This window comes from Sorex fumeus, unplaced genomic scaffold, assembly GCF_029834395.1.
Source record: "Sorex fumeus unplaced genomic scaffold, SorFum_2.1 ptg000037l, whole genome shotgun sequence".
Lineage (NCBI taxonomy): Eukaryota > Metazoa > Chordata > Mammalia > Eulipotyphla > Soricidae > Sorex > Sorex fumeus.
Genome location: NW_026606094.1, coordinates 58,346,875 through 58,619,325, shown reverse-complemented (window position 1 = coordinate 58,619,325; position 272,451 = coordinate 58,346,875). Strand labels below are relative to the sequence as shown.

The 272,451-nt window shown below is 39.2% G+C and overlaps 3 protein-coding genes, 1 non-coding gene and 2 pseudogenes across 4 annotated transcripts; 1 reads left to right on the top strand and 5 right to left on the bottom strand.

The window, feature by feature from the left end:
* Positions 1-29,777: 29,777 nt before the first annotated feature.
* On the bottom strand, positions 29,778-40,777 carry LOC130027800 (cytochrome c, somatic-like; annotated as a pseudogene).
* Positions 40,778-51,166: 10,389 nt separating this feature from the next.
* BZW2 (basic leucine zipper and W2 domains 2) lies at positions 51,167-118,251 on the bottom strand. The gene is made up of 12 exons (XM_056118519.1): positions 118,098-118,251; positions 91,680-91,744; positions 84,449-84,625; positions 83,141-83,244; positions 79,465-79,530; positions 73,232-73,367; positions 70,862-70,971; positions 64,391-64,561; positions 61,677-61,823; positions 59,895-60,033; positions 52,395-52,517; positions 51,167-51,636 (listed from the first exon to the last, which is right to left on the bottom strand). The coding sequence occupies exons 2-12, from the start codon at positions 91,735-91,737 to the stop codon at positions 51,608-51,610; spliced, it is 1,260 nt and encodes a 419-aa protein (XP_055974494.1). The 5' UTR covers positions 91,738-91,744; positions 118,098-118,251; the 3' UTR covers positions 51,167-51,607.
* On the bottom strand, positions 78,206-78,339 carry LOC130027887 (small nucleolar RNA SNORA55). Its single transcript, XR_008793098.1, has one exon. It is a non-coding gene; the product is annotated as a small nucleolar RNA SNORA55 (small nucleolar RNA).
* LOC130027798 (proteasome subunit alpha type-2-like) lies at positions 103,402-117,440 on the bottom strand (annotated as a pseudogene).
* Positions 118,252-118,591: 340 nt separating the features above from the next.
* Positions 118,592-167,090, top strand: ANKMY2 (ankyrin repeat and MYND domain containing 2). The gene is made up of 10 exons (XM_056118085.1): positions 118,592-118,872; positions 125,697-125,761; positions 131,920-132,058; positions 133,899-133,997; positions 141,751-141,911; positions 151,903-152,117; positions 153,105-153,240; positions 159,406-159,534; positions 164,069-164,198; positions 165,865-167,090. Exons 1-10 carry the CDS (start codon positions 118,806-118,808, stop codon positions 166,047-166,049), a joined length of 1,326 nt encoding a protein of 441 aa, XP_055974060.1. The 5' UTR covers positions 118,592-118,805; the 3' UTR covers positions 166,050-167,090.
* A 7,368-nt stretch (positions 167,091-174,458) lies between these two features.
* LRRC72 (leucine rich repeat containing 72) lies at positions 174,459-245,399 on the bottom strand. The gene is made up of 9 exons (XM_056118699.1): positions 245,310-245,399; positions 239,709-239,782; positions 232,319-232,388; positions 203,199-203,280; positions 194,911-195,021; positions 184,658-184,747; positions 183,606-183,758; positions 175,639-175,666; positions 174,459-174,624 (listed from the first exon to the last, which is right to left on the bottom strand). The coding sequence occupies exons 1-9, from the start codon at positions 245,397-245,399 to the stop codon at positions 174,459-174,461; spliced, it is 864 nt and encodes a 287-aa protein (XP_055974674.1).
* Positions 245,400-272,451: the final 27,052 nt, after the last annotated feature.

Sequence of the window (272,451 nt, the reverse complement as noted above, 5' to 3'; positions counted from 1 at the left end):
ATTTGAGAAATACAGACAGAAATTCAGCTGCTCCTGCCCCTGGAAACCCCCAGAGCATCAGTCCTGTCAAGGGATGCCTGAGTCATAGCACATTTACATAGAGGAAACCTATACCAAACTGAAATGGAACAAGCTGCAGCTACTGCTATAATAGAGAGGTGTCTTACAAACATGAAGTGGAATCAAATAAACTAGAAATAAAAGCACACAAATAGCTCCATTTATATATCACTTAATCACTTAATCGCTTAACTTCCCGTTAGTCGTCAATTTGCTCGAGCGGGTGCCAGTAACGTCTCCATTTGTCCCTGTCGCATGCTAGTGTAGCCCAATGGCATCTGTTCGCTCCAGGAACATGAAGGGCCTCAAACCGATCGTTCATGATCTTGACGAAGAAGTCTGACCATCTGGTAGGTGGGCGGCCACGCGGTCTTTTGACATCCCGTGGAATCCAGTCGGTGATAGCTCTAGTCCAGCGGTCGTCTTTAAATTTCATTACATGACCAGCCCATCTGATTTTTGACACCTTGGCAAATGAGACAGCATCCCTGATTCTTGATCGTCGACGGATGTCAGAACTTCGGATTCTTTCTCTCATTGGAGAGAAACGTGATATTCCAAGCATAGCTCTTTCAATTCCTCTTTGGGAGACCCGAATAGCATTCTCATCCTGTTTACGTAGGGCCCAGGTCTCTGAGGCATATGTTAACATATTTATATATAGTTCCAAATAAGTTTTAGTTATAGTATTTGGGAATGGTATTGGAGAGCAGTAAATAGAAGTAAAGGGGCTGTAGAGAGAGTACAGGTGGTAAGGGCACTTGCCTTGATCTAGCCGACACCTTTTCGAATCCTGGTACCCATATGATTCCTGAGCACAGAGCCCCTGATCACCTAAACGTCAGACTCCCCCCACCCAAGTAAATTAAAGATGAAATTATTAATAAACACTGTGGACAGTATTCATGCCTTTGGAGAAAACAGAAGAAATAGTTTTTATTTGTTTTGAATTTTGGTTCTGGCTCTGTGCTAAGGAATCACTCCTGAGGGGACTTGGGGACTGTTCTGGGGATTGAAGTGGAGTCAGGGTAAGTGCCCTGCAAAATCTCTTTAGCCCTGAGACAGTGGAAATAGTGATTGGAAGGCAAGAGCAGTGGGGAGGTGACTCCCAAGGTACTGATAATGTTTCTAGGTAATGACTGTGATTAAGCTACAATTGTTGATAGAGAAAGATTAATACCTACAACCTGAAATACTGCTAACTCAATGTTGTATTACAAAAACTGTTTTTATACAAAAATTAGTGAATCCATCTGCGTGTTTCTCACCCCTGATTTTATTTTTACACAAATTTCTCTTTGAATTACTTAACAGGGAGGGTAGCTGAGTAGATGACCTTGTCTTTTTCCTTCAGAAGATTTTGCATATTCACTGTAACTGCTTTAAAGTGCCAATTGTGTCTTTCTGATATTTTTGGCAAAGACTACCAGGTACAATTTAGAGCAAAGACACATCATTTTTGGAAATAAAAGTATGTCAGGTGAAGTCACATCCTGTTTACACAATTTCAATGGAACACAGTATTTTCCTGAAATAAGGAGCATGGTGAATTTCACGGAGTTTATACACTGGCTGCAAGATATTTTTATTCTCATTATTTTCATGGGGCTGGAGCGATAGCACAGCGGGTAGGGCGTTCGCCTTACAAGCGGCCAACATGGCCGACCCGAGTTCGATTCCTCCGCCCCTCTTGGAGAGCCTGGCAAGCTGCCGAGAGTATTCGATATGCCAGACACAGTAACAACAAAGTCTCCAATGGAGACGTTACTGGGCCCGCTCGAGCAAATCGACGATCAACGGGAGGGCCTTTTAGGGCCTTTATTATTTTCATGAATGCCTCTCGGTATACTGAATTCTAGATTAAAATGGTTTCTCCTTAGAAGTATGAAGGTCTTTCTTTGTTAAATTTAATCTTGCTATTCAGTTGAAGAGTGTAAAGCTGTCCTGATTCTTGATACATTGTGACAATTTGGGTTGTTTTTATTTCTTTGAATGCTAATAAAATCTTCTCTTTGATGTTCTTGTTCTGGAAAAAATTTAGAAATCTTGAATAAAAATAATAGAAAATTACAAAATATAAAAATAGAAAGTAAATATTTGCTTAAACTGGTAATGGAAAACATAACAAATATATTTGCAAACAAATGATAAGTTTATAAGCTTCACTATATCCTGAAAAAAAAAATCAGTTTGTTTGAATTAAGTCTATAAAGCTTTTTTTCCTACCAATTTTGGCCTTCTCTTCTTTATCCATTTTATATGATTTTCTACAGAGAGAATTGAAAAGTAATTTAGTTTTTCCTGTAGCTAAAATTTTTTAAATTTATTATATTATATTTGTGCTTTATAACTTATAGTCACAATTCATTATTGGTAATCATTTATAAATTTGGGAAGCCCCTTAATTCTCATTAGCTTGTACTCTATGTGGGTTTTTTTATTTTGCTCTGATTTTTGGCTTTTGGGCCACAGCCGGCAGTATTTAGAGCTGAGTCCTGGCTCTGCACTCAGGGATCCCTCCTGGCAGACTTGCGGTACCACATGGGATGTTAGGGATCTAACCTGGGTTATTTGCATGCGAGGCAAGCACCCTACCACATTATTTTCACCCTGCCCTCCTTGTTCCATATGTTAACTCTAAGACATAGTATCTTAAAACAACTACATGTTACAGTGTCCCACAGTTTTACCTGTCAAGAAACTCAGTAAGACTGGCCTAGACTGCTCCATATGGTGAAAATCATGTCACTGGGGGATATTTGAGTAGCTTCCAGGCTAGTATGAAAGGTCCACTCAGCTAGGCTGAACCACCCATCAGTTAAACTCCCTGTCATCTCAGGACCTTTCCATGGAATCTCTTTGTGAAAGTTATTCACACAGTGATCCCATAGTGATGCAGTGCTCTAAGATACAAAGTGCAAAGTGACAGCAGGACTTGAAACTGGTACAGTGCCAACTATGCTATTCTTATTCGTTAGAGCAGTTACAGGCCAAACTAGGTTGTTTTCCCATTTCTTGCTAAAAATATTATAAAGACTGTGGCTGACTTTATTATATCATAGTGACTCTATTTCAGTAATAAAGTTTTTTAATGATCAAATAAAAATAAATAGGAGGAAAAGAGAGAGTGCAATGTGAAAGGCACTTGACTGGCTGGAAGATCCATGGTACCACATATGATCTCTCAAGCCCTGTCAGGAGGGATCCCTGAGTGTTGAACCAGGAGTAAACCCTGAGCATATTAGATATGACCTCAAAACAAACAAAAAACCCAACAAAATTAATAGCACTGTAGCACTGTCCTCCCATTGTTCAACAATTTGCTCGAGCGGGCACCAGTAAGGTGTCCATTGTGAGACTTCTTGTTACTGTTTCTGCCATATCGACTACGTCATGGTAGCTTACCAGGCTTGTTATGCAGGCGGGATACTCTCAGTAGCTTGCCAGGCTCTCCGAGAGGGGCGGAGGAATTGAACCAGGTCAGCCATGTGCAAGGCAAACGTACTACCCGTTGTGTTAATGCTCTCGCCGAACAAAATTAATAAAATATAAAAATAGAAAGGACCAATGAGATAGATCCAAGAGCTGAGCTCTTGCTTGCATGCATGAGCCCCAAGTTCATTCCCATACCCACATGGTTCCCTGGGCACCGCCAGGAGTGACCCCTAACCAGCACTGGGATGTGACCCAAACTACCCATTCCCCATATAAATAAATATAGTAAGGAAAATGATGGTTTGTCATCTCTCATGTTTCTGGGGTTATTTGGACTTAACTTGGTATTTCTTAGTGGAGAGTTTTCATTCCCTTGCAGTCCCAAGGCTGGCTTAGGGTCATGTTAAGATATGCTTTGGCTGGTTACAAGGGGGATGCAGCTTCTCCATGTGATGAGACCTCAGCTGAAAAAGAAAGGGACAGTGGCCCTCTCTGTAGGGATAACTTTGTCAAAGTCATTACTGGATGAGAAGGCCATTATTCCTGCTCATTTGCCAAGAGTCGTTGAAAACAGGCCCATATGGCTATGGTCATCATACTGAAGAGCTTCGACCACAGACCATGAAAAAGGTTTCTTTTAGGATCTTGACCACTTATTTGACCAGCTCGGGCCAGAAACTCAACCAAGACGTTTCAAGCTGAATGGTTCTTCTTGTCTCCCTAGCCCACTGCATGCAACAGACTGAAGCCCTGTGTGACCTGACTAGCTAGATTCACCACAGCCAGGAAGAGAAAAGAGATAAAACATCCCAGTGTACGGCTACATGCAAAAAAATGGGCTCAGAACTCTGCCTAACACCATGTACAAAGGTAAGATCAAAATGGATTAAAGACCTCAACATCAGACCAGAAACCATAAGATACATTGAAGACAAAGTTGGCAAAACCCTCCATGACATTGAGGCTAATGGTATGTTCAAAGATGACACGCCACTGGCTGAGCAAGTGAAAACAGAGATAGATAAATGGGACTATCTTAAACTAAGAAGCTTCTGTACCTCCAAAGAAACAGTGACCAAAATACAAAGACAGCCTACAGAATGGGAAAGAACATTCGCCGAATACACATCTGACAAGGGGTTGATATCAAGGATATACAAAATACTGGTTGAACTCCACAAGAAGAAAACATCCAACCCCATCAAAAAATGGGGCAATGAAATGAACAGAAACTTTCTCAAAGAAGAAATCCGAATGGCAAAAAAGCACATGAGAAAATGGTCTACATCATTAATCATCAGGGAGATGCAGATCAAAACCACAATGAGATACCATCTCACACCTCAGAGACTGGCCCACATTCAAAAGAACAAAAGCAACCGTTGCTGGCGCGGATGTGGCGAGAAAGGGACACTCCTTCACTGTTGGTGGGAATGTCCACTGGTTCAGCCCTTCTGGAAAACAGTATGGACGTTCCTCAAAAAATTAGAAATTGAGCTCCCATTTGACCCAGCGATACCACTCCTGGGAATATATCCCAGAGAGGCAAAAACGTGTAGCCGAAGTGACATCTGCACTTGTTTGTTCATTGCAGCACTCTTTACAGTAGCCAGAAACTGGAAGAGACCTGAGTGCCCAAGAACAGATGACTGGTTAAAGAAACTTTGGTACATCTACACAATGGAGTACTATGTGGCTCTTAGAAAAGATGAAGTCATGAACTTTACATACAAGTGGTACAATATGGAAAGTATCATGCTAAGCGAAATGAGTCAGAAAGAGAGGGATAGACATAGAAAGATAGCATTCATCTGGGGGATATAAAATAACAAAATATGAGATTAACACCCAAGAATAGCTGAGAGCAACACCAGGAGAATTACTCCATAACTTAGAGGCCAGCTGGGTATTCTAGGGGAAAGGACAATTCAGATAGAAAGGGGAACACCAAGTGGAGGGTGTTTGGAGGATCCTCCCAGGAGGGGAGATGCAGGTTGAAAGTAGACTGGACTGAACATGTTCGCCACTCAATGCCTCTTTGGCTGATCACAGCGCCCAGGAGGAGAGAGAGAACAGGGGGGAATGCCCTGCCACAGTGGCAGGGGGGGATGGGGGGATGGGAGGATGGGGGGGGAGGGATATTATCCTGGTGGTGGAAAATGGGCACTGGTGGAGGGATGGGTATTTGATCGTGGTATGACCGAGATCCAAGCACAAAAATTTGTAAATCTACAACTGTACCTCATGTCGTTTCACTAATAAAAAAGAAAAAAAATAGTAGGGGGACATCAGGCTTATTTTGATCATAGTCTTGCAATATATATAAACATGAACTTAGAGTTATTTGAAGTTAATATATAATATTATTTCAATTCTACCTCATTATAATCAATAATAAACATATATTTGCATCCACAAATCTGTGCATATGTGCATAATGCATAAATGGAATTAATTGTGTTCTTTCAATACAATTCCAATTAATAAATATATAAGAAATTTCAATTAAAAAAAAAACATCCCAGTGTATGGGGGACAATTCCCAAGTTGGTGGGTTCTTGTTCAAGACACAAAAAAGTAGGCCATTTGATTTTCTTTTCTTCAAAGTCAGGTAGTATGTGAACATTCAAACGGGGGAAACCCAGACTGCTTGCTCAGAACAAGAGGCAGCTTCTTCAATGGGTGCAGCCCATGTAGTTTTTATTCCTTCCCAACTGGGCTGGGGCCACACGATGAGGAAGATTTTTTTTTCTTTTTGGGTCACACCCAACAATGCACAGGGGTTACTCCTGGCTCTGCACTCAGGAGTTACTCCTGGCGGTGCTCAGGGGATCATATGGGATGCTGGGAATCGAATGCGGTTCAGCCACGGGCAAGGCAAATGCCCTGCCCGCTGTACTATCACTCCAGTCCCAAGGAAGCATTTTATCTTCTTACTGTTCCTATGGGCTGAAAAGGTGGGAGGTGGGGGGAGCAAGTAGAGGGCAGAGATACCAAAAACTCCCACCCTGAGTGGGGAAAGAAGTGGCCAAAAGGGTTAAAAGGTCTTCTCAGGGGCCAGAGGGATAGTACAGTGGGCAGGGCACTTGCCCTGCATGTAGCTGACCCAGATTCAATCCACCTGGAGTGATCCTTGAGTGCAGAGCTAGGAGTAAGCCCTGAGCACCACTTGGTGTGACAGAAGCACAAATAGAAAAAAGTCTTTTCATTAAGTTTCTCAAAATACAGCTAAAGCAGTTATACATGGTAGTCACAAAAGTGGGTTTGGACTTTGTCAAAAAAGGGTTTGGACACAGACTCAGGGTTAAATGACCAAGGATACAAAATATATTAACAGTCACAAGTTAACATGTCAGTAACACTACTAACACTAGCAGACGCAGCAAGACATCTTAGAGCTTAGCCTCAGAAGTCACCCAGAAGTCACCCAAATCACTTTGACCATATTAATTGTCTAAACAGTAATGTGAGCAACACAGATTAGATGGGTAGAACGTACCCAGGAGCATGAATACTAGGAGTATTTGATTCCATTGCTACACTCTAAGTACTTCCATTTTTATATTTTTCATTTGAAGGCATTTTATAATTTTTTTCGGGGGTGACCTACTCAACGGTGTCAGGGGTTACTCCTGACTTGACACTCAAGAATCATTTTTTTTTATAATTTTATTTATTTTTATAAAGTGGGTTGGAGCAATAGCACAGCAGCTTTGCATGTGGCTGACCCAGGTTCGATTCCTCCACCCCTCTCAGAGAGCCAGGCAAGCTACCGAGAGTATCCTGCCCCCCCCATGGCAAAGTCTGGCAAACTACCCATGATGTATTTGATATGCCAAAAATGGTAACAAGTCTCACAATGGAGACGTTACTGGTGCCCACTCGAGCAAATTGATGAACAACGGGAGGGCAGTGCTAGAGTGTAGTTCACAATATTTGATTACACTTAATATTCAAACACCAATAGCACCACCATTATACCGTCCCACCATCATATTTTCATCTGGAACCCCAACCCAGGCTGGAGAGATAGCACAGCGGTAGGGCGTTTGCCTTGCACGCAGCCAATATGGCCGACCTGAGTTCAATTCCTCCGCCCCTCTCGGAGAGCCCGGCAAGCTACCAAGAGTATCTCGCCCACACGGCAGAGCCTGGCAAGCTCCCCGTGATGTATTCGATATGCCAAAACACAGTAACAAGTGTCACAATGGAGATGTTACTGGGCCCGCTCGAGCAAATCGATGAACAATGGGAGGACCGTGACCATGACCCCAACCCCTACCTCAAAGCAGAACCAAAATAATTTACTTTGTATTGTTTGTTATGAATAAACCTCTGAAAATCATTCTTGGGATACTCAGGGAACCATATGGATTGCCAGGGATTAAACTCAAGTTAGCAGTGTGCAAGGCAAAAGTAAGGTCTGCACATTGTACTATTGCTCTGGCCCCAAGGCATTTAACCATCTCAAATAGTTAAAGTAATTACACTCAGTAGGTTTCATTGATGTTCATGTGTTATGAGATATAAAATTTATATAATTCTATTGGATATGTGAAAACACCTCATTTGATGGGCTATGATTAAAACAATCCTTTATTTTCAAATGTGCTCATCTGAGGATTGGAAGACAAAGATTTTTAAAAGTTTGAGCCACACTATTCATCCTAATTCTTTCCCTATTACCTCCATTCTTCTTTTATCCAACTCTTTTAATTTCCTGATACTCTTCTTATTTGGGGCCTCTTAGCTCTAGGGTCTGAATTAGGTACCATATTGGTCAGATGTGCTAGACTCCTACAGTGAAACTTAGACCTGACATAATATTAACATAATATTTCTTCCATAATATTAACAATTCTAGATTTTTTTCCTCACACATGCAAAACTGAAAGAACAAGATGTGCTCCACATTGTGACCCAGCAACCCCAGCAATTTTTATGTTATCACAACTTGAAAACACACACCTAAGCAGGAAGCAAAAGCCCAAAGGGATGCAGCAACTTCTGCTCATAGTCTTGTGGCCACAATGAATCAAACTGCCAGAATAATTGGTGAGCACCCTCACCCGATCACACCCCTCTCAACTATTTCTCTCACATCTCTACCAACTGCATCATCATTTCTATCAGACTTTTGACTGCATCTTTTTTATTAAATGTCTCTTACTAATATACAATCCATTTTATAAGATAGAAGAAGCATGTTAGCATGATTTGAGAATTTGCTTTGTCTTCACACCCAGAACATTTAGGGAATTCAAATAATGTTTATTGAAGGAATAAATAAATGCACAAAATATTAAAACTACCAAAAATGCTTTAACAAAGTTTCTAGTCCAAACTTTTCAAAACCACCTGGATAAATGATAAAACATAAAAATCATCTACAATTTTTTCTTACTTTTATTATACTACAGGGAGGTTTTTGTGGTTTTAATGTTATTATCTCATTTAAAACTCATGAAGTTGAGAGGCTCAGGGATAACAAAAAATTTATTGCATAACATTAGAATTGTTTTTTGGTCCTAATTCCAGGTCCAATTCTATACCTAAAACTAAAAGGGGTCACTCAGAGGATCTGAGTTGTTCAAATCCTGTAAATTTCAAAGGGCCAGACTGTCTTCAGAGAATGCCCCAAACTCTGAGAATGTTTTGTCTGATTAGTGCTTGCTGAGGCCTTGCATCGTTTTAGGGTGAATGACTGTCTTGACAGGAGTGGGGGAGGAGAGGGCTAGAGTGTGAGTTGCCATGGCCAGTCACAGTGGTATGTGTGCTTACTTGACTAACTCCCAATAAAACCCTGAGATAACAAGGCTAAGCGTTTGAGAACTAACAGTGTGTCTTTTCGTGACTCCATTGGGAGGCAGCATCTGGAAACCTACCTGTAATCACTCACGAACATTTCTCCAGCACCTCTTCGCTGATTTTAGTTTGTATTCTCTAATAAACTGTAAACACACATAATCCCAAAGCTTTTCTGAGTCTTTCTCATAAATCACTGATGATGGATTTGGAAACAACTGTCCATACTGTATCTTGCTTCACCAACCTCTAAATGTAAGTTTTTAATAAAAAAAATACATGCTTCCGTCACCCCTAAAGTACTGGGGCAGGTTTTTAAAGTCAAAACAAAGCCCAGGGCTATGTGTATGCAAGACTTGGGCTGCATTACTTTGAGTCACATCCACAAAACTGGGGTGGGGTGGGAGAATGCTTTTTATAACTCATTTATAATTTAAACAATTATACTATTTTCTAGAAATACATAGTTTGAGACTTGGAGTTTGTCATAAGAATAAATAGTACACTTGGGGCTGGAGCGATAGCACACGGGTAGGGCATTTGCCTTGCATGTGGCCAAACTTGGTTAGATTCTCAGCATCCCATATGGCCCCCTGAGCACCACCAGGATTCCTGAATGTATGAGCCAGGAGTAACCTCTGTGCATCACCGGGTGTGACCAAAAAAGCAAAATAAATAAATAAATAGCACAAATAAGAGATTTTAAGATCGTTCTTATGTTTTTTGGCAAGATGCAAATAAATACCCAGCTCTAATGCAGAGGCAAATAAAGTGCCTTAAGTCAACTTATGCTATTAAAAATAAGGATTAATATTTCATCTTTTTAGAAAAGCATAGGACATATGACTATATCATTTATTCTGCTGAGGTTTTGACATATAGCATGATACAAATACCATAGATTTGAGACTCAATGAATCTGTATCTAAACTGTGGATTACACTCTGGATAAATCTGATCCTCAATTTAGTGGTATCTAAGTGTAATAATGATCCTTCTTTCAATACTTTATTAAATCAGTGACAAGGAAAGAAATAAAGTGTGAAAAAAACTTAAAGTACAAAATCTGTATGTCTATGTAAAATATTACTTTCTCTACCAGCAAATGTCTATGTGTGGGGGGAGGGCTGAACCACACCCAGCAGTGCTCAGGGCTCTGTGCTTAGGGATCACCCCTGGAAGTGCTCAGGAGGCCAGAGGTGGTACTGTGATTGGACCAGTACATATCAGGCAAGCACTTAAACCCATATACTATCTCTCCAGTTCCTTGAAAACTTTATCTTTGATGCAGCTCATTTGTATTCTGAAGAAAATTTTTTGGAGTTGGGAATGTGATTCAGTTACAGAACTTCTATCTTGTATGTGTGAGGCCCTGGGTTGGATTACTGCCACTGGAAAACACAAGATAAAAACAAAATCAATTGTCTCAGCTATTCTTGGGTGTTAGTCTCCTGTTTTGCTACTTTATATTCCCCAGATGGCTTGGAGGCCAGTCGCACATGCTAGTGGAAAAGGCAACTCAGATAGAGAAGGGAGCACTAAGTAAAGGGTGTTGGGAGGATCCTCCCAGGATGGGAGATACATGCTGAAAGTAGACTGTAGACCATACATGATTGCCACTCAGTGCCTCTTTTGCAAACCACAGGACCCAAAAGAAGAGAACAAAAGTAAATGCCCTGCTACAGAGGCAGGGTAGGATGGGAGGGAATGGGGGGGGGGGGGTGGTAGGGATACTGGGATCATTGGTGGTGGAGAATGGGCACTGGTGGAGGAATGGATACTCGAGCATTGTATAACTGAAACCCAAGCACAAATATTTGTAAGTCTACAACTGTTCCTCATTTTGTTTCACTAACAAAAATTTAAAAAATAAAAAAAAAAATCAATTGAAAACAAACAAAAAAAGCATGTGAGTTCTCCTTTCTTCCTGCCCTTCCAGTCCTGGGTAGCAAATTGATAGGATTCAAGGAGAAACTATTTTAATAAGTCAGCACTAGCACTACTAGCACTGTCCTCCCATTGTTCATCGATTTGCTCGAGCGGGCCCAGTAACGTCTCCATTGTGAGACTTCTTGTTACCGTTTTTGGCATATTGAATACGTACGGGAAGCTTGCCAGACTTTGCCGTGCAGGCGAGATACTCTCGTTAGCTTGCTGGGCTCTCTGAGAGGGGTGGAGGAATTGAACCCGGGTCGACCAGGTTGGCCGCGTGCAAGGCAAACGCCCTACTGCTGTGCTATCACTCCAGCCCTACAAAATAAAATGTTATTTTATAAATGTGGTATAACAGTCCTTAAAACTTAACAATAATTCTCAAATAATTTTAGGTATTTTATAATGGTGTGACATAACAGTATTGTTAGGCTAGATTAGTTAGAAGGTGATCATGCCGATCAGGAATTCACATGGATTCCTAAAACTGCAGTGTTTTCATGCTGGTTCATCAGCAATAACTGAGTCTTGTGCTCTGTATTTTTAACACCAGATTCAAGCTGATAGAGGTTCTAACATCTAGTGGTATGAATCTGTTAATATGTGGTGCCTAAGCACTATTATGGTAGAGAGTCCATGACTATTATGGTAGAGAGTCCATGACAAAAGTATCAGTTCCTAAATGCCTCAATCCCTCTTTATACTCATTTTCTGATGCTATTGGAATAAGAAGCTGTGAAGTCTTCATGAGAATCAAATATATCGAGGTTATTCATATTTACCATAGGATGTTCCATATACTAATGATTCTCTGCTGGTGTGGTTGGGAGAAACCAGCTCAGCAAGAGAAGATAGAGAAAACCGGCACACCTCAAGTCTTCTTCAGCACCTAATAGAGCTAACTTCTGGAAGTCTAGGAAATTTCACATTACACAATTTTTGTGACAGGTGTTTGTTGACCCATTCACCCATTACTTAACTCAGCTACGACCTCCCTTGCTTAATGCACACACCAGTTTCCCAAGCAGCACTTGTAACTGGAAGGCAGTTGGTGACACCTCCTCTACGAGGATGCATTTTAAATGGCTGGAATAGTGGCCTTCTCTTGGCCACAGGCTTGGATGTAGGGGTAGAAATGATTAAGGAGATTCTCAAGAGTCTTGCTTGAAATATTAGAACAAAGATTTTCTCTCGTCATTGAATGTTAAGCATAGAGTGTACCATCACAAATGAAACTAACATAAGGCTGGTAATAAAAAAGGCACCAACAACAGAGGAAAGAGAAGTGCGGCACTGCATTTAGGCAACCATGAAGCCCTGTACTTTTTCCACAGTCACCGGCAAAGGAGCCAACATATGGCTTCTTAAGGCCATTGAATCAGCTATTTTTCTGCAATTAACATTATTTTACCTATCTTATTAGGTAAAATAAATACCTAATTGTACAGAGAGAGATAACTCAACAGACTAGAACATATGCTTTTCATGCAGGAGGACAGTATTCAAGCTCTGCCAGGAATGACTCCCAAACTCTTTCAAATATCAGCCTAAAGTAGTTCCTGAGCACACCTCCTAAATATGAATGCTGGAATTATACAATGTGTACAATAAGTTCAAATATGTTCAGTGAATTGGTCAATAAAATATCACTTAAAGGACTAAATAAAAGAAAGTTTACATGAGCACATATGTTTGTGGCCTTAAACTAGTTAAAATTGAGAACTGCAGAAACTCTGTATGAGTTCTATTGTATTAGGCAATATTCTCAAGAAAAATAGAACCAATTGAAGGAGGGGAGAGGGGAGGGGAGAAGAGGGGAGAGGAGTAGGAGAAGAGTTGACACATAAAACTAACCATTACTGAGCTGGAGAGATAGTACAGGGGTTAAGGTGCTTGTCCTGCATGTGACCACCGCCCCTGGTTTCAGCCCACACAGCATATGGTCTCCTTGAGCACTGTCAAGAGTCACTCCTGAGTGAGCTCTGAGCACTGCAAGGTGTGTCTCCAAAATAAAAATAAAGAAAAACTAACCATTGTACCAATTCAATAAAAGAATCCCTCAGATTCTTCAGTTCTGATTTCTCTTTTCCTTCCTTAACTTTTGTTATTTTGGCTATTTTTCAATAAAAATTTATAAGATTTCCCATTAGAAACTTAAAATACTATAAAATTTATATTAGACTATTTGAAGTTTGTAATACATCACGTTTCAAAAGTATAACTTCACATATTCATAGGTGTATAAACTGCATCTGCTACAGATTCTAGATTTTCCACATCAAAATGACCCAATCTGCCTATTCCTCCCACCTTTTCCCTTTCTCTATGGTAACCATTATGTTTTTCAGAGATCAAGAGTTATTTTTGTTACTTTTCCCCAACAACTTTGTGTGCTTGGGTTATTTATATCCCATCTATGAGGAAACAATCTGGTAATTGTCTTTCACTTCCTGATTTATTTCACTTAACATAACTGCCTCAAGTTCTATATATGTTGTCACAAAAGGCACAATTTCATCTTTGAAAAAGAGTAGTTTAGTAGTATTGATCAGTATGTATACAGTTTTTTTTAACCGGTCATCCAACAATAGTCATTTAAGCAGATTTCATGTTTTATATTCTGATGAATGAAGCTACTGTGAACAGGAGTGCAGATAACCTTTCAAATTAGTGTTTTCCTAATCTTTGGATACATGCTTAGAAGTGGAATTGCTGCTTCATATGGTATTCTCATTTTCATTTTTTTATTGAATCTCCATACTTTTTCCACAGAGTCTTCCACCAATTTACACTCCCAATAACAATATTCAACAAGAGTATCTTTTCTCAATATCCTTTAAAGCACTTATTTCAGCTTTTTGATATTATAGATCATTCTCACAGTCATGAGGTGGTATTTATTTATACGTTTACATTTATATTTTATACATTTATATATTTACATTTCCCTATTAATAAATAATTTCAAGCATCATTTTCATGTTTTCATTTTTACCTATTCAGAAGTCCCATTTTTAAAAACTTGGCTTTTCTTTTGCTGAGTAGTGTGATTTCTTATAAATTTCTTATAAATATCAAATAGATTTTGATATCAACCTTTTGTCATACATAGGATGTGAAAATACCTGGTAGATTGTCTTTTGTAGCTGGTTTCTTTAGCTGTGTAAAATCTTCGAAATTTGATGTCATTTATTGACTTTATTTTTGTTTCCTTTACCACTGAAGTTGAGTCACCAAATATATCTCTGAAGTCAATATTCTAGAGTATATTATCTGTGTTAGAGATCTCCAAACTTATTTGGCCTACTACCTCCGTTTCATCACTTTACTAGGTATTTACTTTCTTTAAGCAAACAGAAAGCACCTCCTATATCATTCCAGCATCTTCAGGGGCCAGTAAAGGGTCAACTTTGGAAAACAATTTATGACCTATGTCTTTGTATTTTCTAGTTTCAGATCTGATATACAAGTTTTTATTTATTTTGAGTTAATTTTTGAGTGTGGCATTAAATATACTTTTTTTTCTAAATTGCTGTTTAGTTCTCAGCACCACTTATGGGAAAATGTTTTTCTTTCATTGCATGATCCTGGCTATTTGTCACAATGTAACTGTGCGGCTTATTTCTGGACTCAATTCTATTTTTTTTTTGGTTTGTGTGTCTCTTTTTGTTTCAATACCATACTGTTTTGATTACTCTTACATTGTAGTATAGTTAGAAATAAAGGAGTGTGCCATCTCTATATTTTTCCCCTTTTCTCAGAATTGTTTTAGCTATATATGCTTGCTTCTTTCGGTAAAAACTGCATAGTTCTTTGAAATTTTCATAAGGATTAGATTCATTATATGCATTGCTTTAGGCAGTGTGGACACTAACAATATTAATTTTCCCAGTCTGTGAATCCAGGATATCTTTCCAGTTATTTGTGTCTTCTATTTTTGTTTGTTTGTTTTTCAAAACAAGCAAGTTAGTTTTTATTTAAAGAAATTTACTTAGAAAGATATGAAAGGAGAGAAAGAGAAGAATATACATTCAAGAGAACACAGGCTTCTTTTTCCAGAGTACAAACAGAGGGAAGAAATACGTGTTCGAGAGAGAACGTGGCTTGAAACACAAGCCTCTGTCTTCTAGTTCTTTTTACAATGCCTCATTGTTTCCAGTGTATAAGTCCTCTACCTCCTTTATTAACTGGGCTCCCAGCTATTTTGTTTTTATTCTTGATTCAGAGATATTTGCTTCTTACCTTTTCCTTTGTAAAAATTCCTCAAATATTTTCTCCCTACATACATACTTTCCCAGAAGCATCAATTTTATGCAGTTTGGGGAACAAATATTACCTTTGTGACACCTATCAATTGCCCATATTCTGTGAAATGAGTTACTTTAACATTGACTAAGATTTATCACTAATAATAAAAAAAAATGTAATAGGGGCTGGAGCAATAGCACAGCAGGTAGGGTGTTTGCCTTGCATGCAGTCAACATGGCCGACATAGGTTCGATTCCCAGCATCCCATATGGTCCCCTGAGCACTGCCAGGAGTAATTCCTGAGTGCATGAGCCAGGAGTAACTCCTGAGCATTGCCGGGTGTGACCCAAAAAGAAAAAAAAATTGTAATAGAAAATAGTTAAAATTAAGTGAACATTATCCTTAAAATATGGCTACTATATTGTAGAAATTGTTAAAAAAAATAGAATTAAACACAGTATGTCCTCCCAGCATGGAAATTTGTTCCACTAAGTTTCTAGAAGATGGACTCTTTCGTTAAATAAACAGAAAACCAGAATGCAATGTACATCACAGGAAACTTATTATGTAATTGTTTCAAATACAAACAATAGCTCACCCTCAAGTATGAAGATCTGACGGTATCATTTACCACATACAGCTCATCCTAACTTTCCTTTAAATTAGGGTGACTATGTTAAGACATTATCAAAGTAAAAACAAACTTCTGCTGTTTTTATTTTAGTAAATATTTTTGTAATTTGGAGCAAAGCATCTAGCTATGTCAGAAACTGGGCATTAAGAGTGAATTTTAACATTTCAAAAGATGATTCCTTGATGTCTTTGAGAAAAACAATCCTAGGTCATAAAGTTTACTATACCAATCTGGTCTTCAAAATAATTAATAGGCATTTTGAAAAGAGAAGAAAGCATTTCCAACTACAAGTTTTCTAAAGTAAATTCTCAAAGAAAAATTGAGAAGAGAAATCTCTCCCTATTTTCAATAGGGAGAATTAAGTCTCTAATTATCATTTATATTTTGGTTTGCATAGCATACATAATTTGGTATTACACATGTCCAAGAAAATAAAGTAAGTACAACTTCAGCCAATGAGTAAAAGTGCCCATTATGTGCCATACATGTACTATACAGGTTCAAAATCTTGATTTATTTTATAATAAAAAGTTTCTGAAAAATGTAAAAAAAATTTTTTTGAAAACATAAATTTTTTAGAAGACTGGAGCTGGCATTATTTTATTTGTCCTTTTGTGAGGATCCATGGTGAAGATCACACCTGGCAATACTTGGGGATACTCAAGTTTGCTCTTGACAGTGCTCCGGGAGCAGGTAGAGCTAGAGATTGAACCTGAGTTTTGGTCATGGAAACTAGGTGCTAGAGACCACTGCACCCTCAACCCCTGATCTGGGCATCTGTTGCAGCAAAGATTGACCTTAAGTGATATGATACCAAGTAACACTGTAGCACTGTCCTCCTATTGTTCATCGATTTGCTCAAGCGGGCACCAGTAACATCTCCATTGTGAGACTTGTTGTTACTGTTTTTGGCATACTGAATATGCCACGGGAGCTTGCCAGGCTCTGCCATGTGGGGCAGGATACTCTCGGTAGCTTGCCGGGCTCTCTGAGAGGGACGGAGGAATCGAACCCGGGTTGGACACGTGCAAGGCAAATGCCCTACCCACTATGCTATAGCTCCAGCCCATGATACCAAGTAAAATTTTTTTTACAGAGTCAACTTCAATCTTTATTTACTCCTTTGAATGTGAATATACTTAATACATTTACCTGAGAAGTATTAATGTGTTTGAATGCTACATAATATGCCAGACCTCTCTTCTAGATTTGAAGTTAGTTTCAGTTATGGCTTGACTTATCTATTTATCTGTTTATTTATGTATTTATTTATTTATTTATTGAATCACTGAGGGGAAAGTTACAAAGCTTTCAGGTTTAAGTCTCAGTCATGCAATGATCAAACACATTTCCCTTCACCAGTACTTAGTTTTCACCACCAAGAACCCCAATATACCCCCCTTCCACCCCTCCCCATGTCTGTGAGGCAGATGAATTCTACTTAACACTCTATCTACTTTGATTACATTCATTATTTCAACAAAAGATGCACCATTGTTGTTTAGAGTTTACACCCAACAATCAGAACTGCTGAAAAGGCATTGTGAAATAATTTGTTTTCTACAGTTAGTTATGAGAACCATATGATGTCACAGGGTCGCAATAGCGGCCGCGCGATTTTGGGTTTCTGATATTTTACTTAATAAGCCTGGAGATATTTCTTCCAAGAGCCAGATAATTACGAGATTGGTTTCTATGGCTCTGGAGCCATGGCCGTGCTGGAGAGCTGCTTATGGGGGGCAACTCGTGACCTTGGTAGGGCATGAAGGACGAGCTGGGAACGCCCCCTTCCCATGAGGTTTCAGTTGCCACGTCATCACTGGCTCATGCCTGGCTTTCCAAAAAGCTCTGAGGAGGACGCCATCTTGCTACCCAGGGGGAAAATGGCAGAAGGGAGAGACACCCCTTTCCTCCCAGGCAAGCATGGTTCTGTGGGTTAACGCATAGTCCATTCACTTTTCTGCCGAAGCTGACGGGTTCTGCATTAAGTCATTGTGCTTCTGGAGCCATGGCCGTGCTGGAGAGCCGCTGACCTCGGTAGGGTGTGAAGGACAAGTCGGGAATTCCCCCCTTCCCATGAAGTTTCAGTTGCCCCTTCACTACCAGCTCATACTTGGCTTTCCAAAAAGCTCCGAGGAGGCCTCCATCTTGCTGCCCAGGGGGAAAACTTGACTTTGGTTTTTGAAGAAAAAAAAAAGCCCTTAAAATGCAGAGGATATCAATAGAACAACTTCTACAAATTATATTTTAAAAAAATTAATTCCACATTACAGCCTGTTCATGGGGCTTGAAGAAGTAGCAAGAAAAAGATAAACTGAAGGAAAGAGAAAGGTAAGCATGGTATACACAGTTAAGAGCAAGGATTGTATTTGTCCTATTTTCTGTGAACTACCCAGAATTTAACAGAGAGCCTAAATAGTGGAAAATTTCTCATTTAGGTTTAATGAGAAGGACTGGAGGACAGGATACTTAGGAAGAGAGAGGAGGTCCAGACATAGAGCAAGATAAACACTGAAGATGGAAAAAAGGCAATCACAGCAATCACCGTGGGAAAAAAAATACCCCTAAAATGGGAGGAAACCGAAAAATAAAAGACAAGGGAGGGAAGAAGGAGTGTGTCTGGTGACAGTTTCTTAAGAGTTCAAAATTCAGTGCTCTGTTACCTTTAATCTTTGAAACACTAATTCACTGATTAATGACTTTGTACCCTTTGTTATTTATACTTAAAATGTTAGAGGTCTTTAAAAGACCTGACCAGTTCTCCTGGCAGAAACTTCTTCTATTGGTTTCAGTGAAAGTGACTGAGAAGCCAAGGTGGTGGGATGAAACCCTGCCAAAATGTGGGCCTTATTTTCAGTCTCTCAAGCAAAGATCAGGAGTTCTGGGGGTGCTTGGAGTTCTGCTCTGTCCAGCATGGCCTGGCGAGTTAATGCTTGGGCCCAGCGAAGCAATACTGTCCCACATCCCAGGATACTGAGGGTCACTAAGGCCAGTCAGGCAGTGATGGACCTCCAGGGCTATTTCCAAGCTCTATCATTTCTTTAGAAAAATGGAACCAGCAACGCCCCCGCCCCCCCCCCCCCCCCCCGCATCTGATATATGTGCATTTGAAAAAAGATATGCAGTATTTTGTCAACATTGCTCTTTTTCACAGATTCTTTTTGTTTGTTTGTTTGTTTTGTTTTGTTTTGTTTTGGGTGGCACACCCAGAAGTCCTCAGAGGTTACTCTTGGCTCTCAGTGCACTCAGGAATAGCTCCTGATGGTGCTCAGGGGACCATATGGCATCCTAGGGATCAAACTCCAGGTCAGCAACTTGCAAAGCAAGCTCCCTCCCTACTATACTATCTCTCTGGCACCTCACATGATTCTTTTTGGTTAAATAATGTCATCTATAATCAGTCATTCTCTATGTAATAAGACCTTTGAAAGGATATTAATTATTTAGAAAATCACTAACCTTCAAATTGTTCCATGGATAGGTCTTTTTAAAAATTTTTTTAAAAGAACAATTATTTCTCTATTCAGTGTCACTTGAGAGAGAAAGAAAGAAAAATAAATGATCTAACACACATTTGGAAGATCTCTCTAGAAAGGCACGAGTGGGTCTTTATTTTATTTTTTTTTTTTTTATGTAGGAGTACTGCTATTTATTCAGCCACTCATTAGCTGATTGAATTGTGCATGAACTCCACCTTACTTTTTTTTTTCATTTTTTATAATTTTATTTATTGAATCACCGTGAGAGCAGTTACAAAGCTTTTGGGTCTAAGTCTCGGTCAGACAATGAAACACCCGTACCTTCACCAGTGCACATTCTCCACCCCCAACATTCCCAGTATACCCCCATCCCACACCCTCCCCCTACCTGTGGGACAGATGATTTCCACATTACTCTCTCTCTCTACTTCGATCACATTCAATATTTTGACACCACATCCACCATTATTATTTGTGATTTTACCCCAACACTCAGATCTGCTGAAAAGGCAACCACAGACAATTTGTTTTCTATTGCTGGTTATGAATAACATATGATGTCACGTGGCTGCAGTCGTGGCAGCGCAGTTTTGAAATTCCAAAATTTTAACACTTAAATCTGGAGGGATTCCTGCCAAAACCTGCTGGGTTCCGAGATTTGCTTCTGAGTCTCTGGGATCATGGCTGTCAAGCAGCTTGATCAGGAGCCAGAAAGGCCGGTTGTGGGCAATCACTTGGGGTCTCCTTGGGGTGGGGAAGACAGGACCGGCTCCACCCCCATTCTGTGAGGCCCAACATGTCTCATCACTGCGGGCCCAAACCTGACTGTCCAATGGCCTGTGGAGGATGATGGCCACCGAGCCGCCAGGGGGAAGCAGGCTAAGGGACAACACCCTTTCTCCCCTGGGGTGGCCTGGTGACAGTAACCTACTGTGTGGTCCGGACACATTTCTGCCAAAAGTCGCTGGGTTTCGAGATTTGTTTCTGAGTCTCTGGGATCGTGACCATTAAGCAATTCAATCAGGAACCAAAGAGGCCATGCTTTCAATTATATAGCTGAGCTGGAGGTGGTTTGTGGGTGTGTCTCCCACATACCTAACTTTTGGCCATTTACTTCCTTCGTAAACTTTGCCCCAAGTCTGGCCAAAGGCACAGCAGCAATTTTGGGGTATCTGGAAGTCTGAAGGCGCCATCAGGCTGCTGATGCACTCGCCTCACAGGTACAGATTGACCTTCTGGCGGCACCATACCCCTCAATTTTTTTTTAATCCTAAGAGATTTTATCTTGGCAATAGGGAGGTTTAGAAACTAACAATAGGAAGGCTGGGATGTGACTCAGTAGTAGAGCACAGGCCTTGCATGTGCAAGGTTTTGGCTTCAATGACCCAGTATTACAGCAACAAGAAAAATCTGGATACAGAAATAAAATAAGACAAAAGCAAACCCAATCAACACTTAAGCAAAGTTAGCATTTATTTAAATAAAAAAAAGAGAAAATATAAAGATAGGGCAAAATCAATTATTTAACTTTCATTTTTTTTTTCTGGTTCATACCCAACACTGCTCACGGCTAACTAACGCATCTGTGCTCAGGAATTGCTCTTGGTATACTCAGTGGACCATATGTGGTGCCAGGGATGGAACTGGGGTCAACTGTTTGCAAGACAAGTGCCTTATCCCTGAACTATCACTCTGTCCCCCTCATTTTAGTAATTTTAATCTTGGTTAAATCATAGTGTAACCCGTGGAAGCTCTAAAAATTATTGATTAATTGGCCTCACGTATTTTCATTCAGTTGCTTTACTGTGGATCCTGGGCATCCATCATAAGCAGACACTAGTCACATCTCTCTTGGTGAATATATGCAAATGCACAATTAGTAGCAATTTTCCTGAGATCTGATCATCTACTGCTTACTGTCCTCTGCATGCCCACAGTTCTCTTCTGATGTCAGGCATTAGTTCCCCAAACTTCTCTGTTATCTTGACCTAACCAAATTCTACCCACCCTTCTATTCTTCAGTTAAGTTTCTCCCTCATTCTAAATTAAGTCCACTTAACAAATGATGTAACATTCCATTGTTTGTTCAAAGCACAGTCATTAGTGAGATTATTTCATTGTATGTATGTGTTTTTCTTTCCCAGTAAAGTGAGAATTCTGCAAAGCTACAGCTTAGGTTATCCTGTTAGTGCTAATCACTTACCAAATATCACATTACTGGTCTGACAGTCATAGAACAGCCTTTGTTTAGAAAATTATTAAAATTGGAACTTTCTCTTCCCAAGGTGTTCGTATGAAACTCTGGAAGGTTGAAGTATGTTCCTGAGTTCCAGCTTCTCTCTAATTGGGAGGAACTGAGGCTGAGGAAACCAATATGATAAACTAAATGGAATCCTAACTGGAATGGAACAGCACTGAGGTTTTCTACAAAACTGTCCTTGTACCCAGTCTGGAAGGATAGGTTCTATTTCTCAGTGAAAGCACTCACTGACCCAAGGGCTCCTGGTGGATTGCTGTTACAATGTTATTCTAAAGCCAGACATTTAAGTGATACAAGCCAAGTGATACAGATCATAGGGCATGAGCAATGGGCAAGGCATGACAACATAGAAAGCCACATGAGTCCCCCGTACACATCATTCTAGCTAGAGATTTCCAATCAAAATGTACCTCAGTAATTCCACCTCTTGGTCCAGCAACATCAAATAGTTTATCTTCTAGAGGAGCTCTTGCTAATACAAAATCTCCCTTATCTTCCACCATATGAAAACTTTTAAAGTTCTTCCAGTATCATAAAAGATACAGAATTAAAATAATCATTTAATGTGAACGGCTGAATCATTTCTGTTTCAAAGTTTACTCACAGAAGCATAAAATACTTTTGCAGTCTTACTTTGCCCAAGAGTATTAGGCAGATAACAAAACCCTTACATAATAAACATACAATTATGTATGTAATAAACATACAATTCTCTAATCACCAATTTAAAAGAAGTCTATTTTGTTCTGGAAACTAGATCCCCATTCTTTTTTTAAAAATTTTTTATTAATTTTTTTATTTTATAAGTTATTTCACAATATTTGATTACATTTAATATTCAAACACCAATCCCACCATCATTACATCTTTACCACCAAATTCGGGATGTTCCATCCCAAACCCCTATCCCTGTCCCAAAACACAACCAAAATAACATATTTTGTATTGTCTGTTATGAAGAAGTGCTGAACATGTTTACAAAAAAGTGTTCATATAGGAAACAGTGTGAAGATTGTTCTATTTTGGCAGAAGCCATTAAGACATTCTATAGGATATCACTAACATGTTGTTAAAGTTTGGGTGATGTGAGCTTTGGTATATATATCTGAAAATTTTATATATGCATATATATATTTCCCTCTATGATTTGTTGCCTACTGTCTGAATCCCATCAAATGTGGTGTGGTAATTATGGAGAATGGGTAGGGAATGTCTTATGATGTTTCATGTGGCTGTGCGGTCCAGGAATATGTTCACTCATATATGAGGTAAGTCCGAGTGAGTGAGGACCAGCCAGGGAGAGACCCTTGGGGCGGGGAGGGGTCTCACCCGCTCCCCACCACTTTAGGGCGCCCCAAGTGAAAACAACCTGGTGCAGAGTCCAGTGGCATGGCTATGGGGGCCTCATTTTTTATGTAGCCCCCCATTCTTGCAAAACAAAAATCAAACCAAAGAAACCCCCACCACCAAAAATAACACAACCCAAACAGCAGTAAAAGAAATAGCTCAAAATACTGGAGCACATGATTTGCTAATGACAGACCTGGGTTTGATCCCCAACACCTCATAATTCCCCGTATACCACTAAGAGTGACCCCCAAGCCCTGAGCTGGGTATAACCCCCAGCACTGCAGCTTGTGACCCCCAAATAAACAAAAAAAACTTATAAAGGCCAACAAGAACAAATCTCAAACAATTACACAGGCATATATTTCTGGTTTCCTGGCTTCAGTCACTTGGCATTGACACAATTCACCAGGTTCTAAAAATTGATGATGACACCGGAAGAAAAAAGCCAGTGAAAGTTCTTCACAGACACCAGCACACATCAAAAAGAACAAGAATAACCAGTGCTGGTGAGGATGTGGGGAGAAAGAGACTCTCACTGTTGGTTGGAATACTGATTGGTCCAGCCTTTTGGAAATAATATGGCCATTCCTCCAAAAACTAGAAATTGAGCTTCCATATAACCCAGCAATACCACTTCCAGGAAATATACTGCCAGGTTGCAAAAATACAAAGGAGAAATGACATCTGTGCTTTTATGTTCACTGAAACACTGCTCACAATAGCCAGAATCTGGAAACAACCTGAGTGCTGGAGAAGACCCAACTGGTTAAAAAAAAAAAACCTGGTACATCTACACAGTGGAATACTACACAGCTATTAGGAAAAATGAAGACATGAAATCACTTATGAATGGATGGACATGGAGAGTATCATGCTGAATGAAATGAGTTCATAAGGAGTGGGACAGACATAGAATGATTGCACTCATTTGTGGGATATTTAAAAAAAAAACATAATATGAAACTAACACCCAAGGATAGTAGAAACAAGGGCAGGAGAATTGGTCCATGGTTGTAAGCCTGCCTCAAGGCTGGGGGAGAGGGAAGTTGGGATAGAGATAGGATCATCATGATAACGATGGATTGCTTTGGATGGGAGATGTATGCTGAAAGTGGGCAAAGGACCAAATAGGATGACCTCTCAGTATCTGTATTTCAAACCATAATGCCCAAGAGGAGGGAAGGAGGGAAGGAGAGAGAGACAGAGAGACACAGACAGAGATAGAACATAGACAGAGACAGAGAGACAGAGATAGAGAGACAAAAAAGAAAAGTGCCTGCCATAGAGGCAGGTGTGGCGATGGGGAGTGGCAGGAGGCAGGAAGGATACAGGGGATATTGGTGGTGGGAAATGTACACTGGTGGAGGGATGAGGGATGGGTGCGGGAATATTGTATGACTGAAACCTGATCATGAAAGCTTTGTAATTGTATCTCATGTTCATTCAATTAAAAAAAAAATTCTGGCAGACCTAATCCTTCTAGGCATCTAACACGACAATCTTAGTCATCTTCATGAGGGGACCCACATGTAGCATTCTTAGTAAGCAACTGCTGCTCAGAGTGCCAGGTCTCAGGACAATCAACCTAAAGAACCATCTACAACTTGTAGACAATTTTTCTAATCTATGGCAAGTCCTTGAAAATGAGACTCATTTCATTGCAACAGTTGTAATAGTAATTTATACTTGCTATATAATTTTTAAAACAATCTATGGGAAAATGAAGGAATAGACTCTAGTGGAATCCTTTAAAAATAGGCTGAATAAATTGCAGTACTCCTACATTAAAAAAAAGAAAAATAGGTCAGAAATCATAAAATATATTTGCATTTACAAAAGACTCAAGTAGGGCCTGAAGATAGGTGCTTGTCTACATGCAGTTGACCTACATTTGATTATGGTCTATGGTCTACCAAGTACCACTAGTAATAATCTTTTAACACAGAGCAGGAATAAGCCCTGAGCATTGCCAGGTGTGGACCAAAAAAAAAAAAAAAAGAACAAAAACAAAAAAACAAAAGGACTTTGAGTAGCAAAAATGATCCCAACCAAAATAGCAAAATATGGAAATATCATTCTCCCTTACTTCAAACTATACAATGAAGGAATAATAATTAGAATATCCTGGTATTGGAATAAGAATATACACATAGGTCAATAGACCAGAACTGAGAATCAAGAAATAAATTCACATACATTTGGAAACTAATTTATGATGAGTCAAAAACGTTCTAAAGCACAAGGGTATTTTCTTCAGTTAATGGTGGTAGGAAATCTGGACAGTCACAAATAAAAGAAGAAAACCCAAACACTGTCTAACTACATATACAAAAATGAATTCTAATTGATTAAAGACTTGCATGTAAAGCCTGGAACTATAATGCACGTTGAAGAAAACTAAGGTGATACTCTATCATCATTGGTCTTATAGATGTCTTTAGGGACTCATCTCTAACAGCAAGGATGATAAATGTAAAAATTAACAAGAACTAGGTAAAACTAAAAAGCTTCAGCATGGTGAAAGAAATGGCCACTAAAATAAGAAGACACCCTATTGAATTGAGGAAGATATTTGTATTTAACACCATCACATCAGGACTTGAAATTCAGAATATATTTAAAAAGCCCATAAACTCAACAAAAACAAATAACAAGCAACTTGATTTAAAAATGAATAGAGCAAATGAATAGACACTTCCCCAAAGAAGTTATACAGGTGGCCAATCAGCACATGAAAGGTAACTCCTGGCTCTGTACTCAGGAATCACCTCTGCTGTTCAAGGGACAATATGGAATGTGGGGATCGAACCCAATTGATTTTGAGTAAGGTAAGTGCCTTACCCACTGTATTATTATTCTGCTTCCATTCCTAAATACAGTCTCATGCTAAGGTATTGGAGAGCATATGAACATATGAAACTGGATATGTGCATTTATGAAGGGTATAATTTTAATTCATATTGACTAGTTACCTTTGATACTTATAAAACTTCTGTAAGGACATGACATATTTAGTTCCAAATAATCAAAGGTTATGTTGTTTTTTTGCATGAATAGTAAATATTTAATATGTAAGTGCCCTGTTTTAAAAACAATTTTAATTTTTCATCATGCTCAGTGAAGTCCACAAGAAGGAGGAAGGTGGATACAGAACAATTTTTGTCATATGTGGAATATAAAGAAGAATAACAAAAGGCCAGAGAAACAGAATCTAAAAAGTGTCCTATAGAACTGAGATACTATTTAGCAGTTAGATGAGCAGGGGTTGGGGGTGGAGAACGTACTGTGGGTGAGGGGAGAGTTTCATGAAACCCTATCACTGACAGTATATTAAAACTATAAATTACAATGTCTAAAATTTTTAAATAAAAATTTTTATCAAGGCACTATTATTATTTTTTGTTTTGGGACCACAGCCAGCAATGCTGGGGTTACTCCTGGCTCTGTGCTCAGGAATGTTTCTGGAGATGTTCAGAGGGACTATATGGGATGAGGTGATATAACCTGAGTCAGTCATGTGCAAGCAAACACCCTGCCTGCTATACTCTTGTTCTGGCCCCAAGGCACTGATGATTATTTAAAAAGTTATTCATAGTTGAGTTTCAGGTATAAACTTTTTCAATATTAGTTCCTTGACCAGTGTTGACTTTTCTCCACCAATGTCTCCATGTTCCTTTCAACCTCTTAATTTTTTTTTCTTATTTAGGTTTAGGTTAACATGCTTTTGATGTACAAAATTACTGTTCCTTTCACCATCAAAGTGTCCAAGTCCCTTCATCTCTGTCCTATGCTGCTTATACATATTTTAATTTGATATATTCTGTAAGAAGTGTGGACAGCTTTGAAATACAATTTCAGTTTGTTAATAAAAAAGAAATATTCATTTTCAGGAAGAAACTGTACCCTCCTGTGTCATCTTTCAATACTTTGCCAAATCAAATTAGCAATTCACTCTGTTTCTTGGTCTATACTTCCAGTGTTTAGAAGTGGTTTCTCAATTGACTGGTCAAAGACATTTAATTTTGCAGAAAGCAGCTTTCACTACAGAGCTTTAATTAAAAATCACTCCTCAATTATTTATGTACCACTCAGGGTATGCAAATGATTTAGAAGCTAGCATGAAAAATTGAACACATTTGGCACATCACAACTCAAGTTAAATTCAAAATACTTATGTGACTTCCTTCTTTGGGCTGGTACCCATTAGCTTTTGCTAAAACTGCCAATGAATGTTGTCTCTAATGAAATCAGAAGTCAAGAAGACACTGAACACATTCTTATTACTCCAAGTCTAGAGTAATTTGAAGCTCTTCAGTCTTACCAGCTTACAGGAGAACAGAAGTCAGTAACACATGTTTTACAGAGCTGGTTATAACCATGGGCTGGAGCGATAGCACAGCGGCTAGGGCATCTGCCTTGCATGAGGACGACCCATGTTCTATTCTTCCACCCCTCTTGGAGAGCTTGGCAAGCTACCAAGAGTATCTTGCCCTCACAGCATAGCCTGGCAAGCTACCCGTGACATATTTGATATCCCAAAAACAGTAACAAGTCTGACAATTTTTTGTGAGACGTTACTTGGTGCCCACTCGAGCAAATTGATGAACAACGGGAGGACAGTGACAGTGACAGTTTTTATATATATCTCCTGTGGTGCTCTGGAGACCAAATCAGACACCGGGAATGCAGCCTGGTTTAGTCCTATGCAAGGCAAGTGCCTTAACCTCTGATGATCTCTTTGGCCCTTAACTTGCAGTGAATAAAGTTATACATGTCTGACACAAACTAATGACTGACTCAGTGCTTTGAATGGTGGTGTCAGTTGGTTTGTCATCTTTTTATTTTTCCTTTCTAGGTTTATCTTTATGAACTTTTGTCCAGCAAAGTCTTTCTCCTTTCATTATTTTTATTAGTTTATATTTTATTGGGGCATGACAGCTTACAATATTATTGAACTCATTAGAGAGCTAGTACACCATATCTTCCAACAGTACTTCAAGACTGTTTCATTATTATCCCTTACATTTCACTTAGAGTGATTTAAAATACCTTGGGCTAATAATTTCTTTCCTGTTGGAGCAGATCAATGTGATTGAGCATTATACCCAGCCTTGTTTGAAGTCTGGTGAACAACTGGACAATTTGAATGGCCCCACCACCGCTACCCAGAAACGCTTATATTCTAATTTCTATAGAGCATTTTTCTTTGAATATTTTTTATGTGGTTTGTGAGATTTGTCATGTGTGATAAATGATTTTGTGACAGGAAAATTCTTCTGAATGATCCTAGAGTGCTGTAAGCTCTGATCACAATGTGATCACACAGGGCCTGGAAGAGACTGTGGGACTCAGGCCCAGAGACTGCAGCTGACTTTGAAAGGGAGGAAAGCCTCAAGGTCAAGAATGCAGGCTGTCTCCAGGATTTTTTAACATTCATTTTGTTTTCTGTACCACACCCAGCAGTGCTCAGGCCTAACTCCTGACTCTGTGCTCAGGGATCACTTCTGGCAAGACTTGGAGGATGACTTGTGGTGCTGAGGATTGAACCTGGGTCGACCGTGTACAAAGGAAGTGCCTTACCAGCTGTGCTATCACTCTAGCCCCGTCTGCAGAAGTTTTTTCTTCCCCACAAAGAACAAATCCATTTTGAATTGTAATTTCTAAAACTTTTTTATTGTCATATTTTTTGAGCCACACCCAACAGTGCTCAGTGTCTATTCCTTGGCATATTCAAAGGGAATTTATGTGATGCACTGAGCGAGGGTTTCAGCTGATGTGGGCCACATGCAAGGCAAGTGCCTTGAACTTATTTAATAAGTGCCTTATTTCTTGAACTAAATGCTCTCGCTTTCAGAAAATAAATTTGTATGATTTTAAGCCACCACACTCATGATGATTCCTTTTTTTTAATCTGTGACTTTGTTTTAATCATCTTAATTCTTATGATCACATAATTTACAAATTTGTGCTAATGATATCTCCTCTACTAATGAGTTGGCAAAAGCACCATTATCAATTACATATGCAGGGTTGTTTTCTAAGTGTGCATTTCTGAATAGCTGCTTAAAAGACAATTCTGAACTACATCACACTCTGTCTTCAGTAAAGAACAAGCAAAATTTGCCACTCTTAACTCACCAGGCTAAATTTTAAAGGCATCTGACCTTACTATCATCTAAAAGTTGTGAGAAGAGGTAAGTATTCTTTATTCAATGTTATATATCACATTAAAATACTTTTCAGTAAGTAAAAGGCAACATTTTTAGATACAAGGGATTTTCTTAATTAGCACAATTAAGAAAAAGATATAAGGTCACTGTCAACTAATCTTATCAGGCTAAGAAATACAACCTAAGGAGACAGTGATATCCTTAATCTTTAGATATATTAATATAGCCAGTTCTATAAATCTGAATAGAAAACTATTCTCCCACAGGTATGAGATGGCCATCTTCATCCCTTGGAAAGGTGATTGTGACAAATTAAGTTCAATCATATCTTTGGAAAGGGACAATGATTGTACTTGCTGACCTGGAAATTATCATTAAAATTCAAAACATCGATCATACTCATTTAAAACAAAAACCAATCTTTTTTAAGTCAAGGCTGCCCAACAAAAATACACTAGCAATTACTCATGATCTGAATTCTAGTGAATGAGATGGATTTAAATATGGTACACATAAAAAAGTCATGAGACATTTGTTTTGTAATAAATAAGGAAGTGCCAACTATTACTCATTAGTAGCTCTTTTGAGATAAGCTATCAACTCTGCCTGTTTGATCTTCTTAATGCCAGAGAAGATAATTTTTGTTCCAGGGATTACTTCTTGGGATTATCCAAATACTCCATCAGTGTGTCCTCATTCCAGGTGATGCCTTTGTTCTTGTTGGCATTGGTATAAGAGAATCCAGCCGCTTGACCCGTCTTTTGACCATGGAGATTGGGCCCCGTCTTGTGCTTGCCTTTCTTCTCCACGGTATGGCACTGAATGGACTTCTGGACAAAAATCTTCTTGCCCTTCTCAATATCAACAATCTAAGAATCTCGCCTTCTTCTCACGTGACACAGAGAGTCCACTTTGCAAGTCTGACGTCCCGCTCTTTCATGGTGATTTCTAACAAGGCCCATCAAAATTAATAAAACCATGACCTGTAAGCAGCTTCCATCCCTCTCTGATAAGGAGCCCGTGCATGAAGTCTGTCATGGTATTTTTATGTGTTTTTGTGAGATAAGCACGACGTAGACTGGTGTGTCCAGTTATTGTCCCAAAAGGTGGTTTTGATCTTAGATAAATGTCTCACCAAACCTTGTCAATAGGGTTAGATTTCTCCTGCATATGTGATCATTTGCAGGCGAAACCTAAGTAGTCTGAGCTACAGGTTACAAGGCTTATTCACTATAGCAAACATTAACTAATTAATTGTAATTAAGATCCAGAGTTTAGAAAGAAATTTAAGGGAATACCAATAACTAAGTCCAATAAAGGACTCTCATAACAAGCTTAACTGCCATCACTGCTTAGTCTAATGTGAGCTTTGTATAAATTTGTATAGAATAAAATCACTTTGAATATTTATTGCATTGACACAAGTCTGGAACTATCAGACCAAATGGGCATGAGAAATGTTTTCCAATGGCAATACTTTTGCTTTCTATAATTAAATATCGATCTTTGATTCTTTCTCTGGCTATCCCTTCCCCTATTTGGTTCTGAGCCCAGATTCTCTATAGCTTGGTTCTGATTTCATGAAGATTTAGCTATATTTCTTGGTTTCTTTTCATTCTCCTGAACTGTATCCTGGATTGCTTGCTCATTTTATTACTCATTTACCTTTCAAAATAATAACTTAAGAGTGGCTGTTGCTGCTGCTGGTGGTGGGATGGGTATATCTCCACTCTGCAAAAATATTTCTGGAAAAGGGACCTTAAGAATCACATGTATTGTTTGTTTTTGTTTTCTGGGCCACACCCAATGTTTAGGGCTGATTCCCAACTCTGAACTCAGGAATACTCCTGGAAGGCTTGGAGTCCATAGAAGATGCCAGGGATTAAACTCATGAAGATTGCGTGCAAGGCACATGGCATATCCTCTGCATTATCACTCTGGTCCTGGTAAAATGACTTTAAAATATAGATTATTAATAGTGGTAAAGAAAGACATTTTATAATGAAAGTGGCCAGTTCATAATGAATATTATAATCTAGATGAAAAATCATAAATTTGTGCATCTAATAAATGATTCCAGCTGCATAAAACAAAGTGAGCTAAACCGAGGAATGGACAATTTGTCATCAGAGTTGGAGATTTTAATAGCTGTCAGCAATTGATACAACTACTGGGCAAAAAAACCCATGAAAGACAATATCTGAATAACACCTTTAATCATCATGACCTTATTGGTATTTATAGAATTTTCCACATAACAATTGCAGTACTAAGCCCAATAAGTGACTCTAATAAGTAAAGTTTAACTAATTGTCATCACTGCTTAGTCTAATTTTAGCTTTGTATAAATTTGTAGCTTTGTATAGAATCACCTTGAATCTTTATTGCATTGACATAAGTCTGCATTGACCCATATTTTTTCAAATGGTAATTTCATTCAGATAGACCATCTGTGGGCTATAAAACAAATCTCAATAAATTAAAAAAAAACATTGTAACTATATGGCCTATGTTCTTTGGCCACAATAAAATTAAAATAGAAAGCAATAACAATATGTTAGAAGATTTCAAATATTTACTTTTTTAAATGTACATATAAGGCTCAGGTAGAGACCTGATAGTATCCCACATGATGAGTCTAGTCCATGTGCTCAATCTCTGACACAATCCGTGGCATGTGCAAGTAAAATATGCACCACAACTAAGTGTGTATGATCGCTTGTCATCACAACAAGGCACACGGGGAGACAGAGAGAGAGAGGACAGTGGGTGATGTCTGCCTTGCACATGGACAACTGTGGTTCTATGCCAGGTACCACATACGGTTCCCTGAACAACTCCCAAGACTGACCCCTAAGCATAGAGCCAGGAGTAGACACCAAGCACAAGAGGGTATGGACAAAAAAAAAATAGAAACAAAAAGAGAGAAAGAAAGGAAGAAAGTAAGAAAGAAAGGAAAGAAAAAAAAGGAACGGGAGTGCATTTCACGCATGCCCCCCTCCCAGTAAGTCATGGAGGAAATGAGTAAAAAATGTAATTATTAATAATTTAGGGGTTATTATTCATGATATTTAAGAATAACAGTGTTCACATGCTATGATTTTATTGTGAACAAAAGACTGAATACCATATGTGCAGTTTTTCAAAAATCCATTTTGAGACTGAGTTTTACCAAAAATTATAGAAAGGTAAATGATGAGGTATATTGTCTGTTATTCTATCATCAGCTTTAAATATTGGTTCAGAATTTTAAAATCTTGTATTGTGTTATGAACTAGTTAGCCTAACTATCTAGACTCATATGAACATACAAATAAATTTTCAAAGACTATCCAAATGCTTTCATTACTCTGTTGCTCCATGTTTCTATTTTTCTGGAAGTATAATTTGCTGAGACCCATTTTCCAGATTCTATATCACTTGTATCATTTGTCATCTGGTTAATCTTTGATTTGCTCGAGCGGGAGCCAGTAACATCTCCATTCGTCCCTGTTGCATGCTATTGTAGCCCAATGGCATCTGATCGCTCCAGGAACATGAAGAGCCTCAAATTGTTTGTTTAGGGTTTTGATGAAGAAGTCTGACCATCTTGTAGGTGGGTGGCCACGCACCCTTTTGACATCCCATGGAATCCAGTTGGTAACAGCTCTAGTCCAGAGGTCATCTCCAAATCACATTACGTGTCTGGCCTATCTGATTTTCGATGCCTTGGCAAATGAGACAGCATCCCTGATTCTCTCTCTCTCTCTCTCTCTCTCTCTCTCTCTCTCTCTCTCTTATATTTTACTAGTGAAACATCATGAGGTATAGTTGTACACTTACAAATTTTTGTGCTTGGATTTCAGTTATACAATGATCGAGTACCCATCCCTCCACTAGTGCCCATTCTCCACCACCACTGATCCCAGTATCCCTCCCATCCTTCATCCCTCCATCCCACCCTGCCTCTGTTGCAGGGCGTTCCTTTTGTTTTCTCTCTCCTTTTGGGTGCTGTGGTTTGCAAAAGAGGCATTGAGTAGCAATCATGTTCGGTCTATAGTCTATTTTCAGCATGAATCTCCCATCCCGGGAGGATCCTCCCAACACCCTTTATTTGGTGCTCCCTTCTCTATCTGAGCTGCCTTTTTCCCTAGTGTGTGCGGCTGGCCTTCAAGCCATGGAGTAAATCTTCTGATACTTATCTCAGCTATTCTTGCGAATTAGTCTCCTATTTTGTTACTTTATGTTCCCCAGATGAATGCAATCTTTCTATGTCTGTCCCTTTCTTTCTGACTTCTCGATTGTTGATAGAGGTCGGAACTCCGGATTCTTTCTCTCACTTGAGTGAAGCATAATACTCCAAGCATAGCTCTTCTGATCCCTCTTTGGGCGACCTGAATAGTGTTCTCATCCTGTTTTCGTAGAGCCCAGTACTGTATGTTAGTGCAGGAAGAACAGTAAAGTCGAAAAGATGTGCCCAGAACCGGAGGTTCTTCATCCTCTTAACAGCTTCTTCAAAGCTCTTAAATGCATTTCATGCTGCTCTCTTCCACCTGCGCAGTTCTGGAGCCAAGTCATTTGTCATGTTGAGTTCTCAACCCAGGTATACTTAGCTGCTGCATTTGGAGATGTTCGTTCCATTGAGAGCAAATGGAACATCAGAGACTAGTTCATTTTTCATGAACATTGTCTTGGAGAGATTCAGCTGCAGTCCATCCTTTCCACACTCACAGTCAAAGTTGGCCAGCGTTTGTGCTGCTTGGCTAATGTTTGATGTTATTAGAATGATGTCATCAGCGAAGTGGAGGTGGTGTAGTTGCCGGCCGTCTATCTTCACTGGCACTTCTTCCCATTCCAGTCATTGCATGATGTTCTCAAGATTCTGTAGAATTTATAAAAGCACCTGTTTGTGACTGTGGGACCTGCTGGTTGATGACAAGAATATCACTTGATCACTTGATATCCTGTTACTCATCGATTTGCTCGAGCAGGCACCAGTAACGTCTCCAGTCATCCCTGTTTGTGCTAGCGTAGCCCAATGGCATCTGCTCATTCTAGAAACATGAAGAGCCTCAAACCAATTGTTCAGGGTCTTAACAAAGAAGTCTGGCCATCTCGTAGGTGGGCGTCCACACAATCTTTTGATATCCCGTGGAATCCAGTCGGTAATGACTCTAGTCCAGTGGTTGTCTCTAAATCTCATTACGTGTCCAGCCCATCTGATTTTCAATGCCTTGGCAAACGAGACAGTGTCCCTGATTCTTGAGCGTTGATGGAGGTCAGAACTCCAGATTCTTTCCCTCATTTGAGTGAAGCGTGATACTTCAAGCATAACTCTTTTGATTCCTCTTCGAGAGACTCAAATAGCGTTCTCATCCTGTTTTCGTAGGGCCCAGGTCTCTGAGGAGTATGTTAATGCAGGAAAAACAGTGGAATCAAAGAGATGTGCTCAGAGCTGGAGGTTCTTCATCCTCTTATTTATTTCTTTGACGCTCTTGAAGGCGTTCCAAGCCGCTCTCTTCCTCCTGTGCAACTCAGGTGCCAGGTCATTTGTCATGTTGACTTTTAGACCCAGGTACACATGTTGTTGCATTTGAAGATGGTCATTCCATTGAGAGTGAATGGAACAGTGGTCAGGAACAAGACCATTTCTCATGAAAATTGTTTTTGTGAGATTCAACTGTAATCCGACCTTTCCACACTCACGGTCGAAGTTGGTCAGCATTTGTGCTGCTTGGTTGATGGTTGGTGTTATTAGAACGATCTTATCAGCAAAGCGGAAGTTGGTGTAGTGGCCGACCATCTATCTTCATTCCCATTCCTTCCCATTCCACTCATCACATGACGTTCTCAAGGGTGGCACTGAAGAGTTTTGGTGAAATAGTATCACCCTGCCGAAAGCCTCTCTTGTTGACATGGATGATCACTTCTTTGTAGAATGGTGAGATCCTGGTAGTGAATCCTTAATACAGTTCACAGAGGATTCTGATGTATTGAGTTTGAGTGCCCTGATTGGCTAGGGCTTCGATGACAGCTTCAGTCTCAACAGAATCAAAGGCCTTCTTTAAATCAATGAACGTTAGACAGAGCGGCATCTTGAACTCCCAAGAAACCTCAATGAGCTTGGTTATCTTGTGGATATGGTCGATTTTGTTGAATCCTTTTTGGAACCTGGCTTGCTCACATGGTTGTCCTTCATCTAGTGTTCTGCCTATCCTATTCAGGATGATTCGAGTGAACAGCATGTAGATGACCGACAATAGGCAGATTGGGCAATAGTTGCCAATGTCGTGGATGTCTCCTTCTTGTACAGTACTACAGTCCTGCAGGTTTTCCACTGGGACAGAACCTTGCATTCAGACAAGTAAGCATGTGAAGAGCCGAGCCAGTGTATTGATGAGTACTGACAGTAGGTTCTTCAGGTGTTCAGGTCTGACCTTGTCTGAGCCAGGTGCTCTTTGTTTCTTTACCGACGAGATGGTGTGTCAGATTTCGGAAGGGAGAACGTTGGGAACGGCATAGCCATCCTGAAGAATTTGGTATGTGGGCAAGTAGATGTGGCTATTAAAGAGATCTGAGTATAAGTCATGAATAATCTCCATTGCCCTTCTGGAGGGCTGGAGCGATAGCACAGTGGGTAGGGCGTTCGCCTTACAAGCAGCCAACATGGCCGACCCGAGTTCGATTCCTCCGCCCCTCTCGGAGAGCCCGGCAAGCTACCGAGAGTATTCGATATGCCAGACACAGTAACAACAAAGTCTCCAATGGAGACGTTACTGGGCCTGCTCGAGCAAATCGACGATCAACGGGAGGGCCCTTCTGGAAGATGTGACAGATCCATCAGGACATTGGAGGGCAGTCATCTTGGTCTTGTAGTTGGTGAAGGACAGGCGGGCGTTACGAATGCTTTTCCTGACTTCTGCTGCATCTACCAGCATTGCTGTTCTTCTGTCTTTGAGGTCTTTCTTGATCACTTCTCTGCACTGTTTTGAGAGCTCGGACATTCCCTTGTGGTTGCCTGAGGCATGCGCCAAGCCACGTTAGCGAATAAGCTTAAGAGTGTTTGAAGACAGGCTTTTTTTGTGGTTATCTTTTTCTTGCTGTTCCTCGCACAATCATGGAGGTGCTGAACCAGTCGAGCGTATTCCTTGTCAATGTTGTCAATGACAGCATCTTCCCATGTTGCTGCAACAGAGCCAAAGAGCTCCCAGTTGGTGGTTGTTCTGGGAGTTCTCTTCTTAAACTTTGCATTTCCTTCTCCCTGCTCTGTGAAGTAGAATTTTGCACGAAGGAGACAGTGGTCTCACCCTGTTTGGAATTTTGGAATAACAGCAACATCAGTCAGGCAAAACCGTCGATTGAATATGATGTGGTCAATTTCGTTGTGGAACCGTCCACCAGGAGACAAGAACATACCCAAAAGAATTTTTTTTTAAATTTTCACTTGCAAAATACAAACAAATTATGACAAACCAGTTTTTAGAAGAACTGTTAATTTTCATGTATTTTCACATTCTGGGGAAGGAGTTCAGATTAGCTACCTGGTACTTCTATAGCTTGATCTGACTCATAGAGCCACTGAGTCATAGGGCACTGACATCCTCTCTTCCTTTTTCCCCCATTTCCCCACCCCCCCGGAAAAAAGAAACGTGGAAGGGTGCCAGGTCATCTTCCTCCCCCCAGAGATATTTTTCAGTCTCTGATTAGTCTTTTCTAAATTGTAGGTTAATGTGGTGGGTTTCCTACAAAGCTACAGTTTCCCATTTAACCCTTTCCTTGCATTTCCTTCATCTTCCTCTTTTCTTTATTTCTTTCCTTCTTCCTTCCTTCCTTCCTTCCTTCTTTCCTTTTTTCTCTCTTTCTCTCTTTCTTTTTTTTAAAGCTAGACTTCAGGGCCTTGTTGGAGATTTCTAAGCATAGAACATCAAAACATACATTACCCAGATATTAGTTTCTGAAGTAGCAGAACATCTCTTTTAGTTAACGTAGTTGTGTGAGAATAACATCGTTGTGGGTGGCTAAAGCAGCACAGGAGAACAAAGCAATCATCTTGCTTAGAAGTCAAATAAAATATTTATCTTTCACAGGACAAATCAGGCAGCCAGCTGGTAATCCAGTGCAGCAATGACCAAGAGCCTTTCTGCCAACTTTCATGACCTTAGCTAACTTTCTAATGCTTTGTCTTTATGCTTGGATGGATTGACTATGGTTCAACAACTTGAAACAACACATACTTCTAACATCCTGCCACCCATGATGGTTTAGTAATAATAGCAAGAAATCAGTGCCACTTGATTGTCCAGAATAGCCTGCCTTAATTCTGTCTGTTCCTGTGTAAGTAGGGCCAAGGTTTGTAAAGTATGGTGCAGGGTCTTGCCAAGATGCAGACAAATTCAGTGATATTTCTTGCATCATGGGAGGTAGGCCCAGACAACCAACCAAGGAAAGGCTAAACTGACATATTCAGCTTCAATTTGAATCCCAATGCATTTAGTGCTACAATCAGAGATATGGTTTCTAGGGCTCTGTAGACTCCTTTCACCTCTGCCCTACAACACAATGCTAAGTAACACTACAACTAGCCAGCTCAGACAACAATGGGTGACATTTGAGAGGTGGGCAGGGTATACTTGGCTATTTCTTGCTCACAGGCAAAACATCAACTAGGGGGAGAGAACATGTAAACATGTAAAGGATATATTTTTAAATTTATGACACTCCATTTTACCCCTATATAATCTTTTACACTAAGAGCCAGTGCAGTTCTGAATTTGGGCACATGAATATTGGGATTGATGGCTACAGAGGGAGTGGCAATGGTGATAGTGTTGACAGGCAACTCAGAAGTAGGTGTCCCCAATAAAAGGAGCTAGAGTAATTAACAGTCATATCATTAATGGAGATTAAAAAAATATCTCATTCCTTATAGTTTCTGAGGCCTTGCACACTGGTTTTAGGTGAGATTCCAGTAAATGGTTCACTGTAAGTTCTTTGGATAAGAACAAGTGAGAAATGTTAACAATCTTGACTAGCTCTACCCAAATGTTCTGGAATTTCAATTAATCACGAATCATGACCATCCTGTTATTCGTCGATTGCCTCGAGCAGGCCCCAGTAACGTCTCCTTCATCCTAGCCCTGAGATTTTTAAGAAAGTGCTATATTCAAGGCTCTTTAGGAGAATGAGACCCATCACTGTTACTGGTATTTGGCATATTGGGTACACCACAGGGAGTTTGCCAGACTCTGCTGTGTGGGCAGGTTACATTCGGTAGCCTGCCAGTTTGTCCAAAGTAGGAATGAGATAATAAGATGTCATCGCGGCCGCACGTTTCCGGGAGTTAGTTTTTATAGTCTCTGAGTCTTGGCCATTTACCAGAGATCATCGAGATAACAGCAAAAACAGCCAGTGCAAAGGTGCCCCCTTCCCTTGGGTTCCATTTTTTCTTCACAGATTTCAGTGGTTTTCTGACATGCAATTTTCAGTGATCCCCATGTGATGAATGGTACTGCCTATGTCAGCTGGTGCTATTGATGATGGTGTTGTATAAATCCTTCTCCACCAAATCCTAATGTTTCTGACTTTTCTGGTAACTTGGTCTGTTGTAGGGTTTTATGCAACAGCCTGGTGTCCAAATGGGGGCTGCCAGCTTTTCTGGAAAAACAAGCATATCCTCTGCCCTGGGAAAGTAGCATCTCTGGTCCTCTTAACTTACCTGATTGAGGGTTCTTCCAAAATAACAATGGCCTATTGTTACTTTCAGGTCCCTGTGAGTGTATTTGTGAGTGCCGGACTGTATGTGTGTGTGTGTGTGTGTGTGTGTGTGTGTGTGTGTGTGTGTGTGTATCTGGAGGGGAGTGGAGGGGGTGGGGGAAGACTTTCCCCAAGACCACTGAGAAAAATTAAGAGTAATTAAGGCTTTATGTAAACAACTTTCTAGAGGTATATCTGCAGCTCCCCCTTTTCATTTTGTAATCATAATTTCAATGTGTGGTACATCCTATCAATGATTGCCTTACCCTATGGATTATAGGGAATGCCTGTTACATGTTTAATGTACCATTCTTGTCAGAATGCTTTAAACTTTTGACTAGTTTATGACAGACCATTATTAGTTCTAATTGGCAAGACTCCTGTAGTTGCAAAAGTGTCCAAAGAGCGGGATATCACCCAAGATACTTTCTCCCATGCTAAACTGAAACATACATTGTGTGGGACTATGTATCTGTGGTTACATGTATGTAACAAATGATGGGTTTTGTGTAACATCAATTTTACATAAGGCACGGGGTTTTAACCTAAGAGGATTGACCCCCCCCCCATGTCCCTCCCTCTCTCCCCACACACAGGAAGTTCTGGAGATTGCAAGGCCAAGAGAAAGGATATGATTTAAGAACATGGGTGGCTTGTTTAGTCATTTCAAAATGTGCCAGTAAATTACAGGTGCAATGATACAATAATTAATGAGCATCCAATAATCCTTGAATGTTGTTCCTACTAATTTGTCAGCAAGATTACTCCCCTTAGCTAAATGTCCAGGTAATCTGGAGTGAGACCAAAAGTTGGTAATGAAAAAGTACTGCTGTATGCTTTGAATGGCCTCTCTCAACTGAGGAAAAAGTTGATTCAGAATAGGCCTATAATTCTTTATCTGTTTCTAGGTATTGTGTTACAAAAGCAGCATAAGCAGAAGCTGAAAAATATTAATTGGATTAGAAAAAGCCTTCAAAATATAGCTAATGGTAAGAAGCACCTGCTGTTGCAGGGAGAACCCCTAAGTTGGTGTAATCTTTTGAACACACTGTCCAATAGACTGATTTTCATGTTCAACCACTGGTGTCAGTAAATTCAGTAAAGGGTGTGCTGTGAAGGGCAGAATTTCATAATTTTGAGGGACAGCCATGGTGTTTTGAAAAAAACCCTTTAATATCTTGTGTTGAGGAAAGTGATTATTTATTTTCCCAAGTTATGCCTCAAATGCACACTGCCAAGGAACTAAACATTTGATTAGCATGCCAGATTAACGTGATCCTTACCAATGGGACTATTAATTTATTAAGCTCCTTCCCTTGCAACTGTAAAGATCTTTTTCATATTTTACTGATAAAGTGGGTCACTAGATGTCATGAGCATGATAGAGATGGCAGATATGCTTAAACACTTCTAATTTATTGAATGACAATGCACACAATCAATATCATCACTAAAATTATATATAAGTAAGTAAATCCAACTACAAATAATCATATAACTAAAATATCATTCCAAAATATATCCTCACCTCTAGTTGACTGAAGCTACAATCCAGGTGCTCTTAATATGACGTGTCTTAGGCATCTAGTGAGCTCCTCGATCTCACCTCATGGTCAATCCAGTCTACCTGATGTGAGTTTGACAGTGGGACAAGGGTTGTCAGTGGAGCCATACCTCCGACAAGTTGGAGACAAATTAGATAGAGTCCGTCCCAGTCTCTGGTACATTGGGGACAAGATAGAGATCCATAGGCTCACACCAGGTCCCAAGTATATTGGAACCATGAATGAGATCCAGAGGTTCTATTGGAGTCTGACAGGAGCTTTCAGATGCCCGTCATTCAATGGTCCATTGACCAGTCATTTGGGATTGTCATCAACCAAATTATCCAGTCAGAGTTTAAGGTGGGAAACATCTGCCCAATACTGATAGCCAGATGTTTCAGGGTCAGGGTCCATGTCTGATGGCTGTGTAAGCACCTTACTATCTAACTATATGCCACACAAAATTGTTTCACAAAATGATGTAACTTTTTGTTTTTGCTCACGCAGAATGAAGTGCTTTCTATTCATAATACTAGGGCTTTATAAAACTTGGGCTGATTTGACAAATATAAGTATTCTAGTACTTAGAATTCTGGTTGGATCAATATTGCAAAGGAGTCTCTTCAGTTTCCACTGTCAGCCCAAAACTAGGTTTATCCAGGATATCAATGCATGACAAGCATTTGTGGCCATATGGCAAATTTTTGTACCATAAGTTTAGCTTGTTTGGTAAATTTTCTTGGAGAATTCAACTAAGCAGTCCTTCTAATACTTTGAACTACACTCCAAACTTAGCTATAGATATATGAATAAAAGGCCTTATCCAATTAGTATCTCCCAATAATTTTTGAAAGTTGCCAAGAGTCTTAAGTTTGGCCGCTTTTTTTTTTTTCTTTTTGGGTCACACTCGGCGATGCTCAGGGGTTACTCCTGGCTCATGCACTCAGGAATCACTCCTGGCGGTGCTCGGGGGACCATATGGGATGCTGGGAATCGAACCTGTATCGGCCATCTTGGCTGCGTGCAAGGCAAACGCCCTACCCGCTGTGCTATCGCTCCAGCCCCATGTTTGGCCACTTTTATCTCCAATTTTGGAGGACATGTCTGAGAAAAATCTATTATGGAACCCAGATACTCATAAATATATTCCAGCTGCACTTTTTTGGGAGGGCTACAATCATGTCAACCTGTTCAAATTCTATTTTCCATTTACTCATTGCTTTTGCAAGTCAGATAGGAGATGGTCTTGCAATCAACAAGTCATTCACAGAGTGAGAGTGATAGCAAAACACGTCCAGGGAAAAAAAAGATCACAGTCCACATACTTTTGACAAAATGTGGGGCTGTTTTTCATTCCTTGGGGAAGCACCTTCCATTGATAACTCTTAGTCTGGGATGCATTATTAATATCTGGTGCTGTAAATGCTGGAGCGATAGCACAGCAGTAGGGCATTTGCCTTGCATGGGGCCGGCGTGGCTGACCCAGGTTCAATTCCTCTGCCCCTCTTGAAGAGCCCAGCAAGCTACCAAGAGTATTCATTTGCACAGCAAAGCCTGGCAATCTCCCTATGACGTATTCGATATCCCAAACACAGTAACAACAAGTCTCACAATGGAGAAGTTACTGGGCCCACCCGAGCAAATTGATGAGCAATGGGAGGACAGTGCTGCAGTGCTGTAAAAGCATTTTTTTTTAAATCTGTGGAAAGAGGGATGGTGAAAAAAAGTTCTTTAGAGCTAACACTACCTGAGCATCATAGCTGGGTTGGCAATCCTGGTTGTAGTGTGTCCATCCCTTTCACAGTGGCATTTGGTTATGTGAAGGTCATGGAGTATCCATCATCAACATTCTTCTTTATAACAAAGGTAGGTCTATTCCATGGACTGCTTATGACCTATCTGTAATTGTTCTGTTACTGTTCTCTTTTGTTCTGTAATTGTCCTGTTCTGATCTATTGCGTGAATTTTTTTCCTAGGTAGGGGCCACTGTTCCACTCAGACAAGCTCCTCTCTTTTCTAACATATGAGACCCACTATTCTGGGTGGCGATGAGGTGAGGGGAGATTTGTGGATAGTGGACAGTGGCCACTATTATAAAGGAGCAGTAACACCCTTGTTTTAGTCTGTGATGATATATCTTGATCCCAATGATGGATATGAATTTCAGAAACTGAAAATTGTTGCACTGTGAGTGACTTTGTTTATCTTACCACCTTAAGATAACAACAAGATAACAACAGTAACAACAAGATTCACAATGGAGATGTTATTGCTGCCCGCTCAGACTTTTTAGTCAGACTTTGTCTGACTAAAAGAGCTTGTACATCTCCTATTCCTGCTATGATTGCTTCAGGGACCAGTTCTCTGGCCATGGAAGAGTAAATATGACAAAGCAGTCAGCTCTTGTATCTATCAATCCCCAAAATGTTCTTCCTTCAATGACCAACTTAATCATGGGTCTTTTAAATTCTATGGTTTGAGTCCATTAGGCCTGACCTGAACTACCCAATCCTACAGCACCTCTTAATGTACTCACTGCTTTCCCTATCTTAATGTAGTGTGAGGGTATAAGCTATGCAATTCTTCTATAGACATTAACCCTGTAGTACTGTCCTCCCGTTGTTCATCGATTTTGCTCGAGCGGGCAGCAATAACATCTCCATTGTGAATCTTGTTACTGTTTTTGGCATATCTTGCCAGGCTTTGCCGTGTGGGTGGGATACTCTCAGTACCTTGCTGTGCTCTCTGAGAGGGGCAGAGGAATCGAACCTGGGTTTGCCGTGAGCAAGGCAAATGCCCTACCTGCTGTGCTATTGCTCCAGCCCTTTAACCCTGTAACAGACATTAATTTGACTCCCTTGGCAATATCAGAATCAATAACTTCTCAACTAATGACATAACCCTTCAAGGCACCACTGCTTCTTCCTATGAGTTATCCCACTGTGTCAGTATTAGCCCATAGATGCCAGTTGGAATCAATGCCACCCGTGTCAGATGTGATGACCAATGTATTGCTGATGGCTGTCGAGAGCTGCATCCCTTTCTGTTGCCCTCAGCAATTCTCTGGCTCAACCATGTGGGATGGAGTTTGGGAAAATTCTCTTGGTTTGGGGCTGAGAGTTGCCCCACCACCTGCTTCCCTGGTGAGTGGGTTTGCCTTCTGCATCATATTTATTTAGAATGCCACTGATGATGTCCCTTCTTGCAATGAGTCCGTTTCTGGAAACTTGTCTGCCTTCTGTTGATCCTTTTCTCTTTTTTAGTAATCCTTAAAATGTCCCTGGCACCCGCAATTGAAACAGGCCTTGTTTTTGGCCATTAGTACTATACTAACATAATCACATTATGGAAGGAGGTGCCAACATCTTGTGTCAAACTGACACTAACCCGGGCTAGATCAGCAGTCCTGGGGGGTGAGGCCACGGATGGAGTTATTAGCCTCCTGTGGAGTATGGTGACAGGCACTGGAGCAGATAAGAAGCTGACCTTGCAAAGCAGCACTGAACCAAGGCCTCACAATGGGGTATTTGGGCAAAGTTGGCAAGAACAGGGTGTCAGTGAGCACTAGGTGTTCAACCTTTAGCCTCACTTGACCTCGTCACATAAGCCCTAGACACGAAACTGTCACGTATGCTTAGCAAGTCATCCTAACTGCAGCATCTACTCTTGATTGGGATTGGACCAGGGCAAAGCAGAATTGGAGAGGTGATAGGCCAATAATGCTGAACTTCATGTGATTGGACTTTCTTGTAAGCCAAGACCCTCTATAAAATGTATGTTGGGGTTTGGTGCTTTCTTTGGCAAAACTGGATGGCTACATGCAAAAAAGTGGTTTCAGATCTCTGCCTAACGCTATGCACAAACGTAAGATCAAAATGGATTTATGACCTCAACATCAGACCGGAATCCATAAAGTTCATTGAAGACAAAGTTGGCAAAATCCTCCATGATATTGAAGCCAATGGTATCTTCAAAGATGTCAAGCTACTGGCCAAGCAAGTGAAAACAGAGATAGACAAATGGGACTGTCTTAAACTAAGAAGCTTCTGCACCTCAAAAGAAACAGTGACCAAAATACAAAGACAGTCTGCAGAATGGGAAAAGATATTCGCCAAATACACATCCGACAAGGGGTTGATATCAAGGATATACAAGGTACTGGTTGAACTCCACAAGAAGAAAGCACCCAAGGCTGTGTTTTTTAAAACCTAAACATACATCAGAATTCCAAAGGGCATGTTAAAATAGGTGGTTGAGGTGAATCAGATATTTTAATGCAGTGGGTTAGGGGTGGATTCTGATAATTTTCACTTCTGGCTAGCTTCTAGGTGCTACTGAAACATGGTCTGGGGTTCACACTGAAAAGACAACTGAGCTTTCCTGTATGGGAGAAACGGATGCTAAGAAAGTTCCAGGACTTACAGTTGTATGTAAGAAGTCTGGGTGGTTTGAATTGTGATGTCTCCAAACCTTCTGGTTAAAATTTTAGATAAGTGAGTAATTTGAGAACTAAAGTCAGAAGCTTTCAAACTCGTTTAAATTAAGGTCCTGTTTTATGAGACTGGGCTAAATCAATAAGTAGGTTACTAAGGATTGGAAATCATCTCTACCAGTGCTTCTTACGGGGTCAGAGGTGTTACGAGACCAGCATAAGTGTGGGATATGGGAGCTAGTTAAAAAATCCAAATCCTGCTCTTCCTCAAGGAGCATAGACTCAGGAACTCTAAGACTGTGTCAACAATGCCTAATGAGGGGGCTGCAGCGTGTGGCTGACAAAGACTCAATCCTGAGCACTCCATATGGTCCCCTGAGCACTGCCAAAAGTGTTCCCTGAGCAAGGAGCCAGGAGTAAGTCCCAAACTCCCACTATCCACCTAGAGGTTCATGGGGAGTGCATGATGAACAAGCCCTCCAGGTGATTCTGCTGAAGGCAAAGGTTGAGAACTGGTGTGCAATTTTAGCTTTCTTAGGCTGGCCAACATTATGTAGTCTGCAGCTATAATCCACAAGCCTTTCCACAACCCTGTAAAGACATTTCTCACAATTAAGTTCTTTTTCCGTTTTGGAAACAAGGTATGGAGTCAGGTGCAGTTTACAAACTAGGGACTCAGGTTTTATTGACTCTATTTAAGAGAATGACAATTGTGATGCATTTCTGTTTAGACTTGAGTGCATAATCCAAATTCTCAGGTGATTGTAGCCAAGCTGTGGTCCCAATGCTGAAAATTTTAAAGGAAAATAAATATGTAAGAATGCATATACTCAACCCTTCAGAAAGGAACTGCTTACATCCTCTGTATGTATGTTAGCAATTATTCCTTATTTATGTATGTTAGCAATTATTCCATACTTACTTATTTGGTTCTTGAACACCAACTTCCTGACAGGCTGTGTGTTGTGTTGAATGAAAATCAAAAATACAGAATGTACATACATACAACGCATCTTTTTTTTTTTTTTTAAATGGAAGACACAAAGGATCGCAGAAAGCATAGAAGTGGATTAACATAATCTTCAGCCTGCTGCTGTGTCATGATTTCAGAAGCATTACCAATCACTGAAGATCTGTTTCCTCAGATTGACCAGAAGTTCCGGGAGTGGGAGTTGGGCTTGGAGGGTAAGAGACGTGGACAGTAATTGATATCAAGTCCTTTTGGGATTGTGATGAGTTCCGTGATTTGCAAGCCAACCTAATTTGACCTTTTATTGTGTGTGTGTCATACCCGGCGATGCGCAGGGTTTACTTCTGGTTCATGCACTCAGAAATTACTCCTGGCGGTGCTCAAGGGACCATATGGGATGTTGGGAATTGAACCTGAGTCAGCTGTGTGCAAGGCAAATGCCCTACCCGCTGTGCTATCACTCCAGCCCCTAATTTGACCTTTCTTAAATCACAAACCACTTTAAGAATTCATGCAATGTTTGGCATACTACATTGGGCAGTGGGACTCGTGAAGGACCAGTTTATAAACTTGTTCAGCGCCCTATTTTACAAGTAAGCATAGGAAAACCCAGAGTTCAGTGATCGACTAATTATGATAGAGTAAAGTAACCAAATTCCAAATTCATCTCTCTCCCCTCTGCTTAAACAGCAGGAGAAAGTACACTTTATTTATTTATTTATTGCATCACACCCAGCAATGCTCAGGGGTTACTCCTGGCTCATGCACTCAGGAATTGCTCCTGGCGGTGCTCAGGGGACCATATGGGGTGCTGGGAATCGAACCTGTGTCAGCCATGTTAGCTGCGTGCAAGGCAAACGCCCTACCCACTGTGCTATCCCTCCAGCCCTGAAAGTACACTTTAAATCACAGCAATTTATGATTTGATTTCAGTATATCCTATACATATAAAATGGGAATGTTCCTTTTGGGGAGGCAGAGATTATTTTCCTGGGGTGGTAGAGAGAACTTGCTTAATAGATGCATTCTAAAACTTTCTAAAAAAAGTTATAATTTGGTCAGCTATGACATGTCAAAATTGTGCAACATTTGGTTTATTAAACAATAATGTTTCATGTGTTCCTGCTCAAGGAGGATACTGTAGGATCGACTGACCACAACAGAAAATTCTGTCTTCATTTCAAACACAGGTGAAAGAATTACTCAGAGCTCAATGAGTAGCTTAGAAGCAGGATTAAGGTGGCTTCTAAGACAAGCCTAATTATTGTCTTCATTTGATTTCTTACACCTTTCTATCCCCTACACAATTATAGATTATAATTATGTAAAACCTAGCCTAGCTCAGAAAAGGTGTTTTGCAGGGAAGAGACACTTCACTTCCACTTACAAGAGGAAGAGACACTTTACTTCCATTTAAAAGACCAGGAGAGGAGATGATCACCTGCCCTTGAAGACAACTCTACCATCTTTCAAAGTCCAAAGGCTTGCATTAGCTGGGAGGTGAGGTTACAGACGCTAGATCAGCCAAGCTGGGGACAGCAAAATGGTGCACATCAGACAACCCAACAGCAGAGCAAGATGGCATTTTTCCCACACTCCTGGTTTTCTTGGCTTGATTGTAAAATATTTTACTAGCTCCCACACCTATAATTTTACAAGCTGAATCGGCCGAATTCCGGGAGTCTCACCTTTCACATATTTAGAGATTAATATTGTTGAAGAGCTGTCCTTAACTGTACCCATAATAGATGTGAAATGCATTTAAAGGTACAAATGCGAATGAAAAAAATGAAAGTCTAAAAAATACAAAATCTTTGTGACACAAATTTCTATTTTCTAAATATTCACAGATGAGCAAAGATTTAGGTAAGAATTTCTAAGTGGTCATATTGCTCTTTTCCTCTGGAGGGTGGTGGAGAGCTTCCTAAGCAGTTCTTAAGGGACTCTGGGGCCACTCCCAGTGATACTGAGTCCAGCTGTGTGAGACTGATGGGTCAAGACTTGGGAGACCAGCATCACCCTTGAATGCTTGGGGAGTTACCAGGATTACATGTCAAGAGGCACTTGGAGGATGAAGAAATTGAACTAGGGGTCTCCACATGTCAGGTATGTGCACCAGAACTTTGAATTATTTCTCTGTTCCCTAAAAGGTTATTTTGTTGGTTTGGCGTAACACCCATACGTGCTTGGGGAGCCATACAGTGACAGGGATCGAACCCCCCATCTCTGGCATGCAAATAATCGAACTATGGGGCTATCTTTCAAGGACCTAAAGGATTATTATTAAAAAATATTTTTTAATTGAATCACCATGAGATAGACCATTACAAAACCATTCATGATTGGGTTTCAGTCATACAGTGTTTAAACACCTGTATTCCTCCACCAGTGTACATTTCCAAGCACCAACGTCCCTAGTTTCCCTCCCACTTCTCCCCAGCTCCTTCCCTTCTCTTTCTCAACCTCCCTCTCTCCTTTTGGGCATTGTGGTTCACAATATAGACACTAAAAGGTTATCATGTATATCCCTTTACTTACTTTTAACATTCAGTTCCTGTCAGGCATGATCATTTCCTACTATTACTGTCATACTGGTCCCTTCTCTATCTTATGTAGTACACACCGACTCCCCCCACCCCCCACATACCTCCCCCCCCAACACACTTGACCAGTCCTTCTGGACCCTTTTTTTCTTGGTCTTGAATATTAGTCTCATACTATTTTTTTTCAATATATACCACAAATGAATGCAGTCATTCTATATCTGTCCTTCTCCTTCTGACTCATTTCACTCAGCATGATACTCTCCATGTCCATCCATTTATAAGCAAATTTCATGACCTCATTTTTCCTAAGAGCTGTGTAGTATTCCATTGTGTAGATGTAAAACAATTTCTTTATCCAGTTGTCTGTTCTCGGGCACTCAGGCTGTTTCCAGATTCTGGTTATTGTGAATAGTGCTGCAATGAACATAGGAGTGCAATGTGTTTTTGGGGCCCCACATATAATCCCAGAAGTGGTATTGCTGGGTCAAATCTAAGTCGATTTTCTAGTTTTAGTGAGGAATATCCATAATGTTTTCCAAAAAGACTGGACCAGTCGGCATTTCTAACAGCAATAAATGAGAATCTCTTTTTTCCCCATATTAGCACCAGCACTGGTTGTTCTTGTTCTTTTGGATGTGCGCCAGTATCTATGGCCTAAATGATTATTTTTAAGGCAAAAGGTTTTCTTTATTTGGGGGAATCTGTGACTACACCAGGCTGTGATTGGGGCTATTCATGACTCAGTGATCTCTCCCAGTGGACTCTGGGGAATCATGCAGTGCTGGGAACTGAACTTGGTCCCTGCGTAAATGCATGCACTCAGCTGCTGAGCCATCTCTCAAACCCAAGGCAAAATGTGTTACATTGAAGAATAGTAAGCAAATTTGACAACACCATAGCACTGTAACACTGTCCTCCCAGTGTTCATCAATTTGCTTGGGGGGCACCAGTAATGTCTTCATTGTGAGACTTGACATCACCATACCAAGAATAATTGTATAGATTTTGAAATCATTATTATATAGTTATTGATATGGTAAAATGTCAATAAGAATACTATTTAAGAGCAGAGCATTAAACTGATAAAGAGGGCTTAATTTTATCTTATTTTTTTAGCTTAAATTAAAAAAATTTTTTTTTCAGGAGAGTTCAGCAGATAAGGCACTTGCCTTTCATGCAGCTGACCTGGGTTCAATTCTTGGCACAACAAAGTCCCCAAGTCCTGGCAGAAGCGATCCCTGATTACAAATCCAGGAGCAAGCTGAGCACAGTAAGTGTGTACCTCCATCTAAAAAAAAACTAAGCGTACTTTTTCAAATATAAAAAATTTACAAGTGCTTATGTCTGGTAGAATATTATATAATGTTAAATTCCTTACAAAAGTTTCTTGGACCACAGAGAGAGTGCAATAGAGAAGGTGCTTGCTTTGCACACGGCCAACCCAGCATCCATATGGTTCCCTGAGTACTGCCAGATGTGGCAACCCCTTCCAAAAAATTTTTTCTTTATATTTTCTAAAATATACATGCCTCGATCTTTTGTTATAAAGATATTATATGCCACTGCTGAAGAATTCATTATGTAAAGAGTAAAGAGAAAATTGTCCTTCCCTTTTCCTTCAGCCTTGACTTACATGGTTGGTTTTAGTAATTTTCATACCTCAATGAATAGATTTTTATTTTTTTTGGGGGGGTCACACCTGGCGATGCACAGGGGTTACTCCTGGCTCTGCACTCACGAATTACTCCTGGCGGTGCTCAGGGGACCATATATGATGCTAGCATTGAACCCGGGTCAGCCGCATGCAAGGCAAACAAACACCCTACCCGCTGTGTTATCACTCCAGCCCCACTCAACGAATAGATTTTTATATCTCAGATTAACAGTAAAGTGTGTAATTTGTTTTAAATATCCATATGAACTGATTTTTTTTGCATCGTTGTTTTATGCGTAGTGTTTCAAAAATATATCACTAATTATTTTTCTCATATTTATAAAGATTTGGGAGGGATGCCTTTTATGTCAGGCTTTCCCCATGCCAGTTTTACAAAGGCATTTCATTTGGTCACACCTGGTAGTGCTCAGGGCTTACTCCTGGCTCTACACTCAAGGATCACTCCTGGGGTGCTTGGGGACCAGATAGGGTGCCAAGAATAAATGCAGATTGACCACTTCCAAGGCAAGTGCATAACTCACTGTACTATGTATACTTTCTTATAGTGTTTTAATAGCATTAGGTGAAGATTTTATCCCCAAACTATTGTGTTTGTGTACTATACTGCATATAGCATCCACAAGACAGTCCTTGATGGTCCTACCCTCTGCCCAGCAAACCTTCTGATCTTCCTTTTTCCCTGGAAGCCAATCTGTGCTCGGATGAGGATAACTTTGAACTGATTTCTATTTCATCCCAAAGATAAAAGTTATTAGTTAGAAACCAAAGAAATAGATGTTTTTTTACTGAATGAGAATAAAGGCAGTTATTTAAAATTCTGGTTGTCTGAAACAGGTATCGCATCCACGTGTTCTCTGCGTCGGGTTCAGAAAAGAAGTCAAAGCTCTGAGAATATGAGCCCAGATTTTTAAAAAGTCATTTATTTTAAAAAACTGGTTTGTCAAATCACATACACGAGCAGATACACAACTACCAAAGTGGCCCTGTAATAGACACCAGTGGGGCATTTACCACACAGTACCTGAAAAATACAGCTAAAAAAGAGGAGTCTGCTGAGTATAGAATTTCAGATCCCTAAGACTCCTGGTTGAATGGCTTTAAGTTAGCATATAGTGAACAAGAGGTAGAGTCCCAAGTATAATAGCTGATGCCTCAGGGCTCCATTGAAAAACAAAACAAAACAAAAATCCCCTTCCCCTCTGCACCAGGGAAGCCTATCCTATTCTTTATTTCTTTTGTGAAAACAGAAGCCAAGTTTTTCTTCTCAAATGGTTCAGCATTCCCAACCATAGAGTTGTGTGGTGAGCTAGGTATTGTGCTTCTTGCTTCAGCCATCTAATTTTCCTCACCTTCCGATTCTGATTCTATGAAAGAAAGAAAAATCAGTTTGTTTTAATTTTTTTAAGATGCCTGAAATGTGCTGAAGCTGGTTTGAACCTTCAGCAGCTCACACATGGATGTTAACATTAACAAAGATTTAAGCAAGGAGACCTTGAGTTTTTAATCCACACCCTACCCTCACCTACCCCTAGGACATGGTTTGTTTACTATTTACCAGATGAAATAGTCTTATGTCAGAATCTGATGGCAGAACAAATTTGGCTCTTTTTTGCTTTTAAACAAAACACTATTTTTTGGGAAAAAACTCATAAGTTTTTGCATTACCACAGAATACAAAGCATATTTTCTGGATTGTCTAAACTTTTTCATGTTTAGTCGGATTCACTCTCATCCATTATTTTCTTAGATTCTGTGGTCCCATATTAAATACTAGACCCTTAGTAAAGTTTTTTTTTTAAATCTACATAATGTTAAAATGTGTAATTATGTCAAAATATTTTTGCCCTTAACATCTGCTGATTATTTCTTCCTCTTTTGTCCTCCATCAGGGTAGATAACTTGAGAATTTTTGTTTTTCCATCATCTAGAAATTTTTACTGCCTTGATTTCAGAAAGGAAGACTAAGAAAGCAAGATGTAGCCAAGTGTTTCATACAAAAGCCACCTCAAGAACTTTTTTTCAGGAAGTTAGGAAAAATCTGTGAAAGAGGTAGATGTTATCTTGAACTATAATGAAAAAGTTGTTTATTAAATAGTATCAAGATACTTAAGTGGAATCATACCTTCTTCTGCATTTTGTAACCACTCAACGAACTTCTTCATCTGGTCAAGAAAAACACTTTTGCCTTTGGCAACATGTGCTTCTTTGTACCATTTCAGTATCGCTTCTTCACTCAGTACATCAGCTGCAATTTCAAATAAATATTTTTGTAATTACTATATATTTCAAATAAGTGTTATCTTCTAAAGTTTAAAAACAATCATTTCATCGTACCTGAACACTGCCATATTTTAGCAGTTAGCTTAATAAACATTTTAACATGACATACATCTCATCAGGAATGAAATAAAGCAAGCCTGTAAATCACTATAGGAACACGGCAATCTCTTATGGTCTACTTTGCTGGTAGGGAAATGGGCTATTTTATAATTTTTGCAAATGAATCAACAACTCCAATCTTTCAGAACACTCTGGCCTGTTAATTTTAAACACATCTTGAATAAGCTGCAACCTAAAATGACTGTTCTTTTAAGGAGATTTACTTTCCTAGGAAAAAAAGGGCAAATAAAAAATATAGATAGAATACAATAATATATTAATGATTCTTCATAAGGACAAACCTCTTGAGATCAGTACTCTGACTAAAATAATGTATTTTTTTAAAAAAATGTTGATTTCTAAGTGTTTCATCTATCATTAAATGTACTACAATTTGCAAAGGAAGAAGAAAGTCTATGTTTATTCATTTTAAGAATATTTTATGAACTTAGACACAAAAGTTATAATCAGGAATTTTGTTTATTTTGAGCCCTCCTGATGTTGCTCAGTTGTTCTTGGTAAGGAGTGACCCCTGGTGGTGTTCATGGGACCATATCTAGTGCCAGAGGGGACTAGAGCCCTGTGGACCAGAGCCACAGCCCGTCATACCACATGCAACTCCAAGTTAAGAATATGGAACTAGAAACCCAGCTCTCAAAGACGTATGGAGCAGGTGGATGGTAGCATGAGGAAGTGATTAGTTCATTTCCAAGACTGATTTGCAAAAACCTTTCAAGAACCATCAATAGATCAAATATAGGTCTTAAAGTTCCTTTTAGTATAAATTTATCCTTAAGATATCTTTAAAGATACTTGTGAGTAGACACTAGAATTGTTTAAGAAAAACTGTATAAGAACTGTACAATCTGTACAATAAACTCTACAAGAATTGTACAAGAAAAAAACCCTCCAACCCCACCAAAAAATAGGGAGAAGAAATGAACAGAAGCTTACTCAAAAAAGAAATATAAACGGCCAAAAGGTACGTTAAAAAGAAAAGCTCTACATTGCTAATCATCAAGGAGATGCAAATCAAAATAACAATGAGATATCATCTCACACCAGAGACTGGCACACATCAGACAGAAGAACAACCAGTGCTGGGGTGAATGTGGGGTGAAAGGGACTCTTTCATTGGTGGTGGGAATGCCAACTGGTCCAGCCTTTTTGGAAAACAATATGGGTATTCCTCAAAAAATTAGAAATTGAGCTTTGTATGAACCCCCTAAACCACTTCTGAGAATATATCCTGGGAGAGCAAAAAATAACAGTAGAAATGATAACTGCACCAGTATGTTCACTGCAGCACTGTTCACAATAGCCAAAATCTGGAAGCAACCCAAGTGCCCAAGAAAAGACAAATGGTTAAAGAAATTTTGGTACATCTACACAATGGAATACTATGCAGCCATTAGGAAAGATGAAGTCATGAAATTTGCTTATAAGTTGATGGTCATGGAGAGTATCATGCTAAGTGAAATGAGTCAGAAAGAGAGGGGCAGACACAGAATGGCTGCACTCATTTGTGGAATATAAAATAATATAATATGAGACTGACACCTAAGGACAAGGGCCAGGAATATTGCTCCATAGTTGGAAGCCTGCCTCATGAGCTGGGGGGAAAAGGAAACCGGAATAGAGAAGGGATCACTAAGTCAACGATGGAGGGATCGTTCGGGAGGGGAGATGTGTGCTGAAAGTAGATAAAGGACCAAACGTGATAGCCTCTCAGTATATATACTGCAAACCATAATGCCCCAAAACAGAGAAAGTAATGAGGAAATTGTCTGCCACAGAGGCAGGGGAAGGGGATACTGGGGACATTGGTGGTGGAAAATGTGCACTGGCGGAGGGGTGGGTGTTGGATCATTGTATGTTGTATGTTGAAACACAAACATGAAAGCTTTATAACTGTATCTCATGGTGATTCAATTAAAAAAAAAGAGAGAAAGAAAAAAAAAGATACTTATGAGTGCTGTTAGTAATTTCTAAACTCCCCTATCAGTAAGACAACTGTGCTCATGTTGACTACCATTTGTATATTTTTTGGCTAATAAATTATACAGGTACTAAAGAATCATTATTATTACTGTTCTGAAACAAAAAGTTCAAATATGACAAGCAGGACAAGAGAAATTCTATTTTTCTGAAGGAAATGTACACATAGTATTGTACAAGTTGGAATGATGATGTAGGCTGCAGTTCAGTAATAATGTTTGTCTGAGGCTATCTTTCTGCAAACTGAGAGCTATTTCTGTGTTTTATTGCCCCACAGAGGCAATAAGAGGTCTTGCAACCACTAAAATGTTTTTCAGTGGCTAAGTTTGTGAAATAGGTGAACTGCCCACTAGGAAAAAAAGGGCAAATGAAACATATAGATAGGACACAATAACACCAAAATGCAAGGGTAAGTTCTTAGAAGAGTCTAATTTAGTAATAAACAACCTTTACAAGACCAAATTTATAGAGGCAAGAAATAAATGAAAAAAGGGGAGAAACCATACAAATGGCAACTTCAATTAAGCAAGAACATCATAGTTAAGAAAAAACTCAACTTTTGCTTAGTGAAAAGTTAATTGTAAAAAGGAACTGCTTCAAGAATGAAAACGTAGGAGAGAGCCAGGAATGTGGCTTAGTAGTAGAGCACTTGCCTTGCAAATGTGAGGTGCTGGCTGTGTGTATGTGTGTATGCATGTATGTTGGGGGAGGAGGGGCGGGGGCCAAATTTTTTTCCCACAGGAAAAAAAGAGGAAAATGGTAAGAGGAATTAATGAAATTAAGTGATAATAAGGTGACTACTGGCATCTCTGGGAAATGCCTATGAGAAATACACAGTATCAGTTAAAGAAGAGAAATATAACAAGAAATTCTTCAGTTGTACCTAGATTTTCTTCACCATAAAGCAATTATTTCTCTCCCTAAAATATATTTTTCTTCCTCCTGGCAAGCAACCAGCCATTTTCCTTGCATTGCTGGTAGAATACCTGTGTCCCTTGCAAGGCTCTTGCCCCTTAAAATTACTTCAACTCTGACTCCGATGCCCTTCTGTTGATATCCTACTGCTTTTTTGTCACTCTCTCTCTCTCTCTCTCTAATATTTTTTACTGAATCACCATGAGATATGCAGTTCCAAAGATGTTCATGATTAGGTTTCAGTAATACACTTAGACTTCCTCTTGACTGGTAGAGTCAGGGTGTGTGTGTATATTTCTTATATACTAATACCCCCTCTCTCTTTTCTTGATTTTCGTCTGAAATCCAGGAAATCAGAGACTATTTTCTTCATTTCCAGTACCTATCATTCATTATGTATGTAGTCAATACATTTAAAATGCTCCCATTCATTCATTTGATGAGAAAAAGTAATTCTTGTACAAAACACTGGTTTTCATGTAAAAGTTATTTATCTATCATTGGCTCTTTAAATAATTTTTTTTTTCTTTCTGGGTCACACCCAGTGATGCACAGGGGTTACTCCTGGCTCATGCACTCAGGAATTACTTCTGGTGGTCCTGGGGGACCACATGCGATGCTGGGAATCGAACTGGGGTCGGCTGTGTGCAAGGCAAAAGCCCTACCTGCTGTGCTATCACTCCAGCCCCTCTTTAGATAATTTAACCTGAAGAATCATTGTAAAAAACAGATATTACAGATACAAATGGTTACTGAGTATTTTTATATTGTCCAACCCTCATGCAGAGAACACTGACATTACTTTTCAGGAAAGTAGAGAAATTATTTAAAGAATTAATGGGATATTTGAAAATATGTGCAAGACTTAACGATCATATTCATTTGTGGCATATAAAAGAAAATTAATGCAAGATTTGCTCTTTTTCCTGTCTCCAAAATACAAAAATAAATAAATAGATATAATAAGACAGCATATCTTCAGTAGGTGACCCATCACCAGTTTTTTCTTTAAATGATGGAAAACATTATTCATCTTCTTATTACATGTTTAAAAACCTGCTCTCAATTGAAAAATGGGCAGAGTGGTAGGGACTTGCTTTTCTCTCAGCCGACTAGAAATTGAAATCCCCAGCACCACACACAGTCCCTTAAGACTTGCAAGGGATAAGCCCAAATGACCGTAATTCCATTCCAGAAACAGCCCAAACACCACCAATCCCCAACCCCTTCCAAAAAAAAAAAAAAGAAAAAGAAAGAAGCTTCTTAAATGAATTCTTAACAGGAATCCACGGCTAGATAAAAGAATAAAGACACAGTGAACATTAAATGTGTATGTATGCATGGAATTAATGACGTACACAATCTGAAATATATTGCAGTGGTTCAAGGAATATGATCACTACCCTTAGGCCACTGATCCTAGCCAACAATCATGGCATTGCCTGAAAAATGCTTATAGGGCAAATTCCAGGCCTAAGCCAGACCTTCTGTATAGGAATCCCCAGGGTTCTATGTGTTAATAAGCTCTCCAGGTGATTCATAGGCAAGCCAGAACTTGTACAGGAGTGCTTTTACACACATGGCTCGCCAAATCTTTTTAGTCAGTCATATATAGTACGAAATAAGAGCATTTAAATCCTTTTGAAAAACAAGCTCTCAATGCACAGGTATTTGTTGAATAACAAAGTCAAAGATAAAGCTATTTTAAAAAGATTAAGGAGGTAAACAGTAATTTTCCTGAGAGTGATACAAAACAATAATTCCATAGGGATTCTAAATTCTCAGGAGGAACCTCATTCAGAAAAACAGACTACGTGTATAATTCTGTGGAAAATTATAAAGTCACCTAGAAAATCACATTTAGTTTTAACATCTCAATATCCCACAGGCCTGCTCAGACTTGCCTTACTAATTTATAATTATTTATAAAAATAAATGATTGCACTTAAGGAAAGAAAAATGCTGATAACCCAGTTCATTCCCTAGTGAAGAGTTAATACCTCGTGTGTTTTTTAAACTCAATGGGAACTACTTTTAGGTTATTTTATATCTTCAGGTCAATGCTCTTTAATATTTAGGGCTGAAGAATAAGAAACTCAAAGCAGCCTGTTTTGCTACCGGTAAGAAATATAAGCTGCTACATAATAGTGGGAAATGTTCTTTATTATTTTAAGACATGTGAAGGATTTTAATACTTTATATGCTACCTGGCAGCCATTACTCATTAAAAAATTATTTTATGGGGGCAGAGTCATAGTACAGAGGGTAGGGCATTTTTCTTATATGTGGCCAACATGTGTTCAATCCTTGGCACCACATATGGTCCTCCTGAGCCTCACTAGGAGTGATCCCTGATCAAGGCAGCTGGAATAAGCCCTGAACACTGCCTCGTATGGCCAAAAAGTTTTTTTTTTAAAAAGGGATTTTATTATTATTTTGTAGAATATAAAAATGAAGTGGAGTCTCATGCAGATATGGCTCAAAGAACTAGGTCTCAATTTGAAAAAAATATCGACAAGAAATGCAGTTTGAATTAGCAATTAATTTAGAAGAAAGGAAGGTATGCTTAGCTTAAGCTACCATTTTTATAAACAGTTTTCTTTTTGAAGCAGAAAATGTCAACCAACCACTTTGTAAAACCTTTCTACCAGGTTCTCCACTTGTATAAGTGGAGCTGTGTTGAGTATAGAATGGCCACTGGGTGGATCCTGATATTCTTTCTTGGTTGCTAGGAACCATAGGAGTTTTCTGCAGTTGGCCCTGAAGGCAATAATAGGTATCTTTTCGTAGACCCAAGTTTGTTTTCACTTTTCAGTTCCATGGATTGAATCCAGGTCCTCATGTTTAGGAGTTGCGTACTCTACCACTGAGCTGCTTCCCCAGCCAAGTGAGGCCTCATTTTACAACACTAGCTCACAACCACTTCCAACGAGGGTTTAAATTCAAATCTGGCCAGAGAAACAGACTAACTACTACATTTTATGTGAGATTTGGCAATCATTTGATTCCCCACTAATAGAAAAATTGTGCTCAATACCTCAGTGCTCTGAGGGGCGTTAAAACAAAAAACAAAACACTCCCCCAAATAAGTGTAAAAAGGATAAGATCTCTGGATGTAAAGTTTGAATTTTTTTTTCTTTTTGGGTCACACCTGGCAATGCACAGGGGTTACTCCTGGCTCTGTACTCAGGAATTAATCCTGGTGGTGCTCAAGGTACCATATGGTATGCTGGGAATTGAACCCGGGTCGGCCGCGTGACAGGCAAACGCCCTACCCACTTTGCTATTGCTCCAGCCCCCAGTAAAGTCTGAAATGTTTGTGAAATGCTATTAAATATTTAAAACTGGATGTAATTAATAATATTTAATTATCATTCAATATAAACAGTTTTGAGAACACATCTGGGGGTTGAAGAGTACAGCAGGTAGGGTGCTTGCCTTCCATGAGGCTGACCTGGGTTCAAATCAGGCATCCCATATGGTCCCCAAGCCTGCCAGGAGGGAACCCTGAGTGCAGAGTCAGGAGTAAGCCCTGAACAGTGCTGGCTGTAGCCCCAGAACAAAACAAAACACTAAAGGAAAAGGAAATATTTTGCTAGTATTACCTTGTATTTTAATTTTCTGATATCAGGCAATTTAAGAGTTATTTTAATTTTTAAAATATTTTCTATTATTATAAAATATAAACCGTACTTTATAATTTCTATTGTTCAAAGCATATCATATTAAGTTCTTCTTTTTCTTCTTTATAAAGCATATAAACCCAAAGAATAGTCAAGGACTACATTTTATGCCTGAAAATATAGAAATTGAGATCAGTAAAAAGCATAACAGCATGCATTCATTCAAGGCCATGCCAGTTGTTGTCATGGCAACCTAATGGATGAATAGACAGTAAATGTGAAAAATGAAACACTGAATGGGCCAACTAACTAAAATGTAAAGAAAGTAACTTTTAGTAATTTTAAGTCAGTTCTACAGCACCTGAAAATGTCTGTATGTACTATATAAAGCAACCTAGTAATCACTGTTATTAAAGCTAATTCTCACAATTCAAAAAACAGACCTAATTACTTTATATAATTACATTCTTTTCACTTACTTCCCACCAAGAATATAATAACCAATTCATCACGAGTCTTTTAGCAACTTCCAATAATGGAAATGGCTCAGGGTGCGTGCACTCTCTCTCCATAATATGGTGCTTCATTAAAACTTGCCAAGATTAGCATGAACGCCATGAACCTCTGCCTCCTCCCTGGCTTGTCGCTCAGAGCTTCAACATCAACAAAATACAGAAAAGAAGCTGTGGAACAATATGGATGAGTACCTTTATAGAAGAGAACCACGATCTTCTGAAAGGCTTTCATGAAATGGATGTTGTCATAACAGTATTCTTGAACTTTCTGGAGGAGGATCAGCTCCGACTGACCTTGGGAGCTGAAGACAGCCAGCAGGGGAGCATATTGCTAGAACAGAATTGGGAAGAAAAACTGTTAATTTGGCAGGTGGTACAGGGCCCAAAACCCCGGGACCCGAACAGTAATCTGTCAGAAGCATTCACTTTATGATTATCCCTTTATAACAGTTTTATGAGGGGGCGGGTGGGAGGTGAGCATAACTGGTGGTGCTCTGGGCTTACTTCTGGTCCTGTGCTGAGCGATCATTCCTGGCCGTGCTTGGAGGACTATAAATGGTATGGGGAACCAAACCAGGTCAGACACAAGCAAGGAAAGTGTCCTAGATTTTGTGTCCAATCACTAAATTTCTTTGCCCAATTTCTTATCAAATTTCTCCCACTAAAGGAAACCAGATATAAAGTTCAGACTACATAAAGCTAACTGCTGTGAGGTCTTGGAAGAACCCTGGCAGGCTCATTCCCCAGATCCCCCTCATCTTGATGATATGGTGCATACTGTTCCCTTCATTCCAAATATTCTTGGTTTGTAGTCCCAGGAATATAGTTATGATTTTCTTGAAAGGCAGTAATTACCCTCTCCTAGACCTAATCTGCAGACTACTTGCTGTTCTGCTCTATGACTCGCTCAGAGACATCTTTAACTTATTTTCTACCTTTCTTATAGTTGAATCTTTGACTTGTCATTCAAATATAAATTCAAAAGACATTCGCTAAGTCTTCCACTTGTTTGAATAAAGTTTTAGACTTTTTTAGTTTTGTTTTGGGGCCACACTGGGAGGTGCTCAGGAATTACTCCTGTCTCTGTGTGGGGGACGATATGGGATGCCGGGGATTGCATCTGGGTCAACTGTATGCCTGGCAAGCACCTTGCCTACTGTACTATCTCTCTAGTCCCAATACATATATATTCCCCCCTCCTGTTTTTGGTGTCTGTATCACAACTGGCTGTGCTCAGGGCTTACTCCTGGCTCTGTGCTCAGATCAAACCTGGGTTGGTCACATGTAAGGCATGTGTCTTATTTGTTGTACTATCTCTTTGATCCTGTTGTCTTAATATAGTTGTATAAGCAAAACCTATATATTCTTGTATACTATTTATTCAATCACTTATTTCTTCCTCTACTCAGATACTTTACAAATTTTAAAGTCCATCTGTAGATTATTTAAATGATATGCATATAAACTTAATGTGTTCTACTTTAATTTAAAAAACCTTCAGTTTTTTGTCATTTAGGAAAGGTAAATTATCACATTTCTCTTTATCCTTTAATCCTTAAAGTAAGATTATTCTGGGAATTTTTTGGTGATGTTATCAATAAGAATTTGCCTTAAATATTTGGCTCTTGTAGCTGAAACATTTAAGGCACTGACAATCCGAGAAAGAAAAAAACATTGGGAAATGTATTTGCCTGAGTCTTGGGGAAGTGTAGGTGGAAACCATCTGTCAGAATGTCATGTGCAGCTAAGATGCTTTCTTTCTCTTTTCTTTTGGTTCTTGGGCCGTACCCAGCAGTGCTCAGAGCTTATTCCTGGCTTGACACCGGGGATCACTCCTGGGAGGCTCGGGAGAAAACTATGGGGGCGGGGGGAGGGGGTCAGGAATTAAACCTGGGTCACGACTTGCAAGGCAAGCACTCTGCTAGCTGTCCTACTGAGCCGGCCCTGAGACCCTTTCTGAGTTTGACACTGTACCTTCAGGTGCTTCAGCGCCTGCTCTGCAACAAGTTCTTCCTTCTTGTTCCATTCAACAGCATTCATTATGCAGGTCCACAGAAGCCCAATCACTGCTGTTTCTGGAAGCTCATTCCTCTTCATTTCTTCTTTCACATACAGCACTACCTAAATTTCACAAAAACCAGGTTCAGAGAGTAACAGGAATATGAGGGTTCCCTTCTCAGTCTGTTTGGTCAGTAAAATGTCAGAGCAGATAAAAATATCCTCTGCTTTGCACTGGAGAGAGAGAGAGCACAGTGGGCTAGGGCTAGAGCACACATTTTGTACGCAGGAGGCTGGGGTTTTCTGCCCGGCACCATAGGGTCCCCTGAGTACTGCTGAGTGTGCAGATACCTTCTCCAAAAAATTTTAAAGTAATGTACTCTACTTTGTTTCTTCCTCTTTGGGGTAGAATCTCAGATTACAAAATGGAGGGAAAGCACAATGATTAGTTTTCAAAACAGAATCATCCTTTAAAAATTCATAGGCTAAGTCAGCCACAAACTGCTTAAAGAGAGAGAGAGAGAGAGAGAGAGAGAGAGAGAGAGAGAGAGAGAGAGAGAGAAGAACTATAGTTCTCAGGAGATAAGCTTTTTACATGTAGGAACCCTATGAGTCCAACAGAGCCAGGATTACCCTTGAGTCAGTCTTTTGGGGTTTGCAGAAGGCAATAGAAGTAAGAATTTTTCTTCATATCTTCATTTTTATACTTCTTGACAAGTAAAGGACTTTTAAAAAGTTTTTTTTTTGGGGGGTGGTGTTAAAGTGCCCCCAAGTCATGCTCAGAATCACTTAGGGGCCAACCCCAGTGATACTTTTCCCAGTTTCAAGTTCTCCAAGGTGCCTGTTGAACTCTTCTTCCTATTTTAATGGGGTTGCCTTTTGTTGTTGAGTTTTAGAATTATGTTTAAACTTGACAGTAGTAAATATATGTCTGCCTAGCTTTTTAATCTCAATGCGCTTGGGGAAGTTTTTTCCTTTCTTTCTTTCTTTTTTTTTTTTTTGTTTTTTTTTTGGGTCACACCCAGTGATGCCCAGGGGTTACTCCTGGCTCTGCACTCAGGAATTACTCCTGGCAGTGCTTGGGGGACCATATGGGATACTGGGAATTGAACCCAGGTTAGCTGCGTGCAAGGCAAGTGCCCTACCCGCTGTGCTATCACTCCAGCCCCAGTTTTTTTTCTTTTTAAAAGTAGAATCACAAATAGAAGATAACTAAAAACCATCACATATCTTAAGTTTACTACTATATGGACAGTATAACATTTTTCATTCTTTCCATTTTAGTGAAGCAATATTATCTTCTTTCCTGGGGACTTTATCTGGGCTGCACAGATATAAAAGCTAAATAGTCTTTAAAAACAGAAAGAACAGATAATTTACACTCCACAAGTTGGAAGAGATATAAAAAATACAACATCTCTGCACCTGGAAGCATGATGCTTGGGTTCGCTTATTTCTCACAGATATCACGCCCAGGTTCTTGTGTGGAAAAGACGTTTCTGAATCTATTGTTGACCTCAATGTCATGAGACTTGGCAATATTTATTACCCCAATGCCGTGTTCTGCTAAATGGCATTACTCTGGAATTCTCTAGTCTTAAAGTCTGTCTCCCAGAGCTCAAAGCATGCAAGGCAGAGAGGGCCAGGAACATGAGAGTAGGTGACAAGAAAAGGAGTCGTAACTGGGGGTGACCACGAGGAAGTTCTAATTCAAATTTGAAGAGAAAGTTTTCTCCAAGCAAAATTAAAAAAAAAAAATGTATCATAGTTTCAAACTGTGGTTTGTAAGTAAAGATTACACATAGCTATGGAAAAACAGTCATTTCATGATAGGGGCACATACTTATACAGAGTGGATCACAGAAAGACACTGGTTTTACTGGTCTTTCTTCAAGATAATGAATTCCAAATTATACACCTTTAGTCTTTCAGATTAAAAAATACAAACCAAGGCCAGCTGTGTCTCACACATAGCTTATCCAGTACTGATTTAAAACCATGAAACAAATGCTTAATTATGTCACAAACATAAAATGAAAAAAATCTTCATGCACTGAAAATAGATGGTACATTCGTAATCAGATAAAATTATTTTAAGTATCACAGCTACTTGGCTTAAAAAAAAAGTCACCGTGGAAGTAATTGTTGATTTCTGCAACACTCAAGAAGACTCTGAATCAATACCTTGAAGTGGAACTAATTTAATTTTTTCCCCCTCTTTTGGTTTTTGGACCATATCCAGTTTACTCCTGCCTCTGTACTCAAGAATCACTTCTGGAGGTACTTGAGATGATTCTGACATGTGGTGCTGGGGATGGAACTAGGTTCTGCCGCATGTAAGTTAAACACTCTACCTGCTGCTCTGTTGTCTGACCCTGAAATGGAACTAATTAAGTAATTGGTACACATAGCAATACATCTCTCTCTTTCTCCCCCTACATATAAAAACATACATAATAATTATGCATACATAAATATGTATATACATATATTAACAGGGACCACACCCGGCAGTGCTCAGGGGCCAGGTGGTACCAGTAATCTGTTGCTTTACCACTTGAACTCTCTCCCCAGCACGCCACCACATGAAGCAAAGGGAGATTTCCTAATAGGCGGCAAAGCACATGATGCATGTTCATATTCTTCCTTCCATTCCTGGCTTCACACGGATGCCTGCCAGGGCCTCTAACCTCCTTGATGGGGCATTCCTGAGAAAGGCGCTCCTGGAGCTCCTTCTGCAGTTCCTTCCTGGTGCCCAGGGACTGCTGCACTCGCAGGAAGTCGGAGAGTTCTTTCAGACCTGCATCGGTGAAGTATTTAGCAAAGTGATCCACACTCTGTCTGTTCACTGGAAAGAGTTCCTGAGAGAGACAGAAGGAGAGAGAGAGAGAGGGAGAGGAGAGACTGTTATAGAACAAGCTATTCAAACTTTAGCAAGCAAAGAACAAATTTTTCCTATGAAAATATCACTAAGAACATCTCATATTTGAGAGAACAAGAGCTGCTCCTCAAATGAATATATTTTAGGCATATTTACTGAGCAGCTGCTAAATACTTTCAAAATTACAACATTACCAAGAGAAAAGACACTAAGGAGCTTAAATAAATGAGCTTTGCTCATTTACTCTTCCTTTTAATCAAGTAAAGAACATGTAAATGTAGATCTAAATTTTAGAAATTAAATGCAAATAAAATAACGCTGAATGGTATTGACATGATTTTAAAGACACAAGAAAAACCGAAATTAGTCACACTTGTCCGTAACTATGAGTTAACAGACAAAAGGCATCTTTCAAAGTGCAGAAATAGTCTCAGATGATAGTGGGAAAACAAGACTGATTACTATTCTCTCAAGAACCTCTGTTCAGGTTATGAGAAAATGCTGCATTTATTCTTATTACTAGTTTGGGATCTAAGGAAATATTTATCATTTAACGACAGTGACTCTTACGATTATGGCAAGGCCTAAAACCAAAACCTACTCTACCAACGCTTGAGAATCATTGCATAATTCTGTTAGAAACTTTTAAAGAGAGGAGTACAACATAGCTGCTTTCATATTTTTACTGCATTTTCATTTTACCTTATACAGCTTGGCAGAAATTCAGTATCACTTAGTCACGCTCTAGTCCTGTGAGACTTCAACACTCAACTAAGATATTAAGGCAATTTTCAAAGTCCTCACAGTTTTCCAGACTGCTATACCCTAAAAATTAGATTCAAACTTTTATGTTGGTTATGTCTGCATATAGAGCAATGCTTATGTGATTCTCATTAGAATCTGAGGGGAAGGATCTGTAAGAGACACAGCCATACGTGCACAACGGGGGAGAGCCATCTGGCTCCTTGGTCTTGACTCAATTCTTAATAGTCTATTATCACCCATGTTGAGTCATGGAATTCAAATTGTCAGAACAGAGTTGGTGAGAGTAGCTATCAAACATTCATGCTAAAGCAAACATTTCACACTGGACAAAAAAAAAATAATTTTTCCCGGAAGGGATTATACCCAGTAAGTAGTGCTTGGGGGCACAGTGCTTAGAGGCCATTCCCAGAGGTTGCTGTGGGCCATGCGATGCCAGGGCTTGAACCCAAGGCTGGTGCCTGCATGCACAGCATGTGTTCCAATCTTCTGAGTCATCTCCTGGGCCCCAGATTAAAATTTTCTTACATTAGTGCTATCATTCAAGAGGTTTTCCAAATTTGGGGAAAAGGGACAAGTTAATTACTTTTGTTTTGTGGCACACCTCGAAATGCTCAGGAGTTACTCCTGGTCTTGTGCTCAGGGATTATTCCTGGTGGTGCTCAAAGGACCATATGGGATTCTGGAGATCAAACTCAAGTGGGCTGCATGCAAGACAAATGCCCTTCCTGCTGTACTATCTCTCCAGCTCCCTAATTAATTTTTATCTATAAATCAAGATGTAGAGTGAACTTTTCTAATAATTAGGCAAAGTAGAAATTCCTATAGACTTATTAACTTAAGAAAGTTAAGTACCCGGACTTCAATTATGCACTCCAAAATATCTGAAGACTGAACTATGTGATCCAAATGTCAATATTCACTCCACAGATATTCAACACTTAAGAAAAGGATAACTGCAAAGGTTGGAATAAAGTTATATTTAGAGCACCAATGGTTGATTTGGTTAATTTCAAAGATTAATTTCATAGCATCAAACAATACTCATGACTTATTGATAATTATACCCAAAGTCTTCTTGCAACCCTTGGTATATGCTTTGCATTTGTTAGAAAAACAGACTTGTATTTCACAAACAGAACTGTATACTCAATTTATTCCTAGATTTGGGCCCCTGATTCTGCTCTTATTCCTGAATTTATCTCTAATCAATTCAACTGCCAAAGTATGCTAAATAATCATATTATGGAAACTTAAAATCACATTATAGACTATTTTGTAGAGAACTTTCCCAAAGCTTTCCATCTTACTCGGGAGGAAGAATGGTGATGTTAGATGGTATGAGCACTACTGAGCTCTTTCCTATAAACATTATCTGTTTTTGAATTATAAGGTTTCCCTCCTGCTGAAATCTGAACCCCCTCTCTTTAGCCATTTTGATTTAATTTCCTTTTTTGCAGCACTTTCCCATTTTTAATACTAGATCTTTGAACTATTTCGTTTATTGTTTGCTTTCCTGCAATAGAATGTGGACTCCATAAAAATAAAGATGTGTGTGCTGGATTCCTTCCAGTATTCCCAAGTCTAGAAGTTTCTGGCCACTGTCTTCATCACTGTTCCCCTTTGACTGATTGGAGAAATGATGTTTTCTCTTCTGTAAGTTGCTATATGATTTTTCCTTTGTTCTGTATTATTAAGAGGAGTGGGTAAAAATACCTAAATTCTGATAGTAGGCTATTTTTTCCCTAAAACGTACTAGTGTAGTCACTGAGGCTGTACGTGGCAATGAAACCAACATTCCCGTTGTGACCATGAAATTTACCCTCTAGCTCCTTATCTTTTTGTTGAGTTGGAAATTTCTAGCAGTAACAACACTAGAGCACCGATCTGCCCTGTTCTTAGGCTGCTTACAGCATCTCTGGTAGAAGCTGCCACTTAAGTGTCTCATACCCAAAGTATAAGGAGACACAGAAATCTAGGAACAGCTCACTATGTTTTTAAAAAGGAAGTAAACATTTTGGAGTTCATGCCCAACTTAATCATACTAATCAATAGCTGAATAAGCAGCAATACTCCTACATTAAAATAAAAAAAAAAGAAGTAAAATTAAAAAAAATTATGAGGGGCTGGAGCTGTAGTATAGCGGGCAGGGCATTTGCCTTGCACGCCTCCGACCCAGGTTCAATTCCCAGCATCCCATATGGTCCCTGAGCATCTCTAGGAGTAATTCCTGAGTACAGAGTCAGGAATAACCTCTGTGTATCACTGGGTGTGACTCGAAAAGCCCCCCCCCAAATTTTTTTTTTCTTTTCTGAGATCTCATTGTGTTAGTCAAATTCTACCAACTGTTTTTAAGGAATCGTGCTCAAAGAAATAACTGAGCATCCTGCAGCAAGCTTTGTGTCTTTGCTCTGACCCCTTCACACTTTTTTTCTGTTACAGTAGTAGTAAGAGGAGCCGATTCTTGTGGCTGATTGTGAGTGGACTGAAATTTCTCTCCCCACTGTTATGTTTCTCAGTGACTTCATTTGGCCAATAGAACGTGAGTTTTTTTGTTTTTTGGGTTTTTTTTTTTTTTTTTTTTGCTTTTTGGGGGTCACACCCGGCAGTGTACAGTGGTTACTCCTGGCAGTGCTCAGGGAACCATATGGGATGTTGGGAATTGAACCCAGGTCAGCTGCATGCCAGGCAAATGCCCATCACGCTGTGCTATCACTCCAGCTCCAAAATGTGGGTTTTTAATACATTAGATGGATTCATCATTCTCCTTTGTTCCATGTGACCAGATAGAAGGCAATTCTCTCAGCCTGACTGACCCGGGTCCCAGAACAAAAAGACATGTTGATTTCAGTCAGGAGAACTTTGGCAAGATATAGCTAATCCAAAGACTCAGAGACAAGAAAAACATTCCCTTGTGAACTTCCGTCCTCCTTAGCAAACTATTCATTATGATTTTTTTCTTCTTTACACAGGAATCTACCCTGCATTCATGAAAAAACAGATTCTTTGAGGGCAAGGAACCTTGCCAGCCTTTTCTCTGCTGAAACTTTTAGGTCCTCACCCAGCACAGAGTAGACATTGTAAATATATGTTGAACAAAAGTTATTGTCAGTGGCAGAAATGGAATAGCATCTATAGATTTCTTATTTTCCCTCATCAAAATCTATAATCCTTGCTCCATAGCTGGAAGCCTGCCTCATGAGCAAAGGGGTGAAGGCAGCTGGAATAGAGAAGGGATCACTAAGAAAAAGATGGATGGAGGAATCGGTTGGGATAGGAGACGTGTGCAGAAAGTAGATAAAGGACCAAACATGATAACCTCTCAGGGTCTGTATTGCAAACCATAATGCCCAAAAGTAGAGAGAGATTATGGGAAATCATATCTGCCATGGAAGCAAAGGGAGGGTGGGAAAGGGGGGTTATACCGGGGATATTGTTGGCGGGGAATGTGCACTGGAGGGATGGATGTTTGAACATTGTGTGATTGTAACCCAAACATGAAAGCTTATAACTATCTCACGGTGATGAAATTAATAAAAAAAAATCTACAATCTTTAGATCTTCCTCATACATCTCAATAAAATATTGTTCTTACAGAGAGCTAAATACTTCTAAAGAAAAGTGATTTGAAAGCTCAGGGACTAGAGTTAATTATTTTCAGGTTTTCTGGAGGAAGACAATCAGTCTAGAATGACCCCACATACCAACAAGCTTGTACACAGAGCACACTGGAAGAGAAAAGCAGGTAAGGGTCAGATTTTTTTCACTTGCGGGAAATCTTTTTATGCTGCACAGTTGCCTGCATTTCGCATAGAAAAACTGGAGGGAGCAGATGAGCCTTTCAAAGACAAATTATTTTTCTTTGAAAAAATTTGATTGGAGAAATAAAAATATAATCAGTAATCATGATAATTAGGAGCTTCAAATGTGCTAATATATTTGCTTTCTTAAACTGCTGCTGAGATTAACACAATGTTGATACTAAAATTCCTTTGAAATCAGTGCAGCCCAGTTTCTACCTAAGACATCTCAAATGTCTAATAAGATGTGACTGAAGGGCCTTTATTTTATTCAACTTTAATACCATGACAACAAACTTCAAATACAAAAGTGGCTATATTCTCTATCATCCAAATTTGATCAATTCATTAATTTCAGTAGCAGATGAAAGTGGAACTAATTTCTATCTACAGTCATTCAAAAATAAATGATGGAACCATGCTGCTATTCAACACAGATCCAGGTATTTTTTTTTTACTTTATTTTATTTTTTGCTTTTTGGGTCACACCCAGAGATGCTCAGAGGTTACTCCTGCTCTGCACTCAGGAATTACTCCTGGAATGCTCGGGGAACCATAAGGGATGCTGGGAATAGAACCCAGTTCAGCCGCATGCAAGGCAAACGCCCTATCCGCTGTGCTATGGCTCCAGTCCCGTGTCCAGGTATTTTAACTGCTGTATTCCATTGTAGGAATTGCTGACATTAATCCAAAGATAGAGTTTTTTCCTTGTTAGAAAAATAGCTCGTTTATAGAGAAGTCCAGTAAAGAGAAGTATAAGAAAGAGAATCAATAAGTATGGAACAATTAGAAAAGGTAGCCCTCTCAATCTGTTTGAAAAATTTTACTCAACATACTTTACTAATCAATCCCCCAAATCTGGTGAACCACCTAGCTTTTAACAAAGCTAGGGGTGCACATTGGATATACATTAACTGAACGTGAAGAGAAGGTGAGAGACCTAGATAAATCTCAGGGTAACAGGATTGGGCAGAATTGTTTAGGAGGTGGTACACAAGTTTCCTCCCTTTACTTTTTCTCCTTTGACTATGTAAGAGCATTATTACATTGTGATTTATACGGAGGGTATAAGGAAGACAACCAAATGAGACAAATCGTAATCTCTTTTAGAGCAATAATGTCTATGACTGTAATGGTAATAAGGCCCTTCAAAAATATTAACACAAGGGGCCTAGTGATAGTACCGTGGGTAGAACATTTGCCTTGCATGTGGTCCCAGCCTGGATTAGAATTCCGGCATCCCATATGGTCACCTGACCATTGCCAGGAGTGATTCCTGAGTGCAGAGTTGGAAGTAATGCCTGAGCATTGCCAGGTGTGGTCCAAACCCTCCTCCCTACCTCCTGCCGCCAGCCCAAAGAGTCAACATAAAGGGTTGAGTGACAGTACAGTGCCTAAGTCCCAAGAAGGGGTTTGATCCATGGCACTACATGACCTCCCAAGCACTGACAGGTGAGTCCATGGAAGTCCTTGCTCAGAGTTGGGGTAGCCCTGGTGGTCTCTAGCGCCACATCCTCAGTTTGAGCACTGGCCCATTAGCCTGGTTGGCTGAATATCACCAAGAGTAGTCACTGGGTCCCCAGAACATTGTCTAGGGGTGCGGTGGGGGGAGTTAAATAAAATCAACATGAAATCTGGATTTATACAAAGTCCTCTCTACTGAATATATTTTCTGATGACGACTAGCAAGCCCCACCTCTTGTTTAGAGAGTACTTACCAGCAGTCTCTTGTCAAGGTTGGCTTTTCTCAAAGAAGAGGTAACCGAGTTGGCATCTTTTTCTGCCATCCATGCTTTAAAAAGCTTGACAGCAAATGAGGCTGCAATGCCTGTATTAAAAGAAAGTTTTATTCTTTTCATAGGCAAAACCATTTGCAAGGATGCACAAAGTAATATTTCCTATTAAGTTTTTTGAATGAATAAGTAATGATTTGGAAGAAAAGAAAAACGGCTACCTCTCTTAATAAACTTCAATCCTTTTTATTATTAAAAAGAGGGCATCTCATGAGAAAGTAATTTTTCCAAACTTAGACATTCTAATTCCAAACTGATATAACTGTAATAGTATTTAATTTTACCACAGTCAAAAACAGTACTTTCTAGTGTTTCTCTACTTCATGCTGGGGTTTACCAATAATTCATACTTAGCACAATGATCCAAAGGTATTACTACTACTTCATAGACATAAAATGAAATGTTAACCAATTTGCTACCAAATAATGCTAGTCAAGACTATTAATGACAAATATAAAGTTATAGCTGAACATTCATCATTTACAATTTTAATTCTTGTTAAAAGTATTTTAAAGCACACATGAGCTCAGCTAAAAAAAATTATAATTGCTATTTCAAGTTGAATTCTTTACTGGATATTTTAAAGACATCACGAAAATAACTTTTTTAATTGGGAAACCACTCAATTCTCTATCCAATCTACATTAGGATTACTTTCCAAATATAAACAGAAAATTAACAGATAGCTCTTCTGTGAACACTTCAAATTTCTAAATTAACATTATTTTTAAATAAGAGTTGAGGTAGAACTGAAATATTTAACTGACTTTTCTGAATTGAAAGCTTCACTGTAGTTGATGGTATGAATAGCCTCTTTCATTTTCTTCCCCTAAGAAATTTTCTATTTTGTGAAGGCTAGAAGATTTGTATTCAGTACATCTGGTATCATCTAGCTGAGCTCAGGGGACCATATGAGGTGGTGGGAATTGAACCTAGGTTGCCTGTGTGCAAGACAGGTGTCCTACCCACTGTACTACTTACTGCCCTGGCCCCTCAATTTATCATCTAGATACTAATTCTGCATGATTATCTTCATTTGAAAAAGGAGAGAAAGGGGAAGACATCCGTCTTGCACATAGCTGACCAGGTTTAATCCTTAGCACCCCATATACTTCCCTGAACATTGCCAGAAGCACCTCTGGGAGTGGCCCCAAACCCAAAACAACAAAAAGAAAAATCAGAAGAATCAAGTGGAAAAAAAATTAAGGCTATGACTGTAAGACGGTTTATAACCTGGAGAATTTTGCAATCAACTTCCTAACAGAGGGTTTAAATACTGATGAGTTCATAAACTCAATATAATATCCACATAAACTGATATGATTAATTAAAAGTAGAGGTTAGCATAATAATTTTTTTTCCCTTTTGGTTTTTGGACCACACCTGGCAGTGCTCAGGTCTTCCTCCTGGTTTTGCACTCAGGGATCACTATTCCTGAAGGTTCTCAAGGGACCAAATGCAGTGCCAGGGATGGAACCCATGTTAGCTGTGTACAAGGCAAGTGTCCTACCCACTGTCCTATATCTCTGCTCTACCCATTAATTTCTTTTCCTGAAGAGGGGGGGTGGAAAACCCTTCTTTGGGTTAGACTATAACTTCAATATTATCATTATCCTCCTTTGAGCGACTACATTTGTTTTATTCTATAAACCAACTAAGTATATGCATGCCTATCAACCTCTCATATGCCAAGATTCTTGATATAGCCATCTGGACTTCTAAAACTGATATAATGAATATCTTTTTTAAAAAAATGTGACTAAAAATCAACATGTAAACACAAGAACTTGACAGATTTTGAATAGCCCTAAGCTGGGAAAACTAAGGGGAAAAAAAGAGTTTTGGGATACTTTGGAATGAGACATTTTGTTTGCTACATTCAATGAAGACAGTCCTATGGACTGACGCTTTCTACATGAGGGCAGAAAGATTAAATGTCTCAAAAATCACCCCATTCCTACACAAGGAAGCACTGTCTCACCAAATCTATAAGGAGAAACTAGTCAGTTGAACAGAAATGGCTTGAACCAGGTTAATCTCAGGACATCTGGCCCAGGAAACGAGTCTTACATCAAACATATCAAACATATAACTTTTTTTCTCTCTCCAGGTAGGCATACATTTTTCTTTGAACTTTCTACAATAAACATGCATAACCTGCCTATTGTTTGAAGACACAGGCATTCTTTTGGTAGGAGGATGGGTGGGCAGCAGAGGTACTGAAATTTTCTAACTGTCTGAGGATTTGCTTTTATTTTCCACTGTGACTGGGAAGAAAGTGCTCAAGTCATTACCTTCCTTGACTAAGCTGTCGGTGAAGAGACTGGTGAGGATGGTGGCAGGAAGATTGCCATTGCCCAGCAGGATGCCCGATAGCATTGCCAACTTTGTCTGTTCAGTTTCAGAAAAGGCTTTAAGGAAGAGGAGAAGCTGTGGGTCAAACAAAAGAAACCATGTGTAGAAAGCAAAGGACTAACGAGGAAAACAAACAATAATGCAAACCCATTGTTAGTAAGACACAAGCAAATCACTGATATTTTCCACTGGAAATACATGAGTAGAAACAACTATAAATTGGATGGTATAACTTGATCAGGCATAGCATATCTTCCAGACTTATACACAGCTATAGAAAGCACTCTAGAAGAGGAAGAGATATACAGTGAACCGAGTGAATAGTTAACAAAAATGATTTGCATTTGCCTTTGTATACGACAAAGGATTAAATATTACATAATGAACATATTTTTTGGAAACAAATTATCTTTTTTTTTTTTTGCTTTTTGGGTCACACCTGGTGATGCTTAGGGGTCTATTCCTTGCTCTGACTCAAGCAATCATTCCTAGTGGTGCTCAGGTGACCATATGGGGTGCTGGAAATTGAACCCGGGTCGGCTGCATGCAAGTCAAACACTGCCCACTAAACTATCACTCCTGTGCCTTATCTTTCTCTTTGGGTGCTCTCCTTGCCCATACTCATTTTCTCTAGGCTTATTAGAGTTTAACAAACTGACCAATATGGGAAAAATCTGTTCTTACATACTGTTCTACTGTACGTAGAAAAGAATATCACTGATGTTAAAGTTTACTATTTGTATTCCCAGTATATAATACTTTTTAAGACAAAGGCTGTTGAGTAAAAAAGGGGCTTTCTAAACTCTTGTTGCTCTTTTTATTTTTCTGTCTACATGACCTCCTTCCCTTCTCTGTTGCAATGTTCAGGGGTGGTGGACACATCTGGCAGTGGTATTTGCACATTCTCTGTTGCACTTGGTAAGAGTTCCGAGGCAGCTCCCACACTTGTATGCCAGGTCACAGACCTCACTGAGATTCGCACGGCTTTGATTGCAGTGCTCACGCACATTCTCTCCCAATCACACTCTTAGTTGAAGTACAAAGCAATGGTTGTAGAGCTCATCAAGGTCATTGTGGTGCTCAGGCAAGTGTTTGTGGCCCTGTCACTTGGAAATCATTTTAATTGTGCAGTTCACTGCAGGTATCACCCTTTTTTTAGTGGTGCTTATGCATGTCAGGCTCTGTGTTTGCAAAAGGTGCTTTAAGACACTTAATTTTTTCCTTTCACTTTCTTGGTATACTTTATTAAATAATGTGACTCAAATTTGGCATTTCTTTCTTTTGGGGAAAGAGAACTCCTGAGCAATGCTTAGGGGGCCTCGGGGTTACACACAGTGATGCTTTGGGGTGTTCAGAGCCACACAGTGATGCTCAGAAGGCCAAGTGATGCTGAAGATGAAACCTGAGTCAAGCACCTGCAAGGCATGCACCCAATCTCCTATAACTCTATCTCTCTAGCCCCCATATTTGGCATTTTTTTAATGATCACATAGGTTAATTACCAGCCCCGCTGGATAGAGTATGAGGTAAAGGAGAGTGCCTAACAAAGAAAGTCTCGAGAGCTGGAGTGGCAGAGTGTTTGCCTTGCATACACTTGGCCAGGGTTCCATTCCTGGAACCACATATAACGCCGCCAGGAGTGATTCCTGAGCACAAAACCAGAAGTAAGCCCTGAGCAATGCTGGCTGTGGTCCCAAAACAAAACGAACAAAAAAAAGGGGGAAAAATCTCTGAGCAATTTTGGAGGGATAATGAATGAGTGGATGAAGATGTTACTTGGGCATATCTGGGTCTTGGTGCTCCTCCCTTTTACCTTAAGGGTAATGGAACTGCAAGGAGCAATTCCAAAGTGGTAGAAAGGAAAAGAATTTGGGGTGAAATACACCAACTTCCTTTTTTGAATGGAGTCTTCTGGAATGTTCTATTCTTTTTTTTTTTTTTCCCCTTTATTTTATTTTATTTTTTTTAAAGTTGTAGATTTACAATTTTTTGTGCTTTGGTTTCAATTATACAATGATCAGATACCCATCCCTCCACCAGTGCCCATTTTCCACCACCATGGATAATATCCCTCCCACCCCCATCCCCCCATCCCCCCGTCTCTGTGGCAGGGCAATCCCCTGTGTTCTCTCTCTCCTTTTGGGTGTTGTGGTCTGCAAAAGAGGCATTGAGTGGCAAACATGTTCAGTCCATAGTCTACTTTCGACATGCATCTCCCCTCCTGGGAGGATCCTCCAAACATCCTTTATTTGGTGCTCCCTTCTCTATCTGAATAGCCCTTTCCTCTAGGATACCCGGCTGGCCTCTAAGTTATGGAGTAATCCTCCTGGTGCTGATCTCAGCTATTCTTGGGTATTAATCTCATACTTTGTTACTTTATATCCCCCAGATGAATGCAATCTTTCTATGTCTATCCCTCTCTTTCTGACTCATTTCGCTTAGCATGATACTTTCCATATTGTACCACTTGTATGTAAATTTCATGACTTCATCTTTTCTAAGAGCTACATAGTACTCCATTGTGTAGATGTACCAAAGTTTCTTTAACCAGTCATCTGTTCTTGGGCATTCAGGTTTCTTCCAGTTTCTGGCTATTGTAAAGAGGGCTGCAATGAACAAACAAGTGCAGATGTCACTTCGACTATACATTTTTGCCTCTCTGGGATATATTCCCAGGAGTGGTATTGCTGGGTCAAATGGGAGCTCAATTTCTAATTTTTTGAGAATCGTCCATACTGTTTTCCAGAAGGGCTGAACCAGTGGACATTCCCACCAACAGTGAAGGAGTGTCCCTTTCTCGCCACATCCACGCCAGCATCGGTTGCTTTTGTTCTTTTTGATGTGGGCCAGTCTCTGAGGTGTGAGATGGTATCTCATTGTGGTTTTGATCTGCATCTCCCTGATGATTAATGATGTAGAGCATTTTCTCATGTGCTTTTTTGCCATGGAATGTTCTATTCTTTTCCAATCCTCCCCCACCTGGAGCTGTGACCATATTCCATGATTATTTTCCATTTCATCAGTCATCAGGCATGTTACTGAGATCCTGCATGATCTAACATCAAAGGCATGGCTGACTTTTTCATTACTAATAAAAAGTCACTGGCATCAACATAGGCTTATGTATTTTAGTGCCAACAAAATTCCAGTAATCCTGCATAGTAGTGAGTAGTGTAGTATTAATTTACAATTCCCAACAGTTAAAAGAAACTACACATCACTTATGTGTCTCTCCAAACATAGAAAGGTTAAGCAGCAGCAATTCAATCAAACCAGTCCAGTTTTCTTCCAATGTATGGCTATTACAGCCTCAATGAATTGAAAATTCACTTTTAAGAATGAGAATGAGGCATCAGTGACTCTAGGGAGCACCAGAAAGGGGAAAAGCAAAACACAAAAACCTACAAACTTTAAAAACTATGAACTTTCTATAACAATAAAACTATAAGCAATCTGGCCTTTTTCTGTTATAAAAATGATCAAGAGTCAGTTGAATGATTAACATGTAAGTAAATAATAATAGCTCAAATTAACTGAGCAAATTAACTCTCTGTAGCACTGCCCTCCCATTGTTCATCAATTTGCTCGCGTGGGCCCAGTAATGTCTCCATTGTAAGACTTGTTGTTACTGTGTTTGGCATATTGAATACGTCACGGGGAGCTTGCAAGGCTTTGCCATGTGGGCAAGATACTCTCAGTAGCTTGCCGGGCTCTTGGGCGGGGCAGAGGAATAGAACCCGGCAGTGTGTAAGGCAAACATCCTACCCGCTAGTGTTATTTAAAAAATATTTTGATTAAAATATTTTGTTTGTGTTTTTTTGACCATACTCCAGTTGTGCTCTGGGTTTACTCCTAATTCTATCCTCAAGGGTCACTCCTTCCAATGCTCAGGCGACAGTATGTGGTACCTGGTAACCTGCCTGCCAAGGCAAGAATCTGTCTTTGTGACCCCTGATTTCTTCTTCTTTTTATTTTTTGCTTTTTGGGTTATGCCCAGCGATGCACAGGGGTTACTCCTGGAGATGCTTGGAGGACCATATGGGAAGCTGAAAATTGAACCCAGGTCGGCTGCATGCAAGGCGAATGCCCTACCCGCTGTACTGTTGCTCAGCCCCAATTTCTTCTTTAAACCAAGCACCTGTTATGCTCTAAGAATATAGAAATATGATAGACTACATTTGTCCTTTCCATTCCTGCCAGAAAAAGAGCTCAATGGGCTGAGCACATATTTTGCAAGGAGGGCAAAGATTTGATTGCTCTCCAGCAGCTCACGGTTCCAAGCACCACTAGGAGTGATATCCAAAGAGGGAGAGCCCCTGAGCACTGCTGGATGTGTCACCCCATCAATCACCCCTGCCCCCCAAAAAACACTAACAGAAGTTCTGTTCTTACTCCCTTAAATTGACTATTCAATGTGTGTCCTTCAAAATGAACTTATACTGTCTGCTTTTTTACAAATAATGATATTTATCCATACATATTCTTTTGACTTAATTATATGCTAGTAATAGCTAAAACTGAGTGAAATACAAACTGGTATGAGCACAATTTACTAGTGTAACTACCCACAACAACCTTGATTTACAATTTACAGAAAAGTGAGGCATAAAGTAACTGGCCTAAAGGTTAAATTACTACTAATTGTTGCTCTGCACTTTGCTATTCCATTTAGCAATTTACCACGGGCACATTCCCTAGTCAGTTCATATGGTTATGCCTCATTTGTTGAGATTGCACAGCATTCGCCTTATGGATAAGTTGCAATTTAATTATACAATCTCCCACTGGTGCTTATAAAGTTATTTCTCAATTCTGTGATGGACATCTGTATATATCAGATTTTATGTCTTCATGCTAAATTACTCTTTGGGAATGCCAGGTCATGGAGAATATGAATTTTCTTTTTTTCTTCAAAATGTGGCAGAGCTGTAGAGACAGGCCCCAAGATAAATGGAAATGACCCATCTGGATTTCCTCTGCTGGTATTGTAGCACCATCTGTCCCCACACCAGCACGAAGCAGCAAGGAATGGGAAAGATTCAGGTGCTGAGAATGTGAAATTTTAATCAAAAATGATTTTACAGAGAAAATATTCATTATATGCGTAACCATTTAAATAACGGAAAAGAGAAAAACGTAACAGAGTAGATATGGTGACTCCAGTTTATTAAAAACTCAGTTATCTAAAATTGGAAACAAGGGAAATGCAAAATATAAATCTGTAATGAGTTAATTAGTGTCCTCTATAAATGAATATAAAAGGATTACAAATTAGAAGAGGGAACACATTGCAATACTGAAAAGAAAGCTTTTTAATAAGTTACTACTGTTCATCTGGCCATTTACTAGAGCCAGTTACTACTTTATTTTTTTAAATTTTTATTTTATTTTATTTTTTTTGCTTTTTGGGTCACACCCAGTGATGCACAGGGGTTACTCCTGGCTCTTCCCTCAGGAATCACTCCTGGCCGTGCTCAGGGGAACACATGGGATGCTGGGAATTGAACCCGGGTTGGCCATATGCAAGGCAAATGCCCTACCCACTGTGCTATCATTCCAGCCCTAGCCAGTTACTAATTTAGTCACTACATTTGTTACCGTGTTTATTCCCATCACAACTAGAAGGCATGTATTTTTACCGCTATTTTACAGATGAGAAAAATTCTGAGATTTATACTCATATACACTCATATAAAAAGATGTACTTTATTCTTTGCCTTACTTCTAAAATTAATTAATGTTACTGAATATTACTTGAACATTATGTACTTTCACATGCTTCAACTATCTTAAATGACTTTATTTTGGTTCTATAAGGGCATACTTATTACTATACATAATAAGTAATTCTTATAATTATGCTTATGTTCTTCTTGCATAACTGACATCTTCAATTTTTATTTTAAGATTCATGGATCACATTCCTTAAATCAAATTCTGTTTTATTTCTAAGATATGCTGTCTTATATTACAGAATAAAAAGTCAAGGTTAATTATATATTTCTTTCTATAGACATCAGCTAATGATCTTTTTTATTTTTCATCCAATAAATACTAAAAATATGCTATAAGACTAGCTTGTCCATGACACTTCTAAAAATAGTATTGCAAAAGAAATTTTTCCTGTTCATTTCATCATCTTAAAAGGTAGAGCATTACATTCAATTTATACCTTTTTCATTTCATCCTCAAATGCCTTTTCCAAATACTTATATCTCCTGATGAGTTTATTGAAGACCTAAGCAAAGAAGAAAATGACAAAATATCACACAATTATTAAAAAAGCAAAAGTTACCTAAATACAACTTAACTAGAACAAAAATCTACAATATACAGATGTACAGTTAAACTTGCTTATACTATGATATGAATACTACAATCATTATAAATAAATTATTATTATGACATTGGGAAGAAAAATGAATCAAAATGTACATGCAGAATAAGAAAACAATAAGCAGGTAAACAAAAATAATGTATTGTAGGATAATACTGTTCTGTCCTTCCTGCATAACCTCAGGAATAGTTGATAGTTTATTGGACTGAGGAAAAGAGAAAAACACCTTAAGAGGTATCTTGCCCTTGAGCAGTCAGGAAGGGCTTTCTTATGTTGATTTGGCTACCTGACTGGGTGGAGTGTCAGCCCAGACTAGAAGGGTGCTGGAGAAGGAGAGAGCAGGGTGAAAAGATGGACTACCGAGAGACTAGCAAGGGGAACATGTGCTTGAGAGAACCTAGGCCCTCCACAACATAAGTTCTTCTATGGGATAAACTTCCTTGTAATAAACTGCCACTAAGATCAACCGGCCTGGCCCTCGTCTCTTCCTTCATCTGCCCTTGGCCAACAGCCGTCCCGATGCAGGCTACACACAGCAGCTCTAGGGCACCGAACGCGGGCGGTGAGATAGAGCCGTCCAGAGAGCCCGCGAACACACAACCTTCTGCATGCATAGTTTTTTACAATGTATTAAAACAAAAATAATGTAATTTTAAAACTATAAAATGCAGAGATAAAAATAAATAAAATGAAGAGGTTACAGATATAGTTAGTCATAAGGAGAAAAACATGATAGAAGAATTCAGGAGAGAGTATATTCTAATCTATCTTCAGCAAATGACTAAAATGTAATATAATTCAATGATACCAAAATGATTATAGAGCCCCACAATCCAGTTAGATTTCTTATGCAGGGTATTACAACTAAGCTCTTTTAAAATGGAACCATGTTTTTGATGAAGACGGATTGAATGTTTGTGTTCCTCAATCATAATTTAAGGACGTATTACTCCAAACAACTGAATTTGGAGGTAAAGTCTTGAGAAGTAATTCAGGTTAAATTAAGTTCTATGAGTGGAATCTGAATCTAGTAAGACTGATGATCTTATAAATAAGCCAGGAGGAGAGTCGTGACTAAATTGTCCAGCATCTTGACTGTAGACTTCTCAACCTCCCAAATTATGACAAATAAAATCCTGTTTAAACTCTCCAGTTAGTAGGTATTTTTACAGTAGTGTTATTGTAGCCCAAGTACACTAACACATTTTTATTGAAACAGATTTTGTAAATATTAATTCAATAAGCACAGAAATGATTTCTAAATAAGTCATTTTTTGAATATCCAAATGATATGCTCTCATTTAACTTTCAGTGTACTTATTTCTAAATACAATCAAGGTGAACTTTGGGAGTAAAAATTAGAATATTGCCCTTAATGGGGAAATAATGATGACTCGAGAAAGGAATTAATACGCAACAAGAAAAAACAAAGAATGAAGCTCATCAGGAAAACTAAAATAGTCTGTAAAACATGTTGTGCTTATAAAAATCTAATTATTTTTATTTTTAGTTCTGGAGCCACACCCAATAGTTCTTAATGCTTGGGCTCAGGAACTATGGGTTCCAGGGGGATCAAACCTGAGTAAATTGTGTGCAAGGCAAGAGTCCTACCTGTTATACTGTCTTTCCAGATGCTGTAATTATTAACTTTAACAAAAGTTCTATGTGGATGGTGAGACAGGTGAAACATCATTACTTAGAAGACATGGAAATTGTTTCTAAATATTAAAGTAAAAGGTAAAGGCCCTCCCGTTGATCGTCGATTTGCTCGAGCGGGCCCAGTAACGTCTCCATTGGAGACTTTGTTGTTACTGTGTCTGGCATATCGAATACTCTCGGTAGCTTGCCGGGCTCTCCGAGAGGGGCGGAAGAATCGAACTCAGGTCAGCCATGTTGGCCGCTTGTAAGGCAAACGCCCTACCCGCTGTGCTATCGCTCCAGCCCTTCTAAATATTAGAGCTCACAAATAGAATTCAGAAATTCTGATTATTAGTAAAATGCCCTTATCTACAGACCAAAAAAAAGGAGTCAGTTTATCAGAACTAGGCTTCTGAACTGACGATACAGAATTTAATATTCATTTAACCCAGGTGTTTGTAACCACTTACAGAGTCAAGCCAAAAATCTCTGGTCCCAGGTAGAAACTTGTCTACCTGATCCCAAATGTTTCATCTTTTGACCCGTTTTTAAAGATTTCCTGTTCTTTTAATCTTACAGTCACAGATTTATTAACTAGAAAATGGGAAATAAATCACTTTGCTAACATTACATATACTTAAAAGTTTTTGATGTTTAAACTCTTTCTTAATGGCCACATATTCCCAATTACTTGGATTTTGCATATTTTATTCCATTTTAATAGCTAAATAACACCTAAACTGCAATCACTCAGCTTCCGGGGTACTTCCTATGATCTCTTTCATTTGTGTTTTGAAAAGCTACAAGATCTAGGTCTTGTCATTAGAGACTTGTGGGGATTAAAACTGAGTTTACAATGAATCAGTAATAGGAATCAAAATCGGAAAAGCATGGATTCTAAACTGGAGTATTACAACGCACATGTGTTCAGCTTTCTTGGACAGTACACAAGGTCCATTATTCACTTCTCCCAGTCCTGATGACCTTTCCTAATTTAGTTTCTTTAATGAATGCAACAGAATACCTCAAGTTTTTAAATAAAATTTCCTTAATTACTACTGAGTTTAAATAAGTCTTCAGTTTTTTCCCCACTTTGAAATGTCTCTGTCTCTTCTTAATGAGATAGTTGTCTTTTTCTTAATGACTTGCAATTTTTTATTTCCTGCGGTAATGAATCCTTTATAGGTTTTATACATTTCAAATACCTTCTTCCTGCTTTCATTTTAGTAGGTATGTAATAGCCTGTTACTATGAATCACAAACCTAATTTAATTAGCACTCTGATAGACCTCTACATGGCTTTCATCCTTTTTATAAGCAACCCTACTGAGGACACCACTGCATGTGTTTTTTTATACATGTGGTCACATTATCTAAAGTAAAATGTCCTGGTAGTCGAATTTCTAGGCTGAAGGAAATGTACCATGAAAGGAGTGCCAAATGGGCCTTCCTAAAAGTTGCATCAATTTGTAACCCCGCCAGCAATTATGTGGTATCTCATCCCTCAGTGTCCCATACAAGTAAAAATACATCCCCCCCCACCAATGACGACCTTGTTACAGTTTCACGCCCACTGTATTATTAAGAAGGCAACTGAGTGGGTTTTTTTTTTTTTTTGTATGTTTAGAGACCAGAGGCAAGATTTAGCAGTGCATATAAAACACGCACCAGGACAAAAGGTTTCCTTAAGTACTGCCCAAAAGGCCCTGGTGGTGCCCAGTACCCGGGGTCCTAACATGAATTCAAGCTCCTGCCTAGAGAGGCAAATATTTCTGGGAGTGGTTCCTGGCCCTGAGCACTGCTTGGCAGGCTAAAAAAGAAAAAAAGAAAAAAAAAATCAGAAAGGAGAGGGAAGTGGAGGGGAGGTCTATACCTGAGCATAATTTCGGATGGTTTCATGATCTTCATTTGCTGAAAACACACAGTGGTTGGTCATCTTGGTCTTGTCCCCATCATCAATGCGTGTTCCTCCAGGGGCTGTAAATAATAAAGAAATTGTAGTTAGGATAATGCTAAAATGAGAAAAGTATTCGCGAAACTGAACAATTCCTCTGTATCAGGAAGAATAGGAAAAGTGCGTAGGAGTCACACAGAACTTCCTTAGTTGGGCTGGGCATATGGCTCAATGTTAAAGCAGATGCCCAACTTGTGTATCCCCAATTTGAATCCCAAGGTGGCTAATTTTTTTTTTTAAATGAAAAGGTGTACATGTTTAGATATATATGTTAAGTATTTGTCCATGTTTCTAGGATAGTTCAAATTGGTAGTTCCATTTTATACTCCCACCATGATACCTAAGGGTGCTATTCATTTACTTACCTTTTCTAGATCTCATCATTATAACCCTCGGTCATTTCGAAGTATATCTTTTACTATGGAAGCTAAAGAATAAAATTTGCTCGGTGAACTTAATCTACTTATACTCAATGCAGTTACTGATAACATCAGGACATGATCTCTATTTAGGCTGGATAATATTTTATTAGACTTCAGTTCATCAACCCCACAATGAACCAGAGCTAGCTTTTATAGTAGATCTCATGAGTTTCTCCTTGAGTAGGCATTAAATGTTCCCTCCCCCGCTAACCCAGTTATCCATGCAAGTTTGAACAGAATGCACTCTGACTTCTTGCCATATGTATCTTATTACCCAGCAGCTGCAATGCTAAGAGTGTTTTATTTTCTCTCATCTTTCTCCCATAGTATACTTGGTATCATCAAATAAATGTGCTAGAATAATGTCCCTTTTGTATATAATTCAACTTTCCACATTCAAAGTTGAGTAAGTCTCAATGGTAGTTACAAGCAATGGGTGATTAGCTACATAAACAGAAGTTCAGTGTTAGGTAGTAAATATACAAAAAAAAATGTTATAAAATAGGCAAGAATACCATCAAGTAAATAGTACCTTTCTTTTAGTGTACAACTGCCTTGATTTAACTTGTGAGAAGAGATCTTTTGGTAAAAAGAGCTACACAAAGCCAACTTTACTTTTATCACAGAGACAGGCAACTTGAAACTCAACTGAGTTACTTTCTTAAGCTTATCACTTCCCTGTGAGATGCAGACTTTAGTACCTAGTTTTATAAGTAATTGAGCTTTTAGAGAAGGTAGATCCTTGAGAGGTCTACTTTCATGCAGTCAATCTATGCTCAATAAGTTGCTATAATGCCTGACTTACCAAGCATACTGCCAGCCACCAGGATATCGAAGAGTGTGTCTGCATAGCGACGATAATCTAATCTTGATCCTGTGGAGTCCAGGAACTTGGCTACAGCTTCAAGATCATCACCAGCTTCATTAAGCCCCTGGACAAGTGTATCCCGGAAGACCGTGGGTTCGAATTTCTCTTTTTCATCTGTAATGCAAAAGTTATGATATTAATCCCTATTTGTACACATTTCCCAATGCAGTTATCTGTATATGGTATGATGATTCAAAAGTTAGAGGACAATTTAAATTTTTCTACCAAATTTTTAATTTCTTGGTTTAACATTTATCCAAATAAATTAATTCTGCTTAAAAGGGTCATAGGAGAATATCGATGCTATTCTAACACATAATAAAAAATGATGATTGATCATTTGTGCAATTTATATAGGTGAAGCAGCATACTAAATCTAACCACTTGATGGAAAATATGTAAAATTTGTTGCATCTAAGATACTGAAAAACAATAAGGGAGGCAGAAACACTTAGGAATAAAGGTGAAGATATAAGCAAAGACTAGAGGAAATAAAAATAGAACACTCCTTCACAATACAAATTATTTCATTGAACTTAACTATGCTATGTATATCATGAATTATGTCTGCATATTTATATCCTAAGAGCTAATGTTCTTATATACATATTGGTCTCATGATCACTAGATACTCAAAAATAATAGAAATTCCAAGCTGCTTTTCTTTTTAGCTGGAGATTTATACAATGGATACTTACATAAAATTAAAATAGATATTTAAAATATTAAGTGAAGAAAAATTCTGAGATGAGTTGCATAACCAACTTTTGCGAATTTTTTTAATACTTGGCTAATGGTCAGATAAATGGATTCTTGAATCTACTGTATTCAAAGTGTAATGATTTCACATATTTCATTTCCTCTGGAAAATGTCTTCTATAAATTCATGAGAGAATGTTAAAAAATTAAGTAATATCAAAGCATTTTTATGAAGTTTTGAATTTGTGAATCCCATGAAAAGGCTCTTAAGACCTTTAAAGATAAAGACATGATGCAGTTCTCTTGGGGGCCAGAGAAATAGTACAATCGGTAGTGCACTTGTACTGGACACAGTGGACCCCGGTTCCATTCCCAGCACTCCATATGACACCCTGAGCATTACCAGGAGTGATCCCTAAGGCACAGAGTCAGAAATACACCATGAGCACATCCAAGTATGGCCCCAAACCCAAAAAAAAGTTCTAAATCATTTGAATTCAGGAAAGAAAAATAAAACATGACACAGATAGACCACTCCTCAGCACAGCAGTCAGAGGTCATTTCAAGCATTTTACTTTGGCAGCTGTACAGGGATTGAATTTTTTAATACAATACAATGCAATATACGACAAGCATTTCTTTCATATAATACATTGTTAGACTTACTAAAATGTTTGTAATAAGAGATTTACCTAACATATGATACAAGTTCACTGAGTTAGCCAAAAGAACAAGAAACTAAGCACAAAAAAAGATGAAGCATTACATTATCAATAAAGATAAAATGTTAGAAAAAAGTAATAAAATAGAGTTGTGCTGTGAATGTCATGCATAAAGTTATGATAATATAAATCCTAAATAGCTTAGCTAAGATTGTGGTATGATGAAAGGATATAGTACAGGCAAAGGTAAAGGTAAAGGCCCTCCCGTTGATCGTCGATTTGCTCGAGCGGGCCCAGTAACGTCTCCATTGGAGACTTTGTTGTTACTGTGTCTGGCATATCGACTGTGTCTGGCATATCGACTGTGTCTGGCACAGGCAGGCAGCACATATATACAATGCCTCCGACAGAAATTGAAAAATAAGTCACAGGAGGTTATCTGGCTGCATGAATGTAAACATTAAAGCACAAGCCCAAGCATAAGCATCCTGTTGTTCATCAATTCCCTCGAGCAGGCACCAGTAACGTCTCCTTCATCCTAGCCCTGAGATTTTAAAGAGCAATTTCAATGCTCTTTCAGGATTAGAAGAATGAGACCCATCATTGTTACTGGTATTTGGCATATTGAATACGACATGGAAGTTTGCCAGACTCTACCGTGCGGGCAGGATGCTTTTGGTAGCCTGCCAGGTTCTCCAAAGGGAAAAAAAAAAAAAAAGATAATAAGATGTTGCGCGGCTGCAAATGCGGCCATGCGCTTCCGGGAGCTAAATTTTATATTCTCTGCGTCTTGGCCGTTGATGAGATCAACCTGGCGCTGGCAGCAGCTGGTGGGTATGATACCTACCTACTGGAAGATGGGGGTCTGGTTGGAGAAGTCCCAGTCCCAATCCGAGTAGGCTTGGAGACCTCAGTCCTGGGACCCGCATGCCTGGGTTCCTCTGCCAGTTCTTTCATGCATGAGGCCCGTGTGGATGTGTGGAGAGTGGTTCCAGCATGGCCGTGGCTGGCTCCGGAGGTCCTCAGCTGCTGGGACTCTGCTCGGGGCGGGGAGGGGGGAGAGAAACTCAACCCTCCCCCCTCCAAGGGGCCCCAGTGAGGACAGCCAGGCGCGGGGGCAGGAGACCCTGCACTGTTTTCCTCCAGGAGCTGGATTTTATAGTCTCTGCGTCTTGGCCGTTGATGGGATCAACCTGGTGCTGGCAGCAGCTGGTGGGTATGACGCCTACCTACTGGAAGATGGGGGTCTGGTTGGAGAAGTCCCAGTCCCAATCCGAGTAGACTTGGAGACCTCAGCCCCGGGACCCACATGCCTGGGTTCCTCTGCCAGTTCTTTCAGGTCTCCTGCCCCCGCGCCTGGCTGTCCTCACCGGGGCCCCTTGGAGGGAGGAGGGTTGAGTTTCTCTCCTCCCTCCCTGCCCCGAGCAGAGCCCCAGCAGCTGAGGACCCCTGGAGCCAGCCACGGCCGTGCTGGAATCACTCTCCACACATCTGGACGGGCCTCATGCATGTAAACATTAAAATACGCAGTTAAATAGCTAAAAGAGAGATTTGCTAATCTTACATGTTTTACAGAAGAGTTTGGCTTCTATTAAACCATATGTATAATTTAGATATAATACATTTTGAAGCAAAACAGAAACTGTCTGGTATGTACAGATCAACAATCTTCAATAAAAAGAACAGGATATAAGGAGTTAATGCCACAGCATCAGAACCAAAGAATGACACTTCCATTACCAGTCAGAGTCAGGCAGCATAAGATGCCATAAGCACAGGCACAAATTAACTGCTATTTGTTATGAAAAAAGATAAAAAGTCCTTTTGATGCCATCAGCAAAGAATATGCAAATGTTGATTACAAAACAAAGAGAATAAGGATCTTGTACAGAGAGAGAGAGAGAAGAGAAACTAGAGAAAGATCATGAGCAACTGGGGAGGGGGTAAATCATAGTAACTACTGACTGTATATAGGAGGAACTGAATTAGAAAATTTTGCCCACTACACAGTGTTAAACAAATCTGTAATCCTCTTATTCTTTAGGAGAACGTTTCCTCCCCTGTAGTGTGAAAACATGAAAATTAAAAAACCATGTAAAGTTTTGTGACTTTCTTCTAAAATCATTTGAGGGTATACCCTTACAACATGCTTCCAGGCTGACTCAGGTTGTAGAAACAAGTTTTATGGTTTGAAAATCAGAAATTCAAGGCAGCAGAAAAAAAAAAAGGTTGACGAATAAGGTAAAATCGAAGACTATATTAAGAATTCATGCAGAATTCAAAACTTTGTTTTGAATCTAAGAGGTCTTTAAAAACTATCTTTATAAAACCACCTTCACACTATGGCTATACCTTTCCATAAAATTTGCAAAAAAAATTTAAAGAAAGAAAGGGGCATATGATGGCTGAAGGGCATTAACATAAACACAATGCATTATGTCAGACTAGTCACATGCGGCTTAAAAACTCTTTTGCTAAAGAAAGTGTCCATCTGGAGGAACACCATCTCATGTAGAAAATTATAATGGAAGTTTCAGGAAAGAGGATTTAACTTCTTTGTGCAAAAGCTCTTTGTCATCCGAAACAAGAGTCCATGTAACATAGGCAAAACTTGTGTTTGAGGGCAGTCTAACAAAAATTTGCCACTGCCTCCATGAATTTCTACATGGCAGGTGAAAGAAACATTATGTCTAAAAGCAGGGTCTCAAATTTATAGGTTGGTGAATCATAGGTGTGACACTTAACAATAGCCCTTACACTGATAGAGAAACAAGCTTACTTCTCAACTCCAGTATGCCAATAAGTTAACTAATTGCATAACTTTTTCTGGGAACAAACGTAAGTGGGTAAGTAGTGGAGTATTTTCTAAATGTTAATTAAAAAAAAAAAACCGTAATTCATGCCTGTTTCTGAAGGTTGCTGAGTATAGTAAGAAATATGCATTTTTACACAAACCACTGGGCTGGAGCTAGCACAGCAGTAGGGCGTTTCCCTTGCATGCAGCCAGTCTGGCCGAGCCGGGATCGATTCCTCTGCCCCTCTCGGAGAGTCCGGCAAACTAGAGTATCTCGCCCGCAGGGCAAAACCTGGCAAACTACCCGTGATGTATTCGATATGCCAAACACAGTAACAAGAAGTCTCAAAAATGGAGACCTTACTGGGCCCGCTTGAGCAAATCGATGAACAACGGGAGGACAGAACACACACCACCCTTCTTCACATACACTCCCTCAACACTTTAAGACTTATCAGGTAATTTGGCAAATCCAGTTATTGTAAATGAGAATAAAAGTTGCCAGCGCAGAGCTAAACTTTCAGGAAAGAAACATGAATATGTACTTTTCTGTTGCATGCCTGAAGGGCTTTTCTTTTTTCCTCTCCTACAGTCACTAATTTTAATCATTTCTTAAAAAATTGACAGGAAGGCAAGTTCAGTTATTACACTATTTCAGTTAGCTAAAGTAACAATGGCCTGTGGTTCTTCATTTTAATTTTCACAAGCCAACTGGAGAGCCAAATCTCTTTGGAAAACACACTGCAAAGATGTTCGGACTTCATAAAGAAGGTCAGACTAGAGTGCAATATGCTTGTGTGCCACCACAGTAATTAATCTCAATGCTAAGCAATAAAAAGTATATGTCTGCTCTGATTTGGCACCAGGTACTGTGAGTTTTGCCTGGTCAAGTTCCCTATTGGAGAGATCCTCAAAAAACAGCTATCAAAATGACCTTACAATATCCTTGGTAGTTTTCTTGTTAGCCCACAAAATTGCTGACCAGGCAGCTAAAGTTATCAGCCTCGTTAGGATAGTAAAGGAAAGCACAGAAAACTACCAGGAGGTAATTCACTATCATCCCCTGAGTCACGGTCACGGTCCTCCTGTTGTTCATCGATTTGCTCGAGCGGGCCCAGTAACGTCTCCATCGGAGACTTTGTTGTTACTGTATTTGGCATATTGAATACATCACGGGTAGCTTGCCAGGCTCTGCCATGCGGGCGAGATACTCTCGGTAGCTTGCCGGACTCTCCTAGAGGGGCGGAGGAATCGAACTCGGGTCGGCCATGTTGGCCGCTTGTAAGGCAAACGCCCTACCGCTGTGCTATCGCTCCAGCCCCATTCACTATCAAATGAGGGGAAAAAAAATGAAGTTGACTTTCTTTTCTTCATACTCAGTCAGCAATTTCTCACAAAATGGTCGAAGCTTTTGTTTAAATCTCTAACAAACAGACCTGACTGCCATAAACCCAGATCTGCAAACAAGTAATTTCTTGGGAACCTCTGAGGTACTCCAGCAGTAGTAAGATGCAAGCAGCACTCTGTGGGTCACCAGATAAATCACAGAAAATCAGACATACAGAAAACTTTACGGTTCTAGTGAAGTCAGATTATAAGGGCTCCTTTAACTTGCTGAATCTTGCCTGCTGTTATGCAAGGGTTCTTGAGTCCTCTTAGCTCAGTTAAAGTGAATCAACATCGGACTAATAAAACTATTAGTACTAGAGACCCAGTCTGAGATGAACATGTTGCCTTAGCAGGCCTGCAATGGGCCTCACTGCTGGACACAGGTTTATTATTATATCAGTATCCCTAATACTGTGTTGTGTTGTATGTGTGTGTCTGTGTGTGTATGTTTGTGTGTGCGCACGTGCTTCTAGACTCTATTGTTTCTTGACTGGAGTAGATTCTTTTCAGTTACATATATCGCTTCCCCCTTCTGGCCTATCTTACACAATGAGATAATAAATGCATACTGGCTGGTTGCAACACCTCATATTCAAAGGACCTTCCATTTCACAGGAGTTCACAGGGGAAATGTGGGAGGAACACAGTTTGGAAGAGGACCAAGTAGAGGAGGTGATTCAAGTTAAACCTGTACTTGGCTTACAGGGAAGAAGAAGTGAGGAAAGAAAGCAGAAAAAGGAGAATACAAGGGAGAGAATAAAACAACTGTTTTTTTTTTTTTGGTTATTTCCATTTTATTCATTTCACTTTGTAGTGGTCATATGAAGCGTTCTAGCCTATAGCATTTAGAGGTAAACTCATCCTTACTGTCATCTAGTGAGTCGTGTAAATTCCTTCAGTCCAAAAGATCTACTTCTCTTTCAACATGACTAGACTTGCTACATGCACAGCATTGTAAGAGAATCCCCAGTGCCAAGTGCTGCCTCAACACTGGAAATGTCCCAGGCAGATGCTCTGGGTCATCAGTTCAACAGTAACTCCTCATAATAATTGCACAAAGGCTTCATAATCAGCAATGAAGCCTGCAGAAAGGCAATGGACCATTATGTATCTTTATATACGAGACTTTATTTTTGGTTTTGGGGCCATACACTATGATACTCAGAACTTACTCCTCTCTCTGCACTCAGGGAACACTCCTGGTCGGGATCAGGGGACCATACGAAATGCTGGCAACTAAACCTGGGTCAGTCACATGCAAGGAAAGCACCCAACTTCCAGTACTATCTCTCAGACCCTATATAATACTTCCTTACATATTTTCTTGTCACTCCTGCATTGGTAGACTCAGTAACTGCATATCATGTTTCTTGTTTAAAATTTTCTTATATGCATATTATTAGGCAAAATAGACTAAATATTATTATTGTTCAAATATTTTTTTATATAGCAAGATCATGAGAGGAATACCGAAATAACTTGTAATTCTGAGAGTTGAATGCAGAATTTCAGGATCTATATCCAGAGATCACAAAAGTTACAGTTAGGTCAGTTGGATGATAACAAGGATCTGCCCAACTTTTTATATATTTGAACCAATAAACACACAGTAAGTACAACTTACCCCTTTTCCGAGTTTTGAACCGCTGGCCTGTTAGCACTGGCTTCTGATGCTTATTCATAAAATTTCTGAAACAAAAATGATTCTTCATTTAAAATAGGCAGCTCATATAAAAAGATAAGGCTAGTAAGTATCATAAGTTTCACCCACATTGATTATTCTTTCATAAATAATTATTATACATATATAACTAGGGGTAGAGCAATTCCTTTACTAGGAATTCATTCTATAGTTCATAAACACATAAGAAAGAAAATACATGCGTGTAAAAACGTTTTGTTCCAGTACTATTGGCATCATTAAAACATGGAAAACTTAAGTTTGATTAGGTAAGCTATGATGCAATTATCAAATAGAAGATCATGTAGCTTTACAGTAGAAATGAATTAGATCTGACTGACATTTCCAGCACTCTGACTACCTCTGGGTTTCTCACTGAACATATGTACCCCTTCTGTAACCCCCAAACTGCCCTGCCTCTTCTTTGTCAGGGTCCCCAGCCTTCCTTCTAGGGAGGTTTTTCCATAGAAAGTAGTCCTGAGACTACTGTCTGCTCTCATTTCAAATGCTTCCTTTTCAAAAATCCCTTCCCTGACCAGTCAGACTAATTCTTTCTCGTTTTATATGGCCACACAGCCTTTAGTATTATGTGCTGTTCTACTTTTATCCATTGTCCGTGGTTCATTTTCCAGATGAGAGTGCAACCTCCACGTGGGTAGGGATTTTTGTAGGGTTTACTCAATACTGTGTTCTTACCTCCAAAAATAAAAAGGAGAAAGCACTTAAGAAATAATTTTCAAATAAGCTGAAGCACTCCTGTGGAATGATGCTCAAATCATTTTTATATGTGAAAAAGTTGAATAAAAAAATATAAAATATAATTGTTTAAAAGGGGTATCTATGACATTTGCTATTCTATGCCAGAAAAATAAGGATTCAAACAATTGTTAATAGATTTTTCATATATTTACCCAAGAGATGAAACTTGAGGTTTTGATATTTTCTATTTTAAAATAAATTTTTTTAAAATACAATAAATTATTTTTGGAAAAAAGGAAAAGCTGTTTGATTAGATATTTTACAAAAGAAAAAAACTCCTACAAATTAAGAACAAGCTGCTAGAAATACGCCTAGACTGCCTAAATTATGAAGACCAAACAATGTAATTGATTCAAACAAATTAGTTACCTTCAAAACTTTCTTAAATCATAATTTGAAACTTTCTAGATTTTCTTTATTATTTTTATCACTACAGGAGCAAGACAATTTATACAAAAAGCATTCAAACAAATTGTTTACTTCTCAAAGTCTTTTTTATTAAGTACATGGAAAATTATCATTCAATACATGTATCAAGTTTATCTTCTTACATCCAGAAGAAACACATTTATCTTCATATAGAAATCACTGATTGAGAGACTAGAGTTAATGGTAGCAGGTAGAGTATTTGCTTTGCACATGGTTGACCTGGGTTTGATCCCCAGCATGCTATATGGTCCATTGAACACTGCGAGGAGTAAATCCTGGATGTAGAGCCAGGAGGAACCCCTGAACATTGTTGGGTTGGTCTAAAGACCAAAAACCAAAACCAGCAACAACAAAAATCAATGATGGGGTGGGACAGAGTGGAGACTGTAGGCTCTTTTCTTGCATGCATCCCATATGGTCCACTGGACACTGCCAGGAGTAATTCCTGCTTGCAGATTCAAGAGTAAGCTCTGAGCACTAAAAAGTGTGCCGCCCCCTCCTCCCCAAAAAAAAGAAAGGAAGAAAAAAAATTACTGACATTAATTGAAACTTAAAAAGTGAAACTAAATTAAAAATGAAGGAATATATCGAAAAAGTAACTTACTTTAAGCAGAGAGAACTCTATAAATGAACTTATTAAGATAAACTTAACACATCAAGTTTAATAAAGGTGACTAAGCCAGAAACCATGCCCTCAAGGAAACAGAGGCTAGTAGGAAATAAAATCCAAATATTTACAGTTCTAGGTGAAACAATAGAACCACAGACCTAGAACAAAAGTAGAGAAAGGGAATGAGTGTTTCTATTATGGGGAGGTTGTGTGAAGGGCAGCCACGTAAAACCAAAGCAATGAAATATTGCAATTCATTGTAAAATTCAGTCATTCAGAAATTTCCTTGTTGGCATTTTCAACAGATACGCTCTGAATGAGCAAACATTTCATAGTGTCACAAGAAAGAAATGAATAAGGAGAAACACATACATGCACACACATCTAACACCATGCAATGAAAATACACAAATATGAATATATATGTGGGCTTTCTCCTATTTCTGCAACTCCTCCAAAACAACAAATATAAGAAGATTTTCTTGGGTGAGCAAAGGAAAACACTTGTTAGGTTAGTGTCTTAGTGATATATAAACCCAGAAGAGTCCAAACTTTTCTGGGGAAAGACAGATCAATGTTTTCATTCTTTAATTAATACAAAGTATTTCTGAAGTGTGAATTCTCTGTAAAAAAAAAAATCAAGGATACCCCTATGACTCCCTAATTGACTCTTTTTGCCCTATTTCTATTTGTTAATTGAGAACTGTCAAACACTAACCTAGGAGAGAATCATTCTACTTCAAAATCTTTGGCTTTTTTATATACTTCCATTCTAAAACACATTAATTTTTTTGACAGGCATTTCTTGTGGGCTTATGTTTCACACCCTTAATATATTCTATAAGAAAAATGATATAATAAATCCAAACTATGGAAATTACAACTTATGCCATTACAACTAATATTAAAACAAAATGAATAAAGAAAAGACTCACCACAAGGTATTAAGACTAAAAATAAAGCTATTCTGTTCACCAAGTCTCTACTGTTTAGCTGTTACTATTTAGAGCAGAGGCTTGGCTTCCGCTAAATTTAGTTCTCCGTGCTACATTATAATCTGGCCAGTGAGGGTCAGCCTTTATAAGGCACTCACTGAAGTCCTGGCCAAAGAAAAACAAGGGCACTTTGAATAGAGGCTGTGCTAGCTTAAACCTGGGAAAATGGCAGAGACAGTAAGAAAGACAGTTCCAATAGATCATTTTATTAGACTGTATTATAATTTACTGACTTGAAGCAAAAGAATTAAAAAACAAAACAAAAAACTCATGAGTTTAACAAAACCCTCAAAATCAAATTTGTCTAGAGAACTGTGCATCATTAAGATTTGATTTACATACAAAAAACAACAAGCCCAGCACACACTACCCAAATCGAACAGTTCTGTTCTACTGAGAAGCTGTACTTAGAGGGCCAGAGAAAGGATAGTGGGTAGGAAGATTGCCTTATGTGAGGTCAACCCAGATTTGATTCCTTGTACTCCATATGGTCTCCTAGCCCCACCAGGAGTGATCTCTGAGCAGAACCAGAAGTAAGCCCGAGTACAACCAGGTATAGACCCAAAACAAAACAACAAAACAAATCTGTACATAAAATGGTAAAAACAAAATAAGAGTCAACTATTTCACATGTCATCTAAAACAGCACATTTCCTGAAAATCCTGTAAGTTCCAGGGTCATTAAAATACTAACTAGACCGCATGGGAGCCTTGTGGACAGCAGGTATGAGCCAGGGGTCGGGGGCGATAAAAACCTCATGGGAAGGGGGGCGTTCCGGCCCATCCTACACGCCCTACCGAGGTCACCAGTTGCCCCCCACGAGCGGCTCTCCGGCACGGCCACGACTCCAGAGCACAGAAACCAATCTCTTAATTATCTAACTTTTAGTAGAAATACTTCCAGGGTTAATAAGTAAAATAGCAGAAATCCAAAACCGCGCGGCCGCGATAACGTTTAATTACTGAACCCAGCTGTAGAAAGCAAATCATTTCACAACGCATTTTCAGCATGTCTGATTGGGGGGGGGGGGGGGGTGGTAAACTCTAAATAATAACGGTGCATCTTTTATCGAAACAATGAATCTAGTCAAAGTAGATAGAGTGTTAACTAGAACTCATTTGCCTCACAGGAAATTGGGAGGGGTGGGAGGTGGGGTTCTATTGGGGTTCGTGGTAAAAAATAAGTATTGGTAAAGGGAAATGTGTTTGATATTTACATGACTGAGACCTAAACCTGAAAGCTCTATAACTTTTCCCACAGTGATTCAATAAATAAATAAATTATTAAAAAATACTAAAATAATCCAATAGGTTAAAAAAAATTGAAGTTAGGTATTCCATAATGAAATTAGCATTTCATTCCTATTTAAACAAAACAGAAAGGCTATATCAAAGTATTTAGACACCCAACATATTAGATATGTTTTATTCTGCCTTACTCAACAATCTTCTGTCTTTTGTCCTTTGCATATTGTAACCTTCCCAAACTCTGGAGCTCTGATAATGGACCAACAACATTGGGTCTCAGTCTGTGTTCTAATTTGGCCAGTCTCCCAGTTTACCTTAACTGTCATCTGGAGTGCTGACAGTTCAATGCTGACCTGACATCACCTTTCTTCCTTTTGCAAATAATTTTCTCTACGAGCAAAAGACTTATCTTCAATTGTCCTTATAAGGGGACCTTCTCAGTAACCCAGTAGTTTGCCCCAAGAGACTGATCTTCATTTTTTTTTGGTTGAGTTTATCTCTAAACCTGACTTATATTACATCATACTAATAATATATGCCATGCATATAGTAAGCATCCACTCAAACAACCTCAACTTCACAAATACATATACTATAAAAAAAGGGGAGGGGTCACCATTTTTTCAGTGAAATGTACAGAAAAAGTGTTAGGTTGTATGGTCCACACAGTATATCAGTTGAGAAGACTCAAATCTGCCCTGACAGGCTGAAAAAAGACAAATTAAACAAATGCCATGGTTCTTCTATTCTACTGAAACCAATTTACAGAGTGAACTGGAAAGGGGGGCGGGGGTCCTCCAGAATGTAGTTTGCCAATCTCTGTTGTTAAAATTTTATAAATATATCTGTTTGAGAGGGAAATGTGTTGGAGCCACACTCTCTGATATGGTAGCTGTTTGACAGTTGTGGCTATTGATCCAATGAAATGTGGTCAGTGTAACTAAATGTTTAATTTCATTTAATTTCTATTATTAAAACAGTCAATGCAACTGGTGCTATCATACTATGCAGTACAGTTCTATGGCCAACACACTTATATAAAAATATAAAAACATCTGGTGAATAGGGAATAGGCCATTTTAGGTTTCTTCTCTTAAATTAATGTAGCTCCCAGGAGTATTTTGCTCAAATTTCAAATCAAGTGGCTACAATGAGAAAGAAAAAAACACGAACTTCAAAGTCAAAGTATTTCAGCTTGCAGTCAATATTAATTTAAGACAACAGGGACGAAGATTTTCAATAATACAAAAATAAAAATTATAGGTAATATCACCCCTACTAAAAGTGTTTAATAAGTATACAGTAACTTATTAAAGTATTAGCACACAAAATTGTAATAAAATTGTCACTGAGAGCCCCGGCAAGCTACTGAGAGTATCTCGCCCGCACGGCAGAGCCTGGCAAGCTCCCCGTGACGTATTCGATATGCCAAACACAGTAACAACAAAGTCTCCAATGGAGATGTTACTGGGCCCGCTCGAGCAAATTGATGATCAATGGGAGGGCCTTACTTACTTACTTACTTACTTTATTGTAATATTCTTCTGAAATAATGAGTGACTGGTTTCAAAAATTAGCTACAGAGTGGAAGAGAAAAATTGATCTTTTACTCTATAATCCAAATGAGTGAAATAATTTCCCATAAAAGAAAGAAAATTTTTCAATAATTACAAGCTGTTTTATCCACAAAGGCTAAAGCATAATATACTTGGGGGCTGGAGTGATGGTACAGCAGGCAGGGAGTTTGTCTTGCACTTGGCGGACCCGGGGTCTACCCCTGGCATCCCATATGGTCCTCCGAGCACTGCCAGGAGTAATTTCTGAATGCAGTCAGTAGTAACCCCTAAGCACTGCTGGGTATGACCCAAAAAGTCAATAAATAAACACATAAATAAATAAAACATAATATACTTAATAGAAAACTGGCCTATCCAGGAATCATTCAGGTAATAACATTAAAACATCATTCTTTTCAAAGAAACAAAAATAATCATGTTATCTAAAAGTTGAATCTATTAATGCTTTAAAACATTGGCTACAATAACACTATGCAGTTTGTTACTCAGAATAACATTAGCTTCTCTATACCATTATCGTCATCTTGTAATAGCCTCTTTCTAATCATAATCAGTCAGCTCCTACAAATATTACATTTTATCTGCCAGCAAATTTTGTGCAAATGCTAGTACTTACAATAGAAAAAAAAGCATTAAAAATTAAAAATAGCAATGGTCCAGATGAGGCATTTGCTAATAAAACATTCCTTTAACACAAAAATGTTACAATTAATATTCATAACCTTCCATTCTCATCCCTAATGACATAAAGAAACAATCTATCTTAAAAAGAATGAAACTTTAACAGTCTCTGCTTAAAATTTTTACAATATTTTACATTGAAGGACATTACTGATGGAATCTTAAGCTTTACTAAGCAACTACCTTATATGGAATGAATGATCAAAGCCTAAAGGAACTATTTTGGGGGAACCACAATATTTAACTGTGTTAACCTAAATCTTGCTTAAGAATATTTAAGGGCTACTCGATCACTGAATAACTGAAACCCAAGCACAAAAACTTGTAAGTCGACAACTGTACCTCATGGTGTTCCACGAATAAAAATTAAAAAAAAGTATTTAAGGGCATAATTATTATGGCTCCAACGGTATTTCGTATCTTAAACTCATTAGTATACCTATGTAATTTTAGAAATGCTGGCTATTTTTCTTTCCATTTAATACAAATAGAAATGTTCCAAAATCTTCATTTTAAGTTTCACCATAGAGCCTCTTCAAAAAAATAAATCTGAACAACTACATAATGCCACTTATTTAGTTTCAATGAAGAGAATTTCAAAACCTTTTAAGAGGTATAAATTAGGGGTCTGAGAGATAGTACAGTTGGTAAGGTGCTTGCCTTGCATACAACTGGCATAGGTTCAATCCCCAGCATCCCAGATGGTTCCCTAAAAACCAGCAAGGAATGATCCTGAATAAGTAAGCCCTGAGAAAAGCCAGTGTAGCCCCAAAACAAAACCAAAACACAAGTGGCAGTATAAATTAACCCCTAAAATAATTTGACTCTACCTATCAACTCCTAGTAATCTCTAACTCCCTAGGATGGGTATATCACCTTCCCCGAGCCCTCTCCACCTCCAGATGGAATCTCTCTCAGATCCTTCTCTTCCCCAATAATTGACCAGGTTCATTTAAATTCCAGATGGTCTGATCCTGCTTGGATCATTGTCCAGCTCACTTCCAACTGCCTCTGCCCCCCATCACTGACACACACATGCACACACTCTACAAAGTTTATAGTATATTTTGACTTTTTGAAAATCTAACTTTAAAACTTAGTACTTTGAGTTCGTTTTTAATGCAAAATACACTAAAAGTATTGCTCAGGATAGTTAAGACCCTCTGAATTTCTGTGCACAAAGAACAGGACTTTGATAACTGTGTATGTATAATATTTCAAATTGCAGCTTCTGAGAGTTTAGAGGAAACGGTGGCAAAAATAGTATTAATAAAATTTAGTATAGAGGCTAGGATGCTGTTAAACAATTTACAATGTACAGTTCATGGACAGTCCCATACAATAAAGGATTACCTGACTTGAAATTTCCATAGTACAAGGAAACTCTGGCATTCAAGAAGAAATAACAGTGAGTAAAAGCATCCTAGGCAGTCCTTGTTCCAACCAATGAGAACTGCGCAGGGAGCTCTAACTGTCCCAGAGCAGCATCCATTATTTCTGTGACTAATTAAATTTTGTTTGCCAAACAATAATGTTAGTAACTTCAGAGAAGACAAATTCATCACTGAATAGCTTGTCATAGTAAATCAAAAGTACTAGTTGCATGAACAAAATGATTTTCCACAATTGCTCATGCTGCTAAATGTACTGATCATTTAAATTCTGTGATCTTCAAGATGAGGGCAGAAGATAGGCCATAATACAGCATTTAAGGAGGGAGATAGAAGTGTTGGGGGAACACCAACAGATAAACTTTCTGTTTTTGGATAAACGTTAATAATGGATATTGCATTAATAAGGATAAGAAAAACAAAGAAAGAGGAACTTAAAAAAATGCAGTGCATGGGGTTGGGTAGAGTAAAATAGGTAAGGTGCTAGCCTTGCATCTCTACCACCATATACGGCCCTGCAAATATGGCGAGGAGTGATATAAGAATTATTAAACCCTGAGCTGGGTGTGGTTCAAACCTCCCCAAATAAATAAAATGCAATGTATGACTGAAAGATAAAATTATTCCATATTTGTGACAAAGGAAATTCTATGCAAAGAAGAAATATCAAAATCCAAGATTTTCATACATGATTTTACCTATGGAAGTACACAAGCACTGAACAGCAGTGAAGATGAGCAGTGGGTTTATCATTGTGTTGTATTCCTCTACTAGTTGCCTATATATATTTTTTACTATAATGTACCCAACTTTTATAATCAGAAGGAACTCTTTCAGACTTTTAAAATTGGCAACTGATATAGTGACATCCAAATATAAAATAAAATTTAATGTAATATACTTTAGATTCCAGATTTGAAAATGTCCATATGTAAATGAGAATTGACATTTCTTTATTTTGTATTAAATGGTTTTAATTTATGTACATAGATCAAAATCACATAGTAATCACTAAATGGACCTTACTGATTTATTTTTATAATTATTTAATTTTTCAATTCTTCAAGTTTGATTGGAATAAGCAATATAAGGTAAATTTATGTGCCTATGGAGGCAAGTTGGGACTGGGAGGGAAACTGGGGATATTGGTGGAGAGAAGATCACACTGGTGGGGTTGGAACACTAAATGCTTGAAACAACTGTATGATGAACAACTTTGTAAATCACAATATTTTTAATAAAAATTATTAAAAAAAATAAAATTGGCAACTGATTCCATCAAATCCATACCAAGAGTTCCAAGCAGTATTATTTGTGAATACAGAAAAAGAAACAAAAGGATCATTCTCTACTTTAACTCGAAGGTTCCAAGAATCATCTAGAGGACAATTCCCCAGACCTAACATGGGACAATACACGCCGAACACACCTGATCTCATCTAATATGGGACATACTGTGACAAACTAAGCACTGAAATAATTAGCACAGTAATGGAAAGTAAGCCACTTAATACATAAGAATCTACAGGCCCATACACATAATGTTGCTCTGAAAGAAAGCAAGTTTACCAGTGCACAGGGGAAAGGCGGTAATTGGGCATAAGGGATAAGTAGAATGCCAAGTAATAAACAGAGAAAGAAACATGGAGTCAGAGAATCACTGATTCATGCTAACGTACTTTGTTGTGTATACATGTACAAGGTATTCACTTAGCTCCAAAGCATAGTCACATAAATATACAAAAGAAAAATAGTGACTACAACATGGAGAAGGAACAAGGTAACAATTTAACTGAGTCAATTGTATGCCTTGGCAGATATTTTCCACTAAGGGAAGGGTATTTAAAAAAAAAAAAAAGACAAAACAAAACAAAAAAACACCAACCTGAATCTAATCATGAGAAAACAAATGCATATCTAGGGGTACTCTCTAACCCCTCTCCCGGCTTGTATTATTTTGAAATGTCAAGGTACTAAATTAACAGAGTGAAGTGCCATTCCAGATTAAAGAAATAAAGGATATTACTAAATGAAGTTTGTAATACTATAGTGTAAACTATACAGAGAGCGGGAGAAGGGTTCATATAAGGGATAATTAAACTGCAGTCTACACTGTACTGGCAAATTCACTGGATTTCATTCTTGCATTGAAGTTCTGTAAGAGACTTGTATTCTTATTGTTTCTTATTTTTACGAAGCACACACTAAAGTGGTAGGGAATAAAGAGTAGTGTATGTGGCCAAGCAAGTGAAAACAGAGATTGATAAATGGGACTATCTTAAACTAAGAAGCTTCTGCACCTCAAAAGAAACAGTGACAAAAATACAGACAGTCTACAGAATGGGAAAGGATATTTGCCAAATACACATCCGATAAGGGGTTGATATCAAGGATATATAAAGTACTAGTTGAACTCCACAAGAAGAAAACATCCAACCCCATAAAAAAATGGGGCAACGAAATGAACAGAAACTTTCTCAAAGAAGAAATCTGAATGGCAAAAAGGCACATAAGAAAATGCTCGACATCATTAATCATCAGGGAGATGCAGATCAAAATCACAATGAGATACCATCTCACACCTCAGAGACTGGCCCACATCCAAAAGAACAAAAGCAACTGGTGCTGGTGTGGATGTGGCGAGAAAGGGACCCTCCTTCATTGCTGGTGGGAATGCCGACTGGTTCAGCCCTTTTGGAAAACAGTATGGACGATTCTCAAAAAACTAGAAATTGAGCTCCCATTTGACCCAGCAATACCACTCCTGAGAATATATCCCAGAGAGGCAAAAAAGTATAGTCGAAGTGACATCTGCAAATGTTTGTTCATTGCAGCACTCTTTACAATAGCCAGAATCTAGAAAAAACCTGAGTGCCCAAGAATAGATGACTGGTTAAAGAAACTTTGGTACATCTACACAATGAAGTACTATGTAGCTGTTAGAAAAGATGAAGTCATGAAATTGACATACAAGTAATGGAAAGTATCATGCTAAGTGAAATGAATCAGAAAGAGAGGGACAGACATAAAAAGATTGCATTCATCTGGGGGACATAAAATAACAAAATAGGAAATTAATACCCAAGAGCAGCTGAGATAAGTGCCAGGAGGATTATTCCATGGCTTAGAGGCCAGCTGGGCATGCTAGGGGAAAAGGCAGCTCAGATAGAGAAGGGAGCACCAAATAAAGGGTGTTTGGAGGATCCTCCCAGGATGGGAGAAGCATGATGAAAGTAGACTATAGACTGAACATGACTGCCACTCAATGCCTCTTTTGCAGACCACAACACCCAAAAGAAGAGAGAGAACAAAAGGGAATGCCCTGCCACAGAAGTAGGGTGAGATGGGGGGGGGGGGGGCGCGTTGGTGGGGGGGAGGGATACTGGGATCCATGGTGATGAAAAATGGGCACTGGTGGAGTGATGGGTATTTGATCATTGTATAATCGAAACCCAAGCACAAAAATTTCTAAGTCTACAACTGTACCTCATGGTGTTTCACTAATAAAAATTTAAAAAAAAGAAAAAAAGAAGAAAATCATAACCATATATAAAGACAATTAAAGTCCTGCACATGGCTTTCTTAAAAAAAAAAAAAAGAAGAGTAGTGTATGTTTTACTATTAGTGGTTCAGAAATCAAAGTTAATAATTATATATAGAACTAAATCTGGGTGGAGCGATAGTATAGCAGTAGGGCGTTTGCCTTGCCAAGCCAGAATCGATTTCTCTGCCCCTCTCGGAGAGCCCCGCAAGCTACCGAGAGTATCTTGCCCGCCTGGCAAAGCCTGTCAAGCTCCCCCTGACGTGTTCAATATGCCAAACTCAGTAATAACAAGTCTCAAAATGGAGACGTTACTGGGTCCACTCGAGCAAATCAATGAATAATGGAAGACGGTGTTTGACAGAAATAAATATATGCCCTTACCTCATTTACCACCCGAACTCGTTAAATTGGGTTTAATAGCTTATTATGGCTTATAACTGTCAATTTAAAAACATCCATTAAACCAGGTAGAAATAAGTATGCAAAAAGTCTGCAAAACAAAACATACTTTAAACACGTTTAAGTACATTATCTGAAATTTCAGATTTTCCTTTTTCATTATTATGCTATGGCAGCCAAGTAATCCTTTAACTTCTGTTGGAGTAAGTCTCCTAAATCCAACTTCATTGCAGATTCCAACTTCTATATTATTTTCTGTCATCTGCCCCCCAAAGCTTTCCTTTAGGGTTAAGATGGCTGTATGAATGGCATCTTCAAGTTCCAGGTCTTCATTATACCTCTTTTCAAGGAAAATTTTTCCATTCACATAGTTCTTCCCCATGGCTGTGGCTTTCCATGCAAAGGAAGCTCCAGATGGATCTGACTGAAATAAATATGGTCGTTCCTCATTCCAACCGCAAATAAGTAAAGAAACTCCAAAAGGACGAACACCACCTGACTGGGTGTACTCTTGCATCACAGAAGCCACCCTCTGCACCAGCTGAGCTGTGTGAAAGGGCTCCTGGTAAAGAAGATAGTACTGCCGAGCTAATTTCCGGGCTCTGTGCATGAGCACTCTGTAATCTGGGCCCATACCACTATACACCAAACCTATATGCTTTGTAAATGGTTCCACTTTGTGAACACTTTGCTCATCATACAGAAAGGATTCCTGTTTCTTCTCAGTTGCCAATACTACACCATTTGCAGCTCTAATCCCTATGGATAGGGCTCCTCCAGCCACAGCAGCCAAGGCATATTCAATCTGAACAAGTTTACCAGATGGGCTGAAGGTGGTCAGCGAGGAGCTGTAGCCGCACCCCGCTATCTTCCCTCCGTGTCGTGCCCAGAGCCCCCTACCACCATTATTTTGAGCTTTCCCACCACCACCCAAGCCTGCCCCAAAGGCAGATACTAAATAATTTATTTTGTATTACTTGTTATGAATAATTCACTAAAAATGATCCAAAAAGGTGATGGTTTTTTGGTGTTAATGTTTTCATATTCTTTGCCTAGCTAGTACAAGGGAGATTGCTAGATCATGGCTTTACCTTTAGATTCTTAAGGAAGCTCTATATCATGTTCTAGAATGGTTGTATTGGTTTAATTTTCATCAATAGTACATAAGAAATAATAAGTTTATGAACCCTTTCTGTTGAAATCTTTCCCGTCTCCATTTCCCCATTATTATATTAAATACTGACAAGTATTGTTTGTTTGATCAGTATTTAACTTTAGTAAAGCAACAGATACTTCAATCGGCTGAAATGAGTAGGCGCTGATTCTGAAGCTAACATGCTATTTTAAAAGTAAAATACCAACTGAACAAAAACATAGCATAATAAGCTGAGTAATAACAGTACTTTTAAAATCAAAAGTCAGGGATAGTTCAAAGGGCCAGAGCACATATTTTGCATGAGGGAATCCTTGGTTTGATTGCCGGGGAGCACCTACCAAGTAAAAAGCTGGAAATACCCAACCCCAACCACACCCAGTCAGCTCCAGCATTGCGAGGTGTGGCCCCAAGTGAACAAGAAAACACAACAGTGGTAGAGCTGAAGCAAAAAGCCCGATTTTCAGTTCAAGTGTCCAAAAGCAATAATGTGCTTTTCTCTTTATACTCTTACAATGTAAAGGTCTGGGATAGCACAGACCTACCAAGACATGATTTTTGTCTACTTGCCAAATTTTCACTCTGGATTCATGTCCTTAGAGTGGAATTTCAGTTTTAAAATAACTCCTTTAATCTTTTAACACTGTCTTACATCCCTCTTGAAAGCATCTATGCAAGTGTGACAATAAATACCCCATCATGTGTTTTTGTATATGTGTGTGTGTATAAGGAAAGTAAGTTGAACATTTCTGTCAGGCGCCCGATATGCTCCAGTCCACTGCTATCAAACAATCCCCACATTCATCAACAATCACAAATGTACCACTCACTGGGGAAATGATCAGAACAGGGAAAGCTGTGTACAAGTGGGGCCAGAGGCTTTAGAAGAAAACCTCTGTACTTTTCTCTTCATTTTGTGAACACAAAACTGTTCTAAAAAAAATGTGTCTTTAAAAAACATTCAGCGGGGAGTGTTGTCAAATGCTACAAGGCAAAGAAATTATAAAGGCTGACCTTGTGTCGGAGAAAATAGATGAAAGTGTGTTTATGACTATGGGTTCAAACAGGAGGTTAGAAGGTAAAGTTATGAAGACAAGGGGAACTGAAGGACTGAAGCACATTCCCCTCTTCTCAGAGTTTGTCTATGTTTTTTTTTTTGTGTGTGTGTGTGTGTGTGTGTGTTTTGGGGGGGGTGGCATGCAGGAATAGAAGCCAGGGCTTCAAACAAACAATGCATGTGTTCAGTCACTGAGTTCTATCTCTTTTCAGCATTTTAAATGAAAAATAAAACTTTAGAGGGGAATTATGTTTTAAACTGATTTTTTCTTTAGAGCCATTGCCTAAAAAAAAAAAAAAACTGGTTATGGAACTTTAAGAAACTCACAAGGTAGTGGTGGGCAAAAATCCAAATATTTCCTCACTTACCAGTTTTCTCAACCAAGTCCCTTCTGCCCCCATCCTCCCAAGAGACCTGCCCAAGCCTGTCTAGCTGATGAAGCTGTACTTAAATTTGAAGGCTTGCATATATACTAAAAGTTACAATACACATGTCTATTTCACAATAAGATCATGAACTGGATAGAACAGCAGAAGTTAATGGGGATAATAACAAGCTGATACTGGACTGCATTCACTGGCACAGTTTTAAAGGAGAGGCGGAAGAGAAAGTGGTAGACAGAGAGGCAGACCAGCCTGAGCCAGAAACTCTTAGGTTAACTTTTGAAAAGTGTTCTGGGGCCAGAGAGATAGTACAGCAGGTAAAGCATTTACCTTGCACACATCTGACCTGGGTTCAATCCCTGGTATCCCATATGGTTCCCTAAGCAACACCAGAAGTGAATCCTAAGTGCAGAGCTAGGAGTAACCCTTAGTACTGCGGGCATGCTGCCCCTCCCTCCACCCTACCCCCCCAAGTTTAAACACACAGGCACTAATGAAAGAGAGAGAGAGAGAGAGAGAGAGAGAGAGAGAGAGAGAGATGTGATGTGTCTGGTACTAAGCAGCAAGGATGCCACAGGGGTCAAGTTGCCTGATGTGGAGTTTTAATTCAAGCACTGCAACACACACACACACACACACACACACACACACACACACACCCCTAGTAATATTATAAAGAATTCATAGTACATAGTACAAAGAATGTTACCAAGGAATTTATCTATAGTGTGTATTCAAGGAGGGATCTTGTGAAAACACATCGCAGAATCCCTCTGTGTTGCATCATTAGTCTGAGACCCTTTATTCCATCCAAACATTGTGAGGGCAGCAGATATCACAGTAGAAGCAACGCTATCTCCCACCCTGGTCTATATGGATCTTGCATAGGAGTGAAGAGGCTACACTAGAACTCAATCAGTCTGGCAACATCTCCCAAATAGCCCTCCAAAGCTAGTGCAGTGTCTTAGGTTATTTTGATGATTCTTGAAGCAACTTTCATTATTTGCCTCAGGGGTTTTATGGTTTAGAATCAGACAGAGTAAAGCATAAATATTAATTTGAAAGTCTAGTTCAGCACTTATGTGAACCGAATTAGCATATGTTATCTCCAAAGGGCCAAACAGTTCTCTATAGGGTTCTATTAAGACAAAAATTATCTTTAGTGAGAAGATTTAACCACAATTCTGGCTCTCAGGGACATAAAAATAGTAGGAAATTTATGGCACCAAGGTTCCTATTACCACAGGAGCTGGTTATCAAATTGCTTCCTGCAGTGGCTTAACTCTAACAAAAACACAATCTCCCCACTCATAAACACCAATGCTACATCCATTTCCTCTAGCCAGCAGCTTCCTCTGTCAACTTGGGACTCTCCTTCCTGTTTATAATAACCCCATTCTATTACCTTGTAAACCAAGATAAACATGTCATGTTCGTTTTCTTAGAAATGATCAAAAATCTAACAAGTCATCTAGTTTAGTTTGAACATACGAAAGAGGGTAACAGTGGAATATCACTACAACACACAGCTTAGTTTATGATATACTTCTCTATGAGGTCAGGAATTGGTATCCCTCGTTACTGGTTACTCCTGCCTTGTAGTTTTCTTGAAAATTATTTAGAATTCCTCAAATATAACAGTACATCAAGCAATAATCTTAAAAGTCTCATTCCATAACAAAGATAATCTGAAATATGAGAAGGAATCCTACATTTTACAGATATTTAAATTAGTTTCCTACTTAAATACTTCCATTGTTAGAAGAATTTAAAACCGTTAAGGGGGGAGATTTAGTACAGGAATTTGGGCCTTTGCAATATTGCATTCTCCACCCTCACACAACTGTAACCTCTTGCCAAAGTTGACCCAGAATTACCAAGAGTACATTCCAGCCCCCCTGAGCACCTTTTAGGATTTACCCCCTCCCCCAAGTAATAGCTAGCTAAAAGATTACACTTTATTGAATACTAACGTTGCACAGTAAATACCATCAGACTTTTTTTTTACAACAACTTAAAAAATAGTAATGAAGGCTATTACAGTATGTAAAAAAAATTCACAAAGACTATTGAAAGCATTGTTATTTTGGCATTAGTCAAAGGAATAGTTCACTGGATGAATTATTTTATTCTCCAAGTAGTTTTCAAATATGACCCTCAGAATGTTTTTTGGCACTCAAAACTCTACACATGCCAAGTTTAGAATAGGCCAAATCATCCCACTTGGCACCTAACTTACCAAAAGATACATACTAACTAAGGAAACCCATGGCTTCAATATAGATTCAACTATGCAACGAAAATCAATCTGCTAATATTGGTAGACATGTTTGAAAAAATTAAATTCTTTAAAGTAGTATTTCTTTCCTGATAAACCGTTCCATCAATGTCTTTATTCTACCATCAATAGATTTATTTTAAAAAATAAAGTCAATTTGGAAATAGTCAAATTGAAAAATTAACAAGCTCTAAAATTCCTTTATGGCATATATAAAAACACAGATTAGACAGTAAAAGATACTTTCTTTTCAAGATAATTCCACAAAGGATATTCTACTCACTTGCTAGTTGCTTTGGATTTTTTTTTACATTCTAGATATTTTGGACTATTTAAAATAATTTTGCATTTAAAAGCAAAATATTGAGACTTTTTTAATATACAATTTTCCCTATTGTTTCTTTTTGTGTCCAGTATTACTTTTCTTGCTTTCACCAATTATGAAGACACTAATTTGGTCTAAAACATTCAATTCAGATTTAGACATAAGATATCATACTTAAAACATTATACAAGAGAAAGAACATACTATCAAAATAGGGATTAAAATGTAATTTTTTACTTTAATAGCCTTAAAAAGTTGACATATTAAGAAAAACATCTTTACATGAACTACTTTCTAGTTTTAATATGGCTGGCATAAAATTATAGCTAATACCTTAAAAACAGTTACAATATTTTATGGAGTTGTTTTCTTAAGGGCTATTCTTTCTGGAATCTGTCTCATTTTTAGCTCCCAGACCCAAATTCAACAATCGTAGACTCTATAAAAACTCATTTTCTTGAGGCTAGAGATGGTACAGCAGGTAAGGTGCTTGCCTTGCACGCATTTGATCAGGGTTCAATCCCTGGTATCCGATTTGCTCTACCTGAGAAATGCTGGTAATTCCTGAGCACAGAGCCAGGAGTAAGCCCTGAGCATCTTTGGGTGAGACCCTAAAACCAAACTAAAGTAATTAACAAAAAAACTCTCACTTTCTCTAGGTCTTGCATTTCAGAGCACAAGTGGTACAGATTTTCTGCCAATTCTTTGGGGCAGGGGTGGGGGTGGGCAGTGGAAAATGACTACTATGTGGAGCTTAAAAATTTTTTTTGCTGGAATTACTGGAATAAGGTGTGTGTGGGGGGCACACAAAGTAAAAAGATTCTGCAATAAAATATGGTATCAGTTCTCCAACTGAGCTCCACCCTTCTGGAATCCACATTTATCTGTGGCTGGGGATCAAGAAAGGCCTTGTGGAAAAGGGGCCATTTGAGCTGAGAAGGAGTTGAGTCAAATCTGTATGCAAATATGTGTGGAGGAGGACATTCCAGGAGCAGGAGAGGGTGGGTGGGTGGAGGGAGAGAGGAGGAACAACACTGTTCAATTAAAGCTGAGAGTGGCAGGAGCCAGACAGCCTCTGGAGCAGGCAAAGAGAAGCTTGTCAAAGGAGTCTGTGTGCAAAGGCTAAGAGAGCAAGGCAGGGCTTTGCGATGATTGCCTTAGACCCGAGAGTCTTAGGAGCTTGTCTCCTGGAGGATAGTGCAAGGCTTTTGAGGACAAAACTCAGGGCTTATCCCTGTGACTCCTTGAGCAAAACAGACAGGCAAAGGCTTGTTTTTATGCACACTGAAATAAAGACGTTCGAGGCAGGGCATGTGGCTCAAGTGGTAGAGCACAGGCCTAACATGTATCCCAGCATACCACACCCTTGCTCTACCACTCCCCCTCCCCACCACCAGATGCAGCTCACACAACTAAAACTACTGTTAGTCCCCAAATATGAGCATGGTACCTTTGATGAAAGGGACACTCTTTAAAAATAATTTTTAGATTCCCCCCAAAGTAGAAAGGTGAGTTTATGGTTTGTATGAATTGCCATGCTATTTTTCTTTTGAAATGATTTAACCTCTAGGCTTGAACTGTGTTAATCATAGACTTCCAAACTGTACACATGTGACAGAACTGTCCCTAAAATTAATAGGTAGCTATTATGTAACCCTCTGCAGCTTATGGAATTTCCTGTAGGAGCCACAAAATCATCCTGTAAGCCTGGTTAGTATCTTTATGCATGAGGATACCGAAACTATAGGAAATAGCTTTGAGAAACATATCTAATCACACAGACTGGAATTTTGATTTTTCCAACTCCAATTCGCAGTTTCTAGCTGCTTGGCTATCTCGCAAGGACCAGTCTCAATCCTATCCTACCAGGTGAGCAAAGCTCAATGAGTCTGCTTTACGACACCATCAAAAACCAGAGAATAATTTTAAACAGAGGCTGAAAGAAAAATACCAACCATTTTTCTAGCTTAAATGTAATTATTGGAAAGGTGGAGGTACTTCCCCCTCAACCCTCTTTAGATCCAGAAATCCTTTTTTTTGTGGGAGAAGGTGGTCGGTTGGAATGACTCCCCCCAAGTGGTTCTCAGGGGGTCTGGGAGCTCTTTCTGATCAACTGGACCTCAAGTTCAATGCCAAGGACAGAGGATGTCTCCGGGACAGCACACAGCCATGCCTCAGGGACTGTGTGCTGCTGGGGTTTGAACCAAGGTAGGTTCACTAAGCAGGTGCTTTAACTAAGCAGTTCTCTAACCCCACTGCTTTCTATTTTAATGGCTGAACAGTTCTATTATATTCAGATAAGAGGCACCAATCTAGAGTTTTCAATTCTACAAGAACATATCTAAATGCAAATGCGATTTGAAGTTGGATATATACCAACCTTTGCATCAACATTTCCTGGCAGCCATACTGGATTGGCTCTACTGTCCAAGAATATTATGAACACTTGGCTTTGAATCTAAATCAAATATTATGTTAAAACTCCCAAAGTCGGATGTTACAAATGATACCAAAACCTACATATGGGCCTTGTGAAACATAATATTTAGTAAGTTAAAATATAATAAAAATCAAGAAACAGAAGGTTTAAAGGACCTGCATAAGAAAATCAGTGACTCCATTTCATGAATTTCTTGGTTTTACCAATTAAACCAAATATATTTGTATCCCTTGTTCAGACTTGTCCACAAATTACTTTGTCAGTTTACAAAAAAGATGGAAGATTAGTTGCCAGTAAGACACTCAGAAGCCCTTGGCACAGCACTAGAAAATCAGTCCACCTATTTTCTAGTTCTGCGAAGTTTAAATTTGATGTGAACAGTTTATGGAAATGTATCATTCACAAGACTACTTTCTGCAGATTTAGGCGTAACTGTTTTAACATTTAAATGAATAATTGCATAAGCTAAATTCCAAGTATAGCAAAAGAACATTTGTACTCATGAGATTTTCTTTGTTTAAAAAAAAATCCAACTAGGGATGCACAAATATTCAGGGAAGAAGGATGTGAACAGACTAAATTAATTGGATATAAAATCAACATCCTTTTAAGATCCCATAGCCAGTGATTGTGAGGAGTGCGGCTTCTTTCCTGGATTCACAGGCTCTTGCTCTCCTCCAACTGAAAAAAGTCACTGTGTCTCCAAACCAAACCATGTAGCTTGGAAACCCACTGAGAAGCAAAAGCGCCAGGCCCAAAAAAGTCTGGGCCCCTATGAGAGGAAAGACACCAGCAGCAATGAAGTCCATGATAAGAGTATGAAAGAGGAACATCAAAAACTACCCGCTCTTCCCCTGACAACACTCTAGCAACTGATCTTATCTATATACAAAACTGACAAGAAGGGTTGTTGGGGAAAACCCCCGCGAACTTAATTTTGCAGAGGCAAATGGTACATCTCCCATCTGGGGGTTACCTGCAACTGAACTCTGAGGGTACATTCTCCATTACAGGGATTCACCTGCATCTTTACTTCAGATGTGCACTTACCACACTCTTCCTTGAATGAGTTTCTTTCTCTTTGTCCTCCCCTCATTATTTCCTGACTAAAGAGATTCTATTTCAAAATATTTTATTTCAATAAACAAACAACCAAAAAACCAACAGAGCCTTTTCAGGAACTATGGTCCTTCTAAATTTCTCTAGTAAAAACTTAATAATGGAAAATTTCAAACACTTTCAAAACTAGAGAGAGTAGATTACCACAGGCCGGATACTCATCACCCAGTTTCAATCTTTAACAATATAGTCAACTTTGTTTCACTTATACTCTTCTTTGTTTTCTGTTCTCACTCTGGACTCATAAGCAAATCTCAGATGTTATATATCATACTTTCCTTCAATAATCTGTTCGTATCTCTAAAAGAGAAAGAAACTTAAGTATATAATCACAACTCTATCTTTTATGTCTAAAAAAGTAAAGTTCCTGAGGTCAGAGATACAATATAGCAGGTAGGACTCTTGCTTTGCATGTGGCTGACCTGGATTTGATCCCAGGTCAAATCCCCTTATGGTCCTGTGAGCCTACCAGAAGTGATTCCTAAGAAAAGAACAGAGCCATGAGTAAGATCTAAGAACCACTGGTTGTTGTTCCAAACATACAAAACTTTTTGGGGGTGTGGTTGTTTTAGGGTTTCTTTTTTTTTTTTTTTTGGCCACACCCAGCAGTGCTCAGGACTTACTCCTAGTTCTATACTCAGTGTGATGCCTAGCAAGCTCACAGGACCATTTATGTGATGCCAAGGCAAGGGGATTGAACCAGACTCAGTCCTGAGTAAAATAAACGTCTTAACCTCTATAGTATTTCTTTTTGTACCCCAAATTCCTTAATATTAACTATTCACTTGGTCAAGAAAAGTATCGAAATCTAAAAAGATAAAGTTAAATACCAAGGAAAAAGTTTCCTGAGAGCTATCACAACTCAGCAGCACTCTTTTTTTTTTTTTTTTTTTTTGCTTTTTGGGTCACACCCAGCGATGCTCAGGGGTTACTCCTGGCTCATGCACTCAGGAATTACTCCTCATCGGCCATGTTGGCTGCGTGTAAGGCAAACACCCTACCCGCTGTGCTATTGCTCCAGCCCCTCAGCAGCACTCTTAAAGGAGAAAATTGGAAATTGGGGGTCTTAGAACTAGAAGTTGGGAAAACTCAATCAAAAGTTGTAAAACCTACACATGAACCTTTTCTGATTGAAGTATTCATCAGGCAGCTTAAGACGGAAACATTTAAAGACATTCTGCCCTTGGTTAGGATTCTTTGTGGTTAGTGCCACATCACTTCACATTGCCAGGAAGGATGAGTCAAGTAGGAAACTAATCCACCAAAAATAACTTAGAGATCAAGCTGAATTCAACTCTATACAGACTAAGTTTATATGAGTGGGTCAGAATCTTGAAACTGCAAAGGTAAATTAAACCAGTTAACTGATCACCCAGGTTTATTAAACTTTTCCCACTGGACCTCTTTTGCCTGAAAAATTTTTATGTGATGCTAAGCATATAGGTACTTAAAACAGGTATACAAATCAAACATTTACTGGTGGGTCATAAAGAAATTTCACTTCAAACAAGTTTCTAAGATTTTTATTTTATTTTTTTTTGGACAATCTCACATTCAATCACACTATGTTGGAGCTGTGACCCACAGTTCAAGAAGCTGGGGTTCAGGGGCTAGAGAAAAATACAGCAGGTTAGGTGTTGACCTTACACTTGGGAGACCTGGGTCCCATCCCAGGCACCACTGATGATCTCCAAACATGCTAGGAGCGATCCCTGAATGTAAGACCAAGAGAAACTCCTTAGCACAGTGGCGTGTGACCAAAAGCAAAATCAAAACAAAATCAAACAAGAAGCTGTGGTGTAGGACAGTGTTTTACAAAGTGGGCACTATTCCAATGCCCTAGAGTGGCACTGGGTATTAGAACCATCCAGGGGGGCTTTAATGCCTTGGGTATTTTGTTCACTTGGAGAAGGCAGATTTTAGCTAGAGAGGGCCAGTTACATGCTTGGCATATAGAAGACCCAGGTTTAATCTCAGGCACCACATGCTCCCCCTAGCACTGCTGGAGAATGACTTTAGAACATTACCACATGTGACAACTATGCTCTGCTCAACACCCCCATTCCAAAAAAAAAACAAAAAACATCGGGGGCGGTGGGGGGGGGGTGAGGGAGGGAGATTTCCAGAGGTGCATTGAATAAATCATCAGGGAAAGCAAGCAGTAGGCTGGAAAAATTGGAAGTTCTACTCTAGATGAAGGGATTAAACAGATTACTAATAATTTGGGAACAGATGTGGAGAAGTGCTGATGTCAAACTGGGTGAGGAGGTGCTAGGGTTGAGAGGCATACAAGGAAGAATTCAGAGATGTTCATCACTGTATATTACCTCCTGACAAAAGATGTTACTTACTCCTTTTGCTAATAGTGGTGAACATGGATGAATAAATGTGCTTGCGAACCTACACTCCCCTCACTGCTCTGGAGAAGTGACCAGGAAAACTAAGCAGATTACATGCCAGTAGTATCTTGAAAATGAACAGCTCATCAGATCTAGGGAGGAGACTCAGTGAAGAGGGGAGGGAGGTCATTCCCAAAAAAGAAAAAAAAAAGGCACAAAAGGGTGGAAATGAATCAGCCTATCAGGGAACTGGCAGTGAGGTGCTTCAGTGCAGCCTATGTGGGAGGGGCTGGCTGACTGGAAAATCAGGAGGGGCTGGGACTCTGGCTGGAGCCTTCCAGGCCAGTCCTGTGCCTTTATTCTGGAGTCAGGGGAAAGCCAGAGATAATGTTGTAAGTTTTGTCTTTGAAAGAATATGTCTCACACTTGGGTGGCTGCCGGGTGCTCGATGTTCACTGAACTGGGTCCTTGAATAAACTGGAATGGGTATGGAGAGAGACACAGGCTATACCCACAGACCCACTTTTAGCAGAGCAAGACACAGAATCGCAGACATTTTAGGATTTTTTTTTTTTTAAGATGAAGCCATGAGAGAAAGACCATACAATTACACCGTGTGGAACAGTATGTTAGTATGCTCCCGTTTCTGCAACAGTGGAAATATGTTCATAAGTTATAAATACATAGAATACATCTCAGGAAGCATGAGAGAAATAAATACCATCGGCTGTAGGATGTGGAGAAGGCAGTGGGGAAGGAGGAAAAGATATTTTTTACCTCTGACACGCTCAACCACATGACACCTATTGAAGTTATAGAATGTGCTGCTCCCCCCTTTTCTAAGAGCTGCATAGAGAGAACTGGTTCTGCAGTTAGGGGAAAGAGGTAAGGTAAGAGAGAAGCAGACTACTTCAAAAGTTTTGGAGACACATTTAAGTCCCAAATTTGGGTCCCTGATACTTCTTGGGCTGGAGCGATAGCACAGGGGTAGGGCTTTTGCCTTGCATGCAGCTGTCCCTCTCGGAGAACCTAGCAAGCTACCGAGAGCATCCCACCCGCACAGCAGAGCCTGGCAAGCTCCCTGTGGCGTATCCGATATGCCAAAAACAGTAAAACAAGTCTCACAATGGAGACGTTACTGGTGCCCGCTCGAGCAAATCCATGAAAAACAGGAGGACAGTGCTCCAGTGATACTTCTTAACTGTGGGACCATGTATTACTTCTTTTGTTCCTGTCATCTTATTTACAGAAATAGAAATACTCACTGATTTCTAGATTACAGTAACAGCATTTCTAAATAAAGCATATGGAAGAAAAGCAGAAGAAATATCCAATAACTAGTAGCTATTTTATCATCAACAAAAGTTTTCTGATGCAAATAAATTCTAATTTTTAGTTTTGGGGCCACATGCAGCAAGTGCTGTTGAAGCTGGGTGGGGTTGGGAACCATGGGGTGCCAAGGCCTAATCAGGGCCTTCTGCATGTAAAGCGTGCGCTCAGTCTGTTGCTATATCTCTCTGGCTTGTAAATACATTCTTAGAATTTAAAAAAAAATCCTTCATCTATTCTAAGGCAGGCTCATTAGCTAATCTTACTCCTACATTAAATATTTACACTGTACAAAACGGTTAATGTAATCCATCTGATGAGCACTATCCATTATGTATGTTTCTAGGAATTTAAAATTACATTATTTATCTGCATTTCTAAGCAGATGTCTGCTTTTGTCTTTAAATGCTGCTGACGAAATTTACTGACATTGTATTTAGAGGGAACTAAATATCAACTAAATGTCATAGGGCTTCAAGAAAATAGGTAGCAAGCTGCTACCCTTGAGGAACTGATAACCTTAGTAACACAAACAGGTGTGACCTTCAAGTAACCATGGCCCAAATCTGGCACGAGATGAAGCCACGGACAATGAAGTATCAATGATTTTTGCCACACATTCCCTATAGTTAAGAATCAGGCATTTCATGGGATGGTACTCTGTAGCAGCTTTCTTTGGGGCCTGTGGCTTTCTTCTGCATAATTCCACTTTAAATCAATTGCAACTGCAACAATATCCTAAGTGTTACAAGAAAGATTGGCCATTCTATTCCAAAGCCTTCCTACTTGTTTGAACAGTCACATCATTATTAAAGTATTATCAAACAAAAGTTTCTTTGTTATACATTGACATGACTAATTTCAAATCTTTTTCATCTGAGTTGTTCTGGTTCAAATCGGTCTGGGGCTTTACAGATGGAGCATTAGAAAATAGTTGGAGTTGGGGAAAGATATTTTGTTCGAAGTAGGAAATAATGAAGAACATGGAGGATTTCAGAATGTTAGTGAAAGTTTTTTTTTTAAAGGAAAGCACATGGCAAGAGGAAAAAGCATTTTACTTTAAAGATGGCATGGTAGGGAGAAAGAGTGGTGGTGGGGGCGGGTAGCTAGCAAAAAACCCTGTACATAATTATTCAAGCATTTCTCTTTGATGCACAAGGGTCTTGGAGAAACGTCAACAGTCGTCGTGCAAAGGGAAACAACGGAAACACTAATTTCCCAAGAAGCTTTCACTGTCCCTGGGAATACAATGGAGATGCCCGCCCTGGAGGAATGACTGACTTCACGTTAGCAAAGCCAAGCCTGGTTTCCGAGCCACTGGGGATGGGGGTGGGGGTGCACAAACCCCGTCAACTATCTAGGGGGCAATGCTCGAGGTTGCGTATTACCGTCGAACGAAGACTGGATTAAGAGGCTAATCTACGACTATATATAGCCAGCGACACCGATTTAATCTCCGCCCCTTCGCCTCCCCTTCCTATTTCCATAAATCTCAAGCTCCGAGTTACAAAGAGACCGCGAACTCTCGCAGGGAAGAGGCCCTTTCTCCCCGCACCCGCCAGGCCCTCTTTTTTCCAAACCAAGTATTAGTGCAAAGTGTACATTGCTCCCAAACATCCTTAAGCGGCACCCTGGGGGGCGATCGCATCCGGCTTGCTCCAGCAGCTTGCACGGCGACCCGAGGAGATGACAAGGGCTGTGAGGGTATGGGTTGGGGCTGTGGGTCTCCGGGCGTTAAGGGTTTTTTGGGTTTTGTGCTTTTTTTTTTTTTAACCAGAACAGAACGACCTCCTCCCGCGAGGCGACCTCATCGTGCGCTTATCTCGCACGCCCTGGCGAGTTTTGTTATTTACTATTTCTTTTCTTTATTTATTTTCCCCTCCTTCACCCTACCCCGAGCCTTGAGCTCCAGCCCCGGCCTGCTCCGGAGTCGCATCTGGCTGTGCCACGCAGGAAACGATGTGCACCCGCCACTTCCCACTTCCCACCGCGTGGGCCGGCCCCCGCCTGCTCACGGTCCCGGGGTAGCGCCCTGGGTAGGGGTTCCAAAAAAATTAAAAAAAAAAAAACCAAAATGTGTCGAAAGGAGGCATCGCCCCATCCGGGGCAGCGGTCGGCGGGGGAAAGTGAGCGCGGTGAGATGCAGAGGAGGCATCTCCTAGAGAGAAGCAGGAAAAGCCGCCCCGGCGGGCACATGCTTCCTCTCCACCAGCCCCGGCCCGGGGTGGAAGCCCACAGGGGGGCGACAGTCGCGGTTTTCGCAGCATCTTAAAGGCTCTCCCGGTCCCATCCGGGCTGTTCTCACCTGTCCGAGGAGGTAGCGGCGACGCGCGAGGCTGGGAGCTGCGGTGATTCCGACAGCGGCGGTGGCAGCAGAGGCGGCAGTGGCGGCTGCAGACAATGGAGGAGTGAAGGACAGACACATTGACATCGACTCCCCGAGCCAGGCGCAGCCCCGCCTCCCGCACCGCCCCCCGCCTCCGAGCCCGCCCCTGGCTCGGGCCGCGTCACTCTCGGAGCAATGATGGGGGGGTTAGAGACTGCTGGGATCCTCTCTGAACCCCGAACCTCTAGATGAGGAGTTAAAATGTTACAAATATCACTAAAATATTTTGTGTTCCCAAATAATCGCATCGGGACCGAGTAGGAGTGAAAAGCGGGTAAGAGCAATTTTATTTCTCCCCTTTGTTCTTCTCCAGTTGGTATCTTCCTCCCCGGGCTGCTCCAATAACAGGCGCTCGCGGCCGCCTCCGGCAGCTCCGCCCACCCGCCGGACCAATGATGAGTGGGGGGCGGGGATTTGCCCCTGGGCCTGCAGAGACCGCCCGCTCGGCTCGCCCGAGCTCGCCCGCTGCTCGCCTGCCACGGGAGGAGGGCAAGAATTCGAATAAGTCTCGTGCTTGGCTACTTTGTAACCGGGTCTTTTACTCGCTCCCCGGGCCGCTGGCATTCCCAACACTCGCGCCTCTTTCCGTTTGCAAGAAGCGGAATATCCTTCAAGCTGGCGGGGGCAATGGTTCACATAAAGAAAGGCGAGCTGAGCCAGGAGGAAAAGGAGTTGCTGGAAGTCATCGGGAAAGGTATGGGTGCAGGGCTGGGAGCCGATCGCGGCCAGCCTGGCTCGGGGTGGGGAGGGTGGGAGAAGGCGGGCCGAGTCTGGGAGGCGGCCCTGGCTTGGCTGACCCTTAGCTGCCATTTTGACAGGTTGTCATCTGAGACAAGGAAACTGCGTTTCTCTCCCTCGTTCTGGGGCCTGTTGCATGGATGGGCGGGAGGAGGCTTTGCTGGGACGAGGGCTGACGCTGCCAAGGTTTTTTTCCCTTCTAAATCAGGGTTTGGGAAAGCGTGCTTATTCCCTGGCCCCGCCTGAAAGGATAAGGAGCATCCATCTCCGGAGTGGGGGCTCGAGAGGTGCATTCTTCAAAACCCCATCCAGCGGTTTTTCACCACGGTTCGTCTTGGCGACAGCGACCGAGGCCTGGGAGTTCCAGGTTCTCGGAGCAAGCGTCCCAGTGGATCTTTCGACTTCCGGAGGCCGAAAGATCTGGATGGCGAGGATGACCCCGCCTCTTCTCTCCCTCCCCCCCCCCCCTTCTCCCCACCCTCCGCGTTGGTTGGGGTGGACAGTGCTCCTAAAGAGCCGGGTTCCAAGAAAGAATGCAGAAGTAGGTCTCTCATTTGCCGGATTGAGGTTTCTCGCTCCAGAGCCTCTCTGGGTTTCCGTGCAGAAACCCGCAGCCACCCTATCCTCCCGCGGCGCACTGGAGAACAGCGGGGCGCGCGCACGTCTGGACAGCGCGCACTTAGCAGCTCTGTGGTTCAGCTCATCCATGCATTCCTTTCCGCCCTCCCCGCGCGAGCCCCACTTCCGCTGTCCTGGTCATCCAGAGGGCGGGGGAGACGCAGGCCCCAGAGACCAGCCAGAAGCTATTGCCCTCTCTTTTCTCTTGGGTCTCCCAGAGGAGGTCTCCTAGGAGTTCCTTGCGAAGTCCCTGAATCCCGTTACCTGGCAGGTGACTGCAACATGTGACCTTCTGGTTTCTGCACCAACAAACAGGGCACCGAGATGAGATGGTGTCCGTGGAACTGCCCAGCGGTTTCTGCGCTGATTTTAAGTTCACGGTCTAGGTTGGGTGACTAATCATTGCCCCTAAAGGCCTCCCGGTTTTCAGTCTTAGTCTCCTTTGTCTCTGTCTCTGCCTGTCCATCTCTCTGTCTCTCCCATACATGAACACAGACGCCCACACAGCAAAACAAATTTATTCTTGATGCTGATAAGTAAAATCTAAACGTAAAGGAGGGAAAACATGGGAGCTGAAATCAACAGGTGCTCATCTGCAGGGCCCAGCCCCTCTGGTCTCCGCAGTTCTCCATCAGTGTCAGCCGCATTGATCGTGACCACGGTTGTGGGATTTTTCACTTGATGTTTCTGTCGTTTGTTCACCACTATTCTCATCAATCTGTTAGTACTACAGTTATCCTGTTCTGCTTGCCTCTGGGTAATTTCTCCCTACCTTTCAGGGCCTCAGGACTCAATAAAACAAAAGGGTGAATGCCCAGATATGGTGCCAAGTGAAAGGAGACAAAGGTTCAACTCACTGTCCATCAGTGATGCACATTCTGTTTCTGCATCAGCCGGAGCTGTCATCTTCCCTCAGAAGTGAACACATGATCAATTTTATAAAGTGGGTCTCTCTGAAAGAGGGTGTGCACCAAGTCCCTGCATTTGTCCTTAGGTATCCCCAGTTTTATTTTAAAGATTGACACATTTTGGCCAAAGAGGTTATATAGCTGGTAAGGCGTTTGCATTGTTTGCAGCTGACCTTGTCCCATCTCTGGCACTAGGTATGGTTGCCTGAGCACCGTCAGAGGTGACCCCTGAGTTCAGAGCCAGGAATAGGTGTGGCCCCCAAACAAAACAAAAAAGATTACTACATTGATTTCTATACATGCCACAAGTAGATCTCACTGGATATGGCTATATAAGTAAGTTTCAGTGGCAGAGTCTTAAGGGAAATGTGAGGGACAGAGATAGTACCGTGGGTAAGGTGCAACTGGATTCATACCTTATATGGTTTCCCCAAACACCTCCAGAAATGATCCCTGAGCATGAGCCAGGAATAAGCCCTGAGCATATCTGTGTTTGGTGTCCCCCATCCTCAAAGAAAGGGAACATGAACTTATCCTTATTAATGTGATATTTCTGGACCCACAACATACATCAAGTTGCACCCATAGTGCTGTGTTTCACTAATTTAATTGGCCCAAATGGATGAGAAAAGATGAGATGTAGTTAGTATGCTATTCCTTCTTAACAGTTGAAGATCTCTTGGACATCACTATACTGTCAAAAAAAAAAAAGTAATGAGAGATATGAGAAAGAAACTGTATCCAAGATTTATGGAATTTTATTATGAACTTGGCCCTATTCTTTGTACACAGGCAATCGCCCATATTAATGAATGCAATTATTATTTTTAAGGTATAGTCTTGGAGAACAGCATGGTATGGTGGTTAACCATACCCATTTATTCTGGGCTTGTACTTCAGTCATTTACTATGAGGTGACCTTAGGTCGTCTTGCTGTTTCTGAGATTTAGGTTCATTTTTCTGTGAAAAATAGCACTCACCTCATAACAGTATGAAAATGAAATGAGTGAGAATCTGGAAATGGAAAGCACATAAAATATTCTTTGTATTGGCAGCTAATGGGAAGATACTCCATTCAAATACAAAAATATAGGAAGTAGATAACTTGCCCAATGTCACAGGTTGTAAATGGTAGAACTAAGATACTGAGTAGTCCATTGTCAAAGGAATGCTTTGGGCTTGATAACAAGCACAGAAAATAAAACTGACCTCACTGCACTTTGCACCATAGTCACAGGACAGGGCCTTTAATTTCAGAAAAATATTATCATCTATCAAATTATTACTTTTCATTTTAACTGTCACTACTGTAGCCTTTTGTACATTTAATCTGTAATATAATTTTTGATTGAATAAAAGTCACAAAGTTTTATATTTATACTCATGAGAAACATTTTTTAAGTAGTTGAGTGGACTTCTTAATCTTTTCCCCAAGATACATTTCTCAACTTCCAGAAGTAACAGACATGTCAGTGATAAACTAACAATAAGCTTTTAGACAAGTCTGACCTGTCTTTTTGGCCTGTCTATCTAAAATAAACTCAAATGTTCAAGTGTCTCCCTTTCGCCAGTCACCACTAGAGGTTAAGCAAACTACATAGGACTTACAGTCCAGAGAATTTAATACATTGCTTTTGTAACTGTTTAGAACACTTTCTTCTGAGTGAGTTCCCATCTAAGTATTCTACAGATTGTATATTTATGGAGACACTGAAGAGTTCCAGATGAAGCCAAGAGAGTGTTTTCTCTAGACCCATTTTAGCCATAATAGTAACATCTATTTTATAATGGTTCAGAAGAGAAAATTGGAATCACTGAAGTATATCTAACTGATTTATGTTACTTGTAAACTGATCCCTTCTCCTGAGTTCTGCAGTCTTGTTCACTAAAGCACCAAGAAAGCAGTGCTTCAAAATAAACCTCCTCTAAGGAAATGAATCAGAAAATGTTCCATTATCTTTTTAGTATTTGAAATCAGTGTTGCTCACTGAACAGAAAAGTAATATACTTACTTGAGTTTTTTTTCCTTTTTCCTTAAAAAAAGTCATCCTCCACCATTTTTATTGAGCTGAGATTAACAATACTGTTGATGATGATTTCATGCATACATTTTTCCACACCCACCACCAGAGTTCAGTGACTTCCTTCCACCATATCTCAAGGACCTTTACATCTGCCCTCTACCCCCCGACTCTATCCCCCAACACACCAACTTCAGATTGTTAGAACAACTATTCAGTTTTAATGTTCTTGGAGGTTTCTTTTTCTTTTAATTGATTTGTTGAACAGAAGCTATGAAATACACTTTAACAATAGTACATGATTAAGGTGTATATTTTAAATCAAGTTTTACTTAATTACGCATTCATAAAACTATCATTACAATCAAGATAATGAATTCAAAGTTCATTCATCTCAAAAGATTCTTCATGATACTTTGCAGTCCAAATCTTCTAATATGAGCTGAAGGACTACCATGTCCCTTACAATAAAACACGTGTTTGGTCCTTGAAACCCTATATGATGGATCCCGATACGATGTGCTTCAAAGATGATGTTGTACAGCACCTACTCAATTTAACAGAGTTTATCAGGCTGCAGAGAGAGTACAGGGGTTAAGATGCTAGCCTTGAACATAACCAACCCCATTTCTATCCCTGCTACAATATATGAGCACCACCAGGATTGGTCCTTGAGCATAGAGCCAGTAGTAAGCCCTGAGATTCACTGTCATTGCCCCAAATGCACCCATTCCTCCAAAGAAAATAGTTTCATAGTGGTTTTGAAACGGCTACCATACTGGCACAAGAAAGGACAAAACAGAAATCACTCTTTACATCATGCCTTCTCTACCAAAATGCCAATCCATAATAATAATTTATCGATCCTACCCCATGGCCCAACTGAAGCAAGTTGAGTTGAGTTTGCTTTGAATTGCTCCATTTGGCAGGGTTCTCACAAGGAAAACTATTCACTACTATTTTCATAAGTTCTAGGTCTGCAAGTTTTATCTCCAGTGAAGATACATCTTGTCTCAGTTCACACATTCTGTACATTCTTCATCTCAAGTGTGCGTTAAATCAGATTTGACTCATGTTTCCAGAGAAACATGAATAATTAAGCTTTTAAGTTTAATTGCAAAATCTTGTCTATGATGAACAGTAAATATGGTGATAGAAAATAAAAATTGCTTTCATGGGCCACACATTTCAAATTTCTGTATCATTGTAGATCTTCTATCAGAATTTCCTCTTATTGTTTTTAAATTAAGAACACTAAATTAAAAGCCATCACAGATTTTACAATACCGAAAATTTCATCCTGTAAAAGCCTAGCTGCTTTAGAAAATATTTCTCATTCTGATCTCTGCAGTTCAGTAGATTAACTGATACTCGGTGGTAAATGAGTGTATACCTCATCTTTTTGTTTAATTACTCCATGATTTGACAAGTTTACATTGTTGGCCATCAGTACAATTTTTGGCCAGTTTCCCAATATGTACGATTACAATTCCTCTACTACTAACTTGTAGCAGGCTTTGACTTGCTCACAATCTCTATAGTATTTTCACTTGACTCCAAACATCTCCTGGACAAATGGGGAAGAAAATTTATTTATCCTCAATGAATAATGAAATTCTGCTGAAACATCTTCCTGAAATGAAATTGGGGGTGTGGCAGTTTTGTTCTAATTCCTCTCTAAATATGTTTGAGAGTCTGAGGAGAAACCATAGGTATGGCTAAATTTTCTTTTTCTTTTCTTTTCTTTTCTTTTCTTTTCTTTTCTTTTCTTTTCTTTCCTTTCCTTTCCTTTTCTTTTTTTCCTTTCCTTTCCTTTCCTTTCCTTTCTCCTTCCTTCCTTCCTTCCTTCCTTCCTTCCTTCCTTCCTTCCTTCCTTCCTTCCTTCCTTCCTTCCTTCCTTCCTTTCTCTTAGAGGGTGGCAGCCACACCTGGGATGTTCAGGGGCTACTCCTGGCTCTGTGCTCAACACTCCTCTCAGGCTTAGGGGACCATATGGGGTGCCAGGGATTGAATTGAGGTTAGCATTTAGAAGGCAAGCTCCCTACCCATTGTACCATTTCTGTTCTCAAAGGTTTTCTCATTCTGCAGCCTTTTAGCCTGTAATATTGCCTGCCCACTGTGAAGAGCAACATCAGAAAAATGCACTATGTACAAAAATTGCCCTCATAAACTGGGGGCCTAGAGATCTTGCACTGCTTTCTCTGATAGAGCTATTTCTCTCTCAATCTAGGATCCACTTTTCTGTACCCCCTCTGAGTGAGTGGACTTGCCTAAGGAGGAGTTGGGGGTAGAAAGCATGGTATTCCTTATTTTGCATTCCACCTTTGAATAGTGACTAGACTTGTAGAATTTAAGAAGTCTTCAAATCATTGCTAAAATGAAGGAAAATAAGTAATTCTTAGCTGGAATATGCTTCTATTCTTTTATGTTCTTGAGAGAGGAGGCTTATCTCATCCTTTCTCCCTGAGAACATTCAATTGCATTGTTCTCTTCCTAGTCAAACCAGATTTTTTTCCCCTTTGGCAGAATATGTGCCTGCCTCTTATTAAAGATGATAATAGCAGCATTCTTTCCTGCAATTACTTGATTCTGTCAGTATGCCTTACCCAAGACTAGAAAAACCTGACAGTTCTGGCCTAATTACAGCTTTTTTTCAAGTTTGCAGAAGACTGACCTTCAAGTTTACATGAAAGACTTTTAGTGTGAAGGTTTGAATCCTAACCATAAGTTACTTTTATATAGTAATAAGTTTGAAAGATATATTTACCTAAGAAATTCTCTTGTAAGGATACAATCAATTCACAAGGCCTAGTAATGATGAAGTATAAAAATACTGATTATATTTTGAACTCCAATCATTATATTGACTGGAATTTAACTTTTAGATGGTGGGTTAGATGAGTTATACTTTGAGATTTGTTTCAGTAATAAGAATTTCAGCTTTGTGTTCATTGTATGACTGCCAAAAAGAAAATGTGGCCAATTTGATAAACTCTAAGATCAATGAAAGTAAAAACAATATGGTCCTATTTTAGTTTCTATAAATTTATGCTTCTAGGTAAATGATTTATGGAATAACTTATATGTGACTGGTTGTTTTATTTTTTTTAATAGCCTAACCTGAAAATCTTGTTTTTAATAAATAACCCTTTAAAGTTTGTTTTCTTTATATAAGATTTTTCTCTGTTTTAATGAAAAATTACCTTACTTTGCATTTTATTTTTCTTTTTAAGGAACTATCCAAGAAGTTGGAACACTTTTAGCTAGCAAGAATGTTCGTGTCAACTGTTTAGATGAGGTAAAAATTTTTAAGTTGTTTTTACTTCATATGATGATGGATAATATATAAAACCTAACATCAGGAGTTATTCTCTATTATTTTTCCTCATTAAGCTAATTTCTAACATGTAAACAGATAAATAACAAAAGAAAAACACCTAAAGATATGTTAATTTTATTAGGAATTGAGAGAGAATTGGAGTAAAGTCATAACATTTATTGTGAAGTATGAGAAACATTAAGCTTTTATTTGCTAATGGATTATAAATTGACACCACATACTAGAAAAAATTCAGAATATGTTTCAACTTTAAATGCACATATCCTTGATCCAGCAAGTCTACTTCTAGGGAAAGTTATTGAACCAAAAATCAATTAGCTAGGCTAATTGAATTGCAATCCAAAATAGCTTTTTGAAATGATGATAAGCATTTCAATACGGCAGCTATTAGACAGTTCTAGTGCTAAAGAGTTAATCACTTTCACTTTCTCATGCAAAAGGGGATAAAATTTTATTCATGCTTTGGCAACACATGGCTAGCAAAGTTAACAGAAAATATTTATTTGAGAAAAATATTTTAGAATGAAAAATTTATAGATCAACACTAGCTTTCTATAGATTAAATGAATAATCCACCTGGAACATACTAGTTGTAAACCTTTATATATAGGCCTTAAGATTTGTAAAGAAAATGGTGTTATACAGTGAAGAAATCACTAAATCAAAATAGCACCTTTCAGAAACTATATTGTATTAAATAGAAAAAAATGTAAGTCATGGATAGGAAAAATTAGGATAATCTAACAGTCTGTTTACTCTATATTTTTTTTAAAAAGTACTTCTCATTTTCATGTGGAACATTGTTAAAAATTAACTATTTTATGAGTCAGAGTGATATTACAGCAGGTAAAACGTTTGCCTTATACACACCTGACCTGGAGTCAATCCCTGTCTCCACCTCTGGTCCTGCAAACCCCTCCCAGGAGTGATAACTGAGCTCAGAACCAGGAGTCATTCCTGAGCACTATCAGATGTAGCCCCCAACTAAAACAAATGTTAAATATTTAAGAATTATTATTATTATTATTATTTATTTTTTGCTTTTTGCGTCACACCCGGTGATGCACAGGAGTTACTCATGGTTCATGCACTCAGGAATTACTCCTGGCAGTGCTCGGGGGACCATATGGGATACTGGGAATCGAACCTAGGTCGACTGCGTGCAAGGCAAACGCCCTACCCACTGTGCTATTGCTCCAGCCCCTAAGAATTATTTTTAAAAGGAAAATTTAACTAATTTGCAAAAAGTTTACCAAATTCAATAGGATACATTAAAAATACTAAAAACTGTGACTCAATATACTCTGATTTGTTTTAATTTAATGTAATTTTTCGGTAAGAAAAGAGTAGAAATTGCCTACTCTTTGAAACTGAAAATCAGAAGTTATGTAATATGGCCAAAGCTATGTAAGAATTTTGTATTGTATATTGTTATATTTTCAATCTTTGCAGTATTCAGAGCTTTTAACTTATGAAATTAGGGCAAAAGTATAAGGCATGCTCAGAAAATAGCACTACACTGTCCTCCCGTTCTTCATCGATTTGCTTGAGCGGGCCCAGTAACGTCTCCACTGTGAGACTCGTATTATTGTGTTTGGCATATAGAATACGTCATGGGTAGCTTGCCAGGCTTTGCCATGCGAGGCTGTCCAAGAGGGGTGGAGGAATCAAACTCAGGTCAGCCAAGTTGGCCGCATGCAAGGCAAATGCCCTACTGCTGTGCTATCGTTCCAGCTCAGAAAATAGAAGGAATAAAGTAGGAATAATAAAATAGAAATAAAAATAATTAAAATCTATCAAATACAGAAGCAAAAGTAAAATGTAGAGTGGAAATATTCAAAGTAAAAATTGTGGGCTTTTTAATTTTTATTTTGGTTGGGGGGGTTGCCACAAACTGGTGATCAGGAGACCTGGGGGCTACTCTTGCCAACATTGGTCAGCTAGGTGGCAGTTTAGTGCTAGGGACCAAGGACAAAGACATTTGTGCTTTAAAGGATGCCTTTAAGAAATAAAAGGATAGGGGACAATCATTGTAGCTCTTCATACCTACCTTGGCAAGAATGGGACTGTGCATTTGGTCCTTTTTATGCTCTTCATGCACTGGGCACTGGTCCCGAGGTTCTACTGTCCTAGACCCTTGTTCTCCATAACTAGGCTTGTATGAGCACTGCAGTTAAGGTGTGGGGCCCGCCACAAGCATCACAACCAAGTATGTGACCTCAGCCATCACAACAGAAAGCAAGGAAATGGGGGAAAAATGAAAAGACAATTCAAAGAATGGACTGACAAGTCATATCCAATAAGGGTCTTGTAACTATAAAATTAAGAACTACAACACAACAATAATAATATAAGTCCATTAGATTTATGCAAACATGTGCACATAAAAAAAAACCATTCAGCATTATTGAATGCTGAATTTAACATGTCTTGCATGCACCAAATCTAGATTTGATCCTGAGAACCCCATATGGTTACCTGAAAACCAACAGGAGTGATCCCTGAACACAAAGCTAGGAGTAGTAACTGTGTAGGTGGTGCATATCAAAACCACTATGAGACACTACTTGAATGACTGTAATAAAACATATAGATAATGACATATATTAGTAAAGATGTGAAAAAAATAGGAATCCTTATATTTTGCTGTAAAATGATAAAAACTTTTTGGAAAACAATTTGGCAGTGCGTGTATTTATGTGTATATATTTGTATATATGTGTATATGAATATACATAAAGAAAACTAATATCAAACAAAAAAACTTAAATGTGAAGGTTTACAGCAGCATTGTTTATAATAGCCAGACATGGCAATAGCCTAAATGTCCATCAGCTGATTAGTAGATAAACAAAATGTTTTATAACAATGCAGTGGGATATTTATTAGTTATAAAAAGGAATAAGGAACAGTTACATTATATAACAGATGAGCTTTGAAACTATTCAAACACTAACAAAAAAAACTAAATGATTCCATTAAAAGAGGTGTTCAAACGGGCAAATCCACGTAAATATCACAGTTTAGTATTGCCTAGGGTAAGATAAAGGGGGAACGGTAATGACTGCTCAGTGATCTGTTTGCTGTTCCTTCTGGAGGTAACAAAAATATTCTAGGGCCAGAGAGATAGCACAGTGGGTAGGGCACTTGTCTTGCATGCACCAAACCTAGGTTTGATCCTGAGAACCCCATATGGTTACCTGAACACCAACAGGAGTGATCCCTAAACACAGAACTAGGAGTAGTAACTTTGTAGGAAAATGATCATATTCATCTCATAAAAGAAGTTAAGAAACAGGAAAGATCAAGGAAGATTTATTTATGAAAATGTATTTAAATGTCGCTACCAAAAAAAAAAGGTTACTACCCTCCAAAGTTTTACCAACCTTCAATGATAAGGTAATCCTCATTTTACCATTTGTGTAATGATAAATTGTACCATTTGTGTAATAAGTTCATAGAAAGATGACAAATTCCCTTCATTTGATAAAGATATCATAATGTTGATATCAAAATAGAAAGAAGCTCAAGAAAACTATGAGCCCAATTCATTGTTACTATTTCCTTAAATCATACCACGAGTTTGATCTCTAATCCCTTAGAACATCTAGCCCTGTGCTAACATTTGACATGGGAAAAACACACATTGCATTGTAAACATGTCAGTAAAGGCCAGTTCAGAGATTGCATAGCAAATATTATGACTGAGATAGTCTTTTTTTTTTCAAGACAGAAGCCCTCTCATTGGTTGGTATTAAAATTCAATCGGGCTGGAGCGATATAGCACAGTGGGTAGGGCGTTTGACTTGCATGCGGCCGACCAGGCTGACCCAAGTTCAATTCCTCCTCCGCCTCTCTTGGAGAGCAGGACAAGCTACCGAGAGTATCTCACCCGCTGTCAAAGCTGTCAAAGCCTGACGTATTCGATATGCCAAACAGTAACAAGTCGAAGGAGACGTTACTGGGCTCGAGCAAATTGATGAACAACGGGAGGACAGTGCTACAGTGCTACCTGCTAGGAGAACAGCTGGCAAAAAAAAAAAAAAAAAAAGAACAAAAGAGAAAAGAGGGAAAGTTTTTTGTTTGTTTGTTTGTTTGCTTGTTTTAGTAACAAGAAGGAAAGTAGCAGAAAATAGGGCAGACAGGTCAGGTCTGTGGACAGTGATGCATACAGCTGACAGGTAAAACACAATCAGATCAGAGAAAATGAGGACAGTTTTCAAAGTTGTGAGTTATTTCTGGGGCCAGAGAGATAGTACAACAGGTAAAGCTCTTGCCTTGCATGTGACCAACTTGTGTTCAACCCTCAGCATCCCATGTGATTCCCAGAGCAATGCCAGGAGTGATTCGTGGGTGCGGAGCCAGAAGTAACCTCTGAGCATTGATGCATGTAACAAAAAAAAAAAAAAGTTGTGCATATATCCCCTGATCTTTAGTATATTTCACTTGGTATTGAAAACTCCTTCTTGACTTAAAATTTAGGACACTTCTGCAGTTTCAGAATCTTTCTTGGAGCTGGAAAACCTCATTGATGGATAGGATTGCTGAGTATTTAATTGCATTCTTGTGTTGTCTCCTTACTGTATTCTTGACTACATGCTAAGCTCTATGTACAAGTCATGCCATCCTTTGGGGTTTATTACCCTAGTTGTGCTCTAATGCACATTCCTTCCTTCATTCAAAAGGTAAAACCATCAATTCCACTTCCACTTCATCAAATCACGCTGCTGCTGCACCTGTACCCTGAGATTCTGATTAGCTGTTCAACTGCCCCTAACCTTTAATAACCCCTCCTTATAGATACCACCAATGGAGGAAATATTAAAATTATAATATTCTTATCATTCCTCATTACTACTCTCAAGGAGTTGTCTCTTGGCTTGTGCTTCAAGACTGGTTCTCCCTTGATTTCTCTCTCACTGTTTCTCACTATGTTTCTTTGCTACTTTATTTTCACTGTGGAGAAACCTGTGTTCTCTCTCAAACATGTACTTTTTCCTTTTCCTCCCCCCACATCTTTCTAAATAAATTATAATAAAATTTTTGTTTCTTCACCAAATAAAGGGAAGAATAAGAACGATAATTAGTTGCCTCTTATATATAAACACCTTTAATATCTCAGTTTTCTTGCATTAACAACTCTAAGACTACTATGATGGAGTATCAACAATATGATAGCTTGTGTCATAATAATAGCCTAGACTCATCAAAGGCAGTAAAAGATATGTTAGAATTATAAGGCTTACTCAAATAAGTGATTACATATTTTAAAGAGGTTTGCATTCAAATGTATCATTGTAGTCCTGGCACATCTAGATTACTAAGAACCTTCCTTTACAGAGAATGGCTTATTCATTTATCCTCCAAAACTATGAGGCACCCAGAACCTATAAAGGGTAGATGTATCATTGGCTAGGTGCATAATACATTGTTAGTATACAATTTAGCCAGTCTAGAGTCAGTACTGGAAGCCATTTCTTCATCTTAATATGTTCATATATTACATTAAATAATATATGTGATCAAATTATAAATGTGGCTTTGGGGTTCATTGTTTTCAAAATGTACCATTATAATAATATATTTCCTACATCTAATTTTTCTCTTTAGTGGTAATTTATGAAAATTTCTTTGGTTCAACAGATGCAAGTGAACTTTTTTAACATAACACTCCATGGGTATATATAGTTACAGATATGCCATAATATATTCAGCTTTCCTCTAGATGTACATTCAACTTCTTTTAAAGGTTATCCTTGGATTTTTCTTTATATGATTGTAGCTGTTTTTTATGTGACTCGTGTTTTTCCAGGTGCTAAGGTTGTGGAATAGAGATTAGAGCTCTGGGAAATTGGAATTTAGTTGCTGCCCCAACCATTTTCTGGCCACATGAGGTTGAAAAGTCTTTTTAGAATCTATTTGCTAATCTGTAGAAAAACCTGAGGTTGTAAAGTCAACCTTTTACCTTAGCAGTTTATGGAAGAGTTTAACTGGAGAAGTAAATATAAAAATACAGGTTGTAGAGATGATTTTCAGATTCATGCAATTGCATGGATCATTCATTGGTAGGGGGAGGGTAAATACACAAAATTGATATATGTTTTTTTCTATTAAAGAATGGGATGACTCCTCTAATGCACGCTGCATACAAAGGAAAACTGGATATGTGCAAATTACTTTTGCGACATGGAGCGGACGTAAACTGTCATCAACACGAACATGGATACACTGCACTCATGTTTGCTGCACTTTCTGGTGAAATTTTAGCATTTATTCTAAAATATTAACATTGTTCACCTGTAAAAATCCCTTATAAACACAAATGCATTAAAATGAATACACTTTGGTTATAGTGATTTTAAAATCAAGTGTTATGAGAAAAATGGTGAGAATAAATTTTTGAAATTATAATGTCTGAAATGTTATGTATTTGATTTGGTGATCTAAGTCAATTTTATGTAAAAAAGTTGGTTCTTCTATCCATAATATGTTATATAAAAGCTCAGGATTTGGATCTAGTATTCTTTGAGGTTAGTTCCTTTGATATTCTGTCTTCATGATTTGAAGGACCATGAGAAACTCTTTATCATTGTTTTTGAGAAAACAGCTATTTTGAAAGAGTTATCTGTTTCTCTGGCAGACCTTGTTTCAATCCTTAGCACCACATGTATCCTTGAGCTTTACTGGGCACAGAGCTGGAGACTCCCAAGCACCATGATCTGGTTAATCTGTGGAGATTATCACAGTTTGGGGCCCTAGTATTGAGCCGCTGACCCAGTTGGCTAATACTGGGTAGGGGCCACTGGACCTTCTGAGCACTGCTTTGGAGAAAACACTCTCTAACCCCTAAAAAAAAAGAGAGTGATAATATCCAGCAAATTGGCATTGATACTTCTTTGTACTGTTTTGGTAGTGTGTATCAGTCACACTACAAATGGATGCCAGCCTACAAATGCGTTTAAAACATGCATAATTGATTCTGCAGTGTTTTTCAGCAACTATTTCTAAGGAAATCATAGCTCAAGTTTTCAAAAATTAATAGAAAATGCAGTTCGTTGAGTATAGTTAATGGTAGCAAAATGTAATGATCCAATTACTGAAACAATGCAAATAGAATAACTACCTATGTTTAGGTTTTTTTCTTTTGGTTTCGGGGCCACACTTGGTTGTGGCCAGGGCTTACTCCTGGCTGTGCTCAGGAATCACTCCTGGCAGGCTCAAGGGACCAGATGGGGTGCGGGAGATCGAACCCAGGTCAGCCGCATGCAAAGCAAGAACCCTACTTGCTATACTATCACTTTGGCTTCAAATTGCATGTTTAGACAGAAAAAAGTATAGAGAGAGAGCACCAACTGATAGTAATTCCAGGACATACTGGTAACAGGGATGGCATGGGCTAGTGTATATTAAGCAAGACTTTATATCCATTGTATCCCTTCTTTGTTTTCAGTGTTTTATTTATTTTGCCTCTATACTAAGCATAATTTTTTTTCAGTCCAAAGATTAATTTATTTATTTGGTACAATTCTGGCAGTGCTTGGGGCTGCTTCCAGCAGTACCTGGGAGACCAAGCAATGCAGGGGCTCGAAGCTGGGACTGCTATTTGCAAAGCATGTGCTCTCTCCCTTGGGGCATCTCCTCAGTCAAACAAGCATTGTCTTTCAGAAAAATCTGCTTTGTAGATGGAAAGATATTCACCCTTATTAATTTTGTATTGCCCAATGTACTTTTATATTATTTTTCATATTCAAATATTTTATAATTCAGATTAGGTCATGTTTAATGTAGATTCTTGTAGCATTTTAGTCTTTACAAGGATTACAAATTATATATTGGAAAAAAATGAAGATATTCAGAAGATTAAAGCTATAGGCTGGAGAGATTTACAGGAATTAAGGTATTTGCCTTGCATGTGGCCGACCCCAGTTCAGTTGGTTCCCATATGGTTCCCAGAGAACCACCAAGTGTGGCTCCATCTTTCAGCCCCCAGGGCCCCCCAAAAAACTAAATGTGAAAAACGTACAGATAGTTTGGAAGGGAGTATTTGTAATATGCATTCTTAATTTTAACAAGCATGTTCCCCTTTTTACTCTAGGTAACAAAGACATCACGTGGGCGATATTGGAAGCTGGTGCTGAAACAGATGTTGTCAACTCAGTGGGAAGAACAGCTGCTCAGATGGCAGCCTTTGTGGGTAAGCTTGTTGTTGTTTTTTTTTTTAATATTGAATCATAGTGATATACACAGTTGTAAAGTTGTCCATGATTGGGTTTCAGTCATATAATGTTCAACACCAGTCCCTTCACGTATGTACATTTCCCATCACCAATGGCTCCAGTTTCTCTCTCTCAACTTCCTGCTTCTCTGGCAAACCCTTCTCTTCTTCTTCTTCTCTCTCTCTCTCTCTCTCCTCTCTGTCTCTCTCTGTCTCACTGTCTCTCTGTCTCTCTCTCTCTCGCTCTCATGAGGCCTTTTTTTAAAAAAATACTTTTATTTTAATTAGGTCACATGATTACAGTAGAGTTAATGTTTATGGTTTTGATGTATAAAGTTACTGACCTTTATCACCACCATAGTGCCTAAGACTCCCCACTGTAATCTCAGTAATCTTAGTTATAAAAACCCAAGGGTTTGTTGTCATTTAATAGTATTTCCTTTTTTTGTTTCTCTGTATACCATAGATGAATGAAACCATCTGGCATTTGTCCTCCTTCTGACTTTTGCTTAATATCATGTTTCACCCAAGTTTCAGTGACGTGCATGATTTTATCTTTTCTTACAGAAGCATAATATTCCATGGCATCTATAGGCCACGACTTCGTTTTTATTTTTTAGGAGGCAGGATTCACACCTGTTGGTACTCAGGGCTTACTCCTAGTTCTGCGCTTAGGAAATCATTCCTGCCAGTGCTTGAGGGACCATATGAGGTCCTGGAGATTGAACCCAGGTCGGTTGTACTATAATCTCTCCCACCCAATACCACAACTTCTTTATCCATTCATCTGTCATTGGATTTTCAGAGAAGTGGAATCTCTGGATGTTGTGGAAGCTCTGTTCTTTCTTCTTCTTCTTTTTCTTTTTTATAGAAGTCTTAGAAGTCTTAATACAGTTTTTTCCATAGATACTGAACCAGACAATATTCTCACCAACTGTGATGAAGGTTTCTTTTTCACCACACTCCCACCAATAGTGGTGGTTTCTGGTCTCTTGATATGCTGTTCTCACTATGAGATACTATCTCAGTGTCTTGTTTTGATTTGCAATTACCTGGTAATAAGTGATGATAAACACTTTTTCATATTCTAATTGTCTCTACATATATCTCTTCAGAGAAGTGTCTTCCTCTTCTTTTCCCATTTTTTGGTGGGGTTATTGTTCTGTTGTTATTGAGCTTTGTAAATGCTGTTTTTCTTTGACATTAGCTTTTTATCTGAGGTATAATGTACAAATATTTTTCTCCCATTCAGTAAAGTATCTTTTTATTTTAGCCTGAATTTCTTTTGCCATGAAAAATACTTGATAGTTTGATGTAACCCAAATTGTTTGTTTTTGTTTTTGGTATCTTTGCCAATATAAGGAAATCAATGAAGAGATTCCTGAGGTCTGTATCATGGATCATGCTGTCACTGTTTTCCTCTATATGATTTATGGAGCTTGATCTGATACGGAGGTCTTAAACCCACTTTGAACAACTTTTGTTTATAGTGTGAGATGGGGATCCAGTTTCATATTTTTGTGTGTGGAGATCCAATATTCTGAGCATCATTTGTTGAAGAGGCTTTTCTAACTCCACCTCATGCAGCCAACTCCTTTGTCCCTTTTAAATCTGAAGGTTTATCTCTGGCCTATCAATTCTATTTCATTGATTGGAAAGTTTATCTTTATTCCAGTACCGCATAGTTTTGATTACTATAGCTTTATGTATGTACTATAAGAGTATGTACTATAGTATAGTATAGCCCATGAGATATTATGGTAGTTTTGTTTAGATTGTACCCAAATTTTCTCCCTAAAAATACTACTTAAAATAATTAAAATGTTACAAATCTCCAGAGTTCATTAATTAAAGGAAATACCTAATGGGATTTTGGAAACACAAATAAACTATTTTGAATTTTTACTTTGAATATTTAATCAATGATGGAGATATTTTATTGCCATCCAGTGTATCGAGTATACTCTCTTTTTCAAAGGGAATTAATTTGATGTAGCATTTAAGGACATGAACCAGGGAGTCAACAATATTGAGTTAATATTTTGCTATGCCACTTAATAGAAAGTTACTTAATGATTCTGACCTGTAGTTTTCTCATTGTTAACAGGTTCTTTTATGGTTATTGAAAGACTGAATGAAATGGTATATTTAAAAAGTTTTGCATGTAACACTAAATAAATACCATCAGTATTATAAATAATAAGTTCAGTGATAAAATTCTTTCAGCAGAAGGAGCATTAATAATAATATAATATGCAGCTGCTTCATTATCACCTTTGTTAAATGGTGTCCTGATATTTTTATGACTTCTATAATTTTTTTTTGACTTTTATCATTTTTAATACTTCTAAAATATATTGCTGCATTAGCTCCTTTTATTAAACTACTTAACGTTTCCCATTTAAATGGAAAACTACTGTTGGAGACTTAGAAGACTAAGAAGACAAAATTAGAAAACTAATTTTCTTCTGCACTATTTCTTTTTTTTAAAATTTGGAATATTATTATTATTATTATTACTTTAATTAAATCACCCTGAGATAGAGTATTACAAAGCTGTTCATAATTGGGTTTAAGTCAATGTTTTAACACCATCCCTCCACCAGTGTACATTTCCCAGTGCCAATATCCCTAGTTTCCCTCCTCAACCCCCCAACTCTCACCAACCCAGACTGCCTCTATGGCAATCACTATGGCAAGCACCTTTCTCTCTCTCTCTCTTTCTCTCTCTCTCTCTCTGTCTTTCTGTCTCTCTGTCTCTGTCTCTCTTTCCTTTGCTTGCAATATGGCTTGCAATATAGATATTGAAAGATTATCATGTATCCCTTTCCCTACTTTCAACTCTCAGTTCTTGTCCAGAGTGCTTATTTCCAAATATTATTGTCATACTGTCATACCCCTCCTCTATCTTAATTACTCTCTGATTCCTCCACACACCCTGCCCCCTGCCCTGCTTTACACTTGTGTAACTTCAAACCATTAGCCAGTCCTCCTGGCCCCTGTTTTCCCTGGTCTTAGATATTAGTCTCATACTTTTTCTTATATCCCACAAATAAATCCATTTTATATATGTACTGCTCCTTCTTACTCATTTCACTCAGCATGATACTCCCCATGTCCATCCATTCATAGTAAATTTCATGGTTTCATTTTTCCTAACAGCTGTGTAGTATTCCATTATGTAGGTATACTATAGTTTCTTTATTCAGTTGTCTGTTCTCAGCCACTCAGGTTGTTTCCAGATTGTGGCTATTGTGAATAGTGTGCACTATTTCTTATGAACTAGTAACTATTTTGAAAATTACTGTTCTTTCTACAGATCAGTTTGTCACTTTCTATACTAGCCATTTTGATGGGATGATGTTGGCTTTAAAGCAAGTGTTCTTTTATTTATTCTTCTTTTTAAAGAATACCTCCCCACCTCATGTTCCTTCCTTGTATTTCCATAATTACTTCTGTAACTCTTTTTTGTTTTCACCTATTTTTTTTTAATCACCATAAGAAACACAGTCACAAAGTTGTTCATGATTGGTTTTCAGACATGCAACGTTCCAACAACCATCCCCTCACTGGTATGCATTTCCTTACCCTCAATGTCCCCAGTTTCCCTCCTACTCCTGTCGCCCCCCCCACCTCTATGGCAGGCACTTTTCTGTCTCTCCCTCCTTCCCTCCCTCTCTTCTTCCCGCCCTCTCTCTCTCTCTTTTTTCTCTCTCTCTCCCCCCCCTCTCTCTCACTCTCTGTTCCTTTTGAGTATTGCTGTTTGCAATACAGGCAACTAAAAGCTATATGTTTTTACCTACTTAGAGCACTCCTACTTACAGCTTTACCTACTTACAGCACTCGGTTTTTTATCTAGAGTGATCATTCCAACTATTATAGTCATAGTGGTCCCTTCTCTATCCTAACTGCCCTCCATCCCCACACACACTTATGGCAAGCTTCCAACCATTGACCAGTTCTCCCAGTTTCTGTTTCTTTTGTCCTTGGATATTAGTCTCATACTATTTTTTTTAATATTCAACAAATGAATGAAATAATTCTATGTCTGCCCTTCTCCTTCTGACTTATTTCACTCATCATGATACTCTCCATGTCCATTGATCACTATGGTAATTTAATTATTTAGAGAGTTTTTATTTTTGATTTTTCATTTTTATCTCTTGGATGGAAGAGCTTGTACCTTTACATTTTGCATGTAGCTTCTGTCTACTTGCCCAGAGTGGCCACTTCTGTGCTTCAGAGCAGTTTCATCAGAGAAAGCTTTGCTTTTTATTTACTTTCATCTGTTATTCTTTTATTTTTATTATTTTTTCTTAACTTTCTTATTTCTTATTGTGACTTAAAGTATTGTTAATGATGATTCCCTAAATAGATAATTACATTACCACACTCATCACCAGAGTACCAGCCTCCCTTCCTCAAGGACCCCAATGCCCCTTTCTTCCTGCTGTGTGTTGCTTGAATAACTATAAACTTTCCCCTTAATATTGCTTTTGATGTGTCCCATAGGTTCTGGTAGTCAGTGGTTTACATTCATTCTTGTTTTGAGGAATCTTTTTTCCCCTTCCCTGTATTTAAATATTGTGGTTTACAAAGTTGTTCATGATACATTACTTCCAAGCAATCAATATTCCAATACCAATCCCACCACCAGTGTGACCTTCCCTCCATTATTGTCCACATTTCCCTGAACCAGTGGTGATTCCCAAGGTTTTTCCCTTAGCAGGCACAAAATAATTTATTTTGTACTGCTTGTTCAACTAAATATCTAATGTAATTATCAAAAAAAAATACTGTTGTGCAAAAAAATTGTGAAAATTGTTATATCCCACAGTGGGGACATTGTCTTTGAGGGTTTTACTAAACTGTTGTTGCTAGTTGAGACTGCTATGTTAATGTTTCTGTTTATTGAGATTAGTCGACTTCTATGTTACTTTCCCATTTAATTTGTTATACTTCTACTGAGATGTCGGTGTTGTAGAGTTTGGAAGTGATACACTTCAGAAACTCTAGAATATTTAACTGGGTAGTGAGTTTACATAGCAGTGGGTATGCAATATGGTGTAGTTTCTGGTGCTTCTGAAAGTATGGGGAGTCGAGGGAGGCTGCCCACTCCATTCTGAGAAGATTCTAGAGTTCTCAGCCTGAAGACTGGTGTACTTGACGCTTTTGGCAGCTTGACATCTCTGCAGAGCTCAATCATGAGTCAATGGAATAGGGCTGATGGCACAGCATTGTGCCCCCTGTAGGGGCAGCTACTGGGGCTTCAGCAGGTAAGAACTCTGCCAGGCCCCCTCCCAAGGGCTCCCTAGAGTTTTCAGATGGGAGACCAGTGTATCCATGAATTTTTGTGACTAGTTGATCTCTTTTGATGTTTAATCATGAGTCTGTAAAACCGAGCTTACATAGGGAGATTGTGGGATGTGGGTGTGGCTGTTGGGGCTTGTAGATGTATTGGGGTGGGGGGATATGGAGGCTGCCTGCCCCACTGTGAGAAGACTCAAGACCTCAGAGTTCTCACTCTGAAAACCAGTGTACCTGAAGTTTATGGCAATTAGGCATTTCTGCAGAGCTTAGTCATAAGGCCGTGGAGTTGAATAGTTAGCATGGCAGCAGCTGTGAGGTGTCAAGAAATCTTTTGGTTTCTTCTTTGATTTCCTTTTTTGACCCAGTTTTTATTTAGCAGTAAGCTGTTTAGTTTCCAAGGCTGGTCTAAGAATATTTAACAATTTTTTTTTTTTTTTTTGCTTTTTGGGTCACACCCAGCTATGCACAGGGGTTACTCCTGGCTCATGCACTCAGGAATTACTACTGGCAATGCTCAGGGGACCATATGGGATGCTGGTAATCTAACCTGGGTCAAACCCATATGTGGCAAATGCCCTACCCGCTGTGCTATAGCTCCAGCCCCTAATAATTATTATAATAATAAGCCTCTAATAATTATTATAATAATAAAAACACTTTGTACAGAATATACAAATTCTTTTCAAAGAAAGACAAGTATGATTAGAAAAGAATGGCCATGATTTATAAATGAATAAAATAAAAGTAATTTAAATTATAAGCAACTTGTATAAAATTTAGGTCGGTGAGAAGTTGAACATTGCTTACTTTTTATTAATCCATGTAGCCATCATATGCGTATGGATCTAGAGTGTCTTTAAAATGATATTATTTTTATTCCACAGTATGGTATATTAATAAATGTTCCCCAAATATTTTGCTTCCTTAATACTTTTCTAAAAAAGATACAGATATGTGTCTATTTCATAAGAAAACAGAGTAATGTATTGTGTAAACACACAAAAAATAAAAGGGCCGGCGGTCAGGCTGTTTCCCCACTCCACGGAGGTCGATGGTGATGGTCAGGCGAAGGAAGGAAAGGAGGCCAAGCTGGTTGGTCTTAGCAGCCGTTTATTACATGGAAGAGATGTATGTCATGGAGGCCTCAGGAATCCTCAAGCACGTGCGCCTTTGTTCTCTCAGCTTCTGTCCTCAGCCCCATCTTCCCAGGTTCTCTGATGCATGTGTCCCCCAAAGAGCCCTGAAATCTCCCTTATATAGATCATAGTACCTCTAAAGGGCGCAATATAGTGATGTCATCAAAAGGAGTTACAGAAAGAACACTGAGGCAAAACATACATTGTTTCTTTACATCTGCAGGCCAGTAATCCTGGCCTCACCTTTTTACAAGCTACAAGCACTTAGATTAGCACAACAAAGACCAGTCTGCTAGAGCTTGGAATCTACATCTCCAAAATCAGCCAGCCTGCAGCCAGGTATCTACATCCCAAAGACCAGGCCTGGTTTAGCACCTGGGATCTGTATACCTAAGGCCAGCTAGGTTCCTGTGAGATAAGAGAAACTACCTCAATATACTGAAATCATTTACTGAAGGCAGTTTGAAGGGGAGAAAACAGTCTCATCCAAGCTGGTCAGGACACACAGGAAAACTGCTTCTAGGACGTGTTTCTCCTCTCCTTGTCCAACCAACATATAAGCATGCATAATATTAATCATTTTGTATGGACACAGTAAGAAATACTTTGAGCTTATAGAATTGCTCTCCTAGGGTCATCTCGATCTCAGACTGCAGTGCTCAGGCCAGATATCTTTCCTATTCCTAGCATCAGGGTCCTAGTCTCGTCGTTACTTTTGGATCATGACAGCATTTGCCTATGATCAAACTCTTAACATAGTTAAGAATCGTGGCACCTTGGCCTGGCCCATTGTGATGCCAGGGTAGCACATAACGTACAGGCTTGCCCTGGTTCCATCCAGTCCCACGTTGGGACCCTGCCCTTGGGGTGCTAGGAAGTGAGGGCAACTGAGGCTTAAGTTGAGAAGGCAGATGCCCAGGAGTGAATAATATTCAAAGCCAATCAATTCCTAAGTTACAAAGCATATTAATTGTCTTCCTGTATCTATACAAAAGGACATTGCATTAAAGTAAACTGCTCAAAAGACATAAGGAGAGGAGAAAGGCAATATTAACTGACAGTACAGCTTCACTGTCTAAGAAGGATGAGACCTTACAAATTGGTTGGGGAAGAGAGCATAGAAGTGGTGACAGACTGACAAAGTAATGGGAGTGACTCGGGAGCACTGTGATGGGTACAATCTGATAAACCTAAGCTCCGTGTACTCTAACAATGTATAACTTTTAAAAAAGAAATGTCTTATTTTTAATGATAATACAACAAATCCTGTGTTTTCCTATTGAAAGGTCAACATGATTGTGTGACTATAATCAACAACTTCTTTCCGAGAGAGAGACTGGATTATTACACTAAACCCCAGGGACTGGATAAAGAGCCGAAACTTCCCCCCAAACTGGCAGGCCCGCTGCACAAAATTATCACTACAACAAACCTTCATCCTGTCAAGGTAGTATATTTATTATACTTGTATTTATTTTGTATTTATATTTATTTTTTATTTACTATATTTGCTTTTTGATTTAAGTACTGCTTCAGAGTTGACAAGATGAGATTATCAGCATTTTGCATTGGGTTTTATAGAGGTACACCTTCCAATAGTAGGGCTCTGTTGCCCAGTTGATACAGTGAAGAAGTACTCATGGTTAAAGCTTGCAGTGGCTAAAGGACACAAACTAGTTTAGGATGTAAGATAGGCAGAGAAATGGGTTTAACTGAAGCTTTACATCCACTTCATCTCCTGGGCTGTTCTGTACCATTAATGATGCTAGTGACTATGGCTCTAGTGACTGTCAGTGGCTGAGGCCTGCTCTCAGGGGGAAAGTGCAACTTTCTACAAGTAGCAAGAGAGATGACTCCCTTTAGGTCAAGACTGTTCCCTGGAGAAGGAGACAGCTCAGAGTTCACATGGCAGCCGGGCCCCAGCACACAGATCTTGTAAAGAATATCTTGGTGGCACTCTAATAAGCATCTAAACATCTTCTACCATAATTATCCTTTCAGAAAATGTTTTGAAATATAGTCATGAATACTTTTTTTAAGTGCAGGTGGTGATTTGATGCATTTAAGTTAAACAGTTCATCCATTAGTTGTGCAAATCACATAGTTTTCCTGCCTTTTAAAACTTTTTGTTGTTTTGGCTCGGATTCACACCTAGCAGAGTTCAGGATGTACTCCTGGCTCTGCATTCAGGAATCACTCTTGGTGAAACTCAGGGGACCATACGTGGTGCTGGGGATTGAATTTGAGTTGAACACAGGCAAGGCAAGTGCCCTACTCCATGAGCTATATCTTCAGCCTCTTAAAAACTTTTAAGTTGTTTGAGCTACTGTGATCTAGAAAACCATTAATGATGATTTCCCATGTATGTAATTCCAATATTATATCCAATACCAATGTACCCGTCTCCCTCTCCATCACAGCTTTTCAAACTTGAGGTAGACCAACTAGATGTTCAGTGACTTAACTGGGAAACTTTAAGAGCTGTTCTGCACTATTTTTGTAATATTATATCTTCTTTTGTTTACAAGTAATTTTTTTTAATAATGTAGGAGTACTGCTACTTGTTCAGTCATTGATTAAGCTGATTGAATTGGGCATGAACTCCACATTACTCTTTTATTTCATTGTATCGTGAGATATAGTTATGAAGCTTTCATATTTGAGATTCAGCCATAGAATGATGGAACACCTATCCTTTCACCAGTGCATATTTTCCACCACAAATGTCCCAAGTATTCTTCCCCCACCCCATCCCAGTCCTCACCCTGCCTCTATGACAGACAATTCCCCCCCTACTCTCTCTCTCTCATTTTGGGCATTATGTTTTGCTCGAATTTTCCCACCACCATTCAAGCCTACCTTCCGGGGGCAGATGCTGGATAATAAATTTTCCATAGTTCATTTCGAATATCATGAGAGCTCGTACACTGTGATTGCAAATGTAAATTTCTAGATTGTAAATGGTTGGGTTTCAGTGACATCTCTGTATGGCACTAATCCATTTGGGGATTCAGTTGGGAGTCTCTGGGCCAGGACTGTTTGTGCACTAAGATGACTTCCAGAAGCAAATTGTGGGCATGACAACCAGTCTTCTGGGCAGGTGGTGAACTGGGGAGGGACAGCCCAGGTCCTCTGCCACCATGCGGCCTTGAGATTTAGTCCTGAACCCACATACTTGACCTTGCTTGTGGAAGCTCTTGGTCACTGGGGTTCCATCTGGAGTAGGCGGGGTGACTGCACCTGTTCCATCTAGGGTGCCCCGGTGATACTGGCTCAGTATGGAGCCTATAGAGATCTCTAGTACCGTAGTGTCTTCTGGGACTTGCTGCTGTATCTCTGGGCCAGGGCTGTTGATGTGCTAAGATGTACAAATAATTTTTTAAATTATTAATTTAAATGAGCATAATTTCTTCAGTGAATTGTCACAGAAAATTTCACAAGTGGTGTATTGATTATGTCCTTTTTTAAAAGTTTAATTTCTGCCATAAGACTTCATTTATGATATATAGATTTGATGACATTTCAGAACCAATTGACGATCAATATAGGGTATTATAAAATAATGAAATATAGTTCCTTGTTAAAAATTTAACTCCAGCTGTATCACCCTATTTAGAATTCCTGGACTGACATCTTACATGGTACCCTACTGATATCAGGAGTAGCATAGCACATTGAATGAGGTATGAAGTAGAAGGCAACCCATCTCAATTAAAAAAAAATATATATATATGTGTGTGTATACATATATATAACATATATAATATATATTATGTATATGAACACAAGGTCAACTTGTAACAATATGTTAGTAATCTCTTATGCAGGGGCTTAATGGCCCAGGTTGTATAACAATCTTCACACCCTTTCCTCTATGGAAACTTTTGCAGATCATTTTTAGTGGATTAGTCACAAAAAGCAATCCAAAATAAATTATTTAGGGCCTGCTTTGGGGGAAAGCTTGGGTGGTGGTGGTGGGAAAATTTGAAATAATGGTGGTGGGAAGGTGTAATGGTGTCGGTATTGGTGTTGGAATACTGAATGTAATACATTATTGTGAACAGCTTTATAAAAATAAAATAGAATTTTAAATTAAATAATTAATTAATTAAATTATAAGAACTTAAAAAAGAAATGTATTTCCTAATATGTCTATTACAAAGGAACAATCTATGCAATATACAGGTGCCATTAAAATAAACAGAAGGTTCTTATATCAGGAACTTTTGAAGACTAACACTTACTAAAAATGCAACTTCCAAAATATGTAGTCTTAATGAGTTTATTGATGCATACTCTCAAAGAGCCCGGCAAGCTACCGAGAGTATCTCGCCCGCACGGCAAAGCCTGGCAATGGCAAGCTCCCCGTGACATATTCGATATGCCAAACACAGTAACAAGTGTCACAATGAAGGCGTTACTGGGCCCGCTCCAGCAAATCAAAGAACAACGGGAGGACCGTGATCGTGACCTTGCATACATTCTGAAGCTTAAGAAGCAAGCACACCAACAAAAACACCTGTAGTAATATGATCCTTCACTCAAATTAATTAATTTTATTTAATTATTTATTGTTATTTTGCTTGTTTGAGTGCCACACTCAGCTCACGGCTGAACTCCTGGCTCTGCACTCAGGAATTACACCTCTTGGAGGCTGATATGGGGTTCCCAGGATTGAACTTGGGTTGTCCATATGTAAGGCAAGTGCCCTACTCTTTCTTCAATCCCATCCCCAGATTAATCTTCTGGGTTTTTAATAGAAGTAACTAGCAGATTCTTTGCCAAAAAACAAATAGGTAGCCAGAGAGATAGTACAGCAGGCCGGGCTGTGGCCTTGCAATCAGAAATTCAGTCACTGGCATACCATGTGTCCCACAAACCTTGCCAGGAGTTATCCCCAAGACCAGAGCCAAGAGTAAGCTCTGAGAATCACTGGGTGTGGTCCCCCCAAAAAAAAACAAAACAAAAGAAACCTAAAAAATTAAATACAGGTAAATGGAATCTTTCTGTTTGTTTGTCCAAGTTACTGATAGGATGGCATTTAATGTGACACTGTAGCACTATTTGTCTTTGTCTGCTCATGCTGCCATTAAAAACAAGAAACCAAGAAACTCACCATAGGTGGTGGCTTAAGTAACAGAATTAACTTTCTCACTGCTCTGAAACCTGAGAAGTCTGATGAAATGCTGGCTGGTTTGATTTCTGCTGAAGACTCTCTTCCTCGCTTAAGGAGAGCCACCCTCTTCCAGTGACCTTGCTTGGCAGAATCAGCAGTGTTGTGTTTCTTCTTCTACACTAATTCTACTACAGCAGAATCCACTCTGATGATATCATTTAATCTTAATTACCTCCTTTTCTATCTCCAAATATATTTACTTCAGGAGTTAGGTGCCCAGCATTTAAATTTTACGATTCAGTCCATATGTAACTTTTTTACTATATCAATATATAATCATAGTTAATAATGATAGAACATAGATAATTAAGAAGTCCCGAGTTGTTAGTAGTTATTGTCTTTGTTTTATAATTTACTTAATTGTATGTTTGTATAATGAACTCTGTTCATTATATTATGTTTTAATATGAACTCTGTTGCACAACTGGTTCTCTCTGACATTCCAACAGAATGTTAGCAAATGTGATCCTAGCAGAAGATTGAAAAGCACTTGCTTTCTGTTTTCCTTCTTGCATGATCAGCCTGTTCATTCAATTATCTACCAAATTATAAGAAGCATTGTTGCATTAATCCAAAAGTGGACATATATGATAGCAGAGGAAAGCTTAAATGTTTCATTGTCCCAGCCATCAGCCAAGAACAGCTGCCTCAACTGAAGTGTCTGAAATTAGCCCACAGATCTGTGAGGGAAGTCAACCAAGATGCAAAGAATGTCTGGCACAGACACGCTAAAATTGTCACCCACATGAACCTAAATAATGCAAAACAACTGGGCTCAAATATGCTAGTGTAAACTGGAAAATGGCACAAACTAGTGCTTTCAGTGACAGAAGCATGATGAAGATTAGTGGATGTTACAGAAAAGCATAAACAAGTTCCAGATAGGAGAGAATCCTAGAACTCAAGTCCTCATACTTGAGCCATGTGCTCAATGACACTCTATTATGACATTTCCTGCCCCACCTCAGTGACCAAATAATCAAATGTAAATGTAGCAGCAAGCTGCAAAGGTTGTTACATGACATGTTTTGCATATGAAAAAATATTAAGAATCAGAGTAATTTATCCACAGTATCAGTCAGGATTCACCAGAAGTAGAAATGGGGATAGAGATTTAGTAAAGAACAAGCTTATGCAGTTTTGAGAACTGACCAAGCAAATCTGAAATTCTTAAGGCAAACTATTAGGAAAGACCAACTAGAACTCTTAAATTTAAACTAAAGTAACAGTCCACATGCAGAGTATTTACTTTCCAGGGAGGCTTTAGGCCCTGCCCTTCTTTGACTTTTCAAATGATTGTATCAGACCTACCTAAGATATCTAGAATAGTCTTTTTATTTTTGTGAGGGGTGGGTGATATGGGGTGGGGGACACACTCAGAGATCTTCACTCAGGAATCACTGCTGACCATGCTGTGGGGACCATATGGGATGCGGGGATTGAACCTGAATCTGCTGTATGTGATGCTGAGTAGGGCTTGTGCAAGACTAACCTTAACCTTTGTACTGTCTCTTGGATTCAAGTTCAGTTAACATCTGTCACTATGGCCACCTTTTTCTATGTGGTGACTTTGAAATGTGCAACACAGTATTATTAAGCATAGTCCCATATTATATATTGCATCTCAGTGTTACTTTTTATTTAAAAACTTGAGCTGTACAAAGTAAACATGGAATTTGTTTCTTGATTCTGACTTTATTTGAACACTTAATATTTTACCTAATATCCTGAAAGAATCAGTAGAGGCAATATTTGTGATCCTAAGTGAAACAGAAAGAAATCCAGCTGTGCATCCTATGTTGTGGGTTTTTTTTAAAATGGAGATTATACAGGGTTTAGAATTTCACTATCACTGTCTTCCCGTTGTTCATCAATTTGCTCAAGTGGGCCTAGTAATGTCTCCATTGTGAGACTTGTTTTTACTATTTTTGGTATATCAAGTAAGTCACATTAGCTTGCCAGGCTTTGCTGTGATGGCGGGATACTCTCTGTAGCTCACCGGGCTCTTCGAGAGGGGCTGAGGAATCGAACTCAAGTTGCTGGTGTCAGCTGTGTGCAAATCAAACGCCCTACCCACTGTGCTACAGCTCCAGCCCTACAAAATATTCAGCCTCTTGTGTGTCTCCTGCCAGCACCTGCAGGAGACTTTCCTTCATGGTGCTCCTTGGTACTTCTTCTCTTGGGCTGGGTTGGGAGAAAGGATTTTCCTGGGAGCACCATATTTCTCAGTGTAGAGAATGTGTGGGGTTTTCTCTTAATGTCCTTCCTCTAACCTGAACCTTATTGGATACTCTAACTTAGAAATGAAGACTTTCTTTGTATATTTCTGATTCGCTCTCTTTTATATCTTTCTGTGTCTCTGGAGATTGCCACAATCTCAATTATTTCAATAATTGAGCCTGTGGAGTAACTTGATATTTCCATGGAACCTAGTCTCTCAGGGTTAAATGTCCTAAGAATTGCTGCACCTCTAATTACCTTTAAAGGTGTGTTTTTGGAGTAAATTTGATTATAGCCTATTTTTACAGAAAATAATTTCTGCAGTTCTACAAACTGGAACATTTTGCATTTTATTTTTAGAGAATTTGGCCTTACAAAGTAAAAAGTCTGTGATTATAGTACATTTCTTCAAACCAGTAATGCTTTTCATAGGTATAATTGAACCCTCATGTTTTAAAAGGTATAAATTCCTTTGTATCCATAATCAGTTTAAAAATTTTGAAGTCGTTTCTTTGGTGCCACATTTCATTGCTTTTCTCCTTTTCAAGTTAACATAGGCCTTCTTAAAATAGGTTATAGAAAGTAATTAACAGTCTATAAAAATCAAAGATCTTTTAAAATAAGCACAGAAATATTTGCCATAGTTCACCAAACACAACTGCAGTTGTTTGGAGGCTAAATGGCTGCTATAGCAATCAGGATGCTTGTTTTCAAAAGGGACTTGGGGAATTGTGCTGCTGCCCAGAATATAGAAACTCTAAAGGAGAAAAACAGAATCACAGGAAAAATGACAGCAAAGTTGGAAAAGCTTTGTAAGTAGTCAGGAGACAGATATATACAAGTGATCCTGTCCCTGATCAAGAATGTAAATTTTGAGACTAGAATTGTAGTGATAGTAGTTTTTAAAATGGGATTTAAAAAATGTTTGATGCAATTTGCCAATGTATAATTTTTAGCGTAGTAGTTTCTGGGTGAGCTGAGATAATCTGGCTTTATGAGTATTACCGGGTGTGCCCACAAGATCCTGTAGCACCAAGTGCCCAAATTTAAAATGCATAAAAATAAATAAAGCTGGCCAGGGAACTAGTCCAGTGAGTATGGTGCTTATTTTACATGTGTTTGACCCAGGTTCCGTCACTGATTCTACATATGATTCCCAGAGCTCCTCTAACAGTGAGCACTGAGCACAGAGTTAGGAGTAAGCCCTGAACATTGCTGTGCATTTACCAACCTCCCATTAAAGAAATGAAATTAAATTTAAAATTATGAGTAGGGATTATATTATTTAGGATATATGGGAACAAGTACTATTTCTCAAACCTTGAGCCTAGAGGATGTGCTGTGTAGTATTAAAGACATGGTGTAGCACGGAAACTTTTGTTCCATCTCAGAAATATACTCTTGTGTGTATAATAATTTAGAATTTTTAAAACTAAATTTATTTTTATTAATATAGCATAAACTTATAAGGGAATAAATGTTTATATGTTTTAGGGGTATAATGTTAACACACAATGTCCACCAAAAGTGACATTTGTGTATTCTACGATCTGGGTTCTATTTGAGGTTCTTTTTTGGGGGGGTCACACCCAAAAAATCCAGCAATGCACAAGGGTTACTCCTTGCTTTGCACTCAAGAATTACTCCTGGCAGTGCTTGGGAGACCATATGGGATGCTGGGAATTGAACCCTGGTGAGCTGCATGCAAGGCAAACGCCCTACCCACTGTCCGATAGCTCCAGCCCCCTATTTGAGTTTTTGAAAAGAATTCTTACTTTTAAGGTTAAGCTCCTATGCTTTGATTAAAAATTATATATATTTAATAAGGAGAAAACAGCTTTAAATGATTGTAGTTAACAATAGAAGCACATAATCTTGGACCCAGGGAGAATCCAACAATCAGGTGCTTGCCTTGCACACAGATAACCCCACTTTGATCTCCAGCACTTCATGTGATCTTCTGAGCCCAAAAGGAATGATCCCTGAGGTCAGAGCCAGGAGTCATCTCTGAGCACCCACCCCCCAAAAAAAATCTATTACAAGTTAATTTGTTTTTGTTTGGGGGTCATACCTAGTCCTTGAGTAAATTTTTGATATGTCATGGAAGAGAAAGTTATGACTTATCTCAGCAAGCTTACATGTGAGGAGCTTTATTATATAGTCTAATAATTTGTTATTAAGTGCTATATTTTAAGTACAACTCTAGGTTATGTATTAGTCTGGCAGCATCAAAAATAATATAAGTAATATTTTGATAACATTTGACCAACATTGAATTTCTCAGTAGAATGTCAGGCATGTATTTTATTAAGTTAAGAAATTTTCTTTCCTCATACTTAAGAAGAGGAACTAATTCATGAAATGTGTTACCTGTTGTTCCTAAATATTCATATTACCAGAAAAATAGTACAGAGATTAAAGTGCTTGCCTTGCACTTGGCTGACCTGGTTTGAATCTTGGTACAGCATATGGGTCCCTGGGCACAATCAGGAGTGATCCTTGAGTACAGAGTGAGGAGTAAGCCTTAAGTACTGCCAAGTGTGGCCAAAACCACTCCCCCCAAAAATCCAAAGCATATTATCTAAGATAGATATTTAGCTATAACATCTTAGATTAATAAGTGCTCCTCATTTCTGCTTTGGTCATGTAGTTATGTCCATGTTATGTACATATTTATGTACTTGTTTTGTCCTCACGGAAATTCTTTTGGAGGTTCATACCCAGTGATACTGAGGGATTATTCCTGTCTCTGTGCTCTGGGATCACTCCTGGCGGGACATGGGGGACTACATGGGATGCCAGAGATTGAACCTGTGTAGGTCTCGAGCAAGAGAAGCACCAAATACACTGCAGTAACATGCCACCACCTCCTTTTGTAACTACCCTTTGTAAGTCAATAAAAAGCAGCTTATTCTATAACAAAGCCAACCAAAAATATTCCTGATTATACTAAATTTGAGCTTAATTTGTGCATAAATGGGATATGTGTAACTCATAATGCACCAAATACTCTAATTTTTGTCCTAGTAAGGCTATTTCTGCTTTCCTCTTTGACCTAGTCTCATTACCATAGGAGATTAGAGGCATATTAGGAAAATTTCCACAGAGAATGCAGTTAATTGGAAAGTAATTCATCTTTTATTTTTAGGCTTCTTTCTGTGAAATCTCATTTTCTTATCATTAATAAGATTTAATGAGAACTTTAGTTCCTCTAGCCATGATATTCGAAAGCACAATAATGTTAACTAAAATCAGTGATTGTTCAGCGATTGGAGTCTGTATTTGTGAAAGGAATATCATCACATCTCTAGTAAAATTGCTTTTAGAAAAGAATAAAAGCATGACTCTGAGTGAACACCTGATGTAACTAGATGTCAGATAATGTGATGATTTTGATATAAAGGACAAGAAAATTTGGGCTGGAGTGATAATACAGTAAATAAGGTATTTGCCTTGCAGGCAGTTGACCCAGGTTTGATCCCTGGGATCCCAGAGGATCCCTGAGCGCAGAGCCTAAAGTAAGCTCTGAGCACTGCTGAATATAGCCCCCAAACAACAATAGCAAAAAGAGAGATTTCATATTTTCATGGTCTCTCTCTCTCTGTCTTTGTCGCTGCCTGCCTGTTTGTCTATATTTCTCTCTCTCTCTCTCTCTCTCTCTCTCCCCCCCCCCCTTTTCCCCTCTTATTTGCCAGCCACACCTGGTGATGATCAGGGTTACTGTGGGCTCTGTACTCAGGAATTACTCCTGGCTGTGCTCAGGGGACCTTTTGGGATGCTGAGGGTCAAATTCGGCTCAGTCATGTGCAAGGCAAGTTTCCCTGCTAGTCGTACTTATCACCTCAGGCTAATGGTCTTTCTCTTTATATATTAGTTTTATAACTGATGGCAATTTGAACTCTAACTTGAAGTAGCATCATAGACACAATGACTCTGAAAAGACTGTATTGGGTAATCTCTTCAAATCAGTTCTAAAAATTGCTTATATTATACATGGAAAAATTCATTCAAAAATGTCTAAGTTATCTGAAATTTCTTCTAGATCGTGATGCTCATAAATGAGAATCCTCTGCTAGCAGAAGAGGCAGCTCTGAATAAATGCTACAAAGTGATGGATCTGATTTGTGAAAAATGTATGAAGCAAAGAGACATGAATGAAGTATTGGCTATGAAAATGCATTACATCAGTTGTATCTTTCAGAAATGCATTAACTTCGTGAAAGATGGAGAAAACAAACTGGACGTTTTGATCAAATGGTATATATAATATTATCATGTGATGCATAAAATATACTTAAATGAATATCTCATAATAAAAGCATTATGAATTTAATGATCACACATTTAGCAGCCATTATTTAGTCTTTAAGAAACAAGAAGTAACATATACTTACATCGGGTAGCTGTTCAGTTCTTTACTCTTTTCAGTGCTTTTGTCACCCCCCATTTACTAAGTGATGATTAATCTAATGTTTGGAGAGGTTAAACAGTGTATGCAAGATCATACTGCTTAGAAGGTACCTCAAGTTTTTATTTGAGGATAGGTGTGCTGTGCCATAGGTTGCAGCTTTGAATCCATTGTGACACATCTATGTCTCTGTCACTGTATTTGGGGGAGTTGTGTTACTTTGTAATCTTACCAGGGATTAGAAAAGTAAATTGGATAGAACCCGGGTCAGCCACTTGCAAGGCAAATACCCTTAGTTTTACTCAAAAAAGTGAACAAAGTCAGAAACAAGTAAGAATTCATCCTTTGTCCAAGTAACCAATTTGGTAACAACTAGCTAATCTGATACCATGTTTAATGTATTTTATGGCATTGATCACTTTTATAAAGTCCAGCCAGGGCTCCTAAACAAAAAAAGGCAAAAAAAAAAAATAAAAAGATTTTACCTAATTTGCAGGTAGACCAGTAATTTGAATTGAATTGATCATCGTGGTATGAAAAAACAATAAAATTCTTTTCATTGTTTGTTTGTTTGTTTTGATGCACAGGGGTTATTCCTGGCTCATGCACTCAGGAATTACTCCTGGCGGTGCTTGGGAGACCATATGGGATGCTGGGAATCGAACCTGTGCCGGCAGCATGCAAGGCAAATGCCCTACCTGCTGTGCTATCTCTCCAGCGCCCAAAACAATAAAATTCTTAACTAGCAAAAAATAAACTAGACATTCATGAGTTTAGCTGAGAGGAAATGCTTAAGGATTTAATTCATTAACCTTAAAAAAATATGAATCTTCCAGGCTTTTGAAAGGCCGTGGGTCTGATGGTTTTCCAGTGTATCAAGAGAAGATCATTAGAGAAAGTATCAGAAAATTCCCTTACTGTGAAGCTACACTCCTCCAGCAGCTGGTGCGAAGCATTGCTCCTGTTGAAATTGTAAGACTCATTGTAAATATGTTAACTCTATAAGTAAAACCAAATTAATGTATTTTTGTAATACCTAAAGGTGAGTTTTCTTACATTCTATAAAAATAATGTAAATTATTTTATATATAATGTCTCTAGTTTTAAATCCTTCTTACTCAAGAACATTTAGAGAAATCACTTTCGAATAATATATTTTATGATGTAGTATATGATGTAGTATATATAAATTGTAGATATTTTAGTAATCTTTCATGAGTAATTTAAGCATCTAACATGATTTTAAAACATAGATGCTGGTCTGTGAACTGGTGCTTAAAGACACATTGTTTTGCTGTTCTGCATTATATGCTTCTTGCAATCTGGTGGATTCATTAACAGTATTCCACTCTGTGGAATGAGTGCTACTGAAGTAATATGTAATGTGATATTTTGGCAACAGTAACCATTTCTGTTGGGGCAGTATATCCAATGTCAAGTCAAGTGTGGGCCACTGGAGGTACAGACATTGTTTGATGGTGCATCCAAGTGTGAGTTAACAATGCCATGTGCTGGCATGCATATTTTATATAAATTACATATTGCCCTTTTGATGCTTAAGTAACATTTCATAAGATACTCCTGCTTTCTCAATTTTGAATAGGTTTCTGTTCACCTTATCTATATCAGTCATGCTTTTTTAAAAAATATGTATATTATATATTCAGATCCTTTATCAACCATTGTCTATTAGGCAAAAAATATCTAGCTTTGTCTCTCCTTCTGGCTATTCCAGTTATTCTCAGCCATCTGTAGACTATTATACTTGTTTACACTTCCTCAGTATGAAAAATCAGTGCTATAAATGGCTCCCAGCTACTCCTTTATAAACTGAGATTTTACCTATTGAAAACCATGAACTAAACAAGAATGATCTGAGCAAAGAAGATAATCTCCTAATATTTACACAGAGTTCTGCACGAGAGCTTTCTGAGGTCTTACATATTTAGTTATACCTTTCAAAAAATATTTGGCTGTTTGGTATTTAAGCTTTTGGAAGATTAAAGATAGCAAATTATGAGGGTGGTTGATCAGTTATGAATGTTTGGCTGTACATATTAAAGCTTAAACAAACACAAATTAAATTGATAGGGATTTATTTAGATGTACTCAGAAGCCTAAAGGGAAGCAGACCAGATCTGGCAGAGTGGCTCAAAATGAACTAGAGAGACTACATACTACATCCCCTATATTCCAGCCCCCAAATAATCTACCCAAATTCTACTCCTGAAGCAAAATCTACTTTCAGGAATAGATTTCCCCACTCATTTTCTCTGACCCAGACTGATTGAGTGCTCCTCTAAGAAAGAGGAAAGGGGTATCTAACTGGAACACAGTTATATGTTCACCCAAGAGCCTCACTGCCTGAGCCATATCATCACTCTCAGCAGCACGAACTTTTATGGAATGGCTGACATTTGGTTTGTCTAAATACTGCTGCTCTAAACAAAATCACTCTTCTGTTCATGAGGAAGTTGACAGAATAAATGAAAAACTTTACCTATAATGCCTGTGGTTGTAATTCAGCAGTTAGCCACCATTTACTACCTGATGGACTTCATTATTCTGCAAGTTCATTAACCTCAGAAGCATTACTAACATTTTCCTGGAACTCCTGCTGTGAGGATCCCCTGGGGTGTTTTCTATCAGTGCTGGGCCCTCCTGCAGGTTTTGATTCCTTCCGCCCAGTGTCTACCTCCGTTATCGCCAGTCACAAAGCTCAGTGGGAGGTCTGAGGCCCATGCAAAAGGAATAAAGAATGTTGCTATCAGCTTTATAACAGATTGTACTCCGAAAAAATTTGCTCTAGTTAACTGTGCAATTTGACTTTTGGACAACCAACTAATGTCTCTCCTTTTAGAATATACATAATGAAACCTTTTTGTTTCAGGCTAAATATCTTGCCCTGGAGGAGTTCTGGTAGCCAAATTCTTACTGAATTAGAGGCAAAATTTTGCAAAATAGAAGCTCCTGTTACCCAACAGGTTCCTTAAAGGTTCAGAGCTATACCATCTTCGCCCACCTCCCCCCCCAAGCAATTAACAGTTACGCTGCCCAAAAAATATCCTTTAGTTTTGACTATAGTTACATTTAAGAAAATTTAGTTTGTTTTAAATTTCACAAAAGTCCCCTTTGGGGGAAGATTTTAAACATGTCTCCGACACTTTTGTGGGGAAAATGTTTTTGAGCAACAAAAAATTGATTGTTCTATAGTCTGTTGACTTTACCATACTCTGTTGATTTGTGGATCAACAATCTTTTTGAGGTAACTACTTTACAGAAGTATAAATGTTTTCATGTCTTAGGGATAAAGTGTTACATCTTATACTCACCACCTTAAAGGAAAAAAAGAAGTTACTTTTTATTGTAATTTTAAATATAAACAATTCTCAAACTTTAATATGACTCAGACTTCTCTAGAGATGTTAGTAATAATGTAGGTGAATAGATCACATCCTTAAAAGTATTGATTTGGGGCCAGGGAGATAGCTGAGTGGGTTGAGCAATTGCTTTGCATATAGAAGACCATGCTGCTATGGTTCCTCAGCACTATGTGTTGCTAAGTTAGGAGGTTTGGGGTGGGAGTGTGGAAACTGAATTTTATTAATTTCTCTGATATATAGCAGCATTTGAGCACAACTGCCACAGAACTTTTTTCCCAATAAAATTATTAACTCAAATATGTAGTATCGGCTTGCTCTTCATGCCCATGTTCTCCCTGGGACACATATCTTGCTTGGATTTCTTTGTCTTTGCTTGAGTTTTCCACTTTGGAGAAGACTGAGCTCTCTCTTGTACATGCACTTCTGCCTCTCTCTCTCCTCATGTCCTCTAAACAAGAATCAAAACTATCTTGCTTTTAACTATTTACTTAAAAAAACAAGCTAGTATATATGAGATGAATGTATCATACACTTTTTTCCACCATTATACTGTCCTCATTCCAAGAGTCTTTTCAAGACCTTAGTATGAATGTAAAGTAGAAGACAACCAATCTCAATTAAGAAAATATAAAGACACAAGGTTTAACCAGTAACATGTTAGTAATCTCGTTTGCAAGAGCTTAATGGCTCCAGAGTGAGATAAAACAATATTCACACACCTTCTAAGAAAATATTTTTGATCATTTTTAGCAACATAAAATAAATTATTCAGAGCTTGCTATAGGGGTAGGCTTGAGGGGTGGTCTAGAAAATTGGAAATAATGGTGGTATGAATGTGCATTGATGGTGGGATTTGTGTTGGAATATTGAATGTGATAAACCATGAACAACTTTATAAAAATAAATAAAATTTAAAACAAACAAATAAAAAAAACTTCAACATGAAAGGAAACCCATCATTATTTTTGAAAGGAGCATGACTGTTTCAAAATTAGAGTTACATTTCTGGGGGTTTCTGGTGCCTCTCAAGTGAAGCTCAGGGACACTGGGAAGTGAGTGATGGCCAGTCAGGTAGTTGGCTCAATGCGAGGTTCAGAGGAATAGGTGCTCCGAAGGTCCTGTGGTGTCGAGGATTAACCAGGCCACCCTGACAGTACTTAGGGCCTGTCAGGCCTACACCCAGCAGTGGTCAGGTACAATGTGATACTGGGGTGGGCTGCATGCAAGGCATGCACCTTCAACACAGTACTGTCTTCAAGCTCAGAAATAATTTATTTTTTCTCACTCATTTTCTTATTAGGTTTTCAAATTCTCATTAAGGAATTGTGACTTACACACTTACCGATTGTAAAGTTGATTTTTAGACATATGATCTTTTAGCACCAATCCCACTACCAGTGTCAAATAAGTAACTTTTAACATAATTCTTAAATGTTTGAATGTTTTTCTTGACATTTTCTTTTGTTTTTTGTTTTTGTTTTTTGAACTATATCTAGTGGTGTTTAGGGGATTGCGCCCAGGTTGGCCACATGCAAGGCAAATGCCCTGCGTACTGTACTATCACTACTTGATATAAATATTGGAAGTACAGTTATTTATAATATTTTTAATAGCAGGTTTCTTGCAAATGTTCCAACACCAAACCCTCCACCAAGGTGTCTTCTTCCATCCATTGTCTTGGGTTCCCCTCCCAACATCTCTCCCTCATCATCAGCATCAACCCTCCAACATTGTCCCTCCAAACCACCACCACTGGTAAACATAGTTCTGTTAACAGTTTTGGGTTCTATTATCTTGACTATCTGGTATTCCTAAGAGATAAACAGACAGATAGATGGACGGACAGATAGACAGACAGATAGATAGGTATATTTGGGGATCACACCTAGCTGTAATCAAGACGTAATATTAGCTCTGTGCTCAGGGATCATTCCTGGCAGGTCTCGGGGGACCACATAGAGTACCAGGGATTGAACCCAACTCATATGCATGCAAGGCAAGTTCCCTGCCCACTTAGCATCTCTTCCCCTCTAAAGGATATATTTTTTAAAATTTTTATTAGTGAAACACCATGAGGTACAGTTGTATGTAGACTTACAAATTTTTGTGCTTGGGTTTCAGTTATACAATGATCGAGTATCCATCCCTCCACCAGTACCCATTCTCCACCACTACTAATTCCAGTATCCCTCCCACACCCCAGCCACCCATCTCACCCTGCCTCTATGGCAGGGCACTCCTCTCTGTTCTCTGTCTCCTTTTGGGTGCTGTGGTTTGCAAAAGATGAATTGAGTGGCAATCATACTCGGTCTGTAGTCTACTCTCAGCCTGCATTTCCCATCCTGGGTGGATCTTCCCAACATCTAAGGGATATTCTTAAGGTAGTTATATATATACACTCAGTAAGATAATATCAAAACAATGGTTTAGGTTTTATTGATTTTGGGGCCACAGTGGTGGTACTCTGGGGCTATTCCCAGCTTAGTTTATAGTGGTCAGTCCCAGTGGTGCTAAGGGATTGTGTGATGCTGAGAACTAAATGCAGACTTCCACACAGAAAGCTTGTGCTCCTGTGCTGAAGAGATAGTATAGTGGGTAGCGTGCTTGCCTTACATGTGATTGAACCAGATTTGATCCCTAGCATCCAATATGGTCCCATGAGCCACACCAGATATGATCCTTGAGTTCAAAGCCAGGAGTGAGCCCTGAGCAACAAAGGGTATGGCCCCAAAACAAACAGTAAAAGAAAGCATGTGCTCCAGTCCATAAATTATGTCCCTGTCTGGAACAACTATTCTTAGAAGAAAATATGCAAATATTTAAATTTTGAAAATCGGCAACATTTTACTTGGAAATTTGAAAAAGTCAGAAAGAACTGGTAAAATATATGTTAGCTAGTTAGTTACCCATATTATATTTTTCTTATCCTTATCAGGTTTTAAAGGTAAAGGTAAAGGCCCTCCCGTTGATCGTCAATTTGCTCGAGCGGGCCCAGTAACGTCTCCATTGGAGACTTTGTTGTTACTGTGTCTGGCATATCGAATACTCTCGGTAGCTTGCTGGGCTCAAATCAATCAGGTTTTAATTAGAAAAATAATTGCCTTTATGTTTTTATGTAGATTACATAATAAATCCTCTTTAGCAGCCCAATCTAACTTTTAAGTTCTCCTCTAATAATAATTATTTTCAGACTTAAAAAAAAACACCCTGATATAGTTGCATCTGTTTTTTTTTTTAATTACAGGGCTTGAAGCATTTCAAAAATCACTGTGACATTTATTTGTGAATACACATACAATCATTTTAAATACAACTGAAAACACGTACCAAAATTCTAAAAATTAAGATAGCTAATTATTCCTTACATGCTTTCTAAATTGTATTACAGAGTGGATCTATTATCTTGATGTTGATTCTCTGAGAAAAAACATGTGAGGTTTACTGTCCTGTGGCTGAAAGCTTTGTGAGCTTATTGAAGACTTCATAAATTTAAAAATATTTTTATTGTAGAATAGAGCCAGCTCTGTCTCTTTGAAGATTTGGTTCCTGGACTGACTTTGCTTATACTGTGTAGAAGAGAATTTACTCGAAACATTTGTCATTTTGACATAAGGAAAGTCTGTGTCATCTCAAATTTTAATGATCTTCTCTGTTGCATGTCTGTTTCTATGTAACATTGGACAGAGGGTATCATATGTATAGTTTCTCCTTAGTAATTTCAGAATATGTTCTCTCCTCTTCATACCTACTCTAGGGTTCTGATCCCACCGCATTCTCTGTGCTAACCCAGGCCATCACAGGTCAGGTGGGTTTTGTGGATGTTGAATTTTGCACCACTTGTGGAGAAAAGGGAGCAAGTAAAAGATGCTCGGTATGCAAAATGGTAAGAATGAAGTTCTTTTATGTTCACTTACCTCTGGTTTAAATTTCATCCAAATTGTTGTTGAATTTAATACAGTTTTCTAGCAAATTCTAAAGTATTTTATTCAATAATTTTAAATAATTGTAAAAAACAACTATAGGATAAATATAGTTTTGTGCCCTATCTTCTACCAAACTATCAAATTTTACCAGCTTTTCTGCTAAACACTTCAATGAAAGAATATGAATAAATGAATGAATGAATGACTGAAAATGAAAGAATAAGAAAAAGAGGTCTTCATAGGAAATAGAGACTGGTGCCAATGTAAGAACTTAGGATAGGAAACTTTATCATTACACAACCTTAAATCTTCTGATGTCAACTTTTTCTAGTGTCTTCATAATTCTTTTAAAAGTGCAAATTTATTGGGCCAAAGATAGCTCATAGGACTGAAACATGTACTTTGCATGTGGGAGATTCATATTTGATCTTTGTCACTGAATGGTCCCCTGAGCACTGCCAGAAGCAACCCACTGAGCACTGCCTGATGTGACACCCCCCCATAAAGCAAAGCAAAACAAAATGACTAGTTTCTTCTAATTTTCACCAATCTTTCAAATTTCTGAGCTATCATATGTACTTCTGCCAAGATTATAAAATGTCATTCTGATTAGGGGTTTCTTCTCTCATTCAGATATTAACATATGCAACTCTGTATTCGTTCTGCCCTTGAGATGATGATTTTCTACTGATTTTAAAATTTAAATTCTTTGGCATATATACATAACCCATTACAATCTGTTGTAATGAATCTGTTCTCCAGCTTCATCTCCTTTAATTACTTCTTCAAACTTTGGTTCCTTTATGTGTGAACATGGACTTTAGTTGTGAGAATTAAATGAGACCATCTGCATTGGTTAATTACAGTTATAAATAAAAACACTCCAAAGGACAAGAGAGAGAGTACAGGGGTTAAGGCACCTGTCTTCCATATACCCAGTTCTGGTTCAATCCCAGGTACTATATACAGTCTCTCCTGACTCCTGAGTACTGAGCCAAGAGTAAGTCCTGAACTCCTGAGTACTGAGCCAAGAGTAAGTCCTGGAGCTTATGCCAAAAACAAACAAGATGAAAACACTCCAAAGTCCAGTTCTTAAAGCAATTGTTTGTTATTTCTCCCATGATTATTATGATGGGTCTCCAATGGGGCACTTCTGCCCCAGAGGTCTCTCCTTATCTTGGAACCAATAAACCAAGCTGATCATGTTCTCCTGGTGACAGCAAAGGTGAAAGTATGCAAGGAGACACTTGAGGTCCTTGATGTCTGTCCTTAATTTTTTTGTTCTACTAAATAAGCAAGTAACATGGTCCAGTTGATAGTTTTCTTTGACAAGTTTATAGATATTTTCAAAGTGAAAATAACTTCGAAGTCACATAGAAAATTAAATGGATACAGGAAAGATTAAAGATTTGGGGCCAGTACTGAAAATCTTTAAAACTGTGTACAAGGGCATGACATGTAATCATTCATGACATGTAATCATGTAATCATGACATGTAATCAAAAGTTTAAACTCCATTTACACAAACTTTTGCTCTCCTTAAGTGTGTCATTCAATTTCCTCTTAATGCAATTTTGTTCATTTTGGGCCACAACCTGGGGGTACTCAGCACTTACTCCTGATTGCACTCAGGAATCACTCCTGGAGACTTGGGGGAACTTATGGGATGCCGGGGATCAACCTGAACCAGCTGCATGTCAGGCAAACTTCCTACCTGCTAGACTATTTCTCTTGTCCCTGTTGCTGCATTATTTATTTTCTGAATGTTGAATTTATTTGTATAAAAAATTATTGATTGATATTCTGTGAATTATAATGCTGTTGATAATAGTTTCTCACACACATAATTTCACATAACCACACCTATCACCTGTGTAACCCCCCTTCCTCCTCCAAGAACCCCCAAATCCCTTTTCAGTCCCAGCCACCACCAACAACAACTCAGTATGGATCACTTCTCCTTTGGCCCTTTGTTGCTACCTTGCTATATATTGTTAAGTCCCACATATGGGAGAGATCATTCTGTATCTATCTCCCTTCTGACTGACTTCACTCAGCTTGTTATCCTTTAGTTACATCCATGTTCCTGAAAATGTATGATGTTGTTCTTTCTTAGAGCTGTGTAGTATTTCACTGTGAATACATACCAGTAACCTCTTGATCTACTGATCTGTAGTTGGGCATTGGGTTGTTTTCATATCTCCTGTGTGGTACTAAGTGCTGTGATGAATATAGGTGTATATATCTCTGTTCGTATCGATATTTCTGTGTTTGGGATGTAGACTAAAAAGTGGTATGTGGATCATATGCAAGTTCTATTCTTACTTTCTGGAGAGATCTTCATATTGCTTTCCATTGAGGCTGAACCAGACAACATTCCCACAAACAGTGAATGAGGGTACTTTTCTCTCCAAACCCTGCCAACATTGGCTATTTCTAGACTTTTGGATATGTGCCATTTATTACAACAGGCAAGAAATGATATGTCATGTTTTAAAATTTTTTCATTTGCTTAATGCATTAGTGACAATAAGCACTTTTTTCATATGCCTATTGACTATCTGAATGTCTTCTTTGAGGAAGTGTCTGTTCAGTGGATGTAAGTCATTGAATTCCTGTTGTTGTTGAGTTTTGTTGAGTGCTTTATAAGATCTTGGATATCAATTCTTTTACCTAATGTATTGTGTGTAGATACTTTCTCCCATTCACTAGAGTTTTATTTTATTAGAGCCTGCATTTCTTTTGCTTTGCTGAAGCCTTTTAATTTGATGTAGTCCTGTTGCTGCATTTTGGTACAAGGTATTCCCTCTACTCAGAATGTTCTTTTTTAAAAAGAATTATATTATTTATTAATTTATTGCTCAGGTGTTCCATCATTGGACATTGGGAGCTCTAGGTTGGTCCCAGGTCCCTTTGCTGCATTACTTGGAATGCTCTTTTCCATCGCTTTACTGACTCTCTCCATTACATCATCTGTTATGTTATAAGTCATATTGTTAGATATATGATTCACTCACTCTGCCCCATTCTGAACTTTCTTGATCCTGGCCTCCTCTGGGAGACCTCTCTCGTGTTTGCCATTACTGTACCTGTGCTGGCACTTAGTATATACTTCTAAGTCATTGGTGGAGTTTTTTTTTTCTTTTTTATAAATTTATTTATTGAATCACCGTAAGAGCAGTTACAAAGCTTTCAGATTTAAGTCTCGGTCATACAATGATGAAACACCCATGCCTTCACCAGCGCCCATTTTCTACCACCAAAAACCCCAGTATACTCCCTATCTGTGGGACAGATGATTTCCACATTACTCTGTCTACTTTGATTACATTCAATATTTTGACTCCAGACCCACTATTATTATTTGGGATTTTACCCCAACACTCAAATCTGCCGAAAAGGCAACCATAGACAATTTGTTTTCTATTGTTCTTTATGGATAACATATGATGTCATGTCGCCACAGTACTGACCACACGATTTTGGAATTCTAAAATTTTAACAATTAAATCTGGAGGATTTCTGCCAAAACCTGCAGGATTCCAAGATTTGAGGCTCTGGGATCATGGCCATTAAGCAGCTTGGTCAGTAGCCAAAGAGGCCATTTGTGGGCAGCGACCCAGGGTCTCGTTGGGGCGGGAAGGAAAGGACCGGTTTCACCCCCATCCCATGAGGCCCCACGCGTCTCATCACTGCGGGCCTAAACCTGACTGGCAAATGGCTTATGGAAGATGACGGGCACCAAGCCTCCCGGAGGGAGCAGGCAGAAGGATAGCACCCTTTTCCCCTTGGGGTGTCCTGGCGCCAGTAACCTACTGTAGAGGCTAGATGCATTTTTGCGAAAAGCCGCTGGGTTCCAAGATTTGTTTCTGAGTCTCTGGGATCATGACCATTAAGCTGTTTGATCAGGAACCAGGGAGGCCTTACCTCCAAATAGATAGCTAAGCTGGAGGTGTTTTGTGGGTGTGTCTCCCACATACCTAACTTTTGGCTATTTACTTTCTTGGTAAACTTGGCCCCAAGTTGTTGGAGTCTGGCCAAAGGTATAGCAGCAATTTTGGGGTATCTAGAAGTCTGAAGGTACCATCAGGCTGCTGATGCACTCACCTCACAGGTACAGATTGACCTACTGGTGGCACCATACCCCTCATTGGTGGAGTTTTTGGTAAACAATTTGTTATATATTCACTGATGTTTTAAACTATAAGCTAAAAAATGCAAATACTAATTAATATACATCCACATGCCACTGGTGGAGTTTTTGGTAAACTATTTGTTACATATTCATTGATGTTTTAAACTATAAGCTAAAAAATGCAAATACTAATTAATACACATCCACATGTCATGGTGTTGAAATAAGGTATAGAAATCTTGATATTCTTGTGCATGGTTCTTGGTTTAATGTCCTAGTTGGAAGGTTATTACACTTAAGCTAAATGTATAGTTAAAATGATACAATGGAATGAAAATAAATATATAATTGCTTTCAGGTAATATATTGTGATAAAACCTGCCAGAAAACACACTGGTTTACACATAAGAAAATCTGTAAGAACCTCAAGGACATTTATGAGAAGCAACAACTAGAGGCTGCCAAAGAAAAGAGTGACGAGGAGAACAGTATGTATATATAAGTCCAGCTCACCCTGCTACTCAGAGAAATGATTGATGATGTTAACTTAGTGCACATAGCACCAAGGAAACTTGGCATTGACCAACATGATGACCATACTGAAAGCATGACCCTACTCTGAGTTGTTAGGATGTGTATTAAATGTGGACATCTTAGAAGTCCCTGGAAAGCAAAGAGAAACTATTTTGAGAAATTTAGTGTATTCTACATTCTGACTCAAGGACTGCCCTAAAATGATCAGACTCATAACCAGTGAGTAATTACTTCAGTTCACTAAGAAATTTAAGGCCTTTAAGATAGGAAAACAATGAAATTGTGCTTAATGTCTCCCCAAAGATTTTAAAGATGGAAGTCTTCGAATTTTGTAATTACCTTATAAACTTCTAAATAATATTACCTAGTAAGTTTATAAGTTGCAGGGTTAACATACAACTAAAATTTTTTTAAGAGTAGGACTAGTAGTTCCATATTAAATGAGGTATGCTTTTTTATCAGAACCAAAGATAAATTTACCAATGATTCAGGAGGCACCCCAACAATGCCAACTCCTCCCCAACCCTGGGGTAGTTGTGTGTAGTTTGAAAAGGTTTCCCAAATAACTGATATTATGAATCACACAACTTCATCTCTCTAAGGACCTTTTTTTTTTTTTTACTCCTTTGTTGAGAAATAACTCTCATGGTCACAGTCCTCCCGTTGTTCATCGATTTGCTCCAGCGGGCCCAGTAACGTCTCCATTGGAGACTTTGTTGTTACTGTGTTTGGCATATCGAATACATCACGGGTAGCTTGCCAGGCTTTGCCGTGCGGGCAAGATACTCTTGGTAGCTTGCTGGGCTCTCTGAGAGGGGCGGAGGAATCGAACTCGGGTTGGCCATGTTGGCTGCATGCAAGGCAAATGCCCTACCGCTGTGCTCTACAGCCATACCACCCTGAACGCGCCTGATCTCATCTGAGAAATACTATATTGATAGAATTAACTTTTATGAAATTAGGCTTGTACAGAATTAAATTTAATTTGTATAAATTGACTAGGAATAGTTATAACACTTTCTGAAGTTTTATGCCTTATGCCATCTGTTTTTTTCTGGACCAAACTTTTGTATCTTCTGAGTTAAAGACAGAGAATGATAGCTGGTTGTGTATTAAACAAACCATGTGAGCTAGGATGACTATCAGTGAAAAGGAAAATGACCTGGTTGGTATGCCCATGTCACACATAATTCTAAAATATTACAAACATTTTTATTCTCACAGATGGAAAATAGGCTTATGTTATCCCTAATTCATAGTAAAGTAAGTAACAATTTTGGTTGGGCAGTTACCTACCTCAGTACATCAAGCTATGCAATGACAAAGTTGTATTTGAATGCCAATTTTGTTAGAGTCCACACTATGATCCTGCTTTAAGGCTGACTTTAGAGCCCCAGAACTGAGTTCAACTGCCTGTTCTGCTCCTTTACTAACTGTAAATTTCAAGCAAGCTACCAAAGCTCTCTCTTTCCATAGCCTTATTCTCAAAAGATTGGTAAGACTGCTACTTGAGAGGAGAATCTCCTTCCTTCAGCTGTTGTGAGACTTAATTCACAGAAAGTCTTTGGAGAGTACTTTGCAAATGGCAAGAACAAAATGATTTTTTTTCCCTTTTATCAGATAGCAAACTTGATGTCAATTCCAATTGTGTCAATGAAGAACAACCAGACGCTGAAAGAACAGTCTCCCAAGAGGATTCCAATCCCAAAGATTCCGTGGGAGGATTGGAAGAATCTCTTCAGAATCTGGCTGTGACGGAAAACCTCGAGAATACTCCTATAGATCCACAGGCATCTGAGGAGTAAAAGCAGGCACAAGATCCAGCATGGATGTCCTCGTGGCAGGTAGCTGGAAAATGCAATGTGACTGTGTTCTCATTGTCAAGTGCCTTTGCATGGCACCCTGGCAGAATTCCACATTTCATAGAGTAGATGCTTTCAGGCAAAGCAAAAGCTCAGTATACCATGTCCTAATTTCCTATTGATTTCTTTGCTGTAACTGAACAGAAATTCCTAGAGAAGTATTTTCATTTCAAAGCACAGGAGAAGTCTTTTTCTGTTCCCTTTCTGGAGCCTGTTTCCCAGCAATTGCTCCGAAAGGAAAACAAATCTTGGAAAAAAGAAAGATAGAAATATGGGCTCTAGGGAAGAAAGGGGGGGGGGGGAACAAGTATAGGAGAAAAACTTTTTAAAAGGGGGAAAATTTATAGCCACAGAAATGGGTAGTTGAAAGAATTCTCACTTAGATGTGATAAAAGTCATATAAATAATAGCATTCACAGGTAGTAAAATTCTACTCACTAGGATGCAGTAAAACAAAGGCTTTGTGCTAAAGGATCTGTCAAAGTTCAGCAGCTAATTATAGTTTTTGTAGAAATTATTCGGAGCAACCTGAACTCTATGTACTTCCCACAGTGATGTTTTATCTACAGTGTTTGTACCTTTAGTAATGTCAAATCCCTTACAAGGCACTAGGTATAAGCAGAGTTACTGCAGCATGTGCAGTTGAAAACTGAAGTTTGATGGAGACCCAAGAAATGGCTCAGCATTGGAATACATTCCTTGATTGTGAGGCCCTGAGCACCAAAAAAAACAGTTTATATAATTTTTTATTAAATAATAACTAAATATATAGTGTCTACAACTATTGTGAAACTAATTCATGTGCCATTATTTCACTTGAAAGACTACCTTCTTTGTCCTGTCAAGAGATGGTTTATAGCTATCATTTATAGAATGTTCTGATATCAGATTTTAGAATATACAGTATTTAAACCACAAGAGTGTGATATATGAAGATAGTACTATGTTTCATTTCTTGTCTTAATTTTGAAATAAATTGTGCCTGTTAAAATAAAAAAAAACTCACTTCTGGTTTCATAATTTATTACTGCCAATGCATGAAAAAATATTAGAGAACTCAACATAATTTAAGAAGTAGATAATTTGGAAGGGCAAGGTAGTAATAATATAGCAGAAAGGATGCTTGACTTGCAGAGGGTTGATCAGTTTGATCCCTAGTACCATATATCCTCATCCAAACCCCACCAGATGTGATCCCTGAGTGCAGAGCCAGGATTAAGGCCCAAGCACCAGGTATGCCTTTCAGCCTACCCCCCCACCCCCACATACACACACACAGCTAATTTTGGAGAAGAGTAATAATGTTTTCAGTTTAATATGTATTATTGCAAATAATATCATAAGAATTCTCATCTCACTTCACTGATAAAACTCTTTTACTTGTTGGTTTGCTACATCCTTCAACTTTTTTACATCTCTGTCAGCCCTAACACAAAACGTCTTCTGCAGGTTCTATATCTATTTCCTGTGAGTGAATTCAATGGTAAAGGTTAACTACACAGAAAGTTTAGTCAGCAGATTTTTTCTGAATTTAGAAATGATGGTAAGCCTTCAGACATCAAGGTTCCTTGTCGCTAGGTACTCTTACACATTTATCTTTGGGAAATGGTATAATAGCCCCAGGCCACCTTTTCCCACAATTACGTTTTTTTTGCTTAGGTTCTATAAATCAGAACCAAAGAATCTTTATTAGTAGTACATCTTTTTTACAACTAGCAAGTAAATGGGGCTAAATTTCAGAAGTTGAATATATAAAACCAATAGTAATTCAGTATCTTTCTAAAAGGTGAAATGCATATATAATAATGGCATGTAATGAAAAAATGGGAGGTTTTATGTGTTCTTAGGAAAAAGACTATGAGGGCTCAAGATTTGAATTTGATTGTAGTTACTATTTTAATTGGAAAAATAGGTTTTCGCATCTTTCTACATTTTAAAATATGTTTATTTGCTTGAAACTGTATAGAGATTAGGGCTGAAGATATAGCACATTGGGTAGGCACTTACCTTGCGTGTGGCCAACCCAAGATTTGATCTCCAGCATTCCATCTTGAGTACTGCCAGAAATAAGGATTTCTGACTACAGAGCCAGGAGTTACCCCTGAGCATCTCTGTATATGACTCCCACTCCAAAACAACAACAACAGCAAAAACTTAACTATATAGGAATGAAAAAAGCCCTAACTATATAGGAATTAGTGTATATTGGTATTGGCCATGGTGATATTAAATATTGAACATTTGCATTGGCAAAAGCAAGCAACTTTATTTTTCTCGTAATTACTTTATAAGCTTGTTTTTCTACAAAAGATAGCTCCCTGGACCAGCTCATGGAGCTAGTCTTTCTTATCTTTTAAGAATAACAGTCTAGGAGCTGGAGTGATAGCACAGCGAGTAGGGCATTTGCCTTGCACGTGGCTGACCTGGGTTTGATTCCCAGCATCCCATATGGTCCCCTGAGCACTGCCAGGAGTAATTCCTGACTGCAGAGCCTGGAGTTACACCTGTGCATCGCCGGGTGTGACACAAAAAGCAAAAATAAATAAATGAAAGAATAGCGTTCTAATTTCACAAGTAGATGAAGATATCCTCTTAGAATAGGTCATCGTTGCTAGTTTAGCTACAAAATCGACAATTTGTACAAAATGTAGATAGCTAATTCAAACTCATACATATCAATTTAATCCCAGGATGAGTCAAAACTCATCATTAATTCATAAGATTAGAATGTGAAAAAAAAATCAGTCCCAGAATAAATCTTGAGATAATTCTTTTTTAAAGAAGAAAAGTTTTTTATTTTTATTATTTTGTTCCTATTTTAACCACAACTAAATACTAAAATTTATTTATTGAAAAATGATGTTATTTGTGCTTTTCTCCCCCAAAGCAAAGCACAGATCAATGAGTAAATTTTTTTATTGTTTATCTGTAATGAAGAAATTATCTCACATACAAGACTCATCTTTTCCTTCCAATTGAATCTTTTAGTAACACATTATCTTAATACCAGTGATGTAACTGATTATAAGCTATTTAATTATTAATCAGAATATGACCATTTTGACTATAATAATTTTAGCATGACTTGTTTTTCAGTCTGTGACAAGTATATATATATCATTTATAAATTTATATTTTAAAATAAAGAACTTTCCCAATAATATGGGCTGGAGCGATAGCACAGCGGGTAGGGCGTTCGCCTTACATGCGGCCAACATGGCCGACCCGAGTTCGATTCCTCCGCCCCTCTCGGAGAGCCCGGCAAGCTGCCGAGAGTATTCGATATGCCAGACACAGTAACAACAAAGTCTCCAATGGAGACGTTACTGGGCCCGCTCGAGCAAATCGACGATCAACGGGAGGGCCTTTACCTTACCTTTACCTTACCTTACCCAATAATATACCATTGTGCATGCATATACAAATACTTAAGATTATATTATTCAGGGAATTCTTAATGACTGATATGAAGGAGGCCATCCTAGATACATTAAATACAGAAAACATGGAAGAAAAGATACTCAGTTATGTTTAAAAATTAATCTGAATATGACTGCTACAGAGAAGATGGAGTAAACAAACTTTCCTGTATTTCTTCCACTAAGTAAAATTAAAATGTTTATATTCTATAAATAAAACGTAAGACAACCAAGTTGAAAATTCAAACAACCGCGGGTATGGTGCCACCAGCAGGTCAATCTGTACCTGTGAGGCGTGTGCATCAGCAGCCTGATGGTGCCTTCAGACTTCCAGATACCCCAAAATTGCTGCTGTGCCTTTGGCCAGACCCCAAAAACTTGGGGCAAAGTTTACCAAGAAAGTAAACAGCCAAAAGTTAGATATGTGGGAAACACACCCACAAACCACCTCCAGCTCAGCTATATAATTGGAGGCATGGCCTCTCTGGTTCCTGATTGAACTGCTTAATGTTGAAGATCCCAGAGACTCAGAAACAAATCTCGAAACCCAGCGGCTTTTGGTAGAAATGCGTCCAGTCCCTGCAGTAGGTTACCGGTGCTGGGCCCACCCAGGTGGGAATAGGTTTCATGCCTTGGCCTGTTTCCCTTGGCAGCCCAGTGGCCGCCATCCTCCAGAGGCCACTGGACAGTCACATTTGGGCCCGCAGTGATGAGACATGCAGGGCCTCATAGGATGGGGGTGGAGCTGGTCCTGGCCTCCTCACCCCAACAAGACCCTAAGTCATCGCCCACAAATGGCTTCTCTGGCTCCTGATCAAGCTGTTAACGGCCATGATCCCAGAGACACAGAACAAATTTTGAAACCCACTAGCTTTTGGCAGAAATGTGTCTGAACCCCGCAGTAGGTTACTGTCGCCGGGCCACCCCAGGGGGGAAAGGGTGCTGTCCCTCCACCTGCTCCCCCTTGGTGACTCGGTGGCCATCATCCTCCAGAGGCCATTGGACAGTCAGGTTTGGGCTCACAGTGACGAGACTTTTTGAGCCTTACGGGATGGGGGTGGAGTCGGGCCTGTCCTCCCCACCCCAATGAGACCCCAAATCATCGCCCACAAACAGCTTTTCTGGCTCCTGATCAAGCTGCTTAATGGCCATGATCCCATAGACTCAGGAGCAAATCTCGGAACCCATCAGGTTTTGGCAGAAATCCCTCCAGATTTAAGTGTTAAAATTTCGGAATTTCAAAATTGCGTGGCCATTACTGCAGCCACGCAACATCATATGTTATTCATAACCAGCTATAGATAACAAATTGTCTACGGTTGCCTTTTCAGCAGATATGAGTGTTGGGGTAAAATCTCAAATAATAATGGTGGGTCTGGTGTCAAAATATTGAATGTGATCAAAGTAGAGAGAGAGTAATGTGGAAATCATCTGCCCCACAGGTAGGAGGAGGGTGTGGGGGTATGCTGGGGTTGTTGGGGGTGGAGAATGGGCACTGGTGAAGGTACGGGTGTTTCATTGTATGACCAAGACTTAAACCCAAAAGCTTTGTAACTGCTCTCATGGTTATTCAATAAATAAAATTATAAAAAATGAAAAAAAAAGTAAGGTGGACTTCATGCACAATTCAATCAGCTAATCAGTGGCTGAATAAATAGCAGTACTCCTACATAAAAAAAATAAAAAGAAAATTCAAACAACCTATAGGGACCTCAGGATCCAGGCTATATTCTAGACTTGTAGCTGAAGATGTCACAAAATGGAAACAGTTACAGAAAAATTAAGTACTGAATAATAAGATATCTTTCCCTTATTCTCGAAAAAGGAGATCCTGCAAAATTTCCTAGCTACATTTTTGTAATTCACTTTTGGGGGATGAAAAAAAGATAAGAAACTATGGATTTTTGTTAGTTTTTAACTTCTATAAACATCTCATACTTAACAGCAAACTCAACAAAAATTTATGCTGCATATGCAACTTATCAGCCAACTTAATTCTGATCCCAAATCTACCACTTCTATCAGAAAATGGAATTTTGTAAAACCTGCCCATATTGTTTGGTGGGTCAGATTGTACCTCGCTCACATTGTACCTGGCTTCAGTCAAAGAGTTTGTTGACAATCAGTGGTAAAGCTTTCAGTACCTGGATGAATATACCAAGAACACTGAAAAAATAAAAACTCATTGTCTTCACATGCAGCTTCATTCAAGAACTCTCAAAAAGGGTATTGTGACTCTTTCAGAACTTGTCAGACTTCACAAGGTACCCTTACCTCTCACAACTATACCTAGGATCCTATATTATCAGGATTATCATGTTAGTTTTCTAGACCTGTAATGCTTTTCCAGACTTAACAGCTTGAAGCATCCATAAGCATTGTCTTATCCAGTTCTGCCACCAAAAACACAGCAGCAGTTCAACCGAGTGGCTCTGGCCTCAAGTTTCTTGGGAGGGTTTGAAGCAGCTTTCTGTTAGCAACAATTTTCTTTTTTTTTTTCATTTAAAAAATTTTTATATTCACATACTTTGATTTCTACAATTTTCTGAAAGCATGAGTCCAAAGGGTCTAATAGATGGCCTTTGAAAAGCATTCTCAGTTCTTTGGTAATAGATCCATTTAAAAATATCTTTACAACAGGGCACCTATCTTCCTGCAGGAGGTGACATGGGACAGAGCATTGGAAACATACATTTTGATGCTATAATGGGGTATTGGAAGCCTCATTTCATTGTTTTTGCTGTGGTGCCAGCCACTCACCCATGATATCGTCATAATCTCTATTTTCTTCCCCCTGACTGCAACCTTTTTGGAGAACCAGATTTTGGTAAAAAAGCAAACATGAGTTTATACTGTGTGCAGAACCTACAGTGCTCACAGGTAAAAGAATTTTCTGGATTCTCAGTAGTAGCGCGTCGCTCTTGGTTCTCATTTCTGGGTTTTGATTGTAGGTCTGATTCTACAATGGTACATTGTGTTTGTTGCACTGATTATGGGAAAGCTCCATCTGATAGGAACAAACAACGGGCGTTTTAACTTAGCAGGGGGAAATTAGCAATGCATTGAGTTTCTATAAATGTCCAATTCTGTCTGCAGCAGGCAACAGCTAAAAGCTTTTCTGTTTTCTTTTCCATAGCAACAAGCTGCTGGCTAGGCCAAGATCAGATCATTAGTCCACACCAGAACCAGCAAAAGCCTCCAAATGCAAGAATAAATATCCAATAAACTGCATAAATAAACTGTAGTGCAGTCACTTAACAATGAGGTGACATTCTGAGAAATGCGTTGTTAGGCGGTTTTGTCATTATGAGAACATTGTGTGAATTCTTACTGAATACTTACACAAACAGTGATGTAACAGTTCAGTGCATTCCTATACTGTACTTAAGGATGAACATCCATCATACATTTGGTCCATCCTTAACCAAAGTGTCAACCAACAAATGGCTTATAGTCATTTTGATGTAATCCTACACAGTCATGAGAATCGAAGTCATTGCTATTGCCCAGAATGTAATTTTTGCAATGTTAAGTGTGAGAAGCCAGATATACAATGATTTCACTTATGTGATTCCATTTGCCTGCCTTCTAAAAACAGACACCATTGATTTATAATTTAGAAATCAGGAGAGTGATCACTCTTGCAGTGCACTAGTAACAGGTAACAAGTGTGGTAAGAGGAACCAGGAAGCAGGCTGAATGCAGTGCAGTTACAGGGCTTATGAGGAATGTCAGTTCCACAAACAAGTCGATTTTGGAGAAATTTGTTGAACTGAACAATTGTGATTTCTATACATCCCCCTTCATTCTTCCCTTGCACCTTCACTTCATTGTTGTTCTTAGAATGTCCAGGACTTTCATGTACACCTAGCTGTGATGTTCTCTGGGGTGACATAGCAGGCCGTGGTGCTCACATTCTTGTGCTCACTGGTTTGCATTCTTGTACACAGAATACTTGCAGGTATGCTCACTAGGGATCACACCTTTAGTTGAAGCACACAGGTGATACTTGTGGTGCTTGCTGGAGGTCTTTGCAGTGCTCACACACGTGTTTTCCAGGGGTCCAACTTCCCTGGTCAGAGGGTACACTTTCCTAGGATCACACCCCTTTGCTGTGGGGTATAAACACATCTGGCTCTAGTGAGTAGCTAGAGATGATCTATGATTCTGGGATCACAGGCAGCAGATCTGCCAGGTTCAAACAGCAGAGCAAACAGAATCATTCAGCGCACAGAAGACCCGGGATTTGAACCGTGCAAAACAGGCATTCTAAGCCCCTAAACAATTCTTTTGGGTTTTGCATACTTTTCTATATGAGAGTTTTATTTTCACCCTCAGCAGCTGATCTGGCCTTACCTTCAGCCGACACTGTTTCATGGCCTCCAGGTGTTTCTGAGCTATGTGCTCATAACTGACCTTCATGACCTACAACACCTACCTCATCCTGGCTTGATGGCCAGAGGGGTATTGGATACCTGTGCTTCCGCTGAAGGAGCACTGGACCCCTGTAGCCTGACTTGGCAGATCCATGCCACTAACCTGGGCACAGTCCCTGTGGCAGGGGCAGGGATTCTGGGACACAGGGCAGGATGCCTATACTCCACTCCTGCCACCTCTCTGTGCCTCTCTGTTCTCCCCACAACAAGGCCCTCAAACACCCTCCTCTCTGTAATGCATCCTGAGTGACCGCTTATTCCCTCATTTCCAAGAAACCCAGGACCCGAATTGCAATTAAAAAAAAAAATGCTTGAGTTTGAGCTCAATCACCGAAAAAGACAAAGTGTTTTACTTTAAAAATTTAACATGACTGTAGGAATTCTTTGTTATTTTTTAAATTTACAGGTAAGTGATTCCAGTAACAATATATCATAAGCTGAACCACAGAGACATTTACTACACAGAGAATGGCTAGATTTTCTGAAAATATCAGTGGTTATTGCAGTGTAACTGTGAGGATTTGAGAAGGTTGTGTGCCTTTCTCTTCTTGGTACTTTTCCTCTCGTGTTGGGACTGTGTTCCAGTTCATGGAGGTAAAAGTCATGATTGATCTCTTAAGGGACCTTACAAAAACAGCATCTTCTGGGTCATCAAATACAGTTCTGGAAAAAATGGTACTGATATCAGAAAATAATCAGATAAAAACAATTTTTTATTCAGTGAGTCAGTGCCACGCTTTTTTAAAATACCATTTATAGTATGATATCACTAATAAATCATTTTGAGCATTACAAGAAACTTAGGATTAATAATAATATTTTATTATGTCTATTATTTAAAAAATTGAGCAACTTGAATGTTTAGTAACATTTATAATTCAGGTTTCATATTCTTGCCCACATGTTTTCAACTCTATGTTGATAATTAAACTATTTATGAGTGTTTACTAAAAATATCTACTGATTTTTACATAATAGTTCAACATATCTTATTAGAAAGTGATTTCTCTAACTGATCATAAAAATACTCAAGGACCAATATTTGTCAATAGGGAATTCAAAAGGACAAGATTTAAAAGTGAAAGATGATTTGTAAATTCATGAATATTCAAGAACTCCAATTTTTGCATAGCTCAATAAAGTATTTTTTAAAAGATTAATTCTACTGAACATAAAATGCTAGAAGAACCTACTTAGAGGAACACCAAATAAAGAATATTATTTGTAATATGTAATTTTTTTTGGAATTTATTTTGTTTGGGGGCAATACCCAGCTATTATCAGGGCTAACTCCTGGCTCTATGCTCAGGTATTACTCCTGGTGGTCCTCAGGGGACCTCATGGGATGCAGGGGATTTAACCTCAGTCAGCTACATGCAAGGCAAGCATCCTACCGGCTGTACTATTGCTTCAGCCCACTAATAATTTCTTAACTTTTTTTGTACATTAAGTTGACCTTCTCTTTCCTTTAGATTATAATAACAATAATACTGGAAACCTAAATATGTCAAATATGAACATAGTTTTAAATTAATTTATCACAGAAAGAGCAATTATTATTATCAATTGAAAAGTCCATAAAAACTCATTTAAGGTTATAGGAAATAAGATCATTTAAGGTGTCACCATAGTTATGATATAAGATGACAATAAGATGAAACTCTGAAAACCACTTACTTGTCTAGGTTATTTCCGAATGTAAAACCTGAAGAAAAAAGGTGTAATTAGTATTTTTCAAATGTTTGTCAACATTTAAAAACAATAGACGAATCTAATAAATGGGAACTTTAGAACATAACTCTGGTTTTCAATTTCTTTGATGAGCAGTTCAATATGATCATTTAGATAAGCAATTAGCTTCATCAAAAATACCTTGACAGTTAGGATGGAGAAGGGACCAGCATGACTGTGATAGTTGAAAATGATCACTCGGGACAAGAACTGAGTCCAAAGAGGAGGAAGGACAGGTGGGTAGGTTGGTAAGAAGGAAACTGAGAAATGTGAAAATGTACACTGGTGAAGGGATGAGTATATTGGAATATTGTATGACTGAAACCCAGTCATGAAAAACTTGTAACTGTGTATCTCATGGTGATTTAATTTTTTAAAAAAGCCTTGATACCTAATGACAAGATGAAAGTTTCTGTTAGACACAGTACTTTAGGTTTGCTTTAAATTTTTGAGGAACACCATTCTCAAAAATTCCTGATCAATCTGGTTGAACTTCTTGTGCAGAAACTGATTTAATTAGGCATATACACCTATGAAAGGACTACTAGATTAAATAAGGATTAGTATTTGGACAGTTTAAACTATTTGAATTCTTGGCATTAAATTTCAAAGAAACAGAACAAATAAATCTTTGATCACAAGAATCTATATCTTCCCCAGCTTTGGAGCTCAAAGACTTGTCCTCAAAACCCAGATTTCTTATGGTATCTTCCAGAGATTGTCACTGCTTTGTTTATTCTCCTCCAGAGTGCCCAGTGAAGATGAAATGCACCAGCACCAGTTGGGTGGCCAAAGCCCACAATGTCAATTCTTGCCAATCAACTAATAGCAGAGCTCACACAGCCTCTGTCACACGGGAGATTGTGGCAACATTCTTTCACAAGGCCTTGATCCAAGTCACTCCTATTGTCTCTGATTACATTTTTAGGAAAAAAATGTTTTAAGCACCGTGGTTTTTTTTTCTTTTTTTTTTTTTTTTTATTTATTGAATCACCTTGGGAAAGGTTACAAAGCTTTCAGGTTTAGGTCTCAGTCATGCAAATATCAAACACATTTCCCTTTACCAATACTTTTTTTTTTACCATGAAGAACCCCAATAAAACCCCACCCCCCACCCCTCCCAATCCCTGTGGGGCAGATGAATTCTAGTTAACACTCTATCTGCTTTGATTAGATTCATTGTTTCAATAAAAGATTCACCACTATTATTTAGAGTTTACCCCCCCCCCAAATCAGACATGCTGAAAAAGCATTGTGACGTGATTTGCTTTCTACAGCTGGGTTCAAGAATTAAATGTTGGTTTTGGATTTCTGCTATTTTTCTTATTGACCCTGGAAGTATTTATACTGAGAGTCAGATAGTTAAGAAATTGGTTTCTGTGCTCTGGAGTCGTGGCCGTGCTGGAGAGCCGCTAGTGGGGGGCAACTGGTGGCCTCGGTAGGGCGTGAAGGGCGGACCGAAACGCCCCCTTCCCATGAGGTTTTAGTCGCCCCCACTCCCCCGGCTCATACCTGCTGTCCACAAGGCTTGCATGCGGCCGCCATCTTTCTTTCCAGAGAGGAGAAGGCGACTGGGGCAACACCCTTTCCCCTCCGGACAGACATGATGGCCTGGATTAACGCATAGTCCTTTCACTTTTCTGCTCCAAGCTGCCGGGTTCTGCATTAAGTCCCTGTGCTTCTGGGGCTGTGGCCGTGCTGGAGAGCCGCTCGCGGGGGGCAACTGGTGACCTCGGTAGGGCGTGAAGGACGGACCGGAACGCCCCCCTTCCCATGAGGTTTTAGTCGCCCCCACACCCCCGGCTCATACCTGCTGTCCACAAGGCTCCCATGCGGCCGCCATCTTTCTTTCCAGAGAAGAGAGGGCGAATGGGGCAACACCCTTTCCCCTCTGGCAGACTTGATGGCCTGGATTAACGCATAGTCCGTTCACTTTTCTGCTCCAAGCTGCTGGGTTCTGCATTAAGTCCTTGTGCTTCTGGGGCTGTGGCCGTGCTGGAGAGCCGCTCGTGGGGGGCAACTGGTGGCCTCGGTAGGGTGTGAAGGACGGACCGGAACGCCCCCCTTCCCATGAGGTTTTAGTCGCCCCCGCTCCCCCGGCTCATGCCCGCTGTCCACAAGGCTCCCATGTGGCTGCCACCTTTCTTTCCAGAGGGAGGAGGGCGGAAGGGACCAACACCCTTTCCCCTCCGGCAGACAAGATGGCCTGGATTAACGCATAGTCCTTTCACTTTTCTGCTCCAAGCTGCTGGGTTCTGCATTAAGTCCTTGTGCTTCTGGGGCTGTGGCTGTGCTGGAGAGCCGTTCGTGGGGGGCAACTGGTGACCTCGGTTGGGCGTGAAGGATGGACCGGAACGGCCCCCTTCCCATGAGGTTTTAGTTGCTCCCGCTCCCCCGGCTCATGCCTGCTGTCCACAAGGCTCCCGTGTGGCCGCCATCTTTCTTTCCAGAGAGGAGAGGGCGAATGGGGCAACACCCTTTCCTCTCCAGCAGATTTGATGGCCTGGATTAACGCATAGTCCGTTCACTTTTCTGCTCCAAGCTGCTGGGTTCTGCATTAAGTCCTTGTGCTTCTGGGGCTGTGGCCGTGCTGTAGAGCCGCTCGTGGGGGGCAACTGGTGGCCTTGGTAGGGCGTGAAGGATGGACCAGAACGCCCCCCTTCCCATGAGGTTTTATTTGCCCCCACACCCCCGGCTCATACCTGCTGTCCACAAGGCTCCCATGTGGCCGCCACCTTTCTTTCCAGAGGGAGGAGGGTGGAAGGGACCAACACCCTTTCCCCTCTGGCAGACTTGATGGCCTGGGTTAACACATAACCCATTCACTTTTCTGCTCCGAGCTGCTGGGTTATGCATTAAGTACTTGTGTTTCTGGGGCTGTGGCCATGCTCAAAGCTTAACTATGTTTTTCAGAGAGAAACGTTAGGTGGTTTACTTCCCATGGATCACTTTGTATATAGAGAGATGTCGCGCGGCCGCGTAAGCGGCCGCGCGGTTTTGAGGAAAAGTCCTAGTTCCCGCATACTCGAGCTGTGCTTGTAGAGGTTTCTGGTCACCGGGGTTCCATCTGGGGGAGGCGGGATGCAGTACCTACCCCATCTGGGACTTCCCGATGATCTCGGCTCTTTTTGGAACCTGTTTTTTTTTTTTTTCCTTCAGGATCTGTGGATCCCGCCCTCCATGTAGTCCTTCTCTTCGGCTAAATGCTGTCAAGATCAGCACCGTGATTTTTAATTTGTAATGACAAAAAGCACACATTTTGCTTTGCTGATGACTATACACCACAGAAAACTGTCAAAAGGTAAAATCTTCTGAAAAAATTTTCTTTTATCTAAAGTATCACTCTTAAGAGTATCATTTGGGGCCAGAGATTGTTTAATTAGCTGAGTTCATGCTTTGCATGCAGGAGGCCCTGAGTTGATCCATGAGCCCTGTTAAAGCCACACCTTAGCCCAGAACCTGGAATAGCACCGTCCACCCACATCCCCTGCCAAGGAACCACAAATTATTGTCCCAAAACAAAAAAGTTTCTATGCCTCCATATACCCATATGTGTACAAATATATACTCACGCTCGTACACAGAGTTTGTTTACTGACAAAGATCTGATATTGTCATTATTTAGTGAACTATTCCATAATGTACTTTTATATTCAAAGCACATCAAGGAATAATTCTCTACACAGTAATCCATATTAAATAAATTTTCCATAGCTTATTCTTCTCTGAACATTTTTAGATTCTTTTTACTTTCTATTCAGGGTTTTACTGACTAGCTTCATACTTCTGTCTCTGTTCATGCATATAAATAGATCTGTAGCCTGGAAAAAACCTGAGTGCCCAAGAACAGATGACTGGTTAAAGAAACTCTGGTACATTTACACAATGGAGTACTATATAGCTGTTAGAAAAGATGAAGTCATGAAATTTACATACAAGTGGTATTACATGGAAAGTATCATGTTAAGTGAAATGAGTCAGAAAGAGCGGGATAGACACAGAAAGATTGCATTCATCTGGGGAACATAAAGTAACAAAATGAGAGACTAACACCCAGGAGTGGCCGAGATTAGTACCAGGAATTTTGCTTCATGACTTGGAGACCAACCACACATGCTAGGGGAAAAGGTAGATCAGATAGAGAAGGGAGCACCAAATAAAGGGTGTTGGGAGGATCCTTCCAGTATGGGAGAAGCATGCTGAAAGTAGACTATAGACCAAACATGATTGCCACTCAATGCCTCTCTTGCAAACCACAGGACCCAAAAGGAGAGAGAGAGAGAACAAAAGGGAATGCCCTTCCACAGAGGCAGGGTGGGATGGGGGGCAGGGGTGGGAGGGATGCTGGGACCCATGGTGGTGGAGGATGGGCGCTGGTGGAGGGATGGGTACTTGAACATTGTATAACTGAAACCCAAGCACAAAAATTTGTAAGTCTATAACTGTACCTCATGGTGTTTCACTAATAAAAAAAATAAAATTGAGAAACCTAGTGTGTGTGTGTGTGTGTGTGTGTGTGTGTGTGTGTATGCACGCACACACACACTAGGTTTAAATAAATAAATAAATAAAATTGGTACTTAAATAAATTTAAATAAAATTGTACTTAAAAAAATAGATCTATAGAACAGACTTCAAATCGAGTTGCCATTTTGAATAATTTCACATTTTATGTGTTGATGGATATTTTCTTGTCATCATCAGATCTTCTAAAGAATATTGGACTAGTTTATAGTAACAGCTGCAATATATCATTTGGGCACTGATTTCTCCTCCTTTATAGTAAACTTTAAGACTCCCTACATGATGAAAGTCTGAGTTCAAAGCCCAGAAATAAAACCACATATTTATTGATACTAATTTGTGTTAAGTGATCTAAGACCATAAACAGAAAAGGGAAATTTTCTAACAAAGGAGTGAAAATGGACTACTTCCTAACCCCATATAAATTCAAAATGAATTTGAAATCTTGATATAACTGAATTGTTAAGTATTTTAAAGATAAAATAGAGGAAAACCTCCATGACATTAATGTTAAAGATATCTTGAAGGACTGAACCCCAACCACAAGGAAAACCAAGCAAAGATAAACAATTGGGACTATAAGTTGAAAAGTTTTCATATAGGAAACAAAAATATAAACAGACTAAAAAGACAGTCTACTGAATCAGAGAGGACATTCGTATATCAGAAGAGTTAATATCTAAGGTATATGAAAACTCATACAACTCTGCCTATTTTTCCAAAGGATCTGCAGAGATAGCTAGCAGACTTATGGAAAGACATTTATTTCCAATTTTCAATGAGTTATCACCTCACACTTTGTGAGAATGATTTATGCCAAAAGGAACAACAAGCATTAAAGAGTGTGGAGAGGGCTAGAGCAATAGCACATTGGGTAGAGCATTTGCCTTGCACACGGCCGAACCGGGTTCAATTCCCAGCATCCCATATGGTCCCCTGAGCACTGCCAGGGATGGTTCCTGAGTGCAGAGCCAGGAGTGACCCCTGTGCATCGCCAGGTATGACCCCCCCAAAAAAAGAGTGTGGAGAATTCCACTATGGTTGGAAATGCAAATGGGTGCAATCATTTTGAAAAATGAAATAGAGCTCTATCAAAATACTAAAACTTCAGCTAGCATACGACTCAGCAATCCAATTGTGGAGAATCTCTGCAAAAACTATGGAAACATTACCTACCACAATATTCCCTGAGGCATTTCTTACAATTGCAAAAGAGTGGTTGTAGCCATTATGTCCAATCATGATAGTCCAAAGAAAATGTATATATTTTTCTAATAAGGAGCTCATTAAAAGATGAAATTTTACAATTGACAACAAAATGAAAGGAGCTTGAGGAGATTATGCAGTAAAATTAGCCAGAAGGAAAAAAAATATTGAGCAATCTAACTTGTATATAATGTAAAGGTATATGACTGATGGACAGACAGAATGAATAAATAGATCAATGAACCAGTAGTCATTGACAACAGAACTAAAGTTACCATTTTGACGAACCCTCTCCTAAAGTAAAGCTCATATAATGGGTTTTGTTGGTTTTATTATAAACATAGGAAAATGAATCTTATCTATATCCAGGCAGACTATGGATTAAAATACTTTGGTCAGGGCAGGGGGTGGGGAGAAATAGCACACCCAATGGGTGCTGGCAGTGGGGGGTGGGGTGCTGGGGATCATGCAATGCCCGAGATGGAACCCAAATGCAAAAAAGCATTCTCTCCAGCCATTTTTTCTAGCCTTTTGACTCCCTCAGCCTCTGGGATATAGAAAAAAGGATTTTTTTCCTGTTAAGTGTGTGTCTTTCATGTTTCTATATTAATTTTGTCTAGTGAACCTAGAAATTCATAGTGTTTATTAATTTTAGAATATATTCACCATTACAACTCCAAACATCATCTTCTTAATTTTCTACCTTTTCCTTTCATGAATTATTACTAAGCTTATGTTGAATCTTCTCTTTTCCATATTTCCTTGTCTTAATAGTTAATATTATTCTTTTTCTATGTTTCATCCTCAGATAATTCTTAAACATTTCAACTTAATGTTTTCTCCTTAATTTTTAGAAAACTATTTAGTATCTTTGGCAGAATCATGACTTTTTTTTCTTCCTGTTTAGGAAGGGAATGGAGGGGGATGTCTTAATACTTTTTATTATACCTCCTTCCTCCAATGTTAATGCCTGGTGGTATAACAGCTATTTTATAATCTTAAAATATTATAGCAAAATAAAAAATAAACATTCTTGAAGAATGATGAAATTATTGAACATTATACTAACTCTCAGCACCACACCCTTGTAAATCCATTACATGTGAACAATAAACCTCTATTTGCTTAAATCATTGTAGGTGAATTTGAACAAAGACATTTAATTCAAACATACAAGAAATTAAATTAAAATTCGTAAAGCATTATGAAGGATGAAGTTAAGAAACTGAACTCGCATGTAATAACCACATGTGTAAATGAAGCCAAAATATTAATTGTGCTTCTTCTCCCTACCATTTTTTTTGGGGGGGGAAGGACAGACTCAGTAGAGTTAGGACTTTCTTCTGCCTATCAACTCAAGGATGACTCTTGGAAGGCTTGGGGTGCCAGGTCAGCTGTGTGCAGAGCAAAACCTTTACCCACTGTACTATTTATCAGGCCCCTCTGTATGTAGGAATTTCAGGTAATCTTTTTTTTATTACTTATTTTTTCTTTATTATAATAGCATTTTTTAATTGAATCACTGTGAGATACAGTTACAAAGGTTTCATGTTTGAGTTTTAGTCATATGATGATCAGACACCCATCCTTCTACCAGCGTACATTCTTCACCACAATATCCTCCCCCTGCCTCCATGGCAGACAATTTCCTCCATACTCTCTCTTTACTTTTGGGCATTATAGTTTCCAATATAGATACTGAGAGGTTATCACGTTTGGTCCTTTACCTTCAGCACACATCTCCCATCCTGAACGACTCCTCCAATCATCATTGTCTTAGTGGTCCTTTCTCTATTCCAGCTGCCTTCTCCCCCAGCTCATAAGAAAGGCTTCCAACTATGGTGCAATATTCCTGGCCCTTGTGTCTGCTGTCCTTGGGTGTGAGTCACATATTATGAAAAATCTATAGTCATTAAACTGCCCATGAAATTACAACAACTGTGGCTCTTTTACTGGTTCATCATCTATGCTAGATACTGGCATAGGAATTCAGTGTCACTATTATCACATCACTTCCACTTTAATTAAATACACACAAATGAAAAGAATTGCTTATTCACTATAATTATATGAATAAAATTAAAATACTTTCTAGTTAGGTTATTATAAATTGAAATTATTATTTTTATTATCAAATTAATCAGAAGTTTGGAATTTTAATTTTTTTATATTTTTCAAAATACCTGAAGGCACTCTACGAGCTGACTTTTGCTTAAATGGTGATCTGGGATCCCATGAGGCATCTACTCTTCTTCTGAATGCTATTGATTGAATAATATGTGCCTTTTCATGGTTAAAAATAGTGATTATTGATCTTCTTTCTTTTTCTGTAACTGCTAATGAATGTAAAAATAAATGAAATAAATATTAATGTGTAGAATCATAGACATAAAAATGATTTTAAATAGAAATTAGCACTTTCAAAAAGATCTCTCTGAACTGTGCTATAGGCAAACATACTGGCAAAATTAGAAGTTGTAAAGGTGTAATCCGTCATTTCCATTTCCTATGAGTTCAATATAAAGTCTCATAGATGAGCCCTAATGCATTCAAGATACTTTCTAATATTATCATGGAAGAATGAAATAACTCTGACAAAGCCCTTTATTTCCTCAAGGCTGTGAGGAAGGGAAGCTGTCACAGGTTTTGATACATCCTAAGAACTTATTCAATAATAAGTTAAGAATGTTCAAAACTGTACGATAGAAAGGTTAAGTAAATAGGCATTAAAACACATAGGACTAAAATAAACTACAAAAACATAGAAAACAACATACAAGTTTTATTTTTATGTGTCTGATATATAAATCAGACATAGTTTTCTATAATGTATATAATAATAAAGAAGTTGTAAAATTTAATATACCTTTACAAAATGTCAAAGCATAGAGTTTTAAGATATTAAATAAGTCTTAAAAGATGTAGCTTAATTCTTTTACTTTTGAAGCAAGAAGCTAAGATATGAGGGTATAAATATTTCGACATTCAACATATTCATTTAAAACCAGTAACAGAAGTATATCTTTCCTCATCTTTGATTAAGCCTTTCCGATAAAGTCATTAAGAGACATGAATTGCTAATCTTGGGCAGATTTTGTATAGCAAAAACTTCAGGAATACTTGAAATACTTTCATTTACAAAAAATTATTTTCAATGATAAATCCAGCATATGAAAATCACCAGACTGTAAGACTGAGTGCTAAATATTTCTATTCGGGAAAGGGAGGTTCTTACCATTTCTATCAAGCAACTCCACTCCTGGAAGGTGGTAGATTACAAATAAACGGTACAGATTATATTGGCACAAAGGGTTTTGGAAAAGGCCTACAAAGGAAGAATACAAAACAAGATCAGATTTTGAAATCAATATCATTTTTCACGTGATATAGAATATTACAATATAAAATTAAAACAATATAAAAATGTAAAAGAGTATGTGCAAAGCTCTATATTATAGACACTGACCTCACTAAATCCTCATCTATTCAGAATATCACTTAAGCTTTCTATTTGATAAATTCATTCACTTCATAAATATTTTCTGAATACTACATTCCCAATAAGAGTTATTCTAGATGCTGGTGACAGGTTTTTTTTTTCTTTTTGAGTCACACCTGGTGATGCACAGGGTTACTCCTGTCTCTGAACTCAGGAATGACTCCTGGCAGTACTCAGGGAACCATATCAGATGCTGGGAATCAAACCCGGGTTGGCCGCGTGCAAGGCAGACGCCGTAACTGCTGTGCTATCGCTCCAGCCCCTGGTGACATATTGTTAACCTACAAATGAGTACAAATTCAATATCTCTTTAAATAAAGTAATCAAGGTATCAACTGTATGCAGGAGGAAGGGGATCTGGACACAGTTCTTTATTACCTAGCTGTCTCAAAATGTGAAGATGTACAGAAAGGCCATATACTGTTCTAATAGTTTTCTTCCTTCACTTCATCTTGTCTAGAATCTATTAATGCAGCAGCAGCTTTAGCTCTCTGCAGGAGCCCACGCACCTCTGTTTTCTTGAATTTCTCTGTTCAGACTCTTGAGGCTGTGGGTGCAAGAATAACTAGGAACATTGGTTCCTGGTACAGTGGTTGGAGGGTAGATACATTCTGATGCAGAAAAGCTTCAATACCTCTGCTATACAACCCTAGGTATCAGCATCGAAGTGTGTCTCCTAAAATCTGCAACTAGGAGTTGTGAGGGCTTTATTTCCAAGAAAAAGGTAATATATTTTTACTTATAAATCTAGGTATTACTAAATTTGATATCAATAAATTTGAAATGAGACATCTTATTTTCTCTCAAATAATTCTTGCTATTGGAATTTGCTTGTATGCAGTTTCTAGAAAATACTTCTGGAAAATTTATCTAGAGAGGATACCCACTAGATGGCAGTAGCAGAAAGAGCTCAAACTGTTGTAGAACTACATCACTCTTCCATGACTCTTCATTTACTATACTTGTTAAACTTAGAAGTAAGGCTGTGGCATCTGGCTATTGATAAAATGCAAGGATGCTTGATAAAAGCACGTAAATATCAAGTATTAGAAACCCAGAAGAAACAGATTACTATTTATAAAGAACACTTTTCAGTATAAAGGACATGGAGACCTGCTTAAAAGAGACAAAGTGTTTAGATAAAAATGGAAAAAGTTAATCATCTGGATGTTTTCTCTGTAAGTAATAAAACATTCAGATATTTGTCATATAAACACAAACTTTCCTGGATAATAAAACCATTATATATAGCGATTCCCTGGGGAAAACACAAAGTTTCGAGGGATGTTAAGCAGGCAATGGAAGACACCTGGTGCATAATAAACATGTTATATGAGTGAGGAATGGCATAAAAGAAAATACAGAGCCAGAAGCAACAAAGAAATTTAAAAGGAAGGAAATTTGAATGTAAGGGTGGAAATAAAGGGGGTAAATGGAAAAAATTTCAAGATTCCTTGAGGGACAGGAATGTTTTGAATTTTAATCTTAAAAGCGAGAACTTCAACTTGGTAACAAGTAATTACAACTACAGAAAAGAGAATGGAACGGATGTACACTAAATCAGCGGAGAGGCAGATTTTAAAAGATCCACAGGGATCATGGATTGTAGTTTGAGCCAGAAAGAAAAGGACACCCTTTGAGGACATAAAAGGAAAGCACAATTGTTTTTAATGAAAATTTAGCAGGCAGAAAGAGTCACAAATGCTTTAGTGCAGAAGTCTGCTCTGTGGTTACTGTCCCAGAGAATCACATCTGACACCTCATAACCCTATAGCAGCTGGCGCAGTCGGCTCGTGCAGAACCAGAATGATGTTAATGGAAAATGTACCAATATCTTTACATGATGCTTCCTTGTTGTTAAAACCGTCAGGTTCTTTCTTTCCCTCTCAGAATACTATTATTACTTTTCTTTTCTCCCCATCTTCCTCTCTTCCCTTCTATGCTGCTGCTGTAACGACCAGGGATCAAGACATACTTGATTGTGATGCTGGGTGCTGGAGTGTGCGCATTATTAGTGACTCATATATTCACCTTTTGTTCTAGTGCTCACTGGGGTGCTCACACATGCTCTTTGCAGGTTGCTTTCTAAGCTGTAGGGCTCACACATCTTTGTGGTTCTTGTCCAAGCCACTCTATTGTAGTAGTACCACTCTATTCAGCTCAACAGTAGAGTTTGGGGCCAGGGTCCTGCGCTTGTGACTGGTGCAAGGAATCAAACTCATGAGCACACACTTGTACGTAGGATGCTTTTTGTCTCTAAGCCATTCCCAGGCTCCCCTAAATTTCATTTATTTATTTGGCTTTGTTTCCTATTCCTTACTAACTTGTTTAAGTAGTTTTAACATTTCCAGCTTTAGCTCAACAAAACACCAAATTTGGGTTTACTACATTTTATTATTTAGGTGTGTCTATGCTAAAAAACCTTGATGTGCTTAATCTGATTTAATTTTTACTTCACCCTGAAGTAAAATTTGAATGACATCAATTCAGAAAACTTGGTTGTTAATCCAAGCTCTGCTTGAGTTAATTTTTTTAAAAAATTAATAGAATTAAAGACTTTTAGAGGCTTGTCATCTTTATTATCCTTCTCGACCACTACCCTGCCCTTGCTCTTAAATTTTATAAGGAAGTAATCTTACACTCATCTCTTTTCGCTTGCATACTATTAAACATTTAGCATTTTGGATTTATGAGTTTTGGATTGAAGCTACTGAAATTACCATAAATTAAGTTTCTAAGATATAAAATTGGTTTCCTATATGTATGAAAGTTCTGAAGCTTTCTATGATATATGGACACATTCCTTTAGAAACTATGAAGCAGAATTGCTTACACTTTCACTTTCAATAGGCTAATACTATTTAATTCACCTTCCCCCAGGCTACTTACAGAGTACACCTCAGTGGCGCCAGCACTGTCTTGCTTATCTTAATTTGGGATTCTGAGTCTAAGCAATTTACATTTACCCAATAATATATCAAAATGTCTCTTCTACCTTACTGCACCAGCTTGAATTACATGAGTCACATGTGTGAAGCTACTTATTATTGAAACAGAAGGGGGGAAATAGTCATTTAAATAATTGGCTTCAGCTAACTTTTAAAGTGAAATGAGAAATCATAACTTTAAGACCACCTTTGAAGAATATTGGTATAGTCAATAAAGTACCAACATTGCCATTTTAATAGATGGGGAAAAGAACAAAAAGAATTTAAAAGCAGTTATGTTCTGTACCCACATAGACTAACCTACAGAAGTTAGTTGTCACTGATTTTCAAATTCTGGTTCAGAGTTACTAAGACCAACATCTTCACAGTTATTATGCACTGTAGCACTGTCCTCCCATTGTTCATCGATTTACTCGAGCAGGCACCAGTAATGTCTCCATTGTGAGACTTGTTGTTACTGTTTTTGGCATATCGAATATGCCATGGGAAGCTTGTCAGGCTCTGCCATGTGAGCGGAATACTCTCGGTAGCTTGCCGGGCTCTCCAAGAGGGGCAGAGGAATCGAACCTGGGTTAGCTGCATGCAAGGCAAACGCCCTACCCTCTGTGCTATTGTGTATCAGTCTATACCACATTGATGTACTGAATATGAAAGTCACTCCTTAAGTTTCGGTTTTTGTTTTAGTTTGGGGCCATACCCAGTGGTGCTCAGGAACCACTCCTGGAAACTGAACTTGAGTACATTGCATGCAATGCAAGTGATTTAACCCTTGTACAATCTCATTGGCCCCTCATCCCTGATTTTTAAAAGGCACATAGAACAAAAGCAGGGGACGAAGAGAGTGGAGGCCTAAAATAAACCCTTCTTCAGGACAAGCAGCAGTGAAAGACCTAGTTAGTTATTTTCATTAGGTGAATTGCTCTGTTTATTTTTTCTTTCGGAGAGTGATCTCACTTTGAGAGGATTTTCAGGTTAAGAGACTCCAAGAAAGAGACCATTGAGGACCAAGCCCTACCCCAAAGTCACCGGATCCTTCTTCACTCCCTGGTTCTTTGTCTTCAAGAGTGAATTAGGACTCAGTGAAAAGGAAGAACAAATGTTTAGGAGCAGAACCTATAGAAATTGGCCAGAAGATAGCTCTCTTGAAAGGGGCAAACCTTGTCTCCCATGATTGTAAATCTTTAAAACTATAAAATGTAGGAGTATAAGTATACTGTTTAACAGTGGGAATCAATGAAACAGTAAGAGAAACAAAACTCAAGTATTCTATTGCTACTGGTAGTGGTGCTTTTCCACAGACCTGGGGAAGGGACAAGATGACTGAAGGTTGAACAATTTTCAGCCCCTTAAGGATTTGCATTTGGTTTGAAGGAAGGGAAAGGGAAGAGGAAAGAAGAGTCGGAGAGGGAAGGTGTGGAAAGGTAATTTGCCTGAAGGGAGGAGGTGGGGCCGTCTTGACTCAGCCTGGAAGTCAGGAATTCCAGTTTCCAGGACCTCACACTCTGCAGCTGTTCGCAGGCCTCCCTGAAGCTCTCCTGGGCAATCTCTTGGCAATGCACCTCCGAAATGCCAGTGGAGAGTTCAATGCTGAAGTGGATTAGAGGTTCACCCTCCAGGCTATTTTCTTGCCCTCTAAAGAACTTGTAATTGAAGGGGATGATAGTAATAAACACTTTAGCATTTTTATAAGGTTTTACAACTTGAAAAGACAAAAGTTTTAACATTTGAAAAATACATGGGTTTCTCATTTTGCTTAATGAGCTGGATCTAATCTGCTTTTGCAGATGAGGCTCAGAGGACCTTAATCTGAAGACACAAACAAAGTAGCTTAATAGTGCAAAATTCCCCTTTTGTATCTTTAACCAGTACAGGGCAATGGTGCAAAATAGGCATACTAACCACTAGAAGTTTTTTTTGAAAACTTTTTTTTATTATTTGGATATAGGGTTCTCTCCCTTTCAAAAACAGATAAAGATTTTCCGTTGGAACAATTATAGTTATGTCATTCAAATGACCTCACTATAATTTAGGAGCTCACTTAATTTTTTGTGACAAGTATGATGTACCAGATTGCCCTATACCTAGAACGCTTCAGATAACTAGAAAAAATACTTCCTGCACACCTCTTTGAGGTGACCAATTCTTCATTTTGATAGAACTGGAGTGGAAGGGTAGAATGACAGATGAGTTTCATCTTAAATCTTGCTCTTAGGTATCCAATCAGAACAGATAATGGGATGGCTGGGGGTCATAAAGGGATGGCTTGGGAGGATGCAAGATTACAGCAGATAGACAGAAGCCCTCATCTGTCTAGCTCTCTCTCTTGATCTTCCTTCTCTCTCTCTTTGCAGGTGTCCATTTGGCCTACAGGATTATGTAGGGCCCAAACTCGTAGACTTATGGCCTAGTTCAGGCAATCTCCTGCTCTTCAGAAGCAGAACACAGGAAGGGCCCAGACACCCAGGAAAGCTCAGATTCAGGCAGGGCTTGCTTGCCCAGGTAGTGACAGGGTGCTGAGCCCACGAGTCTCACCTATAAGCTTTGTGACCAGTTGGGGGACTAGAAAAGTGGGAAGACAGGAACTACTGGGGTACAGCTGAGAGAAGCCCCAGTGACAGGTACAGAACACAGGAGTCTTGTTCCCATGTATGTGGCCATGGCTGTAGACTCAGGAAATCTGAAATGTCAGGGAACCATCAGGGTACAGGCCAAGAAAGACCCAGACATAAGATTTCAGAAGTCAGTCATACACTAAACCGGGCATCATGAGACAAAACTGGTGATATTGTACATAGGTAAAGGAGAAGTCAGGCCCTTAAGTACTACTGAAACTGTACTATAAACTCTAACTTTCAACTTTCAAAGTTTTGTGTGCAAATCTTTCAAACAATTCTCCAGAACCCATCAGTGCAGGAAAATCTATTTTTCAGCTAATAGTTTCATGAAGAATTTCAGGTTCCATTTCCTCCCACACCACATATCTTGGTTCAGGACATAGCACTGTCCTTCTGTTGTTCATCAATTTACTCGAGCCGGCCCAGTAACGTCTCCATTGTGAGACTTGTTGTTACTGTGTTTGGCATATTGAATAGGTCACGGGTAGCTTGCCAGGCTTTTGCCGCGTGAGTGACATACTCTTGGTAGCATCCTGGGCTCTCCAAGAGGGGCAGAGGAATTGAACCTGGGCTGACTGGGTTGGCCACGTGCAAGGCAAACGCCCTACCCACTGTGCTATCGCTCCAGCCCCGTTCAGGACATAATCCTCTTAAATATCATTTAGGGTGACTGTCTTGACTCACTTCTAAATATTGCAAAGTAAGCTTGCTTAAAAATTATTGAGGGGGCGGGCAAGGAGGAAGGGGCTCAGGTTCACTTGCCCTGCCACAGAGGTAGGATGGGATGGGGGGAGGGAGGGATGCTGGGACTGGTAGTGGTGGAGAATGGGCACTGGTGGAGGGATGGGTATTTGATGATTGTATAACTGAAACCCAAGCACAAAAATCTGTAGGTCTACAACTGAATTTCATGGTGTTTCACTAATAAAAATTTAAGAAAAAAAATTATTGAGGGGACCTGAGAGTTAGTACAGCAGGCAAGGCACTTGCTTTGCTCATAGCTGACCTGGATTCTATCCCCAGCACCAATTATTGTCCCCTGAGTTTAGCAGGAGTGATCCCTGAGCTTGAAGCCAGGAGTAAACCATGAGCACAGCTGGGTATGACCCTGCAAAAAACAAAACAGAAACAAACAAAAAAACCCCTAAAAAATAAAAAAAATTGAATTTTTACACTTAGTAAGTTGTCCAATTAGTTTTGTATTATGTCTCTTTAGCTGCCTAAGAAACATTTTAACTGAGTTATATAATGTAAGCTCAAAAGGTCCAGATGGAGCTTTTCTTGTTCATTTCATTGTCCTCATTATCTAGTAGAGTGTCACGTAGTGAAGAGATGATAAATATTTATTGAATAAATGAATAAATGATAAATATTTATTGAACAAATGCCTGAATGAACAAATAAATGATGAGTACAAGAAGTAGTCACAAGTCTGAGTTTCAGCATGCCTTAGCAGGGAAGGTTAAAACTTGGTTAAAACTCTGAAACTTGCATCATCACCAAAAGCAAAAGATTCTAATCATGTCATAAGATTATTACAATGATTTTTAATAAGATATATAAAACATCTTCTCAAGGATGATAATAAAATGTTATTGCAAAGATTACTTTTAAGTCAGTTATACATATATAATGTATATATTTTAAAATCTATTTCTTACAAGACTGTGTACCTGAATTATTTAATTAAAATAAAAATATACTGAATCTCTGCCCAAAGAAATTAGGAGCACCAAGCTCTGTCCTTGCCTTGCCCTTCTACCAAAAATCATCTTGATTCCCCCAAGTTCACCATAAACAAAGAAACACCAGAATCCCCCCAAAAATAATAAAAGCCCTAAATATAGGAATAATTAAACTGCCCCTTCCCAGAAAAGCTTCATCTAGATATGTAGACAGAATAGGCCTCAGGGCACTACGCCTCAGGACACTCATCAAGGAAGGAATTTGTTTCTGGTTACCTCTGCTCTGCAACCCTTTCTTTCTTAAAATAAATGTGCTTCCCTGTTCTCTGTCTCTCAAAATATTTCCCCGCCCCAACCTCCCCAATAACAGTGCAGGCCAGTTGTTTTTCAGGAACTTGAGCATGGTATCTTCCAAGACCTGTCTGCTCCTTTTCCACAATAGAGCTCTTTCTTGACCCACCCACACCATATCTCTTGATTGACTAGCCCTCAAGTTGAAGTGGAACCTCACTTTTAGAGTTACAAATTCACACACACACACACACACACACACACACACACACACACACACACACGCAAGCACAGATAACAATTTTGCTTTGTTGCTACTTGAAAATATCAGGTCAATAAATGATTTACTAAGCTGGTTTAAAATCTAAAATAATCCTGAGAAATAGCTATTAGCCTTTCATTTATTTATTTATTTATTTAGAAAGATGGAAAGAAAAAGAAAAGCCATACTTCTGGATCTATTCTAGCAAGGCTTTGAATGAAAGAAACATTTGGTCAGTACAGAAAGGCCTGGAAATTCAAATGTGCAGGACAAATCCTAAGTCTTACCAGGAGACACAAAAGCTGTGCAAAACAACTGATGACAGATGATCCTTATTAAGTCTCCAAAGTAAGTATGGAAATGTCATGAACTTGTTGTGATTTTAATATTGGGGCTTAAAGTATCAGCTGTGAGCACACAAATCATTTTTCCTTTAATATAATATTCATAAGTAACACTAAAAATATATGAAAATTTTTGTTACTAGATAAAGATTAGAATGCCCTTTATCAACATCAATTTATACATATTCAAAATATTATCATGGGAAATTTTGAGAAATGAATAAAATGTTAGTAGGAAAAATTTCTCATTTAATAACATTATTTAAGAAAGTTCCCAGGAGCAGGAATGTGGCTCAGTAGTAGAACATAGGACTCATATATAAGGTTTTGCATATGATCCCTGGCTCTGCAAAAAAAAAAAAAAAATGCAGACAGTAAGTAAGTCTTTAAACTTCCAAGCTTGATAACTCACTCATTGATCTGGGGATTTTTTAAAAATACACCTGTATCTATCTGTCCTATATAGTGATTGTGTGTTTGTTTATCTTAAAAGATTATACGCTTACAGAGGTTAAAAAGAGTATTGCTTTTCTAACTCATCTCTTCCTTCTTTCTAACACTGAGACCAATATACATAGGATGTTTTCTATTCACCCAATCGAAAAATTTACATAAACTCTTTTATTTTTTGGTGACTTTATTCATATATATACCAGTGATTTCATAATTCACCCATCTTAAATAAACAATTCTTGTTATTTGGTTTTGGAAAATTAAAAAATAATGTTTTTGTTTGGGGGCCACACCAGGCTGTACTCTAGGACAATATGTAATGCAGAGGATTGAACCTGGGTTGGCCATGTGCAAGGCACATGCCCTACCTGTGTACTATCATTCTGGCCCTGGGCTTTTTTGTGTGTGCCTGTGTGTTTTAAAGACATTCATACGTTTTGGGGGCTGGAGCTATAGTACAGCAAGTAGGGTGCTTGCCTTGCACCCGGCTGACCCAGGTTCAATCCCCAGCATCCCATATGGCCCCCCGAGCACTGCCGGCAGTAATTCCCGAGTGCAGAGCCACGAGTAACCCCTGTGCATGTCCGGGTGTGACCCAAAAAATAAAAAAATACAAACAAAAAAATAAAGACATTCATACCTTTTATGCTTTAACCATCTAATTCCCTCATCAAACGATCCTGGAAAAACACTAAACTACTTGAAAATATTTGTCTCTCGCTATTGCTCTCTATAGATGTTTCTACTCTAGACATTGATACAAATGGAATCATGCATTAAAATAGAAAATCAGATTTAAACCTGTAAACACAAACGTACACTTGTCATTTTCGTCATTTTCATTTGGTATGTATTTAACAAATTTCCCTCTCCCTTTTCAAGATTTAGTTTTATTCTCAGAAAAGTTTAAGTATTTTATTTATCAACTTTTTTCCTCTAATTTCAAATCTGAATAAAGGAAAAAATCCTGTTATTAAAACAGATAAAGGTAAAGGCCCTCCCGTTGATCGTCGATTTGCTCGAGCGGGCCCAGTAACGTCTCCATTGGAGACTTTGTTGTTACTGTGTTTGGCATATCGAATACTCTCGGTAGCTTGCCAGGCTCTCCGAGAGGGGCGGAGGAATCAAACTCGCGTCGGCCATGTTGGCCGCTTGTAAGGCAAACGCCCTACCCGCTGTGCTATCGCTCCAGCCAGAAAGTTATGGTCATATAAAAGTGCAAATGGAACATCAGGAGATAATGCATCACGCTGGAGAAAATACTTTGAATGTGAAATGATGGGATTAATCCTAACACTGCATGAAAGCCAGGTATAGCACCTGAACACTTCTTGGTGTGGCCTCAAAACCAAACTCAAAACAAAACTAGAAAAACAAGTGCAAATTGATACTTAGGGTCTTCAGATTTATCATTCCCTTCAATTCCTTTACAGTTGCGTTAATGTTTGTTAGCTCATTGTGGTGTAGTAGGAGAATATGCAATGAAGGCAAATAGCGCAGGCCTGAAAAATAAACACATACACAACTTTTATACAATATTTTAAACACCTTTCAATTATTTAAACATATTAGTTAGACAAAATCAAAGAATACAACAGAGTTGATAGAAGCATGGATTATCAATAGTCCTGTAAATTATTATGCATAAACAAGCATAAGAATTCAAATAATTTATCATTATGTGGGAATATAGTTAATCTCTTCCCATTGCTATCTTTTTATTTCTCCTAATTATTTTTGTTTGTTTGTTTGTTTTATGATGTGGGGAAACACATCAGCTATGCTCAGGTTTACTCCTGACTCTGTACTTAGAAATTACTCCTAGAGGAGTTCAGGGGACCATATGAAGTGTAGGGTATCAAACTTGATGTTGACCACATGCAATGTGAGTGTTCTGCCCACTATACTATCTCTCCAACCCTATTTTTTTTTTCTCCTGCAGCAACGAATTTGTGAGTGTGATATTGGCACACATAAGACAATGAAAAAGAACAAAATTACTGGTGTAGATGTGGATCAGAGAGAGGAGGGGAGTTCTCATCTTGACCTCTTTGGAAAATTATATGGGTATTTATCCAAGAACTAAGAATTGAGCTTCTATTATGACCCACAAGTTCTACATCTTGGCATTTACCCCCAAGGGGTTCAAAAACATCATTTTGAATAGACATTTGTGTGCCTATGTCTATTGCAAAGCAGTAGCAAAAACCTGGAAGCCACCTTATATATCCAAGGACAGATGACTGAATAAATTGGTTTATATAGACACTGTTATTGTTTAGACTATAAGAAAAGAAGAAATTACTCAATTTGCTGCTAGATGATAGTATCTGCTACAGGGTATCCTGTTGAGTAAAGCAGTCAGAAGGAGATAGACAGGCACATAATAACCTCTCTCAATTGTGGTATATAAAAAAAAGCTCGTAAGGAAGGAACAAATGGCCAAAGGCACAGACCTGGAGAGTTGGTTCACAGAACTAAGTTTATGTGGCGAGAGCATGGGAGGTGAATAGGAGGGTTCTTGGGACGTTGTGGAGGGTAGTGGGCACTCTGGTGGTGGGTGAGGGGTTGGAAAAATGTATACATGTAAGACTGCTTATTAGCAATAATCATGTAGTAGAAACAGGACAATATCTTTTTCTTTTCTTATAGTTGAATAGTATTCCATTATGTACATATACCACAACTTCACTGTACAGTTGGGTTGTTTCAATATGTATTTTGGCAAGTGTAAATAGTACTGCTGAGAGTACAGAAGTGCATGCATCTTTTGAAATTACTGTTTTGTGTTTGGAGATAAATTTTCCAATATTAAGTTGAATAGTGGAAAAGATGACCACCTATGCTTTTACTTGATCTTGGAAGGCTTTCAGTTTTTACCATAAGTATAATGCTAGTTGAGGATTTGTTAAATGTGGCCTTTACTACTTTGGTATAGGTTCCTTCTATCTCTTCTTGAATTTTTCTGTTCTTTTTAAAAATCATGAATGTGTGTTGAGGAGAGTTAGGATTTCTCTGTATTTGTTGACATGGTCATTTACTTTACTTTTCCTTTTGTTGATATGGTCAAAGTATTGATTTGCAGAGGCTGGCTTGTGACACCCTTGCCCAGTGAGCAGTAGCAGTTAGTCTTTCTATCTAGACTAAATTCCCAGGGACCAGTAAACTAGGTGGGATTTGGATATGAAGTTCAGCTTCTCTCTCAAGTACCAGTAAGTAAGGCAGGCGGGTTTTGAGTCTCAAATGCAAATAATCAGGACAGAGTTTGGTTGTACTTCCATAAACCAGGATATAAAGGATATATCTCATATAACCTATATATTTTGCACGAAGGAGACGGTGGTCCGATCCCATTTGGAATTTTGGGACAACAGCCACATTGGTCAGGCAAACTGTCGATTGAATATAATGTGGTCAATTTCATTGTGGAACTGTCCACCAGGAGACTCCCATGTCCAACGTTTAGATTCAGCTTTCTGGAACTGTGAGTTACCAAGGATGGTCTTGGTTGACATGATGAACTCAGACAGTCTCTCATCCTGTTCATTACATTCTAGGCCATGGGTCCCGATGTGGAGTTCTTCAGCTGATCTTTTCGGTCCTATCTTGGCATTAAAATCACCCACAATGATCTTGTAGAAGGTGTGGTCTTCTTTATAGAACTTCTCCAGCTCCATGTAGAACTTCTCAATTTCTCCTTCACCATAATTGGATGTTGGTGCATAGACAATGAAGAAAGAAACTGCAGGCAGTGAGCCACATCTATTCAAGTGTAATAATCCAATTTGAGTTGTTAGGCATTCGAATGAATCAATGATTATGGTCAAGTTCCTGTTGACAAGGACACTGACACCACCGACAGCTCTTTTTGTCGCATGTGCGGAGGAACAGTTTTCTCCAGTGTTGAAAACGGCATGATGTGATTGATGCCTTTTTATCTCGGTCAGATCAATGATGTCGTACTTGATCTTTCACGCACATACCATCAGGTCTTTGATGGATGCATCTGATGCCAGCGTACATGCATTGAAAGTACAGACAGTCATTTTTGTCCTTCTTTATTTTGACAGCCTAGTTCAGCCTTGAGATTTTATCAGCCTCTCCTTTTGCAGGTGTTCCCATGTATCTAACCATATTTGAACCCCATCAAATATGGTGCAGCAATCCTGGAAGATGGGTATTAAGTGTCTTATGATGTGTCATGTGGCCACTTTGTGGCCGCATGGTCCAGAAACTGTCCTGGAGTGTGGCAGCGGCTGGGTAGTGGAGGTAGTGGAGGTAGGAGAGGTCTGCCGGTGAGGTATTTATCTGGTACCAGTAGGGTGGGTCTTCTGTGTGTAATCCCTGGGTTGCCGGAGGTTGGTGGAAACGAAATTCTACTTCATGGTGTGGGGAGAAAGGGCTGCAAAGTTTAAGAAGAGAACTCCCAGAACGACCACCAACTGGAAGCTCTTTGGCACTATTGCAGCAACATGGGAAGATGCCGTTGCTGACAACATTGACGAGGAATACGATTGACTGGTTCAGCACCTCCATGATTGTGCCAGGAATGCCGGGAGAGAGATAGCCACAAAAGGACACGTGGCTTGGCGCAAGCCTCAAGCAACTGCAAGTGAACATCCAAGTTTGCAAAGTAGTACAGAGAATCGATAAAGGAAGACTTCAAAGAGAGAAGAGCAGCAGTGCTGGCAGATGCGGCAAAATCTGGGAAACGCATTTGCAACACCCGCTTGTCCTTTGCCAAACACAAGATCAATATGACTGCCCTCCGACATCCTGATGGATCTATCACATCTTCCAGAAGGGCAATGGAGAAGATTATCCATGACTTCTACTCGGATATCTTCTATAGCCATGTCCACCTGCCAACGTACCAAATTCCGCTGGATGGATATGTTGTTCTCAACATTCTCCCTTCCGAAATCCTACACACCATTTCATCAGTAAATAAGTGAACAGCACCTGTCCCAGACAAGGTCAGACCCAAACACCTGAAGAACTTGCCATCAGTACTTATCAATACACTGGCTCGGCTCTTCACACACTACCTGTCTGTATGCAAGGTTTTGTCCCAATGGAAAACCAGCAGGACTATACTACTGTACAGAAGAGAGACATCCAAAACATTGGAAACTATCACCTGATCTGCCTGTTGTCTATCGTCTACAAACTGTTCACTTAAGTCGTCCTGAATGGGATTGGCAGAACACTAGACGAAGTACAACCATGCTAGCAAGCTGGGTTCTGCAAAGGATTCAGCATGATCGACCATATCCACATGATAACCAAGCACATTGAGGTTTCTCGGGAGTTCAAGATGCCACTCTGTCTAACATTCATTGATTTAAAGAATGTCTTTGATTCTGTTGACACGAAAGCAGTCATCGAAGCCCTAGTCAAACAGAGCATTCAAACTCAATACATCAGAATCTTCCATGAGCCATATTATGGATTCACTACCAGGATCTCACCATTCTCCAAGGAAGTTATCATCCATGTCAAGAGTGGGGTTCAGCAGAGTGATACAATTTCACTGAAACTTTTCAGTGCCACCCTCGAGAATGTCATGCAATGACTGAAATGGGAAGGAATGGGAGTGAAGATAGATGGTCAGCAACTACACCACCTTCTCTGTGCTGATGACATCATTCTAATAACACTAAACATTAGCCAAGTGGTATAAATGCTGACCGACTTTGACCGTTAAGTGTGGAAAGGTCAGACTATAGCTGAATCTCATAAAGACATTGTTTATGAGAAACAGTCTCACTCCTGATGTTCTATTCACTCTCAGTGGAATGAACATCTTCAAATGCAACAGTTATGTGTACCTAGGTCAAGAAATCAACATGACGAACAACCTGACACCTGAGCTGAGCGGGAGGAAGAGAGCAGCTTGGAACACATTCAAGAGCATGGAAGAAATAGCTAAGAGGATGAAGAACCTCCGGCTCTGGGCACATCTCTTTGATTCCACTGTTCTTCCTGCATTAACATATGCCTGAGAGACCTGGGCCCTATGAAAACAAGATGAGAACACTATTTGGGTCTCCCAAAGAGGAATCAAAAGAGCTATGCTTGCAGTATCACACTTCACTTAAATGAGAGAAAGAATCTGGAGTTCTGACCTCCATTGATGGTCAAGATTCAGGGACGCTGTCTCATTTGCCAACGTGTCAAAAATCAGATGGGCTGGACACATAAGAAGATTTGGAAATGACCACTGGACTAGAGCCATTACCAACTGGATTCCACGGGATGTCAAATGATTGAGTGGCTGTCCACCTATGAGATGGTCAGACTTCTTCGTCAAGACCCTGAACGATTGCTTTGAGGCTCTTCATTTTTTTAGAATGAGCAAACACCATTGGGCTACACTAGCACGTGACAGCGCCAAATGGAGGTGCTACTGGCACCCACTCAAGCAAATCGTTGAGTAACAGGATGTCAAGTGATCAAGTGATCCTATATATATTAGGACTTGGGTACAAAGACTGACTGTCCTTCAAGGTATTGGTGAGATGGGTAAAGTTCCATCTTAAGTTTGGGTACTCAGGCACAGCCCAGGATATGGTAGGGTTTGGATACCAACTTTGACTGTTAACCATGTACTCACTAAAGCATTAGTGCTATACAGCTGGTTGTGCTGTGTCCTTGTGAATCCCATGAACTGGGCAAGGTGAGATAGCAGTGTTTTCTTTGTTTGGTGGCCATACCTGGAAGGATTTAGGGCTTATTCTTAATTCTGTACTCAGGATTCACTCCTGGAAATGCTTGGGGGACCATATATGGTATTGGGACAGTCTAACTGAGGTTGACTACATAAAAGGCACTTGTTTAAAAAGAGGATGGTTGGGGGGTCTAGAGGGGTTAAGGTACTGTGCATGCTGCTGCTGCTGCTGCTGCTGCTGCTAGCTAGTTCCCAGGCACCACACTTGTTTCCCTGAGTAGCTCTAGAAATGATCCTTGAGCCTTGCACATTGCAGGATATAGTCCAAACAAAACAAATATAAAGCATCCTATGTCCAGTGCATTTTGGGGTGATGAAATAAAAAATTGTAAGTCCTGTTCATTCCATAATTCAGTCCCCAAACAATCACCATCATGATCATCCTGTTGTTCGTCGATTGCCTCGAACAGGCACCAGTAATGTCTCCTTCATCCTAGCACTGAGATTTTAAAAAGTGCCATATTCATGGATCTTTCAGGGTTAGGAGAATGAGACCCATCATTGTTACTGGTATTTGGCATATTGGGTACGCCACGGGGAGTTTGCCAGACTCTGCTGTGTGGGCAGGTTACATTTGGTAGCCTGCCAGGTTGTCCAAAGTAAGAATGAGATAATAAGATAAACAAAGTCCCCAAACAAATAAATGAAAAGCATTGGTCAGTTAAACAAGCCTTCAGTGTGAGGAATGAGTAAACAGAGACTGTGTTTCCACTTCCTCATGTCATCTTCTATTTCTTTTAATAATTTTATTTTTTCTTTCTGTTTTTGGACCACACCCAGCAGTGCTCAGGGCTTACTCTGTGAATAGGAGTCACTCCTGGTGGGCTCTAGAGACCATATAGGATGCTGGGGACAAAACCTAGCTGCATAAAAGGCTAGTGCCCTATCTGTTGTACTATTGCTTGAGCCCCTATTTTAATAGTGTTTTATAGTTTTCTTTGTATAATCCTTTTTATCTTCTTTGGTTAGTTGATCTTTAGGCACAGGTACTTAGTTTGGTGGTGCTGGTGTCTTTTTTTTGTGAAGGGGCTCTCCGAAGAGGTGCTCAGCAGACCTTGGGGCTCCATGAATAAGTCTCAGCCAACAAAGACAGTGGTTTACACCCAGGGTCTGAGAATGTGGTACTGCTCTAGCTGTTTGGTGCTGCCTATTATCCCAGCCACCATCATGGTGTTGGGGGCCTCTGGGGCAGCACCCAAGGATGTTTGGAGACCCATGTGGTGCTGGGTATTGACTGGGTCAGGCATATGCTAGGCATAGACCCTTAATACTGTACTTGTCCTGAGGGCTAGGTACTTGATTTGGAGGAAGGAAACACTTATCTTCCTTGCCCCACCTCACCACCCCTACTTACCCCACCATTCTCTGCCTGCTACCAAAAGTCTGGTGGTTGCAGCTTAGACCTCATGTTTTCTGTGTATTGAATCTATGGGTATACCATTCACCCACATCACCAGTGTAACTGAAACCCCAATTCCTGCTCCCCCATTACTTCCCACTCTCATGTTCTTCCTTACCCCATTGATTTCCTTCCTTCCAGGACATCCTTGTCTTTTGAATAATCTTAGAGGAAAGTCTTTCAGTTTTTCACCATTGAAAATGATATTAATCATGGACTTATGATATATGGCCTTCACTGTACTGAGGACAGTTCTTTCTATCCCCATTTCATTGAAAGATTGTTTTATTTTTAAAAATCATAACTGAATATTGGATTTGGTCAACTGTTATATCTGTATCTATTGATATGGGGCTTGTTCCTCTAGTTGCTTACTACTTTGAAGCTCTTTATGCAAAAACAAATCATTTGCTAATTGTTGCCGCATAATCCTTCTGTGGGCCCACTTGCAAAATCTTTTGGTCATTTTTATATTTGCAATTGTGAGTGCGCACGCGTGCGTGTGTGTGTGTGTGTGTGTGTGTAAGTGTGTGTAAATAGTTTTATTTAAAGAAACTCACTTAGAGAAATGGTAGGAGAGAGAGAGAGAGAAAGAGAGAGAGAGGAAATAGAAGAAAGAGATGTGTTCAAGAAGAAATAAAAGCTTCTCCAGAATGAAAAAATCAGAATGACACTTGAAAAGAAGGGTATATACAATTTATCCAAATTATCCTGGCCTGGAGTTCTCTGAACACATAATGAGCACTTAAAAGTTAATCTAGGAGGATCCTCCCAACATCCTTTATTTGGTGCTCCCTTCTCTAACTGAGCTCCCTTTCCCCCTAGCATGTGTGGTTGGCCTCCAAACCATGGAGCAAACCTCCTGGTATTAATCCCGGCCACTCTTGAGTGTTAGTCTCCTATTTTGTTACTTTATGTTCCCCAGATGAATGCAATCTTTCTATGTCTAGCGCTATCTTTCTGATTCATTTCACAGGATGGAGAAGCATGCTAAAAGTAGACTATAGACCAAACATGATTGCCACCCAATGCCTCTTTTGCAAACCATAATGCCCAAGAGGAGAGAGAGAACAAAAGGGAATTCCCTGCCACAGAATCAGGGTGGGATGGGGGAATGGGGGTGGGAGGGATACTGGGATCCGTGATGGTGGGAAATGGGCACTGGTGGAGGGATGGGTCTTTGATCATTGTATAATTGAAACCCAAGCACAAAAATTTGTAAGTCTACAACTGTACCTCATGGTGTCTCACTAATAAAAATTAAAAAAAAAAAGAAATTTATGTATCTTTGTTCTGATGCTGAAAAAAAAGTTAATCTAGGGGTTGTCACAGGAAGACAGCAAGAAAGCCTTGAACTCATATCAAGACATTTAGATTCTTTGTGGTTTCTCTTTGTCTGAGGAGATCTACTCTTCTCTGTTTGGCCCTGGGTCAGATCTCATGTTTTCAACAGAGATGTCAAAAGATATTTGCATGCAATTATCAGTTCCATATTTTAAAAGTTAATACTTTACAACAAATTCAATCAATACAGAATATTTAAGACTTACCTTCTATATCAAATAATGCATTGTTGTTTAAATATAATTCTGTCAGACAATAGTTTTTAGTTAAAAATCTTATTTGATGGAGCTAAAAATAAGAGTAAGAAAAGTATATTTTTAACAATAATTTTCCAGGATAATACAAATTCTTCTGCTATTATTATTAATTGCTAGGTCTTTAAGGACAGTGTGATAAATAGGATAAAACTTTTTTTCATGTCTTTACCAAATTCCTTGCATAGTTTTAAAAACCTAGTCCTTGTGCTCTAATAATCTCTCTCAAGATTATTTTCACAGTTTTATTAGATTTGACACTCTCTCCATTAATCCATCATCACATATTAGCGACTTTCATGTAACAAGGGTTCTCTCCTAAGATAATGCTGGGACCACTGCTCTATATGTGTATGAATCATTGATTCCTTTAGCCTGTACGACATCCTGGTACGTTTTCGATTATTCTTAAGAATAAGCCATAGGCCAGAGCAGGCTGTCACAGGAGAATTCTGCTGTTCCAGATACTTGTTGAGGCTATTCTTTGATCTCTTGCATCGTGCCACTCTCTTTTTGCTCTTTGACCCACATTTGATTCTTTAAACTTCCACTCACACTCTGAGTGCTAGAGTTTCAGATTGGTTTAATTCTGAACTCTCTTTTATCCCGCATTTACTATGTACCATTGCCTTCCTCAAGTTCATTTTCTTTCTGGCAAACTGATTACCTCAGTTTATCTGAGAACTATGCTTCTATTTGAGTGGACACAGGGCAGTTCTCTCAAGTCAGGCCCCTACTGCTAAGAGACCCCTGGCCACCATCTGAAGAAGAGGACTAAGTACACCATTATGCTCTGGCTTCATAACCCATCTTTTTTTTTCTTTTGCTTTTTGGGTTATACCCAGCCATGCTCAGGGGTTACTCCTGATTCTGCACTCAGGAATTACTCCTGGTTGTGTTTGGGGAACCATATGGGATGCTGGGAATCGAACACAGGTTGGCCATGTGCAAGGCAAATGATCTACCCACTGTGCTATCACTCTAGCCACTATAATAACCCATCTTTTTAAATCAGTATTTTCCTGGTAATCTCTGGATCATGAACCTCCAGTGTATGCACCTTTCTAATATTTTATTTGACTTATACAGTTAATCATTTAATCACTGAAGTTTTACATATTCCTTAGTGAAGCAAGCAATATTTCTTCATGCCTGAGCCCTTTCCCATCTTCCCACTTTCTTAATAATATATTAAGATGGTCTCTTTTAAGATTAGATTAAAATTTAGCGTCTATGAATCAGAAATAACCAAAAGCATTCTTGAAATTCCTCCAATGGATCATTAAATTGTGTATACATAACACGGGATTTCTAACTCTAAATTAAAACTCATTTTAAATTGTCTGAAATATTTCTGTATACTAGAGATCCCAGTGATTATTATTTTAAACGCTGAGTTTACAACCTTGAAAAAATTTAACATATTTGTTTGAATTATGAAGATGAGGTATGGTAAATTAATAAAAGTATAGCAGGTGTATTCTAAAAGCAACAGGTAAATTAAAGATAAAAGTGATATTGCTACTGCTCAATAAAATATTTAACACGGAGAAGAGTCTCATGAAATAACTATTGACCTACTGCTTATTATTTTTATATGTAAAGAAATATATATTCATTGTAATTAGCTTTTGTGTGTTTGTAAAAGCATAGAATAACCATCATTATTAGTTAAATGGAAGTGATTTGGCCTTTTATAGATTGACTTATCTACTGCACTCATGTTCTATGAAGTCTCAGAAAAGCTATTTCAGAACTGTATTCAGGGCCAGAGAGTAGTACAGCGAATAGGGAGTTTGCCTTGCACACGACTGACCCAGGTTCAATCCCAGATACCACATACGGTCCCTTGAACCTTCCCAGGAGTGATTTCAGCATGTAGAGTCAGGGAATAAGTCCTGAGCATAGCTGAGTATAGCCAAAATAGAACAAAACAAAAATGCAACAAAAAAAGAAAGAAAGGAAAATTGTATTCAAAGTTTGAAAACTGGAGCAATAGCACAGTGGTAGGGCGTTTGCCTTGCATGCAGCCAACATGGCTGACCCGAGTTCGATTCCTCTGCCCCTCTCGGAGAGCCCAGCAAGCTACCGAGAGTATCTCGCCTGCACAGCAGAGCCTGGCAAACTACCTGTGATGTATTCGATATGCCAAACACAGTAACAACAAAGTCTCCAATGGAGACGTTACTGGGCCCGCTCGAGCAAATCGATGAACAACGGGAGGACAGTGACAGTGACAGTGATGCTAGCAAGATTCACCATGAATTTTATAGTTTCATAAAACTACGAAAGGCAAACTATAAAAGGCTCCTGTGCTGCTCATCTTGTCATTTCACACATTCACCTCTACCAAATTATGTCAGCACTCATGCTAAAGTAATTTCACCTAAGCTTTTGTGAAGTCCATGAGTAGAACCGTACTTTTCCTCTGTGCAGGGGAGACCCCTCAAAGCAGTAGGGTAGGTTCCAGTGTCTTCCTCTGCTGTCCACTCTCCTACCAGCCTTCTGACAGTAACTCACTTTCTTCTTCCTTGTCCTCACCACCCCCTGATCTAATGATAGTCACATCTGACAATATATAGGGGAAAAAAAACACCATTGAAAAAATTCATGGCTTCTTTTTCTCTTCTTTCCAAGTTACCTGCCCAACTATATATGAATACAACATTACTAATTTGTTGAGGCTTTAATTTCTTTTACATTGCTCACAAAAGAGTATTTAAAAACTCAACTACTTCCTCTTAATTATAGAGTCATAATTTCCTCAAGGGTGGAGCGATAGCACAGTGGTAGGGTGTTTGCCTTGCACACAGCCAACATGGCCGACCCGAGTTGGATTCCTCCGCCCCTCTCGGAGAGCCCGGCAAGCTACCGAGAGTATCTCGCCCGCACAGCAGAGCCTGGCAAGCTACCCGTGTTGTATTCGCTATGCCAAACACAGTAACAACAAAGTCTCCAATGGAGACGTTACTGGGCCCACTCGAGCAAATCAATGAACAACAGGAGGACAGTGACAGAATTTCCTCAAGGATAAGCATCTTTGGATCATGATAACTGGGATTTTAAGATTTCACTGTGAAGGAATAATAGGGTAGACTGGAAAGAATGAAATTCAGATCTTGAGGACATTGGGTAACTATTAAAAGATCTTCTACAGGAGTTTGCTATTGTTCAACTTGATTTTGGAAAGAAAATATCAGAAAAGAATACAATGTAAAATGATAGTAAGTATAATGTTTGGTGATTAATAAGAAGGGTGCTCTAATGCAGAAGAATATATAGTGGTTCAGGGACTGGAGCAATAGCACAGCGGGTAGGGTGTTTGCCTTGCACACTGCCGACCCACGTTCTATTTCCAGCATCCCGTGTGGTCCCCTGAGCATCGCCGGGAGAGTGATTCGAGTGTAGAGCCAGGATTAACCCTGTGCAACGCCGGGTATGACCCTAAAGGCAAAAAAAAAAAAAGAAGGATATATAGTGGTTCAGAGCACAGTAATACAAGTGGAAGATGTGAGACGTGGAGGGAACTATAAGACAGCTTCAGGGGTTAGGAGATAATACAACAGATTACCAGTGGGGTCCCCAGACCTGCTGAAATCTGCTGAGGAAGTTCCCACCCCTAGAAAAAGACAGCTCCAAGGTAAAATTTTCAAGATGTAATAGGCTTTGTGACCTAGCAACTTGTTAAAATCTAAACTTGAACAAGAATGAAAAGACACACTGATTTCCCTGATATCCAAACTATTATTAAAGTAAAATGTTATAATTATCCACTTAGAAAAATCTACACTACTAATTTAAAATGTTTATATTTAATGTAACATTTCACAAGTTGTATATCTCAGCTTAAATCTTGGCACATAGCAAGTGCTTAATAAATAATAATTATTATTTAATTATTTTAAAATAGGTTTGGAAGTTTGTTGTTTTTATTTTGCTTTGTATTTGTGGTGCTTAAGAGTATATTCCTCAGGGGGCAAGAAAAGTGAAGTGGAGCAGGGAAAGCCTCTTTAACAAATTGTGCTGCCAAAACTGGACGGCTACATGCAAAAAAATGGGCTCAGATCTCTGCCTAACTCCATGTATAAAAGTAAGATCTAAGTGGATTAAAGACCTCAACATCAGACCTGAATCTATAAGGTACATTGAGGAAAAAAGTTGGCAAAACCCTTCATGACATAGAAGCTAATGGTGTCTTCAAAGACCACTGGCCAAGTAAGTGAAAACAGAGATAGACAAATGGGACTATCTTTTTTTTTTTCTTAGTTTTTTTTTTAGTGAAGCACCATGAGGTACAGTTGTAGATTTACAAATCTTTGTACTTGGGTTTTGGTCATACAATGATCAAATACCCATCCCTCCACCAGTGCCCATTTTCCACCACCATGGATAATATCCCCCCTCAATTCCCCCCTCCCACCCTGCCTCTGTGGCAGGGCATTACCTTTTGTTCTCTCTCTCCTTTTGGGTATTGTGGTCTGCAAAAAAGGGATTGAGTGGCAAACATGTTCAGTCCATAGTCTACTTTCAACATGCATTTCCCCTCCTGGGAGGATCCTCCAAACACCCTTTATTTGGTGCTCCCTTCTCTATCTGAACTGCCCTTTCCCCTAGAATACCGGGCTGGCGTCTAAGCTATGGAGTAATCCTGGTGTTGATCTCAGCTATTCTTGGGTATTAATCTCGTATTTTGTTGCTTTATATCCCCCAGATGAATGCAATCTTTCTATGTCTATCCGTCTCTTTCTGACTCATTTCGCTTAGCATGATACTTTCCATATTGTACCACTTGTATGTAAAGTTCATGACTTCATCTTTTCTAACAGCTACATAGTACTCCATTGTGTAGATGTACCAAAGTTTCTTTAACCAGTCATCTGTTCTTGGGCACTCAGGTTTCTTCCAGTTTCTGGCTATTGTAAAGAGTGCTGCAATGAACAAACAAGTGCAGATGTCACTTCGACTACACATTTTTGCCTCTCTGGGGTATATTCCCAGGAATGGTATTGCTGGGTCAAATGGGAGCTCAATTTCTAATTTTTTGAGAAACGTCCATACTGTTTTCCAAAAGGGCTGAATTAGTCGGCATTCCCACCAACAGTGAAGGAGTGATCCTTTCTCGCCACATCAGCGCCAGCATCGGTTGCTTTTGTTCTTTTGAATGTGGGCCAGTCTCTGAGGTGTGAGATGGTATCTCATTGTGGTTTTGATCTGCATCTCCCTGATGATTAATGATGTAGAGCATTTTCTTATGTGCTTTCTTGCCATTCGGATTTCTTCTTTGAGAAAGTTTCTGTTCATTTCATTGCCCCATTTTTTGATGGGGTTGGATGTTTTCTTCCTGTGGACTTCAACCAGTACTTTGTATATCTCTGATATCAACCCCTTGTCAGATGTGTATTCGGTGAATATCCTTTCCCATTCTGTAGACTGTCTTTGTATTTTGGTCACTGTTTCTTTGGAGGTGCAGAAGCTTCTTAGTTTAAGATAGTCCCATTTATCTATCTCTGTTTTTACTTGCTCGGCCAGTGGCGTGGCATCTTTGAAAGTACCATTAGCCTCAATGTCATGGAGGGTTTGCCAACTTTGTCTTCAATGTACCTTATGGTGTCTGGTCTGATGTTGAGATCTTTAATCCATTTTGATCTTACTTTTGTACATGGTGTTAGGCAGAGTTCTGAGACCATGTTTTTGCATGTAGCCGTCCAGTGATGCCAGCACAATTTGTTAAAGAGGCTTTCCTTACTCCTTCACATTTCTTGCACCTTTATCAAAGATTAGATGATCATATGATTGAGGGGAGATGTCAGTGTATTCAACCCTGTTCCATTGGTCACATTCACATATGCAAGTGAAAACAGAGATAGATAAATGGGACTATCTTAAACTAAGAATCTTCTGCACCTCCAAAGAAACAGTGACCAAAATACAAAGACAGTCTACAGAATGGGAAAGGATATTCGCCGAATACACATCTGACAAGGGGTTGATATCCAGGATATACAAAATACTGGTTAAACTCCACAAGAAGAAAACATCCAACCCCATAAAAATGGGCAATGAAATGAACAGAAGCTTTCTCAAAGAAGAAATTCAAATGGCTAAAAGGCACATGAGAAAATGCTCCACATCATTAATCATCAAGGAGATGCAGATCAAAACCATAATGAGATATCATTTCACACCACAGAGACTGGCCCATATCCACAAGAACAAAAGCAACCAGTGCTGGCATGGATGTGATGAGAAAGGGACACTCCTTCACTGTTGGTGGGAATGCCGACTGGTTCAGCCCTTTTGGAAAACAGTATGGACGTTTCTCAAAAAATTAGAAATTGAGCTCCCATTTGATCCAGCAATACCATTCCTGGGAATCTATCCCGGAGAGGCAAAAATGTGTAGTCGAAGTAGCATCTGCAATTGTCTGTTCATTGCAGCACTCTTTACAATAGCCAGAATCTGCAAAAAACCTGAGTGCCCAAGAACAGATGACTGTTTAAAGAAACTTTGGTACATTTACACAATGGAGTACTATGTAGCTGTTAGAAAAGATGAAGTCATGAAATTTACATACAAGTGTTACAACATGGAAAGTACCATGCTAAGCGAAATGAGTCAGAAAGAGAGGGATAGACATAGAAAGATTGCATTCATCTGGGGAACATAAAGTAACAAAATAGGAGACTAACACCCAAGAATGGCCGAGATTAGTACCAGGAATTTTACTCCATGGCTTGGAGGCCAACCACACATACTAGGGGAAAAGGGAGCTCAGATAAAGAAAGGAACACCAAATAAAGGTGTTGGGAGAATCCTCCCAGGATAGGAGAAGCATGCGGAAAGTAGACTATAGACTAAACATGATTGTCACCCATTGCCTCTTTTGCAAACCACAGCACCCAAAAGGAGAGATAGAACAAAAGGGAGTGCCCTGCCATAGAGGCAGGGTGGGATGGGAGGGATGGGAGGTGGGAGGGATACTGGGATCCGTGGTGGTGGGAAATGAGCACTGGCGGAGGGATGGGTATTTGATCATTGTATAATTGAAACCCAAGTACAAAAATATGTAAGTCTGCAACTGTACCTCATGATGTCTCACTATTAAAAAAATTTTTAATGAAAAAATAAAAAAAAAAGCTCAGAAAAAAAAGTATATCCCTCAGTTTGGTTCTGGGACATTGCTCCTGGAAATGCTCCAGGGACCATGTGATGGTGGGGATTAAATTCAGGTCTTCTTGAAAACCATTATGATGAGAGAGAGAGAGAGATGAGAGGGAGGGAAGGAAGGAGGGAGGGAGGGAGGGAAAGAGAGGGAAGGAGGGAGGGAGGGAAGAGGAAGAGAGAGAAGGGAAGGAGGGATGGAGGGAAAGAGGAAGAGAGAAGGAGGAGGGAAGGAGGGAGGGAGGGAGGGAGAGAGAGAGAAAGAAACACAGGGAAGGTGGGAGGGAGAAAGAGAGAGAAAGGGAGAGGGAGGGAGAGGATGAGAGCGAGAGAGAGAAGTGCTTGCCCTAGAGGCAGATTGGGGGTGGAGAGTTTGGAAAAAGGGAAATTGGAACATTGGTGGGAAATGTACAGTGGTGAAAGGATGAATGTTGGAATATTATATGACTGAAATCCAATCATGGACAATTTTGGAATTGTGTATCTCATGCTGACTTAATATAATAAATAAATAAATAAATAAATAAATAAAATTGGGTCTCCATCATGTGAAGTACTCCAGTATTTTGAATTATCTCCTTGGTTCCTGGGAGTTCTTATATTTAATATAAATTACTTACACATAACTTATGGCCAAGTTTGTGTTGACAAGGACACCGACGCCTCCGACACCTCTTTTATCGCATGTTCCGAGGAAAAATTCTTCTCCAGTGTCGAAAACGGCATGGTGAGATTCGTGCCTTCTTGTCTCAGTCAGACCAATGATGTCGTACTTGATCATTCGCGTTTGTACCATCAGGTCCTCGATGGATGCATCTGATGCTAGCGTACGTGCATTGAAAGTACAGATGATCATTTTTGTCTTTCGTTGTGGCAGACTAGTTTGGCCTTGAGACTTTGTCGCCCTCTCTTTTCTCATCCTTCTCAGTGCTGCCATGTCGGTGAAGCCTTCAGGGTCAGGTGAAGGAGACCAGTTACTGGTTTTGGCATATCAAATACACAACGGATAGCTTGCCAGGCTCTTCCGTGCAGGCGGAATACTCTTGGTAACTTGCCAGTCTTTCGAGAGGCATAGAGGCTTTTGGGGCGACCTCTAATCGCCCTTGTAGGTGTTACCATATCTGAACCCTATCAAATATGGTACGGCAATTCCGCAAGATGGGTATTTAGTGTTTTATGATGTGTCGCGCAGTCGCGAAGCGGCCGTGCGGGTCCGGAAAGCGTCCTGGAGTATGGCGGCGGCTGGGTAGTAGTAGTAGTGTTGGTAGTGGAGGTCTGCCAGTGGGGTATTTTTCTGGTCCCGGTAGGGGTAGGGTGGGTCTTCTGTGTGCAATCCAATCCCTGGGTCTCTAGTGGTTGGTAGGAGCAGACATGAGCATTGATTCATTCGAATGCCTAACAACCTGAATCGGACGTTTACATTTGAATAGATGTGGCTCACTGCCAGCAGTTTCTATCTTCATTGTCTACGCACTAAAATCTCATTATGATGAAAGAGAAATCAGGAAGTTCTAGATGGAGCTGGAGAAGTTCTATAAAGAATACCACACCTTCTACAAGATCATTGTGGGTGATTTTAATGCCAAGATAGAACCGAGAAGATCAGCTGAAGAACTTCACATTGGGACCCATGGCCTAGAATGGAATGAACAGAGTGAGAGACTCTCTTGAGTTCATCTCGTCGACCAAGACCATTCATGGTAACTCACAGTTCCAGAAGGCAGAATCTAAACGTTGGACATGGGAGTCTCCCCGTGGACGATTCCACAACAAAATAGACCACATCATATTCAATCAATGGTTTTGCCTGACTGATGTCGCTGTTGTCCCAAAATTCTGAACGGGATCAGACCACCGTATCCTTCGTGCAAAATTCTACTTCACAGAGTGGGGAGAAAGGGCTGCAAAGTTTAAAAAGAGAACTCCCAGAAGGACCACCAACTGGGAGCTCTTTGGCACTATTGTGGCAACATGGGAAGATGCCGTCATTGACAACATTAATGAGGAATAAGATCAACTGGTACAGCACCTCCATGATTGTGCGAGGAACGCCAAGAGAGAGATAGCCACAAAAAAATGCCTGTCTTCAAAAACTCTTGAGCTTATTCGCCAAGGTGGTTTGGCGCATGTCTCAGGCAACTGCAAGCTAATGTCCGAGCTTGCAAAGCAGTGCAGAGATGCGATCAAGGAAGACCTCAAAGAGAGAAGAGCAGAAGTGCTGGTAGATGCGGCAGAAGCCGGGAAAAGTATTTGTAATGCCGGCCTGTCCTTCGCCAACTACAAGACCAAGATGACTGCCCTCCGACGTCCTGATGGATCCATCACATCCTCCAGAACGGCAATGGAGAAGATTATCCATTACTTCTACTCAAATCTCTTCGATAGCCATGTCCACTTGTGACATACCAAATTCCATAGGATGGATATGTCATTCCCAACATTCTCCCTTCCGAAATCCGACATGCCATTTTGTCAGTAAAGAAACGAACAGCACCCAGCCCAGACAAGGTCAGACCTGAACACCTGAAGAACCTGCCGTCAGTACTCGTCAATACACTGGCTCGGCTCCTCACATGCTACCTGTCTGAATGCAAGGTTCCATCCCAATGGAAAACCAGCAGGACCGTACTACTGTTCAAGAAGGGAGACATCCATGACATTGGCAACTATCGCCCGATCTGCCTATTGTCTGTCATCTACAAGTTGTTCACTCGAGTCATCCTAAATAGGATTGGCAGAACACTAGATGAAGGACAACCATGCGAGCAAGCCGGGTTCCGCAAAGGATTCAGCATGATCGACCATATCCACACGATAACCAAGCTCATTGAGGTTTCTTGGGAGTTCAAGATGCCTCTCTGTCTAACGTTCATTGATTTAAAGAAGGCCTTTGATTCTGTCGAGACGGAAGCGGTCATTGAAGCCCTAGCCAATCAGGGCATTCAAGCCCAATACATCAGGTTCCTCTGTGAGCTGTATTGCGGATTCACTACCATGATCTCACCATTCTACACAGAAGTAATCATTGATGTCAAGAGAGGGGTTCGGCAGCGTGATACCATTTCACCGAAACTCTTCAGTGCCACCCTCGAGAACATCATGTGACGACTGGAATGGAAAAGAATGGGAGTGAAGATAGATGGTCGGTAACTACACCACCTCCGCTTTGCTGATGACATTGTCTTAATAACACCAAACATCAGCCAAGCGGCACAAATGCTGGCCGACTTTGACCGTGAGTGTGGAAAGGTAGGACTACACCTGAATCTTATGAAGACAATGTTTATGAGAAACAGCCTCGTTCCTGATTCCCATTCGCTCTCAATGGAACGACCATCTCCGAATGCAACAGCTATGTGTACCTAGGTCGAGAAGTCAACATGACAAATGACCTGGCACCCGAGCTGCGCAGGAGGCAGAGAGCAGCTTGGAACGCCTTCAAGAACGTTGAAGAAATAGCTAAGAGGACGAAGAACCTCCGACTCCGGGCACATCTCTTTGATTCCACTGTTCTTCCTGCATTAACATATGCCTCAGAGACCTGACCCTACGTAAACAGGATGAGAATGCTATTTGGGTCTCCCAAAGAGGAATTGAAAGAGCTATGCTTGGAATATCACGTTTCACTCAAATGAGAGAAAGAATCCAGAGTTCCAACATCCGTCGACGATCAAGAATCAGGGACGCTGTCTCATTTGCCAAGGGGTCAAAAATCAGATGGGCTGGTCACGTAATGAGATTTAAAGATGACCGGTGGACTAGAGCTGTTACTGACTGGATCCCACGGGATGTCAAAAGACCGCGTGGCCGCCCACCTACCAGATGGTCAGACTTCTTCATCAAGATCATGAATGATCGGTTTGAGGTTCTTCATGTTCCCAGAGCGAACAGATGCCATTGGGCTACACTAGCACGTGACAGGGACAAATGGAGACGTTACTGGCGCCCGCTCGAGCAAATCGATGATTAACGGGAAGTTAAGTGACTTAAGTGACACATAACTATTTCAGTTCTAGTGAGAAAAAAAAAGAATTACACACACACACATTTAAATTTAAAATTGAAGATGCATTTGTTTTTTTTTTTTTTTAAGAACAGGATTTCACCCTCTATACATATTGGCATATGGGCCAGGTAATTGTTGAAGCTGAGCGTAATTTTTTTCCTCACTGGTGCACTGACTTGTGCACTGTAATATGTTTGACAGTGTTGGGGGTCTTTACCAGCCAGAAGCTGGTTGCACAACACCCTAGGTGAGAGAAACACAACATGGTTTCCAAACATTGCCAAGTGTCCCCCTTTGGCAGAAAGGCTGGGTGTAGAAAGGGGAACCTGCAAAGTTATTTCCAGCTGAGAACCTCTGATTCAAGGAAAGAGCAGTAGAGAGATAGCTCAGTCGGCTGGCTGAGTACATGCTTTGTAGGGGTTTCCTTGTACCTGCGGATCCTCTGATAATCTATAAGTCCGTACAGCTAGATGTAGCCCCTGAGCATCATTGTGTATGTGACTCAAAATAAAAAAAAAGAAAGAATAAATGGGATACATTTATTATCTGTTTATTATTAGCTGTGCACTATCTAGGCTGCTTTTATACACCATGTCTAATATGATCTTTATGCTAGCGCAATCTTATTTGTTTTATCCCTTACGTGTGAAGTATGAAACTGAGCCTCAGAAAAGCTAATGAACATTCTCAAGATAACAGGAATGCTAGACTTTTTCTCAGATGAAAAAGTTTGGCTTGGCAAATATTGTATCATATTTGGACTCTTTCCTCCAGAAGAATTTCTATATAAATTATCTAAAAGAATTAATTTAAATATACTTAGAAGAAATAGAAAATATCATTATTCTGAGGGATGGAAAATAACCATAGTGTTTCAGCAGTAACACTTCGGGTCTAAAAATGTACCCAGTGGTCGTGATTAGTACCAGGAATTTTGCTCCATGACTTGGAGCCAGCCACATCTGCTAGGGGAAAAGAAAGCTCAGATAGAGAAGGGAGCACCAAATAAAGGGTGTTGGGAGGATCCTCCCAGGATGGGAGAAGCATGCAGAAAGTAGACTATAGACCCAACATGACTGCCACTCAATGCCTCTCTTGCAAACCACAGAACCCAAAAGACGAGAGAGAACAAAAGGGAATGCCCTGCCACAGAGGCAGGATGGGATCGGGGGATGGGAGGTGGGAGGGATACTGGGACCCTGGTGGTGGAAAATGGGCACTGGTGGAGGGATGGGTACTTGATCATTATATAACTGAAACCCAAGCACAAAAATCTGTAAGTCTATAACTGTACCTCATGGTGTTTCACTAATAAAAAAAATAAAGGAAAAAAATAAATAAAAATGTACCCAGGGAGCTGGAGCGATAGCACACCGGTAGCGTGTTTGCCTTGCGTGTGGCCAACCCAGGTTCAATTTCCTGCATCCTATATGGTCTCCTGAGCACCGCAAGGAATAATTCTTGAGTGAAGAGCCAGGAATAACCCCTGTGCATTGCCGGGTGTGACCCAAAAAGCAAAAATAAATAAATATATAAATAAAATAAAATAAAAATGTACCCAGAACCCAGAGCCAGCTCAGTGGCAAAGCATCTGCCTTGTAAGCATCAGGCCGGGATTTGGATTCCTGTACTGCCCTGCATACTTTTATGACACAATGGTATTGCTGTATGGGTTCCCCAGTGCCCCAACCAAGTATCTATGAGCACTATGTGGGACACTCCCATCCCCCATGAGCACTGCAATCAAATGCATGTTACCCCTGATCATCATAGCAACAAAAGTATTAATAAGGGAAGGGGAAGAGAATTAAAAAATAAAGAAAATGAAATGAGGTGCTGTACTTAGGCGCTGCATTTAGGGGTAGTGCCTTGTGTGGGGGAGGCCCTGGGTTTAATCCCAGCATGACAATTTAACTAAAAAGAAATCCCTCTGGGCAGGGAGACAGCTCAAAGACCTGGAGGATGTGTCTGGCATTCAGAGGGCCTCAGGCTCAAACAGCGACATGGCAGGCGAGGTTTCCCTGGCACTGCTGGGTGTAAACCTTACGGCTCCTAGCATAGCTGAGGAGCACCCCTCTTGAATAGAGTAAATAAAACACACCTAAAATGTGTGGTAAAAGACCATAGAAGAAGACTATAATTATAAAGAAATCTCTATATGTCTATAGATATGTGTATATGCCTCCACACACATACACTTACTTTCTGGCAATATAGCAAAATTATATAGTTTATTATATTATTATTTTAATATTTGAAAGTGTTTTTATGTATGTCTAAGTTACTGCTACAACACTGGGAAATTAATAACTGTTAATAAATAACAGAAAGTATAGCCCAAATCTTCTTTTGGGTTCTGTGGTTTGCAAGAGAGGCATTGAGTGGCTAGCATAAATCTTATAGTTTTCACTATGCAAACTATTATTTTTCAATTACTTTTAAATAATTGTCAAGGATACAGCTAATTTTTCTGAATTATTCCATCACATCTATAATCTCAATTCTCATTGTTATCACTGTTGTTTTTTTGATGGAGCTAAGATATATTCTCCAAAGGAGTGATAGCACAGCGATAGGGTGTTTGCCTTGTGCACAGCCAGCCCTGCTGAGCCGGGTTTGATTCCTCCCCTCTTGAAGAGCCCAGCAAGCTACCGAGAGTATCTCACCCGCACAGCAAAGCCTGGCAAGCTACCTGTGATGTATTCAATATGCCACAGTAACAACAAGTCTCAAAATGGAGACGTTACTGGGCCCGCTCAAGCAAATCGATGAACAACGGGAGGACAGAGGCAGTGATGCTCAAATTAATGTCTCCTGGACAATATAGACGACATGTTCATCCATTTACTAAATCTTCACAACAACCTATTATTACCGAATTTACGCAATAAAATGGAGGCACAGAGAGGTTGTATAACTTGCCTAAGATTACCCAGCTTGTATATGGCAAGAATGAGGTTAGGGTTCTTGCTGGATCACTAATTTTATTACCATGCAGAAAACTGAACCCTCAGTCAGGCTCATTCACAGACTTAAAGCCACTGGCTTGATTTGCCCCATGCACTTGATCTGATTTAATCTCATTCTCTCATACAATTTGTTTCTCTCCAAATTTCCAACCTGGTTACCTTAGCTTGGCCTCATTTTGAATGCTAGGTACTGTCCCATTGCAGCCCTTCCCCATGGAAGTTTTTCTCCTATTTCTTCAATGACCTTCAAGGAGAATTTAGATGCATGTGATTGCAACTAAATACAAACAAAAAGAACAAGTCACTAATGTCCCTAAGCATCTTCATCTACAAACAAGTACATTTGCCTTTGACTTTTTCAGCTTTGCATTTGAGCATTCTCTATTCTCTGTGACCATCTTTTAAGCCCAAGCACTCCATTTTTTCTTTAAACATTTCACTTCATCTCCTTCAGAATGTTTCAGAATTCCATTTCTGCAAATTCACGGAGTTAGCCTAAGTCATTAATAAGACTGACAGTATTAGAAATCGAAGGGTATTTTATTTAAAATCAAAATGTTGATCTAAGATTCTATTATTGACTTGAGGTAAGTTTAAATAAATTAAATTGTTTAAACAGGGCTGAGTTAGCTCAAAGAGCTGGGGTACACACTTCAAATTTATAGGGTCCCAGGTTTGATCCCCATTACTACATGGCCTCCCTATACCATTGATTACATTCTTGGTGACTCTTAGCACTGCTGTAGAGACCCCTCTCCCTAAAAGTTAGGTATTATGATCTGAGAAAATTTTAAAATATTCCTCTGATAACATTACATAATAAGTTCCTAGGAAACCAGCTTGTAAATTGGGTTCAAAACCCATGTTCACAAACCTCAAATTGTGTTGTCAATATAAATTCACGAAAAAGAATGTACAGTTGTTTTAAACGATGTTTATCTATCCAAAGGACAAGGAAAATAGTAAATGAGATAACCACAACACAACTTTGGAAGCTGGAAAGCATATGCTCAAATGGCAATCAAATTAACCAAAGAAGAAAAAAGCCAAATTCAAAACCAGACAACTTGATATCCAGACCACAATCTTCTGAAAAAGATTCACTAGCAGAAGTGAGAGCAGAATTAAATAAGCATGTCCAATGGTATTTAAAAAGAAATTCTATTCCTAGAGGTGGTTCCCAGTATGCTACTTGAAAACAGGGCATCTTTGACCATCTCAAAAGACTGAGGGTTTCTTCTCTGGTGGGATTAAAAGACAGAGTTCCAGGACAGGTAGACATAAGGCAAAACAGAATAGAAGTTCATACTGAAAATAGGAATGTTCAGAGTTCCTCAGCCACTTTCCCCACCTTGTATCTAATCATGCTGGCTGGCAGTTTGTAGTCCACTGGGTAAAGTATTGGGAAAGTCTTCTCATGTCCAAAGGAGACACTTTAAATGGCTAATGCAGGTTTTTTTTCCCTATCGTCCCAGACAACCCTAAGTGGAGGTCAGAGTTGACTTGTCCCATCATCACTTAAGTATGAGCAAAAAGTCAAAGATATTTGAAGGAAAAAGTCTGGCAGAAAGAATAAAGATAGAAGAAGTAAATGAAAATAAGAATTTTCCTCTTGGATTTGAGGGAGATCACACAATTCAGTCTGTATATTAAAAAGGCAAGTTAAATAAATCAAACACACAAAAACTCCAGGGAAAATAGAACTTGCACATAACTGATTTCTAAAGAGCATATATTATCCTAACAATACTATGAGTTAATATTGATTTAACCAAAATTATAATGGACAACTGCAGGAAAAAAAGACATAAGGAGAATGAAATGTGTGACCTGGAAGTTGGGGACAGATTTAAATAAAGACAAATAATTAGATCATCCTGCTTAGTGGGAACCCTGTAGCTACTGTCTAGAGTTGAAAACTTATAAAAAAGGAAATAAAACCAGTGCATGATTTTCAGGTATCCGAATAAAATATTACTTAAAAGAAAAGAGAACGATTATGATTAGAGAATGACATATAGGCAAAGCATGAGGGAAATTTTGCTGATTTGTGGAAATAATCATTCATATTATTTAATAGTCACTTATATACATAGTTCTGTCAAGAGCAAAACAATTCTTTTAACTTTTGTCTTTCTAAACATTAACTAACAAAAGATGAAGCCCATTTGTCATTATTTTTTACTTGTCTAGTCTTTAATTCTCCTAACAATTCAGGGATTCTTCATCTAACGGGTCGGGGTTGGAATCAAATCTACTTGCCATTAGGTAAGTTACTTGCTTTTTTTTTAGACTTCCTTATGGATGTGCCGGCACATGATTTAAACTAATTTAATCTGTTGCATCTACTCTAAATACTAAATCAAGAACCAGTAATGCAAAGAAGAGCCAGTTGAGAGTTTATTCTGATGGTGGCTGAGGTAAGATGGGAAATGTTTCTTTCTACAGCTCTTGAACCCATGACAGTAAGTGGAGGTGTTCTGGAGTTACAACAGTGATGAAGAAAGTCACATAACAAGCTGGGGTTTCTATTGATTGTCAAGTCAATAGTGCTTTTGCAAACCAATTTCTGTGATGCAGTTTTGACAATGGGTCTCTTGGATGCTAAGAACTTTCTACATTTGATTCATAAACTAATACCTACTCAGTGTCTTTTAATATTTGATTTTTATGTTAAATTCTGCTGAGGATAAGAGACCCTTGCCCACATTTCAAACAGACTAACATCAGAGAGGATTACCTCCCGAGAGTCTGGGAAACAATATAACCATGGAGTGCATTTGGGATGCCCTGGAGATGGTCATCATCTTGTTTTGTAAACTTGGTAACCTGGGAACATATGCCAAATGTGTTCATGTCCTTGAGATGGTCCAGATACTGCTTTGAAAAATCACGTGTTTTGGAATTTCTGTTTCTGTACTTTAAAAAAACATGGAGATTTTGGAGTGACCCCTAGAGAATTGGTTTTATTTTTAAAATGGGTTACTCAGGTTAAGTTCTCATAGAAGTAATGACATTTAAACACACATTGTTGATGAAGAGAATGAGAGGGTCATAAATATCTGCAGGTGGAGCATTCAGGGAATAGCCAGAACAGTGGGTGCCAGGCATAGCTACAGCAGAGTGAACTAGTAGGGAAGGAGGGTAAGAAAGTCAAATCAGGGGAATACTTTGTAGCTTACTTGCAAGAACTTGTCAGACATCAGCAAGCACCCATTGGCAGTTTTGAGCAGAGGAGTGACATGTTTTGACTTAGGTTTCCATTGATCACTCTGTCTACTCTATTAAATGATTTTCAGTCAGGATAGTTTCGTGCAGCCTTTCCCCAGAAGGCATTTGACAATGTCTGGAAAGGTTACTGACTTATCCCTCTTGGGGGGAATTCTCTTGGCTCTAGTGTGTAGAGGGAAGGAATGATGTTAAGCACCCCAAACTGCGCAGGTTGGTACCCACAACCAAAAATGATTCAGTTGCAAAAAATGTCAGTAGTGGGCCTAGGGTCGGGTTTTGTTGTTGCTGTTGCTATTTGGGTCACACCTGGTAGTGCTCAGGGCTTTTTTCTGGCTCTGTGCTCAGGGATCAATCTTGGTGGTGCTTGGGGGACCACATGGGTACCAAAGGTCAGACGCAGGTTGGCCATGTGGAAGGTAAGTCCTTACCCACTGTTCTATTATTCTGACACAACATCCCAGGATGTGGCTCAGTGAGCGAGCACCTGTCCTGCACTTAGGAAATTGTACTGCCACAAATTGTAGAAGGTGATTGTACAGTCTCCAGCACCACAGGAAAAGTGTGTGATACCCAAGTAAGTACAACACAACCAAGTGTGCAAACCCAAGTGCACTGAAACAACAATAACAAAACATGTCAGTAATCCTGTGGTCAAAATATTCTAAAGACAAAAACCCAGAGACCAGTGATTATATAGCATGATGGAATTCCAAATTATTTCATAGTTATGTACTTGAAATGAGGGTCAGAATGGGAATATAGGACTTAAGAGATTTGCCTTGCATGTGGCTGACTTGAGCTTGATCCCAGTCACCACATATAGTTAACTGAGTATCATCAGGGGTGATTCCTTAGCACAGAGCCAGGAGTAAGTCCCAAGCAATGTCAGGTGTAGTCCAAAACCACCTCCCATCCCCCACCAAACACACACTGGAAATAATATTTTTAAATGAATAGTTACAAAGCTTACAAAAATCTCTAAATGTTAGTTTTTGAAAATATACATTGAATTACAGAATAGAGAAAAAATGCTTCTGGATTTAATATATCATTTTAATGCTGCTCTTGTACAAGTAATGAAAACTATGTATTTACGTGTACTTTATTTAAAAAAATGTGCAGTGCTTCAAAATAAAATCTGTATTTTTTTTTTTTTTGGTTTTTGGGTCACACCCGGCGATGCTCAGGGGTTACTCCTGGCTCATGCACTCAGGAATTGCTCCTGGCGGTGCTCGGGGGACCATATGGGGTGCTGGGAATCGAACCTGTGTCGGTCATGTTGGCTGCGTGCAAGGCAAACGCCCTACCCACTATGCTATCGGTCCAGCCCCTAAAATCTGTATTTTTATAGTCAGAAATAAGTATTTTATCTAGCATAAACTGAATTTCATTCTCATATTTCTCTATGTAACCTAAAACTTTTTATATGTGCTTTTCCCCAAATCCATTACATATTTGAATAAATCATTTAAAATAACAAGTAGATAAATTATATACATATATATCTATGATTCATAATAATTTAGGAAGTCTGTTTTGGGGGTTGGTGGGCACACCTATTGGAGTTCAGGATTTGCTCCTAGCTCTTCACTCAGGAATCACTCTTGGCAAGGCTCAGGGAACCATAAGAGGTGCCATGGATTGAATTCAGGTTGGCTGTGTGCAAGGCAAGAACACTATTTACTATTGCCTGGCCCCATTTAGTGCATTTTATATAGGGGCTTAATTTCTTTTTTTGAGGATTCAAAAAAATATTTGTAAAATAAAATTCTTTGAACAAAGTTGACATATGGTCACTATACTCTGAGATAACAAAAACAGAAGAACATAAATTATCTGGAATTCATGGTAATTTATTATGTTCTTCAATGTTATTATCTCTTATGTGCTACTATGGGGATTGTACCACTCTCAATAATTTTTAGGACAGGTACATCTATGTGTAGATGAACAAATGTATATATACTTAAATGTGACTTAAGGAGTCGGCAAAATTCTGTAGAATATATGAAAAAATGTGTTCCATTTAAATAATTACTTACAAATAGCATAATCAAATAATTTCAATTTTTCAAATTATGATTTGTGAGGCAGGCAGGCAGATAGGGAACTTCTGGCAAGTTGTTGGGGAAGAATAGAGACGTTGACCTGTCACCAGTCACAAATTAGCCCATAGGTATGAAAGCCACACTCCTTTGTAGATGCAGAAGCTGTGGCACTGCCCAGATAAGGGTGATCCCCTTCAGGAAAAGAGAAACTCCAAGAAGAATCAATAGCTGTAATAACAAGCTGTTGAGGACCAGCAATGATTCAAAGTTTATCCCTCTGACAACACCCTGATCAACTTTGATATGCACAGAGAACTCCAGGCTAAGAAGATTTAGAGATGATCCATATATAGACCCTCCCCCAAGGCCATTTAGAGCCCTCTCTTTTCTGGGGTTTCCCTTCTGTACTCTCATGAACACATTTCCCAACCTCCACCTCCTGCTCTCTCTTCTCTCTCTCTCTCTCTCTCTGTCTGTCTCTGTCTCTGTCTCTCTCTGTCTCTCTCTGTCTCTCAAATTTTCCCTATACCTTATATAAAGATATTTTACTTTGCTATTCACTATAATCATTTCCTCTTAACATTCTTTTCTGTGAGGGTAGATGATGGATCTCAAAACCTGAGCAGAGGTTAAGACTTATTTTCTTTTTATTGCAAGAAGCAATTTCTCTTCCTTCCTGAGACCAGAACTTCATTGCTCTAAGCCACATAATTTGGGGAAGTTCAGGAGACCTACATCTTTTGGGGAACCACCTGAATTATATACAGGTGGTAAATTTTACCATTTACACATGGTAAAATAGGAGTTTTCCGAGAACCCAGCAGGCTACCGTAAGCATCCTGCTGCACGGCAGAGTCTAGCAAGCTCCCCGTGGCATATTCGATATGCCAAAACCCAGTAACAATTATGGGTCTCATTTCCCGGATCCTGAAAGAGCCTCCAAAGTGGCAATTGCTAAAATCTCAGGGCTAGGACGAATGGAGACGTTACTGGTGCCTGCTCAAGGAAATCAATGAACAATGGGATGACAGTGATACAGTGAAAATAGGAGTTAGATGGTTTATAGCAACTTGCTGTTTTTGTACATCAATATTTCTGAAATCTACATATTTGTGTTATTTACCAAATTCTAAATATGTGAAAATTAGCAGATAGAAAACAAGGATATATCTTTTATTTTTTCTTGAGGAAGAATTGATGTAGAGAATATAAGGAGGGAAAGTGAGGGAGAGTGTAATTTGTTCAAGAGAACATGGGCTTCGCCAGTGAGGTAAGAGCTGAAGTTACCCCATAAATTAAAAGGAATTACACTCCCAAATTGAGATGTAGGTGTTCCTAGATTGCAAATGTGTGCTGTTTGTCTTTGCATAGTTGATTTCATTGTTTTGCTTTTGTTTTTAACAAACTTTTGCCACCCTCTACCTGAGCAACACCCACCCCCCCTACAACTCGGGGTTTTCTATGTGATAAGAGTTTGTTGCTTGGATGTTTTCAAGGGGAAATCTTTGAGTTTTTGTTGGTCTACTGTCTTGTTTGGTTCTTATCTCAGCCTTTTCTTTCTCTTGAATCTTCTTTCCTGAATCTTCTCTGGATATTGCCCATGCCAAGATAATTTATTGCTATCCCAATAGATTTTTTTTTTGTTTTTGTGTAACAGGTACTCAGAAAGTACTTCTAAGTCAGTGCTAAGTAAAATCTCCTAGAATTGCTAAAAAAAAACCATATGGTGCCATGGACCGGATCTGCTGCATGCAAAGCATATGCTCCAGTCTTGTTGCACTATCTCTCTGCCCTTTCCTACCTCATAATTACTAAAGCAACTCAATTCTTTTAATCCTTGTTTATATGTTTTTGATATGCCAAAATTTCAAGTGTAATCATTCAATTCGGGTTGTTAGGCATTTAAATGAATCAATGCTCATAGCCAAGTTTGTGTTGGCAAAGACACCGACACCACCAATGCCTCTTTTGTCGCATGTTCTGAGGAAGAGTACTTCTCCAGTGTCGAGAACAGCGTAATGTGATTGATGCATTTTTGTCTCGGTCAGACCAATGATGTCGTACTTGATCTTTCGCACTTGTACCATCAGGTCCTCGATGAATGCATCCAATGCCAGCGTACGTGCATTGAAAGTACAGAGTTACTTTTGTCTTTCTTCGTTTGGGCCTTGAGATTTTATCAGCCTCTCCTTCCTCATCCTTCTTAACGCTGCCGTATTGGTGGCTCTTTCAGGGTCAGGAGAATGAGACCCATTGTATTTACTGGTTCTGGCATATTGAATATGCCACGGATAGCTTGCCAGGCTCTGCCATGCGGGCGGGATATTCATGGTAGCTTGCCAGGCTCTCTGAGAGGAATAGAGGCTTTTAGGGCGGCCTCTAATAATGCTTGCAAGTGTTCCCATGGTTCAAACCATATTTGAGCCCTATCAAATATGGTGCGGTAATCCTGTAAGATGGCTATTAAGTGTCTTATGATGTGTCTGGAAAGCGTCCTGGAGCATGGCAGCGGCTGGGTAGTGGAGGTAGTGGAGGTGGCTCACTGAATAGATGTGGCTCACTGCCGGCAGTTTCTGTCTTTGTTGTCTATGCACCAACATCCAATTATGATGAAGAAGAAGTTGAGAAGTTCTACATGGAGCTGGAGAAGTTCTATAAAAAAGACCATAGCTTCTACAAGATCATTGCTGGTGATTTTAATGCCAAGATAGGACCGAGTAGATCAGCCAAAGAACTCCACATCAGGACTCATGGCCTAGAATGGAACGAACAGGTTGAGAGACTTTCTGAGTTCATCATGTTGACCAAGACCATCCATGGTACCTCACAGTTTCAGAAGGCCAAATCTAAACGTTGGACATGGGAGTCTCCCGGTGGTCGGTTCCACAATGAAATTGACCACATCATATTCAATCGATGGTTTTGCCTGACCAATGTCGCTGTTGTCCCAAAATTCCAAACGGGATTGGTCCACCATCTCCTTCATGCAAAATTCTACTTCACAGAGTGGGGAGAAAGGGCTGCAAAGTTTAAGAAGAGAACTTCCAGAACGACCACCAACTGGGAGCTCTTTGGCACTATTGTGGCAACATGGAAAGATGCCATCATTGACAACATTGATGAGGAATACAATTGACTGGTTCAGCACCTCCATGATTGTGTGAGGAACACTGAGAGAGAGATAGCAACAAAAAAAATGCCTGTCTTCAAAAACTCTTGAGCTTATTTGCCAACGTGGCTTGAAGCAAGCCTCAGGCAACTTCAAGCAAATGTCTGAGCTTGCAAAGCAGTGCAGAGAAGCAATAAAGGAAGACCTCAAAGACAGAGGAGCAGCAGTGCTGGCAGATGCGACAGAAGCCGGGAAAAGCACTCACAATGCCCCCGTCCTTCACTAACTACAAGACCAAGATGACTGCCCTCTGACATGCTGATGGATCTATCACATCTTCCAGAAGGGCAATGGAGAAGATTATTCATGACTTCTACTCAGATCTCCTTGATGGCCATGTCCACCTGCCCACATACCAAATTCTGCAGGATGGATATGTCATTCCCAACATTCTCCCTTCTGAAATCTGACACGCCATTTCGTCAGTAAAGAAGCAAATAGCACCTGGCCCAGACAAGGCCAGACCCGAACACCTGAAGAACCTGCCGTCAATACTCATCAATACACTGGCTCGGCTCTTCACATGCTACCTGTCTGAATGCAAGGTTCCGTCCCAATGGAAAACCAGCAGGACTGTACCACTGTACAAGGGAGACGTCCATGACATTGGCTACTATCACCTGATCTGGCTGTTGTCTGTCGTCTACAAGCTGTTCACTCAAGTCATCCTGAATAGCATTGGCAGAACACTAGGTGAAGGACAACCATGCGAGCAAGTTGGGTTCCTCAAAGGATTCAGTACTATCAACCATATCTACATGATAACCAAGTTCATTGAGGTTTCTTGGGAGTTCAAGATGCTGCTCTGTCTAACGTTCATTGATTTAAAGAAGACCTTTGATTCTGTTGAGACAGAAGCGGTCATCGAAGCCCTAATCAAACAGGGCATTCAAACTCAATATATCAGGATCCTCCATGAGTATTACAGATTCACTACCAGGATCTCACCATTCTACAAAGATCTCATCATTCTACAAAGATCTCACCATTCTCCCCATGTCAAGAGAGGGGTTCGGCAGGGTGATACTATTTCACTGAAACTCTCCAGTGCCACACTTGAGTACGTAGTGCAATGACTGGAATGGGAAGGAATGGGAGTGAAGATAGACGGTCAGCAACTACACCATCTCTGCTTTGCTGATGACATCGTTCTAATAACACCAAACATTAGCCAAGCAGCACAAATAAGGGCCAGCTTCGTGAGTGTGGAAAGGTTGAACTACAGCTGAATCTCACACAGACAATGTTTATGAGAAATGGGTTTGTTCTTGACGTCCCATTCGCTCTCAGTGGAAAGATCATCTCTGAATGCAACAGTTTTGTGTACTTAGCTCGAGAAGTCAACATGACAAATGGCTGGCACCTGTGTTGCGCAGGAGGAAGAGAGCGGCTTGGAACGCCTTCAAGAGCATCTAAGAAATAGCTAAGAGGAAGAAGAACCTTGGGCTCTGGGCACATCTCTTTGATTTCACTGTTCTTCCTGCATTAACATATGCCTCAGAGACCTACGCCCTACGAAAAGAGGATGAGAATGCTATTCGGGTCTCCCAAAGAGGAATCGAAAGAGCTATGCTTGGAGTATCATGCTTCACTCAAATGAAAAAAGAACCCAGAGTTCTGACTTCATCAGTGGTTAAGAATCAGGGATACTGTCTCATTTGCCAAGGCATCGAAAATCAGATGGGCTGGACATGTAATGAGATTTGCAGATGACTACTGGACTAGAGCCGTTACCAACTGGATTCCATAGGACATAAAAAAATCACATGGCTGCACACCTACGAGATTGTCAGACTTCTTCATCAAGACCCTGAATGATTGGTTTGATGTTCTTCATATTCCTAGAACAAGCAGATGCCATTGGGCTGCACTAGCACATGACAGGGACGAATGGAGATGTTAATGGCGCCCACTTGAACAAATTGATGAGCAACGGATGTCAAGTGATCAAGTGATACCAAAAATAGTAACAACAAACCTCACAATGGAGACATTGCTGGAGCCCGCTTGAGCAAATCGATGAACAACAGGACAGTGCTACAGTGCTATTTGTTTTTAGTTTGGGGGCCATGTCAGCAATGCTCAGGATTTACTCCTTTCAATGCTCAGTGATCACTTCTATACCCCTATATGCGGACCATATGTGATACCAGGATTTGAACCAGTGTTAGCCTCATGGAATAAAAGAGCTTTATCCCTATACTATCTCTTTGGTCCTTCTTTGTCTTGTTAATGAACTCTGATCAATTACTTATATGTTCAGTTACTTAAATAATATTTTAATTACTCTTTAGTTGGGCTGGAGTGATAGAACAGCAGGTAGAGCATTTGACCAGGTCAGTCGTATACATGGCTGACCTGGGTTTGATTCCTCAATCCCTCTCAGGGAGCTCAGCAAGCTACTGGAAATATCCTGCCCACATGGCAGAGCCTGGTAAGGTCCCTGTGGTGTATTCAATATGCCAAAAACAGTAACAACAAGTCTCACAATGGAGACATGATTGGTACCCACTCGAGCAAATCTATGAACAATGGGAGGACAGTGCTCCAGTGCTTTTCTTTAGTTAATAGTATTTAAAAGCTCTGGCACAAACTTAGATTTCATCTTGCAATTTTGCTTGGTATATTACACAGGTTTCCTGTCCAATGCTTATTGTATTCTGAGAAAAAAGTACTGCAAATAATCCCTGAGCATCAAGCCAGGCATAACCCCTGAGCACCATGGGGTGTTGGTATTGGTATGAAAGTCTTTCAATGTTTTATAAATTTAATAGGTATGCTTTTTGAAGAATGCTTAAACGATGGTTATCTTAGACATAACACAGTTACTTTATTGCATAAATAACCAAGTATCAGAAAATTGATTCTTTTTTGTGTTCCTTCTCTTCAAACAAAATTCTCTTCAAAAAAATAATTGGCAGTATATGAATTTCTCCCTACAACCATCATGTATCTCTAAGTCAATCATGCAAAAATTCAAGGATTGACTGGAGGTCCACTCCTAGGAAGTCAACAAAGATTGCAACATGTTTAACTTATCTCTCCCTTTAGACATATTGCCAACCTTTATATATGCTCTTTACTTCAAAGCTGATGCTACTGACCACACAAAATGCACAGAAAAATAAAGATTCGTTTTTTTGTCCATGTTTTATTATTTTCATCCTTTTCTACTCAGAGGTCTTACACTGTGACCCATGATAATTTTTGGCAGGGTGTTTTAAAAGAATTTTGAGCTACATGCCTTCAAGTGGTGAATACACTTTTCAGTTGTTAGTTGTCTGAACCTCAGAGGAATTAACATTTGTTCTCCTAGAAATTAGAAGCACTTTCATTTTCCATTTTTCCACTAAGTTGACTTTTTAAAAAGGCTAAAAATGCAATAGAATACTGAATTATTTTTATAAGCATGGCTTATTTAAAAACTCTATTCTGAGAATATAAATTACTGCTTGACAAGCAGACTACTGCTAAAACTGCAGTACTGATGGTGTGGAAAATGGAAGTAAAAACTCACAATGCTAAGACTGTATCATCAATTTAAATGGAACAATATTTAAGTCTTTAACATTAAGCCACAACCTACTAACTAATTTTCATGATTATTTGAGTCTGAATTTTTGTTCAGTCTCTCATTTTTGAATGGAGGGGACTGGGAGCTACCCAGTTTGTCCACTATGGACTAGGCAGTGGTAAGACACTGTCTCTATCCAAGTTTCTTGAGGAGACACTTCAGTGCCTTGAGGAGTTACTTCCTGTGGTTAGTGACATGGTAGCCTAATGCCTGACATTTCTTGTAGAAGCTACATTAGCTTGGCTTGCACGAGGACCGTCTGACTTCTTTGGCCTATGACATTAAAAAAACCTACCTAGTTCCAGGATCCAGATATGGGACCACTATAGAAGTTAGGTGCTTGAAATTTATATGGAACAATAAGCCCCCACGAATAGCTAAAGCAATTCTTGGGAAAAAGAAAATGGGAGGAATCAACCTCCCGAACTTCAAACTGTACTACAAAGCAGTAATAATTAAAACAGCATGGTACTGGAACAAAGGCAGAACTGCAGACCAATGGAACAGGGTTGAATACACTGACATCTCTCCTCAATCATATGCTCATCTAATCTTTGATAAAGGTGCAAGTAATGTGAAGTGGAGTAAGGAAAGCCTCTTTAATAAATTGTGTTGGCATCACTGGACGGCTACATGCAAAAAAATAGGCTCAGAACTCTGCCTAACACTGTGTACAAAAGTAAGATCAAAATGGATTAAAGACCTCAACATCAGACCAGAAACCATAAGGTACATTGAAGATAAAGTTGGCAAAACCCTCCATGACATTGAAGCTAATGGTATCTTCAAAGATGCCACGCCACTGGCCGAGCAAGTGAAAACAGAGATAGATAAATGGGACTATCTTAAACTAAGAAGCTTCTGCACCTCCAAAGAAACAGTGACCAAAATACAAAGACAGTCTACAGAATGGGAAAGGATATTCGCCGAATACACATCTGACAAGGGGTTGATATCCAGGATATACAAAATACTGGTTAAACTCCACAAGAAGAAAACATCCAACCCCATCCAAAAATGGGGCAATGAAATGAACAGAAACTTTCTCAAAGAAGAAATCCGAATGGCAAAAAAGCACATGAGAAAATGCTCTACATCATTAATCATCAGGGAGATGCAGATCAAAACCACAATGAGATACCATCTCACACCTCAGAGACTAGCCCACATTCAAAAGAACAAAAGCAACCGATGCTGGCGTGGATGTGGCGAGAAAGGGACACTCCTTCACTGTTGGTGGGAATGTCCACTGGTTCAGCCCTTCTGGAAAACAGTATGGACGATTCTCAAAAAATTAGAAATTGAGTTCCCATTTGACCCAGCAATATCACTCCTGGGAATATATCCCAGAGAGGCAAAAATGTATAGTCGAAGTGACATCTGCACTTGTTTGTTCATTGCAGCACTCTGTACAATAGCCAGAAACTGGAAAAAACCTGAATGCCCAAGAACAGATGACTGGTTAAAGAAACTTTGGTACATCTACACAATGGAGTACTATGTAGCTGTTAGAAAAGATGAAGTCATGAAATTTACATGCAAGTGGTACAATATGGAAAGTATCATGCTAAGCGAAATGAGTCAGAAAGAGAGGGATAGACATAGAAAGATTGCATTCAGCTGGGGGATATAAAGTAACAAAGTATGAGATTAATACCCAAGAATAGCTGAGATCAGCACCAGGAGGATTACTCCATAACTTAGAGGCCAGCCGGGTATCCTAGAGGAAAGGGCAGTTCAGATAGAGAAGGGAGCACCAAATAAAGGATGTTTGGAGGATCCTCCCAGGAGGGGAGATGCATGTCGAAAGTAGACTATGGACTGAACATGTTTGCCACTCAATGCCTCTTTTGCAGACCACAACACCCAAAAGGAGAGAGAGAACACAGGGGATTGCCCTGCCACAGAGACAGGGGGGATGGGGGGATGGGGGTGGGAGGGATATTATCCATGGTGGTGGAAAATGGGCACTGGTGGAGGGATGGGTATCTGATCATTGTATAATTGAAACCAAAGCACAAAAAATTGTAAATCTACAACTTTAAAAAAAAATAAAATACAATAAAGGGAAAAAAAAAAGAGTCAATAAATGAAGAACTGCTTGACCACCAAAAAAAAAAAAAAAGTTAGGTGCTTAACAAGGGACATGTAGCACTTTACAAGGGACTCTACTTGGGATTATAAGACCAGGCGACACTCTTGGTAAGTGACACTAAGATAAAAGGAGAGGTAAGGAGTATCTAGGAAAAAGTAATTAGCATAGGAGAGCATTAAGAGTCAAATTTGAACATCTATTTAAAACAAAGGGATAAACCAAATAAGAATTTTGAGCTTTTCTCATCTGTACCCTACTCTTTCCTGTTGTTTATGAACTCTGGAGAAGATATGGGTAAGAGGAAAGGAAAATAACCAAGTTAAAGAAGATGACAGTGGTCCTAGCTGGATAAGGGAAAGGATGTGTGTATGTATGCACATGTACATATGGGTATTATCTGCGAATGGAGATTAGCACAGTTCATTAATAGTCTCTTTAACACTGTGGTTTCTAAATTGACAAAGTTACTATGGTTCAAATGAGCCAGAAGAATTTATATTAACTATGAGATATGAGAGAAGTACCCAAGTATTCTTCCAGAAGCCAGAGAAAGAATGTTTCCACTTAGAAGTTTTCAAAGGACTTTGGAGATAAAAAGTAAAACTGTAGTCTAATAGCATCTCATAAATTTTGTGATTCAATATACCAGCACTATATGTACATACATAAACATATGTATGTTCACCTATATCTTTTATAAATTTAGAACATACAATGTTAAAATGCTTTTAAATTTTTGCTTCCACAGAACCCATAAAATTCAGACGTTCATCTGAATTAGTCATAAATTAGTCATTTAAAAATAAAATATAATACTACCTTGTTATGATGCAGCCATAAATATTTTAAATTTTTAAACCTAGAAAGATCATTGACTTCTGACAGATCCCTGAAAAGATGAAAAAGTCAACATTAGTAAATATTTATTGAATCATGAATAAGGCTGGTCATATTCATATAGGATTTTGGAATAAATGGAAAGGTCTTTGTCCTTTTAAAATTTCTGGCAAACTTATATGCTAAGGCCAATTTCCAAAATTTAATCATCAAAAATTCATTAATCCAAATAAGACAAATACTTAGAGACATGTTTTATCACATTAGTAAAATCTCATTATGACCAAATTTATTAAGACCTCAATTAAAAACTGGTTGTACTAAGGTGAGGGCAACAGAAAAATTGTGCTATTTTCTTGGGACACTAAGACACTGTTTTTCCAATTTTTAGGAAAACATACATCCTTTTTTTTTTTTAAGTTTTGGCACCACAGCTGGCAGTGCGCAGGGCTTATTCCTGTCTCTGTGCTCAAGGGTCACTCCTGGTAGAGTGCAGCAGATCATCTGGGGTGTTGGGGATCAATTTAGGTAGGCTGTGTACAAGGCAACTGACTTATCTGCTCTACTATCACTCTATCTTCCAAAACACATACTTTTAAAAACACATGAACAAGCTTTCTTACCAAGGGATATTTTATCAACTTTTCAAATTGAGAAGTTTCAAACCTAAGCAAAGCTGTGTAATAAAATGGAAACTTATAATTTAATATTTGGCACACTTATGTGTAACCCTTTCTTTTCTTGTTTTGGTCTAGGGGCTATACCTACAGTGTTTAGGACTTACTCCTGGTTCGGTGCTCAAGGATCACACCTGGTGGGCGTTGGGGACCAGGAGAAGTGCCATGGATTGAACCTGGAACTGGCCACATGAAAGGCGAGTTCCCTACTTGCCGTACTATTGCTCTGGCCCCTAGTCTCTCTTTTCTATTCATTATTTAATATATTTCTTATTGAATTATTTAAAAATAAGTTAGACAGACAATATTCCCCATACTCTCTCTCTACTTTTGGGCCTTGTGGTTTGCAATGCAGATACTGTCTTCCCATCAAGGCAGGGGGAGGGGGGAATGGGGGTGCATACCAGTGATATTGGTGGTGGGGAATGTGCACTGGTGGAGGGGTGGGTGTTTGATCATTGTGTGATCATACCCCAAACATGAAAGCTTGTAACTATCTCACAGTGATTCAATAAAATTTTTTTTAAAGTTAAATATATTACTGGCCTCCAATGCCTGTTTTGACATAGATACCCCAAATCATGATATTTTTATGAACAACCAAGGTACCATAATACCTACGAAAATAATCCAATAGTATCATTTAATATGCTGCTTACATTTAAATTTCTTCTGTTGTCCCCTACATTTTTCTTTTATTTTAGACCATTTTTGATTTGGGGACCACACCTAATGATGCTCAGGAATTACTCCTATCAGTGCTTTGGGACCATACGGAAAGTCAGAGATGACTTCTGGGTCAGCCACATGCAAGGCAAGTACCCTACCCACTGTATGTTCTGCCCCTACATTTCTTTTTAAATTTATTTGATTAAATTAAAAACTGCTATAAACACTCATTACTTAGTCACTTTTAACTTTTTCTTTCATTGTATTGGCTATTTGAAAAGTGGAGGATAGCTATCTGATGGATATCTGTCTCACATTCATTTGTTTCCCTATTTTTTAATTACAGTGTTGGTAATGCTGAATCACATCAGAATGATGTCATTTTGTCCTACTTTTAGTGATATTAAGTTTAGCATTTGGTTATGTAGGCACCTCTCAGGTAAGTCATTGTAAAAATACTGACGTCATCATAGACAAATAATTAAGGGGTGAGGTTGTAACTGTGGTACAGAACATGTCTTTCATGCATGAGATCCTTTGTTTGATCCCTGGTTCTGCAGAACAAAACAAAAACCACTCTAACATCCTTCTCTCTCCATACAGCCCCAGGTAATAGCAAGAGCAGCAATATCTTATAAGTATAAATACATGTATTTTATATATAAAATAGGGTCTGGAATAGTGCTTGGTGAAAGGGTGCTTAACTTGCAGTCAGCTGACCCAGATTTGACCCTAGCACCCTTTATAGTTCCCTGAGCTTGCCAGGAGTGATTCCTGAGGACAGAGACAGGAGTAACCTGAGCACTGCTGGGTATGGTCCCCAAAACAAAATAAATTAAGTAATATGTAGGGTAAAACTCTGAGACTTCACAAATACATTGTCTTTCAATCACTACTTACTTATTGACTTTAACATCCATTTAAATTTATTGGAATTCTATAAAGAATCAAGAATTCTTATAGATAGAATTCTATAAAATATACTATCTTCCCCCACACCACCATCTTATGTTCTTATTCATTCTTTTACCAATACTGCCCAGATTTGAAGTTTTTTCTTAATCCTTTATTCTTTTTTGGAGCAGGGATGTGTTTTGGGGTTACATGCAGCAATGTTCAGGGCTTACTCCTGGCTCGCACTCAGAAGTCACTCTGGCAGTGTTCAGGGGATAATATAAGGTGCTGGGAATCAAACCTAGTTTGGCTACATGCAAAGCAAGCACCCTGCCTGCTTGTACTATCACTCTTGCCCCTGATACTTTGTGTATGTCATTGCACAATAATGATAGAATGTTAGTTTATGTACTCCAAAAATAAAGCAATTATCAAGAGAAACTCAAATGCCATTTAAAGGATTTCTTCAAGAACTTTCCAGAAAAGTTACTTTTAATAATTTCCTTAAAATTATAGAATATCAAAATTTTTTAAAACATTATCAATTGTCAAATTACCATCATTAATTTTTGAGAATTTGTAGCACTAAATGATTCGCTTTTTACACTTGATCACAAATTAATTTTTATCTTCATTAATATTTGTAAATCATATTGCCCTGTTTCAAAAAAAATTTGTTTTGAGGTCAGACATGGTCAGTGCTCAGGAGCTATTCTTTTAGATTAGGTGCTTAGAGGACCATAGATGCAGCTGTCGGGGATGATGTGAACTACAGCCCTTTTAGTTCTCCCTGGCCCTGCCATAAAAAAAATCAACATATATATAGGTAGGTTGCCTTAACTGTTTGTTTCTGAGAATAGAGGGGAAAATTCTAAATATTTGTGATTAAAGTGGGATAGTGGATTTAATAGATAAGAGAATCATCGAACTTGGGTGTTTGCAAATCATTATTTCCTTAGGAAATAAGAGGGCTCCTTCAGAATTTCTACCCCCAGCCCTATTTTCTATGATATACTGAGGAGAGGCCACATTTTCATATCTGTGGTGCCAAAGCTCTCTATAATCTTTCTACTTGTGAGGATCCACTGATGTCATATAACACCAAGTCAGATAGGTGACTGCTTCTCTCTGGGGAGAGTTTTGAGCATCTTGGGTGAGGCGACAGCTCTGAATGAAATACTCCCCACAGACTAATGTTGATTATAAAGGCCTGTTGCAGGCATAAACCTCCTTCAGTCTCAAAGGTATACCACTGCCAAGGACTTCTGCCTGCTTCCGACTTTTTAGAGCTGGTATCTACTCAGAGATCAGCCTCTGCAGCTCTCTAGGACTTCTCCCTGGCACTGTGGTTGTTATTGGGCCAGAGGGAGCTGATGCCTTTCTTCACAGTGAGCAGCTAAATGACAGTCTTCAGAGGTGGGAATGGGCAAATGATTGGAGAGGCTTTTCCCACACAGTGAAGAGGGTTTTCTTCACTGGGAGTTTCCTGCAGGCCAGGGATGAATTCTACGCTTCTGATGCAATGGTTTGTCTGTGATGGATTCTCAGGATCTCTGTGCAGTGGCAGTTTGATGATCCACACAAGACGTGTTTCTTGTGCTAGTCTGTGGTGGATTCACTCCTACGGAGACAGTAGATTCTGCTTGACTTCTTTCTGGGATTATTTGTACATAAAACTTCTGGCATCTGTGAATCTCTCCTTGTGCCCTGGGAGTTCTGCTTAGAGGACATCCCACAGCCCCTGAGAGTGGAAGGTTTATATCCACTATCTGGCTTCCTGCGAGTTCTGCAACCTGTAACCTGATGGCAAGCATATTACAGTCACTGCTCTCATCTGGCTGTTTACTGAGAAGCTTGTCTACTCAGTTGGGATCATCTGTGAGTCATTAGCATAGACAGGTTTTCTCCTAGAAATTTCTAGGCACAGAATTAGGTTTGACCTCAGGATATAATCTTTTCCCCAGACTGAATCTTTATTAGTTTCATTATTGCTTGTTGTTTCTCCAAGGTCAAATTCCAGTTGTCTCTATTTTTTCTGGTTCTTCTTTATCTGGCCTTCACATTCTCAGTCTTCCCCCAATACATCTGAGTAAGTCTTTTCTTTCAGAGACACAGAATGGCCTTTCCTTACCGAGGTCATGCTAAGGCCTTTGACTTTCAGGTCTATGGTCCTCTAAGCACCTAATTTAGGAACCTATCCTAGATAGGACTGGGAAATTCCTCTCTCCTCTACCCACTTTAACCCCTTGATCCAGCTGAGGGTTTTCTTTGTGTTTGGGAAGCTCAGTTCCCATGAGAACAACAATTCAAAGATTCCCAAAAGTCCTTTGAGTATATGTAGGTCCTCTGGACAAGACCCATTGCACAGTCCTTCTGTGAAAAGTGCATAGTCATGTTACCAGAAGGTGCCCATCCGCTCCTGGAGATACTGTCTAACTTCCAGGTCAGAAGCTTTCTTGAACCCTTTGGGGTGGGGGTGTGGTGGGGGTGTCTGTTAACTCCAAGCACTAAAGTCTCCCTGTTGGAAATAACTATCATGCCTCTGTTGGTTCCTGGCTTATAGAATGCATTCCATCTGATTACCTTTACTTGAGGCACAGGAGGGGTATCAAAGGAGCAGGAATAGCTCTGTCCTGAACAAGTATGATCTTAAAACCTTTTCTGAAGGCAACTAATCTTAGAGGGAAATGTATTTTTACAGATACACACACATACACACACATTAGCACACAAGACTCAACCTTTAACAATATATTAGTAATCTCTTATAGAAGGGCTTGATGGCTCCTGGGTGAAATATAACAATCTTCACACACTGTCTCCTAAGGAAAGTTTTTTGAGCATTTTCAGCAGCTTATTCATAACAATCAGTACAAAATAAGTTATTTCATCTCTGCTTTGGGGAAAGGGTTTGGGTTTGGGATTGAAATACCCAAAATTTCGTGGTGGGAAAGTATAATGGTGGTGGGATTGATGACTGAATATTAAGTGTAATCAAATATTGTGAACTACTTTATAAAAAATAAATTTCAAAAAAACCTTGAGTACTGGAAAGATGGCTAACAAGCCCAGAGTGATTGAGTTTTGAGGGTACTTTCAAGTTATAAATGTTGCGTATGAACATAAGTCTGTCTTAAATCAGTAATATGCCATAACACTTTTAGGTGAGAACAATAGAAAACACAGAGCAAAACTTCTGTTACTAATTGTGACAATCACTTGTGTAGTATATCAAGCATCAGGGCATACTGTTTTTCATGATTCCTCAAAGACTCATTAATAAGATTTTTTCCATTTAAGAGGGCATCAAAACTTTGGAAAATAACCCAATTTGCTGAGTTTGTGTCTGGACTATGAAGCTTTTCTTGTACCCACATTGATTAAGTGCTAATTTTGTGTTTTAAGATTTAAAAAAACCCTTGTTTTCCTTCATTGGTAAGACTTCTAATTACCCGTTGTCAGAGGATCAATATTTCTAATTTGCTTCTAGTGTTTTACTTTTTTCTGTTATAAACTACTTATTCTTATTTCCAGTAGTGCACAGTTGTTAAAATTGCAAAGATTTAGATATATAATCCTTTGACAATGTGAACTATTTGTCACTATTTTGAAACTAACTGATCGATTGAAAGATTGAAAGCATGACTTTTTGTGTGGCATAATTTTCTATCATGCCTGCCCCATTGTAAACTACAGCTATTTGAAAGTCTTAAATTGGCTAGCTATTATTTCCTTACTACCACTGGACTCAGGGAAGCCATTAAAAAACTAAATGATTTTGTCTACACTGGTAAAATGAAAATAAATACATATAGCAAAAGAAATAGGTTTGTTAGTAAATGAGTTCCTAGATATTTTCTTTTAGTAATTTACCTTAAATTACTAGGGGTAAAGTGATTGGCTTCATTGATAAAGTAGGATATTTTCTTTGAATATTAAATATCTGATTTCCAAAGACTACATGTGAATACAAATATGTCGTCAAGCTATTTTAAAGCAATGCTATGCAGACTTCACAGCAACTTAAAAAGGTTAAAAGTTTATTGTATACTACAATGCAAACTCTGACTTCCAGGTGTCTCTATATTAGCCAGTGAAAACTGAAATCAGAGTTCAGTCCAATCCATAGTTGGTCTGATCCAACCCTCTCCCTGTACATCTATTACAGACACTGGAAATGCTCTGTGAGAGACTCTACCTGGTAGTGTGTCACCTCTAGGAGGTGGAGTATAATCAAAGGAGAAGCAAGGGGATTTTCTATTAGCTGGTAAAATGAATAAAGGGTTGTTAGTTAGGAGTTCTAGTGTAATAGAGGTCATCACTATAGCGCAGGGGTTTGAGTTATTTTGCCCCTAATGATAGTATCAGTATTAACCCACTAATCCTCATTGATTGCTATGCTGCAGTAAATCCTTTCATAACTTTACTAACTCACCTTATCTTCACAACAACCCTGTGAAGCAGAAAAGAGTGTTACAAATGGATAATGTGGTTGCCAGAAAAAAATACCAGAGAAATGCCAGAAAAAATGCCAGAGAAACAAATAATGTTCCAGTGTTATCTGGTACATGCTTGTACTAAAAGAAATTTTTAAAAATTTTAAAAAAAGGAAAGAAAAGAAAAGAAAAAAGAAAAAGCACACTTCTATGAATTCTCACATAACTAGATATTCTTTTATTTTTCCACTTTATTTTTAGGCCCATCTGTGCCAAGGGCTTACTTCTGGCTCTGCATTTAGTGATTGCATCTGGTGGAGTTGGGCAGGGAGTCAAGGAGGGCCCATATGTGGTGCCTTACCTATAGTACTAACTCTCTGGGTTCTAATATTTTATTTGATAAATGTGACACTCTACAGGGGGTTGTGTAACATATGCATCTGATGACCCATCTGGAAGGGATAGAGCTAGGATTAATCTCCATCTGGTTCTATATCTTTGTTTTGTTTTGTTTTTTAAAATCTATTTCAATATCCTGCCTCTCCCTTAGAGATTGTATACTCCAACAATTGGTAAAGGTAAAGGTAAAAAATTAGTATGTGATGCTGATATCATAGACATTGAGGGATGGGTAATGGAAAAAAATTGAATCTATTCAACATTATATCACAAGGTGTTCTTCTAAAGTACACTTACTTTTGAGAAAGGAATAGCTCAAAGACATCAGCATCCCTCTTGTGACCACATATCTTTAGTTGATCTTCAACTGCCTGATAACATATAATTAATCTGTCAAACCACATTCCACTGTGCAAAAATACTGAGACATTTGCAGTCAATAACAATAACGTCTACAGGAAGATCAAAAGAAAGGTGAATATGGAGGCAACCACTCTAAACTGATAAATTCCAACACTACAATTATATATTATTTAATCATTTTTGTGGTTGAATTTCATTATCCTTAATCCTGGGCACAGATGTGTAAATAATTTTTAATCAAAGAGAAAAAATTTTGTATGTATATGTAAACCAAAAACAACTTTTCAAATCTCTATGAGGCATGGTAATTGGATCTTTAAATAATTAGTCTTAAATGTTCCTTCAAACATAGAGAACTAAAATTATATTTGTATAAAACAACCAGAAATGGGGTAGCAGTTGAATGAAATATACATATATAATCTCATAAATTTTATAAGACAAGATTCATTTTTGTGTCCACTCTGATGTGCTTGTACCCAGAAAGTGCTCAGAAAATATTAGATAAGCTAAAAAATGAATATGTCACTTTCCTTGGACCAAATAAATGAATCCCTTGCTCTGCAAAGGAATTATTTTATTTTTTATGAATTATTGGCATACTTGAGCTTTGGGAAATTTTTTGTAGAAAAGAAAATCATAGGCTTCGTTTTGAAAACTCAAACTAGAAACAACCACTTAAAATGATTTCTTCAATCATTTCAAGCAAATTACAAAGTAACATTTCTATGCCACATTGCCTAAGACAATATGAAAAAAAATCAAAACTCATCTATAATTTGCCATGAAAGAATGCTGCTAACAAGACACAACAAAAATCATGAGCATAATCATTGAACTTCTGGAATCTGACACACTTTGTAAGTATCAGACTGAAAAACAATCACCAAATTTCAGTTAGAATTTGTTGTGGGTAGTCTTAGTGATTTTTGAAGTCTTGATGGTTTTGTGATTTAATGGTGGATGTTATGAAGTGTTAGATTTAGTGGGATGAGTGACTAGGTAAGGACGCTAAGTATCTAGGAAAAGGGGGCAGTTGCTAATTTATAGACCCAGCTAACTTTATTAATCTGCTACACAACTGAAGTTTTGGTGCATGGAAGTTGTTCTGTTTTGTGACCCTGATGAACAAGATGATTCTCGACCTTGAAAACATTAATTTGATTAGGCTAAGACTACCATATTTGGACATTTTAATTTAATCACCTAAACTAATAGAAGTTTCAACATGTTAACACTTGAAGACAGGAAAATGTCCATGCACCAGTCCACAGATAATGCTTGAAGACTACTAGTCAAATCGTCATTGTCTACTACATAGTCAATTACAACTTGGTAAAAGTAGAAGGAAAGTTCAGCTATCAATCAAAATTATAGGTTATTTTTTTAACTTGATCCCACAATTTCACATCTAGGACTCAGAAATACAGTTCTAGCACTCAAAATTATGCCAGCACATCTGCACACACAAAACGTGAATAGCATCACTCATCTCATCATTGTTAGCAGTTGTGAAATATTCCCCCATTAGTAGAAATTAAATTCAGGATTAAATTCAGATTTCACCTCACAAAGGAATACTGTGCCACAGCTTAAGAATATAGAAAGATGCATGTGTAAGTGTATAAAGATATCCAAAATGCATTTTAAAACAAAAAAGAGCTATTTGTAGTAAAATATATGGAAGTCAACAATTTATCTGTATGATGTTTATACACACATACTCAAAATTGCAAACAAAAGTCATCTCCTGAAATTATGGTTGAACTTTCTCTTTCTACATAATGCTGTAATGTTTCAATATTTCACTACAAGCCTAGATCAATTTCATAAACAGAAATTAAGACTACTTTGAACATTTTAGCCACATAATAAATATTTAAAGATCTAAATCAAATATAAGGACATGAAAGGGGAAATTGAAGCTATTGGCCTAATATGCAAATCATTAGTGTAATTAATTATTTATTTACACAACTTCTTATCATGGTCTGTTTCTTTCCAACTAAAAATTTTATATGAATCTGGTAACAAGCATTAATGTCAAAGTGCCAAAGAACACAAAAACATGCCAAGAAGTTTTAAGTTTTAGTGAATCCATGATGGAGCAGTTCCAATTCCTAATCAACACACAACTTCACTAACAACATATTCCTTTCATCTAAACAAACACAACAAGCATTTTCCCCCTTTTTTGTTTTTGTTGTTGTGGTGGTAAAATATACGTAACATAGAATTTCTGTTTTACTGTATAGTTCTGTGGTGTAAGTGCACCAACAGTATTGTGCAATCATCACAACATGCATTTCCAGAATTCTCTTCATGCCTCCCCCCTACACTTTGACACCTAAATCCACTAAACACTAATTTCTACTCTTTCAACGTTCTATATTTTTTTTGTGAATTTGACTACTCTAAGTATCTCATAAAAATAGAATCATATAGTATTTTCCTTTTGGTAATTGTTTATTTCATTTAGCTTAATGTCTTCAAGGTATGTTCATGTTGAGTTGTGCATCAAAATTTTTTTCTTTTTAAATATGAAAACCATTTCATATTCTGTATATAACAGACTTGTTTGTCTATTTATCCACTGATAGGTACTTGAGTTCCTTTACTCTTTTGGGTTTTGTGAATAATGTGGCAATTAACATTGGATCTACAAGTATTTCTTAAAGTTCTGTTTCTTGCTTCCTGTCGATATATACTCATAATTTAAATTTGCAAATACTTAATTCTGTATCTTTTTTGAAGAGTCACCAATACTATATTTTTTAGGAGTAGCACATAAACAAGCATTCTTTAAGATGAATACTTGAAAAATTGTAGATCCAAATGTATCATTCAGCCATTTATTAAACAACAAATTGCTGAGAACGTAGTTCAGGCTGTAACTAGTTTAGTCTATGACTAGCTAGTAAATGTAGCAGTGAATTAGGCAAAGTGCCAGCCTTTCATGAGCAAACATTTTAGTAGGAATTGAAGAGACATAATGCTTTTTATAGAAAGTTGCAAGTGTTAAGGTTCATAAGAAAAGAAAAATATGCTCTGGTGAATTTAGAGGAAGAAATCACTTTCAGACTGGGAACTCAGAAGTTTTCAGAGCAGGGTTAACAGTTGTGCTGCGCCTGAAAGGGAGGGAAGAAATTACAAACAGAATACTGTTGGATGGACATTTTTAGTCACAGGGGGAGGTAAGCATGCAGGTGAGGGGGAGAAAGTTCAAAGAAGGTAGCCTTTGGCTATAATAAGAGGCAACTGTGAGAAATAAATTAAAAAAATAAATTAAGGTGGATTGGCATCATATTATTTATTCTAACTTTGAAACTTGGGCTCAGAAATGTGCATTTAATTAGCACTCAAACAAAACTTTTATAAACCCTGAGAATTCTAGCTTAAAATCACATGTCAGCTGTAATTCCAAATTCATTTGATTTTATGATATATGTGGCCATACATATGGAATATATATGAAGTGTGTGCATATATCTATACCATATCTATGTATATATACACAGTAATTGTATGATAAAATTAATTTAGGAATGTCCAGCAAATGACAGCAAAGTATTAAAATAATATCAAGTAATTTTAAGAAGGCTTTTTCCTCTTCTGGTGCCCTTGCTTTGTTGCTATCCTAAATGAACGGATGTAATACATAGAAGGCAGTTCAGCATCAAATAAAAATATGGGATAGCAGGGAAGTACTAGTTTTTTTTCTTATAATTGGAGAAAATATGGGCAACCTTAGGCCTCAGGAATATGACTTTAGCAGAAACATGTGTGATGCCCTGAGGTATAGTGAGACCTTCAGAAAGGAAGCAAAATGGCCTCTGAAAAATCAATGGAAAGGCTGAAGAGTCTGTCCCAGGATAGTGGCAAGTGAGAGTGAACAGTGATCAGGTATGACAGGCAGTGTAGGTGAATTGATAGAAACTGGCACGTATTTGGAGTGGGAGATTGAGGTCAAGTGAAGTCACAGGTGATAGTGATAATGTAATGAATGATATGGGCATAATGATAAAGTGACTGGGAAGGAAGATGAATTCAGGCAAGAATTCTATAATGGAGTCATGACTCCATTACAGTGAGAAATCTCTCCAGAGATGTCAGCTGCTAAATCAGATCAGCATAAAGGAAAGAGTGGGATCCAGAGATTATTGTGAAGAATCTAGATTTAGCAAGGGGAGGAGGGAACCCATCTGGGAAAACCAACAGAAGGATGTTTATAAAGTTGGGAGGAGAGAATAAAGGACAGTGGAAATAATAGAGAGAGCGAGCTTTAAGAAGTTAGAATTGGAACATTCAGGTACTATTTCAAATGACAATAAATTTAAAGAGCAATTTCAGAATCTGGGAGGAGGGCAAGTCAATTTTCAAATTAGCTGATTAGAGTTGGAGAGATAGTACAGGATCTAAGGCAGTTGCCTAGCATGCTGCTGACTCTGGTTTGATCCCTGGAACCATATATGATCTTCTAAGCACTACCAGGGGATTATCCCTTAGCACAGATGCAGGAGTAGTTCCTGAAGACAGCTGGGACTAAACAACAACACAACAACAGTAACAACAACAACAACAGTAACAACAACAAACCATCTGGTTAACAAAACAGGATAAGATGGAACAATATGGAACAAATCCAAATATGGAATAATCCAAATATGGAATATGGAACTGATATGTGGCACTTCTAGCATAGAGTGGAGACTGGTAACTTCCTCTTTGGTCAGTGCAATAGGATTAAGACAAAATAGGAAAAAAAGTGTTTGGAAATTATGGAATTATTAAATCCTGGAACAATGAAGTATGTATTCAAATCTATTGAAGAAAATGTCTGTAACAATTTGCATAATACAGTGAAATTTCCTACACCTACTTAAAATGCAATACTTTGGAGTCAGAACTTTGTGAGAGTTTTTTTTCAGCTCGTTGCAGAGCTATCAGCCCTATTTAACTATGGTAACTCAAGACACGTTTGAGATCTTTAGTGAACTTTCTTAGCTTCTATGTGAAGTGATTCTGATATCATTTTCCTCCACTAAAGTAACCTTTCAGCCATTGTCTTAATTGCCCTCAACAATACAGTTATATCAACATATTTATACCTGATATAAATACCAAAACATGTATATTGATGTATTTATACCTGTATCTGTATCTATAGTATCTCTCTCTCACTATATATATTTTATCTGTGTAGTTTAGCTTACCTATATTTTTTACCTGTTGCTTATCTGTGTATTTTTAGTTCATCTGTATTTATAGAGTTTTGGAGAATCAAGATGCCCTATTTACAACCTCATTACTTAATCTCTAAAGTATCTTCCTAAAAAGGTCAATAATCAGGAGCAACCCCAACCTCCAACCCTGTAGATTAGGGACCTCTAGCCCTGCGGAATGTCTGGTGGAATCTTCCAATCCGTCTTCTCCACTTTGTGTCCCAGCTGCAGCCTCAGGAGGACTGGGGCATAGAGCATAGATTGAAGCGTTTTAGGGACTGGAGCAGGGTCTGAGAAAGGCGGCGCCACTTACCCGGCGGCTGATGTCCAGGCTAGTTTCTCGAGGCTTCCTTCGGGTCTTTGCACGTCGAAACTTTGAACATCGTCTTGGATCATCATCCATCCACAGCCTCACCAGCGGGGCCGGGTCAGCACCTACAATCTGAGCAGCCTGGGCTGACTCTTGTTTGGATTGTTAGCAGTAGTTACCCCATCTCACCGACTAAACGCCGATCTAAAGTAGGAGAGACTGAAGGCCAACGCGGACTTCTGTGACGTTTAAGGAGGGAAGCCCAGCAAGTGTTTATGGCATCGTGACGCGTGCACACCCTGGTTCTCTGCGTGTGGGGAGACCCGAGCTGTTACGTTGTACATTAATCATGAACAGCCCACCAGGATGGCCGCTCCTCCCTTTACCTGAAATCAAAATATCAGAAAAGGCTGACTTTAAAGAATGAGATGGACATGTGGAATCCTCATGCGGTATAAGACAAAAAAGATAAAAGAAAAAATATTGTATTTAGAATGCTGACATTTTTGTTAATTAATTATGGATTGATTTTGGCTTTCCTTAAAAAAATGCATTTTTTTTGGTTTTCCTTTATAATGTTTCAGTAAGGTCGTTGATCATTATCTCACTCTAGACCCAACCCTGGTGTGAAAGTAGTATTAAGGCACTGGGGTGTACAGAAAAATGGAATCTATCCTGGCTTTATTGACTAAGATAAAAAGGTTCACATAGGTTCTTAGCTGAGATATCCTTTTTCTTGCAGCAAATAAGTTTGCTCTCCACTTTGGGGAGTGGGGGCAGTCCCTTACACTCTTGAAGATTTAAAAAATAATAAGATGGGGCTGGATGGATAGCACAGTGGGTAGGCGTTTGCACAGTGGGTAGGGCATTTGCTTTGCACGCCGCCAACCCAGTTCGATTCCCAGCATCCCATATGGTCCTCTGAGCACCGCCAGGAGTAATTCCTGAGTGCAGAGCTAGGAGTAACTCCTGTGGATGGCCGGGTGTGTCCCAAAAAGCAAAACGCAAAACAAAACAAAATAATAATAACATCTCCCTAGTTCATCCATCATAGACTGGTGATGTTGCATAGTGCATGATGTAGTTTGTACCTTTGATTTGCCACTTGCTTGAGAAACTTGGGAGGCAGAAGTCTGTGTCCTCATTAGAAAATCATCTTATGGTAGAGCCAACCTAATCCACTTCCTTTAATAAATGGTGGCTCAACTGGATGAGTTGATTTCTTCTGAGTTGTAGTCAGATGCATTATCCTTTGTGCCACTTGCCTGCACGTTGATGATGAGCTGGCTTCTTGGCTCCAAATTTGAGCTTGAAATCTAGGAATTAAAAATAGCTCTCTGAAATGGATCTGATTACTTTAAAGATAATTGCTGGTATTGGAATAAAGCATTTAAAAATGCCTCGGTAGGGAAATCAAACACCATTTTAGTAATTCTAAAACGTGCTTAGTTCTTTTTCCATGGCTGGGTATAACTACTTATCATGGACAGAGTAATCACCTGAGAACTAATACTTCTATATTTTTTATACCAGAAATTAAAATTGGATGAAACTAATGGTTTAATGAAAACATATACAAAATAATTTATTAGCCCCTTATCTCCCATTTTTGCTATTATAGCATTTTCTGTACCATTTATGAATGCACTGTATGGAAGAACGGGAATGCAGGTAGGTTGTACAATATCTATATTGTTCAAATGTGAATTTTAGAACCATATACAAAATATTAACTATATAATTTCTACTAAAATCACTTAAATTTTTTTCTTTTGTTTTAAGGCCATTCCTGACAGTGATCAGGGGCTACTCCTGACTCAGGGCTCAGATTAAACCCTAGTGTCAGCCATGCAAAGCATGGGCACCAGCCCTTTAGATTATTTCCCGGCACCCCCATTTTACTCTCACCTTTTTTGTCTCTTTTTGACTTAAAATAATTAAGAAGAGGGGGGAGGGAGGGAGAGAGGGAGAGAGAGAAAGAAATAGAGAGAGAGAGAAGGCTAATTCTGTTTTAGAAAAAAGAGCTCAGAAACTAGGTGAGTTTCAGTGAATGCTTAATGTGTTCCTTCTTCAAGAAAAATGTATAATTAATAACACATCTATACACAGCAATACACATTTAATTATGAACTCTCAAAGATGGAGCTGTGAGAAGAAACATTTTGTATAGAAGTCCTTCCTCAACACCCTCACACCCATGGCATGCAGTTATTTCATAGAAGTTGCTCTAGCTGAATGAGCAGAGGGAACTTCACTTCCATTTTGTGGGATTAGCATAAAACATCAAGTCTGAGATTTAAAAAATTCATGTAAAATGTACATTTGCCATGATAATCTTGTTTTAATATAAAAATAAAGTGGCTCCCTCTACCCCCCTCAAATCTTTGAGTAATATTTACATTGAAGCAAGACACTCTGTGTTTATCCTGTGGCTTTACCTCCCTGGCACACTGCCCATTGCCTGCAGGGGTATGCATACCCCAGTTTGAAAGCTCTATCATATCATATATGTGGGTTTGAGTAAGAAGAAAGAGCCTTGTGCTCCAAGTCAGGGCATGTGGGGTTTAGTCTCAGCTCTGACATTAACTAGTTGTTGGCCACTTTCAAGTCACTTAGTGTCTCAATCTCTTCACTCAAAATGAAGACATTTTGAGTTTAGTTAAAACACAAATGAAAGCATTTTAAATTGCATTCCCCTAGACTGGTAGATGCTGTTTTATTCATAGATTCTTGTTAAGATGTGAACATATAGATTATTTTTTGAGACCAATTTGGCAGTGAAAAATCTGAAAAATTATGCATGCAATGGCTATCATGGAAGTTGGAAAATATTAGAAAGTTACCTTTCTAATTTTATCTTAAATAATCCCCAAAATTGTCTAGATTTTGTTTTTCTGAGTAAAGAGTATCAGAGAAAGTAATCATTTTTCTTTGTGCAGAATGAGTACAAAAATTACCTGTAGTCAAAACATTCTTACATGTATATAAATATCATTTTGTGATTTTTTTAATGACCAGAGTACCCACATTTTCACTGTTAACAGTTTAGGTAGCTAAACATACCATCTTCATCAACAGTTATAATCTTTTTGTTTATTATAAATAAAAATTATTACGGAATGTTAGGAATTCATGAAATTTTTCATGAGGCTGTTCTATTATTTACCTGACAGGTAGAAATGAGAAACTGTGCTTACTGTCTTTGTTCAGGACTCACTTTAAAGGACATTTGTATATTAAGCAACCTTAGAAGAGATAGGTACTGTCTCCCTCCAGAACAAAGGGCAGGCACTGGTGCTTTGGAGATTTTTGTTTGTTCTCAAAAATAGAGATGTTACTCTCTCTTATAGTACAGTATGGTGCATGTTTACAGCCCAGTATAAAAGATTTGCATTCCTAAGCTCTGTAAAGCCTCTGTATGTGGTCATAGTATCTGGCTTAGTTTTCATTGCCTTCTGGGGATTGTGGGTAGAGGAACAGGTACAAATACAGACACGGTAGATATGCTATTACTGTGAGTGATGAACAGTCTTTAATTTCAGAAATCTCCCTCATATCTTTTGCTGGTATCTATGAAGCTCCATGATACATGAAGCAAGAATTCAAGTCAGTAGCTGACTTTAGATGATGAAAGTTATGAGAACTGGTCTGCCGAACTGAGTTTACCAAGGTGTGGAGATGAAGGAGGCCACTGGTAGAGGGTGTAGTGTTGGATCATTGCAAGCATAAAACCCTATTGTTAACAGTCTTGTAAACCACAGTGCCTAAATTTTTAAAAATTCAATAAAGTTTTAAAAATAAATATTAAATTTTATTTTTTAAATTTAAAAGAGAAACTTCATAAGTTGGTAAGGAGAAATATGAAAGTTTAGGACCAAATTATATTGGATGCAACACATGTTTTTAAAAAAGCACTAAGTTAAAAAATATTTGTTAGAATGTATACTAAGGTAAGGTAAGGTAAAGGCCCTCCCGTTGATCGTCGATTTGCTCGAGCGGGCCCAGTAACGTCTCCATTGGAGACTTTGTTGTTACTGTGTCTGGCATATCAATACTCTCGGTAGCTTGCCGGGCTCTCCGAGAGGGGCGGAGGAATCGAACCTGGGTCGGCCATGTTGGCCGCTTGTAAGGCGAACGCCCTACCGCTGTGCTAATGTATACTAATAGTGAAATAATTTTTTATCTTTATAATAAGATTTCAAAATGTACTGTATGCTTTAAAGCTGAGACAGCACAAATTACAATTATTATGCCAAATCTAAAATATTGTCAAAGAAGTCTCAGTTTTACTCCTTCTAAACAGTGATTTTTTTTTCAAGATTCATTCTAACTCAAACATGAGAAGTTTCTGGATTTTCTCTATTCTTCCTTACGTTGTAAGGTACATTTTAGAACAGTGAGGAACATAGTTTGGAAGTCATTTGCCTTTTGATCTGGAGTGAATGCAGTGGCATTTAAGGTTCTCAAGGATAGGTTCTTCATGACTTTTATTTATATACTATAATGATCGGCAGAGCCTTGCAAGCTCCCCGTGGAGTATTTGATATGCCAAAAACAGTAACAACAAGTCTCACAATGGAGACGTTACTGGTGCCCACTTGAGCAAATCCATGAACAAGGGGAGGACAGTGCTACAGTGCTACTATAATGATAAGGAGAGATCTTCAAGATAATCCCAGGAAGGTTACTATGTGTGGCCAGACTTGGGCCATTAAGATGTTTAAAGTGCTCTTCTCATTGCTTGAAGCTGTTTTTGATGACTGGACATCATTTATGCAGTCATTCACACACTATGAAATTGACTGACTCCCCACCATAAAATAAGCAATCTATCAGAGCCTGAGGGATATGAACGAGATACTCTAAAAATGAGAGTTAGGAAGTACATGACATGGGTATCCACAGCTCTAAACATACTTTAATTGTATTTGCTTGATATTGACTAGCAATCAAATGGATCATTTAAGATGTTGTTATTATTTGCTTATTGCCTGAAGAGTTTCAATTATCTTAAGACATAATTTCTAACTGTCTTAGTGACCATATTAACCGTGTGCTTTTTAATGGATTTTTCCCCCTAGCTGCAATGATCTTATTAATGACTCTCACTATTACCTTTTCACACAAAGCAAATAGCAAAGGTCCAACAATTAATTAGAGGAATTGCATGTTGAAAGTGGTAGAGAAAATTTTTTCATAAAAATTTGTAAAAACAGGGTTTTTATTGCCAAAATGCACCTGAAGTTTAAAAAATAATTTTTGTTTCATATATTTATCTGGAATTTAAAAGAGAAAGGTAAGTTATTATCACAATTGAGCATCACTTTCAAAGAAAGTGATATGTAAATGTGAATGTGAAAGATAGACTAACAGCAAATGAATATAGTGATCTGGATAATGCAGTAAGAAGTGAAATCAAACTTTGACCATAAGATCCCTCTCTATCCCTTATTTAGGAGACTATTTCAGGTATGGACTTTTCAAAAAAATTATTTAAAAAATGTTTTGGCCACAACCAGCAGTGCTCAGGGGTTACTTCTGGCCCTATCCTCAAGAATCACTCCTAGCAGGCTCAGAGGACCAAATGGAATGCTGGAGATCGAAATATGGATTGGCTGCATGCAAGGAAAGCATCTTACAACCTGTACTATCATTCCAGCCCAGATATGGGCTAGTGATAATAAGTGGAACCATATGGAAACAGCGAGAGAGAGAATAGCACAAAAAGCAAAAACTATGGAAAGACAAGAAGGGATTAAAGAAGAGGAGAGAAGAGAAGAAAAAAAAACCCTCTAGGGTAAAGAAAGAAGTGAGAAGAGAAAGGGAGGAACAGGTAAGTGAGAAAAGCAAAAGCAAGAGCACATTATGCTTTGGAATTCCGATGGCATTTCATTACTCTCATCTTTTCAAATGACACATTATTTGTGGATCTGCTCAATATCCTATCCTGAGGCTCAGTCAGGCTGATAATAATGATCTCTACGCCCTTTTCATTTATAATTCAAACCAGAATAAGAAGAACAATTTCTCCTCGATTTTACAAATTGAAAACTAAGAAAAAAGGCGGAGTCTGTGACTCATGATAAATCTTGGCATAAGGCTTATAATATCTAGTATGTACTGCTTAATATCTGAAACTAAGAGGACCTTCGATGACCTAACTGTAAGTTCCCCTCCTTATTCTGTGCCCACAGAAAGTTCCCACAGATAAGTCAAGCAGTCCTTATCAAACAAACCAAATACAATTGCTGATTATTCCTCGGGAGTGGGTTTCAGTTCCCATATTATTCAAATAAGTCAGTTTCATAGCCATGTGAGAGTCAAAGCACCTCACCCTTTTATCTCCCACAGTAAGTGGTGCTTTCCTCTGCGCTAGCCTGTAACATCTGTGGTCCTGCTTGACATTCACTGTCTTCCCACCCAGAGCTGTGAGTACAGATGACTAATAAACAGCCAAGCTGGTCTTTCCAGTGTCAGAATTTACATGGTCAACCTCATAATCCTAAATCGGGAATCCCTATATTACAAATGGTGTGAAGAGGTGATTAAAATGAGCTCTGATGGAAATTGGAGGCTGTCAGGCATGTCAATCTCTGAGAGGCTGGTGGCTGAAAGTACAGAGCCAGCACATGAAGAACAGTAGAATTGGATGATAGACTTGAGTTCTTAACTCAAGCTCTTCACTCCATTTAGTTCTGAGATTCTGCTTTTCTTGTCTTTTTCCTTAAATTCTTTTTTTCTTTTTGTATCCACTAGTTTGACTAGGGTTTCTCTCAGTGGTATCCAGTAATTTTTATGGCTGGAACTGGCAAGGAAAGAGGAGAAGGGGAAATAAATTAGTGGTACTTGGTAAGTTAAAATAGAGAACCACTAATAGCTACCTCAATATTAGTGAAACCAATGTTATTCTGTGGCCTTTCATAATTAATTTTTTTTGTGTGTAGAGGCAGGGGTCAAATCCAAGGTTTCTGTGTTCTACCATTGAACCATATCCCTGGCTTCTAGTTGACTTTATTTAAATTAAATTAGTAGCCCGGGGGTTTGGGAAAGAGAATTCAGAAGGTTAAAAGCCTTTGCCTAGTGTGAGGTGAGGGTCTGAGTTGGACTCCTTGAATTCAATCTCCAGTAATTGCACTGCTGGAGGTAGCCCAGTGGCACTAGATAGTCCTGAGCATGGCTGGCAGTTGCCACTACTAAAAAAAAAATTCTCATCGAAATTAGTAGCCCTTAGTGTTGTTTAACTTACATTTTACTTTTAGCACAAAAATATATTGCAAGTTTAGAAGGCAAGAGAGAATTCAATGCTGTAAACGTCAAGATGCATAACGCATATTTCTCTGTGCCATATAGAAGGCATCATTTCCTTAAAACCCCATGAATGAGGCACTGGGCTCAATTCCAAACACTGCCAAAAAATAATGTTACCTCCATGAGGATAAAAAGTATTAAAAGTGATAAAATATTAAATTAGAATAGTTTTATCAGATCATGAAGATAAAAAATATTAAAATTAAAAATATATGTAATAAATAAGAGGAATTTTATTAGGTTTTTACTATATTTAAAGGCATCTATATTTTAAATGCATTAACCTTTTTTTATTTTTTTATGTAGGAGTAAAGCTATTTATTCAGCCACTGATTAGCTGATTTGAATTGTGCATAAACTCCACCTTACTTTTTTTTCATTTTTTTATAATTTTATTTATTGAATCACCATGAGAGCAGTTACAAAGCTTTCAGGTCTAAGTCTCGGTCATACAATGAAACACTCGTACCTTCACCAGTGCCCATTCGCCACCCCCAACAACCCTAGTATACCCCCATCTCACACCCTCCCCCTATATGTGTGGCAGATGATTTTCACATTACTCTCTCTCTACTTTGATCACATTCAATGTTTTGACACCAGACCCACCATTATTTGAGACTTTACCTCAACACTCAGATCTGCTGAAAATGCAACAGTAGACAATTTGTTTTCCATTGCTGGTTATGAATAACATATGATGTCACATGGCTGCAGTAGTGGCCGTGCGATTTTGAAATTCCAAAATTTTAACATTTAAATCTGGAGGGATTTCTGCCAAAACCTGATGGGTTCTGAGATTTGCTCCTGAGTCTCTGGGATTATGGCCGTTAAGCAGCTTGATCAGGAGCCAGAAAGGCCATTCTTGGGCAATGACTTGGGGTCTTGTTGGGGTGGAGAGGACAGGCCGGGCTCCACCCCCATCCCATGAGGCCCAAAATGTCTCATCACTGTGGGCCCAAACCTGACTGTCCAATGGTCTCTGGAGGATGACGGCCACTGAGCCACCAGGGGGAAGCAGGCGGAGGGACAACATCCTTTCCCCCGGCGACAGTAACCTACTGTGTGGTCCAGACATATTTCTACCAAAAGCTGCTGGGTTTCGAGGTTTGTTTCTGAGTCTCTGGGATCATGGCCATTAAGCAGTTCAATCAGGAACCAGAGAGGCCATGCCTTCAATTATATAGCTGAGCCGGAGGTGGTTTGTGGGTGTGTTTCCCACATATCTAACTTTTGGCCGTTTACTTTCTTGGTAAACTTTACCCCAAGTTTTTGGGGTCTGGCAAAGGCACAGCAGCAATTTTGGTGTATCTGGAAGTTTGAAGATGCCATCAGGCTGCTGATGCACTCGCCTCCTTCACAGGTACAGATTGACCTGGTGGCGGTACCATACCCCCTGGCACTAACCTTTTTTGAGAGCTTACAATTTTTGGTCAAGAAACTGAGGCAAGGTACAAGTTTATAGACTGTTGATCTTTTATTTGTTTTTGTTTGTTTCTGTTTTGGGGCCACACTTGGCTATTCTTTAAGGCTTAATCCTGACTCCATAATCAGGGATCATCTGTGAGCTCAGGGACTGTATTGGGTGCTAAGGATTTAACTTGTGTCTTACCTACTGTGTCTTCAAAAAAAATTATAGTGATAAAATTCATTATTTTAAAATGCATGGAAGAGCCTAGTAAGCTACCTGTGGTGTATCCGATATGCCAAAAACAGAAACAATAACAGGTTCATTCCCTTGACCCTTAGAGAGCCTCCAATCTGGCAGCATTGGGAGCGATGATTAAGGAGAGGCTGCTAAAATCTCAGGGCTGGGACGATTGGAGACGGACGTTACTGGCACCCGCTCAAGTAAATCAGTGAACAACGGGATGACAATGATATAGTGATACAGTGATTTTAAAATCTATGATTTAATGGCATTTAGCGCATTCACAAAATTATGTAGTTTTTACCTCTATTTAGCTCCAAAATGCTCTCATCATTTCCAAAGCAGACTCCTTCCTTATAATAGTTGTTCCCAATTCCTCTCCTCCTTCAGTCCTGTAATATTTTCTTTCTTTTCTATTTTTTTTGGGTAATTGTTGTGGAGGTCTCTCTCTATGGTGATTATGGGCCACTATGATTATGCCCACTGGTGCTCGGTGGAGTGGTGGGTGGGGGTGGGTCTTACAGCATTTGGAATCAAACCCAGGACCAAATTTTAGGCATGAAAGGCATTTACAACTTTAGAGACGTCCCTGGTCCTTGCTTTCTATATTGATATGTTTATCGGTTCTATTTCACATAACTTAAAGCATACAGTACATGGCCCTTTAAGTGAAACTTTTTTTGTCACATTTTGAGATTTTCATATGTTTTAGCATGCATTTCTTTTTTTTTATATTTTATTTTTTTTATTAGTGAAACACCATGAGGTACAGTTGTAGATTTACTATTTTTTGTGCTTGGGTTTTGATTATACAATGATCAGATACCCATCCCTCCACCAGTGCCCATTTTCCACCACCATGGATAATATCCCCCCCACTCCCAACCCCCCCATCCCCCCTGCCTCTGTGGCAGGGCAATCCCCTGTGTTCTCTCTCTAGTTTTGGGTGTTGTGGTCTGCAAAAGAGGCATTGAGTGGCAAACATATTCAGTCCATAGTCTACTTTTGACATGCATCTCCCCTCCTGGGAGGATCCTCCAAACACCCTTTATTTGGTGCTCCCTTCTCTATCTGAGCTGCCCTTTCCCCTAGAATACCCGGCTGGCCTCTAAGTTATGGAGTAATCCTCCTGGTGCTGATCTCAGCTATTCTTGGGTATTAATCTCATATTTTGTTACTTTATATCCCCCAGATGAATGCAATCTTTCTATGTCTATCCCTCTCTTTCTGACTCATTTCGCTTAGCATGGTACTTTCCATGTTGTACCACTTGTATGTAAATTTCATGACTTCATCTTTTCTAACAGCTACATAGTACTCCATTGTGTAGATGTACCAAAGTTTCTTTAACCAGTCATCTGTTCTTGGGCATTCAGGTTTCTTCCAGTTTCTGGCTATTGTAAAGAGTGCTGCAATGAACAAACAAGTGCAGATGTCACTTCGACTATACATTTTTGCCTCTCTGGGATATATTCCCAGGAGTGGTATTGCTGGGTCAAATGGGAGCTCAATTTCTAATTTTTTGAGAATCGTCCATACTGTTTTCCAGAAGGGCTGAACCAATCGACATTCCCACCAACAGTGAAGGAGTGTCCCTTTCTCGCCACATCCGCGCCAGCATCGGTTGCTTTTGTTCTTTTGAATGTGGGCCAGTCTCTGAGGTGTGAGATGGTATCTCATTGTGGTTTTGATCTGCATCTCCCTGATGATTAATGATGTAGAGCATTTTCTCATGTGCTTTCTTGCCATTCGGATTTCTTCTTTGAGAAAGTTTCTGTTCATTTCATTGCCCCATTTTTGGATGGGGTTGGATGTTTTCTTCTTGTAGATTTTAACCAGTATTTTGTATATCCTGGATATCAACCCCTTGTCAGATGTGTATTCGGCGAATATCCTTTCCCATTCTGTAGACTGTCTTTGTATTTTGGTCACTGTTTCTTTGGAGGTGCAGAAGCTTCTTAGTTTAAGATAGTCCCATTTATCTATCTCTGTTTTCACTTGCTCGGCCAGTGGCGTGGGATCTTTGAAGATACCATTAGCTTCAATGTCATGGAGGGTTTTGCCAACTTTGTCTTCAATGTACCTTATGGTTTCTGGTCTGATGTTGAGGTCTTTAATCCATTTTGATCTTACTTTTGTACATGGTGTTAGGCAGAGATCTGAGCTAGCATGCATTTCTTTTGAAGGTTGAAATATATTCCACCATATGTATAGATCATATTTTGTTTATCCTAGTCATCTATTTCTGGGCACATGGATTATTTCTGCTTTTGGTTGTGGTGAAGAGTACTCAATATAAATTTATATTTTTATTAGTTTTTGTTTTGTTTAGAGACCACACCTGACTGTACTTGGGGATAGCTCAATACTTGCAGTTATTGAGGAGATATATGTGGTGCGGGTAATTGAACTGTGGTTGACTATATAAGGCAATTGTCCTACCCTCTTACTATCTTTCTGATCCCAGACTTATAAGTCTTTTAACAATTAATGAATTACCAGTTCCTACAGTAATTACCCCTCTCGGAGAGCCCAGCAAGCTACCAATAGTATCTTACCCCCACGGCAAAGCCTGGCAAGCTACCCGTGATGTATTCAGTATGCCAATCACAGTAACAAAAGTCTCACAATGGAGACATTACTGTACCCGCTTGAGCAAATTGATGAACAATGGGAGGACAGTGCTGCAGTGCTACAGTAATTACCTGATTTACTGTTTGAAGTGCTAACAAACTACTTTCTCTGCCATTTTGTTTCCATCAGCAGTTTATGATATTTTGCATTTCTCTATACCTTGTCAGTGCTCCATATGGTTTTATTTCCTTAATGACTAATGATTTTAAGCACTTTTTAATGCACATCTTTTTATGTAACTTTTTGAGAGAAATGTCCATTCAAGGCCTTGACCCATTTCTAGTTATTTTGCTTTGTTGTTGATAATAAGAATTATTTTAATACTTGAAACTTTTCATAAGCAAATATTACTCTAATTCTAAAGGTTGCCTTTATAACCTGATATTTTTCTACATATTTTTTCGCACACTTATTCAATAGAGTATAACATACATGAATATTAATTTTTCTAGGTATACACCTAGACTCTCGGAGAGCCTGGCAAGCTACCGAGAGTATCCCGCCCATACGGCAGAGCCTGGCAAGCTTCCCGTGGCATACTCAATATGCCAAAAACAATAAAAATAATGGGTCTCATTCCCCTGATCCTAAAGAAGCCTCCGATATGGCACCATTGAGAAGGACAAGTAAGGAGAGGCTGCTGAAATCTCAGGGCTGAAACCAATGGGACATTACTGGCACCCATTCGAGCAAATCGTGAACAATGGGATGACAGTAGTACAGTGATACAGTGATACCTTTTCCACTTAATGAAAAGGTTTATTGAAGAGTAGAAGAGTTTAAATAAGTTCTGCCTGAGAAGGCTCTGGGCAACAGACTTTGGTCTAAAGACGACCTAAATTTAACTAGACTTGAACAGCTTAACTGCAACTATTAATACAAATGAGGTTAATCCCAATTTTTCCCTAGAATCTTTCCATTTTCTTACCATTGCTGCTAGTGTGCGAGTGTAGGAGCTGCTCTCTGCTCTGCTTTTTACTCCATAGAAACTGGATCAATAGTAAAAGAAAGAAAACTAGATACAGAGCAAAAGTAGATCAAGTCTATTGGTATTTTGAGTCCATGGAAAACTCCGCATTTGTTGAATTGCAGTTTGTTTTGTAAAAATACTTTTTTTTGTTTAGCCGATTTCCAGTAGACTTTTCTACTTTGTTTATGTTATTTTGGGGTCATACCTAGTTATACTGAGTGACCTCTCCCAGCTTGGTGTTTGGGTATTTCTGTCAACTATGTTCAGGGAACCATGGCATGCAAAACATGTGCTCAACCTGTTAAGCTATCTCAGCCCTGTTTTTTCTTCCTTAAATCATGACAGTTGATGCAACGATATTATCTTGATTCTCTCATAGCATTTTCACTAATATATGTCATTTATTGAGTCTGTATCCTATCCACATTACCCTAATTTTTACTCAGATATTTGTATATATTAACTTCCTTGCCCCAGTACCGGGAACTAATAGAAAATATAAAATTATTTTTTGAAATTGGACTCTCTCTCAAATTCTACACTAAAATTATTGGACAGCTTCCAAGAGTTTGAAGTACAGCTGCATTTAGGGAATCAATTAAATATCATAACTGTTTGCAGTTTCTATCAGTAACTGGAAGGAATGTTATAAAAGAGCATTTACTAAAAGGAATGCATTGTGTAATTTAATATATTCTAAATGTAGGTGGTCTAAAAACTATTTTACTGTATTCCTACTTTTACTCAAAACATTCAAAATACGTTCACTAAAGTGTGAATACCATTTGACAAAAGGAAGTCAACTAGCTCTTCAGATGACTTTATTTAAAATAATCTTTTCAATAGTTTCTAAGTAAAGTTGTATAGTTAGTTAATCCATCTATCTATTGTAATATTAGGTGGTGAAAAATGTTCTGCATCCTGTCTTGCTGCAATTACCTACATTCCTTTTCAATTTCCTTTTGTTGACTTTTGCTATATTTCGTATCATAACTTGAGTAACTAGGATGTCTTTTAGGTAAAGAAAAATCCCTTATTTCCGATCTTTGTCATTTACAAATTAATGACTCATAGTATTTCATGTGCGTTCCCAAAATTGTTTGTCTTGGTGTGGCTCATGTTGAAAATGATTCCTACTATAAGAATTATTTTGTTCTTTGACATGATCTCTTGGTATTTGGGGGGATTTCTAGAAGTTCAGGAATTACCTGTCGGAAGTCCTTTGACAAGAAAATTTAACAAGAACATTATTGGATTGGCAAACTTGACAGTTTCTTTGCTAAGAAATTCTCCTTTCGAAGCTTAACCTTTTACCCTACAGCTATTTCCCTTCCCCCACTTCATGTTTTTCATATATTATTTTTATTTAATAAACTTTTTTTTATTAACTTCATTTTGTTACTTAGCTATGGATCACACCTAAACTGTATAGCTATGGCAACATAACAAGTCACACTTTGTGTTAATTAAGAACATTTAAGAAGCTTCATTTAACTGGTGGAATGACCCTGAGGCTCTTGTCTGGAGTTCCAAATAGAAGAGACCCATTGGGAAATCATAAAGTCTGGCTATGCCGTTTTCCCAGGGAAGCTTCTAAGTTCTGGATCCTACAATGTTTATCTATAAAGGATCCTGGTTTGCTTCCAATACGTGTACCCAGAGTACGAGTCCCTCTGATTCATCTTGCATACAGTATGATTCATCCAGATTCATGGTGATGATATGTGCCAACTTTGGAGGTAAGGCATTGTTATCAGTTAGGATGTTTGTCATTTTTTTTCATTACAACACCAGAACACTGAACTTTACTTGTCTGAACAGTAAATGTCTTGCTTCTATTGACAAGAAGTCTTACTAAGAGCAGTTGTAGGCTCAGAGAGTTAGAGCTGTAAGTGGAGAGCATGGCTAGCTTTAAGTCCTGCCTGTTTTTCAAAGGACTTTATTTCCACATTGTCTTCTTCCATCATATGTAATGGGATCAATCTCAGGTTTTATACATTGACATGTCACCATTGAAAAGATGGAAACAACCTCCATAGCCATTGTTGCCTCCTGGAGGGATCAGTTCTTGGAGCTCTCTCTTGAACTTTGTCTAAAAAGCTTCCCATCACATACCCTTGGCCAGAGTCACCACCTGCTCCCCTCCGACTATCACAAGCATGGGCAGTGGTACTGCTGTGCTTTGCAGACAATCAAGATTTGCTCTATTGGAATCTCACCCATTTTCTCTCAGATGGACACTCCCCTCACTCAGCACTCTGGTACTCTGTACTCATCTACTGTACACACCATGGATGCCCTCCCTGCTGCTGAGCACCACCCAACTGGCTGCCATTCTCCCCTAAGAATCTCCTCACTTGGCTTTAACTGACACTGCACCGAGTTCTTGTCTCTCTTCGTTGTGGAGCTGCTTTGGCAACATGCAGGAGAGCTGAATCTGGTATATGGTCACAGTCTGTGCACAGGGGCATTCTGCCCTCTACTCAGGCTTTGATCCTGGTGCCACCTCCATGCCCTGCTGCTAGAATAGACGTTACAACAGTCTGTTCCATTAGGAGTTAAATGCTCTCTCAGATGTGGTTTATACAGTAGTCTATTTAAAGAAGTTGAGACAGCAAATGGCTTGCTACACACAATGTTAAAAAAAAATCAAACCAAGAAACAAGAGGAGACTTTCCCACTCAGAAAATATATATTAGAGCACAGGGAAATAACCTAAAAGGAGAAAAGAATTATGAGTCATCTGTCCTATGATCAGTTGTTAAAGAATGATGCAATAGGTACCACTGCCATGATTTTTATGTGTGTTTATATATATGTGTGTGTGTGTGTATATATATATATATATATATCAGTGTATCACTGTCATCCCATTGATCATCAAATTATTCAAGCAGGCACCAGTAACGTTCCTCCCAGCCCTGAAATTTTAGCAGCCTCTTCTTGCTCGTCTTTTCCCAATGAATGAAGCCTTTTTCAGGATCAGGGGACTGAGACCTATTGACATTACTGTATTTGGCATGTTGAATATGCCACGGGGAGCTTGCCAGGCTCTGTCTGTGCGGGCGGGATATTCTTGGTACCTTGCCAGGCTCTTCAAGAGGCATAAATGGGTAGGAAGTGTCTTATAATGTAAAAGCAACCTGGAGCGTGGTGGTGGTTGGGCAGTGGAGGTTGGCTGCCAGGACTGGGTTCCTTGGGGTGGGGAGGGCTCTCACCTGCCCCAAAGTCTGGTGCGAAGTTCGGTGGCATGGTTCTGGGAGCCTCCTTTTATACTTCCGTCTGGGAAGAGCATCCATGAGTTCTGGAGGGTGGCTAATGAGATTATCTGGTGCCAGCAAGGATATATATATATATATATATATATATATATATATATATTCCCCCAAATAATAGAATCATTGATCTTTTGCTCCTGTTTCAGTAGTCACAGCTTGGCAGTGCTCAGGGCTTTATCCTGGCTATGCACTCAGGGATCACTCCTAACAGGACTCAAACATGGGTCGGCCATGTGTAGGCCAGCACTCTACCTGATGTACTGTCTTTGACCCCAAATAATTGCTTTTAATAGTTAATAAAATGTTACTTTTGATTAGTCCCAACTATACTGCATAATTGCTCTGCCAGAGAAGGCAGCTAAGAATAACAATAAACCTCTTATGTTTCTGCCTTACTTGCAGTTTCTCCATAGCAGGCGCTTACAGAAGAGAAGACAGAGCCCAAAGTTAAGGACCTGGTTCTGACCCACCCTTAAGCAGCCAGGTGGCTACACCCTTCTTCATAGTGTGTGCTGACCTGGGTGTGAGGGGAATGGATCACTGAAGTATTGTCTCGGGACAGACAAGGGGAAATAACCTAAGGGAGAAAAGAATTATGAATCATCTTTCCTGTGATCAGTTGTTAAAGAATGATGAAATAAATACCATTGACTGATGAGAAAAAGTCTTGGTTTACCATACACTGTTTGCTGTAGGAACTGCCAGGTCGATTTATAGATCATAAGGAGAGCTCATGTAAACCTATAAGTTCATGAAATAGGACTGAAAGGATTCTAGTCAAGTTGTCCACAGTTCAGCTGGATGAGAAAATTAGATTTTGGGATGGCAAGAGAGGAATCTAAGAGGTTGGAGGTGGGTCAACAGAGTACCAAGCAGACCAACTGAAGAAGGGGATGCTACTCAAAGGATAAGGTGGGGTCTGCAGGACAGGGGAGGTCACCATACAGCATAGTTATCATATGGGTTCTATTGGGTTATACTGTTGGATTAAAACTATACAACTGCCCTGACCAGCTGTGGGGTAATGTCAGGCACACCTGGTCAAGTATGCCTATCTGAGGGCCGCAGTTTTCAGGGTTAAAAGTCTGCCCAGGTTCTTTCAGCCTACCCCAGATAAATATTAATAGAACTCAGGCCATGGAGGGTCCCTAACTACAAAAATAGCTCAAGGAGTTCTAAGACTCGGGGGTAATTTTTGGAAGTTTCTTCAGGGACATGACTAGTCTTTAGTCATGAACAATTTATTTAGAACATCCTGATCTGTTTTATGCAAAGCTCTCCAGAAGAAGCTCAGGAACCATCATGACACTTTAGAAGGTGGGTACGATTGTGGGGTGCATATAACTTTTTGCCTTGGGGGAGAGTGGCCAGGATTAATCTGGCAGGAAAAAAGTCAGTGAATCTTGTGTAGCTCTATGTTTTCTTTCTGACTGTGAGTGGGATTCATATAGCCAGAATGCCAACCCAACAGGGTCATGTTAGGGGACATGAAGCCATCCAGTCGCTATGGTTGCTTCCACACTAGCAACCATACAGCATAGTTATCATATGGGTTCTATTGGGTTATACTGTTGGATTAAAACTACACAATAGCCTATCTGGTTCCTCTGCAACTCAGACTCTGTGCTGTGATCAAGGAAAGGACAAAGCCTGGCCTCCATAGGATGGTCTCTCAAATTGGTCACAAATTCCAGAGCATAGTTTCAAGGCTTTGTGGACCTACTGAAGTGGTAATATTCCCATGCTTGGGGCTTCCCATGGCTACTAAGACTTGTTTCCATTCTGAGGGTAGTCTTGGAGTGAAAGAGGACAGGGCCCTTAGCCTTACCCAAGAGGAAATGGTGCTTCTTCTCCTGTGGTTTTATTGATTAGCTAATTTACCACTGATTTTCAGGTTCACCAGTTGAATACTTTCCTAATACAATCTGGCTTTAAAAATGTCAGACTTTCATGGTAAAATGTGATTTGTGATAGAAGCTTATGAAATTAAAATAAAAATATTTTCACGGAGAAGAGAGTTCAACTTAAGCTTTTACTGGGGTCACACAAAATTTCGAGTGATTTTGGAAAAATTCAGAGAAAGGTGGTTGTAGTGTTATTATACCTACTAAGACCAAATATCCCAGGGGGCAACACCATCTTTGCCTTCCTAAAGAAAAAAAAGTGATTGGGGACTTAGAGCACACGCCTGGCAGTGCAGGGCCTGGAGTTAGATCCCCAGCATCATATAACCCTGAACACCACACCACAGGATGAAACCTGGTGGCCACCAAGCTCTCCTGGACTGAGCAGCATTGCATCGCCAGACTTGCACCTCTGAACTCAGTACTACCAACACTAGCCTTAGGTTCTCTGACCTCTGCTGAAGGTGTCCCTTATTATAATATTATTTTATATATATTATAATTTTTAAGTTGGGAAGCTGGGGATTGCTCAGTAGTAGAGCACAAGGTATGAGACCACATTCAGTCCCCAGCACTGACACACATGCTGAATACAAACTAGACCACCTCACTTTTTGCAATTCATGACACCACAACAAAAGTGTTTGGTATCAAAAAAGAGTTTTCAGTCTCCACAATTAAGTGTGCAAGAATCATGCCTAGATGTGCAACACTTAGTGCAGCAGCACCACTAAAGGAAGGATCATGGAAAGATAGAATGCTGGCTTGGCTATTTGTAACTAAACCTTGAGTATAGTTTATGAATGGATTTCACTCTATTTTTATTGCAGTATCAGGGATAGAACCCAGGGGTTCACACATGAAAGCATGAGCTATAACACTGAGACATCTTCATCCTGGATTTTTCCCACAATTTTAATTGGGACAAGTCTTTCAGAATAATCTGAAGTGATGATGACATCATTCCAATAGAGTTGGTGAGTCATTTGAATTTGAAAGTTTCTTGGTAAACCTATGAAAAATTGCTTCTTATTATTTTGAAAAATAAGTTAGCAATAGTCGTTGACAAATGGTAATATTACTCTTTTTATATACCACTTATCCTGAATTTTCTTTGCCCAGTAATATTTGTATAAATGCTTCTGTTTTCAGTTCTACAAACACATCAGTTCAGACCGAACTTTCTTGCCTTCATTAATATTATATTTTAGTTATACAACATGGAATATCTGCAAATAATTGTTTCCATGAAAAGCAAGATTGAAATAACTCTCAGTGGCTGAAGAGATGGTATAGGGATAAGACACTTGCTTTGCACACAGCCAATCTTAGTTAGGGCCCCCTTCATCCCATATGGTACACTGAACATCTCCAGGAGTAATTCTTGAGTGCAGAGCCAGAAGTAATCGCTGAGCATCACTGGGTGTAGTCCCAAATTACCTTAAAAATAATTAAAATAAAATGACTCAAAAAAGATGTGCTATGATTAAAAGCAACTCATCATATTTCCAGACTTCTCCCAACTTTAGCACATGGTTAAATTGTATTTACTTGATTCCTTCTAATTAAGTGGAACCGAGTGTCTAGTTTTTGTCAATGAGTTGTAAGTAACTTGGATCACTTCTGGGCTGAAGCATTTTTATGCCAAAAAAAGGATCCTCAGGAACATTGTTTGTTCTGACAAGAAGATGGGCAGCAATTGACATGGTGACTGGTCATCAGTGTGGAGTTCTGAGTGACTCCTCTATAAAGCATCCACCTTCCCTTCCCACTCACAAAGGACATGGAGTATAAAAGACATATTATGGAGCTTATTCTTAGATGTGGTGTTTGAGGTTGGGGTTGGGGGGAGTTGCTGATGAAGGTGGCATTATTTTCAACTGCTGTATAAGTTAGTGCTTTCTCTAACAGCTTTGAAGGAAAACAAAGCCATACATTCAGTCAGGTGCCAAATTATTCTTGGACAGCACAAGTCAGGAGATACTGACCCAGCTTCGTACAATATTTCTTCCACAGAAATTCCGTGGGCTCATATAGTACTTATCTCTTTGCTTAAACCGCCTGTTTCCTTGTTCCTAGTCATCATCCAATATTTTTAGCTTTAATTCTAGTTCCTTTCCTATTGACTGATAACTTCTCCATATACTCTATAACCTCTTGAATTGTGTCTGTCATTGACTTCTTATTGGGATTGCCACATATTTATGATATAAATATTTTGTCAGTATTGCACCAAATGCATAATGTAACTCTTCCAAGCAAAACAGATCTATCTAGAAGACATGCTAATTCATTTGAGTGGGCTAATGGAATGCTACATTGCTCTATTGCATACTGTCAATTTACATTAGTACTATCAATGTCAGTGTTAATTATTTGGAAATGACATATCAGTTATCATATTCTAATCTCCTTTCCTCCTTTACTTAAATGAGTAGAGATTGGTCAGATTGAAGTAACACTTTGGCAATGAGAACTCTGGACTATTTTCTCAGGCAGTTTTTATAAAAATTAACTCTGTGCATATGATAAACATGTGATCACTGAGGCCCCGACCTTGACATCTGAACTTGTTAAAGTTCCTCAGTGGATTCTAATGTATTGTTGAGAGTGACTGAAAAGTAGTAGTGCTGGCTCAGGGAAAGCAGGCAACAGAAGGACATCAGAAAGGTATAAGAGACTTAAGAAAGTCCCAGTAGAGCCCAGTAGAGTCCCAGAAAATGCCATTCTTGACTTGCAGCAGAGTTGAACTTAGCCACACCACAGATGGCCAGGCCTACAATTTGGGTCAGCTGCTCCTCTCTATTCCTGCTCTAGGCCGAGTACTAAGAACTACCCTAGCCTTGCAAATTCCTTAAAGTCAAAGTCAGAATCATGCTGGGAAGTTCTATCAGAGAGAGGCAAAGCCCAAATTATTGAAGGTTGGGACACTGGAGTAGCATTGGGAACTCGTGCAAAGGAAAGAGGGAAAGAGGGAATATGCAGACAAAATGGAATGTGGAGTTGTTTAGACCTTTGGTTATTTTTGTTTGATTTTTGGGCCACCTCCAGCTGTGCCAAGGGCTTCCTCCTGACTTTCTGCTTGGGGATCACTCCCAGTGCTGAGATCAAATTTATAGAAAAAGAATATTGCTGCTTTATGAGAAAAATAATTTCAATAGTTGAATATATAAAAAAAACCCTGAATCTTGAGACAGTTACTTGAATTCATCTTGATATTTGATTGATATTTCTTTCTAGGGTGTGCATGGTGTAAATGTGTCTGTTAAAATGTTCACGTTAAATGTGAATCAAATAAGTGCAAGACATAGCAGGTTGGGTTAGTGCCTGCTTCCATAGTTGTTTTTCTGTCATCCCCCATAATATCTTTTTAACAACCCCCTCATTCTCTCCTTCCTCCTCCATTCCCCCCTCCTCCCGTTTTGTTTCTGACCTCTGAATTTTTCAGGTCTCTGCCCTGATCCCTACTTAGCGGATCAGCACATCCGGCAGTTCTTGCCTCAGCTCCTGCTCATTTTCCCCCTCCAATACCACCACTTCTCAGCCCTCTTGTCTGTTCTCTAATTTGGAATCCCCTGTGTGGTAGGAGTCTTAAACTGGATGACTTCCTTTCTCTCCTGCCTCCCCAAGATCCCCAGCAGAGCCGAACCTGCTGCCAAATCTCTCTAGGATTCTTTGTAGTGTTTCATCCAGTGAAGGTTTGTTTACTGTTCTCCAGAAATGAATGAATCACTTGAGCCTTCCATGTTTGAGGGAAAGTTCCTGTAATCCCAAGGAGACTGACTGAACGGCTGAATAGTCCCTGTACCTGAAGTTTGCAAACAGCAATTGAGAGTTTCGTTATTTCCTTTCCTTGATCTTCTGGCTTTGAATCCACTCTAGATCATCTTCTTGTTCTGTCCGTACCAGCTACAGACACATTGTGCCAGACATCTGCCTGGGCATGATCTCCTTGATGCTTCAATTCAGTACCTGAAATTGGGGGCAAATGGCAAGGTTTCAGGTCCTGGAGGTTAGTGGTGGCTCCCACATTCAGTCCACCTTTTTTTTTTTATCCTTTGATGCCTTGGGACCTCTTGATCTCTGCCCTCTGCCTGCAATTTTCTTTTTTTTTTCTTCCATTAAATGAAGATTCTTGTCTTAATGATGTGGGGGTGTAGGGGAGTATGGGGGGAGATGTAGGGGGGATGTTACTGAGAGAGACTAAGGATATCTCAGAATCTCTGGGGGTGGGAAATTTAAAAATATCTTTAAACTGTTGTTATTTCAAAATGATTTTATGTCTTTTAAATAAAACAGTACTGATTTCACTTTTTTCAGCCACATTAAAAAAATATTGAATCAGCATTATTTAAACATAATATAGGTTTAGGTATTTAGTGCTATAACTCAACATGTTTTTAAAAAAATCATTTTTATCTAGTTTCTGCTCACTGCTATACATCTTAACCAATTTTTAAAATCCCTTTTCTATCTGATTAACTACCATTTTGACCTGATAGACTAAGATCAAATGCAGACATTTTCCAAGGTAATTAATTTTTCTCAAAATAGGATTGATTATGTTTCTGACTTTTGTGCTTTCCATTCCTTTCCCTTTCCTTACCCTCCCATCCCTTTCCTTCTCTTCCCTTCACCCCTTCTACTCTTCCCCCCGACCAAGTCTCCTCTCCCCTTCTCTTCCCTCCCCTTCTCTCCACTGCCCTTCCATTCTTTCCTTCTCTTGGCTTATTCCTGGCTCTGGATCACTCCGAATGATTACAGTTATCTAACCTGGGCCACTGACTTGCAAAGCAAGTTTCTCACCCTCTGTATCATCTCTCTAGTACCTATAAAATTTCTTATTCACATTTATTATAAATCAGAGTGTTTCATTATTGTGCAATCAAACAATCAAAGGATTAATACAGGGGCTGGAGAGGTAGTATAGCAGGAAGCGTAGTACATTGCATGAGGTCAACCTAGGTTGGATTCCTAGTACTCCATTACCATCCTCTAAGCACCACAGGAGTGATCCTTGAATGCAGAGGTAGGGATAAGTTGTGAGCATAGTATGCCTTGATTGTGATCCAAAAACTTAAAAAAAAAATACAAGAAAAGAATTAATGCCTATATTATGACCTACATTATAATTCACTATAAGATAGCTTTTCAACATATTCCTTAGTATCAACATTTTTTTTTGTATAAGTTACATGAAAGTAATAATCCACTGCTTAGTTGCTTCTTGAGTACCTCCAGTAAATATGATCACTCCTGATAGCTTTTTTTCTAGTCTTAAATTTTAGTCAATAATAAATTTCAAGCACATATTTGTAGAAAAAATCATCTTGTTACTCTTTCTATCTTTCTTTCACTATGGAATTTCAAAACAAGCTTCCAATATATCACTTCATGTTTGGCACATAATGTGAGAGAAAGAACTTTTCCACGGGGTTGTGGGGGGGCTTCACACCAGCTGTGCTTTCAGGGCTTGTTCAGTTCTGTACTCATGGGTCACTCCTGGTGGGCTTGGAGAATCATACGAGAAGCCGAGGATTAATCCCTGTTCGGCTGCTTGCAAGGCAAGCACTCTATTCTACCTGCCACCCACAGTACTTTCACTCTGGTCCATGGTTTCTATTTTAATATTCTATAGTAACTGGGTCAACCAGCTCATTATTCCCATGTAATGTCCAGTAGTTCAAATTTGTTTGCTTGCTTCCTTCTGGTGGACTGGAGCAATAGCACATATTCAATATGCCAAACACAGTAACAACAAGTCTCACAATGGAGATGTTACTGGGCCCGCTTGAGCGAATCGATGAACAATGAGAGGACAGTGCTACAGTGCTACAGTGATTCCTTCTGGTACCATTTCTTTTGTATTTCTATTATTAATATTTTCCTTTAATGAAGCATTGAAGTTGTTCAGAGGCTTGGATTATGTTCCAATTCAATTTTTATGTATATGGGAATACTTATAACAATAGCAACAACAAATAACAATAACAAATAATGACCCGAATTGGATGATTACACTTGAATAGATGTGGCTCACTGCCGGCAGTTTCTATCTTTGTTGTCTATGCACCAACATCCAATTATGGTGAAAGAGAAATTGAGAAGTTCTACATGGAGCTGAAGAAGTTCTATAAAGAAGATCACACCTTCTACAAGATCATTGTCGGTGATTTTAATGCCAAGATACGACCAAGAAGATCAGCCGATGAACTCCACATCGGGACCCATGGCCTGGAATGGAACAAACAGGGTGACAGACTGTCTGAGTTCATCATCTCAACCAAGACCTTCCATGGTAACTCACAGTTCCAAAAGGCTGAATCAAAACGTTGGACATGGGAGTCTCCCGGTGGATGGTTCCACAATGAAATAGACCACATCATATTCAATTGGCGGTTTTGCCTAACTGATTTTGCTGTTGTCCCAAAATTCCAAACGGAATCAGACCACCATCTCCTTCGTGCAAAATTCTACCTCATAGAACGAGGAGAAAAGAATGCAAAGTTTAAGAGGAGAACTCCCAGAACGACCAGCAACTGGGAGCTCTTTGGCTCTGTTGCGGTAACATGGGAAGATGCCGTCATTGACAACATTGATGAGTAATACGATTGAATGATTCAGCACCTCCATTTTTGTGCGAGGAATGCCAAGAGAGAGATAACCACAAAAAACCGCCTTTCTTCGAACACTCTTGAACTTATTCGCCAACGTGGATTGGCACATGCCTCAGGCAACTGCAAGCGAACTTCCGAGCTGGCAAAACAATGCAGAGAAGCCATCAAGGATGACCTCAAAGACAGGAGAGCAGCGGTGCTGGTAGATGCGGCAGAAGCCAGGAAAAGCATTCGTAATGCCCGCCTGTCCTTCACCAACTACAAGACCAAGATGACTGCCCTCCGGCATCCTGATGGATCTATCACATCTTCCAGAAGGTCAATGGAGAAGATTATTCATGACTTCTACTCAGATCTCTTTAATAGCCATGTCCACTTGCCTACATACCACATTCCGCATGATGGATATGTCGTTCCCAATGTCTTCCCTTCCAAAATCTAACATGCCATCTCGTCGGTAAAGAAACAAAGAGCACCTGGCCCAGACAAGATCAGACCTGAACACCTGAAGAACTTACCATCAGTACTCATCAATACAATGGCTCGGCTCATCACACACTACCTGTCTGAATGCAAGGTTCCATCCCAGTGGAAAACCAGCAAGACTGTACTACTGCACAAGAAGGGAGACTTCCACGACATTGGCAACTATCGCCCAATCTGCCTATTGTCGGTCATCTACAAACTATTCACTCGAGTCATCCTGAATAGGATTAGTAGAACACTAGATGAAGGACAACCATGTGAACAAGCCGGATTCCGAAAAGGATTCAGTACCATCAACCATATCCACACGAATACTAAGCTCATTGAGGTTTCTCAGGAGTTCTAGATGCCGCTCTGTCTAATGTTCATTGATTTAAAGAAGGCTTTTGATTCTTTTGAGACGGAAGTGGTCATTGAAGCCCTAGTCAATCAGGACATTCAAGCCCAATACATCAAGATACTCTGTAAGCTGTATTGCGGATTCAGTACCAGGATCTCACCATTCTACAAAGAAGTAATCATCCATGTCAAGAGAGGGGTGCGGCAGGGTGATACCATTTCACCAAAACTCTTCAGTGCCACCTTCGAGAACATCATGCGACAACTGGATGGGAAAGAATGGAAGTGAAGATAGATGGTCGGCAACTACCCCACCTCCACTTTGCTGATGACATCGTTCTAATAACAACAAACATCAGCCAAGTGGCACAAATGCTAACCTACTTTGACCGTGAGTGTGGAAAGGTCGGACTACAGCTGAATCTTACAAAAACAATGTTTATGAGAAACAGCCTCATTCCGGACGCTCCATTCACTCTCAACAGAACCACCATCTCCGAATGCAACAGTTATATATACCTAGGTCGAGAAATCAACATGATGAATGACCTGGCACCTGAGTTGCGCAGGAGGAAGAGAGCAGCTTGGAATGCCTTCAAGAGCGTTGAAGAAATAAATAAGAGGACAAAGAACCTCCAGCTATGAGCACATCTCTTAGATTCCACTGTTCTTCCTGCATTAACATATGCCTCAGAGACCTGGGCCCTACGAAAACAGGATGAGAATGCTATTTGGGTCTATCGAAGAGGAATCGAAAGAGCTATGCTTGGAATATCACAATTCACTCAAATGAGAGATAGAATCCGGAGTTCTGATCTCCATTAACGCTCAAGAATCAGGGACGCTGTCTCATTTGCCAAGGCATCAAAAATCAGATGGGCTGAACACGTAATGAGGTTTACAGACAACCGCTGGACTAGAGCCATTACTGACTGGACTTCACGGGACGTCAAAAGATCGCGTGGAGCCCACCTCCCAGCAACAAAGCTGAAGGACAGCCGGTTTTTACCCCTGATCTGCACGGGACGGGAACCGAGCCCACCTCCCAGCAACAAAGGTGAAGGTCCCTGCGGACTCTCTCCCCTTCCACTCAGGTACAGCCCACCCCCAAGGCTTGGGACTTTCTCTGGGCATGCGCAGCTAGCTCGATCTCATAGGAGAGCCGGTTTTTCCCCCTGATCTGTGCGGGACTGGAATTGAGTCCACCTCCCAGCAACAAAGCTGAAGGACAGCCGTTTTTTTCCCCTGATCTGCGCGGGACGGGAACCGAGCCAACCTCCCAGCAACAAAGCTGAGGATCTCTGCGAACTCTCTCCCCTTCCATTCAGGTACATCCCGCCCCCAAGGCCTGGGACTTTCTCTGGGCACTCGCAGCTAGCTCGATATCATAGAACAGCCGGTTTCTTCCCCTGATCTGCGCGGGACAGGAACAGAGCCCACCTACCAGCAACAAAGCTGAAGGTCCCTGCAAACTCTCTCCCCTTCCATTCAGTTACAGCCCACACCAAAGGCCTGGGACTTTCTCTGGGCATGCGCAGCTAGCTCGATCTCATAGGAGAGCCGTTTTTTTTCCCCTGATCTGAGCGGGTCTGGAACCGAGCCCACCTCCCAGCAACAAAGCTGAAGGTCTCTGCGAACTCTCTCCCCTTCCATTCAGGTACAGCCCGCCCCCAAAGCCTGGGACTTTCTCTGGGCACTCGCAGCTAGCTCGATATCATAGAACAGCCGGTTTCTTCCCCTGATCTGTGTGGGACAGGAACAGAGCCCACCTACCAGCAACAAAGCTGAAGGTCCCTGCGAACTCTCTCCCCTTCCATTCAGTTACAGCTCACCCCAAAGGCCTGGGACTTTCTCTGGGCATGCGCAGCTAGCTCGATCTCATAGGAGAGCCGTTTTTTTCCCCTGATCTGAGCGGGTCTGGAACCGAGCCCACCTCCCAGCAACAAAGCTGAAGGTCT

Coding starts and splice junctions, on each gene's coding strand:
- ANKMY2 (XM_056118085.1), top strand. CDS start 118,806: ATGGTTCACATAAAGAAAGGCGAGCTGAGCCAGGAGGAAAAGGAGTTG. Junction 159,535..164,068: donor GATGCTCGGTATGCAAAATG/GTAAGAATGAAG, acceptor AATTGCTTTCAG/GTAATATATTGTGATAAAAC. Junction 164,199..165,864: donor AAAGAGTGACGAGGAGAACA/GTATGTATATAT, acceptor CCCTTTTATCAG/ATAGCAAACTTGATGTCAAT.
- LRRC72 (XM_056118699.1), bottom strand. CDS start 245,399: ATGGATGATGATCCAAGACGATGTTCAAAGTTTCGACGTGCAAAGACC. Junction 184,748..194,910: donor GATAAATCTGAAGACCCTAA/GTATCAATTTGC, acceptor CTTCCTTTGTAG/GCCTTTTCCAAAACCCTTTG. Junction 183,759..184,657: donor GGAGTTGCTTGATAGAAATG/GTAAGAACCTCC, acceptor TACATTCATTAG/CAGTTACAGAAAAAGAAAGA.
- BZW2 (XM_056118519.1), bottom strand. CDS start 91,737: ATGAATAAGCATCAGAAGCCAGTGCTAACAGGCCAGCGGTTCAAAACT. Junction 73,368..79,464: donor TTGAGGATGAAATGAAAAAG/GTATAAATTGAA, acceptor TTTGACCCACAG/CTTCTCCTCTTCCTTAAAGC. Junction 64,562..70,861: donor ACCTTGACAAGAGACTGCTG/GTAAGTACTCTC, acceptor TGTCTCTCTCAG/GAACTCTTTCCAGTGAACAG.